Genomic DNA, 288,358 nt, shown 5'->3' on the forward strand with positions numbered 1-288,358 from the left:
AGTCCTTGTTATTTGTTGGATGTGGGAGTGTTTATGGGTTTGTGTTATTTATACCCCAAAGGGAGTCAGATGGGGAGATTTGGGAGGCTTCTAGTGTTTCAGAGCACACAGGCAAATATCCCTACATGGAGAGTTTCATTGAACACTTCAAGAACTGGACCATCTTAACTAAAAATGCAACCCCGGTGCACCATGGCTCAGTGCAACCTGCAGAATCCTTAGCAAGGGCAAGCGCACGCGGACATATTTGGTGGCTTGCTCTCATTGCAGATGTTGCACAAAATCTAGGAGCTGAATATAAAGCAAACTTGTGACTGGAGTGTCAAGAGTTTGCTATGAACATGCTGTAGGTCCCCAGAGAGGCCATTAAACTCAACATGGAGTAGATGACAACAACTGTCAACCACCTCAACAATGTGATAAACAAAGTGCCTAACCTTGGACTAGCATACTAAGACGAAAGCTCAACCAGCAGCAAATTCAGCATTGTTTGGCGGTTCATTGAAATGAAGCAAAACAAAGAGCAGTTCTTTAGATTTTCTTTGACCAAGTAAATGCATTTCAACAATATTAGCTCTAAATATGCACACAGGGGACAGCTGAGTTAAATAGAGCTGTTGCAGGTAGCTAGTTCTAGAAGATATCCAATGTGCAAAAATTCTTTTTTTTTCTGCAAAATTGATTAGATGCATGCATGCTTTGGTTTGCTTAACCCAATATGCAACACTACAGTCTTGAGCAGTGATGCAGCATATCTGTTTATCTGCCACTCCCTGACCTTGTCCATCTGTCTGTCTGCATGAACTTGCTTGTCTGGTCAGCTATTTGCAGAAACGGACTGTCTATGCCACTTGTATTGACAGTTGACATGATGTCATTCAGGTGTAGGGTGCCAATACAGAAAGCCCAGGAGTCACCATCAGCTGTTTCTTCTCCCTCTTTTTCTATTCTGTTGCTGGACAAACTGGACAACTGCACGACCTGCATGACTTGTAAAACGGTTTTGAGTCTCTGCTGTTTTGAAAAAGATTGACTAGATTTTCCCAGAACTGTAATTTTGCAGAATTCACCATTAAAAGCATCAAAAGTAACCGAGAGAAAAATTCTGAAACTTGAAGAGGATTAAAGAACATAAATGACAACAAAAGCTTTCTGGGAGAAAGAAAATGCCAGCTCTCCATTTGGTATAGTCAGTGCACAAAGACACACTTTACAGTACTTTGCAAAAGCATTTATACATTTTGAACATTTTTACTGTCTTCAATGTATTTTTGGTGGGGATTCGTGTGATAAACTAACTCAAACATCTGGAAGCAATAGGCATCTAATCTGTTACCCTTAGATAAAATTCAATGCAACCAATTCCCTTATTAACTCACATCCAAAACGTTATGCAGGATGTTAACCCTGCAAATCACCATGATCACAACATCCCCAGTCCCCAAAGTGAAGCATGACAATGGCAACATTATGCAGAGGGAAGTCAGTTTTACATAAATGGTCTCTGGACAATTATTTCACAATATTTAGAAATAAACCGCTTTTTTTCTCTGCATGTGTCTTGCATCTTTTCCCTGTACATGCCCGGGTTCAGTTCAGGTCCTCCGTCTTCCTCCCACACTTGAAAAACATGCAGGTGAGGTCAGCTAGTCTCTCCTAGGTGGAAGTGAGTGTGTTCATGCACGGTTGTTTGTCCCGTGTGTCTCTGTGTTGCAAATTGTGTTGGGTTTTAAATAGGCAACCCCTGAGACCGGACTGTGGTGACGGATGAGCTACACGTTCCCTTCCTCGCGCTCTGGCTGTCTGTGTGCTTTCACACCACCGTGATGGATACCCATCCTTCTGTAAATATAGCCTTACCCCAGCTAGTTAGCATGGCTGGCATGTTCCAGGGCTGTGGTCACTAGCTAAATATACGTCCAAAAATAAATACTTCCAGATTTGATTCTCAACGGTTGTTTAGACTGGCCGTTGCATAAATCCCAAAGAAAACGAGCAAAAGAACAATTCAGAAAGAGGCAAAATCCAACAGTCCAATGCTCCAAAACCACAGAGCGATGCATTTTTAGAGACCGCTGGAGGATTCTGTAAAAGTCGACTGAAGCTTTGCCCAGTGCTGTGGTGACTGAGGTAGCGAGTCACTGCTGCGGTCACAAGTCATTACCATGGTTTCCATCCAAACTCAACGTTTGCCCTTCAAATGCACTGATACTGCGGCGTGGATGCTGTGGGCCTGCAAGTGAAGACGGCCACCATGCAGCGAACCACACGCAGTGACGCAAATCCGGAGGCCATGATGTTTGTTTGTCATTGAAGTTTTCAATCAGGTATGATGCACTGAATAGAAAGGGACAACCACTCCCCTCACAAAGTTGTCCCATGATGCTGAAGCAATTATGACAAAAAACCCAAAAAGTAACAGATGACTTTAGTAAATGTATTAAGTTTTATCATTTAACCAAGTGCTTGTCTTGGTTAAACCTGCTTGATGTGTTCATTAGTGTTCACGATGCTGTTTGTTCACCATTCTTAACCTCTAACAATCACAGGTTTTCTATATTTACAAATTAAGTGACGTCTGCTGGCAGCTGAGCGATTAGAGTGATGGAAAACAGCAGAGGGAGACTTTGTTATGACTAAAAACAAAACAAGTTCACACAAGTATAGAGGGAGACTGAAGGGAAGAAAAGAACATGTAGAAATAGAAAACAAACCTAGAGACACAGAATAAACCGAACCCGAATGCCAAATTCTATTTAGTTAAATAAAAATAAAATCACAGTCTAGGATTAAATGTGTTTGCATTAGAAATTTGTGATTGCAGCATGACAAAATAGGTGACTGTTCCTTAGGTGTATGAATAAATTGAAAGGCACTATGTGATTTGCACAAATGCTTAATGCTTTATTGTATTAAATTATCCTGTACATATAAAGCCAGAGAGAAAAAGTATAAGGAGAAAAACAGCCACTGGGAGATTTGGCTTTCAAAACACAGTATCATCTGAAACTTGTTTCTTGATCAAGCCAGTTAATGTGTCACACACAGACGAGGGGAGCAGTAATTGTCTCTTAATGGACTGATGAAGGCAGTGATGAAATGGATAACGTTTTCTGAGCAGTGCTGTAAAATCTGCCAGAACTAAAAACCGGTGTATCACATTTGCCTGCTGTCAGCAGTTGATCATAATCACCTCAACAACAGCTGTTTCTGTATTGTAAAGTAACCTGATGACCTGTCGACACAGATTCCCGTCACATCAAACTACAGTTGCTGCATTGCATTCACGGGCCTTGGACTCTGTGCCTCCATCGGCTCTGTGAGCTGTTGTCTAGAAGCACGCCATTGCAGTATTGGGGAAATAACTTCAATCTATCAGGGCAGGACAACGGATTCTTTGAGATTGGTTCGGAGGAAGCTTATCAGAGCACTGCCTGTGTGACCACAGTGGAATCTGCCACTGTGAGACTATTCTCTGCACAACAATAGAAGGCCTTCTCTCTCTGCTAACTCAGGCTGACACTCAGAGCTATAATCATCCAAGCATGCCTTCTCTGATTCACCCCTTTTGGTTTTCTACTAAGGTTACACATTAATCATTATGAATAGCTGATGTGGCCTCTTTTCCTACATCAGCTCAGAGGTTCATTTTGTTCCTGGTTTGGCCATATGTTTTCATCATTATCCTGTGGAATGACTCGTTAACAACTCAACTTTGGTTCATTGATAAAAAAAATTCGATTTTAGGAATCTTGAAGAGCTATGATGCACTCTAACAAGGTTTCCGTGACTCTTATGATTTGTTGGACTTTAAAGTCAAAGTCGTGTTTAGCAAACGCAAAACATTAATAGTTGTATTGATGCAGTTGTCTGACAGTGACGTGGTAACTTGATAAATTTCAATCCTCCTTCAGCTTTGCAGCAAAAGAGACTATGAACTAGGATTTTGTATCCCTTCATATTTGTACCCAAAGAAAACAGGAAATAGTATAAAAATAATTAAAGTTTCCTACACAAATAAGGCAGGAAAAAAAACACACATATATATATATATATATATATATATATATATATATATATATATATATATATATATATATATATATATATATATATATATATATATATAATAGATATACTACTTTAATTGTAGTAACATATCCCTAATTTTGATTTATAAAAGTGGATTTATTTGAACAGTTTTTAAACATCCTTACTAATAATTGAGGACAACGTTGTATTTGAGAATTTGTAATTTAGGTCTACCTACATGTTAATTTGTGCTACGTAGCTTTTCTACTGCTTCAGTAGTTCAGATATCATCTTCCAATTAGCAGAATGATGCCATAAAGTGCTGTGTGTCAGACTTGAAGCATGTCTGGACTGTAGCAGGAACTCCATGTAGCTCTGACAAACGTTTTAGCTCTGCTAATAAAGAGGATAGCTTGTTCTTACAACTAACACTTAGTAACACTTGATGCAGTTACCAGTGTAGGTTGTCCAGATAAAAGCCTTTGACCTTTGGCTTTTATCTGGTTATTTCTCGTTGGAGGACAATATGTTCTGCAAGAAAGGTATTTTAAAAATATTTGGGTTGACAGGTAACTATCAATCGTAAGTGGCTTTTTTTATTCTTGGTGTTTGTTTTCCTTAGCTGGCAACGAACGTTCTGTGTCATTTCCCAACGATGCACGACTGCATCCACGATAAAAGTTTATCTGTTATGAAAATACTCCCTCACCCATTAACGTCCGAACCGTTTTAGTCTCTGCGTGTTTATTGGTTCTTGGAAAAAAAAAATACTGATAAGTCAAGTGGAATGCTTTGGTTGGTGGAGAATAAAGGAATAACAAACAGGTTTTTCTTTGTTTTTTTTGTTGTTGCTATCTTCAACAGCCCCGCATGGACGTGGATGGAAAATGACACATAGCAACTGCTTGCAATTTTCACAAGCAATCTGGGGGCAAAGACCTTCATGATAAATGATAAATGACCATTAAGTTGCACTGATTGTTTGCACCTCTTCCCACTCGTCTAGTCTCGCCTTTGTCATGGTTACCGTGATGAATGGGATCACATCTCTTTGAACTGATTCAAAGAACTCATACCTGCAATTTATTCTAAATAAGACGCACCAAGTAAAGGTAATGACACATGCAGGTGGTTATTATGAAAGAATATAATTATGTATTGCACGGTGCACGTCAAAGGGTTTTCCAAATCGACAACATTTTTCAATGCTATTTCCGTCCTATATTCTGAAAGCAACGATTGCGGTTTCTTAGAGATGGGCGTATGTGTCTTATCTAAAGGACATGTGTGTGACATTAAGCTGCAAAATGTGCTTCTGACCAAACTGCCCCTTACCAACACAACACTTGAAAGCTTTCCAGACGTCTTCATCATTTTCTCTGCCATGTGGGTCTTCATCTTCTCTGTCTCACTTGTAGGAGTAGTACACTAAAACGTTTTAGCATGGGATGCATGTATGATTATGACATCTGCTGCCTTTGTACATTGAAAATCAGTCAACATCTGCTTGTTGTTTTGAAAGTAGAAACTGTACCCCACAAAACTCTCCTGGTGAGCTGTGCACATGCCGGCTTTTGGTCTGAAAATCACATTATGCTGCTGACACTTTTGCCTTAGTTTCTTATTGACATAGAACGCTGTGGTTTTAAATAGAAAAGCTCATATGGGCCCACAAACGTACCACTAAACTGCAACTGCGATGGCAGTGTTAGAATTAGGAGAGGAGTAAAATCATTTGCAACAATGATTTGTAAGTAATTAACTCAGGTGAAGACTCATCTCTGTTTCTCCTAATAGCTAAATAGCAGAGGTAAGACTCTGATGACTCTACAAAATCCATACTTCAAAAATTCCAACCTGTCTCTTCTTCTATTTCTTCAGTTTTTGTTCACACCAATTAATCAATACACAGATCTCCTGGTCAGCAAAACAAAGTTATTGTTTTTGCCTGATTAGAATAAAATTCATCTCATTTTGGAAGTCATTCACAACCCTACAGCTGACCCCATCAGTGTGGTTAACAGCCCTTCTATCAATAACCATTGAGGGGTTTTCCCTGACTGGCAAAAGTCCATGAGTTTCATAGTTTATTGCATATGCCTGATTAAGATAATTATCTGTACGCCTGTGAGGCAGGACTTGATCATGCAAACCTTTAACAGCATCACATCATGGCAGTGTAAGGTCCACACAAGCTAATGTACCAACTTTGAATTTACGCAAATTCAGAAAGACTAATTTCAAAAATCAAATGAAACTATGAGTGAGAAGCAGAAGGCATACTTTTGTATCTTAATCAAAATATTAAAAGTCCTTAAAAAAGAGGTATTAAATATACAAAGCCTTGCAAGTATTCACACACCTTGAACATTTTAGCGCGCACAAACTTTAACACACATTTAGATTTTTTTGATGCACACAACTCTCCATTCATAGCATATAGCTGTCAATAGGAAGGAAATGTACGGAAGAGGATTAGGGCCCCTAAAAAAGAAAGAATTCTGACATTAAAGTCAGAATTCTGAGATTAAAGTCAGAATTCTGAGGTTAAAGTCAGAATTCTGACCTTCAATACACAAACTCAGAATTCTGAGTTTAAGGTCAGAATTCTGAGGTTAAACTCAGAATTCTGACTTTAAACTCAGAATTCTGACCTTAAACACAAACTCAGAATTCTGAGTTTAAAGTCAGAATTCTGAGATTAAAGTCAGAATTCTGAGATTAAACTCAGAATTCTGACTTTAAACTCAGAATTCTGAGATTAAAGTCAGAATTCTGAGATTAAAGTCAGAATTCTGAGATTAAAGTCAGAATTCTGAGTTTAAAGTCAGAATTCTGAGTTTAAAGTCAGAATTCTGAGATTAAAGTCAGAATTCTGACTTATCGGGGCCCTAATTCTGACATTAAAGTCAGAATTCTGAGATTAAAGTCAGTTTAATTGGTTTAAATGTTTTTAAACCAGTTGTTTTGCATTTCAGTCTTATCCAAGCAGAGTATCTTCCACAAATTCCCTTGGTGCCAATTGCAGAGGGGACATCCTGCATCAGTCTGTTAACAGATAACAGAATAGAATTAGCAAAACCATTACGCAAACATGCAACAGAAAGTCCATTTGCAGTAGCCTAAGTTCAAAACACATAATTTAGCCCAGATATTGGAACGGTCTCACTTTGAGTTGATTGACAGTCAGGTCAAAGCAATGTCCAGAAGTCCAAAAATTTATGAAAAAGGAAAAAAAAACTTGCTCTCTTCATGCAGAATCTGCTGGTACCGTTTATTTAAAAACCTAAATTTACCTTCTCATCGACTGATGCTGGGCCTGGCTTCAGCAGGGCTCTGGAAATAGACGTCAAAAAGATTTTGTACATCCAGGTTCCCTTTCCCAGGGGTACTCAGACTCTGAAAGGAAGCGTTTTTACAGATTTTAAAATATTTGTATAAATCTTGTCTGAATTTCTTAAAATGTGGCTTGTTATGGTTAGAACTAAGTCTAGTTACCTGAAATAAAGGAGTTGTGGGTGTCCTCTGATTCAGGAAAAAAAACTAAAATATTTTTTTCTACATATTAAGATCCACTGTCAGTGGAGATTTAATTCCCCTCACTAATTTGTACAGTAGATTACTCTTAAGTTTAAGCTTCCAACAATCACTATTGTGTTTAGTCTGATGTAATTGAGTGTAGAAATGAGACTCAATAAAATTTCTATGACAGAGAAACTTGCTCTGTTGTAGCTTTTAAATACTTGAACGATCTATGGAATCAGATTCATCGGCTGCCGCCGAAGCCTATAAACTTTCACCCATATAATCGTCAAATCCCACATGTACAAAGTCCACGGCTAACATTCACCTCACCTGTTAATATTTGCATGATAATGTATCGCCATGTGTCCGTGGTGCTTGGTCCTTTCTCCATGTCAGCTGTTTGACACTTCGTTGGAGTTGACCGGATAACAATGAGCAGCTCTTTCAGGCCTTCTTCAGCCTGACATTGGCTGTCTTGGCAATGGGATTCCACACACATGGTGATATAGCCAGCAATGAGACTCTTCAGGAGTGAAAGATAAAAACAAGTCTGCTTTCAACATGGAGAAATAAGGAGAGTAATATATTATATTTACAGGCTCTAAATTTAAAAGGTGTAATGACCAATGTCTGTGCGGTCAGGGCTGTCCTAATTTGACTCATAGCTTTGCATCATGCCTGAGGAATTCAGTGGCCCATGCATACCACCTCAGAGCGAACACGTGGACTAAAACCGAACTTAAGGCGGATTCTCTGGAGATTCCCTCCTGTTAACGTTTGCCAGACCTCTCTGCAGGCGACCCGAGCCCTTATTGTGCTGGCCGTCAAAATATGAAGAGAATATTTGACACAGTATGGCATCAATAAGAGTTCAGACATGTAACCAGCAATGAGTGATTCAGGATCGGAGACAGCCAAGAACTTGATCCTGCCAATAACTGTTGTCTCAGTAGCCAGACACACACACACACACACACACACACACACGCACACACACACACACACACACACACACACACACACGCACACACACACACACACACACACACACACACACACACACACACACGCGCACACCCCCACATACACAAGTTTGTATTTCTACCCATATTAGGACATGTGTTGACTTCCATTCATTTTAGTAACTGTGTTCATGTCTAATACAGATATTCTCCCTAACCCTATTCATTACTATTGTATACCTAGACCCTAACTTTTACCAAAACCTAATAGATAGATAGATAGATAGATAGATAGATAGATAGATAGATAGATAGATAGATAGATAGATAGATAGATAGATAGATAGATAGATAGATAGATAGATAGATAGATAGATAGATAGAAACTTTATTAATCCCTTTGGGATTTTCCCTCAGGGAAATTGTAGAAACGGTTGTATTATGTGCTCATTAGTCTTAAATCTAACCCCTAATTACAAAAACAGCACTTCTTCTTATGGGGCCCAGGCTTTGGGACCTATAAGGAGCAGCTGGTCCTCGAAGTTGTTGTTTTGTTTTTTTTAATGGGCCTTTTACAAAAAAAAATAAAAAATGGCTAAACACAGACACACACAGACTCCTGTCATTCCTTCCATTCCCATTGATCCACCGCCCAGCTCCTTGTTGGAAGAGGTGAAGAAGGACAGCGGGTAAAGTGATCAGGCTATGACATCACTCCCAGACTACTTCATTTTCAAACTCTCATAACTTTCATAGAAACAATGACAGACTCCTAGTATAAGCAACAATTTCCTGCCTGGACATGAGGGGTCCTGGGACACTCAGATGACTAGACAGGTCTAGACGAATAAGTTCCACTATTAGCAACAAAAACCCCAAAAACAACAAACAACCCTTTCTGAGCTGGCTTCAGGTTTACTTCATATAAAATAATAATGAAGGAAGACTTATCTTGCGACCCTCTGCATAATGTAGCACTCGGTAAAGATCAATAACCATGAGAACATTTACTGATTTCTAAACAGATGAGTCAGGCTACGTTAGATTACTGCTGCTGGACGAAAAGGATATGAAAGCCTGCGATGAAGCAATAACCGGGCGTGACAGGTAGGCACGCACCACCTGGTGGAGGGAAGGAAGTCTGTATGACACACAAGTGTAAACACAGTTGTAAGGATTTTTACAACCCGCACCAATTATTACGCCCTGAGGTTGCTAGGCAACAAAATGAATGCAGGGTTTCAGGTGTTCTCTCGCATCTCAGATCGCTTCTAGTTGTTGCTTCTGTCATTCTTTTCTCCGTCATGATGACCTCACACACACACACACACACACACACAACACACGCAGACATACACCCACTCACAGTTTGTCCGCCTCTGCTGGGTTGAAAGGAAAGCCTTTTAAGGGCATGGGAGTGAGTATTCAGGTGACTCCACCAAAGGGGCAAGAGTGACATTCTGTTTTATTCCTTTAATATACATCTTCACCAAATGTTGCAAGGTTTAAGATGGAGTGATAAAGAAATAAATAATAATAATAATTTTTAAAAATCCTGCTGAAGGCGTGAAATCACATTGTGTCATACTGTAGGTCAAAGTTTTGAAAAGTAACATAAATACAGGCCTTTTCAATAAATTTGAATATTATTGGAAAGCTTGTTAACTTCAGCACAAAGTGAAACATTTTAAAAATAAAATAAAATAAATTAAAATTCAACTTTTAATGAACTGCTGTGCTTGTTTAATATTTTTTTAGTCAGGGATAAACATGAGGCTGCAGTAGTTCTGAGCTGACTCCACATGGTAAGTAGCATTTTATTGTAAAAGAGTGGGTTTTATTTTAGTATTAGGGGGACGTCTGAAACTAAATCTTACTATTAGTGTTCTTAGATAACTCAAACTTTCTTGGAACCCTCCCATTAAAAGGAGGTCATTCAGGCAGGAGTTATGAACACGAATGTCTGGCAGGGGACTGAAATGCCCACATGACCTAACTTCTTCCCCATTAATACATGCACTTATAGTAATAGGAATAATAAGATCACCCTTTCACTTCCGACTAAGTGAGCAACACAACCATTAAAGCCAACAATTTCACTTTTACAAACAATAGAGATCTAATCTCCAGTAGCACATGTTACTGGAAAATGTAAGGAAGCATCTATCCAGTTTATTGTTACCTAAAAGTCTGTCTTATCTAGCTGCCAGGCCCATGCCACCCACTCTCCTTTTTCAACATTCCTGATATTGGACAATGCAGAGAGGAGTTTTTTCCAGTGAATAATCAGCTGTGCTGTTGGTCCACATCAAACGTGGCTCCAGGGTCAGTCTCACCCACACATTCCTGGGTGTGCCGTGCCTTTATAGACCTCCTGGGGTCGACACCTTTCAATATAGAGAACAGATCACAGAAACAGAGCGAAAAACAGACACTGATGGAAAGAGACCAGTGACCAACTGATGATCTCATGGTGTGTTTTGTGTGTTTGACTGAAATTCGTTGGACTCAAATGTGATGTGGAGGATGTGCATGGGAACTACATGTCCTCCACCTCACAGCCTTTCTTTGTAAAAAGACAATCGTATAAACATTACTATTGTTATAATATCTTTTTTTAAAGTACTGGGTACTTCAAAGACAGTTTGCAAACTTCTTGAAAGAAATAAAAATAAATTTGTTGGATAATCTGGAAAGAAAATGCTGCAGAACTGGTTGTTTCAGCTCAGATTATAGGAAATACTACCCTGTAAAAACTACTGGGGTAGATCAAAGTCACATGGAAATATGTGGATTTGTCTAATAGTCATTTTGAAAAAAGGCGTGTCAAGAGGTTTACACAGATTAGTGTGCTTTTCCAAGGTGTGCCTTTCATCATTCTACAGGTTGTGAAAATGTAGGTGTATGACAATAAACGGAGATATTTAGTTGACACTTGCAGAAGTTAAAAGGTGCCAGTCTAGGCTAGGGCTTGTGTTCTGTCAATGATTAATATATATTTTGAATGTTGCTATGTAGTCATAACACACGTATTAGTTTGCCAGACAGCTATTAAAAGTTTACATAATCATTAGTTAATTTATACTACTCTGTAGTGATAATGGAAGTCTCAGTGATATGTTTCCGGCTCAGTTATTATAATCAAGCTAACTCTCATGCTATTTTGTCTCCATATGGGAATGTGTATGCTTTAATCTTATTTCCCCCACACCTGGCAGTCACATACACAAGAAGCCACCTGCAGACCATAAACTTTACCGTCAGCCACATTAAAGGATGTGGTGGGTACTTACAATTGAGCTCCTGGACATAGTGAGTAGGCGCAGGTTTAAGAAGAAAAGTCGTAAAGTTGCCTTCATGTTTTTGGTCCTACTTACACAGAGTAGGCTAAGTAGGTTATGTGCAACTTCCTGGCATGATCTTTTTTTCTACCTTTGGTCAAGGGGTCCCCCTTGTGGTCACATTGTGCTTCTGCAGAACATCGCTTGTTTTTCTTTGTTTAAATAAAATCTGACAGCTTAAAATTATAATTTCCTTTCAATAAGCCATATTATCAGACTCAAAATTAACTCATGGGTCTACAAATCTAGTCCTCGAAATCTACTGTTCTGAAGGTTTTGGATACATATACATCTGAATCAAATGCATGTTACCAGGATTTTGCCAAACTCTGTGGCATGGTGAAGAGGTAATTCAATCATTACATTAAGATAGGTTGGAGCAAGGATGCATCTACAACCTGAGCTGGAGGACAAGGTTTTGAGACCCCTAATTCAGCCCCTCTCAACATTAGGTCGTTATTTGGTGCTGCACAGTGACCTCTAGTGGTTTAAAATTCAATATGTTTCATATAAACAAAAACATGTTTCTGCGGTCATCTTCAGTACCAAAGAATAAACCATTAGTAATCATCATATTTAAGCAATTATTAGAGATAATACATGCTTCATATATCCATTTATAATTTTCCTGAGTATTTAGCTAGTTTTATGATGTAAAAATCCAATTTTCTTTAATAATTTGTGTCATGCACTTTCTCCTAGAACAAACGACAGCATTGTTTAGTTGTAAAAAAAAAAAGCTTTAAAACATGAACCTATTTAATAATTCAAAGTAACATCCTGTAAGACTAAACTAGAGTACTATAGTTAAATTTTTGTATCTTTTTAAAAGTGCAATTATTAGGGAAGAAAGACTAAAGAGAAGAAATTTGACATTTGACATTTTATTGAGAGTGCTGCATTGTGTAGCAGACATCATGTGCACAAACTCACTCAACTTGTGTAAATGCATTATTAAGATAAATATGAGGTCTTTTCATACTGCATTTTCAAGTTTCTGTGGACATTTACAGACTAAAAACACATCAGTAAATTAATAATCCCACAGATGTTTTGCTCCTGTGCATCCCTTTAATCATCTTACATATAAAAGTTTAAGTAATAGTTTGATAAACAGGTCATAGAAAAGCCCCACACACATGTATTTCTGAAGACACCAACCTAAAAATCTTTTTTGTAAAAGCAGCTCAGCAAAAAGTATAGCAGCATCAGCAAATAAACAACAGCTAAAGAATTGCGTTCTTCAGCTGTAGTGTCAAAACTCAAATAACATCACAGACCAACATTAGCCACCCCATTTATACATAGTGTATTTTAAACTCCACAGGCTCCAGGAAGGCGGCCTCTGCCCTCTATTTCAGGACCTTTTCCCCCCAGTCGTGGGTAAGTTAGAAGTATGCCTGTGGTAATAGTCAGGTGGGGTGGTATTTGGGCTTGCATTTATTACACTTGGGACATAATACATATTCTCAAGGTACCTTTGGTCCAATGGTCGGTGGTTTTTGGGCTCTGGCTTTGATCCCTGTCCTGACGGATTCCTGTAGCTGACCCCAGACCCACTTGGATGCATTGGAGGTGCAGCAGACACCTCAGGATATTGGGGTGGCTGAGGCTGAACCTGGGGGTGAGCTAATGGGGGAGGAGCAGCACAGGGCATGTATTGAGGAGCCGGGGCATAGATGTTGTGGTTGTGGAGAGGCTGGAAGTGGGGTCCAGCAGGAGGGTACAGGCCTGAATGTGACATTGCCTGCTGTGGGATGAGCACTTCCACATACTGACCAGTCTCTGGGTCGAACAGCATTTTCCTAAGGGGCTGCACAGGCACCTCAATATAAAAATACTTCCCTGTCTCAGGATCCAGGAGTACTCTACGTGGTGGCTGTGCATAGCTACTTTCTGAATACACACTAGAGCTATCGCCGCCATATTCTGACCCATAGGAGGGACCCATGCTTTGGGGGCCACATAGGTACTGAGGATCTATAGGAGGCAGGACGGGAGAGTGGCTGTGGCCTGGATCACTGTAAGGAGCCCCAGTCAGATTTGGTGGCTGCTGATGGGGAGATCTGTGAACAGGAGGCCGCCGAGCTCCAATATGTTGCTGTGGCAGCAGAGAGCGGTCAGCAGGGCAGGCCTGCATGAGTGAAGAAAGGGGACCACAGGCAGCGGAGGGATGGAGAGGCTGGTACATGGATTGTGGTTGGTTTGGACCAAGAGGGCTTGATTTTGGAGATCTTGGTTGGTAACCCAATGGCTGCATTTCAGGTCTACAGTGGAGAGGGGGCTGAGCCACTTGGTAAGGTAGTGCCTGACCTGGAGAGTGTGGCAGACCAGGTGGGGTAAGGTTATGGGGACTGCGATGCTGGTGAGGAGAGGTAGGACCACAGTGAGAGGGGTAGCCAGCTGTGCAGGAACAAGGAGGACGGGATGAGGGTTGATACCGATTTGACCTCGCTGAAGTCATATCAGGAAGCAAGAGTGGACTGAAGCTCTCTCTTTCGTCGTAGCTTGGAGGGTCATCTGAGGTATAAAAATGTTGATCGTCTATTCTTTGGGCATGCTCACTGGAGACTGTTCTTCTGTATGGTTGATGAGTGTACTTTTGAGTTGTGGAAACAGCAGGCACTTGCTTCAGATTGTTGGAGCTAACAGGCATAGTTTGCTCATGTTCACATGTCGCCCTAGAACACTGTTGACCCTCTGGGTCCATTGAAGTAGATTGGTCAACTTCAGATAGAGTAGATCCAACATTTTGATGTGGATTTGGTTGTGGAACAAGTTGCTGGGCTACATCTAAACCGGTGTCTGACGTTGTAGTTAGGGATTCAGGTTTCTTAGCATGCCTGGAGCTCTGAGGCGAAGCAGTAGATTGTTGGTGCTGACCTTGGTCAGTAACTGCCTCTGTGTCTGCACATGCTGTTGACATGTTAGAGATGCTGGTGACATTGGCTGCTGTTGTTCTGTGAGGTGGTGGCTTAAGGTTTGACACAGCAGATACAGCAAGCTTTCTTGAATAATTTGATGCAGAGGCAGACTCATTGGAAATCTTCCTGTAGACTGTAGGTGAGCTCACTACAATTGTCTGCGGTCTCTCCTCATTTCGTTGTTTTCCACTAGAGGAGGCTGTTGATGCTCTCTGTGCTTCACTTGTCACATTTCCCAAATCTCCAGGCTTAAATTTGCAGTTTGGTTTCGGAGGCACTGCTGGTTTTTGAGAGCTTTTAGCTATAGATTTCACTTCAATCATTTGAGGTCTGTGGCTTCCCAAAGATGATGAGGAGATTTCTTTTTTCTCTGTATCTTTTGATGGTGACCTGGTCTCACCTGGCTGTGGTTTGAATCTTCGTATTGCAGGAGACCTGGGGGGGAAAGTAGGATCAAGTCTTTTGACTGCTTCAAAATCTCCTATAGTGTCATTTTGTTTGGTGATTGTTAGTGTTTGGTCCATTGTGTTCCTTTTTGTTGTTGCTGTATCTTTCTTTGGAGGTTTAATGCTAACTCTCTCCTCTTCTGTGGGCTTTTCCAGGACATCTGCACTTTCAGTCATTGCTGAGGGGCCAGAGGTGGTGGAGGATGAGGAGAAGGTTCTCCCTCTGTGAGAATCAGGAAAAACTTTTTCTGAAGGAGGAATGGTCTGAAGAGGGATTTCCAAAGAGTTCACATGCTTACAAGTAGGTCCTTTACCTCTAGTTAAGTTCTGACCATCGCTCACCACTGCGCCAATGTCAGCTTGATAACCTTTCTCCTTTAAAAGCATTGAAACTGAGTGGCCAACACTACCACCAGATGCACCGCCAGAAACAGGGGGGATAGGTGAGAGAGAAGCAGGAGCTTTGATTTGGGCAGAAGTCTCTTCATGACTTAAAGATGCAGATATGTTGGATTTATTTGATTTCTCTCTTATTAAAACTACAGCAGTGGACACCTCCCTCTCCTTACTAGGCAGTTTAGGGAGGCTTCCAAGCATGGGAGGTTTTCGGTCTGTTCTAGCCAATGTGGGTTTGTCCTCACAGTCTGGCACTTTGTGGATTTCTGTCACATTCTTTTTCTTTTCTGCTGTGGTACTAATATTATGTTCACCAAGCTTTTGGATCATCTTCTCTTCCATTGTGTGTTTTAGTCTGCTCTCTATTGAGTTCGCATCTGGGGAAGACAACAAAGAGCTTTGGTTTTTATTGCCCAAATCTTTCTTCATGTTTTGCATTTTATTTTTGTCATCTTTCCAGCATACAGCCTTGCATTCGATTTGCATTGGCTGTGGACCAGATGGAGAATTTCTTTTATTCTGAGTTGAATGAAGTAATGTTTGATGCATTGAATCTTTTGCTTCATCTTTCTCTTCAGGTGTTCTGTCGACCCTGACCTCTTCTTCTCTTTCTTCTTTCCTCTCTTCTCTGCTAGCCTCCTTTAATACATTTATTTTCTCCTCTACTGGCACCTCCTCCCTTGTTTCCTCATTGCAGTTTCCTTCATTGATGCCTGACTGGTTATCAGGACTAATTGCCTTGAAGGACAAGTTGTATGTATTTTTCACAAGCCGCCTTACATCTCTAACTTTGTGAACGGGAGCCTTAACGTTATCATCCCCGTCCCCTTCATCCTGTATTTTGTCTTCTGCTTTGGTCTTAGTATTTTCTTCCTTCTCTCCAGCAGATCCATCTGGTGGAAAAGATTTGCTTTCTGCCTCTGGAGTGAGACAGACATTTAGTGAGGCCTTCTTCTTTTCCACAGCTGTGAGTTTGATCTCCTGTGTTTTAGATGTGCAGGTATCTTTGTCTCTTTGTTGAAGTTGTCTGTGTTGATCTTTGTTTTCAACTTTTTGATCTCTGTTTGTTCCTCTTGCCAGTGTGTTGACAGAAGGACGTTCTGAGGGAGCTGCTGTGTCCCACGCAGGTGCTTTCCCTGGTGCACCTACCACAGTTTCATGTGTTTGCCAGGACTGTAAACCACTTCTTTTACCCTCAAACGGTATACTGCAGTTGGATTTTATCTCTGAAGCTGATGATTTAGTACTTCGAGTTTGGGAATCAGCTTCTTCACTGTCAGTCTGGGAGAAGGTGACACTTCTGCCACTGCTGGATGAACTTGGTCTATAACTAGATTTTAATCTGTGGTCGTTAGGCAGGGCGGCTTGATCCTTCATGCCTGTTTCTCCCCTCAAAGAAAGTCTCTCAGATGAAAGGCTGTGATCTGACTGAAGACTGGAACTCAGATTACTAGAGTCAAGTTTCGGTGATTCTTCAGATGGTGCTGTTGCACTCTCTGTTGGTGGGCTCACTTCTTCACTTGCTTGCTCATCAGGCTGTCTGTCAACACCTTGCATCTTCTTTGACAACACGTTCTTGATGAGGCATGAAGCAATCTTGGTTTTAGAGTATGTTTCATCCATAGAAGCAGATTTCTGGAGTTGGGACTGTCTTTCGTTTTGCTGTGAGAGCTCAGAGCTGCTCTCATTAGGGGGAGTTTCTTGCATTGCTGCTGGTGTACTGTTTTGCCTCACAAAGATACCTCTAGGGTGAGTCTCCTGAGAGGGGCTCTCCACCATACCTGGTAGCCCAGGACTGCTATTTTCACTGCTCTCATCCTGCTTCCCTTCAGTATTATTCCTTCTCTTCAGTTGGATCTGTCTTTTTGGCACTCCTCTTCTTACTTTCCTGCAGTCCTCTCTTTCCACAGCTACATCTATGCATTCAAAGCTTCCTAACTCACATCTTCTGGATGGATCTAGGCAATCTAAACTGTGAGGATATTGCTGATGAGAGGAGAGTTCATCAAAGTCAAGCTTTGGTGCAGAACCTCTGAAGTCAGCATAGGACAGCCAGGCAGCATTGACCCCAGCCGGACTGTCATGAGTAGATGGTTGAGAAATGTTTGTAGACGAACAGTGGCTGGAGTTGTACATTTCAAGGTAATCTACTTCAGGACTTGACAGGCTGCGAAAAGCCCCATCTGTAAGCCACTTCACCTCATGGTCTGCTTCATCAAGTTCACTTCCCATACTGGAGCTGGAGCTCTGACATGGCCTGCTCGTGGACACACGTCGAGGCACACTTCTCCTGTCCTGAGATGTGGGAGGTTTTAGTCTTCTGCTGGCGCTGCAACTGCTGGGGTCTGGCTGAGGTGCAAGTTTAAGCAGACTGTGTTGTTGCTGTAGCTGTCTTGTCGCAGGGAGACTCTCTGAATAAGTATGTGCTGTTGGCAGTCCCTGGCGCGTCTCTCTGGTTGTGGGAGCTGCACTGCGAATCACAGGTCCTTTTCTATTCCTGGCATTGAATGACAGCTCAACCTGTTCCCCTCTGTAACTGGCAACCCCCTGCCACCCCTCTTCTCTTTCAGGAGCCTGCTCCTCCCTCTTTCTCTCTCTGTCTATCTCCCTAACCATTTGCCTCTCCATACCTACATCCCTCTCCTGCTCCAAAGGCATTTCTCTGTCCATCTCCAATTGCTTTCCAATTCTGACCCAATGGGCCTGGCTATTATTGTCAACAGGGTCAACATTGGGGTTTTCCCTATTTGTCGCTGCTTCATTTAAATTACCACACAGTGAGGATGCTATAACTTCAGAGGGGCTATTGCTTCTGTTTTGCCACTTTCTGTGTGGTTTCTGAGGGGCTATAATGTGAACAGGTGTAAACCTGGTAAGAGGTGGAGAAGGAGTGCGCCGCCTGTTTATATGACGGGACATGTCCCCCTCCAGCCTCTCCCTGTCGTCTTGTATAATTTTGGGTACCAGCTGTCTTCTTGAGTTCTGAGGTGTGCAAGTCGAATTTGGTAGATAAATATTACTGTCAAAATTCAGGGAGTTAGAGGGGACCAGAGGATGGAGCTTTTCCTGTCTTTGCCCAAACTCCTTGGATGCAGCTCTATGAACTCTGTGGCTTGCAATATTGTGGGAAGGAGACTTGATTTCTTCCTGAGAAAAGGGGGTTTGAGTGTTGTGTTTTTCCTGAGTGGAGATGGCTACACTTGATATTTCTTGACAGTGTTCTCTCTTTTTTGTCTCTCTTCTTTCTGTGATGAGTTGTATCTGTGAATTGTATGAATTTTTTTCTGATAAGACAGATATCGGAGCGCAAACTTCCACCACTGAAGAGTTGCTCTTTATGTCAGCAGTACCAGTTTCCAGTCTATTCTCTAATTTAAATGAAGGTGACACAGCTTTTTTTGTCAGATGTGTAGGTGATGGTATTACTATGACACCGGCAGTAATGGTCTCTGTTTGGAGCTCAGATGTGAGAGGAACAGGTGTTGTATACAGGGAGTTGAATTCTGGAGACTGTGCTGCTAGTGATTCCTGGAATATTTTCTCTGTAAATGGACTTAGGCAGTCATCTGGTGAACAGGTTAAAGATCCTGGTTCAGGTGAAGGTGTGCAATATTCTGGCTGAGGAGAAGGTGTTTGTTTTTTGAGCTGAGACAGAGAGGCAGAACTTTGGATGTCTGATAAATGTGGAGAGTTTCTTTGACTACCAGTGGACTGTGCTACACTGGTGTCAACACTGTCTTTACCAGACTCAGAGGACACAAGAAAATGAGTTGGCTCTGGGGAGGAGGTATGAGAAAGTCCTGGAAATGGGGAACTTGTCCTGCCCACAGCCTGAACAACAGAATAAGACACCCCTGCGATTTGAGGGGAGAAAGAGAAGCTTCTTGGTGACACAGAGCCAACTTGTTGCTCTGTGAGAGAAGACTCTGAAACCTCTTTGACTTGACAGGGCCACGTTTTCCTGATTAGATCTGGAGGGGGTGTAACAGCACCTATCTCAGGCGTGTGAGACGTATATTTTTGTTCTAAAGGTGAGCTGTTCTGGTGCAGTCCAGGTGATGGAGTTACTTGAGAGTGTTGTTCTTTCCTTCTGAGCTCTGGAGAGGAGGAGAAAATCCTTATTTCAGGGGATGGAGAATTGTACCTTCCCTCTAAAGGTGAGACTCTCTGATGAAGTTCGGGTGATGGATTTACTTGAGAGCTATGCTCGTTACTGAGCTCAGGAGAGTAGGATACAATCCTTATCTCAGGTGATGGGGAAGTATATATTTGTTGTAAAGGCGAACTGTTCTGCTGCACTTCAGGTAATGGAGAAAAACTATTACTAACCACAGGTGAAGACACCTGACTCCTGATTTCAGAAAGTATTAAACGGTTTTGTACTGTAGGCGAAAGAGCAGGCGATGGACTTCTTGACCCAGTGTTGGTTAGAAAGGCAGGGGTAGGCAAGTGAGGGGAGGTTCTTGTGTTCCCTATTCCAGCTGGAACTCTATCCTCTACAAGCTCAGGAGACGTGGCTACTGAAATGACAGGAGAAGGGGGCGTAGACCTCGGGCCTGGTGTGGAAACAGAGCTGCCTGGTCCAGTTGATAATCCTGTGTCCTGGCTCTGAGGAGTAGTCGTGGTGTCTCTTCCAGCAATAGAAAGATCTGAAATAAGTTCAGTGGTGTTGGCAGAATCTTTTATATCAGGTGTGGATTCTCTGCTAAAGAGATCAGGTACAGATACCCTCCCTCTTGAATCAGAGAAAGGAGGTAATGTTTGAGTGGTGGGGGAAGGAGAACTATTTCTGAGCTCAGGGGAGACTACCTGCCCTTCTAAGGGAGATTCTGAATCAACACCATGGTGTATAGAAGATGAAAAATTTATTCTAGATTTAATGTCTGTATAATCCTGAGAAAGGTCAGTGGGAGTCTCAGGTGATGAACTGCTGTTTTGATTTAACTGGCTGGCTTTAACTGGCTCAATTAAATCATGTGGAAGCGATGGATTTAAAGATTGATTTGAAGAATTACTCTGTCTGTCCTTGAGTAAAGGGGTTATTGTACTTGATTCAGTTTCTCTGTACGATTCCTGAATGTCAGGTGATAGAGGTGAAAGTCTTTTTTCAGCGGAGGAGGAGGATAGTGATGACAGCCTCCCTTCTGGATTGAAGGAACTGGGGCTGTTATATCCAGGAGAAGGTGTTGTCTCACCACTGTTGAGGCCTTGATACGATGGGGTGAGTGATGATGGGGTACTTGTACTGTGCAGAAGTACTGGGGTTGCTGTTTTTGGTTCAAAATTTGCAATGCTATCCTTAGCAACTTCTGGATGCTTTAAATTTAATTCCTTTTCATCTAATTCCCTCCCATCTGAATACTCTTTTTGCCGAGCAGGGCTGTAACACCCTTCTCTTGAATCATCAAACCCCTCCTCTCCCTCGCTTGATCCAGGTGCAGTGTGATAGCTGCCAGAAGAATCGTTCAAATCATCCACTTGTGGTGTGGTAGCAGCTCTTCCTTCCAACTCTGTCTGCGAAGGTACAGCGGGCCCTGCAGCAGGGCTGCTTGAGAGGGACGCTGACTCACCGTCGTCTCCAAAAATGTCACACAGGCAGGTGGTCTCAGAGATGACACTCCGCTGAGGGGGGATGTTGATAATGTCGAAGATTTCAACGTGGTTAGGGGTACCCTCACGATGGCACAGGGAAAATGTGCGGGGCGCACTGCGCATGAAGGAGTAGCTGTCCCCCTGGAGAGTCCAACTGTCCATCGCTACACCATGAGCTCCAAAGATTCACTGTGGCCAGTCCTGCCCGCTCCTCCTGTGGGCTTTTGGCTGGGTTCCTGCATAAAAAATAAAAAAAAATCACCTGGAGGGCATATTCATTCTACTACAAGTAGATTAGATAAAAATGACTAAGTTAGTGATAACAAATGTTGATTTGCACTATTTAAGCTTCATTTGGATTTAAAATGTCAGAAAAACAAAAATTAATAAAGTTACCATTTCCTATAAAGAAATGACACTCAGTTGATCTTAAAAAAAAAGATTATTTGGTTTTCTGACATTTACAAAATCTAAATGTATTCTTTAAATTATTCCAATAAAATAATACAGTAGTTTTATGTTATTTCACATTATCTTTGCAAATGTGGAACCCTTACTTAGTCTCACATATGGTAATAACCACAGAAACACACATGTTCATGCTTCATTATATGCACGAAGAGAAACTCTGACTGACTTGTACTGTACCTGCGGCCACTGATGTAGTTTTTCGGATGGTCCTGAGCTCTTCAGTAGTGAAAAATCCACCCCTCATTCAAAAAAATGGTCTCTCAAGTCTGCAATAGATTCCAAGGTAAGAAGACCTTGTTCATCTCCAGGACCAAACAGCTCCACATCTCTGACTGACAGAGCCAGACTGACTGGCTAACCTCAGAATGTGGAGAGCACTGCCATCTATTAGACTTGAATAGAAAAAGAAAAGAGGAGGAACCTCCTTAGACATATTACATCCCCTAATACTAATTTCTGCCCCGCCCCTCTGATGTGGCAGCAGGGAAAGAGCTTACAGCAAGTAGCTCAGATAATTTTTTTTTCTTCTCCAGACTGAGGTTCGCATGGGCATTGGCTTTCCAGTGTAAGCTGGGGTGGGGTACCTCATGGGGTGGGTGGGTTTATAGTTAGCAGCAGATGCTGATCAGGCCGGGACCAACGAGCGCGCCTGGAATCTGACACTTACAGCCAGCTCAGTCACATTGCTTCTCTATATATAGACCTACATTATCAGGGCCAGAAAGACATAGCTTTAGTTCTTTGAGTGGGTGTGCTGGTGGGGAAAGAAAGAGTAAATACTGTCCTCAAAGAATGGCATATTCATTGTTCACTTTGACTCGACTTTTAATGGGGTATTTAACACAGAGGGTGCAGTAAATCTAACTTTGCGTGCAGGTGTAAGTGAGGCTCTGCTGAGGAATGGCTATTGAGGGAGGTCAAAGGTTGACACAGACTATCCAACGTGGTCTCATGAAACACTCACTGCTGAGTTGGCAGCACTTGTATGGTAAAGTGAAGTAACATATTTTAAGCCACTTTTTGCCCTGCAAAGTCTACAAATGGCATTTTTCAAAAACAAATTACTCAATAAATTTTAAAATTATAATCTCATAAAGCAATTCCACTCGAAGTAGGTAATGATGTCATTTTACTATACTTATCCAAAAGTAGTACAATAGCAAGGCCTAATCATACTATACTGAGGGAGTCTAGACATATATGACAGGGGTGAAGTTAGATAAGCCCCCTATTCCTATTATAATACCTCATGTCATTACCAATTATTCTCAGTCATTAAGTCATTCATCGGCAGCTAGTGGAAAATCTCTGAACAAAAGGTTCCAGTTTTATCACATCTCACTGGTAGAACAACGTGCTATTTTTACTTTCTATGATGACCTTCAAATGGTACGCCTGATTTGAGCTGTCCATGTAGACATGAGTCTTGCTTCAAACACTTCGGATGTTTAGGTTTTTACTTTTGCTGGGATTCATTTTCCAAATGTGATAACAAACATATGAAGACATTTATTTTGTCATAAAATATAGACAAGGGGTTAGGTTGAAGGTAACCTAATGCTTTGTCTATAACCGGTTTACCGTATTGGTTTTTATTTTACAACTGCCCATTATTACAGTTGTGAGTTTTTAGTATTAGTAAATGATATAAAAAATTTAGAGGGTCTTTCCAGATATTACAAAATTCATATACAAACCTTTTTTACAATATTTCATTACTATTTTGTTTTTATGCTAATACAAAATTAACAATTAAGGTAACAAAAACAGGACTGATATGACAAATACCTGAGGTTTCACAAGAATCAGTCTTGTTTGTTTAAGATACTTGTATCAGACAATTTTATTAATTTACACAAGGAAATTCAATTACTTTTAATTAATTGGCGGACACATTTTTCACACCCTTTGCTCAACTTAATAAAGAAAACATGCAGGTAAATCTTTTAAAAATAAAATCTTTAAAAAATCTTTACTTGAAGCCTGACATCAGCCCCAGCTATGAAATTTGAAGGCAATTAGTAATTTCAAAGCAAACTTAGCTGCCAAGAACTGGAACAGCTTTTGACGACAAACAGACTTTTATTTTGGAATCAGCAGCTAACGCAGAATGCGACGCAGGAAGTTCCGCATTACGACTGCGGATGAAGATAACAGGCAAGTGGCTAAGGCTAATGTTGGCTAACTAATTAGCAGGATAGGTGAGTGTTTTTTTGCTCAAACTTTGCCTCTCTGTTTAGTTGACCTGTGCAGATGTTTTGGGTGCTGCGTCGATGCCAAACGATGAACACCGGCGTGTTGTCATTGTGCTCCCAGGTTGTTTGGGCCTCGTCAGTCGGCAGCAGGCGAGCACCGAACATTAGCTGCTCCTCCTCTCGTTTGTTTACGTTAGCTCTGCGGCTCGTCGTTTTTCCAAGTAATCTCACGAAATGAAAATACGAGGTTCTCAACTTTTGCGACGACACGGACAAGCTATTATAAACATTTCAGACTTCACACGAAACGAGCTACGTTTGTCTTTAACATGTAATAATCCGTTTGAGCTCTTGTAGCTGGTTAGCCAATGAAACATAGGTGGACATTTTCTGCACTCTGCTTTTAAGCCGTGAGCTACAGCAAGTATACATCTATCAACGGGTATAGCAGATTTAACTAACGCATTTTAATATTTATGTGCTATATCACCAATCATAACAGAAGTCCTAAAGTAGGAAGTAAATAATGTTTTATTTTCTTTTTTGGATGATTTAATTTCTCTCCTTTTTATGGGGATGTTTCGTTAGTAAACAGAAGGCCGCAGGATACTCTGACTCCTGCTAGGAGTGTTCGGGCCCTGTTTGTTGTCAGTAGTACTATACAAGGACTAACTTTTAATTTAGGGGACACCTTCTATGAATAGATTACTGCTATTTTCATCATCACACATAGAGTTTAAGTATTCAAAAGCATAAGCAGCAAATTTGCTACAATGTGTTCTCATTCCTGTTTTCTGTTATCTAAAAGTAGCATCTTAAAGAAACAGCTGATATGCCTGGATACAATCCCCCGAACAATCTCCTCTGTTTACCTCTATTTAATTTAATTTACAAATGACTCGTGTCTGAATTTTCCAAAACCTAACTGATACTAAAAACTGCCAAGATTGCATCCTCAGGAATGCTTGTGTTGCTTGATGGTGTGTTCACTGATTGGAGAAAAGATTGGACATTTAATTTGTGACCGGCTGATAATAAATCAGGCCAGGTGAAGTTTAAAATTGTCTGATTCTGGTATCCAAAAGATATCCTCTGTTAGAAAAACTTTGTTAACAAGACCAATTCATGTGTTTGAACACTGAAAATGTAAAAGTCTTTAATGTTCTGTTTATTGTTTAGCTTGTAATTACTTTTTACCACTGAAAGTCTTTTTCACCAAACAAAAAAATAATTACTAGGATATTTTATTTTAGAAATAATTTGAAATTAAAATGTATCAACATATATATATTTTAAAAATGTTTCAATTCTCATTAATATATACATAAAAAGTCTGAATGATCTTTTTGATATTTAAAATAAGGGGTTTGAGCAATGATAATAATAATAATGAGAAATGGCAGAAAGGACAAATGAAATGGGAAATGAAAATCAGTACCATCATTTTATATCTAATAATTGATCAATCAGATAAAAATGAGTCTTGTGCTGAAATAAAATCATCCTCCAGACATTGGATAAATTTTTTGTGGTCCTGTTCCTCTTAATTTCAGGTCTTTGCCATCGTGTGTGTTCCAGCCTCAACCATGGAGCAGTGTGCATGTGTGGAGCGGGAGCTGGAGAAAGTGCTCCACCGCTTCGTAATGTACGGCCACCAGTCTGAGGAGAGGCTAGATGAACTTCTACGCAGTGTCTGTGAGATACGTGCACAACTAGTTGCTTTTGGTGAGGAAAACATTGGTACAAATGGGGTGAAAACTGTAACTTTGGAAGATGTATGAGTTCTGGCATTTTTATAATTTTAACAGAAAATCCAAATCTGCTTCATCTTTATTCACTGTGTATGGGGCATACTTGGATTCTGATCTCATTGCTTTTTCTGTCCAGCAGGAGTACAAGATGCAGACCTATCAGTCCTATCCCAGAATATGGCCCAGTGTTGTAAGAATATTAAAGAAACAGTGCAGATGCTGGCATCTCGACATAAAGACATTCACGGCAGCGTGTCAAAAGTTGGCAAAGCCATCGACAGGGTAAGAAGAGAAAATGTTATTTTGTAAGAATAAAAGTTTTTACATGCGTTTACTTTACTTTGTCAATACGCCTCTCTAGAATTTTGATGCAGAGATCAGTGCTGTGGTGGCAGAGACAGTGTGGGATACTCCAGAAAGACAGAAATACCTTAGTGAGTCCATTGTGGAACACTTGTACCGACAAGGGATGCTCAGTGTGGCAGAGGATCTTTGTCAGGTAAATGAAAATCAGCAAAGTTTTGTCTGTATCGTGGCTTGAAGGTCTTTGAGATGTTTCCTTTGGCAATTGTCCAAATGTAACTCAATTTACACAAAATTCTATGTATAAAATTTAGAGAAAACATAATATTTCCATCTGCGAATTGTCACCGGTAATTTATCTTCTTATTTTGTTAAAAATTGGTTGCAATATTGTTGAAAAAAAAAAAAAAAACTTGGTATTTTTTTTATTAAAAAAGGAGCCTGGTATGGCACTGTTGTGTCGCATTGTGTTATTTTGAGCTTGGATTCTCCATTTCCAGGTCAGGTCACACGTGAAAATAGATCAAGAAATGTTGCAGTGAGCTGCCTCCAACTCTAGAGACAGTGATGTTGGTAATAGTGCTACTGTAGCTGTTGATCCAGGTCTATAAAATTATATACAGTCACAGATAAAATTCTAATGTTTTGTTGAAAACTTGTCCTGTTGAAAACAGGAGAAGTTTTAACCAGTACTGTGGTTTGTACTGACTTATTGTGCAACTAAATATTACTGACATCTAGTGGTTGATTGGAGAAAGATGCTGTCTAGATAAAATCTTACAACATATTGCATTTACATTATTTGGCTAATTTACTTTTCATTAAGTAAAAAACAAAATGAAACTCTTTAATATTTTTAATGTTTTTTCCCTTTATCTGATCATATTTTCTGCCAAAATCTGGTGTATTTTTGTTTTGCCTTTTTATGTTTGTTTTATTTTCTTAAGTGTTCAGGCTGTCCTGGTCATTTCACACCTTTTTCGTTTTGCTCTTTGTTAGTTTTGGTTATTGAAAATGAAATCTTTACCTACTGGGCTGTTTTGAACCAGCCATGTGTTAGTTTGTACCCACCAAAAAGGTGCTTTGTAACTACTTTTACAACAAATTATTTGTAGTAATTTCCTAAAATTAGCTCATAATAAACAGTAAGAGTCTGGTTTTGTTATTTAAATAAATATTGCTTGTTGTGTTATTTGGCTTTACCATATATAAGAAGAATTGACTGTCCTGAACATTGATCAGGATCACAAACAAGGACAGTGTGATATCAAGTCTCAAGAAAAAAAAATCATTTTAGAGTTTTATGAACATTTATCTCCATGATTCATCAAAATACTTAACCAAATGAAAAGCACTGATAAGCCTTAAATTAGCAAAGGAATGTTTGCAAGAAGTTTCTTGCTTACTTTTAAAATAAAAACAAAAAGTTGCTCCTTCAGCAAAAACACCTGCTTGTAAAATGGTATTGCAACCTCTGCATCATTTCATTTGCATCACTTATTAAATACAATAAGGTTAATTGTATTTAATAAGTTAAATACAATTAACTTATTAATTACTTATTTGTAACTACTTTTATAACCAATTATATTTCTTTGTAGTAATTTCCTAAAATTAGCTCATAATGAACGGTAAGAGTCATACTTAACAAACTTAACTTACTTACTTAACAAATAAGTTAATTGTGTTTAGGGAACTATTTTCTGCTGTATTTGCTTGCAGCTTTGTCCACATTGCTCCAATTTTAGATAAAAAAAACCCCATAATCGGTGGGATAAAAAAAATTAATTACAAATAACGTGCTCCTATGAATTAATAGAGCATAGATGAAACGAAGTACACATTTGTGTTTTTTCAGGAGTCCGGTGTAGTTATTGACATGAGTATGAAGCAGCCTTTCCTGGAACTAAACAGGATCCTTGAAGCTCTGAGGATGCAGGACCTCAGGCCGGCATTAGAGTATGGAAACCACTCAGACATCACAGTGATTCACTGCTGCGTACCTTACTTAACTGCGGTGGCCTTTCTCTTGTGTGTATTTCTTTTAGGTGGGCCGTCTCAAATCGCCAGCGTCTTCTTGAACTGAACAGCAGTTTAGAGTTCAAGTTGCACCGTTTGTACTTCATAAGTTTGCTCAGTGGAGGAATAGGCAACCAGATGGATGCCCTGCAGTACGCCAGGCACTTCCAGCCATTCGCATCCCACCACCAGAGAGGTCAGCAGCTGGAAGAGATTATGCAAGATGAGCTTTTGCCAGATGTTGATTTACCTTTTATGTAAACAGCTGAAAGTAGCTTTGAAAAACATAATTTAAACTTCGGTAGCTATTTTTTTTATGCTCAGTAGGATTAAGGTTGCATTTTGGAATAAATGTTTTTATAAAACTATCCTCCATTCAATTACAGATATTCAGATCTTGATGGGCAGCCTGGTCTATCTACGTCATGGCATTGAAAACTCCCCGTATCGCAGCCTGTTGGAGACAAATCAGTGGGCTGAGATCTGTAACATCTTTACCAGGGATGCCTGTGCTCTACTGGGGCTCTCTGTAGAGTCTCCACTAAGTGTTAGGTGAGTAGAAAATGGGTTGCTTAAAACACATAAACTTACTTTTTTCCTTTTTACTACTTAAGAGCAGTACTAAAAAGGTAATGCAACAATGAGTTTTGGGGTTAATCTTTTGTTTTTGCTCTAATTCCATTGAGAGTGACATTAAAAGCAGGTAGTGTTTTACAACTATATAGTCCAATTAAAAATGTATTTCTGAGACATTGCCAATATTTTTCATTTTAGTTTTGCGTCAGGATGCATGGCCTTACCGGTGCTGATGAACATCAAACAGGTGATCGAACAGAGACAATGCAGCGGAGTGTGGACGCACAAAGATGAGCTCCCTGTAAGTCACATTTTATCTTGATTCATCACCATGTCTTCATCCAGTGTGGGCTTTCAGTTATTTCCTTTTCTCTCTGCACATGAAGATTGAAATTGACCTGGGCAAGAAGTGCTGGTACCACTCTGTGTTCGCCTGCCCCATTCTTCGGCAGCAGACCTCAGAGAGCAATCCCCCCATGAAGCTCATCTGTGGCCATGTCATCTCCAGAGATGCACTCAACAAACTCACCAATGCTGGGAAGTGAGTCGAAATGAAGAATTTAACCACTTCGGCTTATTCTACGTTTTCTCGCTTTGCGGCGTCAGTCTTTAATGTGTTTAATTTCATGGGATAGACCAAAACAACGTAATGCGTAATTAGAAGAAATATGTTTAGTGGTTCTTTATTAAAAGAACAGAAAAGTGTTGCATGAATTGAAATTCTGCTGTCCTCAATCAGAACTTTGCAGAACAACTCTTTGCTTCAATTACAGCTTCAAGTATTTCTCTTTATCAGCTTTACATGCTAGCAAATGTCTTTTTCAAATAGCTGAAGCTCATTCAGATTGTATTTAGGTCTGGAAATTGGCAGAATTTTTCTAACGTATAGAAGTGATTTGACCAAAATCATTCCATAGTGGTTGCATGTTTAATATTGACCTACTGGAAGTTTAGTTTTTGCCACCGTTTCAAGACTTTGGGTTTTGTTCCTCTGATCTCCTCTTAATACAAGCTTTCCTTTTCCATTCTTCCATAAAGTCCACTTTTTTTCTGAGTTTATCCTTTCTAACCTTTAGATTTCTGCAGCCCCTTCAACAGCTAAGATGGGCCTCATGGAGGCCCATCTTCTGTATGTTCTGCTTTCTCACTCAGTCAGTTTAGATGGACGACTCTGTCCAGAGTTTCCATTTTCAGATGATTTGTTAAACGATCCTTTGGTGGATGTTCAAAGCTTTAGAAATTGTTTCATCACATAATCCTGCTTTAAACCTTTTAACTTTGACCTTTTTGCTGTGTTCTTTGGGATGCTGTTTGTTCATTAATATTCCCAACAAACATCTATTCTCTTCACAAAACAGCTGCTTTTATACTGAGATTAAATTACACACAAGTTGACCATGTTTGCTTTTTAAATTGACCTGAGAATTGCTATAACTTTATCTTTCTACCTCACAATTATGCACTACTTGGCATAGTGCGCTAGTTGGCGTGTAGCGTACAATGTCATTAGTATACAGTGAATTCAGAGTTTGCAGTGAGTCAAAATGTCTGAAAGTTCATTAGGATGTGAAATATTTCTGCAGCGCATTCTGACTTGCTTGAAAAGATGAAGTTGATCACCGAGCGTTAATTAAACATGCTGCTGTTCTCCCCCGCAGGTTGAAATGCCCTTACTGCCCCATGGAGCAGAACCCGTCACATGCCAAGCAGATCTACTTTTGATACCATACACTCTCCTCGTCAAGGATGAAGTTACCTGGAGCTCTCTGAATGTCCAGGACCCTTTGCTCTGGCCCCTGTCCTCTATCCCTGGCCTCTTGGCCTGTTTATTGTAAAAGCATTAAGGTTTTATCCCAGTGCTCCTCCGGACGGCCTCGGCAGTCCTGTAACCCACCTCGGACCCTCCAACTTTGCATAGCATTCAAGTCCTGCACGGTTGGTTGAACGAAAGCTTGTAGTAGAGTGAAGAGTCGATCAGGTTGTCTTTGTGAAGAAGCGCCTCCGAAAAGATCATAGAAATTCATTTACAAATGCCTGCAGAGTAATAGGCTTATCATATGTATTACTTTCTATTGTTTAGTTTTTTTTTGTTGTTGTTGCTTTTTTGACTTTTGGGTTGAACGAGTTGATTTTTTTTTTCTTTTTATTTGAAAGCAGAGGGATAATTATAAATGGGTTTAGTGTTTGAAGTAAATGGAGTAGGTAGGCAGAGTCTGCTTTCAGGACGGTGATAAGCTTGTATTACTTTTGAGATAACCCACAGAGTAGCAAACTCCACTGAATGCTGATAACATCCTGGTTAAGGGGGAGTAAACATGTGGTGATCTCCCTTTAATTGAACTCTTGATTGTGGCTCCTCCATGTTGTACTAAAGGCCTGAAAGCCACTGCTGGTTGATGAGTAAAACGATAAATTCCTCAGCGGTTGGAACAGCTCTCTTTCTTTCTTTCTTTCTTTCTTTCTTTCTTTCTTTCTTTCTTTCTTTCTTTCTTTCTTTCTTTCTTTCTTTCTTTCTTTCTTTCTTTCTTTCTTTCTTTCTTTCTTTCTTTCTTTCTTTCTTTCTTTCTTTCTTTCTTTCTTTCTTTCTCTTGTTCTGCTTTTGTTTCCTTCTGTGACTGACTGCACCAGCAAGATTTTCCTCATTCTAGAAGCCATTTGTCTTGTTCTGTGTGTGTATTTAACAAAAGTGACAAAAAGCAAACAAAAATATACAGTGTACTACTGTGAAATGTGTTCTGTTCCTATTTTCCTTCACCACCACCTGATATATAGTCATTACCTTGCACAGCAACACACTTAATCAGCACTATTGCGTAACTAAGATAATAGTGACTCAAAAGCCTACTCCACTCGTGCCATCGCTTCAGTCTGTGTATACTAAGCTAGCACGCCATGTGATTTGGAGATGTAAATTGGTGTGATGGTAGCCTTATAGTATGACTTGCAGTGACTGTGGGCTTGTGAAGTTTTACTTGTGGTGGGTGGGTAAGTCTTCTGGTCATTGTGGCAGTTGTTTCATATATAAATATATATACTCAAGAATGCCTCTGTTTGAGTCAGGAAAGTTACAGTAAGATCTTCACAGTTCCTCAGGGTTCATGTTAGTAACTCATACCACACTTTACATTTAGTATTTTTTTTTTTTTTAAAGTGCATTTATGTAAGGAGTCATATGTTACATTTTACACAGTTGAAGCTAATGGTTGGCTGTGGGAGTTCCTGGGGTTTGTACACGCCGTGTTTCATGCGTCAGGTTGAACTTGGAGGAGGTGTGAAGGCAGCTGGATGTACAGCACAGTTTGTGCAGAGCTGACGCAGGTTCCCGGCGTCCTCCCGGACATGTATGGTGATGTCACCTCACGTTCCCGTGAGGCAAGTTTCTTCAGCAAACTAATGCACCAGCATCGCTTCTCCCCCAAACCCCCCACACCGATGGCGCACTGTTAATCTCCGTTTCAAAACCGACTTTATATTCTGTTTTTATTTTATTCCCTCACTTGGTTGACAATCATTCACCACTTCTCTCAGTCTCCCTCCGGATAGAATGCGAGCGTGTTGTATACTCCTTATCCTCTAATTTTTGCTAAATGTTTTGCATTTCCTGCTTTTGTGTGTTATGCAACTTTTACTGTACATATTTATCCGCTAACATGTTTCATATATTTGCATCTGATATTCAAAAATAAAAAAAAAACCCAATATACTCTAGTCAGTTTTGTAGGACTGCTTCTACAGTGAAATACAAAAAGCATTCATTTTCTTTCATCGCCACTCGGTGGCGCTTGTGCTGCATTTTCACATCTTGCTGAAAAACTGTCTTGAAATTTGAGAATTTTTGGACCGTCTACTGGTGCAGAACTACTTTTTGCTGATGAGAAATATCCCTCCAGATTTAACCATCATTTTAGTTTTTGGATAAACAGCAGTGACGGGATCCAGCATTGCAACCCTCCCACAGAGTGGAAAACATGTGAGATAAGAGTCTTTTCTCATCCCACTTCAGTAAATCACTCAGCCTCTCTGGAGCTGTGCAGTTATAATAATCCCCAGTTTATATAACGCTTTAAATGCCGGGCTAAGGGTCACGTGAGTCAGCGGAGCTCGTATCTGTTCAGATTACGACCCTGCATAAAACAAACATACCAACTCGCCCATGCTCTCTTATACTATTTTTATTTGCCCTCACTTATTTCTCTTTTCATCCACATCGCATTTGGATTAGGAATAAAGTCTTAAACCGTTGTTTCTCGCATGATTTCTGTGTTATTAGGCTCTTCATTTCCGTTTCAGCTGTCCTTCCACCTCTTTGCGCTCTTTCTACCAAAAGATGCTACGCGAGAAGATATTATCCAGGATTTGGCGTCAAAATATTGAATTTATCCAAAATACCAAAGATACTCTAAAGAATTTAAGGCCCTTGATTTTAAGTACTTTAACCAGAATTAATCCAAAACAAAGATTTGTTTATTCTGTACAGTTTTAATTCCAGTAATTTGACAAGTCACAGTATATTCAAAGATTAACAAAGAGCTGGTTTGTGAATATTTATAGTTAAGACAGAACAGAACTTTTTTTTTTTACATCAGTCATGCATTTGGGAGTATTAATTTAGCCTTTATTTACAGCTAATGGCTCCTTTTTACTGCAATCAAACAATATGGAAGTTGACAGATTTCACAGTTTTAAGACAACAGTCTCTTTGGAGTACAACCACAGAAGGTGAATTGAACTGAAAGTGCAGGTATGTACAAAATTTGTGTATCTCACCTGAAAGAGACCTAACGAAGGAAGTATGTTCAAGAGATGTGCACCAGACAGATATTTGTTCTTTTTTCCTGCACCAAAACCAGAAAAGCAACATTTTTACATGAATTCAGCCGAAAGACTAGTGCAGTGTTGTTCCTGCAAACATTAATCAGGGCCAGAATCATAAGTGGAGATGTGCCCATGAGAGTTAAGTGTCCAATTTCCGTTCTCTGGGTTTTATAAACCTTTGACCGCTACTAAAGATTCGACTGTTCCAGTTTATGTGAAGAGCCACAACTGAATTGGCGTTTAAAATATTTCTTCCGTACTTTAGCGACCCTAAATTATACCATCAGATAAAATCCTCCTGGGTTTTTAGTAATTTAATCTGTCCGTTTCCACGGCTTTACCGTCTTTAATCCAGACTTCCACTTTATCAGTTTGTTGTGTTTATAAATACTAAACAATAAAACCCAGTCGAATGCATTAGATCCCACTGAAGGATTCATGTAAGTTATTCTGTTTTTGGAAAGTTTAGATTTTAGACCCCATATTTGGAAAACCTACAGAAAAGTTTCTTGTAGTCGGAGCTTTCTCACCAACTCTGACCTCAAAATCCAACATGGTTGCCTTGCATATAAACCTATTGATTATCCATAGTAACAACATGCTTATTAACCCACAACTTTCTCGCACACATTGCACACTTGGACTTTTGTAACGGGACTTCTGGAAGTTTTCTCCACTGTGCCAAGGCCGAGATCAATGTGCTTGAAAAAACAAGAAAACATTTTGTATAGGTGCCAACCAGCTCTCCATCACTGTCGTGTAATTCATTCATGCATTTGTTGCTTGCAAATAAGTAGGCTGGGGATTTCTTGAGTTCATCTAAATAAAGCCACAGTTTAAAAACCCTAGAGAACGCACACACGCCTACTTCCTTCTGAGATTTTTATAAAGGCAGCCAAGTTTTCTAAAGCAACATATTCAGCCTTCATAGTATCTGGTGAAGATGGCTTATGGTCAACTTTCTCCTTCGTGAGTTGAACAAAATGTTCCCATGGATGGTGGGAATGACCTAACATGGCAGACGGGCTCCTTTTCCTTTCTGAAAAAAGTTGGGTATAAAGCAACTACAGCTGCAGAAGTAGCAGCAGCAAAAATGCTCCTTTGTTAAACAACTTTGAACCTAAAAGTAGCTAACTATAAACCTTCTTCACTCAGTAACAGTAGATATAGTCTCCAACCAGTCAGTGAAGCTGATTCCAGTCAACAGCTAGTTGCTTGTTGGATCTGTAGGGACCTCACTAATTGAATGCTTTGGTTATCGTCACCAATAAGATCATTTAAAACAAGTCTTATAGTGCTTTTCCTGTGATTTTGCGGTTTGGAGTTATTCTGCTGAGGACAAACGTGGCACAGACAAGCGTCGGCGAGAACACGTCCAGAAGGATGTAATCGGTCCCGGTCTTTTTACACGAAAAGGGCAATAATACAATCAAGGTGCAGAAGCAGTGCGGGGGTCAGATGGGAATCTATGAAGCTTTTTTTTTGTACCACAAAAATACTAAAAGCACATGAGAAATTGTATAATGGGTTCCCATTTCAAGATTGTCAGTCAAAAGTTTCACATTGACATGTTTCTTTTTATTCTGACTGAGCTGCTGTTTTTGTTTTAAAAATGTTTTCATCCCCAAATTTCACAATTTACAAACTTCATTTAGGTAAATCAACACATAATTTGTACCTTTTTTTTTTTTAAAAAAGTGGCTTCTGTGAGGGTCAAAGGTTTAGCACAGTTTATTATAATTTTTTGTCAACCTCTTTTTTTTTTAGGTCTACTACTTCTGACTTTATATTTGATTTGATTACTTGGTACCACAACTAAATCCAGCAGCACATCCTTTTCAGAGATTTAGTCAATTGTGTAGGATTTTGATATGCTAAATATTTTTTTTTATAATCTCCAAGTTTGTATATTTTGTGTCTCGTTTCTTTTTTTTTCCCAGGCAGACTTGCTCTTGCGTAGGTCCATGCTTTCGGAGAAAACAGTTTGCATTGCAAACAAGTGTGTCACATTCAAATTTCAGACGATTCAATCCTGTCTATCCACGGCAGGCTCGAGGAAGTTGTATCTTCTTGTTTTCCTGCTGCTCTGTCAGCTGTCGGCTCCTTCGCCTCCTTCTCAGTTGTCCCATCTCTGCTCCCTCCTTCTCCTCCTCCTCCGTCTCCCCTTCCTTCCCGAGCCCCACCCGCCCTCAGCTGCTGCAGCTCCCTCTCCAGGGCTTCGTTGCGGTGATACATCTCCAAGTAACTGGCCTGCAGCTCCTTCTGGTAGCGGATGACCTTGTCTTTCTCCGTCTGCCACGTGTTCCTCTCCTCCTCGAAGGCCGTGGCCTGGGCCTCGCTCTGACGTCGCTCCAGCAGCAGCTCCGCTCGCAGACGCTCTTCTGTGGGACCCCCAGAGCCGCCTGCGAAAGGAAAAGTTCAAGTGGATTCAGCTGGAGTCCCCAAAAAAACCCAAAAAACACATGAATGGAAGATTACGAAAGACACCAGCTTCTGGTAAATGCTCACAGCTCTGTACTCCTGGCCTGGTTACACAGCTATAACCTGATTTTGGATCTAAAATTGGAAACCCGAAGCCATTATTGAGCGACAGATACCTGTTGCTCCTGCTGATGGACTCTCTTCGGCTCCTTTTTTGCTTTCTCCGGTGGAGGAACACTTGCCGCGCTGCGTCCCCTGCAGGATGATGTTCAGAGCGTCTATCTGGGCCTCCCTGTTGCGCAGCTCCGTCCGGGTTTCCCTCAGCTGCGTCTTCAGCTTGAAAATCTCGCTCAGCTTCTGGGTCACTTCTGCCTGGGAGTCCCTCACCTGCTGCTTCAGCAACGAGATCTCCCCTGACTTCTGACAAACCTGAGAAAGACAACAATATGACGAATAAGATCATTGTTGTCTGGGATTTTGACTTTTTTTTTTTAGAAAAAAGAAAGATTCATTATTGCACTGTAAAACCACACAATCTTACCAAGTATTTTTGGCCTTGTTTCTGGTGCAAATATTTTTAGTACACTCCAAGAAAGACAAAACTAACTTGCAAGTAACTTTTCAGCAAAATATAGGAGCTTTTTTTCAAAGTCAATAACCCCTTAATATTGATGAAAAAGTACCAGTTGTAACTTAAATAGTGGAACAAGACATTTTAGCTTATGATATGGGAAAATGTCACTTTCCACTGGCAGATTATTTTACTTTTTCATCAAAATTAAGGTATTACTGATTTAAAACAAGCTTGCTGAAAAGTTAGTTTTGTCTTATTTCAAGATTAAAAAGATATTTCACCAAGAAACTAGTTCCAAAATTCCTTTTGTGGTATATATTGCATTCCAGTGCAGAGTATTGAATGATGATTTTCAAAAGTTTCTTCACCACAAAAAGAATCTGAAAAGTGTGGCATGCACCATACCACCCTAGACATATTTTTTCCCCCACAGTGAAACAGGGTGGTGAAAGCGTCGCTCCTTATGCCTGAACTCTTCTTACCTCCCACCGTGTCTCCTCTAGAGTCGGACTGGTCGGCTTCGGCACGGCCGTGACGTCCCGGACTGCGTCCCGCTTCAGGCCGTCGAGCTCCTCCTGCAGGCGATTCTTCTCCTGCTGGGCCCGAAACAGCTCCAACTGCATGCTGCGCTGGGAGCGCTGGGCGTGCTGCGAGACCTGACGCAGCTTAGCGGCGTACAGGCGCTTCAGCTCCTCCACCTCCTTCTCCCACAGCCGCTGCTTCCCTTCAAACACCTGCAGGTGGCGAGCAGATGGGGTCAGCACAGACAAAAAGATAAATAAATAAATGAAGTGACGTTCAGATCGAAAATGAGATTCACCTGAGCGATGGCGCCCTCGCTCTCGTCCAGGTTCCTCCTCATCTGTTTTAGTTCATGTTCTTTTTCCACCAGGCGCTCCTCCAGATCCCGCACCTGGAAGACAGAGCAGCACGAATAACGTAGGGAGGCTGGCAAGAGTAAATACATTTCTTATTTTGTCATGTTACAACAACAAACTTCTGTCTGTTAGAAAAAAAAGAATCTATGATAAATATGACATTTTCACACATTTTCTTTGTGTGAACTACGTCAGATTGTCAGAGTAGAGAGACATCATCTATGAATATTAATTTTCAGGTCTTCATACAGATTCTGGATTTATTTATTCTAAGACATGAACAAGCTTCGATTGTACAGTCGCTCCGGGCGGACGGGGAAGCTGTCCCACGCAGCCTCTCAGAGGTTTTCTTTCAGGACTTGCTCTATATTTGACCTCTCCCATCTTCAGGGTACAGAAACATTTGCACAAGCTTTGCTTTTCCACCAGATGTGTTTTGCACAGAGAAAAATTGTGTTTTTACACCATTTGTGGTGGAATTTAAACATGACCTATTTTTCTTTTAACAATGGCTTTTTTTTTTGCCACTTTTCCAGAAAGGACAGGTTTGTGGAGTTACTAATAGTTACCACATGATGCCTCTCGGCTGCGTATGTGATTAATCCTCTCATTCACTAGTCATGTCACGACTGCAGTTGTGCCGTACCTTTTCTATTTTCCAACGACGGATTGAACAGTTCTGCTAAAGACGTGCAAAGCTTGTTTTATAACCAAACATAGCACTGAACACGACTTTCTCTCTGACCCGTCTGCTGAGCCGTCTGTTCTCTAATGTTAGCTAATTCACCTCAGAGATCTTCACCAAACAGCTGTAGTTGAACTGAGATTAAACTATGCTGCTTCAGAAACTCCAGGAATTGTTTTATTTTGGAGGTATCAGATTAAAGGGGGGTAAATACCTGAGCATGCCACACTTTTCAGGCTTGTATTTATAAAAAAGAATCTGTAAAAATCATTTCCCTTTGACTTCACAATCTATAAAATAAATTACAGCAGCTCAGGAGGTAGATTTTGTTTTCTGTAACTGGGGCAGGTGTGGCTACAATGTAGCTAACTACCAACAGTGTGTGAATGGGTGAATGACTGAATGTAGTGTAAAGTGCTTTAGAGTCCTCTGACTTGATAAAGCACTACAGGCCATTTGTCTTAAAAGTTGGTGGCTTTATCATGAAGCAAAAGCTTCAAATCATATTGGGCTTATATTCCCTTACCACGTCCTCCACCGAGAGGGACAGCGTCCATTCATAAGGTGGCGGAGCCTCGCTGCCATAGGGGGTCAGGCGGTTTAGGGTAGCCATGCTTCGGCATGCTACCTCCCCCATAGCCACGCCCCCTGACCCGGCGGCCTTCAGGCCCTGAGAGGTTCGATCTAAGGAGCCGATGGTGTTGATGTGGCCCATGGAAGCGCTGGGGAAAGGAGAGGAAACCACAGAAGCTATTAAAATCTCGTTACTTTTCACGATCCACACAGTCAGAAAAACAAGGAAAAATCACAGCTGTGGAACTCAAAGATCAGCGGAGAAGACATTGATGTAGCAGCCGACCTGATGTGAGACAGATGTGGACGGAACGGAGGGCGGTACGGCGGCAGACTGCTCATGGAGTTATGACCTGAGTCTGACAGGTTGTCATCCTCGTGGCTCATCACTTGCACCGAGGAGATGGCCTGCAAAGTCAGAATTATGCCGTTATTCAGCTTATGTGGAGCATGATTGCAGCCTTTGACAGAAATGCTTGAAAATAAAAAGGTACTTTTTATTTTCATGTGTTTAGATCCACATACCTGGATCTAAAGAGTGACTAATTTGGCAACTTTCTAGCTAACGACAGAAGATGCTAAGCTAATAAAGCCGGATCAGGCTACCTTGTTACCACATGATGTCGGTCCTCCATGACGGGAGGGTGAGGAAGATGAAGAGGAGGTGGAGACTGTTTTGGAGATGTGGCCGTATGCTCTGTGCAGTCCATTGGAAAGGCCGTGATCCACATCCTCCGACTTGGAGGAGGGGTAGAGGTTTTGCATGGAGCTGAAGTTTTTAGGTGTGACGGGTTTGAATGCAGAAGACCTGAACCGAACCTAAGAAAAAATTGGAAACATAGTACAAAGAGGCGTAAGCGGTCCCTCGCAGCAATAATAGCTGGATTACGCAACATAAATCACAATGTTCTGATGAAATCAATGCTACTACACCATCTGTGTTTTCAGCATTGATCAATTTAGGCGTTTTAAAAAAAAAGAGAAGAAAGATTTGATCACCGCAATAAATTCAGAAGTGACGGATTTTTCAATCAGTGCTGCTGAGGCGGATCACATCTGCGACTGATTTATGCTCCTAAAAGGATTCAAGGGTGTTGCGTCATACTGCAGGAAATATATGAAAGTGTTACTAATCAATTTACCAAAACCCCACGGAGCCTTTTCACTGGCTGTAAATCATTTGTACAAAGAGTACTTTTAGTAAAATTGATAACTTGTTTTACTAATCTAATAACACATACGTTTTCCAGAAAACAGTTCAGTACCTTACTAAAGAAATTTCATGCCTTTAATATGTTTACATGTTGTCACACTGCAATCATAAACTTCAGTGTGGTTTATTGTTATTTTATGTGATAGATAAAGTTAAAGAAAAATGTAACTTTTTTTATTTTTTTTTTACAAATGAAAATTTATAATGCATATGTTCAGTCCCCCTTAATCAAATACCTCTAAATCCAATCCTGGGGATAACATGGCCTAGTTAAAGTCTGGATCTAAATCTAACTGGGAATCCACAGCACGATGTACAAACTCGTCTTCACTAAAAGTCATCAACCAGTGTGATTGAGCTTCATATGTTTTGCAAAAAGGAATGGGCAAATATTTCACACATATTCCAAAAGATTTGTCCGCAAAACACTAGTTCTGAAAAAGTATAATAATTAAAAAGAATTATTATGCAAAAAAAACCCTGACCAACATATTCTACTTTGAGTTGATACCGAAGTCTTTGCTGTGGTAATTCTACAAAACGTGGAATTAGGTTTTACAGATTTTGCTGTAATGCTAGACACCATGATGTAACACGGCTGATGCTCATGTAAAGACATTCTTTTTTTTTTTAAATATACAGCCTCAATTCTCGTACATTCACCTTTTCGTACTTGCCCCCACTTGGCAGTGAGTTTTTTGACAGGTCTATTTCAGTGCCATCTTTACTGTAGACTTTGGCGAAGACGTCATCCTCCACCAGGCCTCCGATGACGTCCCTCTTGCCGTTGCCGCTTGGCCCTGCTTTGGGCTCTTTCCTGTTGGGAAGTGCAGGAAGTCAGAAGACATCTCAACGTAACGTCCCGCACAGGTACCTGCTGCTCTGTAGCAGAACCCACCTGGTGATGTTGAGGTAGTTCAGTAGCTCTCTCTGGGTCAGGCCTTTCTTCAGCAGGCCGTTGGTTTGTCTGGGTCTCACCTGAGGCACCGCGCGGTTACCTTTAGTCGGAGACACATCTGGCTTCTCCACCAGACTTCCTACGCTTCCCATGCCGCAGAGTGAGGAGAGGGGAGAGGAGGGGAAAGGGCTGCGGAAGTTTTGGGTGGGACCACGCGTCACGGGAAGAGTTTGGACCGAGGTTGCCATTGATTACGAGAGGCTGAGGGGAGGTAAAGAGATCTGGGAAAGAAGATAAAAACAGGTCGATCACAAGAATAGGTGGGACTGGCAAAGGTGAACAATTAGACCTTGATGATGTCTTGGTTCAAAGATAGCATCATGAACCTCCTGCTGAGGCATGCTTGGCTTCTTTGGAAACAAATTATATGCCTTGTGTTTGATGACTCAAAACATTACAGAGCTACAGTAGAAAATTATAATCAGTAAAGGAGAGACAAACAGAAATCTGTTTGGGAAAGAGCATCTCAGACAAAACTATGAACCTGTTATTAGATTCTAAAATGTTCTCAGCCAGAGATTGAAATCGCTCAAATTTCCCCTTGCTTACCTTCGACTTAGTTTGATCAGCAGATCAAATACTTAGAATTCAGGAAATTTCCAATTCATTTCAATGCATAAAATTAAGAACAATCTGCATTTCCAGTTTATGAACACACAACTAATGGAATCGGTCAAAATCTGAAATAGCAAGACATGACCTTAAAGACATGATCTTATAGTCCAATATGGCTGCCACATATTATTTGCACTTACTTTGCGAAATCAATCTAGCAGACAGTACTGTGCAAAATCTATTTGTGATCATGTTTAATGTCCAAATTCAGAGAAATATTTCTTGGCTTGCTAATCACTAAGTCACTAAGCTCAACAATTAGCTCACAGTTTTTCTTTGTCTTGCAACATGAAAACAGTTGGATTAGTTTCTACTAAAGGTGACAAATCTCTACAGTCATTTTTTCCTCTTTCCAAACTGTTGCTCACCTTTGCTCTTGTATAGACAGTTGTCAAACCAGCACACGAGCCCTTAGCATGAAACTGCAGATCCCTGATAAGGACACAGCAGCCTACAACAACAATGGCACTTTTTCAGTGTTTCTTTTTGGGGCCTGTATGTTTTGCTCGGCACTGCTACCATTGAACTTCAGCAATGGACAAAAAAGATTCAAATATAAGAGATTTAAAGAAAATGTTAAGAAAAATGGGAGTTACAACTTTCTGTGGAGAATAATTAGCAATGTTCAAGGTGTGGCGTTCTTTCTTTGCATGCTTCTACAGTTTAACTTCCTTTTAATGGGACATTAAAAGGACATTAATGTCCAGCTGCATGAAGCAACACACCTGACGTTGTGCACTGCCAGTCAGCAGGCTGAAAGGAGGGTGCTACACTTTCCCTTAAAAAATAAATGTACATTTTTTGGAGATGTTTTTAGCCACATAGCACACAGAGTTTCAGTGTGAAAATCTAAGGAGTGCCAACAATCACACTTATCAAATTATGCTTCTTTATAAGTGGCAAACTTTAAGCTCTGTCTCTGCTAAGAAGCCAAACCAATATGAGCTTGTTGGATGTGTGTTACTCTGTTAAACAACAGTAAAATCAAGGTGCAGTTCTTTTCCATAATTTATTTGAATCTATGTATCACAATACCAATAAACATTTTGCGACATAAATACCTCTAATCTGTATTTTACAACATTTGTAGCTCTAGCGATGATTGTAAATGGTAGCAAACATGATAAATGTGCAAGTTCGCAAAGCAGTGGAGGTACTTTAAAGCAACCTGAAAGGTTATGACACGCAATAACAACGAAACAAACATTCCTTCCTTCTCTGCTGAAATAAACTCCTCTGCTTACCCCACTGATAGTATGTGTGCACGTCTGTCCCCAGAGGACAAAGGTGAGCTGACATACGTTTCCTCAGCTGTGTTTGTCTCTGCAGTCAGCTCTCTCACAGCACAACAACATCAACTCAGTAGGACCAACCCACACATCCTGACCGCCATGCAAATGCCAAGACGGAAGAACAATAAATGCAAATATCTCCTTTACACAGACACAGGATATCAAACAAGGCTGAGGTAGCTGCAGTGCTTGACAAGCCTTTCTTTACCTGACACAAATCAAAAGAGCACAGGATCATGTGAGGTAGCGGCGCTGCAGGGTCATGTTGTTGTTGTTGTTGTTTTTCATGACAAATCTGTTATGTAACTCGGATCCAACTGGGTTACTACAACTCATTTTTTTCCCCCCAAAGGACATAAACCTCACATTTTAATCAAGTTCTGAAGCACAGTTTCCTAAAGTCTCCGGGAAAAAAACAAAACAAAAATCACAGATAAACCATTCAGTGTGTCTCAAGACGTCGCGCTCAGCATCAGAAAAGCTCCAGCTGAGTGTTAACATTTTGTAAGCAAACAGTGAGCAATTTTTGCTGAATTTTTATGAAACTAAACCAGCTGCCAAGCGATTCAAACACCCACCTGAAAGCCCTAAGAGCCTCTTCACCCCCCACACACCAGGCATTGTTTCCTCCTGTCACCCCTCTGATTCCTCTCACTTTCTGATCACCCACACATCCCCTCCTTCCCTTCTTTTCAGTCAACCTCATTAAGGTGCGCTATTGATTTTATCCTTTTGACCCTCTCTGTTCCCGTGCATAAACACCGCCAGCAGTCATAAACTACCGGAGACCATAAAACACGCACTGGCATACAGCTCTGTTTCCGACTATAAATATGACTGAGAGGGAAACAAAGGTCTCCGTTCAGATTCAGCCCACTGGTTTGACGCCCAGAGAGCAACCGTGGCGCAAACTGTGCTGTGTCCTTTTCCCTCAGCCTTGGGTTAGTTCCCTAATTCTGGAGGCAAAAGTGTAGAGACACTGTTTTTGGAGGTTGAGGAGAAACCTAGTCTCTTCTTGAGTTTTTATTTTGATTTGTTCAACCACTTTTTCTTTATGCTTGATGTCTGTAACAATATGTTCACCTCATCCTTTGTCCGTGCCGCCAGTGAGTGGCTTCGTCCTAATCCTGCTAAAAAAAGTTGTTTTCAGCGCCAAAACAATCTGTATTTTCTGTTTACAGATTTAGACAGTTACAAACTTTCAGAACCAATGGTAGCAATTTTTTTTACCTATGGAGTCAATATCTGTTTCGGAGGCCTAAAAAAGCGGTTTCATTTAAGAAAAATGCACTTTAAATTTCTCACTTTCTTTCAAACATTATTGACAAGCGTATGTTGATTTATTTGTCTTTTGTACGTTCAACATATTTACAATTTGTGGCTGTAAAATTGCTTATTTGGCATTGAATTCAGAAAATAAGTGTGCATTTTACTCTAAAAAAATGTAACTTTGGAAAGCAAGTACAGCGGAAAGGTTTTGAACAAGAACAGGGGAGAAGGACATGAGGCAAATGTTCAAAAATCGAGCTGTAACTTTGGACTTTGCATCCATGTGTCCTGTGTAGTCGCTTCACACAGCAATAAGCACCATGTGCAGATCCTTTGTTGGAATCGTAATCTAACCAAACATTTTATTTCCTGCATAAAAGATGCAAATAAAAATAGAAAATGAAAAGCCCTTCTTATGTTTGGAAACTTGTTAGCAGCAGAAAGTAGATTACGGCCATTACTTTCATCTTGAACCTCTAAAAGACGGTCAAGGATGCTTAGGCAGTTTTCTCTGTGCATCAAAGATCATAAGTGGGCTCATCCCAAGCAACGAGCGGACCGTCCTGCTGCCCACCTGGAGGCACTCTGGCTCAGTGAACACAAACTAACCCTAACAACACGCTCGCTTAGCTAAAGCTGGTCCACTCTTTCGTACATTAAAGCTCCTGTTTTGTATCCACTCTGGTTATCTCCTGTCACTTGCAGCACAATTCACTGTTATTGAGCACCTCACACTGCTGGCCAGGACAGTTATAACAATTATGTAAATGGTTAAAATAGGCAGTGAGAGAGAGAGAGAGCTGTGCAACTCCAGCCCACTCTATTCAGGACTCTCAGCCAGGCCCAGATCAAAGCAGCCCAAGCTGCTCATGTTTATATTCATGAGGTCCCATTTCCTCCCCAATATGAAACTTTCCACTGAAGCATCCGGCTACTAATAAGCCAGTAAAATAAAGACCAAACCTCATAATCAATGATAATGTTTATAATAGGATATTATACGACACTAAGGGAGAACAAGTGACCTTTTTTTATTGGTGCAGCTGATTTATCAAATCCTTCTGTGTTCAAATAAGACGTGTTAAAAGTAAGTGTGGTCAGATCTTGCTGAGTGTGCACGAATCAATGCGCTTGATTTCACGTAAATAAATAATGAGCGTGAAAAGCCTAATGGCCATCGGTCAAGGTCGGGCGTGGTATTCTTAGTCTCATTTATTTACTAAGTTTGTTCGTCGTGCAGAACGCACCCAAGAAGCCAATCGATGCTCGACGGGAAGCTGAGCTCGGAGCCGAGGTGGATCGAGGCGAAGCTATATTCGTTTTGGGTACGGACAGAGCGGCGATCCATTTAGGCCGTGACCACAAATCCTGCGGGACTGAAGAAATCTCGCATCCCGCTTGTTTTTCCGTAATTGCCTTCAAGTTTACGGGCCCAGAGTAAACCCGGAGACGGAGCAAGATTTACAGCCGCGGACCAGACCAGACGAGGGGCCCCCCGAGATGCAACACACCTCCTTAAATCTCTCACACACTCATGCACACGTGCACAGATCAAAGCAATGCCGGCCTTGAACAGCTACGGTCTAATTGAAAAGTGTTGTGTGTGTGTGTGTGTGTGTGTGTGTGTGTGTTTGTGTTTTTATTCAATCTTCTTATAGAGCTCTGCTGAGCTGGTTTGGAAGTGAGAGGAGCTCTTCGAACCGTGCACTTTTCCTTCCATCTGCTGAAAAATATGTTTCAAACTAAGAAGTTTTGTTGAATCCTGAACAGACGTCAGCGACTGCAACTCCTCTCCAAAGCTGCAAAATCACCAATTAACTTAAGCGTGCAAGAAGAACAAAGCCCTCACGCTGAGGGCTTCGAGGACCGTCTCTTTATATATTGTAACCAGGCCTCTCATAGTGAAAGAAAACCTTTCAGTGAAACACTTCAGTGTGAAGAGGGAACATTAAAACCCTCGTGGACAACCGGTTCAGTACCGGGACTGAGACAGAGGGACGGACGTAGAAACAAAATTCCAGAGATGCCTGACGGCAGTACAAGCTGCGGCTCGTCGGTTTGTAATGCTCGAAATACTCCCAGTCCCACGGAGGAGCTGGTCACTCAGCACCATCCTGGTGAAAAGAGTATTTACAGTCAGCAGCATCTGATCCTGCGCCCCACTGCCTCCCTCTGTTCTCCGAGCGCGCGATCAAAGTTTGTTTACGACTAGGATACTTCGCGAGCTACATCTAATGCTCCCACACAGCAGCGCTCGATGTTGCGTTACATAAGCTCGATGAAAAGCCCGGCCGGTTCACTGGGTTTTCACAGCGGGTGGTTGTGGAAAACACCAGTTACCAAATTTCAAACTGGCAAAATAACAGAAATGTACGAAATGTGACGGGATCGCCACCACGCATAAAACACTAAACTCATAAAGAGATGATAAGTTAATATTGACGGCAGCCAGCAAGGGAAGCGTACTCTTCATCTTGTTTTCACAATTTTCAGATTATTCATGAAGAACAGATTAAGCTGGGACTAATTAATTATATAAAATGAGCATTTAAAGTAACAGAACTCCATGGCATGATGCTGCCACCACCATGCTTGACAGTTCTCATGTTTTAAAGTCTCACCGTGACTCCGCCAATTGCACTTATTTTACATATTGGCATTGGAAATATTTCTTTAAATATGTTTGAGCCCACCTTATTGGATGATCGGTCAATATTAATATGGCACGTCGAAACTGTCATAAACCTAAAAGTCATCATAACCTTCACGTCAGATGAAAACGAGTGACATGAGCCCATTATTAATACACGAGGAAAATGTTTTTAACTATTGACTGATACTGGTGTTAGGTTTTTACAACTCAAAGAATGGTGAAACATGCTGTAAAGAAATCCAGTCAAAGGATTTCCAAAGGAAAACCAACATGTTAGGGAGTCAGCCGGTACACGTTTCTATAAAATGAGAGCAAGTAAAACTTTCCTTCGATGTGACTGAGCCTTAAGCGCCTGAGCAGGTTAAGCTGCACCAGAGGCCATATCAAGACGAATCTTCACTACATTTAAGTTAAAGAAGAACTCCGCTGCGTTACTATACATGTCAGGATGTAAGGAGTGGAAGCGTCTGTGGCTGCAGGGCATGGCAGCCCCAGACAAGAGCTGTTTGTAATTGTTAGCAGGTTATTTATTATGGAAAGGAGGGGATCAGGCAGACTTTGTTTCTCTTAGCAAATCCTGAGGCCACAGAAGAGAAACATGTTGAAATCGGGGTCATTAAGTGCTGCTTCTCCTGACATTTATCACCGTGTATCAGTGAAGCGAGGCTGGATTCAAGTTAAACTTAAAGTAATTTGTCAAAGATTTTCTGTAAATTCTTGCCGACTGAGAGCAGACAGAACGTTCTGCGTTCCCTGAAAGGTCAACTTGAGAGGACAAGGCGCGCTCCAGTGTGACGTGGGTCATAATTCAGTGGCGGCTGGACACGATGGCGATACGGCTGAGGGGGCAGTGTTCAGCCTCACACTGTCTCTATTGATGACGACTGCTCCAGACTTTATGGAGGTTGAAGGTTATATTTAGCCAGAGCTGCAGATACAGGGTGCCTTTGAGTAGACAGACAAAGCAGAGACTTCACTCTGGAAGTTCTGACAATACTATGCAATTATAGCCACTTATTCCTCATTACCACCAGACTGTACGTTACGTTTCCGTGTTACAGGAATAAGGCTGAATCTCAGTTTACCAGAAAACAAGTCGTGGTCCGATTTTTCATGAGCAACAGTGTAAATGTCTGAATTTATTCAGCATTTTTCAAAGACAAGAACATTTTAAACAGCCTGTTAAAGAGACATGGAAACTGGTCCAAAAGTCTGCTTTGTACCTCAGTTAAAAAAAACAACAAAAGTGAGTACAATAAAACAAATAAAATGAAAAACAAATGCCGTTAGCGTAACAATCAAGTCAAAAAAAGTGTAAGTATATTTTAAAATAACAATTGAATAAGCACTCTGCAACAAGTTGAAATCTTCTTATCAGCAAACCTAATTATTACCTGAGAGCAATCTTTCTGCATCAATTAAAGATTGTCATTAATTTCAAAACTCAGTTTAATGGCATTGAAGTCAATATAGCCAAAATTTGAAGATGTAAAAAAGTGTCTGCATTGTAGCCCTGTTAGAAAGCGAGTAGAAAGATAAACTTTCATTAAAAATAATCAGGATAAAAAGCCAAGGCAATCAGCCACCAGCTGGATTATTCTTGATAATCAAAACAAAACGTTTAGGTGTTGTCTGAACTTATGAGTAAAATATATTGAAGAAATAAGAAAGCCAAACAAATATAACCCCTGGAGAACAGTGAAGTTCCTCACTATTGAGAGAAAGTGATGATTTTTAAAATTTACAAAAGGGAATATGTCAGATTTTTTTTCTTTACTTGTGTTATGAATGCTGCCAGAGAAATGATCAAACTTGCTCTGCCTTACTTTTATAGATTTCATAGATATCACATTGCCTTACTCTTTAAACCAGCTGTCAAGCTTTCCAATGTCGTAGAGCAGCTGAGGTGGGTTTCCTCATCAGGGAAGTTGGAACTGTATATTTAGGCTTTTACAGCCGTGTTGACTGGACAGTATTGTATTTCTGCCCAGCATTCAATTACTGGTTCTGATTAGAGTAGCCAGAGGTTATCTGGAGCGGCTGGTTTCACTGCAGCTTCATGAAACCTCATTGATCTGGATCTGACTGATGTTACATAAGACAGCACCCAGGGGAGAGCGCGTTCACAGGGCCTCCTCTTTAACCTAAATCGATCACCAGGGTTTGTCTGGACATGTTCTTTTTAAATCATTAAAAACAATCCTGCTATATTGCCCCTTTAGAAATAAATCTGTGAAAACACAATATTTTATTTAGAAACCTCAAATTTGTCAAGTGCGACAGCTTAGTGGAACAATCCCAAACTTTGTATAGATTAATGCCGGTGCTGATCCCTCTGTCAGGACGCGAGTTCAGCGAGCGGGTTCGTTCGTGTGCATGTGTGAGATAAAAAGAGATTAGTACAAGCATATGGATATGGGCCCGACCTCTATGTTGTTTTCAGTGAAATCCCTTTGCCCTCTAGTCATTTCGCACACACGCACGGATACCAAGGTGCAAAATCTGCCTTTGTGATGTAAAATTCTGGGTTTTTGTTGTCTTGTGTAAGTCAAGGGTGATTTATTTAAGAAATAGCCTCAAATAGTTACTCATAATATATTGATGATTACTAATATTGATCAGAAGTAAAAATACATTCTAATCACATCTTCTTAGATGCCATTTCCTTGCGTTACCCCATTAAATACATGCAAATCTTTCAACATTCAAATGAGTCCCACCTTTCCCACCGCAGCTCAGCCAGGATGAAGCTGCAGGCCTACAAGCAGTTCTGTTCAAACATTGCGTTGCTACACTATGCATTGCACAATGGCAGGAGGTATGATGTTGGGATTAGTAAAACCAGTTGTGAAGACAAAACAGACAGAAGATCAACATTGCAAAGTTGACTTTAAGGTTGAATGGGCTTTAGATGCTACTCTCTGCTACATTACCCCAGTTGATTGGTAATCCGTTCAATTAAGTTGTCAATCATTGTCATTAAGAGCTAATAAAGTTCAAGTGCAAGATAAAAACGTCACTCCTAGTTTAAATACCAGACATAAGCCGCGCTTCTTATCATAGTTTGGGTGGTGATGCATCTTATAGTGCGGCTTGTATGTAGTTTTTTCCTCCTCGTGAGGCATTTTGTGACTGATGTATTAAATATCAATTCATACTGACGGACATGAACCACGGATTAAGTATTGCCATCGGCAGCCGTGAGGAAAGCTAATTGTGGGCCGAAAGCCAGAGCCAGAGGGACGACTCCACAGTTGGGTAAATAAAGAACGTGCTGTTGGTGTTCTGATGATCTGTGTCACGTTGTCAGGTTTACCTACAGTAGCTCGTCTAGATGGCTACATCGATCTGTTGATGCTTGTGAGTGGTGCAGTTATGTCTCCACGCCCTGGTATTTGCCAAGGAGGTGAATATGAATTACTTCGCAGGCTGACCCTCTTGGTGTGGCAACTAAACCGCCTCCCTATCACCCCGGATTTACACTGCATGCGTCTCTGTTTTTTTCCTCTTCATGACTCAGTTTTCAACTGATGCAACTTATAGTCCAGGAAATACTGTAACTGGTTTTTAGTCTGCAACTCAGTTAAAGGGATAGTTTAAGATTTGCAAAGTGTGGTTCTGTTGAAAGACTATGTTCACATCAGGTAGCTCTACTTGGTGTTGTAGTAAAACAAAGCGGTGTAGAAAGCAGAGATTTTAGATTAATGCTCTTAGTTGAATTTTATACCGCCTTACTTCTCTATTATAGCTACCACTGATGGAAACAGTTCATATGTTTTGTGCTCAGTGTTTCATGCACTGAGTGCTGCCCCCTGACGCCATTTCCCATAAAAATAATCATTGGCTTCTCTGTAGATAATCATCCGATGCAAACATAGCAGTAGCTTAGAGATTCATCAAATAACGTTGACATAAACCACCACAGTTACTGAGACTGGAACTGTTTTAAGTCTGAATCTGGACTTCCATTCTGAACTACATCTTTAAGGTAGAAATAAAAGAGATATGATGCCACTAACTCCTTATTTTGACCTTTGAACTAATAAAAAAAACACACATATATGTTTACTTAGACTGAGGAGGGTCTAACAGGTAGTGTGCAGGAGCTAAATCACCTACACAACTTTAATTTGTGGTCTTGTTTTCCAATAAAGCAGGATGCTTGCAGATTTCTAGATGGTTAAAATTGTTAAAAATATAAGGGTGGATTTTTTATACTGTTTGGAAAATAATACAAACATAAATTGACAAGATTAGATTGAAGTCACGAATGTACTAGTAGGATTTTATTAGGAAACTATGTAGTTGACAAAGACACATATATCAGATTCAGACTTGGTGTCTGTTGATACTTCATCCTAAATACCTCAGATCAGTAAAACAAAACATCTTCAGTAAATAAAAGGCTGCAAGCTGGTAACTAAGATCCTATCCTGCACTATAAAAAGATACCTCCCACGTACAAAATATGTTTAACACCAATCCAAAAAAGGATTTCCACCACTGTGTGCGTTGTTTATTACGGAGCATTTGTGTCTAGAATCATGTTGGACCAAGACACTAACTTTTGGTTGTTTTGTGGGGTTTTTTTTCTTTCTTTGCAATAAATAAAAGCAACACCATGCTGAAAATTCTCCCTACGTAGCTTTACAGGAATTTGTGAGAAAAGCAAACAGCCAAATGTCATTCTGTGCACCTTGTTAGTAGGCGAAGCCTGCAAAGTGTTTGCCAGCTGCTGCTATCAGCAGAGCTGAACTTCAGCGAGAGCCATGTGAGGGAAACGCACATTCCTTGCATTTCTCACTGGGTAATTATTAATGTACCATCACACAACGCATGTCGACCTGACAAGTTCTGATAACGCTCAAAAGGAACGATTAGCTCTGCTGCAGGACCTGATGTGCGGCAAGAAAACTTTTTTGTCCATTTTCCAAAGCTCATTAGTTCCCATGAGAACCTCCATGAGAACAATGTAATGACTGATTATTTAGCCTCATAATCACAGTGTTGGTCAAATCAGTGGTAAACTGAGCCAATAAAGACAAAGAGCACAAGAAAACCAGCGTCTTATTAAATTCTTTACAGCCTGTAGGGGTTCATTTAAAGCACAGACCTCTTTGTTTCATGGAGACTCACCGCTCTGAGATTACACAGCTTCCCACATTGATCCAAAATGTTCAGGGAACAGATTTCCCTGAACATCTCCACTGACTGTCCATGCATCCATCCAAACACTGCCGATAAACCCACAATCAGCACAAACTGGACAGGGCTGAACATTGATTAGGATTCAGCAGCAGAGATTGAATGCATTGACCATGCACAGAATGCATTTAAAAAAAAAAAGCTTTCCAGGTCACATGTAAATGAAAGAGCATACATCAGATTCTTTACTGATTACAAACCAGGCAGCTTTTGTTTGATCGTAACATAATAAGGAGGAAGCAATCAGGCAGCGCGTCAAACGGTAAATACAGACAATGACGCATGCTGCTGCCCTGTCAGAAGATCAGCACTTTTCTTCCGCCTCTAGTTTCAGTGTAAACACAGAGATTGTTTGTTGTTCCTCGGAAAATCAGCTTGTTCAGCCAGAAGAGTTTCAGTCAGGCTGCGTCGAGTTAACAAATCCAATAAAGCAAGGAGAAATTCCAGTAAAATGTTGCTGGCGGTTTGTCTTAAAGTCAGCTTAATACAATGATTGCTTGGAAGGAAAAAAAACAATTTAATAGTCCTCAGGGGGAAATCCAGGTCCAAAAATAGACCAGAAGGATAAACGTTAAATACACAAGGGAAAAACAACTAAGTGAAAAGAAAAGTGTGGACATCGGCTGGTGCTAAGCAAAATAAAAAGTTACTAACAAATTCCCCCATACTATCCCTGCAATGAGATGCCAGAGAAAGTGAGAGTAATATCTGACTGTGAAGGGTTGAGTAAGGTAGTGCTGCCCCTCCTCCACCTGTTGCTGTACACACTGCAAAACTGGTTGCAAAAGAGCTGCTACACCTTGAGCTCACTTAGAAGAAAAACAAACTCACCTGTAAGGAAACATTTCCAGACATAAACAACAAAGACAGTCACAGTGTGAAAATGAAAGGAGTGCCGTCTATCACTCTTATTAACACGGCTTGAAAAGCAAGGTTGGGAAGATATGAGCGGCATGTTTATTACGCAGCCAACGAATGAATCAGCAAATAGTTTGTTTTATTCGTGTCAGCAGAATCGATAATAAATATTTCTACTAAGGCATATGCACATAAAGCAAAATAACAAAAAATAAGTATCATAGGTTACATTATTATGCATCTAATAATCATTATATCATGGTATGGTAAGATCGAATGTGGCTTTTTATTTTTACATTAAAGAACTTAAATCATGAAATGCATTTTGTGCATCAATAAAACAAAAAGTTTTCATGCCTTTAAACTCTTATTTTGTTCTTGTTTAGTAGAACAAATATTTGAGGAACTTGTTACAAAACAATCATAAAGCTCTAATGTAAAACATAAAGTAATTATATAACTATTTTTCTCTACATTGGAAGAAAGTTGGGTAGCTAAGACTGCTGCTCAGAAACAAAACAGATAAGAAGTTCAGCTGTGATCAGAATATGCATTCCTCTAGTGGAGTAATTACAAGACAGGCTGCTTTCCTCCTTTCTCTGCAGTTCAAGCTGCTCTTCGAAAAGAGCTTCAAATCACATTAGGTTCAGAGTATATATCTATATATATCCAATTCACATGTTGATGCGTCAAACTTTCCCTCAAAAAGCACATAGATGAGAATCAGATTGCAATCCCAACAGCTGCTGCGGTAACGCTTCACACCATCTGAGGATGTCTAGAAAGAATAAGTTTCTACCTGTGTTTGTCCGCCGGAGATTTCACCTCTCCTCCTCTGATCTCATCCTCCTTGAAGTTCTCGGTACTTCTGACTCACCCTCGCGCTAACGATGATCAAACCACTAAGGCTTCCTGTTTCTCGGTGCTTCACGGCGAATGGGAGGCGCGCAGATGAAGAGGAAACTCCCTAAACAACTGACCTGTAGGATGACTTTGCACTGATTTGAAAGTTGATGCAAGTTTCAGCAAGAGGACAGTTTCAGTGGAGATTGTGGCTAAAAAGGAGAAAACATTTCCTTGTCATAGTTTTAACTCATCCGGGATGGTTTTGCACCTTTTGCTCATCTTTCTGTGTACTCTAAGCTCTCTTCATTTGCCAGTGTGGCTCGACTTGTTCCTCCAGTTCAAAACACACAAAGCCCCGCATGTGAGCCAGCATTGAAGCATTCAGTTCAGACCCTACAATGAAGCACAGAGAGCCAGTTTCAGGGGACAAATAAATACAACAGCAGCAGCACAGCGTGCCCTGTTTGCTCACAAGTGAGAGCACAATAACCAGGGGATTAGTCTGGGGTTAAAATGCAGACGGTGGAAAAGCAGAAAAGAAAGATGAGGGAAGGAAAAACAAGCAAGAGCAAAGGAGGAAGAAGTAGAAAACAAAGACAAGTGGGGGCTGAGAGAAAGTTTCTCTTTTCGTGGCTGGGTAACTGGACGGGTTCTGCACCGTATCCAATTACATAATTCAAACAGGAGACGCTAGCATCTGAGGAGGGAGAAGAGAGACGACATTGTTCTCTGCTGCGCAACCAGAAGAGAGCGACTTTCTCCCGCCGTCACCACGTGACGGCCCGGCCGCTGAGCGGAGGGACGTCAAGGACTCCTTAAGGCTGGCACCGATGGGAGGCCACACAAAAATCCCAGCTAATAAAAAACCTTGCCACTCACAGGTGCACTACATGGAGACTGGCAAGCTATTAAAGACATTCCAGAGAAAGAATGTAGCACTGCCCTTTGGTCTCTGCGTTAGAGTTGGATGAAAATAAGCTAAACATAAAAAATAAAAAGAGGGGATAACCCCATCAAAGCTACACGGCGTAGTTTAACGCTAGAGCAGGTGCCACTGTTCCCTTGTTATTATGTCTGGGCCCCTCGAGCATATCCAGTCTCAGGTTCCACAGAAATGTACTCCGAGAGTCTCTGGGCTTGTTTTTCGAAAACAGCTTCAATAGCTTTCCCAGAGGAAACGGGTAATGGGTAAGTGGCGGTAGTTTGTGAAAAATGCCGATATAACAGGAGATAGATATAAACCTGGGTCCAATTAAAGCTACTGAACCTGTTGTACTGGCCAACTAGGCGGGACGGCCGTTCGAGCCAGACTCATTTCCTCTGCTTAAGCTTCTCTGGACAATGACATTACAAGAAACAACGATGACACACATGCTGGCAGCCTGGTGAAACACCCTGGTCCTGTGTTCGGCAGCCACCTGATCTCAGCTCATGTGCCAGCTCGGATTTCTTGAGGAAAAGTGTTACAAGGCATTTTGCAATCATGTTGCAAGGATTTACAATGCACAAACCCAAAATATTTGACTGGAATTTCATTCACATGATGAACCAACGTAGTGTATTATTTTGAAGCTCAGTGAAATTGGGTGGATATCATTTCAGGACAGAAGTGCTCTAATTCTGCCGAAGCTGCTCAGTTGGATTCATGTCTGGAGATTGACTGGGTCATATTAACATATGACTGAGCTTTGAGGTAAGCCATTCTTCTGAGCCATTCATCTTTTGACCTCTAGAGATGAGAGTCACAACTAAAACATGTAGGACACTGGGACCTGAGGATCTGGGTTGGGGATGGACCATTGTCCTACATTTATTGAAGAGGCTATGTGGGTCAAGCTCCTTCAAATTTCATGTCATGCCACAGGTTTAGGTCTAAAGAAAGTCATTGTATATCTGGCTGTATGTTTAGGATCGTCATCATGCTGTAAGGTGAACCTGTGCCTCAGTCTTGCATCCATTTCTGTCTCTAACAACATCGGTCTGTATTTGGTTCCATCAAAGCCCCATTAGTTTTGTCTAGTTGACTCTGATAGTAGAGAAAAGCATCTCCACAGCATGATGCAGCCACCATTATGTTTCGCCATAAGGATGACGATGTTGGCAGTGTCATGGTTAGTGTTGTCTTTATGGCCATGCAACATTTTGCATCCAAGTTCAACTTCTGGCCTCAATAGAAAACCTTCTTCAACAAATTAACTTTACTCCCTACATGGTATGTGGCAAACTACAACATGGACACCAAATTCTTTTTTTCTCACCAACCATACGGTAACTTCTCCACAACTTTCTCCTTGGCATTTCTGCTGTCTGCATTATGCTGTTTGTTCACTGATGTTTTCAAACAGACCTCCAAAGCCTTCAGAGTACAGCGGGATTTATAGAGAGATTACTTTAAACACAGGTGTTACATTTTTATCAAAACTGAACCTTTTTGCAGAGCAGTGCGGAAGCATTCCCGTTTCTATGTCTGTGTCTGCATGTCTTTTTCTTTTAATGACAAAAGAAGCTGGTAGTAAATTTTTAACCACTGTTTTCAGTTTTCCACCTGTGTGACCTCAAAGAGGCATTTGCAGGTCACATTCATTGACCCTAACCTTTAAAATCGCCATATAAGTTTCATGGAAAAGCACAGGATGTGACGGCAAACCGAAACACTGCTGGAGAAAGCAGAGTCGATATAAATACAACAGTGCCCACTCACAGAGGAGGACGTTGACTTCTGGCCTTTTGTTCTGCAACACTACGACTCGTCCGACTAAATAAAAGAGACAAGGGCCGGATGCACCGCGTGCACACGTACACAGAGGGTAACCGCTGCTGCCAATGTCTATAAAAAACCGGTGAGTGCAGGCGGTCCTTGCAGCAAGATAAGCCCGATCAATAAAACGCGAGGAAAGGATAAGGATGAGATCAGGTGAATACAACACAGTTGAATTACTCACGTTTGTTACCAAAACAAAAAATTCCCAGGACGAGAAAATGACACGTTGAGCAGCACACAAAAGCTTTTTGTGGGGGCTGCCTGACTTGGTAATGTTCACAGATGTAGGATGACGCTCGCCCAGACTCATAGACATTAAGATCTTTCGCTGTAAATGTTCCTTCTGTCTCATACGACTGAAGAACTGAGCATTTTAGCAAACAGATCAAGTGACAATACAGTCACTGCTACAGATACATCCGATATGAAATACAGTGTGTGCCATGTCTTGTCGGACATGCTGATTGACAGAAACGAGTGTGTGGGCCACTGAGCCACCTCCTCTGCATGTACACATCCACCCATGCTCTCTCACACTCGCTCTTAAACCTGTTACACATCATGGATCTGATCTGATGTTCGGACCTTTACATTTGCCATGCTGCGAAAACTCTGAGAGAGAAACTGGCAGAAAACGTTGGCTGACTTTGGAGTCAATGAACAAATATATCACCGTGATTAAGTCGCAATGCACTTTTCTTAAATGCAGACAGATCCAGAAGTATCTTTAAGTGCAGAGAAAGAACTTGGTTCACTTTACCAGTTTACCAAAGGAAAATTCAACAGAGATCGCCCAGACACTGGAGCTGCTGGAAACACTGGTATGTTTAAGTAAACATGCATGGTATATACTGTTACATCTCCTTTACAGTACAGTAATTTATACAGAATTACACCTAAACAACCAAGCAATTTTTCCATGAAAAACTGATTTATTTGTTTTTCTTTAGAAAAAACAGTGGGTTATAAAAGTTGCAAGTAGACTACTAAGTGGACTGTTATCATTTTAGGTGACATTTGGTCCTTTTGTTTGTTTCTTGCTTCCTCACATCCGGATACATCGAAGTACATCAGTCTAGAGGTGCCAAGTGACTTTACAGTAACCTGATCAGTGCGAGGCAAAGTTTGGCTTCCCGATTCTGTTCAAGATTTTTAGCTTGGACTCAAAATCATTGCTAACTTTTAAACACTTTTGTACCAATTAAGTTGTAAGCTGAAATAAAACCTCTTGCAACATCTGTGTAGTTAAAATTGCTTTATTCTTACCTTTTAATTGGCCTGCAGAAGCATAGATGTTGACGCAGTGTTGATGACAACCTTTAGAAGGAGGAAACAATGTAACCTGTTGATAATGATTAACTTGGGTGTGTTCATTGTTTGGAAATAACCTAGTTCGGGGTTGGAAGTTCACTGTGTGTCGAAAACTGAAGGCACATAGGTGATAGTCCAAACAAAAAGTAGGGCATTAATGTGACAGGTATATGAAACCATGCTTGATATAAAAACCATTGTGAATTAAAAATAAAGAAAATTACACCTTTATTTGTATTTAGCCTCCTTTATTCTGATATCCCTAAATAAAATACAGTGCAATGAGTTGCCTTATTAGTAGCGTCTACCTGTGTGTAATTGAATCTTTGAATGTCGCCTTTAACACCATCCCCACTGTAAAACATGGCAGTGGCAGAATCATACTGTGGGTATGCTTTTCTTCAGCAGTGACAGGAAAACTGGTCGGAGTTTATGAAACTTAAATTCAAGCTACTAATACTGGTAGCCTGTGGTATAATAGAATGGTTTAAATCAAAGCACATTTATGTATTAAAATGGCCCAGTCAAAGTCCAGACCCCTGATCCAATTGAGAACCTGAAGACAAATTAATATTTATATAAGTTCTGAATCCTTTCCGACACATCTTTAGCCACTTTCTAAAGAAGAACAGGCATGAGATGTACTCAGAAAAATGAAATCATGTGAAAGCTAGTTCTTCAAAGTACTAATTCATAGAGGATAAACACAAATGCCTAATTATCTTTGTAATAAATACTTTAACGCCACGCATCTTTCTCATTCCACTTCATATATATGTAGCATATCTGTTCGTCTATCACATAAAATCGTAATAAACACTTGTGGTTTAGAACTCGATGAAAAGCTCCAAGAGCGATAAAAGGTTTTGCAGGACAACGTCTTGTTTACTTGGGCTACCTCGAGATATTTTCTCTTGTTGATGGTGTCAACAGATCAATACACAATGTTTCCCTTTACACTGAGTGTGGAGCTGTGAAATCTAAGCAGCCTCATTAACAGCTGCACATCCGGCCTGGCTGCAGTCAGAGAGCGGATCAGCCTGGTCACAGGATGAGAAAAGGCAAAGAGTTTAAGTGTAAGAGCATGGCACCCTCTCCTTGGAGCAACCAGACGTTGAATTAATCACATTATAAGAGAACGGAGAGAGAGAGAATATGGGAGAAGGTTGAGCTAATGATTTGAAGTATAGAGGGAAATTAGATAAAAGTGAAGCAAGACAGACTTCAGGAGACAAAAAGCAATCAGCTAATGCTTTTCCGTGTTCGTGATTGGATGGTTGAACTGAAGGGAAATGTCTGTCAAGGAGCACAGCGTTGTCACAAATGTGCTCTAGCCCACTGCACCATCTGTCAGATCGTGCATGCATGACCAACCTGCAACAGAAGACAGTAGATTGAGAATTTAACATGTCAGTGTTGGATTTATTTGCCTCCCACTGAGCCCAACATTTAGGAGCATCTGCAGAATGTGCAGTAAACAAAATGTGAAGCAGCATGAAAGTGGGCTTCACTCAAACATCACAGAGCTTGACAGAGCAGAATTTGTGTGCTTTAATCTTTGGGATAGGCAACACTAAGCAAATGGTCAGCAGACAGCTGACGGTCAGCAGAATTAGTGTTTCATCAGCTGCCAAGGTTTTAAGAACACACATCCACATGCACTCACCGAGGAGAGAGTCAACCCCCAAAGGGCTCAAACAGCTGATTGAAGATATCACATCAGCTGTCAGGCTGACTCCACCGAGAGACGGAGACAAACTGGGCCAACACCACGTAGTCAAATAACATTACCTAGCACATATTCAAGTTACAGATCCTGTGAGGTTGCAATTAAAAAGCACATAGTTGTTGGTAACAATGTCACGTTTTGTTGTAAATTGACGGTATCTCAAAGAAAAGGTGTCAACTTTCTCTACAAGATGGACGGTTTGGTTTAAGAGCCTTGAGACATTTCCTTTGAACTGATAATATATCAACACAATAAGCATAACCCAAAACAGCACATCCATTTTTACAAGCTCTAAGAGAACAGAGAAGTATAGGGATTATTTTCCCAATTCAAATACATTTTGAAGCCTACAGACTTTAGGCTGTTAAATTTGATTATTTTATTTTCTCCTGAAGGTATGTTTTGCTGATGATCCCATCAGTTGCTGCTTGTGTGTAGGGCATGTTGACGTCAGGGCTATCCTCTTCAGAAAATGAAAAGTGTGTTCCCTTCAAATTTACAACTGGAACGGCATTTATTTTTTCTTCTCAATCCAGAATCAATCAAAATACCAGAGATACAGATATACGGAGAGACAGACAGGACAAAACCATTATTCTACCACCACCATGTTTGATAGATGATCTCTTTTGAATTTTCACTTATTCAAATAATCTTGAATAAGATATATTTTCAAACTAAATATATATTACTGTTCTTTACAGCAATATATTGGTGGATTTTAGTTTTATAGTTTTATAAAAAACTGATTGAGACAACTAATTGCTCTAAGATTGATTGGGATGCTGACAGGATGTTTCATATCCCTCCAAATGTTTTGGTACAGCTAAACTCAACTTAATGTTTGTTCTTATCACAAGCACACTGATAATTGCTGTCATCTCTTCGAAGGATTTTGCTATCTTACTGTTGGGTCTGTTTTGTTTCTCTGTCAAATGTCAGTCTATTTCTCCTGCTTCAGCTTGTCCTGGACTGCATCCACAGTTTCAAGCTTAAAAATTACAAACTTAACATTCCAGAACAACTTTGGACTTCTTATCTCTCACTGTACTTTCTTCAACAAATAACACCATATTGCATGGCAGCGCCTTATTCTACAGAACTAACTTGACAAACCAGATGGTTTATTCCAAAAGTAATCTGGGAAGTGGACAGAGTCTCTGTCTATTAAAGTCATAATTAAACTTCTACTAAACCAATCATTCAGGATGAAACAGGCATATTCAATAAAGGGCCAACACAGCTGATTTTTGCCCCCAAAATGAGATGCAAGCAGATTTATGGCATTCGTGCACAGAACTGATTAATACTTGATATTAATCAGGCTGACACTTTGTTTCAAATTAGCTTAAAAGTAAATAACCTCATTCAATCCTATCCTTTGGCTTGGAAAAGTATTGCCTGAAACTGCTTCACAACTTGTCACATTACAACTAGAAACTTCTACGTCATTTATTTTGGTTTTAATCTGATAAACCACCACAAAGTCGTAAAAATAAAGTTGAGTGGGAGGAAAATGACACATGACTTTACGTTTTCTACTAATAACAACCTGAAATGTGTAGAGTTCCTGTCCTAATCTGATTTCACTAAATAAAATCCGTCCGTCTGTCCTCAGAGTTAGGGGAACTGACTTTCATAAAAGTACAAATAAATGCAGTACAAGACGTCGCTCTGCTTCAGCACACCTGGCTCCAATATTAGCTCATTAGCAGAGCTCTGTAAAGCTTGACTGCAGGCTACTGAGACAATTTAGCCCTTTAAATAAAGTAGGACAAGCGACAGATGTAGACGTTGCAAAAACTGGCCCTGGAGGACTACAGATTGAGACCGCTGATCTAGAGGGCAAAGGAGCGGTAAGGTGGTCAAGAAACAACTTTTTTTTTTTGTTTATTGTTGTGTATATCAGCACTTCACAAATCTTGGCATTATTCAAAAATGCCAAGCACTTTTGAATAAAGTTTTTTTTTACCTCTGTTCACAATGTGATGGTTTCATGTTGTTGTAAACCAGCCTTAAGAGTCTTGGAAGACGCTAATAAATAAAATGTATCCTTATTATATGAAGTCTTAAAAGTTTGCCACAAGTCATGTTGGGACCACAACAAACATGTTTAAGAGCACACTCTGGTTAGACTGCCTCAAAATTGGACGTTTTTGCCCTACATGCAAAAAGCACGCCCCACAATGGCAAACTGATGGCGGCAGCATCATGCTGTGGCAAGAGACAGGGAAGGTTGTCAAGAGTGTAAGATGGAAAAAGTCAAACACACAACCAAGTGGGAATCTATGACAAGACAGTAAATTTGCTGATCTCCATCCAGCCTGCCTGACCGAGCTTGAGCTACACTGATGTTTGTGGTTGAAGTGTTACCAAATGTGAAAAAAAAAAAAAAAGTTTAAGGGGTGTGAATGCATTTGCTTGGCACTGTCAAATATAAGAAGTGGCTCACATTTTAAGTGCAAAGTCTATTTAAACAAGCAAGTGTGGGTTCAACATGCTAAGTTGTTAGAGGTGTTAGAAGAAGAGGTGTTATGTGGAGAGAGATGCAGAGATGAAAGTGCCCAAGATAAACATCAGGGGCGGATAGATTTCAAAATTCCCCAAATTCAAAGAAGTTCCAAGTAACTATAAAATCAGAAAGAATATCTTTCCAAACAGTAAGAGTAAATGCTAAACTCAATTTGATTTGCTTGGCAACAAACGTGTAGATAGTTACTTAAAACCTTTGCCCAAGAAATAGAGGCGCTCCAATCTCACCTCAAATCCATGCGTGATGTGAGGTGGATGTGATGGAAAAGGTGCATTTCTGTGGCGTGACTTAAACTCAAAGCAATATTTAAGCTGTCTACATGATTGCAGTGCAGTAATAAGCACTCACTCACAGCTCGGAGTCAGGAGTATCATCTGACAATCAGCACCTCTGAGCTTCTCCATTCCTAAATTAGGGGAATGGCTGCAGCGCGGACTCCAGCAAGTGGCTGCAGACCCATTGTCTCTCTATTGTCAGGTCCACTCTGACACTTACGTCAGCAGACGCCCTTATCCACCGCGCTCAAAGGAGTCTTCTTGTAACGCTCCATGAGTCCTCAGGTCAGAGGTCACCTGTGGCCTCTGGTCTCCAGGACGACAGCCTGGCAGTCCCCTGGACCCTCACCACCCTCTTCCCTCACACAAATACTAAGAAGCAGCTCTTGTCCCCAAAAACTCTCCTGTGCATTTAAAGGAGTGTAAGTTTCAGCCCAAACATTTACAGCCAAACTCCTTTCAGGCAGAGAGCAGGAGGCCACCAGAGCTGCAGAGCGACCCGGGCTGAAAGCCAAATCTAAATGTTTCATATCTTTCAAAGGTAAACATGTTGGCCACACTTGCTTCATTATAAAATAACCTGCCCCCCTGACAGCATCACGGTGATTCTGGTTAAAGTCCTGTGCTCCGGTTTGCATAAAGTTACCCAGACCTCCAACACCAAGCACCAACACCCCTCTCTGCTGCAGGACTGCATGTGGACGGAGATCAGAAAAACTCACCATGCTCTCTGTGCAGGACATCTCATTGATCAACACTGGCACTCTGCTGCAGTTTTCTATGCTCGCTGCGTGGATTAAATGAAATCAAAACAAACGCAGTCGACGGGGCTGCGAAGGATATTTTTTTTTTTCCCCCCTGGACTTCAGGGCCGAACAGCGGACGGCGACCAGCCTGTGAGCCGAGAGAGAGAGAGAGAGAGTAGCAGACTGGGACTGCTGTTTCTCTTCCCTCCCGGACGTTTGAAAAGAGGAGAGAGAGGGAGAGAGTCAGTCTGATCTGCCCCCCCCCCCCGTTGATTGCACAGACACGCTTACAGATAAGAGGAAATACAGCGACATCTACCGATCGGGTGAGAAAGTGCGCCGATATAGCCTTTACAGCCTGCATTTTCACCGTCTTAATAACAATTTTAATGTAGAACAACTTATTTAATTAACGCAAAATCAGTTGTTAAATTGTAATAGATTAAATGAAGATTATTCCGTTATTCTTTTAAAAGATGATTAAAATATGTCTGCTGACCAGGAGTGAAAACTGAATTGTTACTTGCTGATTTACTTACAATCGGTTACAGTGTGGATAAAACATTTTCCTTGTACAGGTAGCAGAAATTGATGTTATCTATAAAATATGACTCTGTGAACACAACTTTTAAACTACATTTGCCAAATTGTCTTGTATAAATCCTCTTTGGGCCCCAAATCCTGCAGATGATCCTAAGCAGTTGAAGAAAATCACATATTTACTAGGTCAGCCCTCATTTCTAAAACAAAATCAACTTTGAAATTACATTCTGTGGTTCCAGTCAAATATTTTTATGTAGAGAAGCTTGGTTTCATCTTATTTTCTATTTATAAATCATATAGAGAACATTAATAAGCAACCTGTTATGGGTGTAAATGTTAAATTTAAACATTTTTTATATATATTAATTGAGACTGGACATGTTCCAAAAGCAAAAAAAGAACATTTTAAGCATTTTAACATTTTAAAAACTGAAGTTTAGAAGTGTATATTTGTTAGTAATATGTTGATAAAGTATTATTATCTCATCATATCTTATTTATTTGGATTTGTGTTTCTGCATGAAGTCGCATCTTAATGCAACAAATATCAATATTCCATGTACAACAAAGTCATGTGCATATGGAGAACTTGGATAGAACAGAGTAAGTTATAAAAGCTGTAAAACGTTTAAAAAATAATAACTTGTTTTGCACACATATCCTGACATGAGTCGCAAGAGGACAAGGATTTCGTTAGGCTTTTTTCTGTTCAACTTTTTGATCATTTTTAGACATAAGAAAGAAGTTAGGAAATGGACACACATTTCTTTTGGTGCAAAAAGTTTTATTATCCGACCTCGAGCATTTGATATTCATCTTGCATCTATGTTGCATCACGATTTCATCACTCACAGCCTCCAAAGGAGAACATTGCGGTTTATGTTTCTCTGTTTCTGACTAATTCACTTCTCATTCTCTGACAGAGTAAGACACTGCTCTGATCTACAGTCTCTGTCCCCTCAGTGATGCCGTCCAGCTGGGGATCACACCGACAGTTTCCTAGTTTTGGGGACAACTTTAACAGTGGTGGACACCGATTTGGCTCCCTGAAGGTTCTGGGCAGTGCAGGTGTACGTCCCCTGGTCCACATCCCTCACCTCATCCACCTGGAGAACGGACTGAAACTGCTGCCGAGATGCTTCTTCGCTGACCGGGATCGTCGTCTCCTCTGTGTAAAGAGGCCTCCCGATCTGCATCCAGGGCAAAAAAAAAAAACTCCATTCAGCAAAAACTGTGAACAAAGATCCAAACTTAGTTACATATGCTTAATGGGTCAAATGCACCGATAGATGAGTTGTTAGGGTGATCAAGCTCGTACCTAAAAGTCTTTTCTGTATCTCAGCTTAGTAAGTAAAATGCAAAGATACAGAACAAAGAGACCTTAGATCCATGTGATCAGTCATAAATTACCATGTTGTTTGCTGTGGAGATTCTTGTCCCACTGGTGATTGATATTGATCACACTTTGTTACCTAAAGTGTTGATCTCAGATATTTCAATCACACTTTTCATGACCTTATACTTATGACAGTGTTCTTGGAGAAAATAGTAAATACCCAGATTCTCTTAGATAGAAAATAACTTTACACAGGAAATGCATCAATATGCTTCACCATAGCCATGACAAAGGATTCAGGACAGTGCATATCAGACGGACAGTTAATCAATAATAAAATCTTTCAACAATTCTTCTATTTCCATCTGCCCTGGACCTGTTTTGACAGAAATGCTCTTTTCGCCTCCTTTTCTTTCACATTGTCTTGGTCTCATTGTGCAAGCAGATTCACTCATACCAGCCTGCTGTCAATGCAAGCTCTGCACTGGTGGCAACATAAAACTGTAGCATGCTCCTCAGGATATTATGGCCCTTGGATGTTATAAAAACTTCTCTGCTACTGAATACACAAACTGTTTTGTTCTTTCAGTTTTAATCTTATTATTACAAATTTACTTATCTGTGATTTTATTTGGATGTAAAATTAGAGCGATAGCATAATTTTTTTTTGGAAGTAAACAATGCTAATCTTTGAAAAAAATGATTTCAGTCAGGATATCTGCTCTCCCTTTACACCAATAATTAAATTCATGATATCTGATGGACTCTTTCATCATTTCACTTTTGCTTATAATATGTTCTACCAATGAATTCAAGTTATAGTACTTTTGCAATGACTTGCAATAGTACCATAAAAGTTGTATTGTTTTTAAAGTAAGCTTTTAAGCCCATGCAGCCATTCACAGTAAATTGTGGCTTTGATTAATTTGCATAGTAATCTAAAAAATATACAGTTACCACAAAAAGCGGCATCATTTGTAAAAAAGTAACATTTTCATATCTGGCCAATTTTTTTCTGCCACACTACCATGCATAGCGTAAGTTGGTGTAAAGTCTTTAGAGCAGCTCTCCTGACCTGCTGTCCTGGGTATTCCCAGTTGAACTCTATGAAAACGTCTCGTTCTCCCACTGCACTGCAGGCCACACGCAGGTTGCCCCCCACAGCCACTGAGCTTGATGATGCCTGGATCACCGGAGCAGGAGGAGCCATGGGGTCTAATGGTACGGATAGAAAATGTACCATTAGTACACTCAAAAAAAGACAAAGCAAGCTTTTCAGTAAGATATAGGAGCTTTTTTAAGTCAATGATTCCTTAATGTTAATGGAAAAAAAAATACTAGTTCCTACTACTAAATGTATTTTCTGACAGTTTCAGGCTATGGTGTTTGGATGTGCTATGATCTACAAGAGGTAAACGTCGATTAAGACGAATAAAATTAGACAATCTGATCCTGAATGGTGTACCGTTGTAAAAATCCTGACCTCTATGCCGGTTCGCTTTGTTTAAAGTTGTTGAACAGACAGAAAATGAGCTGAGTTTTAATCGGTTTGGAGTATCCGATCAGTTTTATACAGCAATCGAATATTCAATCAAACACCTGTGGACATAAACTCATCAACAGTGCTCACAGTTGACATAGATGAGGATATACTTGGTGGAGCTCTGCCTCAGGTTTCCCAGAGCAGCCACACAGTGCAACACTCCGGCGTGATGCGGCCGTGGCCGATGGATGGTGAAGCCCTTCCTGCTGTTGAAGGAGATCTCCGTCCCGTCCACTGACACTTCCCCCGGTGGGAACTCACGGTGCAGAGTGACTTTCGCCTCAGGCGACGTCACCTGGCAGGGGAGGACTGTCGGCCAGTTGCTTCTCAGCTGGATCATTTCATAGTGGCTAGATGATGGGATGAATAATTCCCGTGGGTCTGGTTTGAACGACGAGAGAGGTTGATTATAAGACTAGTTAGGTTCGGCTGATGACTCTTGATTGGTCAATATCCTGAACCTCTTTTTACCTTGTCGTCACAGTTCCAGCTGTATATTTTACGATTTTACTCTCACTGTTTGGCAGGCTATGCCAAGTTGCTCTTTCCTTCTTATAAATTTCCTCCACATATGAAGAGCAAGACAAATTTACCTTACATGTATACCATCCTGTCATATATGTTCTATTTTCTGCTGAATAAATATATTCAAAGTAAAGGTTGAATGTTTCAGTAACAGTTCCTTGTGGGATTATGGTATTGCAATAAATTTATTTTTAGGATTCTACACATATTTACCAGGGTGAAAAATTTACAAAAGAAAATGTTTTTCTACTGTACCTGGAAAGAAGATGAAGACTTTGATAGCTTTGTTGTACTCCCTCCTGCAGTCTTTGTCTTCACAATACATGGGGAAACAGGTATACTCCCCTGTGTCTGCAACTGTTGTGTTGACTAATGTCAGGAGGCTAAAGCGTTCTTGTTGGACAATCCTGCAGATTGAAAAGAAGCACATAAAGAACAAACAGATTTGTGCACATCCCATTTCCTGTCTTCGTCATGCACAATACAGATTTATGAACATGTGTCTTACACAAGCCGTCCTTCATCCTCCTCCACATAAAGGGGGACGCTCCACTGCACAGGTTTGCCCCTGCACCTCAGGCTCAGTGTGTCTCCTGTCTGCACGCTCAGGGTCTCTCCCACTTTCTTAAAAACACCTCTGCCAAGAACCTTAATGCAGAAAGTACATAATTTTTTTAAATATGACAATTTTGACAGCATAAGAAAGATGCACACCTCCCTCTGTAAGATGCTGTTTCCTACTTGTGTGAGTGATGTCTTGGTCTGAGCTGCAGCTGTAAGTTTGGTCTTTGCTTTAACCATCTCAGCTCTTTGCCTTTTATTTGTTGCTTTCTTTGGTGTGGACGTTCTTCCACGAGTCGTTTTCTCTTCTTTGGCATCTTTTTTTTTACCAGTGCAAAACCCAGAGTGCAGGCAAAATAACAGTTAGCACAGGGGAGACTGCTTGATGCCATGAACGTGTCGTTAAATCATTTGCCACCTTTTGAAGTAGACCAACAGAAATGCTGCATCCTTGGCATTTCCAGAAGCGCATGTACAGAAGTGCAAAGTGAAGGAATGAATTCACTTACCCGACTCAAAAACTATAGCGCAAACAAGGAGAGCGCTCAGCACCAGCCTCCACTTCGACTCAGATAACTTCAGCAAACTCATCATTGATCTGCTGACGTCCAAAGTGGTGTGTAAACTCTTAGTTCAGGTAGTTCAGAAAGAAAGAGAAAGCTCTGCATAAACAAGAAGAAGACTTGTAGAAGAGGCGAGAGTGGACGCGCAAAATCCCACATTCCTTTAACTGAGGGCAGATCAGTAGTACCACAAATTCCTCTGGAGTCCCTGGACCAATAAGGACCCAGAGCCTGTTTGTTTAGCTGCAGGACTGGAATAGAGCAATCAATGGCAGCACAAGCCTGGCCCTCACAGATGCTGCCCAGAAAATTGACGGTGGGTGCAGAGTTAAAAACATTTGGCGACCAATAAACCCTGTGGTCTGCATTCACAAACTTAGGAAAAATTAAATACAACAACAGTTAGCTTTTAAATTAATCATGCAACCACACTTAAAAAATATGCTAATAATGTTTATTTTTGTGTATTTTTCATAAATACCTCATGGTTCTTGATAGTTCAAACAATAATCCAACTGCTTCAAAACCTCTGACTCATTTTCACAGTTCCCTGAACTGATGTACATCTGAATTTAGGTTCTGAGATCTATTAAAAACAAATCAACTTCTTTAATGGCAGCCATCCTGTTTCAGGGAATGCACAGTACAAAAAATAATTTGCAATTTTTAAACATCTGATTATTGGTGCTTTATTAATTTTTTTGTAATATGGGAGTTACAATGAGGTTTGGGATTTACACAGATTAATTGTAAAGTTCCTATAACATTGTATGTTATTCAAAAATATGTTTTTTGGATATTTAATCATTGGATTTATTATTCTGTTTATACTGTATTTATTATTAATATTACATAAAATGTGGTTTCAAACAGAGTTTTATGATCTGACCGATATATTTTTTTTTTAAAAATTGCTTCTGAGTCCAACACAATTTAACTTCAGAGTTAAATTGAAAGATTAAAATGTTAGTTTGAACTTCAATAGTCAATAATGTGTTAACATCAAACAATTTTTTTGTCTTTTTTTTTTTTTAGCAAATTCAACCTGATCAAATCCACACTTGAGTCGTCTGATGGCCATTTTCCCCACAAACAGCCTCTCAGACAGTGATTTAAAACGCCTCTTACTCCATAATAGCAACATTTTAAAATGTTTTTAAATCTCCAGTTGCCTTTAAAAGTTTCTCAACAGAAGCTATTACTGTATTTTCTACAAATTTGATCATGTGTCAAGATCTTGGTAGATTTCTTAAGCCATATTGATGGTCACTAAGTAATTAATTTTTCTTCAAAAAGTTATCCATTGATTTACACACATGCTTCTCAGGAACCTTCGACAACTAAGAAAACAGTTATAGAAATAAGTTATAAGTTACAGAAAGTATGCTTATTGTCATTCTTATAGATGGGGAAACATTTCCTCCTTTCCTGTAGTATTGTAGTCCCATTTTGTTTTCCTGAACTTTAATTTGCACAGCAACACAAAATTATTACCAAAAAACAAAAAAAATGGCACTACCCATTTCTTATATAGACTGAAAAATATTCATTGCTTATCTATACAGGAATGGATAAATCCACTGTTATTTGTTAGTCATAATGTTATGTTAAGAAATGCTTGTTTTTCACATAAAAACTGATGTAACAAAATCTCAACTTCTCCAAACTAAAACTCTCAGCTAACTTTACTGGGATTTCCAGCATATTATGCATGTTTAGCTAAAGTGTAGGTGTGAAAATTGCTTCCTTTAGAACAAAAAACTAAACTAATAATAATAAAAGAAAACTGGTATGTGTGGCTCTGGTGCTAAAATGACTTCATTGTTCTCTTTTTATTTTTACGGTTCTGCCAGCGGGAAGGTCATAAAAAATCCAGTTTATCATTGCATATACGGTAATTTGTAATATGATTATCTTTGTTGCAAAACTCTTTGACACTTGGAAATCGCAACAAATTCAAAGCATACTGTGTGCTGAGTGAGGATTTTATATGTTTCCTTGAGGTGACAACTAAGCTGGGATCTTGAGCAGCAAAAAGAAAAGCTGTTCTGAAAGGTTCTTTTGTTCCCTGTTTCCTGTGGCTGAAGAGACATTTCTGGAAGAATGGTAGCGATATTTATTGTTTTATTTCACTTCCAGTCAACCTGCGACAAAAGTAACTCCAGGTTACAATTAAATGTTGTTTTTTTTTTCCTTTTTAAATTAAGGAATACATTTACAGAATTTGAGAAAATATGCAAAATGTTCATATTTACATGTAAAAATGCAATGCAATTTTTAGCAAAAAAAAAAGCAAAGTTAGCAAAGTTATGTTTAAACAACATAAAAAGGACGAATCAAATATGATGTTACACAAAATGGCATTTTGTATATAGTACATCTGCTTGTGCCTAGAAGCTTAAAATCTTTATTACTATTACAAAATGGCAACAAGTTTAAGGGCAAATACAATATTCTCCAATTTAATGTATCAAAATGTTACATGTCTACAAAATATTAATTGTTTTGTTTATTAGTGTTTTTCATTTTATAACAATAGTGCGAGAGGCAACATAAATACACAAATATGTTAAATAATTTAATTTACTTAAAAATATTTGTTTCTCTCCAAGGCCTTTTAGTAAATGCAGTAAATTTCTCTGAACCTAAACATGCTGATTATGCGGTGATGTGTTACACAGTACAAATATCTGACTGGGAAGATGTAACTCAGTTTCAGATAAGGAAAAAAAAAATGCTCCCCTACTTGGACATTTCTTTCCAAATGTTCAGCAAACCTGCTTACTGGCACTTTTGGTCAATAAAACCCACAAAAGTAGATACTAATCGATGCATGTAGAATTTAGTTACACAGTTATTACGTAGTTACTCTACGTAACGTCTCAGTGTGTCTGTCTTTACCCCCATTTTTGCTCAAAACTTCTCCTCTTTAATTATGTCCGTGTCTGTTTTGCTGCTGACTGTTTCGACGTCGGTTCTGTCGGTTCTGTCGGTCCTGTTGGTCCTGAGTCGCTTCCTCTGAACGCTGTTGCGGACTCCGTAGCCAAAATAGATAACTAACCCTGCAGAGAGGGGAATCAGGCGGATGGTTGTTGAAGAGCAGCAGGGATGAAATGACTGAAGCTACAGGAGAGTGACTAAATCTTACCCACTAACATCCAGATAGCATATCGCAGCCATGTGGCTGAGCCTAACTGCACCATCAGGTAGACATTGATGAGCGTGCTCAGCAGAGGTAGAGCTGGCAGAAATGGCACCTAAGATGAAAATCTGAGTTAGAAGAGGTTTTTTTTAAATGATGTTCTTTACAAAGTGAACTTCAATTTAGGCACGGGCCTTTATATGATTCTCCAGGTATTATAACAGAGTACACATTTTCCAATTTCCTTTGTTTAAAACAGAAAATCAAAACGTTTGCTGGAACTGGAAATGAGTCTTTTTGACTGAGTTGGAGAAATTCTGGTTCGCTCTTCTTTGATAAAGTAGTTCCAACAGACTGAGCTGTGCAAATAAAAGACAACCTTCCAGTCACTATGTCTTAACCATTAACTTTGAAGCAGTGCGATGAAAGCTGCAACCTCCCACACCAACTGGACTTTAGCTACCCTTACCATAAAAGTTGCCTTTGTGGGATTCTGTGGTTGAATCCAGATGAAGATTAAAATGAGAAGCAGGAGGAAGGAAAAGATGCAAACAAGCACCACGCTCCATGCCTCTACGTTTACCAGAGCGTCTATGGCTTGAGTCAAGGTGACGCACAGTGCAACCACACATACAACTGCACAGAGACAAATAAAGAGCAACGATCAAACCATGAGCCAGAAAGGGAATGTTTCCACTAAAAACTCTGGCATCTCTTACCAGAACTTATAGTTAGGATTGTGACTCTTCGTGCTGTGACAGAGTTGGGAGATGAGGGAGGCTTCAGGAAGTGAAACTTGGGCTTTGGTTCTTTGACCTGCAGGTCCGTGTCTTCAGATGGGGCAGCCTGGTACCTTATGTACACAAAAAGGACACGTGTGTTGTGTGTTTTCATTTTGATTTTAGGAACTGAGATTTATAAGTTTAAGAAGCAGAGATATGGAGAGAAAATCTCTGGTGAGCTGAATCAGAAGATTATTTACTTAATCTCAACTAACTTTTAGAAAATTAGGGTTATGATTTGCATTTTCTAAAGAAAGCACACAGAAACAGATTTTTTTAGTATAAGATGTTAAAACTAATTCACACACATGGTGCCACACCATCTTTTTTCCAAATATATATATATATATATATATATATATATATATATATATATATATATATATATATATATATATATATATATATATATATATATATATAATTTATGACTAGGGTACTTGCAGCCTTTTATGATTGTTTTTAAAGCAGAAGCAGAATCAGCTCAATTTGGGATCTGCAGGTCAAACATTCAGAAAAAGAAATTTCACAACCGTACCTCAGCATCAGGATGCATATTGCTACAAGTGTGTAGGCAAACAGAGTACCAATGGACATCATTTCCACCAGGGCTTCCAGGTCAAACAGGAGACCCATAATGGCTGAATATATAAATGTAAAGAGATACATAATATCACTTTGAGTTCAAGTCATAAACGCCAGTGCAAACTTTTTAAAACAGCCTGAATTCTGTACCTGCCACAACTCCGGACGATATGGTGGCTATAGCCGGACTGCCTTTGGCAGTGACTTTGGTCAAAGGCTGGAAAAGCAGCCCGTCTCTTGCCATGGCGAAGAGAACCCGAGGCATAGGGAACATGGAGCCCAGCAGGCTGCAGAAAAAAAGTGCAATCAGGGTCAAACAACAACACCATTATGGCTGTTTGGGCCTCACAAACAGAAAGACTGATTGTTGCCATTGACTTCACTTGATTTAAATAAAAGTTACTCAGTCAGCATTCTTTTTCTTGACCCCTGAGCAAACTGATATGAGCGGTGGCCATTGTTTCAGCGCTCACTATGTTTCCACCATTTCTTTAGCATCTTCTTTCATGACTTTCAATGGTTGTCCCGAAAACATAACACTTGAATTGATTGTTAACACAAACTTGGGTCTCGATTTTTTTCAGCCTCATGAATGCATATTATTTATGCCTGGATTACCACAACAAATAATGCATTCAGCCCATCTTTGGAAATCAAATTACTCTGAGAATGTCCTCCTAAGTCTGACACCAACTCCAAGTTCATGTACCACAATGTTTACACATGAAACATCATGAAACTTGCAGGAATTATTTACACTGATGATTATTTTTTTATAACTTTGGGACAGACACAGTACTTCACCGTTTTGTATTTGTCCTTTAGTGTTTGATTGTATAAAACGGGTGAGAAACACATTGTTATCAGCTCTTCTTGCATACTGTAGTTAACTTGGTCACTAATCACAAAAAAATATGAAAACTCCACAGGTTTTTTCAACATGCTGAACTCAGCTGGATGTCGTCTTCAGGGCAGAGTCAGGGCTACTGAGGCACATCAAATGCAACATTAGCTGTGGACTGAAGCCTGCAAACACGCCCAGAACAAAGCGGTACTTTTAAACTCCAGTTGAAATTTTGCTGGGCAAGGCTTGGCCAATCGGGGATAACATATTTTTATTATTTCCACCAAAGCTTTGCAGAGTAAATTCAGAATTTTTTTTATTTATTTTTTTTATTGCGTAATCCATGGACGCTGCTGCTCTCCAGCTTTATTACTGACAAGACATGACCGCAACTGTATTGTTCTGTGAGGATTCAGACCTGGTGGACAGGGCACACAACGATCCCACAGCCACGGCGTATTTGGCGGGTCCCCAGCCAACGTATTCGAAGGCCACTGGCAGAGGGCTCTTCTCATTGAGCATGTAGTAGGGCATCATCAAGGTGAGGGCAGCAGACACCGCAAAGTAGGCCAGGAAGCATATCAGGAGTGAAGCCACAATGCCCACAGGGACAGATTTCTGAGGGTTTTTCACCTCCTCACCTGAAAAAGGAAGAAGAGATGTGCTTTATAATGCAATCTTTGAGAGATACAGAAGCTCCACTGCTGCAAATCCTTTCTGGGAGATATCTTTTGTAAACCAGGTAACTGCAGTGCAATTTAAAGTGCTTTATAGCTTAATAGGTTGTAAATTCACTGTATGATCATGCAGGTCTACTAAAGTGTCTTATTACAGTTTCAGAAAATAGTTTTGCTGATATTCTTTATTGCCTTGTTTGTAAAACTTTACAACATCATTCAAAAGGCATCACCAGTGCTAATGGTAGCTGCCATACTTTGCTTTATTGCGTTAAAAATATAATTATCTGTATTTTACTCGTATCTTAGCTATCAAATGTTCAGATGATTTGGTCATAAGAGGAAGAACGCTCCTTTTACCTGTTGTAGCGATGCAGTCAAATCCAACGAAAGCATAGAAACATGTTGCAGCTCCTGCCAATGTGCCGCTGAAGCCAAAAGGAAAAAATCCCCCCACTCCGTATTTGCTCGTTATATTGAGGGTGTCGCTCAGGTTGCTGCATGAAGACAGGGCATGATTTTATGTTTACTTAGTCGGATAAGCACGAAGGTAATACTGATGTACTTACAACTCTGTCACTTATTTCTTTACAATTGGAATCCAAGAAGCAGGCCATACGTAGAATTGCTGAAAGTGTTTTAGTTCAATGTTTCTGCAGTCTTTATTATTGTTATTAATATATATATTTTTTTGGCCGTGGATATTTTTAACCCATTTTCAGTCCAGTATTTGATTATTTCAGACAGTCATTTGTTTTGTTTGTTTTTCTTTTTTTTTTTTTTTTACGTTTTGCTTCTTTAACTCAGAATTGTAAATGATCTAAGAATGAAATTGTGACTAAACTTAAAGGGAAACGCAGTTTAGCAAAAAGACAATTTTAGATAAGATTTGGATATATTTTTTCAAATTTTTCTAAGCACAAACTTTATGTTGTCATGGTCAGCTAAAACTACAGGACAGAAAATGAGTGGAATATGCTGCAATAGTCCAAAACTAAACTGGTGAAATAACATTTAGGGAAGCCTAACTATTCACCAGGAGCTTATGAAAATATTAGATTTAAGAAAAATGTTGGTTTTGAAACTTTTGCACAGTCCTACATATACATTCAAAAACTGATGGCTATTTGGAAAGAAGTTTTGTGGTTTGGACCAAATATTGGGTCAAACTTTGAACCAGTTTGTTGTATAGAGTAAATACTAGAAGTGGATTTATCTTTCTTTACAGGCAGCCACTTTAAACTACATACTAACCTTATCGGATTCCACAGAAGGATATAAGAAATGTTAATATGGCAACTTATGCTTTAGAATAATTTTAATGAAATCATGTTTGTTTATTGAAGAGAACATTAGCCTTTTAGCATCTTAACTCAAACATACTATTTAACATTCACACTTTGTCCAAATGATTGCTCATAAAATCAATATACACAGGGACTTAGTAAGGTTATTATTATTATACATTATTGGTTGCTATTCCTTTAGCTCTTTCGCAGTTTTGATGTCTTTTGCCCAACCTTTCCAGGTGTGAAGTGGTAAAATCTTTGTTCTAACCATGGGTAACCTTTTACCTGCCAAGCTGGACATTTTGTATCTTCTTTGGCAACCGACGACTTAAAGTTATTATAAATATTGTCATATGAATAAATGCTGGTGGCAGTTTGCGGTTGGAGTTATTTTTGTTCTATAAGGGGTTACAGCTATAAAACGATAATTGATTGGACAACTGGCCTCAAGACATCAATCATTTGACAAATTTGACCACGTGTCCTTATAGTTCATCAAAATGTAAACACCTTGGTTTAGGTATATGGTTTTTAAACATCTTGTTTACATATATGAAATTTATATAAGCAAGGACAAAATGGCTAGGTATGGTTGCAACTTGGGGGTACAAATTGGTTTAGTAAGTAACTTTGACTCCAAGCTTGTGTGTTGTTTTAATTTGAGGAGCACAAGTGTAAAATAATAATAATAATAATAATAATAATAATAATAATAATAATAATAATAATAATAATAATAAACTATCAATTTTAATCACAACATTACTTGTTTAGTAATCCAGATTATAGATTATTCTTTTTAACCTCTAAAACTGCCTCTTTTGTGGCTTCAGACATGAGTCACTTGGGTTGAAACTTAACCCAGAAACCATGACCCAACACTTATGTGTTAAGTAAATGATGAATGGACCCAACTGACCCGGGAATTAGTCAGTAAAAAAACACACAAGTTGGGTTCGCTCTTACTTGGATTGTGCTGTGGCGTTTATCAGCGCCTTTTCGCTGATCTGCCAGTTGGCGAGGTTCCCTTTGATAAACCCAGAGATGATAACAAACAGCAGCACTAAGATGTTGATCGCTGTGAAGATCTTGTTGATCATCGTTGACTCTTTCACCCCAAACGCCAATATGCCTTCACGAAAAGCAGATTTATTTTAAATTGACGTGCAGTTTTCTCGTGTTACTCGAGGATGCAACGGTTTGTACCTGAGAGCAGCAAGATGAGACCAGCTGCAAAGACATCTGGGTAAGGAGCCAATCCAGGAAGGCCCATGGAGGCATTTTCCTCGAAGTACTTGGATATGACCCCCCCAATCAGGTCATCGAACGTCCCACTCCACGCCAGAGCAACGCTTGATGTTCCTGAGCAGAAAAAAGGGCCATAAAATGATCATTCTGAGTCACCATTTTAGTGCAGTCATAAACAGAAAATTTGGAAGGAAACATTTCCTTCCCATGGTGATCATTAAAGCACTTCTGCTTAATCAAGTGGGAAAAAATAAATAGATATGTTTTTTCCCGCAAGAAAAGCTTATGAGAATTTGCTTTTCAGGAGTAAAAGATCAAAGAAAAACATCACAGAGATCCTTCCTTTTTTCATTTATGGGTTCATTTAAGTGTCCTTAGAGAATACGTCAAAATAATGATAATCTGTTTTTGAAATTAAAAAGCTAGTATTGATGGAAATTAACAGGTCAAGAGTCAGCAAGTAAAATAAATATATTCTACCAGCACAGGCAAAAAGAATAACCAACATTAATTTTGGACAAATGAATATAGAAAGAACATTTTATCTTCTAAATGAACTTTTATAAAGTTATTTTTACTTAAAAAAAAAAAAAAAAACTTCAGTAAAGAACGTGATACTTGCCTATGACATAGGAGAGCAGCAGATTCCAGCCAGTGATAAAAGCCAGCAGCTCACCAACAGTCACATAGCTGTAAAGGTAAGCCGAGCCTGTTTTGGGAACCCTGGATCCAAACTCCGCGTAGCAAAGTCCGGCAAATATAGACGCCAAGGCAGCGATGAAGAAGGAAATGATAATGCTGGGTCCTGCGGTGTCTCTGGCCACCTCTCCGGAGAGCACATAGACCCCGGCTCCCAGGGTGCTCCCCACGCCCAGGGCGATCAGGTCCAGGGTGGTAAGGCATCGGTTAAAAGTGGACTCTTCCCCATCGGGCTCGATGGGCTTCCTGCGAGAGAGACTCACCAGAAAGGACTTGACCACACCGCACGGCATGCTTCTGCCTGGGGTTCGGATCAGAATAGTGAGGGGATTATATAAGAACCCACAGGCGGGAGAGCAGGTTGATGTTGTGAAGACGGGCAGAGCAAATTTGTGAAAGATCGAGGAGAGAGGAAAAGGACAGGAAGGGCAGATCAGAGGATGTGTCAGTAAATGATTGCCAGGTCAGCTCTCCCTATCAAGAAACATCACTGATTTCCCTTTCGTGTCCCGTTTTCATTGGAAAAATGTGGAATTAATCTACAGAAGAAAGCAAGTAAAAATCTGGTTTTCTGAGAACATCACAAAAGAATGTCAGAGAATGAGATGTAGAAAACTGAAAACTCACGTCTTTGTAGGTCTCTGCCTCACAGGTGTGTTGAGAGGACACAACAGGATCTGTCATCCCCTTAAAACTATATATTTCTTTTAATATGTGACCTCCTTTATCTCCCCAAGATATGATAGTGCTGATGCCTGGAATTTCCTTTGCGGTCCACAGGACAGAAAACTACGCCCTGTTTATCGATTGCCCTTTAATCAGTCATTGGTTATAAGCACTATTACTTTGTTGAGTAGCTTTTCTAAAAAAATAAAATAAAAAAATGTTAAAAAATGCAGTGGTCTTACAAAGTGGTCTCAACCCACTCATGCAATTATCCCATCAGAGATAGAGTAGCTGTTCAGGTCACTGTTTCAGGTCCTAATCAATCAATTCTGAAAACAAATAAAGAAAAACAAGAAATCAAACGCAAACAGAGGTCAGAAGAGGTCGAATGCATATCTTTTCATTTGATTTTTGTTAGTCTAGGAGTAAAAAATAACTTGAGTGTTACCGTGTTTGAAAAGTAAGCAGGAATCTGATAAATATGTCAGATCAGAAATATGTCAGAATCAGAGTTTAAATTAGATCAAATTACTGACAGAGAATAACGACTTTATTCATAGGAAGAGAAGCAGAAAAGGGTGACAAATTTTCCCTGTTTCCTGGTGGACATTTACAGTTGTGCTGTTGTTAAGATTCGTAACTTTGATAAACGTCTGATGATAATGCCTGCCAGATAATTCAATACTTCAAGGTCCACATATCTGTAAGACTTTGTCTCCCTGGAAAAGAACAAGAAACCTCCAAAGGGTCGGCAGATTCCCAGCATTTGCCTGTTTCTGATTAGGTTTGCAAATCTGCATTGTATCTCCTGTACATGTTTGCTCAGTGCCTCTCAAGATCCGGGCTTTCATCAGTAACTTAAAGAAACTGAGCAGGCCAGGCTTTCAGCCCCTCAAAGTTCCCTTTTTTCTTTTTTTTCTTTTAGTGGAGGACAAAGCAGCTTGTATGCGGCGGGCCGTGGAGCTGCTCACTGAGAGGTAGCATTTACCTTCTCGCCTCCAATCATGGGATTTCAGATCACCTAATCCCTCCTGGCATTCACTTCAACAGGCAGAAAGCAGGCGAGCAGGAAGGCGGCCGGCACGGATGGTCAAAGTACCTGTGACCGAATCTGCGCTCAGGCCGGATCTCTCCAGCTGAGATACCATTTCCAGAGAGACAAGGGGTAATGCTTAACTAAATAACAGCGTCCACACACGTGATCTGCAGCTTTATGATCACGCGGCTAATCACGATCCTGTTGATCCTCAACTAATGTTCACTAATGCAACATTTATGGCTCTTTCTTATGCATTAGAAGCAAATCAGACAGAACTCTTATCAGAGACAGTTCGTCAGTAGGACACACTCATTCATGTTGATGCCGAGGTTTTAAATCTGACTTTCTTTGCAGACACGCAAGTGTTTTACCTTTATCTCCGGTCCTACGAGGGGCAACCAGTGGTCTGTGCTGGCGCGACAAAGACAACGCAAATATCCGAGCTTGTGACTCGGATGAGGGAAACATTGCTGCCATATATCCAGGACTGGCCTGCATGACCCTCCTACTCAATAGAGTTACTCACAAAGTAGCCTTTCTCACTCCCGACCAGTTTGGGTCATAATGTGCTCATTATTGCACGGAGGCCGAGTGAGAACTGTAAACTGTAAATCCTTCTCAGAATAACCCTAATGATTGAGTGCTCATGTATTCATCTGAGGTATTTTTATGGGTTTTCTTTAAGAAGGTGTTCATTTGTACTGGACTGAGGACCTTTGGCAAACATCAGGGATTTAATCTCCATTAACTGCTTGCATGAAATAACTGATGTCAGTGTTTATTATAATATAAAATTAAAGCTTAAACATGTGCAACAAAGCAAAACGGGTACGAAGCCGAAATAAAACTTTTAGGGTTACTCAGGAAATCTGCTTGCCTTTAAACTGAACTACAAATATGATTTCAGAGCTTCATTAAATTACTCTTCCATTTTTCACATCTGACTGAATTGTGCTCATGCTCCCCTGTTTCAAGTGCAGTGCAGTTTGAGAGCAGAAGAGGTCAGTATACAACAAATGCTTTTCATCACCAGAGCTCCCGTCTCAGTCAGCCTTTCCCAAACACTGCGCTTTCTTCATTTTAGCACTGCTTGAAGGGAAAGGAAATATGACTCTGGGACAAAAAGAAGAGACACCCAAACAAATCAGACACATGAATCAGGACTGCATTTCATTTTTGTTTCTTATTTCATTGACTTCTGACCACATTTACATTTCAGGTCTACAAGTTATGGGGAATAGATTGAATAATGATTCATGTTCATTGGCTGCATACATTTCTGCCTTAATTCCCTGATTGGGTTTAATGCTGGATATTTAATTATATTTGAGCTGTCAATAGCAAAAAGGGGCAATCTTATTCTACCCAGTAAATATTGTGAATACATTATTTGTTTTCACTTTCATGCTCAGCTCATGTTTAATTTCAATAAATAACTAATAAATGACTTTATCTTTACCATTATTGACAAATGACTTGAGGTCACTGCACTGACATCTGCTGGCGCTATGTGAGAATGCGGAGCTCCACCTGGATCGATTTTGGTGCCACTTTTATTAGTGATTCTGTTTCCTATAAATTTTGCTCAAGTTTGTTTTCTATGGGAAATATTTCTTTACTAATGGCTGAAACTGATATAGGTCTTGAAGGTGTTTCCAATTCTAATATAAACAAATATGTTGATTTATATAATTTATTTCTGGACAGCATCGTCTCTTACATCCTCCAAAACCTTCTTTTATATAAATTTATTGGCTATTTATAAATACAATATAAGGTAATTTATAAGTATTTATAAAACAGGGGAACAGAGTCTTCCTCTAGACCACCTTTCATTGAATGTGGAGAGGCTTGGTAGTACAATAGTTGTTAAGTACATCAAGTCTGGTTTTGTGCTAAGTAGACATCCAGCTAGAGACTTAAACTGAAACTACTCAGAGCTCAAATTTAGCTAATGACCTTTTCCTGTTTATTATGCTTCAATATGCTTCAGGGTTGAAAAAAATAATATGCTTTTTCAACCCTTATGCAGCCAACTGTGGAAATCTCTGAGTCAGTTGTGTAGACACACATCCACTGAAGCAGTTCTGAATACGAGCTTGCCACAGAAATGTTTAATTGATTCTTTATTTATCAAATTGTTGCTGATTCATTTCTCAACACTGTTTGCTAAGCAATAATCATTGACGACAACATGACATTTGTCAGACGTTGATGGTTAACTGACAGTAAGCTCATCACTTATAATCTCAAAATCATTAATCTCTCTGAGGAACAGAAGCTTCACTTATGCATCACTCAAGCAAAGTGCAAAGCAATCACCTTTGATAAATGATCCAAATGGAGTCTTCCTCTGTGCACTTTCAAAGCAACTTCATTGTTCTTTGACTTGAGAAGGAGACACATTTTGAAAGGTGTGATTGAAAATAGCTAAAATGTGCCAGTTGAGAGGAAAGCACCTGATTTGTCAAACCAGCCTGGTCTCTGCTTTCATTTTCGCTACTCTGTCCCAGGCAGACATCAGACATAGCCACTTAGAAATGAGGAGGAGAAGGTAGTATCCTTCTCTTTTCCACCAGTGTTAAGTAGTTTGCAGGTACACTATTAAGAAATAGTGATTAGATAAAGATGAAAGTTACTTTTAGCAGCAGCAGCAGCAGAATAAAACCAACTGATTCACACTGATGCCATTTTGAGCAGCGTGCTATGAAAGTGTGCCATGAGTCACATCTTGTTTCACATCGTTTCTTCTGAGTAAAGTAAAAGTCTGCATGAAGTAAGTTCATACTCAGGACACACACAAGAGGGATTCAAATAAATCACAAAAATATTATTAACACCGTATATAAAATGGTTTTGTGTGTTTACAGCCTCTGTGGAAGAACCAAATCTAGTTACACTTTGGACACTAGAGTGTCCTGACATTGTCTGTGGTTCTCTTTTGCCCAACCCCCCCTTCAGCTCTGCTGGCGTCTCTCCCCCGCTTACTGGAATGGACTCCTGACGCGACAGAAATAGAGCAGGCCAGCTCTTACAGCTGCACCGTGTGATAACCAAACTGCAAAGCTCCCACGCAAGCTTCGAACCATCAAAGTCGCCGTGGAAACGTGTCAATCTTGCGGGTTTTTTAAAGCACTTGTCCGGCCTCTTTAGGTCATAAAAGAAACGGTGGACGGCTCACTTTCCATTCATCTGCATGCGTGCGTAAAATCACAAAAAAAAAAAATGTGCACAACTAATCAGTTTGGTTTCTGTTTGGTTTTTGTTAAGTAATCTCATTGAGGAACAAAGTTGCTCTACTTCATGCGCTCTATTATGCACAACTGCACAGTTTACTTGCAGCGCCAGAGTGCGCCGCAGTCGCTGCGTCAGAGGACACGTAACGGGACATGCCCGAATCTGACAGGCCTGAGCGCAGAGGAGGGGCGGGAGACACAGCGGCTTTTTGCTATAGGAGGCAGCAGGACCACCGTAACCCAGCACCGATTACTCCTGCACAGCCAAGGTAAGCCCCTGTGTCCTACTTGGAGCCTTTATATTGTATTATAGTGTCAGATCTCTGCCAGCTTGGTTCAACGCGAGGTTTGCTGCTGCAGTATTCACAGGAGAAGTTTGCTGATGCTTAATTTGTGCATATATGCGTGCGTGTGTACGTGAGAGAGAGAGTGAGAGTGAAACAGAGGGAGACTTGCTGCAAAGATGAAGGCACTTCTAGAGAATCAGATATAAAAAAAATTAAATAAGTGAAATGGAAAAGTTGAAATTATTTCACCAAACCAGACGGCTGATTTTTGTTTCTGCTGTGTGAGGTACAGAGAAGGGTGTGGCCCTTTATTTATAGAACCCCAAACCCCCTTCAGACACTGATTGTGATATTAAGTTAAACGCCTCCTGCTATTTTTGGGAAAGCGTCACAGCTGTCCTGCTCAAATACTGAGCATTTAAAATCCGGAGAGTGTGTTTCATTCCTTTTATTTACAAACAATTTTAGTTCATGTCAGGCATACTCTTTGTATTGTATTTCGGTTACATACAAACTCATTAGTTTCTGTCATTTGCATTAAGAACATTAACTTAGTCTCCATGACAAATTCGAACGGATCCTTTCAAGGTTGATACATGGCAGAGTGCAGAGTGTGACAAGTTATTTTCCCTGCAGGTTTATTTCATGTAGCTCCCATGCAGTGAATCAGTTCAGCTGCAGACACTTCTTTACCTGTTAATCTTTTGATCCTGGACTGTTCTGGAAAATTACAGGAAGTGCAAAACAGGCCTGAAACATCATGTCTTTGCATCATAATGACTTGCACATTCCAGGGCTACTGTCCAATTCAAAATGACACTGATGGTGTGTATTGCTGCTTTTAATTCAGCATCTCTCTCTATCTCTCCCTCTCTTTTCCTCGCTCTCCAGAAACAGATTTTTGAGCAGCAGTGACACAGGAGACCAAATACAGACATGGTGAGTAGACAAAACAGTTCTCATCACACCTTGTTCGGCTGAAGGAAAGGAATTTATGTGGCGTTCAATGACAATTGTGACGTGCATTTGTACGTCTCTGCCAGATTTGCACATCGAGACACTGATTTTTGTAAAGGTCAAAATCACTACAACTTAGTCGCACTGGATTGAGGGAGTCTGTGAACAACAATTTCAAAAATTACTTCAATTGGCTTTAAGTGTAGACGTTGACTGGGCCATTTTAATAATTGAACATACATTGATTTAATTGTTCAATTGCTGCTTTCGGTTGTATCTTCAGAGTTGTTTGGAATCTCTGCAACAGTGTCAAGTCATTTGCTGCCTCTGACAGACTTTCCTCTAGTAGTATAGTCCTCTAGTAATTTTCTCCTTAGCTCTGACCTGCTTTGCTGCTCCCGTGATGAAACTCGTCCCCACAGCATGACGCTGCCACTACAATATTTCACTACGAGGATGATGTGTTCAGGGTGATGTTGAGTGCTAGTTTTCCCCTTACATACAATGTCTGTCAAGTAAGCCAGGAAGTTTTGGTCTCATCTGACTGGAGCATTGTTTTATCCTTCTTGCAAACGTCAAACAAGACATTTCATTGTCATTAGGGCCGAATTGGAGTGCATGATTAAAAGCTCTACTGTTGACAGATTCTCTCACCGCATCTGTGGATCTCTGCAACTCCTTCAGAGTTGGCTGCTTCTATCCAAGTAAAGGAGGCTGGATACAAATGTTACAAGTTTTTTAATTGAGAATATTTTTTAAAACAATGGATAATTTTCTTTCCGGATCACAGCTGTCTCCTGTTTTACGTTGATCTATCTCATAAAAATACCAATGAAACACTTCAAGTTTTGTGACTGATATTATTGTTATCAATTCCACATGAAACTGTAGAGGAGATCTTGTGTCTATTTGACATGCTCGGTTTTTGTGTACCACTGAATGAAGCGAGGACGGCCGCTGTCACCTGGCACCATGTGATCCCTACACATCATAAAGCCAGCAGTGTAGGGTGTCACAGCTACCTGTCCCGTATCTCAGAGACAGCAGACTAAATGATTCCAGAGTTGGTGCTCTGACTTTCCTGATGACGCGTAAACTTTCAAAATCTGCAGAATTTTGGTCATTTCATAAAAAAACAAAACAAGATGCATCTTGCAAGAAAGGAGTGAGAAGACAACAATCAATCCACATTCGCTCTCATTAATATAATTGTTTAGATAAAAGTTTGTTGCTAAGGCCAGATATTTGGGACCTTGTTGCTATGTGGTTGAAGCTGTTCAGCTGTCGCGCAGAGTGATGGTCGCAGACGCAGAGCATTTGAGCATGTGCAGGCGGCAGAGGGGAGTACATTCTCGCTGCATGTCGTAATGCTGCAGTAATCTCCTCAACTGCAGCTGCAGTAAGAACTCAGAGTAAATCAACCTATTTTCTCACAGCCAGAGAGCTTGTTTGGTCACAGCCGTCTGTGGACAAAGTGAAGGGCTCAGGGTCAAGAGGGAACAGAGTTAGGAGTACAGTAGGTGTGTCTATTGCTGTATTGTATTTCAGAACCTTGTAAAGACAGGTGGTCTGTGGGCAACCCGACACCTGCCACATGTAGACACATACTTTAGCATCGCTCTGCACATGAGTGAGTGGCTCCGCCTAAACACAGAATTTATTTCTCCTCAAGCTGAGGTCTAAGTGGTTAAATGTTGTAGTTTTGTACTGGTGTCTAGTCACTCTGAGTTTATAATTCCATCTAAGATTCACACATGATATTTTTTGTGTTATTTAAGACTCTAAAAGATGTAAAGGGGCGTACTTTCTTGACATGACTGTATGTCTATAGAGCCTTGAAAAGTTTTCATTTTCCTTGATCTTTTCCATAGTTTGTGAAGTTTAACCACAACTTCAGTAAATTGAATTTGGGATTTTAATCTAAATGTAAATGCAGCTGATCTGTGAATGCTTCAGGGGTTTGTTAGATAGCAGTAGTAAACAAGCAGGAACACATCAGGCAGGTCAGAGACGGCTTAAAGCAAATTATCAAACAATATTTCATTTTGGGACCTAACAGAGCATTGCTCAGTTCGTCCGTGATTATACCAATTTAACCCTTACTGGGTTGCGGAGAGCTTCAGTATTTAATGGGAGAGAGATGGAGTATAAAAAACCAAGACCATCAAGGAGATCATGGTAACTCCTGAGAGGCTCCACAAATCCACAGCTCAGGTGGATGAATATGTCGGCATGACAACTATTTGCAATGCACTCCACAAATCTGGCCTCGATGGAAGCGTGGAAGAAGTCCCGTTTGCAGTTTGCTACAAGTCGTGTGGAAGATGTCGCAACCAGATGAGACCAACATTCAACTTTTTGGCCAACATCCAAAGGGCTACATGTGGTGTAAAAACTAGAAATATCCGCTACCCTGAACACACCGTCCCCATAATGAAACATATTGGTGGTGGGATCATGCTGTGGGAATGGCTCTTTTCAGTGGAAGAAGGAAGAAGAACCAATTCTCAATGGTGATGTTTGTCATACGTCTTGCAGCACTCACTGAGATTTAGCTCAGCTTCTGCCATAAGCTGCATTGATTCATGTCAGCTATAAACTGTTCAACTCAAAAATAATTAAAAACTAACAAAGTATACAGAAACAGGGCGATCACACAGTGACTGAGTCATAACATGATGCATCGGAGACGTTCAACATCCTTAATGTGACTCTTTTTCTCTTGCTTCAATAAAAATATTTCAGTTTTGTTTTATTTTTCAGGTGTTCAGAGGTACAATATCTGATGCTCCGGACTTTGATCCCAGCATTGATGCTGAGATTCTGTACAATGCCATGAAAGGCATTGGTGAGTTCCTCATTTCTCTGTAACTCATGATCAGGAAGCTATATGTTATCTGTACTCTCTCCTCGCTCAGTGAGTAAATTAAAAAAAAGCTGCTTTGTGCTCTTCAGGTAGTGACAAAGAAACAATCTTGGACCTGATCACCTCTCGGAGTAACGCACAGAGGCAAGAAGTCATCGCAGCGTACAAATGCAGCTTTGGGCAGGTGCAGAAAACATTCATACGGGACTTTTATGTTCCAGTCCCAAATGCTTTTCTCCACCTGCAACATCCTTTTATCTCCTCAGGATCTGATTGAAGATCTGAAATATGAGCTCACTGGAAAATTTGAGCGTCTCATCGTGAGTCTGATGAGAACCCCTCCGTACCATGATGCTAAAGAAATCCATGATGCAGTCAAAGTATGTCATTTACTCTCCTTCTGGTAATTATTTAAAGGAGCTCTTGCTCCACGTTCACCCTCGCGCTCTGCTTCAGGGAGCCGGAACAAACGAAAGATGCCTGATAGAAGTCCTGGCGTCCAGAAATAACAAACAGATACAAGATATGGTTGCGGCCTACAAGGACGGTAAGACGTGAAGGACATTTGGATTTTAAGAGATTTTTTTTTTTTTTTCATTTGGCGTTGCATGACGTTATCATGTTATCTCAGTGTTTCATTTTGTACGTCTCCAGCCTATGGCAGGGACATAGAGGAGGATGTTATTGCTGACACATCGGGTCACTTTAAGAAGATGCTGGTTGTTCTGCTTCAGGTTTGTCGAGAGAAGAAACCGACGCAGACAATGCGTTAATGTCATTACAGTTCAGATGATCAGCAGTGAGTTAATTGGATGTCATGTTTTCAGGGGACCAGAGATGAATCAAGAGTGGTGGATGCAGACCTGGTGCAGCAGGACGCACAAGTGAGAATAATTATGCAGACGATGCAGGTTTAGGTTATTCAGGCTTTCAGTTAATTCAAATGCGGTACTTTTAATTTAGCAAAAAGGAAACATTTGCGCAAAAATCCACAGCTACATAAAATATTGTTGAAGTAGTAGTTTTGGAAATTGTAAATTACAACTACTATATAAATACATATAGTTTGCTGGATGTAGTTTAGATTTTGTTGGAATCTCTTTTACAAACCAAGGTTGGATTCCAAAAATCTAACTTTTTGGATTCCTTGGGTTTTGGCTTCTTAAGTGTTTCATGTTGAGCACAGCATCGTCTTTCTCAAACATAAAGTGAATTTGAGCGCTAGAATCTTATCATGTTTGCATTAGTTTTAGATCTCAAGGGATGCTAGAGTAAATAATATACAGCTCAAGCTCAGGCTTTCTATTATTCTGATGCTAATTTATAAAAGTTTGGGGTTTTTTGGAGTCAGTACTATGAGGCTGTGTCTCTAATAGCAACCTCTGCCTTCCTAAAACAGTTTGTGGAGCACACCAGCTGAATTATGAGCAATACAAAGATACATTGTCAAAGAAATGTTTTTTGTTTTTTTTTAAGTTTCAAGATGCTACACTATAGTATGCTATTCTGAAATATTGTAATTATTTCTTTATGGATCTCAGGGATAATGGACTTTACTGTTCTTGTTTTTCGGGTCACTTCTTTCTGACGTTATCATGTTATCTCACCTCTGTGTAGGACCTGTACGCTGCTGGAGAGGAGAAGTGGGGGACAGACGAAGCAACATTCATCATGATCCTAGGAAACCGCAGTGTGACCCACCTTCGCATGGGTGAGTCCAGTTCATGTGAAGATTAGCATGGTGGTGAGACATCCAGTACATTCCCAGTGTGACCTCAGGTCTCTGTAGCAGTAAAAACCTCAGGTAATTTTTTCACAGGTCCTGCTGGATGTTTCTAAAAACCTGAACGAAGGCATGTATGGGACAGATGAGAGAGAAATATTTAACTTTTAAGAAAGCGGCATGTAAGCAGATAACTGCTAATTCTGCATTATTAGCAAGATCTCTGTAAATGAGTGGAAGTTCTGCTCATATGCTAACGTCATATTCCTTTGTTTTATGGTCTGACGACACAGATTGAACTCTGTGGCCAAAGTGACAAAATTATTTAGATGAGTTGAAATGATTTTGCCAAGTGTCAAACAAGGTTGTGGTAGCATCATGCTGTGGGGAAATTCTGTTTGTATTGGATTGAATATAAATCAAGGACTTCCTGCTTTTTAAAACTTCACTTAAACTCAACAGCTAGCTGGTTAAAAGTTTGACGTAGCTGAGTCAAACTTTTAATGAGATGAGAACCCCCCCGTACCATGATGCTAAAGAAATCCATGAAGACGGTGGTCCCAAACTTACATCAAAACTGGTTTTCTGTTTCTTAACATTACAGCTGGTCTCAACCCAAATGAAAAATGAAGGATCATGCTTAACATTTTGGTCCATGCCAGTTTAACCAATTTATTTAAAATCATCCTATTCCAAAAAGGAAAGTCAGATGTCTGGCCAGAATCATGCTACTGGCTAATGGACATTGTTGTGGAAAAAAATTAATTGCCAAGCTCTGTCAGGCGAAATTACTCAATCAGGTTTATTCATATATTGTGCACAATACAAAGAGCTTGTAAGACAATCAATAATGAAGCAGTTCTGAGTGAAAAGCTCTCCCAGGGAGAGACAACACATGAATTTTATACCAAGGACAAAGGATCCAAAATAAGGGGAGAGACAGTCTGGTTCTCATGCAGCTGTAGGAAAACAACTCCTAACCTTGTACATGTAACCCAAATAGCTTCATTTGGTGAAAGTTCACAAGCGTTTAGAATAAAAATATAGCAATACAACCTTCAGGTATTACCTTATAATAATTTGTTATATATCACAACATTTATTGGATTTTTACTGGATCATATATGTATATATTTGAGAAAATATGCACAGTTATAACCAAGAATGAGAGAAAATCCTGAGGAATTCAAACTGAAACTGTGTTGAATAGCATCATCATTCCTCAGAATGTTTCAAAGAAATCACTAAAATCCCATCAGAGGCAACCCTCCCACCCTCCCACCCCAAACAAACTCAATATTGAGTTTAAAGTGATCTATTACCTCACATTAAAATATGTTGTCTTGTTTTTCTTTGTTCAGTTTTTGATGAATATGAGAAGATTGCAGAGATGTCCATCGAGGATAGCATTAAGAACGAGCTGTCTGGAGACTTTGAAAGGCTCATGCTGGCTGTTGGTAAGAAACACACTTCAGAGTTACTTTAAAAAATGAAGCTACGGCGTTGTTTATATAACCCAGCCCCTGATTTTTGTGTTTTCTCACAGTCCAGTGCATAAGGAGCGTTCCCATGTTCTTTGCCAAACGTCTCTACAAATCAATGAAGGTATGAACACATAGCCATTTTGTTTGCCTTTGCAGACATAGCTACAGTTTCTACAATTTTTCGAATTTAAATTAATTTAAATTTGAAAAATGTTTAAGATTTTATTTTAAACATGACCTTCTCCCACAAATATTTTATTTCTTCCTCTTTTAGGGCCTCGGCACAGCTGATAATACTCTCATCCGCATCATGATTTCTCGCTCTGAAATTGACATGCTGGACATCCGGGAGTGTTTCCGTCTCAGATACGAGAAGTCGCTTTATAACATGATAAAGGTCTGGAAATTACAAGAAGTGAAACATTTCAGATGCATTGTTGTAGAATGTAATTCATCTGAAATGTTAGTTTGTCTCTTATGCGTGTGAATCAGGACGATACATCAGGCGATTACAAGAGGACTCTGCTTAACCTGTGTGGAGGGGATGATGAGTAAGTTTTGGCCTCGCTGCAGACAGCAGAAATAACCAGTAGAGGGTGCTAGAGTACAAACTCTCAGTCACTGATTTTTCTTTTTTCCAGAGTGCATAAAACTGAAGCAGCTATACAAAATGGGTGCAACATGTCCTCATATTAACGCTGCAGGCACAAGTAAAAATCCTGTTAGTGAAGTTAATGCGTTCTGTGTAGGAGTGACTTTATTTGACAACATCTGAATCTTCCAAAAAGTGCAGCGAAGCAGGAGGTTTTGACTTTGCTGAGTGTACAATGTTGTGTCAAACTAATTGTTACAGCTTAGCTGGAGAGTTCTTCCCCGAAGCTGCTCAGATAGCCTACAAGATGTGGGAATTAAGTGCCATGACCAAAGTGCAGGTTTGGATCCTATCTGCTCTTTAGATGTGTCGTTGCATGTTAACCTGGAATCTCAAATACCTGCTGGCTCCTCAATAATCTGCTTCTAGCTGAGCTCGTGCCGTAGCCATGTGAGCACAGGGATGGCTTTGTTTAACTTTGGATATGATGAGAATGCTGTTCCCACCCCCAACACACAGCTAGTTCTTGTTTGTAATCTGCTCTCCAGACCCTCCGTGTGCAGCTCAATGTAGCATAGAGGACGAACGTCAGAAAGGTCTCAGCATTGTTGTAAATAAAAGGCTATCTCACTAACGCTTTGTAACTCCCAGCTACTCCTCAAGCCCACCAACATTTTCATTGTTGGTGTTGCTGTGAATTTTGACTTCATAAGGTCACTTGCCCCCTCAAATGTCAGGGGTTGGTCATCATGTGGCTCAGACGTCACCACAATCAGTTAAATAATCTCTGCACAGCAAACTATAATGTGAAAATTTTCCCTTTTGCATGTTCTGCTGACCTCTTTTTTTAAAATTTTGTTCTAAGCATGCAAACACCAATCACAACTATGCATCAGCAGCTGTCCTAGTTTGATTATCTTCTTCTCTCTATTGATTATCGTTCTTCTAATTTTGTCATTTCCACTTGCTCAGCTGAGGCCCACAGTCCGCCCTGCGGATGATTTCGACTCTGCAGCCGATGCACAAGCTTTGAGGAAAGCTATGAAGGGTTTTGGTATGCACCTTTAATACACGTGCATTTCTGGTCCGAATCTTACGTACACTCACCAGTAGAGAAATGCCATATTGCTTTTAGGCCCACTTGAATCATTCTTTTCCAGAGCCAAATATCGATACAACAAAACATTAGCATTTAAAAAATAAATAAATGGGAGCACAAGTTGGAATTAAAATTTTTCTATTTCACACAGGGTCAAAATTATAAACACACAGCAATAAGTTATATATTAAGTTTTTTTTGGGTTCAAAATAATCTCCAAAGATGTCCTTAATGTGCTTAGGTAAATTTCCACATGCACAATAATGTGAGTTTTGAAGGTTTCTTTGTATTTTGTGTAAAGTAAATGTTTTTTTCCTCTTACCTAAAAACAGGAACAGATGAGGATGCGATCATTGACATCGTTGCACAAAGAAGCAACGTCCAGAGGCAGGAAATCAGACAGGCCTTCAAATCCCTACTGGGAAGGGTGAGAGAAACAAATGTTTAAAAAAATAAACCAAAAATAATAGGATTATAGAAAGGACACAGTAGATATATATTAAAGACATATATATCTTTATATGTGTCTTTAATATATATATTATATATAACTCTTGGGGTCTAAAGCTTATTAGTCATAAAATATTCCTTGTGGTGGGAATTGCTTGAGAGACCTCATTGTATTCGATTCTCTTCTAGGACTTGATGAAGGACCTGAAGTCTGAGCTGTCAAAGAACTTAGAGCGGCTGATTATTGGGCTCATGCTGACCCCAGCAGAGTTTGATGCCAAAATGATGAAAAAGGCAATGGAGGTACTGTATGAGTGGACCCAAAGCATTTAATAATCTCATATATTTGCATGTAGGACTTTGGGTGACCTCAGGTGAACTTAGCATATTTGTTACAATCTCTTGTACAGACAAAATGCTCATGGATAAACTACATCTCTCCATAGATCCATTTACCCATTTATATATATATAAATGTTATTTTTTTAAAATATGCTGGGCTGGATTGTGTGCAGTAGAAAGATAAATGTTGACACACGATTTGAATCAAATCATGGGAGACTCTCCTGCTGGCACTTGGTTTTATCTATGCAGTTTTTTTAATCACTTCAAATTAGCCTTAAAAGGGAAATTAAATGGCTTGTAAAAATATTTACACTGTCAGCCCTCCAGCAACTACTGCGGCTTCTTCCTATTTCTTACATTTCTGTAAGTCTTCTGCCATTGAATTCAAATGCCTCTGCAACTGTCTCTAAAAATATTCAGTGTATAGCATTTACACTGCATTTTCGCAGGAAATGCAATTTATTTTTTCTAATTCATGACTAAACTGGTGGTGCGTTCATTTCCTGGTGCTACAAGCAGCAGAGTAGATTCCTCCGTGGCTCTGAAACAATAAAAGAAAAGTGGAAAATACTGTTTGCCAACCAGGCATGGGCCAATAAAAGACTCTTAAAGCCTATCAACCTTGAGTGAAAACACCACAATGTCACTGTATTGTGGTATTTACACAAACATTTTAAACAAATAATTTGCTTTTATTTATAACAGAACGCAAAAATCATTGCAACTCCTGCACATAATTAGAATTAAAACAATGCTATCTTCACCATGTGTGTTTTTAATTAGGTATGCTTGCAGTCAGCTTGCAGCTTTCAACTGGTCCAACTACAGACAGATTTCTCTTTCTTGTGAGTGAGCAAGCAATATTGCAGTAAAATAATAATAATAAAAAAATTAAATTGCAGAAAAACTATGATGGGTATTTTTTAAACCATACTGTTGAAAACATTGGTATACTCTGATACCGTTAACCACACCATGCCTCCTGGCCTCTGTGTGTGACATTTTTAAAAGTGTTTATTGGGAGACGTACAGTCCATGTTTTACCAATCTTTGTCAACTAGCATTCAGGCAAATATTAGCTTGTATAGAAACATGTTAGAGATGTTACTGCTGCTAGAAGCCTGTCAATTAATATCAACTGGAACAAGTAAACTTTGTTACATGGACCTTATTCCTGCAAAATATTTCAAATGCTGCTCCTAGCTAATTAGCTAAACCAAAAAACACAAGGTTCATGCTACTTTTCTGTTATGTTTCGGTTTCAACAGTTCAATGGTTGTGGCCATGTTTCCTCTTCTTCTTGATAATTTCTGAGATTCCACAGATGACTGGACAGCTGAAGTTGTGATTTTGTGGCATCTCAAAATTTTCCCCATCATTCCCAGTCACATAAGTATCACATATTCATAGTTTGTTTGACACCACCAGATATAGTTCTTTTTAGAAGAGCGTTTCTTGCTTTCGTCTTTATCATTTTGTAAAATATACCCTGCAAGGTTTGCTTTTGAAAAGCTACACAGTCGCCATATCGGACATGTTGCATTGCAAGTGGCAAGAATTATGTGTTCTTTACAATCAATGTAGGAACACGACACAAACACTACAAGACTTATTGTTTTTTAAAGTCTAGGAAAACTAACTGGGGCTCAATCTGTGTGTCGTTTTGCATTTAAAAAAGCAATAAGCGCTCTGATTCATCAGCCTAAAAGCATGAAGGTTGCTCTTTAGCACGGTGGTGTTGATTCCTCTCCTATATCTTTTGCATTTTTGTAGTTTTGATCATTGCAAACTCAAAAGTTTTCTGGCACGAAATGTCAGGTATAACTGTTTGAGCGCAAACAATTATAGCTGTGGAAAGCCGATAAGTATCACACACTACTAAAAGGTTTGTCAGCCAGAGTTTTTCAGGTTGTGACCATAATCTCTATATTTTCCATAATTTCCAAAAGGAGCATCAGGATCAATGGAAATATTCCATAATATAAGAACTTTGGAAAATAATAAACCCTTAAACTGAAAATGTACTACTACTAGGATAAATAAATATGTACACAATGAATAAATATAGCTATAAAATAATTTGTTTCCATGTATAATAATTAGGACGAACTATCTGTGATTGGCTACAAACAGGAGTATAACTTAGCTAAAAGATGAATGTCAGTGTCTAAGGACCAGATCCCATGTGCTTTCCTTCTTGATGCAAGATCTTAGTGACAATTTTGCTTTTTTGTGTGTAATTTTAACAGGGAGCTGGGACAGATGAGCATGCTCTGATTGAGATCCTAGTTACCAGAAAAAACGAGGAAATACAAGCCATGAATGCTGCCTACAGAGAAGGTGAGTCTGGAATTGAAATTAAGATCTAATATCACTTTCTGGATCTGAAAAACTGTACTTCACAGGCTACAAGAAGTCTTTGGAGGACGCCATTCATTCAGACACATCAGGCCACTTCTGTCGCATCCTTGTTTCTCTCGTGCAGGTAACCATCATCATCATCATCATGAGAACTCAGTCTGCATGTAATTTCCACGCCCACTCACTGGCTGAAAGTCTGGTTTGTCTTCTCAGCTCCGCCTGACTCTCACAGACACAAAGATCTACTTATTCACCTCATTTATTGCCTTCAGAATGTCGTGACATGCTTTTTTTTATACTGAGGGTAACAACGTTTGTGGTTAACTGCTGACATTCAGTAGATCAAAGGTGGGCATATCAAAATTTACATCTGACCTTATTTGCTATGGTCAGGGTGCAAGAGAAGAAGGGCCTGCAGATGTGGAAAGAGCCTGTGCAGACGCTCAGGTCAAGCAGTTTATGACTTAATCTTATTTTGTTTACTATCTAGAAAGCAGACAAATCGATTCAATGCCTTTTCTCTCCGGCTCTGTTTTTGTAACAAATCAGGAACTTGCAGATGCATGCAATGCAGAGTCTGATGACATGGAGATGAAGTTCATGAGCATCCTGTGCACCAGGAGCTTCCCACACCTCCGGAGAGGTAAAGATCAAATCTGAATCAATAGCAATGGCCTAATTGCAAATCTAGGTCTAAGTCGGGCAGCTCTGTCCCAGCGCTCAGTGGTTTCACTCTTTGTACTCATCACAGTGTTCCAGGAGTTTGTCAAATGCACCAACAAGGACATTGAGCAGATTATCAAGAAGGAAATGTCTGGCGATGTCAAAAACGCCTTTTATGCAATAGGTAATGGCTGCATTGATTCTTAAGTTTCATATTTTGCTTTTTAAAGTGGACTTTGCTGACATCATCTGTTCTGTGACTCCTCCCTAGACGTTCTTCATTCTCTGTTGTATGTTCAGTTCGCAGTGTGAAGAACCAGCCATCTTACTTTGCAGACCGCTTGTATAAAGCCATGAAGGTAGTGGTCACACATACAGAATCGCTAAGCTGTCAGTGTGTCACTGTTTTTTTCATTAAATTATATTTTTCAGCATGGGAAATAATTCGCAAATGGGTGTGGTAGGATAGGTTATTGGAAACCCAACTGGACCATGCAACTCAGACTTAAAGCAGTTCCAAAGATAAATATTGATTTTAGTTTTCCTAAAATCAATATTTTGGAAAACTAAAATCCAAAATATGTTGAACCTGTTCAACAAACTCAAATGAGTTTGAGTTTGAGTTTTACAAACTCAGACGTAACAACTTTGAGTTTGTAAATAATAATCCCTACATTGCTTAGATTTTTCATTCTTCACTTTCTGTAGTGATGACATAAATTTGACTTTTTTTTTTTTTACATTTTTGACAGGAAGTGCTCAATGTTCCTAACACATTTATGAACATGAACAAAAGCTGTTTTAAAAATTTTAAGTTTGACCCATTTTCTTTTTTACCCATTTCGAAGAAAACTATGCACGACGTTTGTGCTTTTATTATTAATATGTAATAATCTATTGTGTTGGCACTGTAAAACAATAAACAAGGGGCTAAAGTCTACAGTTCTTTCGGATTTTCCCAAATAATGTGTACTTAAGTGTTCTGCAAATTAGAATAAGCAAAGTATGACTAATAAGCACGACCTTCTTCTTCAGGGACTTGGTACGGACGACAGAGCCCTGATCCGCATCATGGTGTCCCGTAGTGAGGTTGACCTTTTCAACATTCGCAAAGAGTTCAAAGAAACACACGACGTCTCCCTCCATGAATTCATCCAGGTAGAGACTATGATCGTAAGTCTAAGTCTTAGACACACTAACATGCTTGCCAAGTCAATTGTGTTCTCATCCTGCTTGTGTGTCTGTCATGTTATTCTGCTGTTTGTTTTTTTTTCTTTGTTGCCTTTTTGTTGCTCTGTGTGAGCATGCATCTGCAGATCCTTCACAGCAGCAGCGTCCTTCAAACGCTGCTGCTGTGGTGAGGTGGTGGGGTACGATAATCTATAGCTTCCTGCGGTGGACTGCAGGCATGTGGCTACCGCACAGCTGTTTAGGAATTTCCCTAACCCAACTTCCTCTTCGTATCTGCTGTGTGATTGGCTGGTGGCTGCAGAGATAGGAAGTTCCTTAAAGCCGTTCTATAATAACTTACAGATGAAATCACCCTGACACCGATAAAGACTAGCGAGCAGAATGCCCTGGATTTGCTTTGACAGAAATATTACCAAGCACTGCAACAGAAATATAAAATATGAGAGACCACTATAATTTTCATTTCAATTTCAGTTTTTATCTTGTTACAAGAGTTGCTTGTACCCACGTTCATTGCTTTAGACATTTTGGGGCTTTTATTTGCAGAGGAAATGCCAATTTGCACACTTTGTCAAAAAGTGGTCATGGTTTAAATGGATGGAGAAATGACTTAAAGAAATAGCTTTGAGATATTTACACACTCCAAATAACCTTTGACTTTAAAAACTACACATTGATAAAAAGTTATTTATCAGTTATTTATCAATGGCTCTCCTTATTTATCAGGCTCTCTTCTGAGACCAGAAGAGAGCCTTCATCTCAAGTTGGTATAATGTAATGTGAAGTGGACACAACCGGATTTTATCCAGTAATCGTATTAAATGACACAGGGATTTTAAACTGAGATGTCAGCAGGATTGCAAGTGCGTAGAGTTTTTTTTTTTCCCACATAGCAATATTAATATTCGTGTTTCTTTGGTGGTAGAAAAAGAAGGAGTACTTGGAAGAAAGCCATACAGGTACAGGAATATCATTGAAAGGTAGAATGTAAATAGCAATTTATATTATTCACCATGAAGATGCATGTTTCATCTGTGTATATCTTTTTATTTTTTTACAGTTTTTATTTGTTTTGTTTTTTGCTTGATTTGTGTTACTGGTTTTGACTCGATTATCAAAAAGTATTCAAGAATCAAGTTAACTAGACCATGTAGGAGGGAGAGTCAAGTGCTAACATCTGTCAACTCTTCTTTTTTTTTAAATTGAGGTAATAAAAAATGATTTCCTTTATTTTTCTGACACTTGTTAAAGGTTCCTATATTCAAAGGTGTTTCTTCAAGTTTTATTTTCGCTGTAGTTGCTATAAATACCCAGGTGACACTGTTGTGTGACTTCATTTCAGTGGTGTACAAAGAACTACAGCTCTTAGAAAATAGCAAAATAACAATCTACCCTCACCTTTCTGATCCTGCAGCACATGTAATTTGATATCTAGCTAAACTGTGCAGCCTCATCTTTCTTGAACATGTAAAACAATCTCAATATATTGATCACTGAAGTCAAAAAGTGCCGTATAAACAGCACATGAGCACCACTTTTACTGATTTTACTCAGTCAGTAAAATCACTGATTCTACTGACATTTTGCAGCATTATCCCAAGCAAAAGTTACTTAATTTCACTCCCCATGCTTTGCCGATGCTTTGTCTATGCTGATGAAGATTTTTATTACTCATCTTGGCATGCTGAATGCTTCAAGCGGCTCTAATTGCATGCCAATCCAAACTGTGTTCTGTCTAATGCTGGTATTATAATTTGACCACTTGGGGCATTTAAAAGGGGGATTAAGACTTTCATCCTAATGGCCATGAAGTCACTGAAAATGTAAAAAAAAAAAAAAAAAAAAAAAAAACCCACCTTAAATGAAGTCAGTAACAGCCCTTTATTGCAATACACATTTTGCACAAAATGAGAAAAATACATGAGCCTGATTTCTTCACACATAAGAAACACATAAACCGTTGTTTTTTGTATATATGTCAAGGACAGAGCAAACTCCCTAAAAGAGGATCTGTGCCAATAGAAAGGCCTAAACCTACACATTACACTATCATAAGATAACTACAGTGAAGTTCCAAATTCATCATCTCAGAGTCAGCTGAATGGAAAGGGTAATTCCACATTTGACTCCTTTGTTTTATAATTACAACTATTTTAAAGTCTTTGTTTTGCAGTTCTGCTATTGAGTAAGTCCAAGGTAAACCCTTTTTTCTGTTCCAGCTCGATGATGGCCAAATGTCACCAGATATGCGGTGTAATTTCCTGTAATTGAAACTCCTCCTGTGACTGTGTTTCCCATTCATTTCAGGGCGATACCTCGGGAGACTACCGTAAAACCCTGCTGATCCTCTGCGGAGGGGAAGATTAAACCCGTCATGCCTCTGCAGCTTTGTCTCACCGGCTCCAGTGGCCACAGGACAAGCGCGTTCACGCAGCCAAAACAAATGTTGTCAACGTCAGTCTCTGTTCCTAACTGCTGCCACACCTCAGCCAAACCAAGTGTCCTACTAAACGATGACCTTTCAGCGTTTCAAGCCAGTTTTATTTTACTTTCTATTTTTTTTGTTTCATGCCTTAGTTACCCCACCTGGGAGGGTGATGTTTGTCTTTTTTACAGATGTAACATTAAGTTGTTTACATCGGTGCGGAAATAAGCTTCACATGAAGAACAAAGACTAGTATGTGCTAATGCTGTGCCTTTAGATTGTTGTCCGTCTAATTGGAGCTGTGATTTTAAATATACCCCAATTAAACAAGTTCCACTAAAAAAAAAATAAAAAAAATGTGTTTTTGACTTTGTAATAACAAACCACCCTTATTTGTTGTTTGTATTTCACATTATGTGTAGTTTCTATTTTGGCAAGCCAATCCTGTGTTTAGAAATGTTCACATGGAAACATCAGAAAACACCCAGTCTAATTCAAGGCCTTTCTGCCAAAAATACCAGTATGTCTTAGCATCTGTTAGCACAAGTAAAAACAATATAACTAAATACCAAGGTATGCATGCTCAAAAGTACAAATTAACAACACAAGTTAAATTATATTTTCTGCATGGCCTTTAAAGCTAAGATAGTGTTTCCTTTGCACAGAGGTGACAGCCGTCTCTGCTTTTGTGTCTCAGTTGGTTGCGTATGTATGAGCGCAGCTGTTGTCAAGCCATTTTCAGTTAAAAGAGGAAAGCAGAAAAAAAAGACGTATGTGGCGAGGAAATCCCCTGCAGTACGCCAAAATCCAAGGCAACAAATAAAGAGCAAGTCAGACACTTTGGTTTTAATGGCACACCCAAAATAAAATTGTTCCATTTGATGATAATTACAAGAGATTATAAGATAACTTCAATAGCACTATCAATATATCAATATCTGCATTGTTGTTGAATTTCCCTTTTGATTGAAGGGGAAGTTTTTTGTTTTTTTTCCCTTTTGGCACTGCATGTGTTGCATGAATTAGACAGATTGTAGTTTAATATTATAAAAGCCCTTATGTCCTCAGGGAAAGCTATTGGTGGTGCATAGCTGTTTACTTTTTATCTGCAGCTTTGATAGCTGTGATGGCATCACGATACGATCACGCAAAAGGGGCCATACGCTTTACTGCATGCTTGCATGCCATATCGTGCACATAAACATTTATTACTGAAAAACGAACAGCTTAGAATGCCGAACGCTGTTTTCAGAAGAAAATGTGTCATACTTTCCAGGAGGTTCTGCATTTTTCAGGTTTCTCCACGGGCATCCAAGATAGCAGCGGCAATAAAGTTCCAATAAAAGGGATTTAAATGTTCATACTTGTTTGCTTGTGTGTTGCGTTACTCAGTCAAAAGGGAGGCCGAACAGTTGGACACACACCAGGTTCTGTTCAGGCTGAGCCTGCAGTGTCAGGCCATTTTACTGGGTTACGGGAATTCCCCAAGCCTCGCAGTGAAATTGCTTCCCCCTTATTCACCAGTTTCCTTAAAAAGTGCCTCTCCGACAGAAGCTGAATGTGTGGGTGAGTTGTTATTTGTTTTTTAACGTTTAAGATGGAGATGCAGAATGTTGCAGATTTGTTACTATTGTTTGCACTGTGTGAGTTCTTGCTTTTTCTATGGCTGAGGTGGCTGCAGCCATTTTGTGCTGTCACTGAAGTAGATGTGGTTGGCTGTGCATCACAAAGCAGAAAAACAGTCACTGTGAGGAGGGTTTTCAGTCCATGTGATTTTATAATTCATTCTGATAATTCATTGTGATATATAGTATTTCCTGCCTATATCACAAAATTAATATTTACTGTGAATTTATTTATGTTTTTGTCATAGGTATGTATATTTATAAAGTGATTTAAAAAACAGTTCAAGTTCAGCTGTGCATTTAAAGTTATCATCATGTGATTTCATCACTCCCTGGGGCGGAGATGCTTAATAATCTGTCACATAGTTTTGAAATAAAATCAAGAATTCAGATTTTCTGTCTAGACATATTACATTTTTGACTGCTGGGGTCAAAGAAAATACATATTTGTGACAGTTTTTTTATTTAGAAGAAATAATCTGCATGTTTTAAGCTAAGAGGAGACCGTAGATGCTGATACTTTCTAAACCAAAAGGGGATTTTCTGTTAATACATTTTGCTGCAGTTTCTTTACTACCAGATTGAACAATCCCTGTACCTTAACAGGGTGAGGTGTATGCTGAGTGCTTGTGTCAACATGGGACCTCAAACTGTGGGCTACTCTTTCACATCTCCCCTCTGCTCAATCCCTTGGCCTTGTTCAATTCGGAAAAATGGTTCTAAATGGTCTCTGCGGTTGGCATAATAAGAAAACAAAGTGTGCAGTTTTCTGCCCTGCAGGACGAAGTAATGGGTGACATTTCCTGTATCCTCTGGCTCTTGCTTTTTGTTCTGCGTTGGAAGTCCCAGAGTCATCACCATGTTTATTGTTTCAGCACATCACAGCAGCCTTAGGAGGAAATATCTTGCACCAGCAAATACTGACAAGGTGTTTGGTGGGAGACTGAGGACAAAGGAAAAAACAACTTTAGCACATTCTCCACATGAATTGTCTGTTTGCTTTTCCTAATGGCCCTGAATAGCTCCTTAGGGAACTGACTTGTGCTGTTAGTTAGCATTTAGAATGATTAAATGATTAATGTATAGATTTATGGAAGCAAGAGCACATATTGTACCCTTTCTATATGCTGTCTCCATCACTGTTATGTTTGTTTTAAGGTAGCATTTTCTTGAAAGGTATAAAAACAGAGTTTTGTGGAGAGTATCAATCCCTTGTTACAGTGGATCGCTGTGACATGGAAAGAAAATATGTTGTTAAAATGTCTCACCGATAAAAACTTGTGTTAACCGTTTGTCTCATTTTGCGCTGATCACCATTATGGCAAGCAACTGGCCACAGAAGTCACCTAAAAAGTAAAGAGAGTCCACCTTTGTGTAATTTAATCTCAGTGTAAATCTAGCTGTTCTGATGAAGCTTCAGAGGTTTGTTAGAGGACAAAAAAAATCACAAAGACCAAGGAACACAGCGGAGAGATTAGGGATGAGGTTCTGGAGAGGTTCAAATCAAGGTTAAGTTATAAAATGGTAACTCTGGAGGAGCAGCAGAGATCAATAGCTCAGGTGGACGAAGCTGTGAACATAACAATTACAAGTTGTACAACCATAAAGTTGACCATTGTGGAAGAAAGAAATCTGTGAGAAGTCCTATTTGGTGCTGGCCACAAACCACATGCGCAACACTGTGGAAGAAGGAGGACTGAACAGATGAGACCAAAATTTGTTTTTCTTCTTTCTCCAAGGCAAATTTGACTGAATTCGACTTATTTGGCAAATAAGAATAAAAAAGAAAAAGAAAAAGAAAACACAGTCTCTACATTTGCAAAGTTTATAAAGGATATTGCGAAGCAGACTTGCATCTAGTTGGAGTGAAAAGTGGTTCTATGAGGTATTGACTTAGTAATTCTTATTTAAATATATACATGTATATTTTTATAAGCCTCTTCGTTTTTCCTGCAGTTCACCATTATATGCTACTTTGTAGTTCTCTATCACATTAAATCACAATATACAACAAAGCTTTCAGTTGTAATTTTACAAAATGGTGTAATGTTCAAGGGGTTTGAAGACAATAGATTATTAAGCATTACAGTTTCTAAAAGTTAGGCAATTATTAACAGAAGGTATTTCTAAGTATGTTCTATGATGGTTTTAAGATCATGTATGAACTGGGTGTCTCAGCATTGTGGTGCACAGGAAGCACTAATTGTGGTTGCCTAAAAATGATAAACAAAGGTTTGATTCTCAGTTTATCAGAGAAAATCATCTTTAAATGGTGCCATGGTGCTGACAGACTGGGTGTTTTCTCGCCCAGTAAGACCACCAAGGCTGAAGTTCTAAGGCCATGCTGTCATAAATGTCTTCGTCAGCAAGAACTCTGTTTACAGTGGGAGAAAAAAAAGGAAACCTTAGTGGGAGCGTTCCTCTTGTGTGGTTAGGTCTGACTGTGTGAAGTAATCGTTGTATTATACTTTGAATTTCCAGCTAACTGAAGACCTGTGCATCGGTTTGAGGAGGAAATGTGACCAAAGATAAATGGCTTCTTAATTCCCACAAGATGTCACTATTGCTTTGAAGGATTTTAAATATTCTTCAACTTTGTGTGGACTTTAAAAAAAAAATTCTTTATGTTTGACATAAACAATTGATAATACAGACAGAGGTCAAATAAGCGATTTTAACTTCAAAAGAAAAAAAAATTAACTTCACTTTTAAAGACTCTGCAGACAAGTTACTTAAATAGTAACACAAGTATTTTGCTTAATTTCTATGAACATTTGTAAAGGTCCACTTTAAAGTACTTTTGGCCAGTTAATAGTCAGGTTACTATATTTCTAAATGTAATTGTTTGGGGTTTAGTTTAGAGGTGGTCAGTTGAGCTTTATAGATGGTTTTTGTTGCGTTTCACTCTGATTATGAGTACCTGTGTACTTCTTACCAACAGAGCCATTTAACAAATTCGTATATTATGAAAACACAAATTTATTTCAGTCACTGAAACACGTTGTGTAGATTAATAGCAAAATGATGTTTTCAAGGTTTTTTCAATGATAATTGTGACGATGTTCTGCTTAGAGCGAATGAAAAAATGCAATTCAGTTTCTTAGAAGAGATTAAAATTTTCCATGATCATAACAATAAAAGTGTGGGACGTTTTCTGTCAACTCATTTAAACATGAGCAGTGGCTGAAATGGGGATGATGGTGTCAAAAATGTAAAGTGTTTCATTTAAGTGTTCACATTCGTGAATGAAAGCTTTCACCCAAATACAACATTCATCCTTCCTGGATTCATATCAGCCATCAATTATGTTGAGTCTGATTTAGCTAAAATAAAGTTCAAAAGTTACAATGTACAGAAAGATTACAACGGATTGGTAGGATTTCTTTGTAATCAGTTGGGTAAATGGCTCATAATATTCCACTGCATTACTCATACACTGTGGCACAACAAAGCAATGTTGGAGGGCAGAGAACCTCAGGAAGTCCCAAACAGGACTGGTCATGTTCAACGTGTGAACGCAATCTTTTATATTCTTTCTTTAGTCACATGAAAAAAAAATGATTGCAACCTTTTGCAACTTTCCCCAAGTTATTTTAACATGCAGACATTGTTAATGAAAAACACAGATTAATTCAGGTAACATAACCAAACAACTAAAACTGAAGAGACAAACTATTTATTTTATCCTTCAATAAATTAGGAAATAAATTAGGACACAACCACTGAAGGAGACAGCGCAAGTTTCTTCTATGGGAGTTGGGTAAGGAGAAAGCCTTTGCTCTCTAAGACGCATGCTAAGGCCAGACAGAAGTTTGCCATAAAGACATAGACTGGGACTTCTGGAAAATATTCTTTGGACAAATATGTCTCAAACTGCGTTACTTAAACACCAGAATAAAGAACGTATCGATTACTAATTAAGGTTATATCAACCGTGAAGCATGAGTTACACTATGTATTGGAGAGTGCTTGAGATTACAGCTTGCAAATGGACTCAGGGGCAATGGAAAACATTTTGGAGACATGTCCTGTGGTTTGATAAAACTGAAATTAAAGTATTTGACCATAACAGCTACTATTATATAGCAAACGTGAGAAAACTGTTATACACAGGGGTGGAAGTATAAAGTTGTTTTCTTGCAGGAGGTCTGATACACTTCTCAAAATAGATAGCACAATGAGGAAGAACCTTGTGTGCAAATGTTAAAGCAACATCTCCAGATATTACACTAAAAAAAGAAAATGTAGCTCCAACTTAAATGAATTGTTTTAATTGGTCACTTGTAATGAAATTAACTTTACATTTCTTTAATTTGGCAACCCAATGACCTTAATAAATTACCTTAGATAAACTTAATTTGAGTACTTTTGACCAATTAATGCAATATATTAAAGTTGAATCACCTGTTCTTTTTTTTCAGTGAGCTCAATCTTGGGCACAAATGAGCTTTCCAAGTGGACAGTAACTCAAAGACCCACAGAAGTTTATAGTGGAAAGAAAACAAAGTCAAAGTTTTGGAGTGACTACCACACTGCCCCAGTTACATTTCCATACTTATTTTCTGAGCAGATCTGAGAAGCTGTGTGAGACAAAGATGGCCTCCAAATATATATTAGTGAGACCCGTTTTATCAGAAAGAATGAGCAAAAATGACAACAAACTACAGTTATCTACAAGGACACCCAAAATTTGACCCAAGTTACACAGATTAAAGGGCAATTATACCACATATTTTAAAAATACTCATAATGCTCGAAAAATAAGTGAAAAATTTGTGTTCATTCAATTATTATCAATTTTGGTAACGCTAACTGTCCTAAAACAGGAAAAGCTCAGTATGATTTTATGTGAGTCAATGAGAAAAATGTTATTAGGTTAGATTTTGTGGTGTTTAGATATTATTTAACTATTGGTGCTTGATTTCTGTTGCATTTTCTTGCCTTGAAAACATGCACGATTTATTCACACACTCATTTTTGACTTTGCAGTTATTAAATTGTCCTTAAGTTGGTATTTTCTTTGTTAACCTCAATTATTAAAAGATCTATTAAGTGAATTGAAAAAAAACCCCACTAAATAAAATATATGTAGGCTCATAAGTTTGTTTTGAATGGAAAATCATGACAAGAGAACTTTTCAGTAGACTTAATAATAAGTCAAAGCATGTAAATTGAATAAACAAGCTTTGATAAACTCTTGCATCGTAGGCATAGACTTTCTTGTGCTAAAATAACTTTTTATTTTTTATTTTTATAACATAATTTATTGTTATGCTTATTACCTAAAACTAGGTCATACAATGATGTGCAATCATGCTCCTCACATTCTTTCATGCCATAAGCACAAACTTCAATGCATTTTCATTTGCTGTTATGTTATAAACTAACATAAAGCAGCAAGTTATGATATTCCATTACAAAAATGAAAAAGAATAGTTGTTTGTTTGTACTGGGCTCCTATGAGTCAAGATATATATATGAATTTTGGGGTACATCTCTGCCAGCGTTGTACATTTATAAAACTAAAATGGTGCTCTTTCCTCTTTGCAGAATAGATCAACGTCAGTAACATTTCATGGAGAGTATCAATATTCAAGTCTCCTCAGCTGCTCCAGAACTTTATTTTTGTCCTGTCATGCTTGTATGTCAGTTTTCATGATGCCGTTTGTGAACTTCTATACACCAACTAATCACTGAGGTCTTCAACAGAACAGGAGGGTTCTATATATACCATTTAAGTGACTTCTGAAGGTTGTGCTGGGTTTTATTTATAGGTATTACAGTGAAGTGGGCTGAATAGACTCTTATTTGAAAAAAGCATCAGTAAAATTCAACGTAATTTTGTGGTTACACTCTGACAAAATGTGGAAAAGGTATGTGAATACTTGTACTTTGAACATTTTTGACAAGTTATTCAACCATCTAACAAAATAAAATAACAGTAGCCTATATATTTATAGTTGTTTTCCATAGTTTAAACTTAAACATTATAAGCACTGTTATTCGATTCTTACAAATTTTCCAAGCTGGCCGTGTTAACGTGCAGTGAAGACTCATTGCTATCTTGATCTAGGTCTTCTTGCCCTCATAGTTCAGAGGAAATATGTGATGCAACAACAGAAACCCCCCATCAGCCCCTTTGAATTTATCAATGAAAAATAAAGTAATTCAGCGAAAACGCTCGGGTTTGTCCCTGTTCTAAAATAAGTCACATTCTGAGGGTAAAAAAAACCAACAAAAGTATGGGAATTGTTTAAATTGCAATCACGAGAAATGTTAATAATTTTTTGGGACCTGTTTTACTTCACTTTCTGTTATGTCAGCCATTTTTGAAACGAGTGGGCACCGGTTTTGTACGCATTTATCAACACATCGCGAGGACGGGGTGAAGCCGTTCTCAATAATTAAAGATTACCTGATTAAATACGGAATTGAGCAATGCCTCTTGCCTCCGTGTTTACATCACGGTCAGCGACTCCGCGCAGGACGCGGATCTGCCCTCTGATTGGTCCGTTTGGCTGTCAGTCACTGCTGTTTACATCAAACGTCGCGAGGTGGAATTTCCCAGGTTACGGCATAGACTCAGTAGACTACTTCCGCAGTAGATGTCTGTCTAGCCACAGAGACGAGAGGCCACAGCAAGCTGAAAGGTACCAAACCAAAAAAAAACAACCTCTTTGTTCGTTTTTTTTCTCGGTTCGTCGTGTTGCTCCTCTTTCCGACTTACTTTCCGCGCCGACGGGAGCCCGTCTAGTGTAGAAATATCGGACTTTAAAGGGCTTCCTGTCCCGCATTGAAGCCGAAAGCTAACGAAGATGTCGTTAGCAATTTGCATGACAACAGCGAAAACTAATATTAGCCTTCTTCAGCCAATCAAGGTAGCTATCATCAACCGGATTGGGCTGTATTTTAGGCTCGAGTGTTAAATAAGTGTTTAATATTAGAAATATCGTTATTTTTTGCGTATTTCCCCCCTCTGCTTTTGTCTTTCTTCCTTGCTTATGAGCGTTGTGGTTGTATTATTTAGCCCTCTGTAACGCCAGCACACTCTTCCCAAATGTGTCACCCCTGTTAGTGAAGCATTAAGGTGGGTAGGTTGCTGCTTTTGTTGTCACTCATACGGTCGTTTCTGTATCGGGCATCAGCGATGGGTTTTTCACTCTTACTGCTAGAAACTAGAAGTTAAAAAACGTGGGCTTCGGTGGGCTTTTGAGTGGGTGTCTTGAATCATCTGCAAATTACTTTCTGAGACCTTTGAGGGGCTGTTATATGTGGATGCCCAGCTTTTTGGAAAATGATCTATAAACGATATAATCAGTGCTTCGGCAGCAGTTCTGGAGGAATACATATAAATCATTCCTAGCTGTATTGTTTTATGTAAACACTGGACATCAGTGTAGATGTGTGTAATCAGAACTCTACTATGTATAGATCTTTTTTTTCCGTTGAGCTTTTTTGTGTGCTTTATTGTTTTGTTTTTATTTATCACATAAAATTGAAACAGTTCTCCTTTTTCCCCACAGTTCAGAAGATCATGTTTAGTAAGTGAACGACGGCGATGGAAGGGAAAGGTCCGTATCGCATCTACGATCCCGGTGGGAGTGAGGTCAAGGCCAGGGATGAGGTAGTGGGGGGCAGCAGCTATCGCCAGCTGCTGGAGGAGAACAGCATGCTGAGGGAACGGATGAAGGGACTTAAGAGCTTAGGTAGGTTCCACATCAGAGCATGTTTCTGATGTCTGGGAAATGAGGATGACCCATCTTTGCTGAGTGCTAGGGATTATCATTTTCTTCGTGTTATCTATGGAACAGAAAACAGAAAATGATTTGAACAATACATCTCCTGTAGCAGTCTGTGTGCCTTCGCTTTCACAAAAATTAAACGGTTGTGAAACAATGGTTATGACGTATTGTAAAACTTGAAAAACGTCCTAGGTTATCTTTGGACATGGTTGCATACCAGCAGTGTGATTGGACTTTGACTCACCAAGGATGTGTCTTTATTTCCCTCTGAACATCTGTCATGTCCTATTTACTGACTGCTCCTGTTTGTGAAAAATACTCATCTAAAGCGTCTTCTTAGACTGTGACGACGAGATTTCTAATGACGTTGCAGGTGATCTTTTGGAAGAATCCCAGTCGGAGGCTTCGCGGCTTCGGCAGCGGGTGGAGGAGCTGGTGAGGGACAATGAAGCTTTAAAGTCGGCCAGCTACGCCGCCAGTCTGTGCGCGGGAGCGCCTGTTCACACTGAGGCTCAAAGTAAGTCCCACAGATTTCATCCAATCTGTGGGATGGCTGAAAACTGTGAAATGAGGAATAGAACTTGGTATCTAACTCGGCTGTGATAACCAGTTAAATGAATATTGTGATTTAGCTTGTTGCCTTGGTTGATTTCAGGCAAACCCTGTTTACACCCCACTGCAGAGAAGGAGGAGCAATCAAGCTGTTTAGGGAGAACACTTCAGCCAGAGAAGCCCCATGTATGTACTGAGTTTTATCTAATGTGACGTGTGTGTGTGTGTGTGTGACGTTTATGAATCGGTAACGGATATCAAACCTTTTTGGTCTTTACAGGAGGCCTTATTGGAATCTGAAAGGGGGAATATGGAGGGAAGGAACTCTGATGCCTTGGCTGTATGTACCAAAATAAAAACTACCCCAGAAGTTGTTTTTTTTCCCAAACAGTTTTTCAGATCAGATGATCCTCTTGCTTTGACTTCAGCATAAATTTTTTTTCTGTGGCTTTTGAGGCTAAATTCAGGATTTCCTCTGTATAGCAATTTCCTCAAAATTAGGAATACATCAGGGGTGCATTGACTCACCTACAAACACAATACTGGCAGCTCCATCTGAGTCAGTGAAGGGAAATTCCAGGATTATTACGGACTAGAATTACTCAGATTCATTCACGCTTTACATCCTTGGACATGGGACTGCTTTTATATTTTAGGCTAAAGTAGTATTTTAGTACACCTTTCTTAAATTTTAGCACATAAAAATAACATTTTTATGTAACAGATTTTAAAAGGCGAAAGTACTCTCTGAGTACTAAATTTAAATCCACCAGGTCAAACGGGTTTGACTTTTCAGAGAATTTAGCATCTATTTTCCATAGAAATAAAGCAGAGTATTTATGTTGCACAGCAGGCTTTGTGTGGTCTCGAGTAAATATGTAAAAGATGGCCTCGCCTACTCATCTCTGCGAAGATGACTGACTTTCCACCTGTGTGGCTCTCTCCAGGCGGGGTTGGTGGCAGGAGCGCTTCCCCAGCTTCCTCAGGAGAACAACGAGCTGGCGAGTCAGCTGAAGCGGCTGGAGAGCTCTTTCAGCATATTTGCAGAGGAGTCGAATCCAAACCAGCTGCTGGCTCACCTCGGCCGCATGGCGGTGGAGTTTCACCATCTCTCCTCAAAGGTCCAGAAGAACGAACAGAGGACCTCTCTCCTACAGGTAAGAAGCCTGGAAAGTTAATTGGCACATTTAGGATGTTATTGTGAACTATTTCTGGCAATTTTTAAAATATTTCTATTTTCTTTTGAATGTTACATTAAGAGTTGTGAAACAGCAACATTTTAATGAGTTGGTAACTTGTGAGATCTGTTTTGGAAGCAAATGTACACTTTGCCAGCAAATTTTAGCCAATCAGTTTACCTGTAGTTTTAGTTTAATATGCATTGTTCCTTAGAAACTTTAACTCTGACATTAACAATAGAGCGTTACAGGTGAGCAACGTTTTGCACTTGACTAATCTGTTTTGCCCAATCCTCTTATTTGGCATAAAATAATAAAGACTTTCCAGTAACGATTAAATAACTTAATTTCTAAACTTATCACTATGAATAGGAGGTGTGTCAAATAATATTCATTAAAAGCTTTAAATTTTGCATTTGCTACCGATGCGTCCTTAAAAAGAATGGTATTTATTGACAGAAAACGAGAACAGGGTTTTTGGCAGATTCTTAAAAATTATTATATTTAATCATTTCTATTTTAGGGCTATAAAAAGGCTGAAATGGATTTTCTATAATGGTTCTTAATTTCATTACCTTTAGTTTCATCTTTACATTTTTATGGTTGCTCATTTATTGCTTTTCACTTCAAGTGACTTCTTCTTTTTTATTTTTTACAGTAAGTTAGTTTCTGCTGAAACTCGTTTACTGAAACTGTGCCGTTACATTATCTACTGCTAGCCCATCAAACTGGATGTATTTCACAAGGTTTAGATTCAAAGTAAGGATTTCAATAGTAAACTGATTGTAACATTTTATCAAGCTTAATATTTACTACAAAAATGCATCAAGGTAAAAAAATCTAGTTATAAAAGCAGTAGCCTCACATGTTCAAGTCAAAAAACATCAAATTAAGTCTATGCAGTCATATCTAATTTAACTTATTTACCAAGTTAAATGTGCTTTATAACACACTTATGATATTTTCTTTTATTATTCTGAGGTGTAAATTATCTGCTCTTAAACGTACCTGGTTGAAGCTGGCAGAAACCCCAAAGAAGTTTTAACCTAAAAAATGTCATTTTCTGATAAATTGTGATTTATAGATATGCAAATCAAAACCTCTGTATGTTTTAAAAAAATATTTTTTTATGGCAGCATTGTTTTTAAAAAGCAGGAGCTTTTAGTTTAAAAAAAAAATCCAGTAGCAGTGTACAGAGTGGTGGTTAATATTGAAATAAATGTGGGTCTTCTGGTCTCTTTGGTTTTGTAGACGCTGTGTGAGCAGCTCAGACAGGAAAACAATGAGCTTCGAAAGAAAATGGAAGAAGATCATCATATCAGGAATCGAGACTTGGAGCAGCTGAGGTAATGTTTCTCCGTCTCTTTCAGCTTCACTGGACTTTTGTATTTCCTCAGTTGAGCAGAAAGTATTTTGTCTGGCTGGTTGAATGAATACCATGTGAGGTCGCGCTGCACGTTACGTCACCTACAGTCATTTTTGTGTATTAAACCTCCCTGCAAGTTGTGAAAACGGCTTCCTGTCTGTTTTGATTTTGTGACTCTACACATTCTGTAGTTACGCTTGGCGGCTTCAGGACCACGCTTTCACTTCTGATGGGGAATTATTTAAGTGCTTTCTGTTTGTGTCCCCATCTGAGACTTGTAGGTTCTTCCCAAAGGACATGACTGTAAAGCGTCACAGTCTAGGAAAAAACTGGACTCTGCTCAGAAATATTATCATTTTCACTTTCTTGCTTACTTAGACTGGAGAATCAGAAACTGAAGGAGCTGGTCACGGGAGGGACAGCAGTGGTGTCGACTGCTTCACCGTCAGAAACAGAGACTCCAGAGGCCAAAGACGAGCCGGTTAAGGAGGAATCTCCAGCTGTTCGACCTAAAATGGAGGCCACCACACCGCAGAAGGTACATTTATATCAAGAACATAAATTGCGTTTATTATTTATGATTTTTTTTTTCTTTTTTACTTTTTTCCTCCTATTTTCCTTGGAAAATATGGTTAGCAAACAAATTCAATGAATCTATAACATAGCTTCCTCATATATGTGCTATGTAATCATGGATTTTTGTGGAATGAGGAAAATTTTTGTGTATGTGTCCCCAGAGTGGAAAATCAGCAGAGAAAACCCCAGCTAAAGCATGTGACATAGAGGTGTACGAAAAGAAGATCAAGCTTTTGGAGAAGCAGAGAAAGGATGTGAGTCTTTTCTTACTTTTTTTTTTTATTTATTTTTTTTAAAGAAAGTAGCTGCCCATCCTCTTTTGCCATTGGGGAAAGTCTCTGTGCTCTTTGTTTCCTACATGTTCATTGTTTGTTTGGCTTTCTGGCGCTGCTCACAGGTTCTGGAGGTGAACAAGCAGTGGGACATTCAGTGGAACGCCATGAAGTCACAGTTTGAGCAGAAGGTACAGTAATGACTTTACGGCTGCCATGAAGAGTGTGGGAAGACGTCTGATTGACTTTTAGACCGCTTGAATGCAAATTACTGTGAAAAATATGTTTACATTTATATTACGAATGCAAAAAAAGAATCTCTGACACATTTGATGACATAATACACTTTTCGTTTTGTGTAAATATTTTTTTTTGGCTCTTATAAAAGTTTAGAGAAAAATCATAAAAGACTAATAAAAAAAAAGTTTAAAAAATGTAGAAATGCAACAGAATTGACAACAAAATATATCTGAGTTCACAATAAGCATTTCTAAGCATGTTGAATCCAGTTTCCCACTGTATTCTGGGTTAGAGATGGCTTCACGTGTTGTCTGATAGTTTGTGTCTGTCTCATTTATTTCCAAACTGCTGGTTCTGCTACCAAAGAAGGAAGGAGACCATTTTTGCATTTCCCCCAGAAAACAGTTGAAGCCCTAGTTCAGTTTTACCATTGAAATAATTTGTTTTTAATCGGTGACAGTTTTTAGGCCATCTGCAGGGAAACTTACAACTCTGATGTTTGTGAGCAAACAGGTGGCAGTCAAGTGAAGCAATTACACGCATGTCCTTTTTTCTTTTTATTTTTTTTTCTGTTTCAATGTGCTTGTCCAGTGGAAAAGGTGCAATCTTGCAATAGCTTGCTATTTGAGCATACTTACCACAAGGCCTGTCACACTTCAGCAAGAATTCCCCTCACCTCTCCGGTACCCGCTGACTTCCTGCTGTGGTGCAGTCAGAGGGCAGCAGCGACACACGGATGTACACACACTGCCTCACAATGGCGCTCACACACCTGCGTTTGTGCACGCCCGCATCCTTGAACATACCGACATTCACACTCTGCAGAGACGGGGACACCATGCAGGCTTAGGTTTAAACCACAGAACCCCAGATATATCCATTTGCGTCACTACGGTTCGTTCATATTTTATACAAAGATAGAACTGCGTGTTCGCAAATGTGTCCTTTTTGCGGCTTGGTTTGTAATTTGATAACGCACGTTTCCTTAATGCTCTATTTCAACACAGGCACCAGCAGATGTTTATCTTTACCAAAGTTCTTATCTTTTAAGTTTTTTTTTTTTTCATTTTATGCTTTTTTAAAAAAAAAAATTATGTCGCGTATGCAGTTTTTGTACACGAGTTGTGTGATGAGTGTTCTTGAGACACATGATTTAAACTCTTCCTTAGATCACAGACCTCAGGCAACGTCTGGCCGAGTCCCAGAAAACTGTACTGGAGCTGGAGGCCGAGCGAGAGCAGAGGCAGCGCGACTACGACAAGAAACTGCTGCTGGCCAAGTCCAAAATTGAGAACGTACAGGTGAGGATGGAGAGACACAAAACCCACTCATTTCATAAAATATCTGAATAATCAAGAATATAGGAGACTGAACAAAGTGCCACTGACTTTGTTTGTTTCAGGGCGAGAAGGAGTGTTTAAACTCTGAAACAACTGAGCTGAAGCAGAAGGTTCGCTACCTGCAGGATCAGCTGCTGCCCCTCAGTAAGCAGAGGGAATACCAGGAGAAAGAGATCCAACGCCTAAACAGAGTGAGCAAAAGAGAAACAAATTCAGCTCCAATCAGTTTCACTTGTTTTCTTGGTTGTTTTTTTTTACGCGTTCACTGTCTTTTTTTCCAGGCCTTGGAGGAAGCCTTGAACTTGCATTCCCCCTCATCCTCTCAGCAACCTCCTGGACCGGGGAACTTTGCAGATGCAGCCAATAACCTGAAAAAACAGGAGCTGCTCACACAAATCGCTGTACTAAAAGAACAGGCAAGAAGCGCATCACAAAATATGAACAGTTATACTTTAAAGCTGAATCGTTTCCACGTCGTATGTCTCGTGTCTCCGTATGGTTTGGAGCTAATGAATCTTAGCTCCAAACCATGGTTTCTAAGGCCTAGAGTGTCCCTGTTCATTATAATGGAAAAGAGAAAAATGAAACAATTACTTTTAACACAAAGATTTAGGGGCTGCTTTTGGAAAAACGTTATGCAACTTAACTGCTCTTCTCTCTCCGTCATATTTTAGTAGCACATTGAGCACTTTGATTTGTCCGCAAATCCGCAAAGTAGAAACCTTTATTTTTTTACAATTATTATACAATAAAATACTCCATAACACATTGAAACCAAAGAACAAAACCTTTTTACAGGCCCAAACATTTGTTTAACAAATAAAAAGTACTGTATAAACTTTTTTTTTTTTTTACAAATAACTACTGTACTGTAAAATAATGATTTTAATATGAACTGAAGGTGGATCCCCTCCGCCCGAATTGCGGAGATCAGCGCCGCCCCACCGCGACCTGAGTCATTGGATTAGAACGGGAGAAAATAAAAAATAATTATGAAAAAAACCAAACAAAGTACAGTAGGACAAATAGTGACTCGTGTATTTCACTGCTCTTCTGGCTGAGCCGTTGCATCCTGACTCCGCTCTGTAGCGTTTTGTTCTTCTAAAGCCCGCGGTGCAGGTGTGTTTTTTCGAGAGAAGAACATAGTTATCGGTAGTTGTTGTCGCTCTTTTTCCTTCTTTTAAACCGACAGGGCACCATCGATTATGTTAAATTTGGCAAGCTGTTTTATGTACGTGTACATATTAAACCGCAAAGTTATTGACACACAGGTAGAGAAGAAGCGCAGAGACTGCTTAGCCAATCAGAATGCAGAACACAATGCACGATGCAAATCCGCGAAGCAGCGAGACCGCGAAAGGTGAACCGCGAAATAGCGGTTTTACTGTATTACTTCCAGTCAGCCTAATCATCAACCCTCCTAGAGTATGTAACTTAAAGTTTGATAGTTTGGAACAAAGTTACCATTATAATACTGTATGTTTTGAAAAGCTAAAATCTAAATACATTTTTTTTCTTCCTTATCAAGGAAGATGTATGGCTAAATTTTATACTGTTTTTTAAACCTAAATCAACCATCATACCAACTTTTTAAAAAGAAATAAGTAAATAAAAATAGCGTCTCCCAGTTGTTTCTGTGGAGTAAGGCTCTTTAGACCTCAAATCTTCTTCATTTAATTTTTTTTAAATACTTGCTCTGAAATAATAGGTATTAATTGCTCCTGTGAAAACAGATTTTTTTTTAGGTCGTCTCAAAAATAAAAAAGAGAAAAAATAAGCAACATAATGTGTTGTTTAAAATAAAATGTCACAAGAAAACGCAATCTGTATTATCTAGACCTATCCTCAGTAAGTAAATATAATTTAAACTCATTTCAGTGTACTCCACACAAGTTTTTTTTTTTTTTTGGATTAACTTTATACTGTATGTAAAGTTTATACTTTATTTCTTGTTAATATATTGGATGCTAAATAATTTTTAAAAACAATACAGTTGATGTTTTTTAAAGAGTACATTTGACATTATGGTTTTGGTCTTTCCTCTGTGGGAGGAAGCAATAAGCCTAAGAAACAGAATTCAACTTAAAGATGTCTCTCTTTCAATAAACTGTGTGTATTTTTATTTTTTTTAACTTCAGGTGAAAATCTTCGAGGAGGACTTTAGGAAAGAAAGAAGTGACAGGGAGCGAATGAATGAGGAGAAAGAGGATCTTAGACGGCAAGTCGAGAGGCTCCAGGGTCAGATTACCAATTTGACCAATCAAGTAAGAATCATTTTGTTTGGCATTTTTTATACACCCTAGAAAGATTTTGCATTTAAATGTTGCAGCACAATACTATTTTATCTTAATGAGAGATTATTTTCTTTATGTTTTTCTATTTTGTGTGTGTGTGATCTAGCTTCATCAAGCTCAGAATGAGTGTCAGAGAGAACGCACAGAGAGATGTAAGCTGGAGAGACTGCAGATGCAGCATCACAAACAGGTACTGGCTGCTGAGCTTCATAGTATTACAGCTTCATACAATAACAGGATATGTTAGGTTAATTGTTAAATCAAGGTGGTCATTGGTCATGTCTTTCAGTGTTAAATAAGTAAAATAATAATTAAAAAAACTTGTCGACCAGTGCCCCCTTGTGGCTGGAAAGTGTCAGATGCAAGAGCTTCAATAAGTTGATTTAAAAACAACAACCTGCTTTTTGCTAGTTGTCCAGTGCATTTGGGATCAGCAGGTGCAGCAGGGTTGAGGGCCTGCAGTGGGGCCATGTCGTTACATGGACTGCTGTAGGTGTGCACGGATTGGAGATCACATTTGTACTTATGACACCTCATAGGGGCAGCAGCAGGAAAGACGTACCTCAGACCCCACGTCGGGCTCAGTGAACGGCCCTCTGAGCCCTCCCTACTGTGGTCCCTTTGTGCAGGTGGGAACGCAGGGCCTGGAGGGCTGGCCCATTCACTTCCCTCCCCGGATGCCCAACGCAGCGGGCGCCGCAGCAGCAGCCGCCGCAGCAGCAGCACCGCCCCCAGCTCGAGACTTCCAACCTGTTACCCCGGTAAGGGAGCGCTAAACCCCTGTCTCTCTTCCTCTTACCCCAAGTTTCTTGTGAGGATCATGGTGAGAATTTAAGGATTGCTGCTTCAGGTGTGGAATATTTTTGGTTTTAACTGTAAATTTTGTTTGGTCAGGGTTTTCCTTGGCAGATGTCATTCCCTCAACCACGAGGGGCCAGAGCAGTAGGAGAGAGCTCAAGACCGCCACCAGAGAACGCAGGTAAAGAACATGCTCACATTTTCTTTTGCTCAAATTGCTTTGTATATGAACTATTTTAGGTCAGTTCTCCATCTACTATGCAAAACATCTGTTGTGCCTTGCAAAAAACTTTCATGTTAAAATCACAAACTAAAGTTTTCTAATTTTTTATTTGATGTGATGCACCAGCACAAACTAGAGTATAGTTGTTAGATATACATATTTATATAGAGAGAGAGATTTATAAATAAAAATTTTAAAAGTGTGGCATGCATTTATATTTAGCCCACTTTAATCGGACATACAGTGGAATGGTTTAGATCAAATTAAATGTGTGTGTTAGAATGGCTTAGTCAAAGTTCAGAACTCATTCCATTTCAGAATTTCTGCCAATACTTGAAAGTTGATCAGAGGTTCTCCATTTAAACAGAATGAGCCTAAGCTGTTTTGCAAAGGTTAAATTTACAAGTATTTTGGTGTTTGAATGTGCAAAACTGGCAGAAAACAACTCCAAAAATCTTGCAGTTTTAATTTAATATTAAAATACCTCATTTTATAATTACCTGCTAAGCTGCAGTGATGCATTGTAGTTTGGTTGTAATGTCATGAACTGCAAGGGGTATGAACACTATATGGAACTAACCGGTTGCAGAAACAAATGTTTTAAACACTAGAAGAACTGGAAAACTGAACTTTAAGTCAGACCTGGTTTTGTGGGTCGACAGTAATGAGTCTTTGCTTCTGTACCCTTGTAGATCAGTCAACAGCAGCCACAGCAACAGGGTTTGGCAAAAGGGAGAGACAGAACATCGACCCCGGAAAGCACTAAAGCATCACCGTACCCATCTGATGGAGCCTGGGTAGTAGCATGAAACTGTCTTTGAGTTGACAAGGTGTGATTGAGATATAATTTTCCTACTGAACTGTAGATATCCTATTGTAATGTTGTTTATACTTGCGTTTTATAAGGCTATTTGTGAAACACTTCGCTATTCTGAATATATATAAATATATATACATATTATTTAGATTTTTTTATCTGGAACTGAAGTCCTTTTGTTAAATGAGTTTGAATAATTATCATTGCTTTCTTTTGTTTTATTTTATTTCCTTCTGCAAAATATACCTATGTAATTGTCTCTCTGCAAGTATGTAACACCTTAACACTTTGATTAACTTGTAGGGTTACTGGAAGCCATTCCCCAAAAGCAAATAGGACAACATGTGCTCATTCCAGCACTGAATGATTATATAGGTACAATAAATCATAGAAGTAAAAACAAAGTGAATGTTAATTGATTTTATGAGGATTTCTACAGTGCCATCGATGTTCTAGAAATGTCTAATATGTGTAACTGTTCGAAAGTGGTTGTTGAAATACAAAAATTTGGGGAAATGAATTTTGATACCAAAAAAACAAAAAACATGATTGTGATTACTAATAATTTATTTATAACCTGCTGTTTTGATAGTTGCATTTACTGAGTGTAAATCATTGTCTTTAGTAATGCTGTTCTTTCTATGTTGTTAGTGTAATCCCAATATATTGTAGCTATTGACATTGTATGTTTGTATCAGACACAATACACAATGCACATTACTTAACCATCTTTTTTTTCCATGATGATGGACCTAATCTCATTAAACAACACTTCTACTTGGTTTTACCACGCATTCTGATATTTATGCTCATTTTTACTGCATCCTGTATCATTTTACTGTAGCCCCAACACACAGTTGCAAACAGAGCCTCAAAATCTTAAGGCAGCAGGAGTAATTAGAGTCCTACTCGTACAACAACTTGCATATTACAGCTCTGCTCCTCAGAGGAAAAAAAAACCTTGGCCAGGATGTCTTGTCGATGTTTTCAGTCCCAATTGACAACCAGCATTTAATGCCAAGGGGATTTGCCTGCAAAGTCAGAAGACCTCATGATATAGTACAGGATCAAGATGTTGGAAATATGTTCTACAATTTGTAAGATGCTCAAACCAATCTCAGAAAGTGGTTTTACCTAAACACCAGTTATTTCCTTAGTATAAAATATTTCAAGTAGTCAGACGAAGGGCTTCAAATTGTGCGGGACGGGACTTTGGCTCAGTTTTTGTGAAAAGAGTTTGTAAGTTGCGGGGAACAAAAATATTTGATGGATGAGAACTGAGACATCAGCAGAGTTGCACTTTGAAAGGTATGCTGTAATTTCTGGCAGGTGTATTTTTCTGGTTTATAGCGTTCTTTTTTCCCTTTTTGCTGTTGGCAAAAAGCACATGTGAGACTTTTTGTATTTGACTGGCTTAATAAATCTATTCTAAATGTCTTACCTTATTCACATTTTGTCTTTGTACTGCCGCAGGCTAGAGTATTTACAACCGTTATTGTGCTGTTGAAGAAAAGTCTGCACATCAGCGTGGCTTTCTTAATGATTTATTGAAGCTTAAAAAGAAACAGAAAAGAAAAGAGATTTTGCTGTAATGGCAAACAGTTCCTGGGATGAGAAGATGCCATGGTGCTGTGGGATTGCAGGGCAGCTTGAATGCACTGAAAAGCTTTCCTGCACCCCCAGACTCAGAGGAGGCACCACAGAGTTCCTGTTTTCAAGCCTCCTCTTCATTCTGCATGCCATCTTCCTGTATCAGAAACTGTCACATTACCATCCAATCTGCTACCTTACATCTGTGCGTGAACTATTGCTACATCACTTAAAACAACAAAATTAAGCACATGTCGCTTTTAATTCTGCAATTCCTGCGTGTAGAGTCGCAGAAGGTAATTGCGGATGTCCGTTCGGACCGTAGACATGTCGACACGGGGGTTCCATCTCATCACCGCTTTTCCGTCGGGCCCCACCAGAAACTTCTCAAAGTTCCACTTGATGTCGTTGATTTTGAGAGGCTCCCAGAACAGCCTGCCGTAAGGGGCGCCAAAGTCGTCCCCGACTGGAGGGCAGGAGCGCTGGACGGCAGAACGTTGAGTAAATCAATCACGTACACAAGAGAGAAAAATACATACCTAGAGGTTTCACGTAGGTTGTTTGCTGTGCTGCACAGCAGGAAGTGGGACTTCTAGTGGTGTTCTTCTAACAATGGCTTTCTTATTGCCACTTCTCCATAAAGGCCAGATTTGCATTTCACATGATGGAATCAACAGTCCTCAGTGTCCCAAGCTTGGGTTCTTGTTTTACAAGCCAATGCTGCTTTGATTAAAGTGCTCCACACCTTTATCCCTGACCTGCTGTGTGTTGCGTTTCTTGGTCTTTAAGTTGTCCCTTCAATAATGTTCTTTTACCAAGCCTCTGAAGCCTTCATATATTTATTTATACCAAGATTGAATTACACATTGGCTAACTTTATCTACCTTTAAATGGATGACTTCCAAAGACAACTGGGTTGCACTGGGATTTACTTAAGGGTTTTATGGCAAAGGAGTTTAATACAAATCATCTTTAGTTGCAAAACAATAAAATAAAGTACTGTACAGTGAAGTACTGTATGTGGTTTTGACATGATAAAATGCAAAAAGCTGAAGGCATTTAAAATGTAGCCATTGTAGTAAGCAAGAATAACAATTTGTTTTAATAATAATAAAAAAGCAATATCTCTGAATGTTAAGTAGTGAGCTATTCAAGGAGCCTAAAGATTGGAATGCAGGATTCACAACTTAAAGGTTTTTTTTCCCTTTATTTTCTGAACCTGTAACTTACCTTGAGGAATGTGAAAACCCGTTGCTCGTTCTTGCCATTCACATCACCCTTCTCCATCAGCAGGAAGTTTGGAACAAATCCGTTGCCTGGTCTGACGTACCTGGCATCCAGAAAGAAAGCATCTTATCAGTGGTCGCGGCTCACAGCACTTTGCAGTTTGGCAGCTGCCCAAAAAAATCCCTCAGGCTGTTAAACTCTAGGATGTTATTCCAAAAACCAGTAATGATTTGTGGAACTGCAGACATAGCTTGAATGTGTGCAAAAAATGGCCAAAAATAAGAAAGTTATTGAATTACCAATTGGCAACTCTCTTGATTGCGTAAAGTTTGATTGATAGAAGTCTATGATCACTTACATAAATGTTCTTACTGAACTATAATTTAAGGGATTCTCACATTTTTACACTATTAGTTTCCTGGATTCAAAGTTCCTTCTACAGTTCGAGGAAACAAAATTTCCACCTGATGGCATTTACTTCAAACTTCTCTATCAGTTTTACACAATGTTCCTCTTTGTGACTGCCTGAAGTTTGACCTGCATGAAAAAAAAAAAAAAGTGGAAGAGTTTTCTTACCTTAAGCCCGAAAGGATTTCACTTTTCGTCCCCGGCTCCTGTTTGCCAAACTGGTTGCAGGGAAAGCCTAGAATAGTGAGACCGAGGGGTTTCAGCTCCTCGTGCAGTGCATTCAGTGCTGAAAGGAAACGCCAGGAACAAACAAACCAAAAGAATTTCAGTGACGAATGGAGTAATGCTCAAGTAACAAAGCCGACAGTGTGCAGCTGCTTACCTACATACTGAAAAGTCAATCCTCAGTATGTAGCGACATTGACAAAAAGGACAGTCTTGCCGGCGAAGTCGCCAAAGTTCACGACGCGACTTCCATTTAGAGTCCTTGCATTGTACTGGTAGATGGTGCCAGCAGTGGACGAGTCGCACCGCTGTGTGTACAGACATGAGGTTACAGAGTGTTTTGGCCAGAACACCAAGTAATTCTAACAAAGGTACATCTGCGTCACCCAACTGCTGCAAGTATTGATTTGTTTTTAACATGCGTTACACAAATGAAAAAATAGCGATATTAAATTCAGATCACTGTGACGGTCTGTACCTACCTTCGTAAAGTTAGAGGTAAGAAGTTTCCTCCAGACTCTAAGTGTTAACGTAAACTAATTTAAAAGTAAGTCTGGGGCCACTGACCTCAGTGATTCCATAATTATTTACCAAGCATAAATATATATTTGACCCAACCGGTTATGTTTTAAAAGGATCAAGAATTAATCACAATGTCTTGCAACAGTATTCATATCCCCTCTTATTTATCCCTCTCCATAAATACTTCATCAGGCTCAGTCAGGTTGGACTGGGAGCATTTATGAACAATGTTTTCAAGTTAATTTAGACTTTAACTGGGTCTTTGAGCACAAGAATATGCATTGATCCAAACTGTTCCATTGTAGCTCTGGCTGTTTGGTTTGGGCCTTTGGCCTACTGGAAGACTGGCCAGTCTTTTGCAGTCTCTTAACTGGTTTTCTTCCAGTATTGCTATGTATTTAGCCCCATCCATTTTCCCATCAACTATGAGCTACTTCCCTGTCCCTGTTGGGGAAGAAAAATCATTCCTAGAGTATGATGCTGTCACCATGTGTCACTGTGTTAATACTGATGCTCAGGGAGCTTTCTTCCACACACTATGCTTTACATGTAGGGAAAGAGTTTAAATTATCTCTGGTTACACTGGATTTTATTGAAGGGTTATACATGCCACACTTTTGAATATTATTTGTGAACATTTTTCAAACCATTAAGCATGTAAAGCATTCATGACTTAATACATTGATTAGCTTGGGGTGTGTTACTTTAACAACACAGGAGATCTAAAGGCCCAAATTATGACATGTTGATCTAATGAACTCTGCTTTAACAAGACCGCCAGCAAGAAGGGCAAAAACCTTCATCTTGATGGATCTCTTGACATCGTAATGTCTTACAGATGTCTAACAGAACCATCTGTTCTGTTTCATCAGAACATATTGTTTCTCTCTGGTTTGACTTATCATTACATACTGACTAATTCCTTATTCATCCGTTCACCTGGCTGCCAGGCAAATTTCCCTGTGGTGACAACCATGAAATAAAAAGTGAAGTGAAATGTGTTTCCCCTTTCATATCTCTATTGTTTTGTGGATTGGAGTTTCCAACCACTGCCAGCTGTCCTAGTGCAAAAACAGAGTCAACAGGAACTTTGCTCCATTACAAAAAAGAGGCACAACCTTTAACCAAAACAACTTAAATAATCCACTTGAAAACAATCTTTTCAAGATCTTGCAGCTCGTTGTTGATGACATCTTTCTTCAAAGCTAATTCATATGAGAGAGAGATGAAAAGTAGAGATTTTTGTGGTCAAAATGGTTTATGTTCTTTTGATGACTGGAAAAACATAATTATGCAAAAATGCGGATTAAAAATGTACTAATATAGTTTAACAATCACAAACACGTTATACTGATAAAATAAATTAGCATAATTGATAGGTGCTGGCATTTATGCCATCAATTATAGGCGATGGCATAAACGGCACCAAAGATCTGATAAGATGCCTGATAGATCCTGCTTTTATTCTTTAATAAAGAATACATGCTTACTAAAGCTCAAAAAGCAACAGGGCGCAGGTGTAAGCGCTGTCAGACAATAGCAAAACTAAAAATGTCGTCAGGCTTCAGGCTATTGAATTTGTCTGCACACACATTTCATATCAATAGATACCTGCACAAAGTCGGTTCCGCAGGCGGCGAAGGGTCGCAGCAGAGCGAGCAGCAGCAGCAGCAGCGGTGAGAAGGACCGCATGACGCCGTCTATCCACGACACTGTGACCGCTCTCTGTGGATGTCTCCCAGCTTCTCCCTCCCGGGAAGTAAACATCTGTGGCAGGGGGCGGAGGGCTGACATGACGCCATCTGCTGACGGACACGGATAGTAGCCAAACATGAACGAACGAACGAACGAACGAACGAACGAACGAACGAACGAATGAATGAATGAATGAATGAATGAATGAATGAATGAATGAATGAATGAATGAATGAATGAAGTTTTGGTTGAGATGATTTGGATAAAAAAAACAAACTAGTCATTTAAAAAACAGTGAAATGTAACTGTCAGTTTTAATGAGAGTTTGACTCAGTTTCTCTGAATGCAACATGCTGAGGTCCCCCCCCCCCCCCCTAAACACAGAGGGGTTTTCTTTTTTCTTATTCAAGGATCATTTCTCTTGTCTGGGATCAGCGGTTGCCATAGTGAGTTGCCACTCGACCATCTGCCCCGTGGGAAGTTGACAAGCCTCTTTGCATGCCTGTCGGAGCACCTCAGTGGCTTTATCTGACAACACAGTAATGGGAGAGATATCTCACTGCCACTTTAAAATGACTATAGAGAAGAACAGAGATGCCCCAGGCCAAGAAACTGTCATAATGCTTTGTAGGGATAATGCTATGTAATATCCTGTTGCCAAAAAATAGATGAGGGGCTGCGTAAATATATAATTAATCATAAAAATTAAAATGTGTTACTTTTGAAAAATGTTATTTTAGTACCAGTTTTCAAAAACCTAGGAGTGCTAGGTTTTTGATTTCTCCCCAGACTTACCGATGCAGGGCCAAAAGACCCTGAGTCCAAACTGACAACTCTGATGGCTCAAATTAGCATTCTTCTACAATTGTAAATGTGGCCGTTGACAGTCAGGCCAGAAGGTAGGAATGTGAATAGTCCATGTTGGGGGTGGGTATCTACGATACCTACAACTAGTCAGTCTAGTTTTGAAGCATACATGAAATGTTTTTGGAGAGATGTGACCTTTTGCAGCTGATCCATGATGTTGTGCTGCATTATCCAGGTCATTTTGCCAAATGTACATAGAGTTTGCAAAACATACAATCTGTTTCAAGCTAGCTAAGAGGGTATAAAATGACAGTTTAGAAATAAACTAACCAAATTAATTGTGTTGATCCACCTCAAAAAAATCATGCAAAAAGTGTAAGCAAAAGAAATCTGGGAGACTTTGCACATGCAAATTTGCATGCAGCCTTTTGTGCTGCGGAGGATAAATAGGTGACTGCTTCACCTATTTAGTTCACAAGAACTAATGGCATTTATTTCAGTTATAATCTTGCGGGGGGTGACCAAGGTTCCATCACTATGTGACAGCTGGTCAGCAAACCTGGCAAACATGATTGACATGGCAGCACTGAATGCACATGTGCTTTATCAGGCATGCATTGGGGTGCAGGAGAGATGGGTGGACTTCCTGGTTGAGCTTGCAAAAGAGTTCGGTAACTCTCATGTGAGTGAGAAGAAGGCACACAAGGAGAAACTGCTTTGGCAACAACCTTCCACACCCAGCTCAGGCAAAAGGGCGAAATGTCAGGTCAACCATCGATGCAGGATGCGTGTCCTGAGGCCGAAACATCATCAGTGACCCCTCACACCCCCACCATGGACTGTTCTCCCTGCTGCCCTCTGGAAAGAGGTTCCGCAGCATCCGGTGCAGGTCCACCTGGTTCCGAAACAGCTTTTTCCTACTTGCCATCAGACTGCTGAACTCTTAACTGGACTGCACTCAAAAACTGGTCTCCACTTTATACCTTGCACATGTACAGAGCTAAATAACTTCTATTTTACTGTCAGTCCTGCACTTTATATTTTATATTTAGATTTATATTCATATTTTATACTGTATTTTATTTTACTCACAACATTGGAACCTCAAACATTATCCTGAGCCGTATGCAACGAAATTTCGTTGCATACCCTGTGCATTGAAAATGACAACAAAGTCAGTCTAAGTCGAAGTCTAAGGAACAATTGTGCAACTGTGAGATGCGTTGAGGCCATTACCAGGGTACTTATAAGGTAATGGCCCTATTTACTGAACAAAAGCACCTGCTAGATAAAATCCTTCAGGCCAGTTGGACTATCTCTAGACTGAATAGGTATATGTCACAATGGACTAACTCCAGCACTTCTAGTGTTTGTAACTTATATTACTGTATTCCGTGAACTAGAGTACCCAGAAAACCCACACATGTCCAAATTGTGCCAGCCCTGTTTTCATTTGACAGTAGTGTTGTTGTAAACTTTGTGCTGTTCTGACATGATAACCTTGTGAAATACATTGAAGTGTCTAGTCATGATTTGACAGCATTTTTAAAGGTCAAGTTTTGCAAGGCACAGTAGCTTAAAGCCCAACCAGAGGCTGGAGTTGCAAACAAGGAAACTGATGTGTACTGTTTTTGCAAAACATCAGATGGACTTTATCCTGAATGGAACTAGATATTATACTTTAATCATGCTTATTAGCAGACTGAAGGTAATATCAATAAATTCAAATGAATTAAATTAAGATTTGGTGGGAAAATTATGCTCGAAGCCGATCTTACAGTAAAAGAAATGATTATTAAATTATTGGCATTTCTGGGTTACCTGGCCTTCAGTGTGTTTATCCTCCTTAAGAAACCGTCGGTGTAGTTTTAATGTTCACCACTGGAGGGCAACGCTGAGCCGTTAGTCCTAACAGTGACAGATAGAACGCAGTGGAACGGTCGGTGAGCCCAGCGACGCCGGTGAAAGATGGCGTCTCTTCTACACCCAGATAGAGTGGTCTATCTGGTCCGTGGACAGAAAAGGATTAGAGCCCCCTTATCTCAACTTTATTTTTGTCGCTACTGTAGCGAGTTAAGGTCGCTAGAATGTGTGTCTCATGAGGTACGTTATTTTTTTTTCCCCCTTCGATAGCGGGTAACTGCTTTGTTGTTAGCCGGGCTGCTTGTCGCTGTGACAGAGGGGCGGGACTTGTGACTCATCGCGCAGAGTGAATGGCTAAGCGCTTTGTCATTCTACTGCTTTTCCTGCTTTCCCGTAATTTTATTGGCTGGACGGATTCACTTCCGTTAGAGTTAGCGTTATGTAGCGTAAACAGGCTAGGTGGTTTAAGCTATACTTTAATCTTGATGTAAGACAGTTTATATAACTGAAAAATACATATTGTCTGTACCATAAGGAAATGAACCCATTTATAATCAACGTTGGGCTGGCTTTGTTATCAGTTATGCCATCTTATTTAGGAAATGTAGCTTCGTAAAGAGGCCAATAGTTTGTAACACCACACCCAGAGACGCTGCACTGCTTCACTCTTCCAACGCATCTTAGGGGTTTCTATGCAACTATCTCATAACGTTTAATTTAAAAAACCCTGTCATTCATAATAGCTAAATAAATAATAAATTAATAAAGACGCATGAATACAACGCCAGCCACATGTTTTGTTGCCTCTTCTTAAGATATGTCAAAATCCTAAAAATACATATTTTTTTAAATTGGCTTTAAATAATCTCATACTGAACATTTTAGAAATATTCAACCTTTAACTAGAGTTGATTTATTTAATGAGGGAAATAAATCCTAAGTTAGGAAGTAATTGTTTAACAATGTCATTAATGACATAAATGTTGGTACCCCTAACAATTCCTTTATAATAATTGTAACTACATATTTATTATTTAAACTTTTGTAAAGGGATAAATTTCTAAGAACGTCCGATTAATATTCCTTGACCAGTCATTTACCAGGGCTGGAAATATTAACTGACACTGCCTCTTTTTTATTGTTGCCTCCAAGTTAGACATAGACCAGAGTATATCTTGCGAACACACAGTGAGAAGGATTTTAAGGCATAGAAAACATATCCAAAGATGGTTCTTAAAGAACTGCTTCAGTCCAGTTAAACCCAAAGATATTCATAACTCGAGGAGATTTAAATATTTTCTCTTTATCCAACCGTCAAGTTTGAAATTTGATTTCACATTAGATGGGTTTCTCTCAAAATATAATAAAACAAATGCCATTAAAACATAAATATGTACAACTTGTTAAACTGGGCTGGGGCTTAGTTGAGACTAAGATCAAGTGGAAACAAACTCCAAGTGGGTTTGGTATGAAGCAAAGGATGAACATGTGGGAAAGCACCTCATGGCCACTGTTAGATGCTAGAAATGTTATTCAAGTTGTAAGAAATGTTCAAATAACTGAATGTACATACACTTAAACAGTGAAGATGTTTATTTAAAGGTTGGAAGTTTTCTTAAAGGTCCATAAATATGACAGGTACTGTACACAAAGTTTAAACAAATAACAACAATTGAGAATGATATTCTTGCTGAAGCTCTTCACAGATAAACTGACTCCCCTGTTGTTTCTCTGACTCTGTTAATTAGGTGGACTCCCATTACTGTCCTAGTTGTCTGGAGAACATGCCGTCTGCTGAAGCTAAGCTGAAAAAGAACAGGTTATTTATCATCTAATACTTGTTCTACTACTACCAGTATTACTCTCTGGGAATGCATTTTATATCAATCGTTGATCCGCTTTTATCCCTTTGCTCTGATATAGGTGTGCAAATTGCTTTGACTGCCCATGTTGCATGCACACTCTGTCGACTCGGGCCACTAACATTCCAGCTCCTCTGCCCGATGATCCTACCAAGACAACGATGAAGAAAGCCTACTACCTGGCCTGTGGTTTCTGTCGCTGGACCTCCAGAGATGTAGGAATGGCTGACAAATCAGTTGGTAGGCATTTATTCTATTTGCACATTAATTTTGTTAGCTTTGGGGACACTAAAGCTAAAAAACACCCACAATTATCATCTGTAAATTTGCGTTACGACCACTTAAATCTGATGTTTTGGAGCATTTTGTCTGTTGCAGCCAGTGGTGGATGGCAGGAGCCAGAAAACCCCCACGGTCAGCGGGTAAGTTGTACCCTGTGGTCACTTGAGCACTCTTGAGTTACTCACATGTTCCTTGGTCACACACTGCATTCTTTTGAATACTTTTCTGAGAAAGTTACTTCCACACATTCATAGCCGAAGGCAAATGTAAACTCTGTTGTTGGAACTTAGAGTTCAGATTCAGCACAAATAACAAATTATTACTTTTCTATTTATTTACAGTGAAGTTCCAGTCAGAGTGGGCAGTCACATGTTTTGGTCAGCTGCAGAGACTGCTGTTACCAATAAGCTGTTAAAATCATATTAAAAGTTTGTCAACTACATTTTTTTATCCAGAAAAGGAGTTCAGCAAATGATCAAAATCATTGTTTGTCATGTGGATTTTTGGAAACGTATGTTTCCATTCAAGTTAGTTATTTAAATATAGAAGGAAGCTGGGCTTGCAACTAGCAGACTTAAAGTGGATGGTTCTCAAGCTGGAATCATTATTACAGGATTTCCGTATATCCTTAAAAAGATTTACATTAATGTGTCTGAAACAAAGTCCTTAAAATGTCTTAAATTCTACCTTTTTTTTGGCATCTGCCATTGGTAAGTGTAAATGTGTCACTTGTTGGCTGGCTGGCCGTTTGTCTTTGCCACTGGCTCAGTTCTGTTGCCAACCTGTCGATGCATTTTGCACAAAAAAAATCTTGGCACTAATACAATATAAAATATGCAATCTTCTTCTGTACATCAAATTAATGTTCTTCTGTACATCTCTGTCGTGACACAGGTCTTAAATTTGATGCTTAATGGTCATAAAAAGTCTTAAATCCGTGTTGGTGAAAGCTGCAAAAAACCCTGTGTTATGATCTTGAAAGCTTGTGTTTTGTTTAAAAATTCACAAGGAATATGGTGACCTGTCTGTGGATGACTTTTCGTTTGCCACAGATCTCCAAGCTGATTGAGTATTACCAGCAGCTCGCCCACCGAGAGAAGCAGGAGAGAGACAGGAAGAAGCTGGCAAGGAGACGACAGTGCATGCCCCTGGCATTCTCGGTACTCTGCTCCCCCTGAGAGAGACGCTTTCACGCAACTCTTTCCAAAAATGTCACATCTTTTTCTTTAACCTTTTAAAATGTCAAACGGCAGTGGTGTCATTTGTTTTGTACTCACTGAGATCAACAGCCATCTGCAAGTTAAAGATCTGATCCACTGCAGCTCGGTCTCAGGTTTAGGTAGAGCGGGTGTCACTGAGTGCCAGCATACTTTTTATTTAAAAAAGGAAGAATTGTTGTGGTTGACCAGTGACCAGACTGTTTCAGCTCTGATTGAAATACCTACGCTGTGTCCATCCATTTCTGCTGCTTTTTGTGACTGAGTATCAAAACAGCCTCCAGCTTGTCTGTGGTGATCAAATGAAAAATGTTTATGTAGATATCATGTTTGTGTATTCCTGCTTTCTGCTTTTAAAGCTAGCTACATTAACACCCATTAATTCAAACCTGTGCTTCCTGTTGTATGTTGTAAACTCTTAAGATGTCCTGCGGCTCCATTTTGCCATCTCAAATGATCGTTTCTGTTGCAGTCGCATGTCACCAAATGCCATTAATGTTTTTGCTTGATTGCTTCGGTTTCACCTTCTCTCCTTTTTTCTTCCTTTGCTTATGCACTCTGATATTTTGATTTTTACCCCCCAGCAACACACTATTCATGTGGTGGTGAGTTATACTTTCACAATTTGGATAGTCCTGTCTATTACAGTTGCACTTTTATCTCTTTCCTTGTTAACACTGTCACTGATCGACCTCACAGATCACATGAATGTCTCCTTGGGTAAATTAAGCTTAGATTCACACAAGGGGAGCTTTATGTTTGCATCTTAACATCTGTCTATTTGGAAGGGGGGAAAAAAGCATTTAAGCCTAATTAAGTCAAGAAATCCCCCCTCGTCTTCCTCCAGCTGCTCCGTTCTGTGTTCCTTGTCTTTCACAACAAGATGTAAAAACTCTATCTGGCTTATTTGTTGTCTTTAATGTTAAAAAAAAAAAAACTCCTTTCTGTTTTTGTTAAGAGCTGACATGGATTTATCTCTTAGACAGAGAATTTGTCTTGTAGAAAAATAGCCGTAGATTAATTTCATAAATCATTGTGACTCCCCCGTAGTTGTCTTTTGGCAGTCTGCCTGATCATGTTTTTTTCTGTCCGAATTCAACCAGGAAAAATACGGCCTTGGAACCAGACTGCATAGGCAGAGACCTGGAGCCCCAATAGCCACTCTGGCTGGACTTAGGTGAGTATTCACTTATCAAATAGGAAGAACGCTGCTACTTTTGCATCCTAGAGTTAAACATTTTCATATTTGTGTGACCTCAGGGGGGTTGTTATGATTCTGCTCAGTAACTACACTCGAATGTCTCCACATCATGATGACTTAGACAAATGTTTTACCTTTCATTGGTTTTAGGGCTGAAACAATTAATCGTGATGAACCAATTATTAAAAATAATTATCAATTAATTTGATTAATCGTATATGAAGTATACAGACTTACAAAAAGATATATCTGCCTGGTTCAAATTCACTAAAGGAATGCTATCTTACTGCATTTAGGTAATAAAATGTTTATTGTCTTATTTAAAAAAAGGAATTGAATCATTTGTGTACTTGCATCTTTTAAATGAAAACATGCAAAATATGGCAATTTTTTTTTTATTCGATTACTCTATTAATCGTCAGAATAATTGAATAGAATAATCGACTAATTAATCTTTAGTTACAGTCCTAGTTGGTTTGATTATTTTATCAACCCTTCCAACATAGTCAACAGCTAAGGTGATGTTGGAGCATCACCTGAGGTAAACACAGTTACAACGTAACTTAATAATTAATTACTAATTGGTTGAGTAAAAGCTAGTAAACCAGCTTTTACTGGTCATGCTTTCATTCCATGGTCTACACGTGATTTTTACATTTACCAGTTGGCTGAAACTTCCCAACACATAACTGGGAGCAGAAGTGGCTACATCAATATTACTAACTGAGCCTTCTCAGGAAGGAGCTACAAACCCTTCACCACTTTGAACTGTAAAGGTTATTATGGGGCTGTTATTATGAGTTTAGTGTTGTCAAATGGTTCAAAGTGAAAAAAAAAACAGGAGCTACATCTATTACCCAACAATCTTTTAATATTAGTCTTGTCAATGTTCTGTTATTTGGACTCAACAACTTTAAGTGTATTTAATGCACTAAATGTGGCCTACATAAGCAACATGGTGCAGAGCTCAGTCATATATTGGGAAAATCTCAAACATGAAGTATTAGCTTGGTGCCTGTTTTGTCAATTCATTGTATCAGCTTCAGTTCTTCATAAAGGGTGGGGTCAACTCTACTGGACTGTGTGCAGAAAACTAAAGTTCTAAACACCGACTTCGCTCTTCCATGTATTACTTTGTTCAAAGTTGTGCAGTGTTGTTGGAACAGGAAGTGGCCACCCTCAAACAGTGTCCAAAAAATGTGGATATGTGGAGGCACTAATTTCACTGGGACTAAAGGGCCAGAAAACATCCCATAATCCCTTCTGCACCAAACATTTCCTTTCTGTCACCACAGCTAGCAAACTGCAGGGCGTTCAGTGCCGTTTTCCTGGCAACTGCTAAAGCCAGACTCATTCATTGGATTACCAGATGGAGAGGCGTGATCTGTCTCTTCACAGAGCACATCTCTATTGCTACAGTGTCCAGTAGCTGTGGGATTGACATGACTGCATTCAATGGTTTGTGTCGTACTTGGCAGCGTACAGCCCATAATCCGGGTGGATCAGGTTGCACGATGTGAAAGGACAAAGTGTTCTGTAATGGGGGGTTTATGGTTATGTGTTTAATTCAGAGCTTTGATCTGAAAGGGGATGAAGCAGGTGTGTCCAAAATGCAGCTCAGGGTCTATTTTTGGTGCTTGGAATGATTTTGTGCAGCCTCCCTGCATAATTGTAAAATGATACAAGTTTAATACAAGAGTAAGCAAAGTCCAGTTGTTGTAGCTAAACCACAAGACCAAAGTTTTATACTTTGGTTTATTTGCCAAAGTAGAAAACGATCGATCAAAAGTAGGAAACTGTGTGTATTTTTAAGTATACAAACTAGGACCTATTATCCCTGCTGCCACCCTCCTGCCTTAAATGAATGAAAGATTATTAGGCTTCTGCAGGACTTGTTGACATACTCAGGAGGCATTGCAAGCATTTAAATCGTCTCTGTTTTAGCAGAGATGCATCCAAAACCTGAAGGACAAAGATTGAAAACCACTGACCAAGAACTTTTTGATCTTTTCATTTGTTTAACCAGCATTGAGCAGCAACAACTGTGACAGGGGCAATGGTGGATTATTATTATTTTTGCCTTGAAGCCACTCCATTGGTTCCTCTGGCATCGCAGTAACTCAGGACTATTAATTGAAACTGCGATAAAATATTTTAGTTGTTTTAAAACCTAACTTTTGAAAACTTCGACTCCTATCTTGTTTAAAGGCTGTCAATCTAAAACGTTTGAGTCCCTACAGTAAAAAAAAGGGTCGTTTCTTATCGGTGTGAAACAGTTTTTGTAGTTTTATGTCTCGTGTCTTGATATACAGTAAGTGCTCCCTTAAAGAGAATCAACAAATCACCTGTTTGTGTTTCTTAACCAGCCTTAAAGAAGGTGAGGACCAGAAGGAAATCACAATCGAACCCGCCCAGGCCCTTGATGAAGTAGAACCCCTGCCTGACGACTGCTACACCAGACCCATCAGTTTACCCGAAGGTAGGATTTTTGTCAAGAAGCACCTCTTGATTACCTTGCGACGGTGGCTGAGGAGAATCTGCGTCTGTCGGTGTGTGCGCAGTGACCACGCTGCGCCAGCGGCTGCTGCAGCCGGACTTCCAGCCTGCAGGAGCTTCTCAGCTCCACCCCAGACACAAACACCTCCTGATGAAGCGTTCGCTGCGCTGCAGGGTCAGTACAGCTCCGCTATTTTACGGCTCTCTAATGGTTTTATTTATTTTTCTTTAGGGGCAGAGGGATGGTTGATCTAATTTGTAAAACATCGTTTTTCTTAATGACTTTCCTCAGAAATGCGAGCACAACCTGAGCAAGCCAGAGTTTAATCCAACTTCAATCAAGTTCAAAATTCAGCTGGTGGCTGTGTGAGTAGTTGTCAGTGTGTGGGCGTGTGTGTGTGTGAAGTAAATCAGCCTCGGGCTCGATTAGGCTAATCTGGGGAAAATTGATTGTGCAGCTGTAAATACATGTTCGAGCGCATGGGTTTAAAGAGATATTGTTCTGGAAATTAAACAAATTTCAGCTCTAAATACTTGATTAAAGTCAGGCAGCAATGATTTGGTTTCAGTTGAAAAAATTGAATTAATAATTAATAATTTAACAGTTCAGTGACCTGCGAATTGTTAACAGAGTTTGGATGTTTGGCTGTCGGTGAAGTGGTTGCTCTGTTTTCCTCCATCAGGAGCTACATCCCTGAAGTAAGAATAATGTCCATTCCAAATCTCCGATACATGAAGGTCAGTTTCTGCCCTGGTTTTGTCTAAATGCATCCCATTCTTAAGAAAAAACAAACATTAGATTCTCAGCTAATGCTGCTAGGGTCCAGAAACTGTAAACCAGTCTGGATCATCTCCATTTTTACATGTGAAATAATGAAAAGTTTCACCTGTTTTTTTTTCACATGTGTTGCGTGTTAATGACCGATGTTGATAGAATTGTAATCTTTTTTTATTTTGTTTCTCATTCAACGTAAGCGATATAGGGAAACTGAAACACAGCCTTATTTAAAACCTGCGCACTTGATAATGTTATGTTACACAGCAAATAACAAGTGGCAATTAAGTTAACCTGTCTAAAATCAGTATAAGATGCGAAGCATGTCCTCATCTTCAGCACAAATTCACGTGTTAAGAACATGTTGTTTGTCTGGAAAAATGTGGAAAAGTTTCTTTTAGTAAACTGCTTGAAATCGACTGTGGAAAACACAAAAAATCTTTCCTTTTCTCTTTGCTGTTCGCATAGGAGAGTCAGGTGCTGCTAACCCTGACCAACCCGGTGGAGAACATTACTCATGTCACACTGGCTGTTTGTGAAGAAGATGATCCTGATGATATTAACAGCACTTCCAAGGTATGTTTTGATTCTGCCGTCGCCAAGTTGTTTTATTGGGACTGAAACTCCAGTTAGATGACCTTGTTTTTAAAATAAATTATTGTGGATTAAACAAGTTAAACATTAGACTGCAAGTGCTAATTTCATCAAACCGGTTGGTTAGTAGAGTGGTTCCAGGTCCAGCTGAGTTACTCACCCAATAAATCAAAGAAAAGGGCAGACAAATCTATTTATGGCAACAAATCTAATTTGTTGCCATAATATTCTTGTGGATATTTTTTGCTTCCTTAGAAATTTAAATTCAATGCGAGAATATTTTATAGATATTCCTAATCTCTAGAATTTAGGAGGAGTTACAACATTCGCTAGATGTAGTTACATAAAATGTTCTTGATTGCTGTGTTGAAATATGTTTAGTAAGAGTTTATACAGTTAATATAATTATTAAAAGGACAAGTACCCGGCCTTTAAAAATGTCCTTTAGTGTTAGTCTCAGATTTTTTTTTGTCCTTTAACATTATGAAGTGTACCTTTAAAGAACACCTCATTTTTTATTTCACTGGGAACATTTATGGAAAGTTTTATTATTACATTTGCAACTTGTTTCCTGTGCAGGTTCTTGTTCCCAGTAAGGAACTGGTTTTGGCAGGGAAGGATGCTGCAGCTGAGTACGACGAACTGGCCGAGCCTCAGGACTTCCAGGATGATCCAGAGTGAGTAATCGACACTGACCTCTCGCACACACACACACACACTAAATCAATGCAGAACCCTCAAACTTATCTCTGTCCTTTTTCTCCAGCATCGTTGCCTTCAGGAAGTCCAACAAGATTGGTTTCTTCATCAAAGTGGTCCCTCTGAAAGAAGAGGACACGGATGTCACCGTTTCATTTAGGATGCGCCACGACTTCCGTAACCTCGCAGCTCCCATCCGGCAGAGCGAGGAGGGGGGCGACGCTGCTCACGAGGCCGTTTGGCTCACTCATCATGTAGAGCTGAGGCTGGGGCCGCTCGCTCCCTGAGTGCAAATAAAAACCTTTAGCGTTCTTCAACTAGTCTGTTTAAACTAGTGTTCGTTTAGTGGAAGCTGACGGAAGTTGCTTTTGTTTCATCTTACTTGACGTCACCAGTGGTTGCACAATAACCTTCACCTGCATCTTAGCTCGGCGTTAAATTATAGGAAACTGTTGTTGACTGCTGCATCGGTTTCATCTCTTTTTAAATGATTGTTTTGCTGCTCCATGGCAGGTTATATTTCACTACATCATCCTTTCTCTCCCTAAACACTGTACAGTTTATTAGTACAAAGCAGCTTCTGTGTGGGAGGGGTTAGGAAGTATTAATGTTTACAGTGTTGATTAGTGCTTACAGTGTTTTCTTTATTTCCTGTGTCTGGTTATAATTCACCGTAACGCTGAGATGGTGCGAAATATTCGGACTGAAACCAGCGAGCAAAATCACGAGAGACGAGAACTAACTGAAAGAGCCGCCGCCTCTGCTCCGTTTGTTTATGCGTCTTTGTCAGCGTCATTTTCTGCGGACCATAGTTTTCTATTTGCTTGCATGCTCTATCTATATGAAATACAGCACATGTTAACGTCTTCACGCTCTGCACTCTCTGAACATACCTGCCTATATTTCACAGTTGTACAGGAATCTATTTAAATCACTTCTTACAGAATAACCACTTACATTTAAGGTTTACTGACTAAAACGTCTCAGTGCATTTAGCAGCTCATTGACAGCGTACACAGGCTGTTAATCTGAGATCACCTCCAGTTTATGCACCCAGATTTATCCGCCATTTTGCAGGACTGATTAAAGGTAACCTCGTCTCTGTTGCCCACCTTCAAATGTGACTGCCTCCATTAAACTACACGAAGGTCGAGAAAATAGCTTTAGGTACAAAAAACTCATCATGTGTTTGTACTTGAAAACTTTTCCTCCTCTTGGTTGGCAAGCGTTACTGACAAGCCTGTAAGTGGATGTTGTGCAAAACTGTCCCATGTGTTATCCTTGGCAAAAAAAAATAGAGCTGTACATCAATTAATCTGCACTACTGGCTAATAAATTAATAACATGCTGTAATGGATCTATTTGCTTTTTATGGTAACAGTTAAGGCGACTTACGTTATTTAATCGGGTGCTCTTTTATTTATTTTTTTCTTATTTCATTTTACTTTATGGATTATCTCCACACAGCGTCATTCGAAAATCATTCGACCGTAATTATGAAGGATGTAGCTTCATTAATTATTGCTCACTTTGTTTTTGCTTTCAATTAATTTCAGAGTGAGAGTGTGGTGCACCTTGAGCTGCCTAACTCCTAAATTGGAAAAGTCTCACTTCTTTTCTTTGCCAAATATTTCCAAAAGTTCCCCCAATTTTCATTTGTACATAGGTTTTTTAAGCAAAAAAATTTAATTAAATGAAAAAAAGCGAAAGTATGACGCTTTATTTTAAGTATTTGTTAGGTCTGGATAAATATGGAAAAAGAGTTTTATTTCTAGACTTTTTCCTCCTGGCCAATACTTTCCCTTTCTTTCCAGACAACATTTTACAAGCGAGTCCCAGGGATCGTATTTGGCCTCTTGTTAATTTCCTGTTGTAGATGTGATGCATGTCTTTGGTTTAAAAGAAGGAGCTGCACGGATCCAAAATGTGTTGCTCAGTCTGAACCAATGTCTCCGACTGAGAATCAGCTCATCTTGCAAATATGGACTGCATTTGGTCAAACCACACAGTCCTCCCTATTGTGAGACCAGACCCACTTAGGACCCATTTAGCCTGAGTTAAAGCCTTATTGAGCCCAAATACAGAAGTTGGGGGTGAGTCATCCAGAATCTACTGCACACCTTTCACATCAGTCTGGCTTTAAATGTGGAATCTGCTTAAACTACAGAATACGAGGAAGGACAAATTAATAATGACGTTTTTCTGCGTTCCGGTTTCTTTTATGAAGCTCATCCATTCTTTGTCTAACCTGAGTGAAGTTGCCCCCCGTCTGTGCTGTTGTAATTTTTAAGATTTTTTGAAAAAAAAAAAAGGTCTCCAGAGGTCACCAGAGATCAGCCTGCTGCCCGCTCCCCTAACCCATTAACAAAATGAAACAAAAGTGTTATAAATTAATTGTGCTATATTTGTGCAGCTAAAATTTAATAGCTCAGTCGATTGAGACGGCATAAGTTTGATTTTGTAAATTTGTGGTGGTTGATCTTCAATGGCCTCTGGAAACATTTAGTAATCATATTACAAGATTTTGGAAAATATATAGGAACTCTGACTTTACACATTTAAACAGTGAGTCAGCACTATGAGAGAGTTTTCAGATTAAATTTTTTTTTGTTTTTTTTGTTCAAGTTGATCTCTGAAGCCGAGTTCTCTCGTGCAGCTATTGTTAAAAGAGGAAGAAACTTCAATGGAGATGTTGATGATTTTCCCCACAGGGTGGCGCCATAGGCAAGCAGATTTTTACACTGCAGATGTCAACGTAATGAAGCTTAGAGAGGATAGAAGCATCTAAATCCAGCCTTGAGTTTTATTTTTGGGTTACTGTCCATGGAAAACAGAACAATGAGTCATTTTACAGACAAACACTTAGAATCCAACCTTTTCTCTTCAAGGTTTGAGTCAGGAGAATGAAATCTGCATCAGAAGCAGAGAGTAATGATTTTCTCTTTTTTTTGCAGCAGGTATCATTTCTTGCTCTACACTTATCAGCCCCGTTCAGGGGGCTGATCTGCACACACACACACACACACACACACACACACACAGTGGTGTTTTTGAAAAGGCAGATCAGATATTGTGAGTTGCAGGTATGTTGGCGCTCCCCACCGAGGCCCTCTGCTTAGTAAACAGACCCAGTAGGGCCTAGGTAATAAAGCCGTGCTTTTCTTTTATCTTTAGCACATATAAACAACCCCCCAAAAATGGGGATAGGGGAACGTCACGGGAGCTATAAATCACCACAGAAGATGAGGTAATAAAGAACACACGGGCCGAGTCCACAACAAAACAACCCAAACATCAAACCGGGCTGATGATAGCAGTAGGTTAGCGCACAGCAGTCGCACTAAACACGACCTTCTAGGCTGCTGCGGCACAGCTGAGAATATTTTACTTTATATAAGAAGATGCGGCGTTTCTCTTGGTGGGCCTGTGTGCACAGTCTGTCATAATTGCATTTAGCTCAACAGAGCTAAATTACTATTTACTAATAGCTCATTACTATTTCTCAGTAATGAGAAATAACTGGACCGCATGTGGCACGTTGTGATTTGTGCACATAACTGTGTTATGAGCAGGACCCCGGAAAAAAAAAAATCCCCCAAAACCCATCTGCAAGACCAAATTCCTGGCTTCCCCCAGTCGGATTAAATATTTTCCTGGATGGAGACAGGAATAAACTACAGCACGCTCAAAACCGTTAACAGAAAAAAAAACGTACCTTTTTCTACAATATGAAGACTATTCTGTAGATTAACTTTATGATTTTGCGCTGAATCGCACGAAAGAAGTCAAACCTCTTAATCTTTTTTCTAATATATACTTCATTATATTTTGTCAGGACTTTTGGGATAGATCAACATACAGTAGGGGGCGGGGGGAAGTATGGCTTTCACAAAAAGCCCGGCTCAAAAGTGCCTGTGTTGAGTCCAGACATCTCCTAATTCCAAACAGCATCTGAAAGATGAAGGAACACAGCCGGCAGATCAGAGGTAAAGTTTAAATCAGGGTTGGGGTCTAAAAACAATTCAGCTTCTCACCATCTTCCATCTGAAAATGGAAGGAGTAGGGAACGACCGCAACCCCCCCCCCAAGACTTGGATGTCCACTTAAACAGACAGGCTAGGAAATGAGAACATTTAATCGGAGAAGCAGTCAAGAGGCTTATGGTAGCTCTGGAGGAGCTGCAGAGATCCACACTTTCAGGTAGGGAGATGCAGAGAGAATGGCAGACGGACGGCAAACATTTGGACTCTCAAACATGCTCTCCATTGTGAAATATTGCTTGGGTGATATTGAATAGAAGTGAAGAAATGGTAGAGAAATGCATCAAAACACTGGCAGATGTGATTGCTCTAAAACAGGGGTCTCAAACTCCAGTCCTCGAGGGCCGCAGTCCTGCAACATTTAGATGTGCCTCTGCTGCACCACACCTGAATAGAATAATTAGGTCATTAGCAAGGCTGGGAGAACTGATCTACACAAGCAGGAGGTCATTAAGTCATTTCATTCCAATGTTTTGTAACCTGTGGCACATCTAAAAACTGCAGGACTGCAGGCCCTCGAGGACTGGAGTTTGAGACCCCTGCTCTAAAAGTTGATTCTCCAAGTTAGCGACTAATTACAAATCCTTTCAACGTGCACCATTTTCCTTCCACTTCACAGTTAACGCAAAATCACACACCTTGCAGTGGTTGTAATGTGAGAAAAATGGAACATGTCACAGTACGTGAATACTTTTTGCACCGTTAAGTTATCCAAAGGTGTCTTCATTTCACACCACTCTCCCTGTGTTTGCCCGTTGCAAAGACTAACTTGTTTATTTCTGAAGACATCCAGCTTTGGCCGGATGAAAGCTTTCCCACCGGATCACTAGTCTGACTGCACCCGGGATCTTTCCACGATTACATCATCAACCGCCAGTAAAACTCACCCAGAGGAGGCGAGCGAAATGAGAGAAAAGCACCACCTCAGCAGAGACAGGAAATCCCCTCCTTTTAATGAAAAAAAAAAAAAAGATCAGATTTTGATTCCTATCAGACACAGACAGTATGCAAGCATAAAGGTTTGTTTTCCCCATCAGGTCTGTCAGGTGGATTATTACCGCTAATGTAATCCGCAGAAGAATCTCCGTTTTCTCCTGCTTGCCTTCTACAATGGTTTGGACACATCCCGTTTCTGGGCATGTCGTCAAGGCAAAAAAAAAAAAAAAAGAAAAAGAAAAAAGAAACCTAGCAGTAGCTCTTCAAATTCACGTCTCCCTTTTTTTTTTAAGGTTGAGTTGCAGGCCTGGAGGTGCTCGGAGTGATTAATCACCTCCTTCATTTTCTGCTCACCAGACCATCATCTGGTTAATTAGTGGTAATTGATGGTGTCTGCCCAGACGAATAACTGCAGGCATGTGGGTTTCCAGAGCTGCTAGAGCCAAACTTGTGAAACCTTAGCTTTTCAAGAGGAAGGGTAAAAAAATATATCCACTTTTCATCCAGATTTTCCCTCTGTTTCCTCTCGCTGCATTGTGATGGCTGCTGGTTGGCTGGTTGGAATGTTGATTTTGGATCCTCGGCTGCTGAAATTTCGCTCTGAGAAAAATGTCTGACCCCGGACGCCCGCTCTGAAACCCCGCCTGACTTAACTGACAGAGACGCCGCTCCAGTCTGCGCTTTCATTTATAATTTTTTTTTTTTTTTTTTTTTGCTCGTGTGTGCGCAACTTTGTGTGAGGGCGCAAAAGCGTGTCAGGAACCCAAACCGAGGCCTTGTGGGACTCTGTCGGGAGGACGGTGGAAAAATCTCCTGTTTGCTTGTAATGTTGTTACTCAGTGGAAATGCGAAGTGTCAGTGGAAGCCGGAGAACTGGGACTGCGCAACTCAGCGAAGGAAGCAATAATTTAACAGAAGCCCGATGGTTTGTCACTATTTGTTAGAGCTTTCTGTTATTTGCTCACGGAAACTGCATGTCTGAAATAGTGTCAAAATAAGGTATGTGGGTCACTTAGAAGAAAACAAGATAGGCCTCAGTCTATTTGAATCACCCCCACAGGGCTTAGAGTGGTAGGAATAAATAATAATCATTAAAGTATCTTGAGGTATAAATATGTCTGCAAGCTCCATTTATTATCCTCATTTTTCTCATATTGCAATCATAATCATCTTTGTGTCTGATTGGAATTTTATGTTTTAAACAACTGGAAACCAAAAAATGCAAATAATGTGGCAGTGTTGTTTTGATTGAGTCAATACTTCACCAGGACTGAATCCATTCATCTTTAGACATTTTTTCCCCATTATCCTTTGAGAGAAAAAAAAAAAAGACGCTCAAATTAAGTCAGATTAAATGAAATTAAGTCAGGTTCTCAACTGTATCCATGTCTGGCCTTTGACTAAACCATTGCATCACCTGAATATGATGCTTTGAGATCTGGTTTTACTCTTAGGGTCGTTTAGTCTCTTTCATGGCCTCCAACAGGTTTTCTATCAAAACGTGCTCTCCTGCAACACACCATCTAAATGATTGAAACAATGCAACAGATAAGCGTTTGATTTTATTGCCTCTGCTTTGCTTTTAACTCAATAAAGGCGAGTGCAAGATAATCCTCAGCAGTAAGCACAGTTTCATTAATTAAATGAAGTGCATGCCTTGGAGAGAGCCAGCCACACGCCAGCGATAATGCACTGCAAAGTGAATAGATGATTCCAATTAGGACAACATTTGTAGTGGAAGTCTTATTATTGTATCAGTCTGGCTGCTTGTTTCTGCAGCCTTCTCAGGCAGCTAAGCCCCATTAGGTCCTGATGAAAAGGTGTTGGCGGCGGAGTGTGGGCAGATAGATGTTTGGGACTGAGGTGGAGGGTTTCTAGCCGAGCAGAGGCCGCAAGGCGCGCAGACGGCCAGTACTGTAAATCCACATCCAGCGGATAGCGGGTGCACACACATACTCACACATCCCCGCTGTGCAGTAATTCAAACATGAGAGGCAGACTTGATCAATACATGTAATCAATGAGGGCAGCTTTAGATTTACAGCTCAGGAATATAGATTGGGAAAGTGGAAATGTGAATTTTGATTTCTCGTCTCAGGCATTAATGTTCCAGCAGACGAAAAGTGACTCTTGCTGAGAATTTGTTTATTAGTCGTACAAGACGAAACGACACGATGTATTTTACATAGAAACTTAACGTGGTGGGTCCTTCACCTGATGATGCGTCAAGGAAACCTGACGCATCATTAAGTTTCCTTGATGATGCGTCATCAAGGAAACTTGATGCGTCAAGGAAACTGGAACCCAAGTTCCAGTTTGGGAACTGGAACTTCCCAAACTGGAAGTTTGGGAAGTTCCACCGGAGTCGGTGGAAGTTTTGTTTGCCTCTGTCTAAACCTTGCCCAACCAGGTTGCCCAGGTTGGGCAACCTGGAACCCAAGTTCCAGGTTGGGAACTTGCCCAACCTTAGTGCAATCCAGGAAATGCTTTGACTAGGTATATATTTTGAATGAGAGATCATGATTTATGAGCAGGACAAAGATAAAAAATAAATAAAATAAAACGACCCATAAACATCTGCATATTTTGTCCTACATAGAAAACATACAGTCAGAGCTAAAGTGGAATGATTAAAAGCTTAGACTTGGATGGCCCAGTCAAAGTTCATGACTAAATCCAAAAGACAAGAGTTCACAGACATTCTTAAATATGCTAAATATACATGTGTGCCACACGTTGACATTGCCTCTCATAAAAGAAATGTACAATCCACGGATTATTTTACTTTGTGCAGATTTCATAATTGTGCACAAGTTTGCGTTAGTTGGTCAAATAAAATCCCAATGAAACACAGAATATCGTTGTAGCATGATGACTGAGAATGTCTAATAAGAGCTCCAGTTTTCTGGACTGAGCCGAGATGACGACTGCGACAATATTCCTGCCCGTCATTGTTATTTGTTGATGTTTTAGTCGTCAGGATCTGCGCGGAGTCGGTGGAAGTTTTGTTTGCCTCGGTCTAAACCTTGTTGTTCTCTTTTAATTTCCTGTTGATCCGACTCAGAGATCCGATTTCCCGCCTGAGTGGGACAGATAATCTTGTCAATCTGCTGACTTTATGAGGGAGAATTGAACGGGAGTCATCTACAGAGGCTTTTATCCGGAGCCTCCCCCACCGGCGGCACCACCATGCTGTTCGCTGCTGGAGTTCCCGGCCTCATCGGGACGGGGGAGGGCTCCTCACAGCTGTTGTCTGTAGTTTGAAAAGTAGTGGTTGAGAGGACCCGATTGGAGTTTATGAGGCAGTACAGTATCACAAAGAGCTGGTTTTAATTCAGTGTGGCAGGAAGACAGCTGAAGGGACGGCGTTGCCCCGGAAGCACTCCGATGCGACCTCAGGATGAAGGAGGTCAAAGAAGAGCGATGAAGATAAAGACAGGGAGGGATTCAGAGGCCATGGGGGAAAGAAATATGCCTTCAAAGGACGGGGAACATGGACGGCTCTGGCGTGTAACGAGGACACGTTCCACTGCTACGTGTGTTTTCTTCGGTCGTAAATGCTGCAAGGATTCAGGGCGGCAAAGATGAAACTCTCAACTCTGCAGCTACACATTGCAATAAAAAAAAAAAGTATTTGCCTCTACAGATTTCTTCTGATTTTGTTTATTTTTGTTACCTTGAAAAATGTTTCAGGTCATTTTAATAACACTAAAATGGTCAACACCAACCGAAAGCGCAGTTTTGAATTTTGCTTTATTATCCAAACCAACGTGTGAAAGTGTAGAAATATAACTCCTCTCTCAATAAATCGGGAATTAACCAATTAAACACTTTTCTGTTTGATTTCATTATGCGTGCATTTTTTTTCCCGAGGGGTTAATAAATAAAATTGTAATTTGAACATGTTATTTTAATATTTGCTAAAGTTTATATTTTTCTGATATCAACATTTGTGTTCATTCGGAAACATTTAAGTGTGACACAACGGGATGAACAGAGGAAATCTGTAAGGAGGGGTGGACGCCACTGAAAGATGCGCACGCAGCAGCTCAGCCACAGGCGGGAGGATCCGGCGCTCTGGGTGACATCTCACGAGCGGCCTTGACCCAAAAGAACCTGACCTCGCTCTCTATATCAACACGTCCCCTCCGGATCCAGATTGCTCCGTCCAGAGCTGGAAAGACTTTCCTGAGGACCACCGCCAAGCAGGTTAAAGTCACATGGAGATTTCTCTGCCGTCATAGAGACGGTGTTTTTAAAATTCAGAGGGAAAGTAGAGCAGCGTGTGGGTGTCGCAGCTCCCTGGGGCTGTGGTGACTTCATGCTCTCCTGATGTGGTTTCGCTTCACATTGTTGGCTCACAGCGGCAAACTTCCAACATTTTATTGAGGTCCATTTTTTATTTTTTTGTCTTCGCTTCGCTGGCCTCATAAATATTTTCATGCTGATGGTTATCAAAACATAACACTACGAAAAGCTCAACCAAACATTTTTTGTTCTTCTCTGAAAAAAAAAAGGTCTTAAAAACCCAATTTCTTAAAAACCAATTCCTCCTGTTTGATACTTCTTTACCTGCTTGAGTTCTTTATTTTTTCACCAGGCTACAGCTTCAGTTTAGAAAAGAAAATGCAAGTTTTTAAGGTCATTTAAAAAAAACAAAAAACTTCTTCGGTACTTTAGCGAGCGGAGGGAATCGAGCAGAGCTGTTTTTGCTCATGTGCAATCTTTTTTTTCTAAGAGAGAAATGGACAAATCTTTTAAAGAATCAGTCCAACCTTGGTGACATTTGTTGTGGCAAGTTTGGATCTCATCTCAAACTTATGTTTCAGATTTCTACCTTAATTTCTGTCTCTCTTAAAAACCAATTCTTCCAGTTTCATGGAAGAATTTGCTCATTTTTGCACGATTTCGTCTTTCTGTTGTTTTTTCACCAGACCGAGACTTTAGTTTAGACAAGAACATGTGCGTTTTAAAGATCATTTTGAAAAAAAACTTTCCTTAGCCAGCAACCAGCCTTTAGCTGGGTCATGGAGGTAAAGCCCAATGTGTCCTCTAAGCCCCTGCAACAGCCCTCTGGAGGCAAACAGCTTCAGGCTCGATCCAAGAACTTAACTAGAGGGTCAAACCCACCCTTAATTAGGATCATCAAATCCAAGACACCTCAGGGAATTTCAGAGTTGAATTTATTAGCAAGTCTTTTTGCTCAGTCTTGGTTCGCCAAGGCGACGGTTTCCTTGAGTCAGCCCGAACAGGAACTCGGCACCACCAGCTATTTATTTTCTCATTTTCTTATTCAGCACGGTAACTGGATAGGCCCAGATGGCTGCCGCTGGCGAGATTGACAGGCGCATATTTCAAGCTGTTTATATTTGGTGGAGTCTCCGGGGGCGGTTTCATAACTTACAGAGCTGTTATATCAATACCTGATGAGTTTACACATAGCAGTGTGCTGCCAAAAACATTAACAAGAGCCAGTTTATTTATTATAATTTTTTTCAGTTGTTTGGTCTCCACAGGAATACTCACAGAAAATAAAAAAATGGACGCCGCAGTTTGTGTTCTGAGTGCCACCTATATCTGACAGAGCAGATGCTTTCTCTGGACACTCTGTTAAATATTGGCCCCGTCTCCCCAATACGGAGCCCAAAAAGGAAACACACATTTTTTTGTGTGCAGATTGCTAGACTGCAAAAATCATCTGAACTTGTTTGCTTTGGAATGAGTTGTCCACTTTTAAATGTATCCCTTCTCCAAAAAAAGAAAAACAGGAAAATGTCACTTTAATTCTCCCCTGGCTGTTGTAATGCGTCCTACTTTCTTCAGAACAGAGACACGGTGGAACCAGAGCCGCCCCGTTTGCCTGGGCTGCAGACAGCGATTTGATTTGCCAACGGAAAGCTCACGTTGCTGATGTTACAGCTGCTTGAATGTTTCTCTTTGCTTGTCCAATATTCTGAAACACATTTAATAAAATACATTGGTAGGATTTCACTTGTCAGTCAGAGGGATCTCTTGCTATCTGTCCATTCAAAACATACACTTACACATTAACTAAAGTTCTCTTTTAGACTTGTCGTCCCACCAAGCAGACAACTCTCGCTCGTTCTCCAAGCTTCTGTTTGTTTACTTAATGGCATGATTATGCAAGTAATTTGCTTAATGTCTGCCAAGGGCCCCAGGTTTGCACACCTCAGATAATGAAGTTGCCACTGTACGACAATTTAGCACTTGAATCACTTTGTCTTTTAGGAATTTAAAGCACTGGGGTTTCGCCAAAAAGTGAGAGCAGACGATTCTGCAGTGACATTAGAGTTTGACCACCTGTCGCCGCTTCAAAATAGAAATCAGAAGCTGTAAATAAGTCCACAGTGAGCTATTTAAATGAGTAGCTTGGCAAAAACTGCTCTCTTTTAATATGCTTTTTGTTTCCAAGCCAGGCTCTTGCATCTGTGCTATTCTCACATGGTTCATAAATGTGAGCCTATGATATCAGCGTGCTTTCATAGTTGCACTCCTGACTGAAGCGGGAATGAGTAATTATCACTTCATATGTTTTGTTTCTTCTAACTTGTTACATTTCTATTTTCTGTTCATGCTTTCTTTAAAGCAGTGAATTATTCCAAAACTCTTCTTTCCTCTCTATGAGAACTCCACCAGCCTTTTCATTCATTATTTTTTGCATGAAAAATGAAAGGAATGCTTTTTTTAAAATATTAGTATAGCAGTCTAGTCTAATCTCTCTCCCGTCACAATAACAATAATAAAAAAGTTAAATGGTGTAGAAATTAAGTCAGAATCAACTGAATTCATCTAATTTAGTGCTTTTGCACCCAAACTATACATACTTGAGGACAATTCAGAAACATGAAACTGTTCTTTATAACTTCACATTTTCTTTTAACTGTGCATTTTATATTTGTCGCTGCCTCTCGGCCAGGACTTCCTTGAAAAAGAGGTTTTGAATCTCTATGGTTTTCTATCCCGGTAAAATAAAAGTCTAAATAAAAACTAAACATTTTAGAAAGTAAAAAAAAAAAACAGCCTGAATGAACTGCAGACATGGTTCTCTTTGCTTGTTTCGATTTCTGTTTTAAATACCTCACTGATATGATAATATGTTAATATAATATAACTTTGAGTATTTTTTTAAACTTTACAACAGGTTGGACACCCAAAAGTGTTGCTGTTAGAGTGACATCAGTGCTTTACACCATAGGTATGGTGTGTTTATTGATCAGAAGAAAAAAATAGTTCAAAAGTGTAGAAACAAACACAACACAATATCATTCAAGAGCATCTACATCTATTAAAATTTCTTTGAAAGATTTTGTTCTCTACCAGAGTCAGACAAGTGATAAACCTGCCAGGAAAAGACGTTAAGAGAGCATCTCTCAGCAGCTTCCAGGCTTTGCTAGCCAGGAAATGGCACGGGAAAAGGTGCTGTCGTCAAACCCAAAGACACACCCATTTCATCCTGCTGCTTTTTGTCCTCCCCTACACACACATAGGCGCTGTCACGCGCGCACACACACACACGCGTGCGCCCATCCTGTCCAAGTCATGCTTCATGCCTCACCTCAGCTCACTCCTGCACGATGCCACACGTAACCCCCACATTAAACGGAGTGCGTGTCTTGGCACGTTGATTTTGTTTGGCACAAACAGAAAATAAATCTAAACAAAAAATATATTTTTTGTTCTTCAACAGCTCAAGTGTTGGGGGATAATCATACAGAAGGTAGAGCGATGTTTTTGTACGTCCCCTTGTAACAGATCCATCGTGTGTCATGTCTTTCTAGGCTTGCCAAACGCCTCGATTGGGGCAAAGGAACATGAAGAGAAGCAGCATGTTAGGGATGGAGACGGGTGGATGCACCACGACAACACAGCAACGTTTTCTCCTGACTTAAATGATGTAAAGGGGCATTCTCATGGCAGCACACACTGCTGACATCTGTTTCAGAGTCGTGTTGAATAAGTCTTTAAGTATTTGTCTGCCGTAACGTAATTTAGATGTACTGTCCATCATCAAAGTCAGCTCAGCCTGCCTGCTTTGATCTTGTCTGTATTGGTTTTGGCATGCTAGATGCTTAGACTTGTCCGATCGGAGCCAGTTTCCAGAATTTCCCTGTGGTTTTTGTTTGATGGCAGGAGCGTGACATCTGTAACTGTGTGCTCATGAGATGAAATTTGAGTCAAAAGAAATTACATTCTTCACCAGACTCCTAAAAGGCTCTGGGACAGAAACTAAAGACAGCATTGGGGCTGATAAGACTCTTGGCTGTCTGCCCTTAAACACAACAACAACAACAACAACAAAACCCATCTGGCTCGTGTATCCTTGCATGCAAATGATGCCATGTCACTCTGGAAAATAAAAAAATAAAAACAAAATCCCATAAAGGGTTGGTTATGTGCGTCCTGGGAGGATCTGAGACAGGAAGCTGACACGCAGGATTCATCAAGCTGTTGCTGAAAAGCAGATTTAGCACTCTGGGTCCAGTTAGTCAGCCGTCCCAGACTGGCCCGAGCTGCATGCCCACTTTCTCCTCCTCACATCTGTAAGAGCTTAAAACTCAGTGGGCTGGATCGCAGGGACAGAGCTGGGCTTTGTCAGACCTCAGATTCTGTGCCAAGACGCAGCCTAAATGGATTAAAGCCTCGGTTAGAGGGCACCCGAAATGGACTGCACACTGTTCCCCACCAGTGGTTCCAGTCCATTCAGCTCATCAGAATTGCTCTTTATCCCAGTCGATATTTCTTTTCAAAGTACTGGAGGTTAGAGTCATGCTTTTATTAAAAAAAAAAAAAGACTAAACAAAGATAGAAAGACTTGCTCAGGCTGCCTTCATCCCACCCATTTTCCTTTTTATTCCTTTCTGCCACCTTTCCTCTCCTTTCGTCTGCCCGCCTCTTGCCCAGCCGCCCCATGTGTTTTCATTGGTGCAGCGGGAGGAAGCTGGGGCATTGTCTGAACAGGATCTGGGCTGAGATCAGCAGATATAGCTTGGATGGTGGTTCAGGGTTGAGCTCAATCCGCCAGCGTCATCATTGTTTTAGTTGGACCTCGCAAACACCAAGCTAACTCCAGAAACGAGCCAGGCATGCAGGAAGCAGCCACTTATGAAAACAAGCAACAGGTTGTGCTTTATTATTATTATTTTTCTCCACTCATTCATCAGAAATATGTAAGTATTGATTAAGTGTCCAGATGCTATCAGCCTTCCTGTGTTCATTTGGGGAACACAGACATGAAGCACAATCCACAGATTGCTGTTCCTCCTATGCATTGCTTCCCCAGAACGGACGGAGGTTTCTGAAATCTCTGTCTCTGTCAAGTCTGCTGTCAGCTTCTCAAATGTCTGATTTCATGGCTGATTGTGGCCCACCCCGGTGTTACAGCTGTCAAGAGTGCACCAGCTTGGCTGCCTCTCGCTATGCAGAAGTTAAGTGGGTGGGGGGAGGTGGGCGGTCAGACTGAAAGGATGCAGAGCGCTGATTTATGTTTTCTGGCAAAAACGCAGACAATTAATTCCTGGCTGCAGGCTCAAATTACAGCATGCTTTGTTTGTGGCAGCAGTGCGTGACCTGAAATAGCTGGATGGTCAGTGCCATGAATTTGCTATAATACAAAGCGTCTGGTAGTCAATGTGAAACAGTGCGCGAGTGGAAATGCATGCCACTCAAGTCTTCCAGAGTGGCCTTCCAGTCTTCCAGTGTTCAAAGACATCATTCTGACCATCTAGAGTTTCAATGACTTTTAATGCTGCAATTAAGCATGCAACTTTGAAATTATTGTAGCTTTCATCTGATCCACACAGGACTAAGATTATAAATCCAGACTCAAGCTGTAAACCCAGACAAACACTTCAATGTCCGTTGATGGGTTGCAGGGAGAACACTCACTGTTTGCAGTCATGAACGATTCTGGATGACTATTTGAGCAATTTCTTACAGTAGAATCACAGAAAATACAGAAAAGGCAAAGCTCCTTATTCCTTTTATTTTCATCAAGTTTTCAATAGAAGTGATATGGGGGCTGTTGGTAGCGTTCTTTGTGTGTTCTAACACATGGTGTGATGTAAGCTTGGGATCATTGTCGTGTTGGCCCATAAAATTGTTGATTCGCTTCGTAGACTTTGGGGGTTGTCCTCCTATTGCACCTTGTGCATTGCACCTGCATGAATGGCATTGAAACAGATCCCTAGCATGATGTTACCATCACCGTGTTTGAAAGCTGGCACACTTGTCTTTGATTTGAATACCCACTTTCACTCAACAGAAGAATTATTCTTTTTGTTGCTGCCAAATAGCACCGGTTTGTCGTGGATAACAGTAAAACCTTTATCCAAAAGGCATTTGGTTCTGTTTGTGGTTAATGTGAGCATGTGCAGATTATAAGAAACGTCCATTTTTACATGGCACCCTCACAGCTCTAGTTAATGTTACACTAGTTTGGTGCGGACAGTGATATTGGTTCTCTAGCAGTTCACATGTTATGATCCGTTTGAACTGGGGGTGGTTACTGAACGTCTTAAAGTCAGATCGTTGATATTTGGACCTAACTGGGTATTGCAACAGGACAATGATCCCAAACACGCACCAGAACTGGTTTTGGAGTGGATGAAAGAGGCATTTAAGTTTTAAGCTTCTGGAATGGCTTTCTCTGCCAAACTCTGACCCCAATCCTACTCAAAACTTGTGGATTATGTTTAAAACCCACAATAAGAGCCAGGAAACCAACCAAGCTTGAGGTTTAGCTTGCCAAACAACATGTACCCAAATATCAGTGGGGGAGTATCTGCATATTAAAGCCTAAATGCATAATTTAGACTCTATGTAGATCAGAGAAAGTCCACAAGAAATTCAACTTTGGGCACCTGGTTCTTGTTTTTAATAATAGTTGAAATAGACCATTAAAAGTCCCAAATGATGATGTGTGGAAACTTCTGACCAGAACTTCATAAAAAGCAGATTTTCTATAAAATACCATAACCAGGCTTTTTAACCATCACGTTAGCTTTTCACCATCCAAGCTTTGGAAAAACAGTGCTGTAAACCTGTATTTGAATGATCCAGCCAGGTTGGATTTCTTACAAGGTAAACTTTCTTCATGCAGCTTTTTCATAACTTGTCACACACTAAAACTCCATCTGCAGCACATTTTCCTCACCTGCAAGTGAAGGCAAGGATTGGTTAAATATGCTGATATTGTTACAGATGGCTTTACATCATTTTGTGCTTCCTGTTTAGGTTTGGGCTCACATTAATCCTTAAGTAACTTTAACTAAATACTCAGAGGTTCCGTACCTGCTTTGTCTCATATCCCTTTTTAAGCCTGCTTTCCTATCTTCCCAAATGCGTCATGAACACAGTGAGTGCTCAAAAACACTTTAAAAATAAACTACACAGCAGGATTCAGTTTGGTTTTCTACCCTACAAAAGCAAGAACTCTTGAAGGATCCGAAGCAACGTTTATAAAAACATTTTGATAGTAAAACTGAAGAATCCTTTACCTTCTTTTGGACATTTATTGTGCCAAAGAAGATGACGATGAACCAGATACACGACAAACTGATTGACCGTTTTTCCTCAGGCTCGCTGTCTGCGCTTTGCAATCTGAGCTTTAGATTTAAATTGTAAGCAGTTTGTAGCTGACGTCAAAAATAAAGCAAACAACTTGTTCTCTTGTGTGGCTTGATGAACCAAGAAAACACAAGAACACATTTGCTAAAGAAAAAAACGGTGCCAAACCTTGACATGTGCAAATACAGCCAAGTTGTAGCAACTAAATTAGCTCTGTCAACAATATGTTGCTTTTACCTCTTCCAGTCCATCAGGAATCACATCCTTTCACATTACGTACGCACTAAACCTTTATTGGACTACTAGTCCTGTTACACGGACTTTAGAGTATGTGTTTGGTGTGTGAAATTAATTTCCTTTAAGATTAATCTTCATATTTTGCGGGATCCAAGGCCCGTGATGATCTCCACGGTGTGTTATTGCCTTTCTGAGTCCATGGATTAGGCACATCACTTCCTGCACGGCAAAAAAATGTTTCTTTGAACCAACTTTTTAAAAATGACTAATTTGTTACAGCTCATTTTATTAGTTTTGCTCAAGGCACAATTTTGATTTCAGAATTATGCACATCAGAATTGTAGATTTAGCTAAACTAATTGGCTTGGATAAAGTAGAGCCATTTTTTAAAGTTGGTTTAAAGAAACATTTTTCGGTGCTCTGTTCTTGTCAAACGCCGGCCCATTTGGCTGCAGCTCATATTCTCATGGCCGTTTCTTTGGACAGTTTGACAGACACTGTCAAAAAAAAGTTATATTTCTTTCTGTTTCCATTACCATACCCAGTGACGGAAATTTCAGGCTGTGAAATTTAAGAAAACTGGTGCTTTCATTAACTTTAACATGATTCCCAGAACGTCCAAAGCTTCACTTTATGTCTGAAGCCTGAGAGCTTATTTTCAACAATGGTGTAAATCTATGAACATTGGCAAAGGCTTTCTTTTTTGATGGCAAGTTCAACTTACAGTCATAAAAGTGTGATATGTACGTCTAAAATTAGAATACGTTCATGAGAAAACCATTTCCCCAACACTTTCCCTTGGAGTATTTACAGAGAGGCAGGCGAAGCTCCCTTCACCAAAGCTTGGCCTCTGCTTCTAAGTACAAAGAGAAGAAAACTTTTCCATCTATCTCCAAAGCAACCCCAGGATCTGCAAGTGGAAGTTTTAATGGGAGTCAGATGTACTCTTAATCAAATAAATATGTCGGGAAATGTCAGTGAGCCCAAACAAGGAGAAATGGGAGTACAGGAACTGCGATAAGGCTCAAACAGCAGTAACAGATGACATTTTTTTTCTTACTTTAGAGCCAACTAACAACATTGGTGCAGTCTTAAAGAGTTTATTTTTACCTAGACTGCAAAAATTGCACTTAGTTGAGTCGCCAAACACTATTTATGAGGCACTTTACATTGTGAGAATTAAGAAAAACAGCTTGTAAACCAGAGACAGGCTGTTGATCTTTCAGAAGTGGTAGGGATCTCACATGTAAAGCTGGAACTGCAATTTTTTTAAAGCAACTCTAATTCTACCCCTGAAAAAGATCAGAAAACCTCACATCCCTATAAAGATGACACATTGTGCCACTTGTTTTCCCCCCACATCTTTACAAAATGTTTTGTGGCATTTTTTTAAGGTTTGTGTGTACAATGGTTAGCACCAGCAGATTTAAAGTTTATTTAAGTGTAAGTTTGAATCAATTTATATATTGCAGAAAATTCAATATGTAAAACCAGAAATATTACACCCATCCATTTTCTGTCTCCCCTTAATCCATTCAGAGCCGCTCGGGGAACTGGTGCCGGTTTCTAGCAGTAAAAATGTAGCCCAGAGACAACCACATGCATATACACCTCAAATTTAGAAATTTAGAGTGGTTGATCAACATTACATGTGTGTTTTTTTGGGCAGTGGGAGGAAGTCGGAGTGCCTGGTGAGAACCCAAGTGTTTACAGGAGAGAACATGTAAACTTCATGCAAAAAAGGCCATGGTTGGGATTCAGTGCCACCAAGACAGGAGGAAAGTTGTGAAGATCACAAGATTTTTTTCAGCACATTTTTAAAGCTAAACTAAGATACTACTAAGATAATAAGAGACTACTATACATTTAGTGTCAATTATTTGCCAGATAAATATGAATGGATTCCCTGTGATGTAGAGCTGATAAACACCAGCAACCAAAAGATAACATGGATTCCTTTGATATTTACTTCATTATAGAGTACAGTGAAAGAAATGCATTAAATTCCTAGTATGAACAGAGGTGGATGATAATGGACCAGGAACAAATGCTGGTGGCTTCCATTTTCCCCTCAACTCAGGACTTGGGTCTGGGAATCACATCAAACCCAACTTAATGATGTTCCTCTCCATATTCAAGGAGTAGAGGTACACAATGTAACTTTCTGCATTTTGTACAGCCAAACACCGTACTATAATGTTCACTAAAGGAATGTGTGAAAGCTTTAAAGAGATGTAAATCAGCTACTCACAACTTTACACTTTTTCTTCTCTGTCATGCCTTTCATCCTCATGCGGTCGTTTTTAACTGCTCAAGGCAAACTGTTTTGAGTTTGCAGATTCAGTTTGCATTTTTATGTAACATGAGAAGCAAGAATAACCAGTGTGGTAATGATAGCATCTGTAGACAATTACTCTTTGTGTTACCTTTTCAATATAATGATTTTCCACCCACAAAATAAACTGTCACTGCTGCTCAGCAGGATTGTGTGCTGATGTTGCACATGCCATGAAGGCTGTTGCGCCGCAGCGCCTCTCTCGATCCTGTGACGATGGCGCGTCGCCAATCTCATCAGCTTCTGCAGTCAACCTTCCTACGGCTTTTCATTCCTCCTCCCACCACCCCGTTTCAAAATGCATCCCACTCGTTGCGTGCTTGAGCATGGCAAAGGCAGGCTGACCGCCATCAGCCGATGATGTCATGCGCCGATACTCGCTCCGTCCACATGAAGGGAACAAACTTGTACCCTGTCGCACCACAAACTCTTTCCCTCTTTCTGTAGACTAAACGGATGCTTGCAGAAGAGCATGCAGGGAAGTGCCACCACACACAGTTGAGACGTACTGTACACACGCCTAAATCAATGAGCTTTATATCTAATTTGTCAATCAGAGGGCAATCTGATTGTAGAGTCCTTCTGGTGTGGCAGCACTGAGTCTGCAGCTTTGTTCAGCTGGTCCGGCCTTGGCTCAATTATCAAAGGACATTCCCATTGCACTCCATTTTACATTCTCATCCAAACTCAGCCCACAGGGGATATTTGTCATGTAGAGCGAGAAAGAGAGAGAGAGAGAGAGAAGATGGAAAAACACAAGAAAATACTAAAAGAGGAAAACCGTTATGGCAACAGAGCATCTTGCAGGAAGCTTGTTGAAGCATGTTTTGTCTATTTACAACATGCTTATTACTGTTGTCTGGAATGCCTGCCTGCGAGAGGAAGAGCAATAATCGCAGAGTGGGGCCTCGCAAGAGAGAAGTTATGGGTGCTCAGCAGTTTGCATGAGTTGTACATCTCAGTTTTGCAAGTGGGATGAACAAACCTAAAAGTGAGCCATGTGGGATGGTTTTTTATATATATATATATACTATATACAGTATATATATATATATATACTATATACAGTATATATATATATATATATATATATATATATATATATATATATATATATATAAATAGATCCCCTGGTGTCTATCTTTTACTTGTCCTACACTGCATTTCTGTGTGCAGAAGAGTCCGGTGGTATCATCCAGGTGGGTGGCTGAGAACAGTAGTGGATGAAGTTTTTTTTTTCTTCACGTAAATGGATTTTCCATTACACATTGCATCAGTAGAAATGTGTGCTTTTTTAAAAAAAAAAAACAGAGATTATAAAAGACCCTTTTTTGGTGAAACACATGTTGAGCAGATGGGTTTTAACCGGAGCTGTAGCTACAAACAACCTGGTCCTTAAAGGTCATATATCATAATTTTTCTTTTTTTTTTTTTTACAAATTTTTCATCCCCTCTCTGTCCAAGATGGTTCTATTCATTTCTGAGAAACACCAAAAAGCTTAAGAAGAAAATATTTGAGCACCAGGCTCCTGAGAGTGCAGTCAAAAGCTGCTGAGTGAGGCATCGATGTTTAAAAAACCATTGTGGTATTTACTGGCATACAACACAAGGCCCAACCATGACCAAAGCAGTGACAGCAACGAATGAAGCTTCAACTTGAGTTCATAAAGATCTGGATGGCAAGTTAGATCAAACACTGTCTGATAGGTATTAGCTTGAAGACTTAACCAACCGGAACCATGTGGAATGATAAAAGTGTTGTCATGAGTCCAATCTGTCTGATATTGCTAAGACACGGCCAAATGACTTCTTGTGATGAGAATTATAACTTGAAACACTCAAATTCTGGCCTTGTTCCTACACACATTAATGTTCTGGTTCACTTCTGAACAGTATCAATACTTTAAAATGCTCAGGCATGTGTTAGCACATTTCTCCCAACAGCGCACTGCAAAAGCACAAAATCTTACCAAGTATTTTTGTCCAGTTTCTAGTGCAAATATCTTAGTAAACTTAAAAAAAACAGACAAAATTAACTTATAAGTAACTTTTCGGCAAGAAATATGAGCTTTTTATTTAGTCAATAATTACTTAATATTGATGAACAAAGTACTACTTCCATTGGCAGATTATTTCACTTATAGCAAGAAGATTTTCCCATGATTTTAGTGAAATAATCTGCCAATGAATGGAATGAGTGCTTTTTCATCAATATTAAGAAATTATTGCTTTAAAACAAGCTCCTACGTCTTGCTGAAAAGTTATTTATGATTTGTAACTTTGTCTTATTTCAAGTGTACTACCATATTTGCACTAGAAACTGGACAAAAATACTTGGTAAGATTCTGTGTTTTTGCAGTGCGGTCACTAGAAAAGCTTACTTCATAGTAGCATTTATGTGCCCGGTATGAGAATAACTTGGGGGTCAGATAAACATGGCGTCGTCTTTGAATGTAGCGGTGCATGAGGGAGAAAATACGAGCGGGGCGTGTGGTATTCATGAGGAAAAAAGAGGATGGGTGAGCAGGAGTTTCTTCTCCAGACACCCAGAGGAGAGTTGCAGCAATAAACGAAAATAGACTCTTTATTCACCCGGTAACGATGTGTGTGCATGTTCACGCCGGCATGCTTTCACACACCGACAGGGTGCGGAGTGAAACTCCACTCATCTGAGTCACCTGGACAGAATATGGGGTCTTGCGAATAGCGGCATTCCGATTCTAAAACCTGGTGTTCATCTGCTCCAACTGAGTCATACACCTGTGGTATTAAAGAATGTCTTTTGAACTGTCTGCTTTTCAGTTTTCCCAGGAGAGCCGGAGTGATGCATCATTTACAGTCAAGCCTCATGGAAAAGAACCAAGAATGAGCTGGAGCGGCTCCTTTGCTCGGTTTCTGACATAAAGAAATAAATATCTGCCACCATGAAAGTGTCCCTTTGGGGATGTGATTCTCAACGCACACCAGAATTGCTAGAAGACTGCTGTTCTTAGCTCGCTTTCAGACACCATTACTTCAAAAATCCACCAGGGGAGACGGGAATATTTTTTCCCCAAGAAATGTATTACAATCAAAAGCAGAAGTAAGGCATAAATATTACTTAAAAAACGCAGACAGCTTACTCAGAGAGTAATAAAAAAAAGAGCAGGAAATTGCAGCACTCTGGGTTCTACAAGAAAAAACTAAACTTTCAGTGGGGAGATGCTATGTCTAATCCCACAACAGAGGCACCGCGAATATTACAAACCTTTCTACCGCTGCACAGCTTAAAACACATTTTAACTTTGCTTTGGTCTTTGTGTGTGCAACCGCAAGTCTCACCACCCAGCATGCAGTGACGGCTTAACCTGGCCTCTTCATAAGAAATACACCAAAGTTGAAAACGGTGTTCTTGGCTACGTAGGAAGACTACAAGCAGGATTCATATTAAACATTAAATAAACTCTTGTAAAAACAACCTAGATCTAATTCCTTTGGCCAAGCTCATAAAACAGGGGCAAGTCAAACCATGCACCATAACAACGAATCACCAAAAAAAAAAAAAAGCAATAAAGGACAATAATATATGACAGCCGGTCTCAATATAATTGCTGCTTTTTATTAAACTTGCCTTGGTATGCATGCAGAAACAGTAAAACCACCACAACACAATACCTTACAATACATTGCCATTTTTACAATAGAATGAATGGTAATAAATTCTAGACTGCATTGTATTTTCATAACTTCTCTTTGCTATAGATGTAAAGCAAGTTTTGTTAGATTTGTCCACTTTGTGGTGGAATCAGCTCTATACTTCTGAGCAGGAAGAGCAAAGGGTGAGGAAAGTAAACTTTCCCAGTCGGACATTGAATTGGTATTGCTGCAGAATCCACAATTTTGTGGTGGACTGAAGACCTTTATTACAGTGCTCTGCTCTACCATGGGAGGACTGTATAACCTATTTTTATTTTAATTCAGCTAATAATTATTTGAACATTTGAGTTTGGAGGCACTCAGAGACTGTATATCATTAAACTTTAATCCTAAAATGGTCAGATGGTATGTAGGCGAGGCACAAAATGTTGACATGGAAAAAAAGTAATGTATAGATTTACAGGACATGGTAGGACACAATGTCTGTTTTACACCCTTTATCTCGAGATGCATACACAGCACAAAATAAGGTTGCACAATGAGCGAAACACAGAAAAGTGACAGAGTCATGTTTAAATCCATGTATACCGTGGTTAAACAACTTTTACTATTTGTTCAATAATCGCAACTTATTGACGCTGTGCCTGTAAGAGGCATTTATAATGCCACACAAGTTTTATACACCCAACGTGTTGTGCCTGGCACGAACCAATGTCCAGAGGACACTCAGTGCTGCAGAGACTAATCCCTCCTGACACGAGCTGAATGTAATATCACCTCCCAAAACACCAAGGCATATAAAGCTGATTAGCTGCCTAGTAAATCTGATTAGCTAAACAGACATTCAGGGATGAAATAATTGACTGGAAGCCAACTTTACTATCAGAGTGGCTGTAATTTTAAGTAATCCCCAAAATGTGCTGAGGTCACAAAGTCTGCCCAAATTAAAACTTGTGAAAAACAGCTTAAGCTATTTCAGAATACAGGCCAACGTTTCCCTCCTCTCATGTGCTACAGGCTAGCGTATGCTAAACTGGAGCAGTAAGGCAAAGCTTATGATTTTTGCCAAAATGACTAAGTTTATAGAGAACCTGAAAGCTGGGAATCTCCCGCAGTTTAGCCAGAGCGATGCTCACTGATGCATCTCAAACCCTCATAAATGAGTCATCGTTCCACTCATTTTTAAATGTGACGAGGTTTTATGGGAAAAATTCTTTCCCGGCACTTTCTCAGAAAAATACTTTCGAAGAGAGAGTCTACTTTTACTTTTAATCCCATATATTAGTCTATATGTACCATTTTGCATTAATCCTTAAGTGAAATTAATTTCCTTTATCTTACTTTGCAAGGTGAACAAACTTTTCTCCTGGTCTCACTTTTCCAAGAGAGAACCTGTTAAGGCTGCTCATTATCTGAGCTGCTGCTGAGGCCGTCTGTCCTGCTGTTTGTCCCATCTGACAGGTGGCTGCTAGACCGCTCGCATGTTTTCTTGTCAGAAAATGCGGTAATCTCTTGTGGTCCGCTGGGCCTGGCCAATAAAGATAAATAACCAGATCCAACCTCTGCTTCCCTGTGACCCATTTGTCGGCCTCCGCTGACCCTTCCAACTCTTTCTCTTTAAATGGGAAAGTTATGTACCTGCCAGTATCTTCACTCCACTCTGAGTGATGGGATCTACCACAGACCGGTGAAGGACTATTAAACTTGTGGATTGACAATGATGAGTAAAGCACACAGGGAAGAGTCAGGAACAGCAGGAACACCTATTTCATCCTGACTGTCTGGCTATAAATGAAACCTTGCTGTGCATGAAATGGGTTCTCTGTGAAAATATCTAAAGTGCCTCGCAGCAGCTGATAAATGTAGAAAATGTTCAGCCTCTGTCACAATTTTCAGTGTTCATTGGGGTTTAATGTGATAGACCAAAATGAAGCACTGCACAATTGTGAACTACAATAAATAGGAAATGCTTTTTTGTTTTTAGGAATATTTCTATTTATTTATTTATTTTTACAAATAAAAAAATATGTAAAATATCTACTAGAGTTTTTGTTACATGGTTTTGAAAACCATGTGTCATATTTTACAATAGTCAATCACTATAAAAAGATCCTGACAAATTACTTTAACATTTGTGTTTGTAAAATGACAAAATGTGAAAAACTTAAAGGGGTTTGATTACTTATTTTGAATTATGAATACATTCAAATGTCTCAATGTTTTATTCTAAATAAAAATAGAAACACATAATTTGATATGAATGGTTTTAAAGCTACAGGTCATTTTTACAGTTTTGATATTGTCTTTTTTTTTACAGGGGTTGTAAACTAATAAGGCAGTAAGACAATATAGTTACACGAGAAACAAATATAACTTTTTGGCCAAGATGCAAAATCCTATCCTAAAATCAGCATCCCTATCCATTATTGGTTTAGTGTTATGTCCTCTATCACGTTATGTTTGCATCGCCTTTCTGTTCCATTTACACTCAAGAGTATGCCATTCTACTGCATAATTTCTATGTCTTTTACCAGATATGCCACTTGTATAATCTCTTGATTTTGTTACTGTTCTGTTCTATATACACATATTTGTTTGCTCCGTTCCATGTCCCGTTTTTCCTGTTTCTAGGTTTGGTAAGTTTTGCTTATTTCAGGGCTCTCATTAGTGGCTGTTGCAGACCGCATTGTGTCTGTCTCTTCACCATGAAACTTGACAGGTTGCCGGAGTCCCTGTGTGTGTGAGCAAAGCGAGCTGGTTACACTGGGGGAACTCAACGATGGGGAAACGCAGACTGATGTCGCACCTGTTACGCTGAGGAATAAAATGTTAAACTGTTGGTACTGTGTATCGGTGCATACCTGGCAACACAAAGCGCTGGTCTGCAACATTAGAACATGCATGGAACTCCAACTGTGTCGATTGTAACTTTTCTCTGTAGATTATCTGTCATCTACTTGTCGTGCAGCTTTGTGCTGCCTTCAGGAGAACAAGATGTCAGAGTATCACCTTTAACATTTCCCCACACATGGCCTTTGCTGTATTAATGTACCAACTAGCGATCAGGCATGGAATTGGGGTTTAATGATGGACTCAGACTTAAACTTTCAGAGACACAAAAGGATAGTTAAAAAGTCGGCCTTTGATCACCTAAAGAACATTTCCAGGAATAAAGGAGTAATGTCCCAGTAAGATCTAGAGAAACTCATCCATGTTTTTATCTTTAGTCGCATCGATAACTGCAACAGCGTCTTCATAGGTCTGCCTAAAAAAATAGATCATCCAGCTGCAGCTGATCCAGAATGCTGCTGCTCATGTTCTCACTAAAACCAAAAGAAAAAAGAAAAAAAAAAGAGCACACCAACCCAGTTCTAAAGATTTTACACTGGTTCCTCATAGCTCTGAAAAAAGACTTTAAAATATTGTTGTTAGTTTATAAATCTCTGAACGGCTTGGCACCATAATACATTAAAGATCTACTTGTTTTATCAACCTTCCAGACCTCTCAGGTTCTCTAGTTCTGGTCTGCTCTGCAGCTGCAGCTGCAGAACCAGAACCAGAACCAGAACCAGAACCAGAACCAGAACCAGAACCAGAACCAGAACCAAACATGGAGAAGCAGCATTCAGCTTCTATGCATAAAAAATCTGGAACAAACTTCCAGAAAATTGCAGAGCAGCTGAAACACTGAGCGCCTTTGAGTCAAGGCTAAAATTTCACCTGTTTAGACTTGCTTTTGACCCATAATGACTGGAACATTGACCAAAAAGATTTGATGTGTACTGATGATTTTATTGATGACAAAATGTAATGTCTGCAACTGGTTTTCACATTTAGTGACTGTATGATGTGTTCATGATGTTCTTATGTTTTCACAATGTAAAGCACTTTGAACTGCCTTGTTGCTGAAACTGCTATTCAAATAAACTTGACTGATTGATCCTGGAAAATGAACGCTCTCTTTCATGATGGTACCGGTGGAAGAATTTCTCTCTCTTAAAAAAAAAAATAAAATTTTTTTCAATTAATTATGCCATGAAAGCATTGTTATTGCAGGGGTTACATGTACAAGAGCCATAATCCATCAGACTTCCCCTGACTGTATCCAGTCCCACATTAAAACACTTTTTGATACAAGTTGCTTTGTTGACATGACTTCAGTGCAATGCTGGCAAAGGCTCTAAACACGAAGCTACAAAAATAAATCATTTGATATTATAAAACCAGACATAACAAAGCTACGGCGTCAGGTGGTTTAACTGTGCCTTGATGTCCGGAACGTGGAGCTGAAACACAGTAAGCCGACAAACACTAAAGACATGAAGAGTTACGATTGATTCAGTTGCATTCCCATGCATGTTCTAGTGTTGTAGGCTGCAGTTTTTTTGCAAGTTGTTTAAGGTTGAACTGGTGTTGTTGTGCATCTTTGGTGTAAACTACCTTAAAGCAAATGCCCCCAAATTACTGCCCCCTTCTGCAAGAATTGCTACCAGTGGTGGCACCGCCCCCCCGTTGAGAAGCAACATTAGTCTAGTCTCACTGAGGTTCAGCTTTATTGTAAAGAAGGATGGGCGGAAATTTTGGTCTCTAAATGTCTACAGCTCTTAGAAACATACTCCAACATTGCAGCAATAGGTGCTTCTGAAACGTATTAACTCAGTATGGTGAATACAAATGTATGCATCAGATTTTTATTTTTAAATAATGTTGAAAATATATATATTTTTTCCTTCCACCTCACATTTATGCACTACTTTGCATTGATCTATTACATAAAATCTCACAGAGACACATTAGAATTTCTGTTTGTAGTGTGACAAAGTGTGGAAAAGAGGTAAAAGGAATATTCATACATTAATAGGACAGTTCAAGATGTATTTTGCATTACAAATTAAGTATTTCTAGATGAGACGGCTCCGTAACTGTCGCTCTAACAACATCGTTTAACCTGAATGTTTTTGCAGCTGTGTCATTCGTACATTAACTCTCACACGTCTTTTTGTAGTAAGCCTTCCCCAGGTGACAAATTGAAACTCTTTCTGGCTGCTTATTTTCCCTGAGAAATGTAGAACAAGACTAAGCGAAGAAAGAAAAAAAAGCTGAACCAATAAAGCCTCCAGTGTACCAAAAATAAATATGAGCCTGGAGAATGGAAAAAGATACAGCATGGTCTCTTAATTCAGGGAGTAAAGCAGTGAGAAAGTCTTGCAGAGCCCAGATGGCAGAAGGTATGAAGGCATGAATTTAATTACTTCCAGACAGGCGAGCAGACGGGGGATGCAAGGTACTGTAGCTGCACAAACACACAGTGGAGGATGTTTGCAGGGGTGGAATATTATTACAAGTCTCTTCTGCCTGTTAGAACGCAGCATAATTCTGGCAAAGGCACCAGTCTGAGTGCTGACCAGTAGTCTCCTCTAAAAGATTTAATTGGACAAAAATAGGTCAAGAATTTATGTGTTGGGGCCTAAGAATATTTTGTGGTCAGATTTTCATGAGCACAAAACACTGCAGTGACTTCAAGATAATTCCTAACTTATGTCTCTCTAAATAAGTGTAATTTAGAATTTGATTTAAAAAAAATCCATTAATGAGTTCATATGTGCAGAATAATTTGCTCATTTGAGTTTTAGCATTAAATATTAATAATGATTAGTGCTACCTATTGTATTCAGAAAAACCAAAAACAAAATAGGATTTATGAAATGCAGGGTTGAATGTTAAGTGTGTGTGGTTCATTCAAACATTTGCATTGTGAAAATACACTCATATTCAACGAATGAAGGAATGAATAATGAATAGTTAATTTATTTCAGTAACACAATTCACATAGTGAATTATTAAACTGTGGAGGTGTGATGGGAAATTACGAGGCAGGTTTTTTATTATTGTTTTCAACATTAACTCAGCATGTCAAGCTATGGAAAATTGAATGCCTTTAGCATTACCACAAGGCAAAAATACTGGCCATTAAACACAAAAAGTGGCTAAAAGAAACCAAATGCTTTCTTGGAGTTCCTTTCTTTCTTTTTTTTTTTTTAAAAAGAAATTAAAAGCTGATGCCTCTAAACAAGACTGAGTGAAACCAGTTTCAGTACAATCAGCCAAAATTATAAGGATGAGATGATAACCCATTTTTGTTTCTGATTAATGGAGTGGCAATTAGGTCTGGGTGGGTTGTTAGAGAACATACTACATATGTTAAACATGTGAAGTTTTTTTAATGAAAGTATAACCTCATGCTTGACTTATAACTAGTATAATTTAAGCCAACAAACAGTGGACTTTTACTCTCTTTCATTTTTCTTTTCTTGTTTTTTTTCTTCCTTCGAGTTTCTGTTTGACACACACACACACACACACACACTGGGGCCTCCTATTTCCTGGTTTTTCATTACACAAGGTTTTCACAGTGGAGGAAGGCAGATATTCTGAGTTTACTAATGCAATTTGCACAACGACAAAATACGACTAAATACTTTTGGACCTTGCATTTAGCAGCACAGCTTAAGTCCTTGCTGGTGCTCACGGGGCATCGAGCCACATCAACGTTACATGTTTGGTTTTTTTTGTCTCTGGCCTAATTCTTATTGCATTTTTCAGAGCAAACAAACAAAGAGCAAACATTCTTGCTGTCTCGCTAGCCCACTTTGCAGGAAGGAATGCAAAGCAAAAAAAAAAGGCGTTGAGATGGAAACTGGCTGAACTAAACAGAATCAGTTGATCCACAAGCTTGAGTCCAAGCTTATTTAATGGATGAAGTGTTGCTGTGAACTGTTCACATTTAGTGTTCTGTTTCTTTCACCCTGATTGACTGGAAATATGCATCTTTGACAGGAAGAAAAATGAAAGCAGAATAGCAGAGAGGAAGGGGTTTATGAGTGAAATACTTTCAGCACCTAACATTGCAGGGAGGAGGGAGTATAAATATTGCATCACATTCCAGGGATTTTATGTAATGCCTCATGCAGATTACAGCCTGGAAAATTAATCAGAGACCTTTACCTCATGCTGATTACTGCTGCTCTCCCTCAGACCTCTGACCTCCAGTGTGGATCTTGATTAGAAATCTATTTCCCTCAACAGATACCCAAAAATCATTAGAAATTTGGTGTTACATGGACACGAGGAATAAAAAAAGGTTTCCTCCTTCTCCCACTATTGCCCTCTTTTATTTTTGCAACTTCTAAGGTTTGTTTGTTTTGGCCGCTGCAGCCATGTGAACACTGATGAGTGTGATTTTAAACTGGATAACAGCAGAAATTTATTACATTAAGACCCTACTAATCAAAAGCAGGCCAGCTGGCAGGAAAAGGAAACACTGATTGTGTCCAGAACAAAACTCCTGGGATTCATTTGCAATTTTTCCTGATTCCCCCATGTCTGAGCCGCATTGTTGCCAGGAGCATAATAAAGAGGTAAGCAATGTTGCCATATAAATGATTTACTTGTGTTTTTTACGCGTAAAAACCTGTGTTGGCTCCGTGAGTCTTACCCGCACACACAGACTCGTCCAGCTGATGGTAGTTAGTGTCGTGGGGCCCAAATGTACAGTTTTTATATAATCACTTACTTATAGACGTGATTAAAGCAAATGTTTGTCCAGCATCCAACTTAGATGCCCAAACTAGTCTGTGGAAGCAATTTAGACCCTAAAATTTCAGTGTTTTTGTATTCTATGCACACTTCTTACATATATTTTTACTTTCAGAATTGATTTCTAAACTTTAGTCCCACCCTGTTTCACCCCTGACTCACTTCAATCCAACACACTGCATAAAAGTCCCTTTGCCACAGCCTGAGCTCTTCACATGTTACAACAATAAATGGGGGAACTAAAATGAACAAACTCTCAATAAGCTTTTCTGACTGCATCCGTTTCACTCAACATAAATCCTGTGATTAATCTGTAACAGTGACATGAAAACAGACATGGCTGTTGCACTTTATCACTCATAGCATAATATGTATGCCCACATCTATGAACTTCAAACAAAATTTAGCAATAAAGGCTTTAATCTGGTTTATAAATCTGCATATAACCGACATAAAGCAGAAAAAAATAGCTATCAATGCTTGAACCACAGTTTTTGGGACGTGTCTTAAACCTTTGTACACCTTCAGCTCCATTGCTTCTGCCAGTCACCAGGAGAATCTTCATATTTTTTGTAACCTTTTGATATTGATTTGTCAGATGTTTCATGTACAAATCAGAGTATTGTATTTTTTGTGGTTGAATAAACTTGAATGTGGTCAAATGTGAGAAACTTCACGGGTGTCAATACTTTTCTGAGGCTCTGTAAAGAAGACTAAATGTCCAGCATGTAATTCAGATGCCCAACGCCGTCTGTAGAAGCAATTTAGACCCTAAAACTCCACTTTTTTCAAGTGGGACTTTGTCCCCACTTAGTGTGTTTGGTGTCTATATTGGATTTGGAAAGTTTGAATCCAAATAATTGTTTTAGCAGGCGCCACTCTGGCATCCAAATCACTGTAATCCTTTCGGCGCTGCTACAGACTGATAGCGGAATTAGACTTTTGGAGCTTCAGCCGTGGCTTTGCAGCTGCATACATCATCAAACCACATGCAGACACACCCCAGTTGTGCCAGGCATTCCCTCGCCTCTGCTTGAAACCGCAACACCCTCTGAGGTAGCTCATGACGAATGCAGATGTCTCATTCACTGAAAATAAACAACAGTGGTCCTGAAATGTGTGCGTCTTAACCAAATTAACCCTGCAAACACATCGTATCCTCGAAGGCTTGTAATCAACACAGTTGGGTTTGGAGTCGTCCCCTCCAGCACATCAATAGACAAGGGCTGCTCTTCATGGTAAGTGATGGAGATCACTCATCAAAACACTTGCAGGCAAGATGAATTATCGCTGCTTCTTTTGTGTCTGTTTCTGTGTTTATGCTAGTCCTTCGAACGGGCCTGTGGCTGCATCCCATTAAAACCAGGAAGCTGGTTTGGGAGCAAAGACAGGCATGTGAATGATTCAAATCAGTTGTGGCCGTCCACCGAAAGCTTCTTTGTACCTGCATCCAACTTAAGTCGGAATACAAATCAGATCAGCTAGAAAAATTCAGACTTTGCTTTTTCAGGGAATGCCCCTCTTCTGAAGGAATGTGTGCTAACATTTCCTTTCCACTCACTGATCTCCCACACACATGCAGCTGCCCCTCAGACGGTCACGCCAGAGGAGCAGCGGCAAGGACTCGAAAAAAGGGAAAAGGAACACAGAAGCTAATGGCGGCTCTCCCAGCTGCATGGGGTCTAACACATAAGAACACGATGAAAGAGGACGGGCAAGAGAGGAGGTGTCCAGAGATTCTGCTGGAAAAAAGGTGTGGATTGATAGTGAGAAGGGGAATAAGAAGTCAGAAGTGGAAGTATAATAAAAAAGGACAAGAGGAATTAATTCTGTTTGAGGAGAAAATGATAAAAGATTACAGAGGAGGAGAGTTGTAGCAGGAGGAAACAAGTGTCTCAGAAGGTGGAGTGGCAATGGAGTACTTTAAATAGCCTCTAACAGATTTATTGTCTGAGATGCTTTGGAGGACCATCCATCAAGAGACGAGGTACATGAAAACAAAATCAGAGCTAGCCTAAAGCCCAGAATCAGAAAGGATGTCCACAATCCCAAATGATTTAGGAAGTAGATATTTTCCTTTAGGTGAACTTTGTGTGACCTGTTCTTTAAAATGGTGGATAAAACCACAGATAGAATAACTCAGTACATATAAGTTATCTTGTCATATATGACTGAGAGGAGATTAAGATGTCACTCGTAATGCCTGACAGCTGTTCATGTACATTTGACTCATGCAGTCTCCCTAGTCTAACCCTTACTACTGCCTGCTGCCAGTTCTCACCTCCCTGTTTAAGAAGACTTTCAAAGATCAGTGACATGCATCCAAACTACAAATCTATAAATCTATATCATTTTAAGCCTCAGACATGTTACACAGAACCAGATGTTACTGGCAATTACACTGGAAGGATCTTCGGCCTGGCTTGATCCAAAAGGTTGGATTACATTCTTAAAACCATCGTCCCTTTTAAAAGGTCAAACTCCGTGCTGTGTAATCTATGGAATCAGAGAGAGGCTGCAGACAGATTGATAAAAAGTATTTAAAGGGGAAAGCATGCTTTATGGAGTGGCTTTTGTGGACCATTGATTCATAATTAGTGTTTTGTAACAGATTACAGAAAGACAGACCTCAGTTTGGAGAATAAGGGAGAAATTCTTATGAGGGAGCTAAACTAAGAGATTAGTCAAAGTATAACACGACATGACAGAAATTACATTGCACTACTATAAACTACTCTTAACTGCAGAATACTATATTACATTATACAGCATTATATTCCACTTGTCTATTCAACACCATTCGATGCATAAGCACCACAGACTATACTGTAATAAACTACATATATACTGTAATAAGCTACAGCACACTAAATTACACGGCACTCTAGTGTCGTTTACATGAAACTATATTTCACTACTTTATAAAATACTTTTCTGCTACTTTCATATTGTGGCATGCAATGCATTACAGAAAACTGTTCCACAACATGCAACTTTGTGCTATACTCCACTACACTGCACTGCATTGTACTTCAATATATTAAAATATGCTATGTTAAAATTTATTACACAATAATAAATTGTACTGAATTACAGTGCACTACTCCAAACTATGTTTAACAAAATAATACAATACTACATTATAGCCTGTACCACATACAATGCATTACAACAGAATACAGCATAACAAACTACACTAAGCTCTACTGCATCATACTGCTTTATACCACCATATTTTATATTTTGCTATACCAAACTCAACTTATACTATGCTAATCTATTCTATGATATGCTACACTATGCAATCCTAAACTACTGTTCAGTTTTCCACACTACTAAACTACTAAACATTATTTTGATATCCCATAACACATCATACCATACTATACTATGCCACATTACACTGTGCTACACTATACTGCACAATACTATACTATGCCATACCATACCGCACCATACCATAATATACTTTACCATGCTATACTTTACTATACTATACTATACTATACTATACTATACTATACTATACTATACTATACTATACTATACTATACTATACTATGCTATACTATACTATACTACGCTGTACTATACTATGCTACACTATACTATACTATACAGTATTGCACTATACTATACTATGTCATACTACACAATGCTATACTATACTATACTATACTATACTGTACCATGCTGCACTATGCTATGTTATGCCATGCTATACTATGCTATACTATACCATACTATGCTACACTGCACTACACTGCGACATACCATGCTATACTATACTATACCACACTACACTACACTATACTATACTATACTACACTATACCATACTATACTATACTATACTATACTATACTATACTATACTATACTATACTATACTATACTACAATATACTATGCTGTATTATACTATACTATGCTATACTATACTATACCGTACTATACTATATTACGCTATGCTATACTATACTACACGCTGCTATGCTATACAATACTGCGCTATATTATACTGTACTATACTATACTATACTATGCTATACTACAATATACTACACCATACTATACTACACTGTGCTATATCATACTATAATACACTGTACTGTACTATACTACACTATACAATGCTATATTATACTATGCTGTACTATGCTATACTATACTAAACTATACTATACTATAATATACTATACTATGCTGTACTGGTCTATACTATGCTATACCATGCTGCACCATTCTATGCTAAGCTATGCCATGCCATACTATGCTACACTGCACTATACTATGCCATACAATGCCACACTATACTATACTATATTATGCTACGATATACTACACTATACTATACTACACTGTACTATACTATATTATGCTATGCTATACTATGTTATACAATACAATGCTATGCTATACTATGCTGTGCCATACTATGCTATACCAAGCTGCACTATGCTATGCTATACTATGCTATGCCATGCCATACTCTGCTATACTATACCATACTATGCTACACTCCACTGTACTATGCCATGCCTTGCCTTGCCACACTATACTACACTAGACTATGCTACGCTATACTATACCATGCTATTCCATGCTATACTATACTATACTATGATATATTATACTATGCTGTGCTATGCCATACTATACTATACTATACTATACTATACTATACTATACTATTCTATACTATACTATACTATACTATACCATACCATACTATACTATACTATGCTTATACTTATGCTATGCTGTACTATACTATGCCATACTATACTACACTATACTGCGCTGTGCTATGCTGTGCCGTACTGTGCTATGCTGTGCTATACTATGTTATGCCATACTATACTGTACTGTACAATACTATACTATACTAAACTACCAAACTACTCTTGAGTTTTCCACACTACTAAACATTACTTTAATATCCCATAACACATTATACCATACTATACTATGCCACACTACACTGCTACACTGTGCTATACTATACTGCACAATACTATACTATGCCACACCATACCATAATATACTTTACCATGCTATACTACCTTGCTAATGCATTATACTACGTTATACTATATTATGCTACGCTATGCCACACTATGCTTTTCCATACTATACACTACTATACTATACCATTCTATACTATGCTGTGCTACACTATATTATGATGTGCTACACTACAAAGGGCTTCACTATATCAGGAAATCATGCAATGAGGATTTTAAAGTTAAACATTGCATTGAAGATATAAGTTGCTATGATCAACATTTTTCTCACCTCTTTCTTACTCATGTTTTTCAGGTGCTTTCTGTATCTCAGTTTGCATCTGAGCCACGTGCTGGCATTTACTGCAGGCAGACTCCATCCAGAAGGCTGGAAATATTATTGGTATGAAAGCACGAATATCTGATAGTTTGAATATTAAAACGAACAAATATTGCAGACCAAACAGCTCTTCAATACATCACTGATGTTGCACAAACGTTGCCATGATGTGGGATCCTAATAATCCACTCTACTCTACCCAACTCAATACTGACACTATTTTAGCTATGTTTACCTCAGTTAACGTTAAATCATCTGCAAGACCCATCTCTGTTAGTATTTCTCCCGCTGCGTGTATCGCCACCTAACTCATTCATCCAGGACCTCCTGCCTGCTTCTCATTGAAAATGAAATGAATATGAGTTGGTGATGCTTTCCATGTGAAAAGCTCATCATGTTTTCAGGCGAGCTCATGTGTGATAAACAGGAGGCATGCTTCCTTTGGTGCAGACTGATGTTTTGATGTGCAAAGTTGACCTGCTGTGCTTACTGTGCAGCTATGTGTGCAACTTTCACTCTCAATAATAAAAATGTCAAAATTACTAAGACGTGCCTGAACACATATTACTTAGCTATTAATTACTGACAGGCTAAAATATGAATGTTTTTGCTTCAGTTTGTGAGTGAAGTTACCTTCACATACAAAGATCTAAAATTTAAAGTTACTGGCTTCAAAGGCTTTTTGTTTGATGTTTCTTGAGAGGACATGATTTTCTGTAATTGGAGTTCTTTGAAAGTATGTAAGAGCTGAATCAATGCGTCTTGTGGGTTTAAGAGAAACCTGGTGTTTTCTCTAACTTTAAAGACCTCTCTGCCCAATGTGCATGGCAGGAATACGGTCAAGAAAGGAAAAGAATTGGGGAGAACAGAGTGGGCCCCACTGGCCCCTCACCATTCATCTGTTGAATATGAAAATATATTATACCATAATGTGTTCAGTATGCAAGCTTGAAGGAAACCATATGAAAAAGTTCCAGACAAAGAGTCTTCTGTGTTCCAGCTGACCCCCCCCACCCCTATCTTTCGTCTGCTTCAAGTGAGGGAGAGAGAGCGCAACATACACAGAGCGAGAGAGAGCAGAGAGGTAAAAGGGGGAGGTGTGTGCAGTCATAGGAGCTGAAAAGAGAAGCACACACCCCTCGCTGCCTCACACTGCCAGACCCACTGGAGTACAGGTGAGCAGCATGACCAGAGAGCTCTGAATCCAGGAATTTTATCTGTCGCTGTGAAACCGTGACTGCTGCAGACTAAAGTCACCTGCTGCCTAGCTTATTTATCTGAACGGGGTAAGATGCAATCTTTGCTTGGAGAGGCAAGGGGAGGGGAGGGTATGATTAAGGGGAATGCAATGAACTGGGGAGGAAGAGAAGGGAAACTTTGAAAGTCTTTGTCTGAGTAGATGACAAACATCTGTGGTTGCTGCTTTGCACCGTGTGCAGGCAGCAGGCTTGCAGGGGGTGTTGAATGGCTACATTAGCACTAATATTCAAAGCTACTGTCCTGACTGTGTAGACCCTGCTGTGCAGCTAAGTTATAGACTGGAGCTGAACTGTTTAACTTTAGTGGGTGTATCCAATTAAAGACCTGGCTGGAGACTGCATTTACTTGTTCATATCTGTAATTGTTTCCTGTTAACGCTGCAGGTGAGGGTTATTAGATGCTTTACAGGGGAGCAACGGGGGGTCTAGTTCTGCTATATGCAGTACATATCTATGAACCTATAAAACGTATTTTGTATATTTTGTTTTAAGTCACTTTCAAATAATAGAAACCTGCTCTGACAAACATAGTAATAGAAAAAAGCACTGTAATAGGTTCCTGTAGCACTGGTAACATATGCAGTAAGTTCATTTAAAATGTGGAAGTGTTTGACCCCCATAACGACTTACAGGTTTCAGAAGTTGACTCAAATTGTTTTAGAAAGCTCCTCCTTCCTGGCACAGATTTATGCACACCTCCTTTAAGCACTTATGTTTTGTCCTTTGAACTTCTCCATCTGTGATTATGGGAGCAGGTTGACCTGGCGCACGAAGTTGAGACGGCTCTACAAGCTCTTTCAAGGCGTGATTTATCATGGCACTCTCAATAATACCAAGAACAGTGGAGACAAATACAAAGAGACACTTCAGAAATTCATCAGAGACACTGCTTTGCAATGTTTTTCCTGTGTCACTCAGCAAGCTGCACAAGCTGGGGCCCGTTCGCCATCACAGCCTCCTGAAACTGTGGAATTATGAGCCAGGAATGCCCATTTCAGAGCACTGCCCAAAATCATTTCATAGTGCTTCCAGGGCTCTTGAATGGCTCTTTTGTCTCATCAAGAGAGAGAAGGAGCAAAGGGCCCTGCTAAAACCCTTTAGCATTTACAGCTGAGTGATTTGTGCATGCCAAAGTGTAAAAGATCCAAGCAAAGGGCAAGAAATAACAGACACACAGGAGTTCTGCCCCCAAGGCGTCCGATCATAAAGACATAAAGCCAGGGCTGTGATGAGCAGCCTCAGTGTAACCCCTGTAATTTATACTGTTACACTTTTAGGGTCTTACAGTTGGCTGGGAATGAAAGCTCATCTGACATCCAGACATTTCACATACCTTAACACATGTGCAACCATAGTCTTTGATGATGTACTGATGCCATACCTGAGGGGGGAAAAACATGCAGGGGATGAGTTATGAGGTGACTAACTACAAGTTGTCTACTGATGGGAATCTGTAATAAATGTACAATATGAGGAAAGTAGGGGATAAGTGATTACAGTTTCTGCAGCTGCCAGGACAGTTCCCTTTGTGTGTCATCACATGCTGCAGAGAGCTGTGGATTTGGTGTCATCCAATAATCCATCATGTTTTGATGACAAACAGGAGCTCTGAGATCACAGCTGACGTGGCCCGCAAACTAAACTGCTAACTATATACTTGATTGTGATTATGAGGGTAGTATGGTAGGTAGCAAAGGAAAGCTGGAAATGACTTTCCAGCGTCATTGTGGAAACTTCAACACATTTTATTGGGATTTAAAAGCACGAATAGTCCATTATTTTTAAGTGGACGGAAGAGAAAACATTATCAGCTTTGTTTACAAGTAAAATTCTGAAAAATGTGGTGTGTATTTGTAGGCACACCCCTGTCATTCTGATACTAACAAATAAATTCCAATCCCATATTTAGTAAAGACTCAGTGTTCTGTGAAAACATAAGAGGTTTTGTAGAAAACATCAGGGAACAAACAGCATCTCAAAGGCCAGTGAACACAGCTGACAAAGTAATTTTTAGGATGGTCTAGTCAAAGGCCAGATATAAAAGCAATAGAGAATGTGAGCCAAGACTTGAAAATTTGACAGCCACTGTGTTTTTTTTTAACTTCAAGGTACCTGTAATTGGAAGCAGAGTGCTGATGGGTAAGATTCGACTTCTGCCGATCAGATATGACAATCAAGATGAAAGCTAGAGCGTTAGACGTCAACAGTTAGTCTGGAGTAAATTTAGTCCCCAAAGCTGCAGAGAAATAAGCAGAGACTATTAAAAGCCTTGCAGCAGATGTAGGTTTCAGTGGTCCATATGTCAATGTTTTGTTTCCTTAAATGGAGTCAAGTGTGCATCTCTGCTGCTGTCAGTTTGGAGCGTCCTACATCTGCTTTTCGTCTGACAGTTAAACATTTTCATCCCGTATAAAAGATAGCAATCTCTACATATTCTAGTCATTCTGGTGATGTGGTGAGCGGACAAGACCGCAACATGTGCTCACCTTTCTTCCCTGTGATTACAGTAAACATGAATTCTGGCTCGACAAAAGACGACTTTTACTGAGGAAAAGCGCCATAAACTTGTCACTGAAGAATCATCTGAAAAGCCAACAAATGAGATGCAGAGCGAGCCAAATGCGGTTCGCACATCTGGGAGATTCAAAGAGCTATTGTCAGAGCGTCTAAACAATGCCAGCCTTCATCTCGGCTCACTTGTCAGGATCACGCCAGTCAGAAGCAGTGTGGAGGATTTCAGCTTCCTTGCAGCAGGGAGGTGGGGATGTGTTGTGTTTGGGATGACTGTGAGCAGGCCTTGACTCAGCTGTAGTTTCATTGGGTATCAAAACATTAAGGATGAAACGAAGCTAAGGTGCTCAGACACCTTTGAAAGAGATGAAAGGCAGGATAGTTGCTGTGTCTGCGAGGAAATTCATAATTATGTGCGATGCTGTTTGCACTGGCCTCCGACTCCTCTGTGATATAGAGGTGAGTCACAATCAAAAACAAATGGAGCCCTGATCAGCTCCAAGGAGAGGCAAGTCAGATCAAGGAATTGGAAGTGTAAACTCCGGTTTATCATTACAATCACTGCCGGCGGCTTTTATTAACTTTAGGGGAGGAACATAATGCTGCTGACTTAATAAAATGCTTTATAGAATCATCTCTGTGTAGTCATTTTATCCTGGTTAGAAGTTTTAAAAACTGGTACATATCACATTACATAACCTGAGGCAGAAGTGATGATACATTTACAGATTCACAGCAGGCCTGAATGAATTGTGACTTTCCATCTTTGGAGATATTAAAGAACTAATCACATTTTATAAATGCAGTACTTCTTCTTTTAACCTTTATCCTGCAGAAAGTAGATGGATTAAAAAAAAAACAATTCAACCTTAAGAACAAAAAATAATACTTTTCTTTACCCACCAAAGCAGAATTAAAGTTAACGTGAACCAAGAAAACTTTAACAGAAACATAGTATGCAAAATTCACATCCATTTCAGGCCTCAGCTGCTTCTAAAAGCATCCATGTGCTTAAAAAGACACCTCTCGTTTTATGACAAGAGGTTATTGTTAAATTTGTTGAGTCACTGCGCTGTCACATAGCAACCCCAGCGGCGCTCCAGCATTTGGTGAGCTGGTTTGTCGTTGTCTGCGCAGTACAAAAGCTGCTGGAAAAGTGTTTTGTTGTTGACTTGCCATTCAGAAAGCACTTACTGCATTCTTGTTTGTTGTGCAGGAGGCTCCACTGCTGCTTTTCAAAGATGTACGGTTGAATAATTGCGCATCTGTTTGCAGCCATTTTCCAGTACAAGTGTAATCGTTGAGTTGTGTGGTGTGGCCAGAAGCCGCTTATTTGTATTTAAAGAGACAAGAGGCACTAAACTACAACTAATCCTGAAAGGAACTAAAACCTAAAATACTAAAATATTATAATCAAAAAATTATTTTCTGCAAAACGTTTAATGAACATGTTTGTAGAGCTCAAAGACCTATTCTTATTTGTTAAGAAAGCATAATAGATCACCTTTAATAAAATCCACCACTCTAAATAGCTTTATTCATTTCCTATCAAATCTAACCAGTTTTCTTCTCTCTGCTTAAAAAAATAAATCATTTTCACAGCACCTCTTCCATATTTTACAGCAGTGATAATGCTTTCAGGATGAAGTGCAGTCATTTTTCACACTTTCATTTATAAGCACTTGTAAACATCACATTGTTACACACATTCCTCTGCATTATTGATCTATTACGTAAAATCCAAATAAAATACATTAAAATGTAAGGTTGCAATGTTAAAAAGTTATAGGGATGTGACCACATTTGCAACACTCTGTTTTTTATTTCTTTTGCATTTTACACCTGTCTTTAATGAGCCTGTTTTTCTTTTTTGCAGGGCAGTAAATGAACCTGGATGTTGCCTAAATTAAGCACAGAGATCAACTAGGAATGCTAGTTTCAATAAGCCTAAAGCAGTTTGGATTTATTTTCTGTACGAGTCAAAACCAAAGCTTTTAACCAAAGAGGACATTGCCAATGCAGTTTGGTATTCACCAAAACAAGAAAAACAGAAATACACTTTCCTGCCCCATAAACTGTGTTGGCCTTTAAAGGATGAGAAACAAACACAAAGCAGCTCTTGCTAAATACTTTGGGAGACGGAAAACAAAACAGCCTCTGGAATGACCTTTCCAAAGTGAAATGTTTTTTTTCTCGCATGCACCTTAAACAGGAGGAAGTTCCATATACATAGTTTCCCCTCACGTCACCGTAGACTTATGATCTTCAAGATAAAGAGCAGATCCCTTTCTTGGAAGGGAAAGTAATCTGTGGGCTGCAGACTGAGACACAAACAAAAAAGCATGTTCTGCCGACCAAAATAGAGGAGGAAAGGAAAGAGAAAAATCTGGGAAGGGGGAAAAAACTGGGGAGTTTCATTGCCCTCTGCTCCAGAATTTTCGTTGCTGTTTTTCCAACGGGAATTCTTCCAAAGGACGTTGGAGCTGACCCTCTGGGAGGTCCAATTAGACTGAGATAAACACTTCATGAAGGAACAAAGTAAGAGTAAACTCTTTACGCCAAATTTCAACTGACTGCTTGGGGAAGGAACACGGCTGTTGTAGGAGTCATGCCTGGAAGAAGAAACCTGGAGTGCTGAAGTGCCTCTTGACATTCTCAGTTTTTAGGTGATTAAACACTGTTTGTGAAGAAAGGATACAGGCGTAGGGATCTGATTCTGGATAGTGATGGAGAAAGGCCATACATCTATCAGGAGAGGGGTGAGCTGGAGTCCAGGAGGATTGAGAAAACCTATCGAGTCAAAGCAAGAAATGCAGCCCACTGAGACCGACTACAACGCATCCTGGGAGAAGACGGGATTTAGCAAGCAGCATATAAGCCGCAAAACAAGTAAGTGTTTGTTTTATTTTCCATTTTATGGACTTATTTGGATGCGAAAGAAAAAGTAAAAGCAAAAGCAAAAGCTTTCAACGCAAAAATATAGATAGCTGTGGTGTTCCCAAAGATTTGTCTGATGCTTTACTGTGCTAGTGTGGACTGACCTGAGAATAAATCTTGCTTAATTACACTGGGACTGCCAACTTTTGGAGCGAAAAAAAGAAGTCCAGGCTTGTCAATGCAACCTGACACAGAGAAAAGCTGCATGAAACATCTGCTCCTGGGAAAACAGAATTGGAAAGACAATCATAGGCAACACATCTTAATATTCATCTCAGAATCTAACAATCGTGGGATAAGCATTGTGGGAAAAGTCACTTGGAACTGTACCTTCACATTTGTCTCCTTCTACCTCTTCCAACAAACAAACAACAAAAAAATGTCAAAAGTTGCCACATTCTGACAACACAATCTGTGGAAAACACAGCAACATATCAATAAAAATAACTTCCTGTGGGCAGTGGCAATGTTTTCAGACACACTATTCAGGCTGAGTAATTGGTCATTGTGTATTATAATGGAAATGTCAGAGCCAAAAACTGTCTTATCTAGATGTAAAAGCTGTGTGCCAAAAACACCCTTTCAATCACTCATTACCTAGCAATTAGTTTTCACAGGTCACTGAGAGCAACACAAAGAAGCCGATAAAAACTCATTACTTGTCTGTTTTTAAAGAGTTAATGCATGAAGCTAAAGGTAAAAATAAAGAAAAGGGAAACAGAATTTGTCCCCTGATGTTAGTATTTGATTTATCTAACAAACGCTTCCAAAAATAATTATGACAGACCCAATGTGTCATGTCACAAACTACAATGAATTTTAATTGGGATTTCAGACCAACATAATGTAGTGCATGACTGTGAAGTGGAAGGAAAACAATACAAGTTCTTCCAAAAACATTTGCAATTATGATATGCGTGACATGTAACTGTATTCTCCCCATTACTCTGATACCCTTAGATAAAATCTAGGTGGTTGCCCAGTTATTAAATAGAGTAAACATCTGTCTGATTGACTCACAGTATAAATCAGCTTTCTGTCAAGTTTTGTGAGCAAACATCATGAAGACCAAGGATCACAGTGAACAGGTCGTTGTGGAGAAAATGGTGGTAGGTCATGATAAAAAACCTGTCCTTTTTATTGGACTTCATGTCAGTCATCTGAGAACAGCAAAAGGAAAGTAAAACATTCCCTGGCAATACACCTAAACTATTAAGCTGGACAAAAAAAAAGCCCATCGAAGTTGTCTAGAGTTTCTTGATACCTGTGAATGAGCTGTAAAGAAGGCTAAGAATTGTTTAATAGCCATGGATGCCACAAATCTGGCAAGAATGACAAAAAGAAAGCTACTGTTTAACAAAAATCCTATATTCCACAAGTCATGGACACAACAAAAACATGGAAATAAGGGCAATTTTGAAACCAAAATTGAACTTTTTGCCCAACGTGCAAAACACTATGCATGTCAGGAAAAATCTTCCATGTTTCATTTTAACTTGGAAATTAGATATTTTGTAGTATTTTGCCTTAGTTATGTTCTCATTTTAGTAACCCAGTCTATTGACTGCTACATATCCTCCATATGTCAAGTAATGGTGGTCCAGCATTGATTAACATGTCAAGTAACTATGATTTATGGCCCTCATAAAGATAGAGTTTTATAATTTTAACACAGTACATATGTGATTTTTAGGGTCTGATTTTCTGCTCAGATAGGAGACTAATAACTACAGCGTAATAACATACGCTGCACAGAACAAGAGGTCTTTGTTGAAAGAAAACCTTAAAGTGAATTGTTTAGAATTTGACGCCAGACATGTAGGGAACACAGCATGTATGTCTAAGGAGGAACTCTGGTCAGAAAAAATATCTAGATTCAACTGTGAGCCCAAAAGGGCAAAATGCTATATGGGGAGGAAAACTAACACTATGCATCACTTTGAACAAAGTATACTCATGGTGACCCATAGTGGTGTCAGCATTATACTGTGTGGAGGCTTTTCTTCGTGATGGAAGTCGATGCAGCAATAAATTGAGTCAAATACAGGAGAACCTGTTTGAAGCAACAAACTCAACTTCTTCCAGGACAATGACTAAAAATGCTACAATAGCTACAATGAATAGTTTAGATCAAATATTCAGTTGTTCAACTAGATCAGTCAAAGTAAAAATCTACAATTTAGAATCTGTGGCAAGACTTGAAAACAAATCATCTCAGATATTGCTACTTTGAAAGGAGGAATGAACAAACGCGGCTGATTCTAAGATGTGAAAAGACGATAGAAGCATACACCAAAAGATGGCCACATGTGGTCTGAGCAAGAAAAACAAAACAAACAAACAATTGGTTTCTGTTTCAAAATGTCTCAGAAAGGATGTGACATTTTCTTTCCACTTTACATTTATTGGCTGCGTTGTGTTGGTCTATTGGGCAAAACCCCAGTGAAATGCAGTTTGTATTCAAAAAAATGTAAAACATTTCAAAGGGTACAAATGCTTTTGCATGGCTCCATATGAAAACCACTGAGAGTTTAGGTCTCGGTCAGTCTGGTGGGATACACGGCCCCTCTGTTAATCCCCCGTCTTTCCATACCATTTCACATATCACCCACGGGCTCCTGGGCTGTCATCCCACTCCCCTCCCGGCCATCAACCAGAAGAAAGATAACATCCGACAGGGTAATCTGACCTTTGATACACAAATGTGGGGTTGGCCCCCTCGATTCAAATTCTGCTGCTGTAAGGGGAAGTCTTCTTGTGTGCTCCACCCCTCGCAGGGGCAGGGGGAAATGGAGAAGAGATAGAAAATGTTTAGGGGTGGAGGTGAGGGAGGCATGAGGGGAGGGCAATACGATGCAGGGCTCCTTATATCAAGACAGGAAATTCCAGTCCTGCTTTTGCAGGTTGGAGCTCAGGGCTGCTGCAGTTCAAAGAGGGCAGACACTTGGTCTGAGGGAATGCTCAGTGAACACACATGGCATATCCCGACTGATGTGGAGGGCAGCAGGGGTCAGGTGCTGTAGCTGTGGAGGCTCACTGGTTTAATCCATGTAAACATAAGCTGAGGTATCTCCGGGTTGCACTTCAAAGATTGCAACAAAGGGTCAGAGGCTCCCCAGCCATCACAGGACATTTCAGAGATTAGCTCAATACTTACTATTGACAGGACATTTCTCCAAAGCTGTCAAAACAAAGATAAATCTCTCTGCAAAAAGCTGCTGCTGAAACGTAAACACTCTCCCAACAGAAGTGATGGACTTCACTCTCACAGGTGTCTCTGTTTTATTATTTAGTGAAAAGCATACGTGAATAAGTGCTGCACATTTGGAAAAAAATTAAACCAAAGTGGAGGTAGAGTGACAGAAGGTGTAGCCTCCAGCTACAAGCCCTCCCTCCTTCTCTTCCCTTCCCTGCCCTCTTTCCCTCTGCTTCCCTGCCTGTCTGTGTCCTGCTGGACTGCAGAGAAAAAGAAATCCGATCTTGTGTCTTGCTCCAGAAAAAAAAGAAAAGAAAAGTGAGGTGGGGGTGAGGGGTGTCAAGCCATCAGACGCAGTTATAATTGTAAACTCTTGTGGAAGTACTACATGACAGAGGAGGTCTTAGATTTGACATGAAAAAGGTAAGAGGGGTTAGGCGCTGATGTGGATCAGATGTAGAACAGAACGGCAAACTCTCAGGGAACTTGTGAGGATGTGCCGTGGTTTGAATCCTAACAGAGGAGCAGTTGTGTCGGATTTGTGAGGAAAGGTAACTTGTCAGTGGCTATGTGTTGAATGTGCTACTCTGTCTGCAAACTTTACAGAATGTTTTTCATATCATTGACTGAATTCTGCAGGGGTTCCTGCACATTTGGGTAATTGTGTGACCTATATTGCTTAAACTTACCTTCGTATTTTCTCTTAGTTAATGTTTGTTCATAGACATGTAGAAAAGAGGAATTTAACTGTAAGAAAAATCAGTAGGATTCAGTTGCATCAATTATATTTGGTCCAAATGGGCTTGGCACCTGCACGTTACATGATAACCAATCCGGCTTATATATATATGTGTGTGTGTGTGGGGGGGGGGGGGGGGGGGCTATGTGTGTGTTTTAGTCAGCCTATGACAACAATGTCTATAGTTAGGACTCTTGATCTCAGGTTTTGCTGCTCTGGTGTATATGTAGAGGTATACACTGACCGTTTTAATCTGAATAATTGTTTTAGATTTCTGTCCAGAAATATGCAGCTTCAACTCATGGTGAAAAAAAATAAAACAAGAATACCCATAAAAATTCATATATGAATAAAGCTGAATTAGACATTTATAAAGGCAAACTGGGAGAGTTAAACCAACTAGTGAGAGCAGAAGAAAAGAAAGAAAGTGTATCGCATGATATTTCTTTTTATGTGGACGCAATGTGATAAAGTGTTATTTCATATGCCAGAAAAAGCCACATGTAGAATCTAATCATTATGGCAGATTTACAAGGGATTGATTTACACCTAATTATTGTGGCTGGCGCTAGATTACGTGGCGCTTAGGTCAAATATTGTAGCTGTCGGGATCTATAAGACTTTTTTCTGAGAAAAGTCCTGAAAACAACTTTAAATATTCTCCATCACTGAGATTATTATGACATAGTTGAATGATCCACCAGATGTATCTCCATGACAACCCATTCATTACTGTGCTCACTAAAGAGTTTCTTTTTCCTGGAGTGCAATTTGTTATATAAAAGGCAAAAAAAAAAAAAAAGCCTGGATCAAGTTTTTATTACTTCTTTGATGTAGTTACTATGTTTAAAATAGGAACTCTTGATTGTATAGCATGTTTATAGACAGCAGTCTCAGAAAATAATTTTTGGTAGCTGTAGATTGTAAAAGTGGTCTATTAAGGGTTTGAGCTCCAGTATTGCACAAATTAGCTACAGAGAGAAACCAAAGGCATGCTGGAAGCGCAGGCGGGGAGTTTTCTCAGCCGTGGAGGAATGCTCAGGGAGGGACGACTGCAGATGGCAGAGGAAATGGTTCCACCGCCTAGAAAATAAAGCTTTTAAGCTCAAACAACACAGTTTATGTTTCAACATAGGCAATTTGGATCAATACTGTTGAACTTACAGGGAAAAAGGTTGTCAGACTCTACTTTTGCTGCAGCAGCAAAATGCTGCCCTACATATGTTTTTTTTTTCATAACTTTATTACTCAACAAGTTGTGCCTCTTCATTAACATTTTTGTTTCATATGTGCCTCAGCCTTTGTCTATTAGCTCACTGTCTAGAGCTGCAGACTGCTGAGTCAAATGTCCACAAAGCCCTACTTTTCTCGCCCCATCAGTTAGAATCAAAAGCAAAGCAAACAACAATCTAAACCATGTGGCGTTAAAAGAATTGTGGGTTTTAAAGAGAATATTAAAACCTAGATTCATAAAAAACGTTCCACATGTTGCCTTTTTTTGTTTGAAAATGAAAACCTTTTTAACATTTGTGTTGTTATCCTTGGGGAGTTATTTTTGTATAGCAGTGGCTCTCAACCTTTTTTGTAAAAGTTTCTAAGTACATCCATACTGACTTCTTCTAAATTGTGTATTCGAACATTTTATAGTACTTACGTCATAAATATGCTTTGCTTTTATTATTACTTAGCCTCTCAATGAAAAATATCTCGGGATCATATACTTGTTGATTGGTGATGCCAACTATGGGAGAAAGTTAATGAAGGCAGTTTCAGCTTGCAATTACATCTTTACTCAGAAATTTCGAAGTTTCAACTTTAAAGAACTAACAGAAAGTTCCTGTTTATATGAATTTTCAACTGGAAACTACATATACACTGGTTATACATAAAATTCAGTATGTCTCTCATAAAATTAAAAAATCTAAAACTAAAGAATTAACTGCACACCAGATCTTTGTATATTTTCAAATGTTCACACACACAATAAAACGGCTGCAATAAATATGCATGTACAATATTTGGAAGCAGAAAATGCTTGTGTTATTGGCTTGTATTGCTAAAAATTGTTAGGCTAGTCACAAAGAAGGTCCATAAGAAAATCTTGCTTGTTTTGGATGCAGTAAATGGAACACAGTTAAGTTGGACTTAATGTGCTCCCAAGATCCAAGTTGTAATTTGTTAAACTGAATTCAACATAAATTTGCCACCAGCACTTGTTCCTGGTTTGCTGCTGCCCACTAAAGTTGATATGGGGAGTTCTCAAAAACATCTTCACTGCATTTTTCTATTGAGAAGAAAAAATAGCTTGCATTTTTTGTTATGATTTCTTTAGAGTAAACCTAAAAGACAGCCCATATATTAGTAATGGCACCAGTCCCATCGTTTGAGAACCATGACATACTAATATAGCATTGTAGTGCCAAACCTCTTAAAATTAAAACATAATAATGGATCCACAAGGAAATGTAAACAAAAAAATTTAATCAGAACTAATTATGTGTTTATCTTGTAATTAAAAAACACACAATGTGCACTAGTTTTGAGTCTTTTCATTTGCCAAGTGCAGCTAAGTTTAGTGGTGTTTTATCATGAATGGGGGCTAAACGTCTATGTCATTTTTCCTGTTTTCTGTGTCTCATTAGATCTGAGCAGGAGCGCCAGTTTATCGGAGAAAGAGCTGAAGGAGGCACGGCTGAAGAGTCACATCATTGCTGCTCAGCTCACCATCCCCTCCAACTCCGGCTCCAGCTCCAGGGGTGTGCAGCTCTTTAATCGGCGCAAGCAGAGAGTGAACGCCTTCACACTCGAAAGCTGCGGACAAGGGTCAGAGGTGGACAAAACTGAGAATGTGAAAAGTGATTCCTTGTCCAACAAGCAAACCTGGGCAGAGAGAAGCTGTGAGGATAAGGACACAGACCTGAACTTAAATAATAATAAGTTACACTTTTTGCCACCTGCAAGCAACCCTTCAACTGGTGGCATAATGGATGAAGAAAATAAGAATTTTATCAAAGATGAAGACACGGAGAACTATGATATCCAGGAAAGACATTTCCTCCCAGTCAAAGAAGAGCCGGAAGAAGAGGACGACATAAAGGATAAAATTCATGAGGTTCTAGAGGACGATGCTAGACACCAAACTCCTCTGGGAAGTAATGACTCTCATCCAGCTGTGATGGCACATGTTGAAAGGAAGACAGAAACAAATGAGGGCCACCCAGCAGTTGTTCCCTCTGAAAAGCTCCTTAATGGCTGTCACAGCACCTCTGGTTCAGAGAGGATTTCCTTAGTCTCACCCTCCAAGCAGACGCCAGCCTTCCTCAACAGAACGGCTCGACCTTTCTTCTCACCACCAACTGTCCTCTCTCCAGATTCAGTCAGTCCTGCTACAGACATCCCACCTCCCCCGTCTTATGCCACTCCTCCTCTCCCTTCTTCCACTCAACCTGTCACATTCTCTCCTCCACCTCCACCACCATCATACCCAACACCTCCTCTGCCGGCCTTCACAAACCAACCTCCACAGACGTTCTACTCTGGTCCACTTCCAATGTCTCCTCCCATGTCATCTCCATGCCTTTCGCCATCCAACTTTCCTGTTTCCCAGCACCCACCTGCACCCCACTGTGGCCCTCTGACAGCTCCAAAGCCTTCCATCTTTGTTCCACAGTCCACTGGAGAAAGGAAGCTGATAACACCAATCAAAACAGGAATACTAGAAGAAGGCGCAGCCAGGAGGGCAAACAAGAAGTCAATGTTTACATTTAAAGAGAAGCCAGTGGTTGCTCCAAACCCTGAGCTGCTCTCTCTGGTGCAAGGAGCGGATGAAAGAAAGAAACATGGACATAGATCTGTCCCTGAACCAGCACCTGAAGAGGAGTTACTGGCTTTGGGAGCAGAAGCTTCCAACTTCCTTGCGAAAGCAGAGGAAAAGACAACGGGAGCAAGAGCCCCAGAGTGGGCATCCTGTCTCAAAAGCTCAAAGACCAGACCAAGGCTAGACCATCGTCCAGAGCAGAGCCTCACAAATGTGTCAGGCAAGGGGGCTGAATTGTTTGCCAAGCGTCAATCAAGGATGGAGAAATATGTTGTTGAGAATCAGAATCCAGGACAAATTAGGTCTCCCTCCCCCACAATGTCGTTACCACCATCCTGGGTTTACCCATCGAACATGCCAGGAAGGGTCAAAGCCATTGCCAAGAACTCCGAAGTGAGCGCACAGATTTCGCAAAATCTAAAGGCCCAGCAAGCCGTCAAGCAAAAACCAAAACCAAAAGTTGCAGTACCAGAGCCAGTTCCAGAACCACCAACCACTTTAGAAAATGGTTGCTCCAAGATAGAGATGGACCTTGCAAGACACCGTCCCTATCAGCTCAACTCTTCCCTCTTTGTCTTCAACCCAGTCAAGGACCCAATAAGCACATTACCCAGAGGAGCACCACAAGCCAAGAACCTACTCAGCAGCCAAAGTTTTTCTAGACACACTTCTCTACCTAACACTTCACCATCTTATTATGGTAGTATGTCACCTCAGTTGCCTCTCACCTCCCCAAGAGGATCAGAATACCCAGCAAATCCAGCTTCCCCACATGCGAGGATCACTTCTTTGATGTCTCCTTTTTCTCCAGAACGAGTTTCCTCCCCTCGGTCTGGAGTTCAGGCACCAAAGCCAACGTTTTCTGCCAAGAAGGCAGGAATTACACCACAGGTGTGGAGACCGACCATGTATCATTTTTAGATAAGACTGAATATTTCATAGATAAGGATCATATGGCTGCAATATGGAAGATAATTTAAGTGAAGCTAAAATTAACTGCACTTTGTTTAAACCTCTGACTGTCTGTGTGCCTTTTCATAATACCAGCTTTTGTAGCTGCATGAAAGAATTATTGTGATATTTAAATTTACCATGAAACAATACCACAGTACCGCAAATTTAAGTTAGGGATGAAATGTCCTGCAAATGATACAATTATCTAAGTCAATGCACCCTAACTCATCTGTGAAGACAGAGTATAATTGATTTTTTTCTGAGAAACAAAATCCATTCAGCAGTGATTAAGTTCAGAAAATTTTAACTGTGCTGTTATGTAATCAATGAAAGTTTATATTCTGAAAGCAGCTCTGCACTTAAGCTCTCTAAACGTCAATTTAAAGAACATTTTGAAACATGAAAACAATCTCAAATGCTCTCCACTGGGTACCATCAGGATTCTGCCTTACAAAGGCGTCTAACAGATGGCCTAGCATCTGGTTTGTGATCTATGATTTGTAACTCAACGCTTTTCAGAGCCATGAAAGTTGTAGCAAGAGAAATCTTTTAATGCCTTTATGTCTTCAAGCAATTTACCCAGCTTTCTAGCTTCATTTATCTAAACACATGTTACATACATTTGGACTCTGTGCTACTTTATATCTGCATCAATTTCCGTATCTTGACTCTGTTCCAACTTAAAGCAGTAATTCTGTCTTCATTCTGCGGTGTTTCTGTCTACTTCTTTGCAAACACGTTGATTTACTGTTTTTTCCCACTATTTCTGCTCACTGTCTCTTATAACTGATTGTGTTCTGTGCAAAAGTGAGATGTTTCTTTTCTGATTAAATCTTCATGCTAACACTTTACAATGACTTCCTTCTGTTTTTTTCTTCCTCTCATTTCCTGATTCTACCAGCATCTCTTAACTATTTAATGTCTCTGCTCTTTCATTTTTTGCTATAGCTGGGAACATCTAAGCTACCAGAAAACTTTTTGTCTCTTTCAAATACAGGGATAACTTAACAGAGAAAGATCTGTGCTCAGTTTCATCAATGTTTGATCGTAACAGTTTTTAAACTCTTAAAGAATTAAAACATAAACATCTCAAACATCTTAAGTTTATGTCTTACTGCAAAGCTCCAAACATTTGGAGTATAACCATGACATTACATGAAAATAACTTTTAGGATAAAGATACTTGCACTTTGAATTACAACACAACACCCTTCTGACATATCAACATCCTGAATATAGATAACTAGTTCTTAATTGGCAGGACATACGATGAACTGCAACCTTTGCTTCAGTTGAGTAACTTCATATCCATGCAAAGGGTAACTACCCCAAGAGGACCAAATGACAGTAACCTGAGAGAGACACTAAACACCAGACCTACTTGTGCTAATGGCTAGGCTTACTGAAGAAACACTTGTACAGGGAGGGAATGTTAAAAGGTGGTGTGTATGAAACTGAAGCTCCAAATGAAAACCTAAATTTAAACACTTTTCTGATTATTTAACCTTTGTGTTGTGTCACCATGGTCAGTGAAAGAACATCCTATAATAATCAGATCTGACAAGTAGAAAAAACAAAAAACATTGCAATTCCCATAAAAAGAGGATTTGCTAGTGTTAAGTCTGGAATGCAAAAGATTTTGCTTTATGGATGTTTTTGTCTTTTACATGTACTAAAGCAGAACCATATGCTATGTTCCAACAGGAATCAGAGGAGTCATCCCCTGTTGAAATTACTGGTGAAACATCCAGGGCAACCAGTACACCTAGCCTAACCAGACGTTTCAGCAGCCCAGCAAACCAAGCAACTAGAAAATGGATCTCCAGCTCTCAAACAAGCCAGTCACCAACCACCACCAGTGGATCTATCTGTTCTGTCAAGTCTCCTGTCAATTTGTCCAGTAATGCAAGATCCCAATCTTTTATGTCGAGTCAGAATAGCCAATTTTCCTCTGTTAATTCCACTTCTGCATCCAGGCCCTCCCAAGCAGCTACAGTCACTTCTCCATGCTCTCCACCTTGGGGTTCCAGATGTCAGTCCCCAGCTGTCAGTCAGTCCTCCACTACTACCTCCATTCCTTTTTCCAAACCCTCTGAAAACGCTAAAACCCATTATCCTATTTCTCCTCCTTGGGGTTCAAGATGTCAGTCCCCATCTGTGAGCAATAATAACAAGACCTCCTCTGCTTCGGCTTTCTCCATGTCCAGACCCTCCATCACATCTGTCGCCACATCTACAATCTCCCCTCCCTGGGGATCAAGGTGCCAATCCCCAGCAGTGAGTCAGAATACCCAATCTTCCACCTTTTCCCCTGGTCCTACATGCAGACCTTCTCAAACTCCTCCTTGGGGATCAAGATGCCAGTCACCTTCCGTAAGCCAGAATAATCAATCCTCCGCTGTCTCTGTTTCCCCATCCAGACCTCTGCAAATATTTACAGCCACATCTCCTGTTTGCCCTCCATGGAGCCCCCGCTCCCAATCACCTGCACTGTTTCAAAGCAGCTCATCCTTTCAATCCACTAATCCCCTGCACACAACAGCCACTGCCTCCTCTCCACGACAACAAAAAGACAATCGCTGCACGTCCCAGATTGTTAACAACCTAGACTCAAAAGCAAATCACCGTCTCCTTGCAAAGAATATTATAAATGCAGCCAAACGTAAAAACAGCCCCTCCCCTGGAGCACTGAGCAGTCACGGCCTCCCCATTTCACCTGTGGGAAACTTTCAAAACGACTGGCAAAAACCACCAATTAGCCCCTTCCAGCAGAGGTCCTTGGGTGCACAGTCTCCCACCTTCACCAGCCCTCCTGTCACCCCAACTCAGAGAATCTGCTCACCTGTAAGGCTCTACAACACCCGTTCTCTGACCGACTCAGATGCCTCTGTTGAGTCCGAGGACTCTGGGCTCAGGTCGCCTGGCCTACACTCCTACAACACCTGCCCCCGTGGCTGGGGCGGCAGCCTGCGGGTCAAAAGAAGTACTGTCTCCACTGACCTGTGAGATTGTTAAACTACTGGATGTTCAATTAAAACAGAATTTCAGCATTCATAGGCCCTTGTTTGGCCTTGGAAGATAATTTGAGTTTTGGACTGAGTTGCTTAAATTTCAGTGAAGCTAATTGTTGGACCTAAATCATAGTAAATGTTATATTAAAATAGTTTTAGGTTTCTACGGGGCTCACATTCCTTGTATGCACTGACAAGAACAAGTTTTTTATGAAACACAGTTGCTGTGGCTTGTACGCTTCTGACATACCAAAAACTGCTCAAAAAATAATCAAAGGTTATAGCCTCTATTATACTTTTAAAACAAACACACCTTCACAGTCATTACAACATTAATTATACCAACTGGTCTGATAAAAGTCATAACAAGAGACTTCAGGCATAAAACAGGCACATCAAATTAGTAATAACATTTAGCTTAATGGGCATTTTGCTGCTTTAGTTAAAGCATTATTGATGTTTTGTAATAGTACACTGCATGCAATGATCACATTTTACAGTTGCATTTGATTTCTTCTGCACTGGGTGTTATCTTCAGGTCCCTTCATCATTTTCATTTTTTTTTACCATGTTTCAATCACAAACCCTAATGTGTTTTAGTGTAATTTTATAACTTTAAATGATTCATGGTGGTTTTCAAATTGAAACAAAAACTAAAAAAAAAACTAAAAAACATGCATTTATATTTAAGACCCCATGTGATTTTCTAGAATCACATTTTACTGCAACTATATTTGCATGACTTTTGGAGAATGTTGTTTCTGTCTGGAGTCGATAAACGTTGCTTCTTCTTTGCATAAAGGCTCAAGCTCAGTTAAGTTGGATTTAGGATTTCTGTGGATTTCTGTGGGCAGCAAATTTTCAGTCACATTTTCTCAGTTGGCTATGGATCTGGACTTTGACTGGACTATGAACATCTTTAGGTCTAAAGTTTAGAGCTACAATAGCTCTAAACTTTGTAGCTATTGTACCAGAGTCACAACCTTGTAACTCTGGTTGTGTTTATTGATGTCCTGCTGGCAGGTGAATTTCCCTATTCTGAAGTCTTTTGTTGCCTTTAAATGGTTTTCTTCTCATATGGCCCATATTAAGCTTTATGCAACTTTGTAGGAACTCAGACAAGATATCATTTTTGCTTAGGAAAATCATCCCCACAGGATAATGTTGCCAGCACTACGTTTCACCATGGTGAGTATTTGCTTAGGTTAATGTGCAGGATTAATCTTCTGGAACACATAGGACCTTCCATGAAGGCATAACAATTTAATTGTCTTTACACGTTAATGTTTGTGGTTGTAGTGTGACAAAAGGTGAGATCTACAAAGGCCAATGACTTGTTTAACAAGTTACTTTGAGTTTCTAAAACTTTCTTTCATGATGTCCACATTGTCATTCTTGGTTAATTGACTAAACTACATTCTAACTTTACATGAAATCCAATGGACAATTTATACAGCACGATAACCAGCTGACATGTATATAAGTTCTATTAAATACTGAAATAAGTGAATGTATGCTTCATAGAAAGAAGTACAGAAGAGTGGAGTGTATTGAAAAGAAAAGACGTGGAAGTAAAGTCTAATCGAGTATGGTGAAATGCTTTAAAAACTTTCTCAGAATATTTTCTTCATGTTTCCTTTGCTATCACCAATACTTATTGCTCTTTAGTCCATATTAGTAGGATCTTTGATGTGGAACAGATTAAAATATTTGAGTCTGTTTGAAAAAGGTTTAGAGGTTAAAGTGTATGTCAGACAAGTGGAGAAGGAGAAACATGATTAAAATCTATGGTGAAAAGGACAGAAGCATGTTTGAAACTGAGTTATGGTGAAAGCGAGATCGGAAGAATGAATTATATTTCAGCTGTATATGATAGTCTCATGTACATTTTTAGTAACTTGTAAAGTTTCTTTTTATACTTGAATGCACTTGTGATCATTTCATTGTACAGGCAAAATTGTCATTAAAAGCTTGAGTTGCTAAAACAAAAGGCAAATAAATGTCTTACTATAAAACTTCAACCAGTCCTGGACAATGCTGCATGTTAGGATGAAGCTGGCAATTAGTTGCGAATGTAAGTGCTCCTAGAGTTATGCTTCTGCTTCAGGAAGTGTAACCCTTTCCACCTTGCCTGGTCCTGCAACAGAACAACAGATTACTTTTTCGTTCGCTGACTCACAGGCTGAAAGGATCAGCACATTGCTAAATATTTACTCTGTGTATCTTTTGAGTGACAGGAACTTCTGCTCCTTGGTGTCCTTGCTCCTTCAGCAGGATTGAGCCTATCACTGTCATGGATAGATTTCAGCCGAGGTCACCTCTGGGCAGCCTGCACACATCCTCGAACAGATACCAAGAAAACACATCATGACCTGTTTAAGTTTGCTTATAGGTTTTATGGATACCTGACTGTGTCACTGCATTTCCTGAATTCAACTCGTTTTTATATCATAACACAATTAATAAACTGATGCACAATAAAACATCTGTTGAAAATGTGCAATTTGTTTCACTTTCTTTAAATGCATTGACAAATGACTTTGCACACCATGAGGCACAGCACAGCAGTAGTACCTGAGAACTAGTACTACCCTCATAAGAAATAAGAGAGTAAGTCGGAGTTTAAAGATGTGTGTAATCATTGGGGTGAGAACATTACGTTCTTAGCAGCAATAGCTTCTTAGTCAGATTTTTTAATATTATGTTATAGAGGAAAGATAACAGCAGTGAACTTTACCTAACATATAATGTCTATCAATAAATGGAATAAAAGCTAAAGAAGCTTTGCAACTATGCAGTTAAAAAGAAAATACTACATTAAACATATGATTATCTTAAAAGGTTACCAAAATATGATGTCTCTTCTTTGTACAAGCGTAGCTCAAGCTTGTACAATATTGAGCTTGCAAGTAGAGTTATTTGGACTGATGCCAAATTGGAGATTTGCTTCCACAACACAGCATCATATTCTGAGAAAACCCAGAACTGTATGGAAATACTTCCTGGTATGTGTCAGGCACAGTAATGGACTTTAATAATTTGAGTTTATCTTCAAGTATCAGGATCATGGCATCTTGCAGGCACAGAGTTAACTAACTACTCTGTTTAATAAATAACCATAAGATTAAAATTAAGAATAATTATTAATACAGAATAGACAATAGTACAAAGGTGTTGTAGTCCTTTCAGTCAGTCCACACCTCAAACTGACTGAAATGATTTGCCTGCAAACATCATAAAATGTATTAGAGAATTTGTAAGTCACGGGTTGCCCTGCAGGCAGTGGAATTGTTATTTTCCAACCATTTATGATTAGTTTTAATTACAAATCACGCTTTAATGGATAAAATATTTAAAGTTCATTTGAAGTTGGTTTTACATATACAGAAGATTGTAGAGTTTATTTCACTTTTCTTATTTTGATATACAAAACTATTAAAACCATATTGAAAAGAACTCAAAGAGTGTATTATTATTATTTTTTATAACTGTGTATATATTTATATAACGACTCAAGACCAAGGTCAGACTCCAGCTCCCATGTGGATTGTCATCAAAAGCAGGGAATAGCCTAGCATAAATGATAACAGTGTTATGAAATAATGATGTAATATGTTTGTACTGATAGAACATTTTACAAATACTGCAGTGTCTATGATTTGAAAATCCCTTTTTATTTTATTTCCACATAAATCTGATAACTGAAATAAACCACATGCACTTTTTTCACTAAATAAAGTCAAAAATCAATAATGGCCCCCCTCATGAAACTATAAAGACACATTTCTTTGACTTTATAGCTTTGAGCTGAGTTCACTGTCAGTTCGCCACGTTTGGAGCAAACGATTTGGGGAGTGGCATGTCCCCAACACCAGAATCCAGAGGTGAAAAGAAAACTTAAACCAGGTTCAAAGACTGCCATCTGTAGGACTTCAGACTGAAGTTCAAATACTACAGAAGACGCTATTCAAGCATGCCCCCGTGACACAACTCTGAGCATTTCACGACTTTAAACATTCAACATTATCTACTTCCTTTCAAACAAAGCGTCATTTTAAAGTGTGGTCATTAGACATTAGGGATACGAGAAAATATACTAAAATAACAAGTCAAATTTTTAATAGCGTCATATTCTCTTTGTTGCTGGAGTAAAAAAAAAAAATCAAGTCAAACCAATGTTTGTGTTTATTCAAATATCTGAGCATTTCTCAGTACAACATGTCCAAATTTTCCATAAATAAAAATCTAGATTATTTTTGCAACTTTAAGCTATTCTTTTATAATGCAAGCTAGTTGTTTTGTTGTTGTTGTATTTTAAAATAAAGTTATAGTTTGTATTTTTACAGTATGGTAAATCGAAACGAAAGCTGCAAAAACAGATTATAAAAAAGGCAATAAGTAAGTAATTAACTAAATAAACAAAACAACAGTTATTTAAGGTACCTTTTTCTCTAATGAGATTATATTGTATTTAAAATTTTAATATACTGAAATGTTACTATCAAAACTCTGATTAAAAAGTTTAATTTTTTTCAGAAATGCTAAATTGTCCACTCTGGGAATAGAATGTGGACTAAAATCTATAAATACCAATATGTTTCCAGATTTTTTTTTTCCTCATCATATGCTAAAATTAAACTGGATAGTTTTCCAGACTGTTCAAAACGAAGTCTGAATCTGAATTACTGTCAGTACCTTGGCAGGTAATTGTTAATTGTGCACATGCCCATTTGCTTTCATTATATTTTTTACATGTGTTTGTGTCCCGTTATGACAAATGTGAAGCTGAGAACCAATAGATACAAGTATAAATGTTAAATTCAAATATTGTTACTGCGTACACAAAAATAATCCCAAAAGTGTCACAAAAGCAATGTCACAACAAAGCACATTAAAGTCCCAACTTTAATTCTATAGAGAACCTGGCAAGAAAGCTAAAGATTAGCGATGAAAAGGGGAAACGTAAAATCTTAAAGACTTTTAGGAAGAGATTATTTTCCGATTGATTGTAGAGAGGGGTAAAAAAAAAATTGCATTCCATTCCTTTCTTAACATTTAAATAAAACCATATCATTTTTAAAACTCAGACTTTTTTTATGTTGTTTTACCTTTTTAGGAGTTGTCTGTGTCATTTTCCATCGGAAATAAAGTATTTAGTCTAATGGAAACAGTTGTAAATATAAAGTCTCCCAGGCGTATGAATAATTTTGGGAATAACTGTATACTAAGCATAATATTAATTAATTAATTCATTAAATCATTCGAATTTTAGCTAGGGGGGTGGATGTTACAATGAATTTATTTATTTACTTCATAGCACTTTTTGTACAATGACACTCAAGAAATATAATAATGACAGCATTATAAAACTAATGAAATTCTGTTTTGTCTAGGTTGTTTTAATGTGCCACCATTCCACCAACCTTTTGGAAACTTTCTACACGTGGCCCTGTACTCACCTTTGTTTTTGTTGCAGAAACATAATTTTACTACCTCTATAATTGAAATGGCAGGCATGATAAATAACATGGTTAGAAATTATGTTACTAATATAGCAACAGAGGATATGTGTTTTCGTGACATTTGAATTAGTTCAGTATAATGCCTGCAATGTGTTAATCTTTAATGAAGCACTTTTTTCTCCTGATCAATACAATGCTGCTATATTAGATTATGAGCCAGAAGAACATTTTGTCTCAATTCAGTGAGAAAAAAACCTACATTGACGACACAAGAGGCCGCTCTTGAGGTGAAAAGGGCCACAAGCCAAACACAGTGGGTTTTTGTCGTTTGACAGCAAGGGCTTGCTTCCCTGGGAAAAAAAAAGAAAACAAAGATGAAGGCTCTTATTAGCGGCGATGAAATAGATGAGATAACATTAGGGAGGTCGAGCTGAGACGTTACCTGCTTTAACACTGTCTCTGGATGTTTTTTTAGAAATAAAAAGCCTTTTTTTTTGTTGAATGTCAGGGGAACTGCAGATGGATGTCTGTGCCTTAGTTAGGTTGTTGTTGTTAGCCGCTAACGCTAACTGTAGAAGTTGAGAGCTAGCTGGCCTAGCAAGTAGGAGAACGATAACAAGTGACTTATGTTTGATTTGGCTTGCCCAGTGGACCCCGGTGAGTAAATTGTGTTTCGTCCAGCTAATGGAGACAACAAACCTCAATGGGAGTAGTCCGGGAACTGCGGCTTTAGCTGAGCTTTCGAAGTACCTATCTCTGTAGGTTACTTTAGCTTCCCGGATAGCCGCCGTTACTATTTTCCTCGGAAGAATGAGCAGAAAACACCGTCATTTAAAGGGAGCAGAAGTCAGCTGCTGCGTTAAATACTTCTTATTTGGATTTAACATTATATTCTGGGTAAGTTCAATGAGTTTTTGGCGTTTACTTTCACTTTATCAGCATTAAGTGCCTCTGGATTGAGGGAAAAAAAAGAAAAAGTTATATCAATGTAAAGCTACCTCAACTTAACGGCCGTTAGTGTTGAACAAATGTTTTTTCATGTTTGATTTGTATTATTTTTATTTTTTTTGGTATTAATTCATTTATTCTATATTTTAAAGCATTTAATTTGTCTTTTAATCCAGTTACTGTTCTGATTTGTCTAATTAATGATTTCTTACATAACCGATAAGCTACAGATCTGGGTTGTTCTGATACAGGTGGAACCATTTTTTTTTTAAGTTTAACACAATGACAGTAAAACGGCTTAAAACTTTTAAGATAAACCCAGTAACGTTGTTATAGCTTATTTAGCACATTCTGTGTTTTTACTCACTACTTTTTCTGTCCTGAGCGTATTTTCATTTATGTGACCAAGTGAATGACTAATGTAAATGAACTCTTCAAAATGTTTCCCATTTATGAAAGGAAGAGCTTGGTAATTTGTTTGGGTTTTCCTTGTTTTATGTACCGTAGGTTAATAAAAAGTAATATCTTAAAGTAAAGTTAGCTTGTTAGTCTTACCTCTTGTTTTGTTGGTTGAAGTTTGTTTTATACATGTTTTTTATCTAATAAGTGGCTGATTTTGCCTGTAAGAACATGTATTTGTGTAGTTGAATACAAAACGGATTGCTGCCAGGTTGCTGGTACAACCAGTTGAACCAGCAACCTGGCAGCAATCCGTTTTGCCTTCAGAGCTGCATGAAAAATTCATTGCAAACTCAACAAGGTGTCAGAAACATTCTTCTGAGATTTTGGTATGAGATGATGGCATCACATACTTTCTGCAAGTTTATTGGCTGCACATTTGTAATACTAACCTCTCATTCTGCTACATCCTAAAGTTTCTTTATTGAATTGTCATCTGGTGACTTTGCAGGCCATTGGAGTACATTGAGCTCATTGTCATGTTCAGTGTACCAGTTTGCATAGAGTTGGTTGTGTTGTCTTGCATGGAATGGCTGTAAAATATCCATAAAATAAAAATAAGAAGATGGGTTTTGTGGGTCTAAAGGGATGGATAGATGATTCACACATCTATGTGTGAATCATCTATGTGATTCACACATAGATGTGAATCACTATGTCTAATTCACATCTAGACATAGTGAATTATCTTCACTATGTCTAGATGCCTAAACCTTCTGAGTTGATTGGTGGAGTTGATATTTAACAAGCAATTGAAGAGGTGTACCTCATAAAGTGGCTTGAGAATTTCTCTTTTGATCAGCCACTAATCTTGTAACACATCAGCTTGTATTTACTGTGATTGTTCTGATTTAGTTTTTACAGTTTCCCCTAGCAGAGGCAGTATAGTGGTTTAGGAGGTCTTAGGTCAATATGTTGTACAATACCAATGTTTTTAAAAAATAAATAAACTAATTAACTGAGTATTTGTTTCTGATTGTTTAATATATTTCTAAGTGTTGTTTCTACCAATCTGAGTGATGGGACTTAGGAACACGTCCACCATCTTTATCCCTCTCGATCGTGAAAAGTTTCTCTGTTTAGGTTGACTCATCACTCCCTTCCTCACTCCCCCCCTGCATCGCCTCCGTGCAGCTTGGTGTGGTATAATGTCTCTGGGTGAAGTAATGGTGTGTCTGTCTGCCCCGGAGGGTCTTCCCACACGCAGTTGTAAAGAAAAGGCCACACGGTCTGAATACTACACAGCTCTGCTCTTTTCAAACATCTCTTTTAAAGTCTCTGCAGCCATAGTGTTCAGGCTTAGCTTGACAGCATTGTTTTTCTGCATTCGCAAACCCTCAAATTCACAAAGAGGGGATGGTAAGAACAAAGACCAGCTTGAAAGGGAGGCACTGGTGGTGTGTGAGGCTCTTGTTTTCATCCATTATGCATATGTTCTAATTGACTCATTAAATATATGGAACACAGATGCTCTCTTCCTGTTTGTCATCGCCTACCCACACCTCAAGACCTTAAGAACTGAGGAATTTTGACACACTTGCATTATGTAAAACTGAGGTAATATGAACTAGATAAACATCCCATGAGCCGAAGTCTTGCGTAGAAAAAAAAGTGTGCGAATATGCAGTGATTTGCCTGAAATGAAAATGCTTTGTAATTCAATTGGATTGGGGATTCAAGTGGAAAATATTGAGTCAGAGGGCTGTGGTGTTGTGTTTGACTCATATTGTGTTCTTTCAGTTTGATACTCAGGCCAAGGCAACAGGCTCGTATCTGCGCTTTGTGTGAAACTATGGAACAAGTTCCAGCTCGCTGGCTGTTTCCGTTGATAATAACAAGAAGATGTTTCCCACTTGTACGTGAGCTGCAGAGCCGGATTTTGATAGACAGACTCGTGCATTGCTCAAATAGATAGAGACGGGGGTTATTCTTCTTAAATCAGTCCATTTGTTTTTCTCATAGCAATCTTGTCAAGCTTGAAAACACTGCCTAAATTGAGAGAGAATGATTGTAAGGCCATAAGTACTCTGCTGGGTTCACGCTAGTGCTGCTTTTCCAAGTGAATTTTCTCCTCTCCCCCTCTCCTCTTGCTTGCCCGAGACAGCCAGACATTCACGCCGGAAAACAACACACCTTCTCTCGTCCCTTGAATAGATGCATTTCTCACATCTATTTAATTAATCACATTTTCTGCCTGAGCTGCTGAAATGTGTGGAAGCTGTGTATGCTGTAATTAAGAGCTTGTTAAGCTGTAACCAAGTTACCGAATTGGTTGGATGCAGAGTGCCATTAGGCAGCTCCACAGCTCCACATTGTGTGTTCACAGTTGATGTCACAGTGCGCATCGGATGATCTCCCGCAGGTGGAAGGCTATCGAGGGACACGTGTGAATGCATTTGTTTGGGAACAAACCCGTCAAGACCAATTTGGAGCTGAATCTGTTAGCCCTTGGTATTAACATTTACCTGAGCTGAACCAGTCACAAGTGGACTCTTCGGAGCAGGATTTAACTCAAGATACTTTGTGTATCTGTACAGCCTCATCACATTACAACTACATATTGAAATATTTTGTCGCTTGATGAACTTTCAAGTGTGTGATGTGGGTACCAAAAGCACAAGTGGTTTTATAAATAAACAGCGAGGGTGAGGTGCTGGGTTAGTTCTCCACCACACGTAGAGCTTTGCGTTTGTGATCAAAGAAGTTCAGGTTTAGTCGACATGTTAGTTGTATCCCTAAACTGAAACATCGGCTTTCAGCAATAGCTTCCTGTTTGCCAGAATTTGGAGGGTGAAATGAATTGTGCTTTGTTCCCCAGTCGTCTTGATGGGGGTGATTGTTCACTAATGTTTTCTAGCAACTCTGAAGTCTTCACCGGACAGCTGTATTTATTTTGTATTTCAATTAAGTGCAAATTAGGTATAATTACAAATTACATGGAATTTATTTAGGGGTAACAAGTTAAACATGGCTGGATGCAAATCCACACAAAACAATATTGGGTCTACATATTAAATTATTTCCTTAGGAAATCTAACTAAAATACTTCAAGGATTGTGGTTGTAATGAGACCAACTGTAAAAATATACATGTATATCACAGGTGTGAATACTTTTGCCAAAAACTGTATCAACTCCAGTTTTAGAGATTGCTTTCCATTCATTAGTTGTGGCGCTAGAGCAAGAATTGCAGAAATCTCTCATGTACTAAATCTTGCATAATACAGTGTTACTCAGGTTAGTATCAGTTTCTCATAGTATCAAGCTTGTACATTGTGACCTCTACACGTCACACAGTGTGTACCAACTGTTACATGACAGCAATTTTTAGCAAAACGTAAGATATAAATCTTTGTAAAAAAGGTTTTTCTGTTCAGAGAAGTTTTAACTTTAATCTGACATTTGACTCCTTCTGTATAGACATGCTCTGGTTAAAAAACAAGACAAAAAAACTTTACAAATATTTAAGCGTATTTTATTGAGTCAGACAAGTCATTTAGATAAGTGTGCGTTTCAAAGAGGTTGGAGACATGTCTGTCAGTCGGTTGAGGTAAAAGATGATTTTGCTCAAGGAGGAATCTTTTCATGTGTTGAGAATCTCTGTCCTCATGGAAAACAAGCTTCTGACAGTAGCATTAGTCAGAACTTTCTGGAAATGATCCGTAAACCTTAATAAGAAAGCTGTTACAAAAACATCTTGTTCCAGGGTTTATTTGTTCTGTGATCAAGTACAAAGGTACAGTGATAAAAACAGAATGACAAAGGAGATCTAAATTACCTACAGCAGAGTTTAAGGATAAATATTCAAAGACTGAGTCTTATTTTTAAATGGATTAGAAAAACTGCTTTTCCTGCTTGCATTCATTTCCAAACTGTTAAGAGGTGATTGGAAAAAGACTGTCATAACAATCAATAAGGAGAACTGTTGCCTTCCAGTAGCATTAGTGCTGTGGTGTCTTAGTCGTTCTGACCTAAATTCAACCTTAGGGGCTCACATTACACTCTGGGAAACTTTGATAAAAGGAAGTAATGTGGGCAATGCTCAAAAGCAGGTTCAGATTGCTTTCATTTGTTCCATTCATTTGAAATCCTTTCAATCCCAACCTTTTTGTGCCACGAGGTAAGTTTAATTTGCAGATGGGGCTTGAAAAGCACTGAGTGTTGCCACTTGAGTATAACTAGAACTGGCTACTGGGATTGTGAGGGTGTATTAGGATCTGTCCTTATAACACAAGTTTTGTTGAGACATGATTCGAGCAAACACCATTTTGGTTTTAATTCTGTTAAAACCTCTGTCCACTTTGAAAGTGGTTCTCAAAGTGTTCTTGTTAACTATGTAATTGATCAAAATTCAGAAAAAGGGGACACCCTAAAAGGTGTTTTATTCAGTTCTTCCCTTTGAAGAGAATAATATCACTTGTCGACTGGGGGGGTCTACGAGAAACACAAAAACTAGTCACAATGAAGGACTGAATATATCCTCAAGAGTTAACATTAGAGTAATTTGTGCTAAATCTGCATGACTGAAAAGGTGACAATACTAATGCCTGCCTAAAATTTGGCTTTCTAACTTGCATGTCATAATTCTGCAGAACTTGCTCTAGTGCCACGGGTAGGGTGAGGTGATATTATTATCTTCACAATGTTGTTTTTTTTTTTTTCTTTTCATGCTTTTGTTGTGATTTATGCAAACTTGGGAGGAAAACAAAACAATACAAAACACCTTTGATTATGATTAGCTTCATTCCTGTTTGAGTATTTTTACCTGATAAGATGGAGCACAATCTAAGACGTGTGTTCATAATCTACTGGATGGACTTTGCTCCATTGCCCTGCAAATGTTTTGACATTTTTTTTCTGTTTTTATGGCCTGAGCATTTTGTTTTGCCTATCTGTCTTATCATTTTCTAAACTAAGACTCACCCTTATTTTTTGTCTTGCAACTGCAAAGCATCTCTGTGAAACCACAGTTGTAGTCGAGCTGCACAATGTATAGAATTACAATTGTCATCACAATATCAGTTTGACCGCCTGAGCACTATATTCATCAGACTCCATATTTCAAGTGCTATGCATAAATGCACTGCATATTGGTAACTACTTGCCTGGTCAGTTGGTCAGAAAAATGTGGGTCTCTCATCTCCAGTAATTATCACAACTTTCTGCGATATCATCGCAGTTACTTATTTTCCTGAGTTTGTGCTGCCCTAATGCTAAATATGTTAATTATCCTGTGAGTGAAGGAATTTGAACAGGTGGATCTGAGCTGGATCTGAGCAGGGCTGAAACAAGGAGACAAGCAACCAGTAAGAAGTGAAGCTCTATGAGAAATCCCCTTACAAATACAGGAAGAACATGCAGAAACCACACAGAAAGGCTGTATCAGACAATTTTGTTTCCTCCCATGGCTTCAACCTGTTTCTTTTTTTTTTTTTCGAATCCCAAGTAAACCTTAGAGTTTTTTTTTTTTAACTATTATCCAACTTATGCTGAGTAAAACGGCGTCTGTCTTTTTTAACCTCTTAAGTCGAACAAGGTTAAGTGTGAGTTGGTGCTATGTGATGAGTGTTTTGTGTTGCTTTCCCTGTCACAGTCTGACTTAAACTAGCTGCAGGTCGCCGCGTGTTAAAAACAGTAAAGCCTCTGATCTGTCAATCTAATCCCTGCTACCTGGTGTCTGCCTGCGGATCCTGGCTCTTTCTGGCTGTCACTTTCTCTCTAAATACAGCTCCACCACACCCTTCACCAGCACTGTTACACAACAACCATATCCACCCAACCATGCTTCTATTGTGGCTGTCATTTTTAACATTGCAATCACATTTTGTTGTTTTAACCCAATAAGTCGGCGTCAGTTTTTTTTTTTTTTTTTACTCTGTTCAATAAACTTCAAGGTAGTTTAACACAATTTAAGTCTGCCTATGTGTTACATATTTGGCTATAATTGTGCTTCAGATATTTTTGAAGTATTTTTCTGAAAAAAATATCCATAAATTAAATTTGTATAGATCATGGTATACAATCAAATACACCTAAATATTGGGAGGACATTTTTACTATAAAAACAATGATTTACTTTAACATGGCTGAGACTTTAATATCAAATTAACCTTTCTTGGCTTTAGCAACGACAGGATTTGTGTAAGATATCCAAACTGTGATTGTTTTTACAGTTTCTCAGTTGTAATGCAAAACTCTTCTTCTGTTTTGTTAACATTTATTCAGCAGTGGTCTTGTAATATTAATGTATATCTTAAGCTGAACTGTGGGAAATGGTGAAAGCATAGTCTGCTCATGCAGCAAATAACCCCCCAAAAACCCACAGAGCTCATGCTGGTTTTAAACAAACGAACTATAAACTGAAACTTAGATACCAAATGTTTCGCCTGTAGCTTGCACTAACTTAAATCGATTTAGTGCAAAAGTCTGACAATCAGCAGCCAGTTTGCACATTGCGACATCTTGGAGTCTTGAAGGAGTCTTACTTGCTGACCTAACTCGTCTTCACTGGTTATACAAGTACGGTAGATGTGGCTTTCTGAGTCATCATGCACACACACTGCAGTCCAGCCCCAGACACAACTATTGACGATTTAAGAAGGAAGACTCAAGAAAAACCTTATGTAACACATGCATATTGGTGTTCCAGATTAATCAAGGAGTTATTTGGTAAAATGTCTGATAACTACTGCCTTGCAGAAGCAATAAATCTGCTCTGTATGAATGCTGTTCTGTGGCCACTCGGCAGTTGAGTGAAAGAAAAAAAAAAACACACAAGTATTTACTGTGACATCTGCTTTGCATACTCTGTAAACAGGTTTAATGTTTGTCTAAATTTGACAGTTAGCATAAAGTGGTAAAGTAAGTTTTGAGTTTCTTTTGCCGCTTTCTTTCAAATGCTGGCGGAGCAGCACTCCAAGGTTTTTGCTTAACAGTCAAGTGATCAAGCTTTAAAGTGGATACTCACAGAGCCTTAAAGCTTCAGGGAGGGGAGGAAACCCTGCAGTTGCAATGATTCCCTCTTCTAACAAGAGACGTAAAGCACCTTAAAATCACTTTTTCAGACATGAGACACGCAGCGTTTATGGCTTTATTTGTTAAAGCGGTGGCATTCAATCATTCAGACATGGCTCACTTTGGCTCCGGTCTGACAGGCCTGTTAAAGTGATGGAGAGAGCCACAGTGCCGGTGCAATATTTGTCACTCTTGCAATATTGAAACGCATAACAAAGGAAGTCTATCGCTAAAAGTCGCTAAAATCATAGGTTTGTTTTTCACAGCGACCCCCATCAGCATCGTTCACATAGGCAGAGCGAGCATGTGGGTGGATGTGTAAAACATGCAACTATAGTTTTGTTTCGTGCATTTGGCTCGATGTATTGTAAAAGTAAACCAAAGTTAGTTTTGTAACGAAAAATACTTATTTTGCCCTCAAAGCAGTTTTTATCTTATTCAAGTTTAAGTTCAGACTTGTATTCAGGACTGCGAAGCTACACAATGACTCACAGCTGATAAGAAGACGCTATGGAAAAACACTAGAGGGGTTCATGAAATAGGATAATGACATGTTTGGTTGCAATGGGATTTTTTTCCCCCCAGTTTTTTTCTTTATAGTCTGTACATAATGTATTTGCAAATTTTAGGATGATGTTGATCATTTCAAACCAGACAATTCTTCCAATTACTTCTTACTGCCTTGATAGCAGAAAATATGAGTTTGCAAAGCTGTGTTGGGAGGGAGCGACATGAATAAATCTGCTTTAACATAGTTAAAAAGTGCTGAAGGCAGTTGTTCTGTCCGCTTCCCTTACCTTAGAGACATGCCTATAAATTACACCAATCCCACAACAGACCTGATAAACGAGTGTTTTATGAAACTCTTCCCAACTGAATTACTGTACATAATGCCTTGCATTTATTTCTAGTCAAATCTGATTCATGCATTCTTAATTGTTATATGTTTAGGATGTTTTTTTTTCCTCTCTCACAGTGGAGCTGTCTTCTGTCTGCTTTGTTTTGCAGTTGCTAGGAGCTGCATTCTTGGGTATAGGCCTGTGGGCATGGGCGGAGAAGGTATGTATAAACATACGCTCGCAAATGCAAACTGTAAGCGAGCAAAATTATCACCACAGCATAACTAAAATTCCTCAAGATTCTGCATGCTGTGGATATGATTTGCTGCTGTGTTGAGGCTCTGATGCATTATTGTAAAATGTACATATGGGCAGATTATCTGAAGATTTTTATCTTACTTATCTTCATGTAGTCTTAGAAACTGGTTATCTGGTTCTGCATCCCTGATTTCAGCATTTAGTTTTTCATTCAATGCCTAGGAAATTTGAGCTAGGAAAAGGGAAAAGAAGGAATTAAAATAACACTGATTTGACTCAAAGATGTCAGAAATTGAAAACATGTTGTCTGAATGTCCACCAAAGGAAAAACACGTATTTGAACATTTGTTGCTTTCTGTGCACAGAGTAAAGAACACAGAGGTCATCTTTTACCATTAACCTTTAATGAGCAGTGAGTTGTGGCAACTTGCAAAACTTCTTCCAATTGAGTTTACAGTCACTTTGCTCTTTAATTAGCAAGAAATTATACCAGTGTGCTCTGTAAATGCTGCAGCAGTGTGGCCGTGTGTACCGATTAGCAATGTGTGGCCATGAACTGTGTGCAAATAGCTCTGCACTGGAGGACCTTTGTGGAGCAGTGTGAATAATTTATAGGGATTAGGTTGCATGATGAATTGCACAGGCTGAAAAGGCCTAATGGTGAATCTGAGTCTGAGTGACTAAGGTGATTAGTTTCAAGCTCAGTTCTTGGAGCCTGACACATTATTGTTTAAGGCTGTGTGCTATAGCTCTAATGAAGGCAGTTCATTCTGCCACAAGTGATATAAAAAACATAAGAAAGCAGTATTGCCTGTTTCATATACCATTTCCTGTACCCAGTACATATTAACTTGACAGTATAGGATTTCATTTTTATTATTTCTTTTGTTGTATTTCATAGAATGTGCTTTTTTCTCTTTGTAGACTGTGGCAAAGAAAGCAAACAGTGGGTGTTTTCGTTTACATTTAATTTCAGTGGCTCCCTACTTTGACATCCGACCTTAAAATAAAGCAACATGTAATTTTCTTCGGTATAAATAGGCACACTGTGGTGGCAATGGTGTGTGAGATAGCAAAAATATTCAAAACTGTTTTAAAATCATAACCTCAGAAGATTTTTAACTTGATTTATGTGAAGTACATGCAAAGTTTAAGATTTTAAACACACTTGCAAGTTGCTTAGGCTAACTCAAAAACTGTAATCAATTTAAAAGATTTAAAAAAATCACAGTGAAGGGCACACTTGCTACATACATTTTATTGCCAAAGGAAAGAGAGGAAAGTAAAGCGGTGCGTGTCTGCACAAGAGAATATAACAGCAATGAAATGGAGACAGTGTGCATGTGCCGATAGTTTTTACAACCCACATTTATTGGGCTTATTATTATCTGACTCTACATGTTTGGCTACGACTTGGTTAGCTTAGTGTGCTCTGTTTTGATGAGTCGTCAACAATTTGCTCAAGTTTGTTGGGGTTCCCGTTAGTTGTCCATCCCCGACGGCTTTATAAACTAAGCTACGTGTCTACGTGCCTATGGTGTACTGAGTGCTGAGCACACAGACAGGAAGTTAAAACACCAAATACAATCTCTGTTTTACACCTGTGGGCATCAGCATCATCACAGTGAGGAAAGGGTTTCCTGTTGCAGCAAAAACTCTGTGAGTGACAGTAACCAATGATTCTGTCACTGCAGTAGCACCTAATAGCTTTGTCACTCTAAACTCTAAGTAAAGGTGTAGCTGTTGCAAACTTTAAATAAATGTCCCTAACGCAGACACCCATGTTTAATCACCTGAAGGAGAAGAGCGAGGGCTTTAGTTTGGCATATAGCCTGGTGTTCTACAAAAATAAAATGCGATTTCTGCAGTGGCGACACCATGAAACAGAATAAAAATCTGTTCTAAGTCAAGAAGGAGCTTTAACCACATACCTTTGCAGGTGCAGCGGCTTGTCTGTTTCTTTCATATTTTAAATTAATAATACACAATCCTTGGCTTTGTGATTGTTTCTATGTATATCGCTCATTATGAAGAGGAGATGCACAGAAGAGAATCACAATCTTTGAACATGTTTCTAGCCTTTTGTGTGTTTTATTAACAGTGCAGAACGTCAACTTCACTTAAAAAATGTATAGCTATGCAGACTTTTATCAAGGTTATGCATTATCACTGTGGTGATGGAGGAAATTTGTATTTTTTCCGAGTTTTTGCTCACTTTCGTCATTTCTTTCCCTCAGGGCGTGCTGTCAAATCTGTCGTCGATCACCGACCTGGGGGGCTTTGACCCGGTGTGGCTCTTCATGGTGGTGGGAGGAGTCATGTTCATCCTGGGCTTCGCCGGCTGCATCGGAGCGCTCCGAGAGAACACCCTCCTGCTTAAATTTGTAAGCTGTTTCTCTGCTTCTGAAGCGCAGACACCATTTGAACCAGTTGACACCTCCCCCTCTTTAGATGTGTGGTTCGCACCAGCGCCAAGGCTGGGTAGCAGGTGTCACTTTGACTCACAGGAGGCCAAATGCTCAGAGTTGGTTACACATCATAAATATGTTATAAATTCTGATCCATGAAAAAAAAAAGAAAAGCATTAAGAAACAAGAAAGAAACAAGTCTCATTTTCCACTGCAAGATTTTTTTTCTGGGCATTTTCTTGGCTTTTTATCTTTTATATTGAAGACCATCGCATCACCATTAAGGTGGTTTATTTGGGGTTGGCTGTGTTGATAACAGCATGTGACTGACTGAGACAAATTTGCCTCATTGCTGGCTGCGATTCTGAGCATCTACTAACTCCAGCAGATGTCCATTAGCAGCAATAAGTCAGGCGTCAGACTGAGGAGCTAATGTGGCTTTTGTGCATTTATCATCAGCCCCGTCTCCTGCATTTACTGTAAATGGATAATGTAACGGCACCTGAGGGACTGCAGGCTTTGTTGCTGCACTCTTGCTTGTCACATCAGTTCAGGCGCCACATAAAAGATGCTGGAACGTCAAAGCATTCCTGCTCATTTGTTTAAAAACACCGTCAAAGCAAAATTTGTGCATTTTTATTCGATGCGTTTATTCTTGTGTGATGTGACGCACGTATTGTTTTCTGTGTCCTGTCCTGTCCTATCCTCTCCAGTTTTCCGTGTTCCTCGGCTTGATCTTCTTCCTGGAGCTGACTGCGGGGATCCTCGCCTTTGTCTTCAAGGACTGGATCAAAGACCAGTTAAACTTTTTCATCAATAATAACATCAAGGCTTATCGCGATGACATCGACTTGCAGAATCTAATTGACTTTACCCAGGAATATGTGAGTCCTGCCTCACCTGCTGTCTAAAATTCATGTGAAAACCTGTCTACATCCCTCAGGCATTACTCATCTGCATGTTGTAAGCATAAATTTCCTCTTGTGAAACCTTGCTTTACATTTTAAAAGCGACTCTAGATCAGACTTAGCAGTGAGGGCATTTTTGGAGAAAATCTCATAATTATTATTATTGTAATTCTTTCTAATCGCTATCCAATTACAAGAATGACAAATTTTGGATAATTGGTTCTTATGTGTAAACTCCAAGCTCTGTCATGAGGCATTGTAAGAGAGATTAGATCTGTGGTTGATTCATGGAGTTTCATGTAGTCCCCACCCGCCCTAGTAAGCTGCCTTTCTAACTGAGCTGGAGAGCTTAGATCAGAAAAAGGGAGTTTATTCAGAGCCTGTTGTTTCTGCTCTCTCAGTGGATGTGCTGTGGAGCTCATGGGCCTGACGACTGGAACCAGAACATCTACTTCAACTGCACTGACAGGAATCCCAGCAGAGAACGCTGTGGAGTCCCTTTCTCCTGTTGTATCAAAAATCCTGCTGTGAGTCATTCATTATCACCACTAAATAAATAAATAAATAAATAAATAAATAAATAAATGGATGGATGGATGGATGGATGGATGGATGGATGGATGGATGGATGGATGGATGGATGGATGGATGGATGGATGGATGGATGATCTGTTTGATGACATCAGGCATCTGTGAAGAAAAGGCTCTTGTGTCAATTAGGACACCCTCCAATAAAAATGTTCAGAGGCTTGTAAGCGCCATTTTGCAGCACACTTCAAAAATTAAGTCTCATTTAAGGGTTGGACAAATACTTCTGTTTTGAGCTCTCCTGTTAAGATTATTCAGAGCCAAACCAATATTTCACAAATAACAGAATAAAAAGATGCAGATTGTTCAATGAAGAGCTATTGCGCCCAGACTGGTAAACACCAAGATGCAACATCTTTCTGCTGAAAACTGAAGCGCTTTGTACAGAACCAACAATGTGGTTCTTCCTCAGATAAAAGTGGAAAGATCCCTCTTTATCCCACTCCAAAGACCAATTCCTGCATTGGAGTGTGCAATTATTTGTCAAATCTACAGATAATGCAGGTGCAAAGTTTATAATTTGTGCTCAAATGTTACAAAAAGGTATGTAAGTTTCTTGTCATCTGAAAAAATATGGGAACTTGGATATCAGCAGGAACTCCATCCTAAATTACTTGAATACCAAAAAAATCAAATGTGGGTGTTTGGGAATACTTCCCATTATAAAAGCGTTCAGCTGACAAAAATGTTGAATAGTGTGCTGAATAATGTGCATAGCAAATACTTTAAATATACAGCTAAGTTTACCAGGTGTTTCTCCTTTGTTTTACTTAAGTCTGTATATCAAACGCAGAGATGACATTTTAAATCAGACACTAATTATCTCAGTATGTTAGCAGCAATGGTAATAACTGTTGCTTTCCAGTTTTATTTAAAACCAATTAGCTCATGATCAAGAACATTTGTATTATTGTTATTATTATTATCAATTTTGTGTGGAAACCGTGGAGTTTTTGTGTTTTTGCTTAAGGTTGTCATATTTTGAAGATCTTATTCCAGCTAATTGCTAGTTAGATCAATATCTGGAGCAAGAAGCCTTGATCAAGACATACCTAATAAACACTTTCAAAGTTATTTGTTGCTCGTTCTGCTTTGTCAAACTTTGCAAAGATCAACATTTTTGAGTAAAAAACAACAATGCAATATCAAAATTACTAAAATAAATCCTTTTTGTGCTTTTTTTCTCACCAATTTCTCTAGGAGGATATCATCAATACACAGTGTGGTTATGACGTTCGACTTCAAGGGGTTCGTATCTCGCCTGCTCTCTGTATTCTTAACAATGATTTAAACTTGTCTAACTTGACTAACTAATTAAAGGTAGTCAATTCAGGTGTTATATTATTTGCTTTCAAGAAGAAAGATAAGGATTTTCAATATTTTTGAGTCAAAAATATAGATTTGTAAATATAAAAAAAAAAGCAGGCCTAGCAGATGGAGAGAATATAAAGGTTTTATAATCACACAGATTCTCATGCATGCTCCATGCTTTTAATAACAGATTGTTCTTCTAACAGGGATAATTAGGCTCCAGTTTTAGCTTAAAGAGCAGCCTAACTCCACTCTGTAATTGGCCACTCTGTGGGTTATGCCAGTCCGTTCCCTTTCCCACCATGTGTGGGTGTGGTGGTTACAACTCACTGCAGTGCAGTCAGAAAAATCCATGTTGCTAGGCAAACTGCAGCACAGAGTTGGTAGGGATTCTTTTTTTTTTCCGTTTCTCCTGTGCTGACCAGTGAAACTATCAGGGATGTGCACAGAGTTCCTGTGCAGCTTGCCTCAGGAAAGCGCAGGGCGGGCAACGAGGAAGAGCAGGAAACATGCGGAGGACGGGGAAAGAAGAAAGGCAGAGAGCCGAAATAGCTTCACAGGCGGAATAACATTGTGTTTCCTGCTTTTCCATTGGTAGCCAGGAGCGTCTTTTGACTCCTCATTGGTTGAGAGCTAGCTTTTGGGTTTTGCAAGCGAACAAAGAGTTTGCCTAGTTGACTTGACAAAGTCACAAAGGAAGCTTTGTCTGGAGCCGCCTATTCTTACCCCCCTTTTTGGTGTCATGGCAGCAGTAAATTACACCTTGAGCTTTCTCTCTCTAAATGTAAATCATGGGCTGAATGTGATGACACAGACAACCATCTGTCCGGTATCAGGGAAAAGGCTCCCACTGTTTGCTCATTCCGGGCAGGGCCATCAGCAGGCTTGTGTGTGTGTGTGTGTGTGCGGGCGTGCGCGTGTGTGTACACTGGCTTCATATTCTCCAAACTGTCCTAGCTATGTGGAAATCATTAAGTATGACTCAGCTCTCATGCTGTGGCGTTGCATCTTAAACAGTGAAGGCATCATTGGGCAAAATGCTTCCTGTGTTTGTTTGGAGCAGCTGTTAGTCAGAGTTCAGATGTTTAAATAAATCTGACTCCACTAGTTAAAAAATGTTAGTGCAGAGTTTTATGTTATACTTATTTTTAGTGGGTTTTTTTCTTCTTTTTCTTTTTTGAATAAAAAGGACCTTGACCGGCAGAAATACATCTACACTAAGGGCTGTGTGGGACAGTTTGAGAAGTGGCTTCAGGACAACCTGATTGTTGTCGCTGGGATCTTTGTTGGCACTGCACTTTTACAGGTAATGTCTCACTGTTTCCCCTTAAACATTCATTGTAGGTGGCCACTGTTTTTTTCTGAATTCTGTTTGGTTTTGTTTTGTTTAAACTCTAGCTAAATGCATTGTGATTTTGTGTCATTACTGCCGCTTAGTGGTGAGAGTATGTTGTATCAGGCCTCTGCAGTACAAGCAGTCGTAACCCCAATCCCATAGAGTTGGGAAGTTGTATCATTAGAATATCATTATAAAGCCAATTTGCTTAATCATGCAATTCACAAAGTAAAACTTATACATCATATACATTCATTACACACAGCGTGATATATTTCAATATTTTTTTTCTATTAATTTAGATAATCATCATTTGAAGATAATGGAAACCAAAAATCCAATTTCGCCAAAAATATAATATTAATAGAAAAATCTGGATCTTTAATTCAGGCATGTCATCCTACCATTTAATGTATAATATATGTACTTAAATATTTTGAGCCCCTTTCGCATGAATTACTGCATAGCTTCAGCGTTGCATGGAGATAATCAACCTGGGGCTCTGCTGAGGCGTAATAGAAACATTCAGCTTGTCTGCAGTGTCGATTTCAGTGTCTCTGATTTTTCTCTGGACAATACCCCATAGAGTCTCAATGGGATTTTGGTCAGGCTAGTTAGCTGGCATCAGTCAAAGTGATACCATAGTCATTTAAAAGAAGGACTCAGACTTAGCTGAAAATGTCTCAAATGTCCTAGTAGATGGCTACACTGTTTTGAGACTTGATAAAACCAGTGGACCAACTCCTCCCAAATCCTCACTGAATTGACTTCAAACTACTTGGATTCTGTGCTTCTCCACTCTTCCTCCAGACTGTATGGCAATAATTTACAAGTAAAATATAAAAGTTATGCAAAAGTAAAAGGGCACGTAGTGTTACTGAGCAAAGGTCCTGTGCTTTTTCTCCTTCGCCCAGGTTAGCTTGTTCTGACATTGTCTTTGGTTCAGGAATGATTTAACACAAGGAATGCAACACTTTTATTCCCTTCTTCTTAACTTCCTTTAAAGATAATTGGATACAGTATTCTGTGTACAATCAGCTTCTTCATAAATGACCCTTTGTGGCTGACCCTACTCATGCCGAGTGTCTATGACTGTCAGCTGGGAGTCTGTCAGTTTTTCTACGGATGTGCTAAATTGAATTGCTGATAAATTCACTTCTCGAATACATTTTCTGTTGATAAAAGTTCACATTTTATCACACTGTTCCAGCTGTTTTTAGTATTGAAGTTGTGACTTGGAACCAAATCTGTCCTGTGGCTTTTTTCCCCCCTCAGATTTTTGGCATCTGCCTCGCTCAAAACCTGGTAAGTGATGTCAAAGCTGTTAAAGCCAACTGGTGACACGAGCCCCGCACCGCATGTCCCGGCCAGGTCATCGCAGCACACTTGGTACCGTCCAGATGTGGATGGAGAGCCAACATTCTTGCATACAGACAAAAACAAAAAGTTCCTTTTCCTGTTCATCAGTGACACTTGATATGAGGAAAGAAAATATTCAATGCAAACCAAACCTCACAGATTTTAACCCAAATGTCCAAAAAGAAGACGGAGTTGCCTACTTGAGAGATGATTTTTATTATTTTTCTTTTTTATTATTATTATTGTCTGATTTTGTTTCTTGGACAAATGTATTTATGCACAAAGACCCTCTGTCAGCTGGGAAGCCATGGATGGAAGTAAGGCGACAAAATCAATAAACTGAGGAAAGCTGACAGGTCCTTTTACAGGTCAAGCATCAAAGACTGTTTTTATTTTTTTATGCATTCATCTCCACATCTTGTTTTAGAAAATGGCGGTCAAACTTCTGGCCAGCCTGTGTACTCATGGGGGGGATGTCATGTGTATGTCATTTCCTCCCTTCTCTGTGCAACTTTTAAGTGGTATTGATACAGTTATATTCTATTTTCAAATGTAAAAAAAAAGTGCCATTATGTTCCTGTTTTTGTTTCCTATAGTAAATTTCTCCTGTCTGCTCCCTAATACCTCAGGACCTGGCTGAAGACATGTTCTTTCCGTTGAAGATGGATGCAGTAAAACAGGGATAGTTCTTTGGGAGTCACCTTGTTTGCACCAAAGCGATTGTATCATTAGTTGATTCTCTGATGGATGTTTATTTTATTACAGAGTTGCTTGGTGTGGTCAGTGCCATATAAGGAAAGGGGTTTAATGCTAGCAATTGCTGGTTATATCTGAGCATTCCTTTGGGACGTGGGATTGCTGGTTTGGGGCCTTTTGTTCTCGACTTATTTGACCACTTTTGTCTTATAATCTGTCCTTTGCATTAATATCTGTTGTTTAAAGATGTCCTTTATTTGTGCTTTCTTTTGTGTCCTCTTACAGATAGATGCTTATGTTTCTAAGTCATTGTTTGATTTTATTATTTTTTTTATGGGACACCGACTGCAAAACCGCTTCTGTCTGTTGGTGTTACCAATCGTAACGGAGACCAAATAATTTCAGCTGTCCACGAGAGATTTCCTCTGGAATGCAAATACCATTTTAGATAGAATGTGAATTTATTGTCTCTTTCTGTTGAAAGTGCCAGTTGAACTGAGAGATCAGAGAAAGATTAAACATTGAAATTTGCTTTTATCTTTAACTGAATTGTTGTCTTTTTGTCTGAATTAAATTTAATGTAGAATAGTTAATACATGCTGTTCTCACTTTAACATGAATGCTGCTTTAACTTTTACTAGCTCAGTAATGCAGTAACCCAGAGAGGAAGAGAAAGAGAGATCTCACACAGTGAATTTGGAAAGTATTTTCTAGATGCTTCCTCTGTTTCTTGTTTGTGAAAAGATGATTGGCTCTTACAACTTTGCTTTGCATATTTTTGCCATCCTGTCATGATCACATTTTCGGTTCTAACCAGGTCAGCGTATAATTGTGTCCTTTATTCACAGTGTTTTAACTATTGTCTCTGGTTGTAACAGTGTCATTCTGATGCGTGACAAACAGGATCTAAGAGGGCTGGATACATACACACTTTACATTTTGAATGCTATGCACACACGCCCGAAAGATGAGAGGCATTCGTATTCTGTGAACACAACCCCAAAACTTTCCCGCTCCACTGAGTCCGTCTGTAGAATAAATATCTTAGCACCTTCTGATCGCCTGCTGCGTGTACCTGTCACATGTTGCTTTCGCCCACATGCTACCTTACTTCAAAACGCCACCCGATCAGAGCACGTCGGTTTCGCAGCCTGCCGCGCTGATGTATTTTTAAACAGCGGAGAGAAAACTGGAAAGACGAGAACAAAACATTTTTTTGGAATCGGATGTCACAGATCCTCGACTGGGACATCGACGCACCTTAACGACTCCTCTCAGTTCAAACTGACGTTGTCTTTGGTGTAATCAGTGATAAAGCTCTGCAGTGTTCTGTGAGGAAGCATAAGTCGATACATTCAAAGTGCATATTTTTACACATTGCCTTATTTGTCATTCTTAAAACATTATATAATCATTTCTGGGAATGTTATTTTTAAGTTGTGTTCAGGCTTGTTGCTCAGGACAGATATATTCATTTCTACATAGAGAAATATGGAAAAAGGAAAAGAGAAAATACAAAGCAAGCATAGGCGAAGTAAAGTCTGCAGTTCAAACCTGAATCTATAAAGTCAAGGTTCATATGGGGGTTTTATCCAGTCAGAGCAGGAGCGAGGAGATCTAACACTCCATCACTCAGAGAAGCCGTCTCTGGGGAGGCGTTTGTTATAATTCACATGTCATAGATGAAAGAAAAGTTGAAATACCCAGTTGGTATCTGCAGACATATGGTAAGCCCTTAGTTGGGCTTACTCTAGAAAAAATTAAATGATGCTCTGATAATTAGTTAACCTAAGTTTGTATGGTTATCGTTTGGAGAAATGTACCAACAAAGGACACATTTTTTCCTCAAACTTTATGCTCACAAACAACACCTGCAGCTTCTTAAGTGGACTGGCTGTTGACTCCTTGGTCAACCCATCTGTCTTAACAATGGGAAAGAGGTTAACAGTTTCCTTTTTATTCAACATCCCAGCTGGTTCATAATGATGTGACAGTGTTTCCATCAGAGAAAGATTTTTTGGTGGGTGAGGAAACAAAAGTACTTTCTGTATCTGTTTTTCACATCACTAATAATTGATCACACATCCATTCGACATATTCCATTTCAAAAGCAATGATTCATTTGGTAATTACCCTGAGAGATTTCCAGGTAGTGCTGCTAGCACTTTGTTATAATTCATATGTGGAGGTGCATATTCTATTTAGAGGAGTGGCTCTTAAAGGAAAGTTTCTCAAAGTTACCTTTCTCTTTCTTCAAAAGGCCAAACTGGGGGTGAGGGGGTTGTTTCACGCTTTTAATATTTTTATAACATTTCTGGAGTGGATTTGGCCTTTAAATGTTGAGGAGCAGTCTGAAAGTAGTCTGTCCTACTCTAGATCTGGGTAGAAGGCGTTTCCTTTCTCCTTTTCTCTTACACAATCTTGATTAATTTCCCTCCACACAGATTAAGGCATCTGACACATTATTCAGCGCAAAGAGGAGCTCATCCTTCTTCCTCTTAAGTCATCCTTGATAGCCCTTGGTGGCTCACACTTCTCCCTCTTGCAGGAGAACTTGGTGTCTGCTGCCTTTTGAATGCTGCTGAAGGTAGACGTTAACTTTGTAGTGTCAGGTCTGCTGCACTAACAGCTCTCTTGAACAAAAAGCCCTCCTGCTCTCCTTTTTCTGGACGGATGGGTCGATCATCCACCTCCTCGGTAGTCAGGATACTAATGCCGTATTCATTTGCTGCAGCAGTCTCGGGTACAACGGATGCAGAGGGGACTTGGTGGCGTATGTTTGTTTTCAGGAGCTCTGGGTTGTTCTGCTTTTGTATTCCTCCAATGTAGCGGAAAGCATGAGAGGAGAGAGCACTGCTAATTATCCTCTGTCCTTTATCGTTATGGCCTTGCTTCGTGAAACACCTTCCTAATTTCTTCTGCCATCCCTCTGGGTAATTAAATCATTCCCAGGAGGAAACGTAGGCATACCATGAATGTACGTTTTTATCAGCATGAACCTACTGCTTCATGGTCAGCTTCAAGTCTCCTTCCTGCATTGAAAAACACAAATTAAGTTTAGGAATGCACATAAAGACCTGTGTTCAGTGAAGATTTCTTTTTTTTTTTTTTGCTTCTTTTTCTTTCTGGTTTTGTTTTCCATTTTAACACATTGGCTCAGCAGGTAGAACAATGTGCATTGCTTTAAACTTCTTTAGTAAGTAACCAGTTCTGAAAATATTGTCTTTATCCCGCCCTCTGAACCCTTGTTTCTGCTTCAGTGGCGGTCGATAACGTGTGTGTTGTTTCATGTACGGAGGTGAGCCACACACACCACACATTGGCGAGTCTTACCTCACCATGTGCGCAACGCTGCCCACATCTGAAGCACAGAGAAACGGCTCAACGGATTAGTTGCCGAGCATATTAACAGCAGTACCACGGTTATTAGCGCTGACATTTCCACACCGCGACGTGACATTTGATGCGGATACGAGCATAAACAGGAATTATTAAATTGTCTGGGTTTACAGATCCGTCACAGAGTATGGACACAGTTTGCAAACACTCAACCACAATGAAACCACTGCAAATTTCTTCTTTTACAGCAGGGCAGCAAAAAGATATTCTTTTAGTGCATCCATAAGTTTTTTTTTTTTTTTAACTGTCTTGCTTGTGGCAGATTACTATATATGTATTGGTTTGTTCATTGTCTTCTGTACATGCCTGTTCTGAGGTGTAGCCTTGTAAAGAAATGTAAATACAATTTTTTGGTCTATTACACTGTATTTTCTGTTACAAGGCTTCTTTCATATATTAAAGGATTTATAAGACCAGTCCTGATTCCTTTTTCTTTACTTGCAAAATAACAAATGAAACTGATTATTACTTATGAAGCTGAATCATCATAAGTGTTATAAACCTCCTCTGTAACCCACCCCTCGTTTACCTGGGTGGGCTGAGTGGGTTCTAGGATCTTAGCTATTCATTGCAGTCTTCTGGACAGAGTTCTGATATTTCTTCAGACATCAGCTGGAGCCACTTTTCCAGCTTAAAAAAACGACATATATATACAGTACAGACCAAAAGTTTGGACACACTTTCTCATTGAATTCAATGAGAAGGTGTGTCCAAACTTTTGGTCTGTACTGTATATATATATATATATATATATATATATATATATATATATATATATATATATTATTTTTTTTTTCCTACTCTCACACAGTTGTGAACTGCTATGTGTTGATTGACACCTACCATCCTATAAAAATATTTTAAACTTTTGCAGTTTTAACGTGAGTATGAACAGTTTGGCAAGAAACTGCAAGTACTTTATTTCTGTGATTATAAGTTTTAGTTGATATTATGACAATTCAGCCAATAGAGGGAGACAAATCGTGACCGAGAGCTCAGATGCTGATACACCGCTGCAGTGACCTCATCTTTTAATCTCACAAGGCAGGGGAAATGCTTTTCAAAAGCTTTGTGTGTGTGTGTGTGTGTGTGTGTGTGTGTGTGTGTGTGTGTGTGTGTGTGTGGGCGTGTGCACGCACTTATTATATTCCCCCCATTAGAGGCTCTTGGAGAGCGACTAGAATCCATACAAATCCATTCAGTAACCTGCTGTTACTCTTCTGCACTACAAGATTAAGATCAAACAAAAAGAGAATCAACAAAATGAATCCATATACTTCAGAGACTATTGACATTTTCCCTTGCCATTTATCTTAAAGGTAAAACAAGCCACCGCGACATGCAGAGTAATGTTGTTTCCTTGACAATTAATCAGCACGTTAATGGACACTGTTGAAGTGTTTGTGTTCTGAGTTTTAGGTGGCAAGGGAAGAGCAGGAGCCCATCATAGTCCTCCCTTTGATTCTTTTATGAAGCCAAAACAGCCAAACAGTGTTTCTGGTTGATAAATTTGCTATGTGTTTGTGCCTTCTTTTCTTTTCTATCTGGACAGAAATCACACATCTAGCCCAGCTTCCATTATTTAATATTATTTAGGGGACACAGTTCAGAGACGGCCCTGCTGGATAGCACACGCTGCATTTCCTCCATAAGGGAAGATTTAATTTTCAGATTGTGCCACACATCTGCAAGGCCACATCATCATGTCTGACTACCCACTAATACGGCATTTTATCACACAGAAGAGACCACACAGCGCATCTCCATCTTGCCTTAATGTACACAGGGTTCCACATGTTGCATTCAGGCTCTTTTGGTTTCTTGTGACTGACTTTTAAGGCTCACACACCAACAAGTCAAACTTTTAAAGGGGCAGTATTATGTATTTTCCACTTGTTACAAAAATCTTGTGTAAATTAAACATGACAAAATTTTCCTGTAATTTGACGCCTTGAAATTGGGCCTCTGTCTCTTTAAGAAGCTTCTGCTCTTTCACACACTCTGCCTTCAGCGCATCAATACAACAGTACTTCTCATTATGCCACTTACAACCGTTCTTAGGACTGTTGCACTGTGAAGTAGTTACAGTTTCTAAATATGTGTGGACAAATGTGAGACTGTGTCATATATATTCATGTGCAGCATTAATAAAAACATTTGCTTGCCTCCAGCTTTAATATTTCAGTTGTTTGTTTTTTTTGAAAAACTGAAGTGAGACATACATCCAAAAAAATAGGCAATCAGGAAGAAGGTGAATATTTTTTTTACTCCATTGTATAATTTAGACCCAGTGCAAATTAGAGACAGTCGCAGAAGTATGTTGTCCAGTCCTAACCTGTGATCGACTGGAAACCTGTTAGGGGTGTTTGCTGATTTTTTATTTATTTTTTGGAACAATTTCTGTTTGCTTGTTATTTGGGCCAAACCCGAGATGTTTCCAGTTTCACTAAGAGACTTTCTCAATACAGGACTTTGATATTCCTCTGAATAAAATGTACTACAAGTAAAAATACTGACTAATGAGATATTCACTATACAACCTCCATTCACAAAAAAAGGTCAAGGGAAGAAATTATAAGCTATCCCTTTAGTTGTTGTGTGTCTCACATCATGGCTGTTTTATGAAAAAAAAAGATACAAATAAATTCCACTGATAGCTTAAACCAATGAAATAAATTCAAAATATCTGCGATGCACAAACCATAAAAATAAAAATGGTGATTACAGCACACATAACAATACAATCATTACATTATTTGACTCATAACTCATGAAAGTCTATCGTTCTTATTTTAGAAAACTTACACGTTTTATAAAACAGTCAGTAGTATTTTATAGCTTTTATTCTGTTTTAAAACTTGAAGGGTTTGGGATCAATCTGAGGTTTGAGGAAGTGTGAAGATTTGTGACTGACTAAAGAGAAACACATCAGGGTAAACTCTAAATCCATCGAAAACCTATAAAATGTTTAGATTTTCTTAAACCTTCATTGCACTACTGAGTAGGAAGCATGCAGTTAGCAATTATCCTAGTATGGAACATTTAGAGGACAACAGCATGTCTTGAAGGAAACTATTAACCTTCATTTAACAGCTGCAGACAGGTAAACATCTTGTTTCTGAGGTATATTAGTTCAACCTGGTGGTCCTGAAGCTGTTCTGGGAAACATCCCAACAAAGTGAAAATAATTAATTTCTTATCAGTGGGCTTTTTGAGGACAAATAGGACTGGAAGCTGGGTTAAATGAGATTAATTAGCAGCAATCCAAGATGGAATGTCTCTGCAGCAAATGTCCCTCTAGCATTTTGTTCACCAGCAAAACACACATTAATCAACATAGTTTCTGTATATAGCATTAATTCACATTAAAGGCCATCTTTAGATATGGATCAAAAACATTAATACAACTTTAAGCAAAGAATTTGTAGATAATCCTTAATTCATCAAAAAATCAACTCCTCTCAGATAATCAGGAATCATGTCCCTTTATTGTCCCTTGATTAAATGTTTTTTTCAATAAGAAATTTACTGACTTTTTGTACACTTTCATGTTGACCGAAATGAACAAATTCACAAAAGTTCCTGAATGCATCCACCAATAACCAATATATTTTCAGATAAATATGTAAGATCATATTATTGCAATTTCCTGAGTTGTTGGCTGCCTAAGTATGCCACATTTCAAGATGTTTGGCCAAACAGATGTGAGGTACATCTGCTTGCCTTTAAAACCTCCTCTGAACAAAGCTCTCTAGATTACAAGAGTGACTTTTAGTGAATTTTTCCAGGGTTGAAAGGTAAGACGTAAATTTTTGCTCATAAGCCATGACCACTTTAACCAATTTCTACCATATTGGTAATGTAATCTCTCAGGATTGTACCCTGAAAATACCCAATATGTCTTATGAAAATCCATTTAAAAAATTGTGCCACTATACATTTTACCCACATTTAGCACCCCTTGGTATTGGACAGGCAGAAAACTACGGAGCCCTCCAGCGGACATGGGGAATTGTTTTTCTCTTGCGTTCCCTCACAATACTGTACTGATCGGTTCATGCGGCATAATTGAATACTGTAAGCCTTTCTTACGTTGGGCGTCGTACTTTCTGCTTTAATATAATTTTATGTAAGGTTTTTCCATAAATGTTAATATCTCGTTGTGAAATATCTGAAGTTTTATATATTTTTCTTTAGGATAGAAAGGCGCCACAAACCTATGATATAAACAGAAACTTTCCGTAAGTAGGAAAGAAATAAAAATACATCCTAATTTGGACTATTTTTGAGTTATTATCGCGTTATTATAAGTCATCTGACAGTTTTGATTGTGTCTCTGTTGTGCTGGTTGTCTAAAGGGCCGTTTTCATGTTCAGTTCCATCTCAGCCTTAACAGACATAAACATGCAGTGAATAAATTAACTTTCAATCAGTTTTTCGCACCAAAGACTTAATAATAATAAACACGTTTAATTATTATAAAACACGGCAAACTAATGATGGTAAAGGGCCGCACTGGGTTAACTCGGGGAATCTCATCTGTCCATGTATCAATCAACTCCAAACCACTTCTTTGTTCTGTCACATATCGATTTATTCCATTTTGATTATCATGATCCAAACTTTGCAAGGACTGACCAAAACAAAAAAAAATCCCATGTCCCCTGGAGGGCTCCGTAGATTAAGCATGATTCAAGAAACGTGGGAAATAAATATCAGTCTACACATCTAGCAGTTGTGGAGGAAATTTGTAAAGAACTGTTATCTTCGCCACACCACCTAGTGGTCAAATTAGGTAAATTTTCCTCCATCCCTAGGAGTTGAAATTCTATATGACTGACAAAATGTTCACTGAATTCACAGGTCAAAGGTCACTTCCACTTCAAACATTCAAACATCACATTCAAAGTATGGCCTTGTGGTGCAGTTTTCAACATCTATCCCGCATTTAGTGCAAATCAATCAAGGTGTTCTACAGATCTAAACTTTTGAACTCTATAGCTCCCCCTATGACCAAAATTGTAAAACTCAAGACATTGTGCATCTTGTCCCCTGCTAGGCTCGAGTACCTACAAGGATGAACGGGTAAAGACGATGGATGGGTGGATGGATGGAAATAATTGTGTTCTGTCGCCAAGCCTGCTGTTTTTCTCTTATGATTCTCATGGTAATGACACCCACAGCGTGAGCGTAAAACAGGAAAATCCCTTCAGGTAGAGTGATTGATCTGAACAAGTGTTAGTGTTCAGGGAATAACATTAACGCTGAGAAGAGGAAAAGTCCCTACGGCTCTTGACGAGGGAAAAGATTTTTCCAGCCTCCAAATGGGGGCTGATAAGTCCCCCTAGCACTGGTGGCGACTGATGTTATTGATGCAAAGCCTACTATCCCCCCACCCAGCAGTCAAAGGCACCCATTCAGCTGTCGGTGACGTCACATCTGCGTCAGGGAGCTTGGAGAAGCAGACATCACATGACAGCACTCTTCTTTTTCATGTGGTGAGTTGAGGAAGGAGACTGAGGAACATTGGAGCTTCAGCTGTTAATCTTTCAGGTTTTTAAATGCCAGGTTCATGGAAGAAAATGACATTTTCCTCCTGTTTCAGTTCAGTCCCTGTGTAATTCACAACAGTCAAAAGTGATGGCCCCCACATACAAAGTGCCCAGAATCATCTGAGCCCTGTGGCATTTAGTATGATCTAACATGTCTGATTGGTTTATCACATACCTAAATGAAAAGGCCTCTGAGATAAGTATGTGGGTGAATCAGAGCCTTGTTTTAACCGAGATAAGAGTGATCGTGGCCCTAGCACAAAACTCACAGCACCGCTCTCAAGCTGCTTGGTTTTCAGTGTCATCGGTGCTGTGGGGAACGCTGAAGGAGAGAATTTACAGGCCAACCATTACTCAACCCAAACAGTTCTGCTTTAAAGACAAGAAGAAAAAACACAAAGACTAATTGTATGTCACAATCGCAAAGCAACCTTAGAAGAGAGCACTGGTAGAGCACCCTATAGAGATCAATATCCCAGATGCTACAGTGCTTTTTAAAAAAAATCATACTTATTGCTTGTTCTCAAATGTTTGGTTTACAGCCATAAAGTTCAATTTGTTTCATTAAGTTGAGTGTAACTATGCAGTAGAGGGAAAGTTGTTTTGAATTTCGTTGTTGTAAAACCTCAGTATTGAAGGCTACGTTTGTGTAATTAGATTTTTGCCTAAATACTTGTGTACTCTGAGGGCTTTCAGAGGTTCGTCAGAGAACACTAGTAAAGAAAGACATTGTTGAAAGAAAGGCGTAAAAACAAATGACGTTTTCAGTCTCCTTCAATCTATTTAGAAGACACAGCAAACACGTGAAAGGAGAAACCAACACTGAACTTATTTGAGAAGCGCTGAGTGTGGTCTAAAACCAACATTGCACGTCACCCTGAACACAGCGAGGCTGATAAGAGTTCACGACAAGACGGATGAAGCTAAATCCAGGGCAATGTTGGAGGAAAGCGGGTTAAAAGAACTGCGAGTGCGGAGGAGGTTCTCCTCTAAAACTTACAACTTTAAACATCAAGCCAGTGCTCCGGTGGAACGGTTTAGATCAAAGTATATTCATGTGTTTTAATGACCTCGTCAAAGTTCAGACCTAAATCCAAGTGAAGCTCTCTGGCAACACTTGAATAGAGCTTTTCACAGGGGCCCCCCATCCAGTTTGAGTGATCTTATTTTGTACAAAAGAATCAGCAAACCTTTCACTCTGCAGATGGGAAAGCTGACGCAGACATCTCTCCGACCGCTTGCTTCTGTAACTGCAGTAAAAATGTTTCTACAAGGTGGTGACCCCAGGGTGGCTGAATACAAACCGATGCCACACTTTAAGATTATTTGCCGTTGGTCCACCACACAAACTTCTAATTCAACGCATAATGCTTTTTGGTTGTAATAGGAGAAAATAGAAACAAATTGCTTCTCTTCGCCCTAAAATTTGGTGGGTTGCTGGTTCGATCCCCACTCCACCCACCTGTGTCGCTGTGTTCTCGGACAAGACACTTCACCCGCCCTGCATGCCGGTGGTGGTCAGATGGCCCAGTGGCACCAGTGCATGGTAGCCTCACTTTTCTCAGACTGCTCCAGGGCAGCTGTGGCTACTATCCAGTAGCTTGCATGCAGAATGTGAGTGAATGACTGACTCTAGTATGAAAGACTTGATAAAGCGCTATACAAGTACAAGCCATTTACCATTTACTGTTTCCTTTAGAATTGATTTTAAAGTTTTGTTGTTGACATTTAAGGTACTGAGCAAACTCCTGGGGACATATCTAGCATCTACAGTAGGTGCCCCATAGATCTGTTAGATACAATGATTACTTGCATTTAGATGTGTGAAGCATCAGGCTGGTTTTTAGATGAATCTAAAAACCATTCTGCACTCACTGGCTTTGTAATACAGCATGACAGATACTTTTGCTTTGATCTTTTTATTATTTGTCCAATATTTTGCATTTTTCTGTACTTTGATGTCATTCTTGTACTGTCTATACAGAACTTTGGTCACTGTTGGCGTTTTTAAATGTGCTATCTTCAGTAAAAAAAATTATGCACTTGAAAAAACTCAAAAGATTCTGAATGATTTTTTTAAGGCGCTAAGTTTTAAGTCAAATCTTCCACAGCTTGCCTTTGTGCAAGCTCTGCTGAGTCCATACATCCAATCTCTGGCTGTGAGTATTTCTGTAGGTCTTAGTAATCTGCACACATACCAGAAAAGTTCATCCCGAGCAACTTTGATTAGGTTTGAAGGTGCCTTGTTGAGGCTCGTTAGAATATGAATAAAAGCACAGCATCCGTCTCTTTCTTCTCCAAGTAGTATCTGCACAACCTGGAGCAGCGTTTCAGGTCATTGACTCGCTGCATTGAGATTGAGTTTTTTTCAAACCAGTCCCTATAGGTATAACATGGCACAGTTAGATAGACCAATGCATATTAAATCAATGTCTTATCCTAAAACAAAGCAAATACTTACTGTCAAATCTCAGCAGTGGTTATACATTAAGGACTTATACTTAACGGATAGTTATTTCTATTTGTTTGTTTCTTATAAAATGAGTCAGGCATCTTTCAATTTAAAGTAAAACAATATAAAATTAACCACAGCTTACAAAATATGTCTTTGTGTTGCTTACACTATAGGATCTCCAAAATTATTCACACCCCTCTGAATAACACTTGGTAAGATTTTAGCAGTACTGCAATTAACCCCTTTTTAAATCTGATAACAGTGTAACGATGGTGATTTGGAGGTCCTTTTTGATCAGTATGTGTGTCTTTAAGGTGTGTTTATTTCTCTAAATGCATTGTGCTGATGTTGTAGTTTTACCGAGGGTTACTATTTATTTTTGTTATGTAGAATTATAACTAAGGGGCAAGAGTAGAAAATTAGCTATAGCTGCAAACTACGTGTGGCACATCAGTTGCACTCTGTGAAACTGTCTAACCATAAGAAAATACAATTCAGCAATTATTATATCAATATAATTGCTACTCAGCTTTTTGAATGTTTTCTATGCACACATACTGTAGATAGGTTACATACATGCAAACTAGCTTATCTGTGAAGGGGCTGGTTGCTGTCAATGGTTGTTGGGCAGGTGGCAGAAATATCCTGTCGATAAAATAAAAAGGTTACATCAAACCTAAATCAGCCAGAGGCTTGGCAGGGATATAAAATATGCCAGGCGAAGACGTAATTTGTAAAGTTTTTTACGAGCTTATATGGTTAATCACATTTCACTTCTTCGCATAGCATCCGATCAATACATGTTGAAAATGTCCTCAGTCCATTTATTAATTTCTCATTATATATTAGCAGGTGTGATACTTCATGGTGGTTTAAACACTTCTTTTGAGTTTGCTATTGAGGAAGTCGAGGACTTGTGATGCTTTGGAACGTGTTGCTTTCAAAGCCAGATGGAGTGAAAGGGGCACATGAACACAGTGGATCACCTTTAATTAGAAGTCAGTAACATGACACTTAACCGAATAAGTTTGCATGTGGACACGTTCATATTCTTGGCAACGTTCACAGGTTGGCTCTCATAATAGAATGTGCAATGGTCATATTAATTAGTGAATGAAACGCTGCAGTTTTTTATGAAATGCTTGAAAAGGTTGTTGTTACTAACGTTTCAAAGTCATCTTCCTACAGAAACACAGCTTACATCATATAATGGGAATGCCAGTCAGTGATGTTGCAAGGAGCAATCCCCAATAATATATTACTCCACACCCTACAAATGATACTTTGTTTTAGCATCTTTTGATTCAAAAACAGCATTCAGTCATTTTTGGTAGGAGTTTATCGGCTGGGCACATATTGATGTTGTGATATTTGTCCACTCTGCCACGCAAGAAGTCTCCAAATCGCTCAGATCTTTTGCACTCTGTCCTCTTCACACACAGATTGTCAGATTTTTGTGGTCTACTCAGTTAGGCCACTCCAAACCTTACATTTTCTTCTGGTGCTTATACAGCGCTTTTTGTAATTACGTGTGTTATCTTTTTTAATGCTTCTTTTTTGATAATCTGAAGCATACAAAAACATGAGTAGTTATGAAAAAGATAAAGACTTTTTCTCACCACAGAATAGGCACTGTGTCCAGAGGCAGCATGTGGTTTTAAATAAGTACAGAAGCTTGGTCTGGAGAGACCTTTTATCTGGCTGCACAACGGAAGTGGAACCATCATTTTAAAACAAAAAACATATATATGAAAACACTATGTATTTTTTCCTACAATCAAGACCACTCTGTGTGTACCGTTTGTATTTAATGACAAAATTAACAATAAAAATCAATCAACCAAGGATGAATAAACAAGAAGCTTGTAAACATCAAAGCAAATGTTGGAAAAAAAGTCCAATGTCCAAAGCTGTCCAAACCTGCTACATTATGAAATCCCCCAACAAAAGGAAACCATCATAACTTCCATTTGTATGACAATAAATCATAATCTTTTAAAAACCAGAACAGTTTAGTGAACTGTGTACCAATAAACAATTGTGGCATTATAATCTTTTAAAACCAGGGCAACTTAGTCAACACCTTGGATTTTTAACAGCTGAAAACATAAAAAATGACAAATTTCCCTTTAACACATTCTTAATATTTTATGGGAAAATATTTTTTATCAGAGTGAGTCTTCATACGTGTAATCAGAAGTAAATTTAATTTATTCTACACCTTTTAAAGATTTGGACATGTGAACAAAATGATTAATATCATTAAAGAAGTGAGTGTGCACAAGACTCTCTCCTCACTCGCTGTAAATTCATTTACAGATTTGTCAGGAAAATGAATTGAATACGTTTGAAGGGAAATTAATAGACAATCTTCAGATATCACAATGTTGAGATCTGAACCACAATCCTTTGATCTTAAGAAGTTAAAATTATATTAAAGAAAGACATAATGCTAACCCAAACCAACACAGTGCGAGGACTTTTTATCGGAAATTCCTGCTCCACTTCTCTCCATCTCCTCACTCTGAATGACATTATCCTGTCCTGTTTTTACAACTCCACCGCCACAGCTGACACCGACCTTGTCTGCTACTTAACAGAAGCAATGAAAAACTTAATAGCAATCTGCAAAGAGTTTACAATGTTAGAACACAAATAGAATATAAACTTGAGAAAAGTCCTAAACACACATTAAGTAAATTACTGACTTATGTTGTATTTTTCTTGAGCTGGTAAAACAAACCTATATATAATGTAGAACATACACTCCTATTGCAGGCACCATAAAGCTGAAAGCAAATTTAATAGTTGTTCTCGATCATTGGCTGTGCCTGGAAATCAGATTTGTACCTTTTTAACACAACGCTTGCATAGCTGTTTGCTAGAGTTGCACATTTTAATAGTCAAGCACTCAAAATGTGGACAAATACTCAAAATAAATGTTTCCTATTAATCTGAGCTCCATTTGCACAGCATCTACTGGAGTCAGGATTCAGCTGAGAAAAAAAGAACAGTCCTGATTGTCAGTTTCCTGTAACTCTCGATGCACTCCATAGCAGCTCATTGAGCTCTTCCACCAGAAAAAGTCAGGCTACGTTTATAGAGAGGCACAGTTGTGTGGTCCTGTTCCTGTTAAAGTTTCCATTATCTCTTCAAAACCATGTATGCAAGACAAAAGAGTTGACACAGCCAACTGTTATGGTACTAAGTGAAGAAGGCAGTGTTGGATAATTTCCCCTCATGCTGACATTTTAGAGATTTATGGTTTAAATAGTTCTGCCTATAAATCAATCAATCAGTCAAATTTTATTTGTATAGCACATTTCAGCAGCAAGGCATTTCAAAGTGCTTTACATCATATCAAACACAGAAACACAATGCAACATAGAATCAACAATCAAAACACGACATTAAGTCAGGTTCCATCAATAAATTTGTAATTGATTACGTTTCAAATGCAATCCTAAACAGGTGGGTTTTTAGTCGAGTTTGCATCCATAGAAGATTCACCTGCTACACTCCTACTGTGTTATATGGAACAAAAAGCACAACTGATAATTAAACATGTGAGTCAAACAACTGACATTCAAAAGGAGAAATGTACTGTAAGAAACAAGCTGTCAAATTTAAAAATAGACCTCCACAATAATGAATCTGTCCTACCTTTAACAAAGAAAGACTGGAAAGTAAAGTTATATTTTTCTTCAGTTTGTAACTGGTAGTAAATGCTAATTTGGTAGCATTTCTCCCCTGTATTACGGTAAATCAGTTTAGTTTAAAAAGATTTGATGATCATTTTATGACAGATAATTAGACTTAGCCGTATTTACTAAGAAAGATGTGTTTTATGCTTGAATTTTTATTCCTCTCAAATATCCCAGCAATGACCCCGCAATAACATTATCCCATGCTACTTCTTCATGATGACTGTTCAAAGTGGCTCCAACTCTGAACTTCTTCCAAAATCTTCTATTCATTCGACCACTTTGAGGCCCTTCACATAACACACTGACCTTCCCTCCCTCACAATATGGTCAGCATCGAGTGTGAAACAATCAAAGGTGGCTGAACAAGCCAAAGTCAGCCAAGTTCAGCTACTTCTTCCCGAGAAATAATATTACATCTCTTATTTTTTTTCTCCACACAGTCCGACTGTTTTAAAGCGCTTGAACAAGCGTCTTATCAGAATCTGCTCCCTCCACTCATGAAGCCCAGCCTACAGCTTCCTCAGCATAACCTTGCTTTTTCCATGCCACTGCAGACTCAATTGTGCGTGAACTCTGCTGTCTTGGTTAGTTCCCTGATGTTGGCTGTATGTACTCTTTCAGCTTTAAGCTGATTTGTGCACTGGAAGTCTGCACATATTAAATCTAGTCTGCTGAGTTTTTCTCCCTTTGTTGCTGTGAAAACTCCAGTTTTCTGCCTTTCTACTTCCTTCTCTTGTTTGAGGCTTGAGCAAAGTGTGCTCCGTGCTTTTAACATCATCATTTGCTGACAAGCAACACCATCTCTGCTCTCCAGCCTGTGACGTCTTTAAGCTAAAGCACCTTGTTTTAACTTTGTTCGTGATGGCTGTGAAGAAAAAGTAAGATCCATGGTTCCTATCTAAAGTCTTCACTGGGTGGTGGGGTACATCCTGAACAAGTTCCAAGAAAGACCCGGCCCGGGTGGAGAACCCAGGACATTATTGCGTCAAGCAAAATCTGTTACTCCAATTATACACCCAAGAAAGTCAGGTGAAGAGGGGGAAAAAAGAGGAAAAATAATTATTCAGATATTTGTCTTCTTACATCAAGACACAAGATAATATTGTTGTCAGAACACTCTTGTTAAGGAGATTTTTGATCTGAAAGAGTTTTATCCTGTTTAAGAAAAGGTTGAATGAATGAATGAATGAATGAATGAATGAATGAATGAATGAATGAATGAATGAATGAATGAATGAATGAATGAATGAATGAATGAATGAATGAATGAATGAATATGCAGTATACAAAGACTGTACCAAATGTCAAGCAGAGTGGTGGCAACAACTTGCTGAAAGCTTGTTTGGCTGTCAGTGAGCCTGCTATATTGTACAAAGTGGGGAGAACAATGTAGATGAAGAAATATTCTTGAACTTCACCTCAAATCATAAACTAGATAATTGATATTTGGTCAGAGCTGGTTGTTCCTACTGGAAAATGAACTCAAAGGCATACCAAAACTACTTTTGGAGTGGATAAAGCTGACTAAGATTCAGTCTATGTTATGGCCCCATACAGAATTTATAAACTATTCTTAAATATTGAGTCAGTGCCGGGAAACCAGCAAGTTTAATTGGGCCCTCACACTTCTGAACAGAAAACTGTGTGTAATTTTGATCCTGTTTAGAATAGGGAAAATCCATTCAAACATGTGCTTCGACTCTTGTTTATTTAACTTACTGGAGTTTTTTATTGTATAATCATAAGGCCTCGTTCGGTGTTTGACTTTCCACTACGTGTAAATATCTGACTGGCACATCAGCCAAAGGCAGGAGGTGTTTCTCCTGGGGGGAGGCGACTCCTGCTGTGAGAAATAGGTTTAAAGAGCAGAAAAGTGTTCTACTGTGATATAGTTTAAGGCCCAAATCGATGTCCAGATTAAGTTTTGATGTGCCTGAGGGTTGTCATATCATATTGAGACAGATGACCTGTGTGTGTGTGGTGAGGGGGCATGATGCCAGGAGATGTAATGAGGTGGATCCTTCCCTTCGAGAGCGGCTGATCAATATGCCGCTCAGACACTCTCTTTACAGCTCAAGCACTATTATTTTTTAACACTGCTGACACAGTTCAATTAAAATTGTGCAGTAGATTAAAAAAAAAGAAGCCTGGATTCAGAGGGGAAGCTTTCAGTTTCAGTACATTTAATCATCTGCTTGCTGTTTGAGGGATATTTTACAGCACCTTATATCAAAGCAGTCACATCCTGATGAATTTTGATCAGCACTTGAACACAACTTCATCTCTCTGTCTGTGTGTGTGCAAGCGCGGTGAGTTATGCCAAATCACGAATCCTCTGTCACCACTCCATCAGGCGTGTTTAGGAGGAGACAGAACAAGTGTGGAAGTGATTATATCGCGGTGCCTCGGAGCTGTACACAGAAATCTGATCAATATTCAATCTCAGTTATTTCACCCCGCATTACCATCCCACACCGCACCGCAGCGCTCAATGTCTGGGAGGGAGGGGATCCTGTCGCCTCGCTTGCCAAGGGGGCAAGAATCACTTCATCACAGAAACTAACTGGATTCTGCGTCAATAAGGGCCTATTAGCCTGCATGGTTTAGGTAGATGGAGATATCCCAGTGAACATCTGAGACGTCAAGAGGAAAACTTCCATCAAATGAGTATTTGCTTGGCTAGACGTTTCATTTATTAGTCCTTTCTATTCTACTTAGTGGAGAACAAACTCCATGTATTAAAAGTAGCTTGCAGGGAAAGTAGTAAATTACTGCTTCAAATAGTACAATCCTGACTAATATAAACAACGTATTGAAACAAGAAGCTGTTAAATTTATGTCATTTAAAGCTGATGAATCACCGCAACATGCACTGCTTTTGTAAATATAAAGTAAGTCTAAATTTCCCACACGGTTAATAATAGCTGTACGTCAGTGGCTTAAAAATAAATAAACAAAGAAATACAATTATGCCTGTTTGTACTTATAAAACTAATCATAAATATGTATGCAGAATATGGCAGCAATTTTGCCACTTGTTTGTAAATGTATCTTATATAATTTCCATCACTACATTTGCACATGTACACGTGTGAAACAGATAATACTTTTACTTAAACATCTATTCATTTCCTACTCAGTTCTGTATTTTACAGACAAAGCTCTGTGCTCTCACATCAGTATTAGTGTTTACCACTTCCAAAACAGCCACAGAAGGAAGAGTTTGTAAAGGTGGATGTGAGGAATACCAAAAGATGCAGGCGATCCCTTTCAGATCACAGGCTTTACTCCAGGTAAACAGAAACAAAGCTTTAAAAAAATGCACAAGAAAAAACACGCACATTATGAAAGTAAACAGGTTAATGTTTCACTTTAATCCTCAAACCTTTTCACATAGAATTACATGATAAAGGCCAGTATGCATTTGTGCTCAGCCAGCTTGGAAAGTGTGCCTGGATTTGCTCAGTCCAGTGCTTTTGCTTCTCTGGTTATTTCTGAATCTCTCTCTCTATATATATATATTAGATATAATACCCCATTATAACTACTACCCTACTGAAATGGTCACAATTAGTATTCTAGTCACATTCATCCCAATGTGACTAGAATATCTATGTCACTGATGGTATTATTCTAGCAGGACTTGAGATAAAGGTACATGGCAGATGGGTATTGAGTTTGCGTTTGTGTTTGCGTCAGTGCTTTGCTGATCTAAAGGCGGAAAATACAAGAGAATAAAGCAGGAGGACAGATTTAATAATAAAAAAAATATATGAATTTTTCCTTCGTAAGCAAACACAATGTATCCTGCAGGTTCAGTGAGAAAATAAAGTTGACATTGAAGATCACAGTCTACTTATTAAACTGTTTACTCTATTTGCATCTGTGGTCAGTAATGTACTTACAACAAGAATCTTGTTTACTTGATCTTGTCTGAAAAAGTCTCTTTTCATAGGTTTCCTGATGAGTTTGGCTCTTGTGAGAAGAAGTCGGCAGCACGATTTCTCTGAACGCCTACATGAAACCTCAGAACACTGTATTGATCTCAGGGTCATTCGTCTGCTATACGAGTGCGTCAAAACTACCAACAAAGGCACAGCTGCGTGCGTGCAGCTTGGTTTCCCACACGGCCTTGGGGGAAGGTGGTCAGGAGCACAATGCTGGTCATTATGACAACTAAATTCAGAGCATGACTCCACTTTCCAGTTAGTAGGCCTAGTTCAGCGCACGTAGCTACCAAAGTTGGTTTTGCACACAATTAGGCACATTCCTGTATCTTTATTTTTATTTTACCTTCACAAGTGGAGCATTACGACTTTTCACTTTTGAGTATTTCTGCTTTTGTACCAATGAATTCAGGCTGTGATTTAAAAGGATGAACAAACATTCACGATTCTGTAGCTTTTTGTTGCTTTTGTTGGCGTTCATGGTGCTAGTTGAACATGAACACACACAAAAAATCACATTATTGATTAAGTTGACCCTTGTTATTTTAAAATCAAAAAACGCTACTCTTTGTAAAAATGTGGAGAAAAGCTAAATAAATTACTTCAAGACAAAATATGTATATACTTTTAACATTAGCATATATGAATTATCTCTGTCTAATTTTCTATCAGAAACAAACAGAATGTGCCTGGTAAATAGATATTCCTTCCCCTTAAAGTGTCCTTGTCATTATGATGTATCGTTTAATAACATAAGAATAAATGAAGAATAACAAAGTTTTTGTGAACATGGTGAAAAAGATCGAAATACCAGAAAGATTTTTTTTTTGTTGAAAATTTTAAATCAATGTATTTTTTTTTTTTTAATTGAAGCTTCTATGAAGTTTTCAATGATTCTATTCAACACATTTTCACCTTGGCATTGCAAACCAATTAAGATGTACAAAGAGTTTCACTTTTAAATGAAAGCGCATATTTTTGGTTTCATTTGAGGACACAGGATTCGATCATGAATCAGAAGGCTCAGTGTTGATGGGATACAGCAGGGTGATATGAAAGTCATAAAGTTGACAGATTTCTCCCTATGGAAAGTGTGGCCTCTTGGTTGACCAGAAAGCAGGGAAGTTTGCCTTCCTTCAGCTATCTGAAGGAAGGCAGGAAGCAGAGTGTTTGCTTTCCACCAGGACAATAAATCCAAACAGACATCAGAGCTATTTAAAGTGCAAGGAGCTGCAACAAGTGTTGCCCTCATGGCTCTCCGTCAGCGGTCACAAGACCTCATCCCCTGTGAACATTTTTTTGGGACAAATGTGAGAAGAAGAAAAAAATCCATTGGCATCACAAGACAGAGCTGGAATGTGTTATTTGTTTTTTTTTTACTTTCTGAAGAAGTGTCAGAAAAAGGATGGTCGATCGTGAGCTCTATTAGAAAACAACAATGCAGACTTTGTTGAGAGAGAGAAGTTTTAAGCACCCAGAGCGATATCGTTGAGGCAGGGGTGCAGTGGAAAATCTGATGAGAGACCAGTCACATGTAAGCTGCGGTCAGACTTACCCAGCGTGCGAATATGTGCGTAAACAGGAATAACTGATTTCAATGTAAAGTGTCTTTGAGTGTCCTAATAAAGCTCTACATAAGTCTGATGTAGTTTCATTTTATTTTATTTAAACTGCGATGGATACAAATCTGGAAAACACACAGTTTCTCTCCTCAGGGGTTGTCTATCCACCCTTAAACTACTGCTTGTAAAGCATGAAAGTGAGCTTTGTGAACCACAAGAGATGCATTGAACAACACACTCTGCTCAAGCATTTAGCCAACAAAAATGGATGCTACCGAGTAACTCATGCTCCTTTTAAATAACCGTTGCGGTATAGCGCTGTCCACAAAAATGGGTAAAATAGCACCGTTAATGTCAATTTACTGCATGACTGATGGCACAGATTAAGCTTACTAAATGATAAAGACATAAAACAAATTATTAAACTTTTAGAATATATGAAAATATATCTTAGTTCAATTCATAAACTGAAACTCTTCTTTTTATAAGGACTCATTACACACAAAGTCACACCTTTCAATCTATTTTTGTTCATGAGAGGATTATGTGTCCATCGCTCTTAATGGTTGTAAATGGCTTCATGGTAAAGCAATGTTGTGATGATGTACTGAACGGGGAGTTTTGGAAAGGTACAGGTGCTTTTTAAAGAGACAGAGGCCAATTTCAAGACATCAGATACAATTGTGACCAAATTATTTCTGATATATATATGCATATATATGCAAATCTCAATCTCGTTGTAATCTGTTGATGACAATGACAAATAAATCTTATCTTATCTATATATGCCATTTTTATAACAACTGAATGTAACTCCATTGTATTATAAAATGATACCATTTGCCTGGAAAAACATTAATAACTCCACTTTAAGTGAAGAACGTTATTCTTAATGTTTTTGTTGAGGTAAGAGGTATATTCATTTTAGCATCTTAACTATGAAGACAAGACTGAAGTTAAAAGAGACAAACTTTTTGCAAAATGCAAGCTTTCAGCCTTATAAAGTTTTGATTAACTCCTTCACATTCCAACCTGCCTTTGCATTGGTATTTATTTTATAATTTGATTTGAGGGTGCAGGGTTAAACATTAACACACTGACACCCAAATCCTTTCAGGTTTATTTGGTCAGGATCTGTTCATCGGAATTAGTTTGCTGGCACGGTGATCTTTATCGTCAGCAGCATCTTTATGAAGAGATTCTCCTGCAGGCACAGAAGGAGCAAGTCACAGTCATATTTTCACACATGCAAAACATGGCTGAGTTGATGCTTGCCAAGTAACAAGTTGTTTCAATGCTGTTGATGCACTCAGAGGTTTAACTGCACTGCAAGCATTATAGATCCTGTGCTTTGATTTGCAGGATGCAGCAAGATGAAACGTTGCATTCGCTGGCATATTTGTTGTCGCCGCAGCAATAAAAATATATGTCATTGTGAATTTTCGCTTCAATTTGAATCAATTGCTGATCATTTTTTGTAGAAAAGTGTCATGTTCCATGTTTTTCTGCGTTTATTTCGAGTTTTCTGTCTCTCTGTGTCTCCGTGTTGTCCTGTTCTCCCCTCGATTACTCCCAGGTGTTTCTCGTTCCCTAATTACCCCGTGTGTATTTAGTGTCACCTGTGAGTCTGTGTTTTTGTCGGGTCCTCGTCTCACTTGGCGTTTGCTCAGTCGTGTGTTGGCATCTAGTCCATTCGTATGCCTTGTTGCTTCCTGCGTTGAGCCCTGGATTCAGCTCAGCAGTGCTGCCTCGGTTTTTGGGCTGTGTTGGATTTTTGTTTGTAACTCTGTGCATTAAAACCACCATTTTTACTCCGTACCTGGGTCTACAGCGTCTGCCTCACCACCACACCCCGCACTTCATGACAAAAAGACTAGTGCTCTTTACTATCTTTGGGACCATTTTTAATTGTTTTCTTTTTTTTTTCCTTTACAAATTATTAAACTTTTCTGCATTTTCCATAAATGATTTTAAAATTGTCCCCATGCTTTGCTTTTTCCCTTCATGACTGTATGCACTTAAGAAATAGTAAAATAAAAAAGCAAGTTCACTTTCATTTTCAATTGTACCTGATTTAAATGGACTAAATTGCACATCTGTTTTTTTTATTTGCAAACAAGACTACAAAGGTTCCTAAACTAAGAATTCTGCATTTACTGGGGTGTGAAAACGTGTTTGTTCCCTTCCTGATTTCTTCTTTTTTTGTTGTTGCATGTTTGTCACAGTTAACTGTTTCAGAAACTCAAACCAATTAAATATTAGTCAAAGACAACACAAGTATACACAAAAGGCAATTATTTAATGAAGATGTTTATTATTAAAGGAGAAAATAAATCCAAACCTATGTAGACAGCACAGGACTTGGCCTTAAAGGAGATGAAGAGGAGCAGATGGAGGAGGATGGAGAAGAATAAGAAAATCAGGAAAAGAAAAGGAAACATTAGCAGACTTTCCTTTTTCTTCCTTCTTTTCCTTCCTGCTCCGCCTCTCCCTTTCCTACGCTTTGAATCCACATCACATTCTTCTCCTGTTATGCCTAAGTCCCGTGTCGGCCATCACCAGACTGAGCTGAAAATCTACTCAGGAGAGTTACCGACTCCAATTCACAAATACATTCACTAAGTAAAAACAAGCACTACATTCTGGCGAGTGCATATGGACGGGTGGAGGATTCTGTTTTACTGCACACTGTGCTGCGTTCACTGGACCATGAATAAATGGGAATCTAGCAGCGGCTACTGCTATGCGCAATCTCTCCTCAGAGATTTTGTCATTAATGTAACGCCATACAAAGCCCTCTATGTGTGTTTATAAACGTGGCCAAATAATTCCTCAAGACATATAAAATTCGCCTGTTATTGTACAAGACAAGCAAAATATGCAGAACAAATCATCTTGTTGAGATAATTGATTTATTAAATAGAACAGGTTGTAATAAACACATATATTTACCAGCATCTACAGTATCTACAACAGAATTATGCGACAATGAGGGTTTAATTTCACTAGACCAGCCTTAGAAAACCTGACCTTCACCATAAAACAAGAGCTGACCAGTAACATGCGCTACATTCACACAACTCAAACAACCTAAGAATAAATGAGGGATTTGTTTCTGCCCACATCTCTGTTCTGATCCAGAAATTAAAACATGCTCCAGTAATTTTATCTGCAGCTATTTTCTCAAGAATACTGAAGTAGGGACACATTGTTTTGTACTATTTTGTTCAAACTTGCCAATATAAGAAGTTTGAACGAAAGTGATAAAAGCACATTTAATGAAATTAATTTAAGATAGCAGGTGAGAGAAGATGAAAAACAAACTGAATCCAACTCCACAGTTGAATAAGAAAACCAACATTTCCAAACTTTAGCTTGGACTGACACACAGCTCACTCTATTCTAAACAGCCAGAAAGGTTAGCATTGACTCTGACACCCTCCAAAATATTATGAAAAGAAAATCTACAAGTGAATTCAATTATTTATTTACTGAGTTGCTGCAGCAGTTCTCCCTCCAGCAGTTCCTGCCCTTGCCCGCTCTGATACTCCTCTGTGTGTTGGCAAAGTAAATTTAGGTTCTCATTCAGCTACTTCCTCGCTTGAGAACATCAACACACATCTTCCTTACACGAACTGCATGTTCGGATAATTTGTTCAGTGTCACTTAGTATTTAGACTCTGAGAGAACAGGAAGCTACAAAATAAATTACATTTATTTTCGTTACATATTCTGAAAACCATATATCCGCTTCACTACAACACACTACTTGATGTTGATTTGCCTTAAAACTCAAAGTCAGAGACACATGAGTAACAGACTCTGTAAATCATACAGACATTTTCTTATATGTGCATAGAACACCTTTCATAATTTCATGGTACTTCTTTAGCTGCCGTCCAATCCTGAGACGCACGTCCTTGAGATCTCGTCACCATCTCTTGACTGTAAGCAGTGAAGAAGAAGAACTGTGGAGGAAATCATGAGATCTCACTGTTTGTCCTTGGAATGAAAGGACTGCTGCTGGGTTTATTGAGTTACAGCTGGAATGTGTTTTTGCTGCAGCACAGGTGCTGCTGGTGGAGGTCAGAGGTTTCTTAACTCTTACAAGAATCTAGGGGAGTGGGAGCTGTAAAACCACACTGAGTGGGAATTTTTTTTTTTTTTTTTTTTGCAGTTCATTGAGATAATTTATACAAAACAATCGTAGGAGGAGGAACAATTTCCCCATGTGTTTGGCACAAAAGCAGCTTTGATTAGACATTTAAGAGCGTGTTTTCCTCGGGAACGTAGGCCCCTAACCATCATCACTGTTTACTCTACAGATTCAATTATCACACTTTATTTTATGAGCTACTGTAGAAACTCCATGAGCTTCTATTTAAGTTAAAGATCATTTTCAGATTTGCTACTTAACTTTAATCGTGTTTGTCTTTCCTGAATGACAGTTGTGCTCTGCTCATCCTTTCCTGTCAACTTAATTAAATGGAATGCCTTATTATATGCTGGCAAGACTTAAAAAAAGAAGTCTGACATTTCAAGAAGTTTTATCACTTTCATTTTTAGGATTTGGATAAGAAGTTTGATAGCACTCCCACGTCAGCAGAGCAACTAGATATGAAGCAGCAGCATATCTGGCTCTGACAATAAAAATCATTTCGGCTCCTTTTGTATTTGTCAATGAAACATGTCAAAACAATGAAGGCAACTTTTCTTATTTTTTTGGAGCCTTATTTTCTCAGCAAAATATGATATAGGATCATATTTTCTGCGGATAAGAGCTTTATTTCAACTATAAAACGCAAAATGGCTTTAAAAATAATTCTCATCAGCAGTGCACCACAAGGCAGTAATTCTACAAACCTAACTCCTAAAAATGTTATGACACCCTCCAGAAGATGAGTCAGAGTGTGAAACCTTTGGCGACATCGTTCTGAAGCTCCTCACATGATACAAAACAAGGATGTGCTCATATCCAAGGTCACTCGAGGCGACAGTTTGTGTGCCGTACGATGAAACGAATGTTATGCCATTGCTAAGTGAAGAGGCTTTCAGCAACACTATAACTGACAGGAGTTCTTGTTTTATATTAGTCCCCTTGTACAGCCTCCCTTCCCATTCACCACAGTCTGCTGCTGGTGTCATAAAAAAGAAGAAGAGCTTGAGAAAAACACTATGGAGCAAAGTCCGCTGGTTTTATGTGGTGTGGTTGAAGATGAATCTGGAATACACCATCCCCAGTTATGAAGTAATAACATTTAATCTATTAGATTAAAACCACAGCCAGCCTTGGGAAGCTGGGATGGTAAAATGCAGACCTCAAGTTTGTCATTTGTGAGCATTTGAAAACCACAGCAACTAAATGCAGCAGTGTTGTACAAGCCATATATATATATATATATATATATATATATATATATATATATATATATATATATATACCTATTAAATGTGATTTCTTGGTTTTCTATTTTTAATCAATTTACAGAAATCTGACATAATGAGTGTCTCTGTGTAGAATTTCAAAGAAACAGATTAATTTAACACAATTTGGAAAAAAGGTGTAACATAATATCAGAGTTAATTCAAGAATGGATGAACTCCTGAACAGACTTTGCTTGAACTTTAACTGACTGTTATCAAAATATGAAGACATTGAGTATTTTTGTTTCAGTGTACAAGTTGAGAATTTTAACTAAGGTGAAATTTAACATTCAGAAACAGGATGACTAATTACAGTGTAAAATTACTCTCAATTTTTTATAATCCTCACAACAGATATTCAGCTTTGAGTTCTGGTTTGTGCATGAGGAGCAACAAACTCTGGGGAGCCCCCTGTTGGCCTGGAGGTCACTTACAGCTAGTTTGTTTACATATGCCTTGCGTTGGGTAGATTCAAATAATAGAAACCATCTTTGTATTTTCAATGTTTATTTAAGGATGGAAGGTAACAAAAGCAAATAATAAAATACAAGTCACATTTTCACTAACTACAAATTTCCACAGATTTTACTAAGCCTTGATTGAAGTACAGGGAAGGACTCTTACAGACAAAGCAAAGCACTTCTGGGGGAACATCTGCAGAAGCAATCTGGGTCACAGTACATCACATTTAGTGCTCGAGTGCCACAACAAACATTAAGACACTTTACAAGACGATAACAAGAGCATTAAATCAGGAAAAACAGACGAGAGGAATGAAACAGGAACATGTTTGGTTTCATAAACAACTCTTTAAGTCTGAGTTAGTTACTCCACGTTGACAACTTGCTTTAATTTAACTTGAGCAAATCCCACAAAACAAAGTCATAAACTAAGTGAAAATTATTTTTCAAACGATGAATTAAAATGACCAGAGACCACTTGGTGCTGATCAGTCATTTTTTATATTCAGGAGCAATTTTTGAAAACATTATCAATCCGTTTCATTGCTCCTCGCATTATGCTGTATTTTTTAAAACAATAATAAAACAGTCCTTAAACATTTATTCACTTGTTCTTGACCCATTTGTCATACTTTATTTTAACATCTAATCATATTTAAGAAATAAAGTAAATCTTTTTCTGTACATTTTCTCTCATTTTATTCTCCACCTGACCGGACGATGATGCAAAAATTATATCAGTCCCTTACAGTGTTTATCTATGAAATATCACTGGTTGTTTGCTGAATTCTTTTTGAAAATAGTTTCGTAGTCACAGAAATACACAAGTAAGATACAGAAAACAACACAATGACATGATAAATTACTAATGCAAACACCTGCTTCAACTATACATATATTTTACCCATATGTCAATGTGCACATGTAGTGCCTTGTAAAAGTATTCACACATATTGTCACATTAAAGCACATTACTGGGACTTTAAACCTGCATACGGAAATGCATGAATGTTTTAAAAAGTCCTATTTGCAGTTTTTCCCCTAAAACGATGTCGCAGCAAAATTGATCTTTTTGGCCCACATGCAAAACTGTGTGATAGAAGCTAAACACTGAACGCACCGTCCCCTCAGTGACAAACGGCGGTGGCAGTATCATGCGGTGGGGGTGAAAAGTGGTTCTAAAAAGTGTTAACTCTGGGGAACTGAAATTAAAAGGCGCAACATCGTACAATTTTCAAACCAGGTATCCTTTTCCTCAAACGTCTGCGCCTCGTTGTGACGGTCTGTCCCACAAAATCTCATTAAGATACAATAAAGTTTGAGCTGACAGAATGTGAAACTGTTCAAAGGAGGTGAATACTTCTGCAAGACTTCATCTCCTAAAGTCACATGTACGTTAAATACACGTCGTCTCTCCTGAGGCATGTGGCTCCAACATTTCAATACAGCATCAGAATGTTGTGCTGTAAGCAGTCAGAGGATACTTAACCACGGTAATAACTGCACAGACTGAGAGATCACTGAGTGCTGCTGTATGTTTTCCTTCGTAAAGCAGTCCCTGAGAGGAGTTTCCCGGTACAGCGTTCAATATTTGACGTCGGAAACTGACAGAAGTGGGCCGAACACTGTGTGGCTCTGCACTCATGATAAATAAATGTTGTATTTTTCTTTAAATATAACATTTCTTACAAACACAATTCGTCGTTACAACAGGCTATAAATACATTACTTTCCCCATTACTAAGCACTTTATAAATCAAATCCTTTAAAGATCCTCTCTGATATGCTGAAAAAACATAGCCAGAGACAACTATATATTATTTTTCTGTATTTGTGTGTTTTTCAATAATAAATTCTATTTTATTATTATATGTGGGCTTTATTCACAATTAAAGGACCCAGACACGAACGAGAACTAGCTCTCACAGGCTTGGACCACTGTTAAACGGACCCTTTACTACACAGTAAATCGAATTTACAAGTTATTTCCATAAAATGCTTCCCTCGTTCTGAGCTACAACGTTTTAAAACCGTGGCAAGAGGCACAGAAAGCTTTACGGCTGCTCAGTTTCAAAACAGAGCAGCTCTTATCTGTATCAGTAAACTGTGGATTATTGAGACTGCTGGTTACAAATCATGAGCCCTTATAGTGACTTCTTGATTGGATTACTTACAGCAGATCATGTCTGTTCAGCCAGAAGACGCCACGGTAGATACTGGTGAAAGGACCAGTGAAGCTGCGCCGTGGAATTCAGTGCATCATGAGCCGACCAGCTGTGTGCGGCCTGTGCTTTCTGAGGATTTATCCAAAAAATGACAGTGCCTTTATTTGAAGTTTATTTTATTAAAGCTGGATTTGATGCTGCTGCTGCTGCTTCAGGGATTTTTTTTCTTCTTCTGTGTATTAACAAATCCATTTACAATTCTAAAAATGATGTCCACCACCTATTTGTTACAGGGTATAAATGAAGCTGACTAGATGACCGTAATGCGGTAGTTGGGGTCGTTTGCCGTGCTGGAGCCGTCGGCTTTGACCACGGTGACCTTGGAGGAGTGCTGCGAGCTGTGCAGCGCGTTCCGCCGGCACAGGCGCTCGCGGTAGTTCTGGGCGAAGAGGAGCAGCATGAGCGGGTTGATGCAACTGTGCGAGTAGCTGAGGCAGATGCTGATGTTGTACGCGTAGACGAACGCGATGGTGGGCCGGTTGTTGCTCAGGTTGATCACCTGGATGACGTGGTAGGGCGACCAGCAGATCAGGAACAAGGCGATGACCATCAGCACCATTTTGGTGGCCCTCTTGGCCCACACCGACTGCTTGCGCTTGACCCGGCGGATGGAGCTGAACACATGGTAGAGGGTGAGCGAATAGAAGGTGCTGATGATGATGAGCGGAATGATGAAGCCCAGGATGGACTGGTAGAGCGTGTACCAGTACATGTCCTCCGGCCCGTCCAGGAAAATCATGCACACCTCCATGTGCTCCCTGCTGATCACCTTGGCGTAGATCATGACGGGCACGGTGAGAAGGACGCTGCCCAGCCACACCAGCAAGTTGATTATGATGGTCCACTGCACGGTCCGCCGCTCTGAGCTGGGATGCACAATGGCGATATACCTGAGAGGAAAAGAGATTAAGATATTTATACCATGAAATAGAGAATCAAGATGATTTTTTCCAGTGCATGACATAGATTCTTAGGCGGTCATGTTAATGCTGGAGGATCTTGAAATCAGGATGAGACAAACTGCACTACATTAAAATTTTGTTTCTCTGTCTTGATGAAAAGCTATATATTAGGGAGTGCTTGCAGATTTATAATAAGATTAGATTCTTCCAGCTCTCTGCTTTTATTGCCGAGAGCTGGAAAACCATGCAAGAAAAAGAGCAATTTAAGTGCAGTAAATTACATACATTATAATATACAATTTTATATATATTATGTAATAGTTTTAGTATTGTGTCTTGGTCTTTGTTAAGATTTTCTATGACAACAATTTTGCAATTTTCTAAATGACACTCTGCTGAAGCTTTAATAGCTGAGAAGATTCTAAAGGATGAATAGGAAAAGGAAAATGACTATGTGCTTGAAAGGAGACCTATTGTGATAAATTCATTTTTCTGCACGATTTTTTACTTCCGTTTTTCGTCTCTCCACCTTCTAAACAATCCGAGTGCTTAACAAAATAACCACCAAACCTTTTTCTGGCAATACGTTCATGTTTTTTTGGTGACTTGAAAACGAACCATTTCAAAAACTACCCACTTGTTAAGTCACAATTGGGTGGCACAGCCCCATTTACTACCAACCTCAGCCAAGCCCAGCCTCTCACCTAGCAACCCAAGCAGAGCTGAACAATGGCTGCTGGAAAAGACAAGTGTTTTGTTGTTGCACCTTTGATGGTTGTGCAGGAGGCTCTACTACTTCTGCTTCTAGGTCTGCCTAAAGGTCAAAGGTGCATGGTTGTGTAAAGGTGCATCTGTGTGCAGCAAGGTTTAGCTGGGCGTGGCCACACCAACTTTTTAGATTTAAAGTGACAAGAGGTCCTAAAACAGTTCCTTCTGAAAGCTAAAAATAGGCAGAACTGATCAGGGGAAGTCTCATTGTCTGAGGATTTTTTTTGTCATAAAATATAATGAAAATGTTTTGTTCAGCCCACAGACCTATCCAAGGAAGCGTAATAGATCCCCTGTAATGAAGAGAAACTAAAAGCTCGGAGTCTGAAACTTATTTATTTCTATTTCCATGATGGTCAAAAAAAGGACACTTCTCTTGAATGCTGCAATGTCTTTTCTAGCAGAATTTTTTTCTAAAACATCTGATCAATATTTAGATGGTGTTAGATAATCAAGCCAGATATGCAATTTAAAGTGTTTAAATTTATAACATCCAAAGACAAGACGTGAACATGAACATTTTAAATCTAAAATGCTGGTTTTACGAGGCTTTAGAAGTCAGAACAGTTTTATTATCTCATTTTGTATTGAAAGCTGCTTTAACTTTGCACTTCAAAGCCGTCCTCTACTTTAAATCAGGTGAAGATTACATTCTTCCGTCAAACTGCTGCTTATAACATCTTTGTTTAAAGGTGACGTAGTTAGGGTTAGAGAAGTGTTTGATGATTTTAAGTGACTTTCTATGTCTGTGTGTATAAAAAAAAATTGTAGGTTTCAAGATGGATGGATTTTTGTTTTCATGATTTCATGACGGGCAGTATAAGAGTTGTTTTCTGAACAGTTCCTTTCACAAGACACAATTTGCTGGATAATGACCCTCTGGACATCTACATAGTGCAGCATTCGTGCTCTGAGGCCAACCCCTGCTCCAGTTGTTCCTGTGAAACTGATCCTTATCAGTTCAGAATGACCAATATAATTGTTCCTGATGTCCTCAGATGGTAAACATGGAACCTGGATCATTTATTTAGAGAACATTGTGTTGCCATTGTGTGTTACACAACAGTCTGCGTTGTAGCTCTTGCAGTACTATTTTGAAAAAGCATGAAACTTCACTGACACCCACTCATGTATGCAGTTTTTAAAAAATCAATTAAAGAGGCAACTGGATATTAGATATAAAAATTATTCTAGTTTTAATAGCCCATGTCAATTTGGAAAGATAATGTTTACTGTCACATGTTAAATACTGCATTTTGATTTGCATCCCTATGCACAAAACCAGTTTTCAATTGATGACACGTCCAGCAAACCACACTAAGAGTCATGATTCCCAAATGGAGAAAACTTGGAACAGTGACTGAGTGAAGAGGTCACAAAAGAGCCCAGAATGGCACCTAAACCAGAACAAGGCTGGATCTCTCCAACATGGCTGAATTGAAGTAAATCTGCCAAGAAGAGAGAACCAAAATTCCTCAACAAAAATTGTAAAAGACTGATTGCCAGTGAAATCCTTGATGGCATTTGTCAGGGGTGGAACAACCCAACCAAACAAGTGTTTAGGGTGAAAGTATTATTTTGTGTCATATCCCTTAATAAATTAGAAAACTGCATTTACGGTATTTACATAATTTTGTCTGATATTAAATTTAAGCTGATGATCTGCAACATGGAAGTGAGACAGCTAAAAGAAAACAAATCTGTAAAGCACTATGTGAGTTGTATTATGAATACATATGTAATTTTGGTTTGATTCAGAGAGCTTCTGTGTTGGAGTGAAAATTAATGTTTGAACAAAGCTTTAGTTAGAAAAAATATAATTCCTAAAGTCAAGTCTGCCAACAAGCTTTATCCTGAACACGTCATTGTCATAGAATGTCACATTTAGCTGTGGTTGCAATGGAAAAGGTTTTAGAAAACAATACAAACATTTATTACTATTACAACTATATTTCACTTTAATCTCAAACCAATTGATCTGTTTTTCTTTTTTGTTTGTTTCTTTTTGGTTTGTTTTTACTGGTTTGGAGAGATCAAAAGTAATTTTAATAATTAGAAGTAAACCAATGTAATTGAGTTGGTACATTTTAAATAGATGGTTGGAATTTGACTAATTTATTAAACTTTTAGCAATAACATAACTTATTCTCAGAAACTTGTTAAATCAAATTTACTGTAAATTGGAACAGTTTGTGTTATTAGTGTAGTAAAATAAATCCTAACTCAGAAAATTTATTGACACATACACCCCCCCCCCCGCCCCCCACACACACACACACACGCACACACACACCCACACACACACGCACACACACACACACACACACACACACACACACACACACACACACACACACACACACACACACACACACACACACACACACACACACATATATGTATATATAGGCTATATTGCATTCCAGTCTGTTTTTGTCTGTTTCCAGTCTGTTTTTGCTTGTCATGTTTTCATGCCCTTACATATTTTTAAATAAGCGGATGTACTGAGACTTAAGTTACCACTTACCGGTCAATGCACAGCACTGTAACTATCCCCACGGTGGTGAACTGGTTGCTGACATCCACCACCACCACCGCCTTGCACATAAAGTTTCCGAAGACCCACTGCCTGTCCCTGACCAGCTGGTGGATGTTGAAGGGCATCACCAGCAAGAACAGCATGTCAGCTATGGCCAAGTTGAGCACGTAGATGTCCGAGACCATCTTCTTCTTGCACGCTGCGACCGCGTAGATCACCAGCGCGTTGGCGATGACTCCGACGGAGCACAGGATGCCGTAGATGGAGGGGAAAATGTGCATGAAGGTGGTGATGTCGATGGGGTTGTAAGGCGCGGCAGCTGTAGTTAGACATGACAAATCACTAAAGTTGGACGATGTTTTGTTTTCGCAGATAATGTCCGTTTCATTCATCTTTAGGTGCCCGCGTTATGAAAATGCAGACTGCAGCTGCCGTCTGCTCTCCAAACTTGTGCGTAAAACTTAATTCCTCACTTTCCCGTTAGCGGCGCCAGTCGGCGTCAGATTTTGAGTCAAAAAGTAAAAAGAAAAAAAAAAATAAAGTAATGCGAGGATGACTACTAGAGCAACAGATGGCATATGAACCAGCTGTGATCTGGCCAGTAACTGCGCTCAGCTGCTGTGGCTGCTCCAAATGCGCTGAGCGCCTCAGTGGACGTGCAGCTCCCCTCCCTTCTGTGATCATATGTGGGTTGTGTGTGTGACACAAGCAAGTGAATAGAATGCTTTTGAACTGGACATCAACCCCAACTTCAAAGTCAAATCTGATTTTATTTGATGAACTACATACTTTTTGCATGACTACACAAATACACTAAAAACTGTTTTCTCACTTGGCGTTTCACGGGATCTTCTACCCCAATATAATCAATCAATAATGTAAAGTATATGGTTACTTTATATTTTCTGCTGCTTAAACAGTAATCTAAAACCAGGGTGATTTTTTAAAATTGAATTCATTCTCATATAATGTATTACTCTGCAGTTAATACGAGGTATTAATTGTACCTCGTATAATTAATACACTTCTAATTTAAATCAATAAATCTTCAGATTCATTCAATCAGACAATGCGAAACAGCACCAATAGGAACAAAAGCCAAAATGTCCCTCTCTCATAGATGTGGTAAACGGCAGTGGCGGCCACCATTAGTCCGGATGTGAGCACAGCTGCACCACCCACTGCTCTTCTGGCTGTGGCACTTTAAATCACTCTGTTTTATCTTTCCTTATTTCTTTTATTGTTTTTTGACAGCCTCTTTTCATCCTTCTGCAATACAAAACCTCAGCGATGAGCTACTTTTCAAGTATAACAATCCGTTCGTTTTTATTTTAAGTGTATCCTCAACATTTTGTATTCAAGTGTAATTCTGCACTGAAAGATTACACCAGAAAGCACAAGATGTAATAAAAACTGGACTGCTGGTGAGAAGTATGACATTTCTCTAAAATGCAGAATGATTATTGTGGTTATTCTCCCAGTTTTCAGGGCACAGATTTACAATCGCTTGTGCTACCCTTTACAATAATAAAAGAAAAACAAGCTATTTCATGAGGACAGGATGGAGTGATATGAAGGCGAAAAGCATTTGCCTAAAAAGAGACCATGCTTACAGCACATGAATCTTATGTAAGGTGTAATATCTTATGTTAGCTCCTCCTGTTCCAGCTTTATGTGGTTTACAAGACGCATCTGAAATTGGAACATCATTGCTGGAAAGTTAATTGATTTCTCGAAATAATTTCCTAAGGTAAAACTCATTTATTGGATTGAATCATTGCACAGTAAGAGATAAGCTTAATGCATTTATTTTCCACAGTCCTGATGGAGACGGCTTACTCTGACTATTTAACTATTACATGAGACAATTAAAAATAAATATCCCGTTCTGCTGCTTGGTTCTTGATTATTGTACAATTTAGCTTGATGTATCTGCCACTTTGCTGCCATTGCACTGAAACATATTTACATTATATTCTACTGTATATTACTGTATTACAATCATTTTTATTTGTTTGATGTCATTTTCTGAGAAACTGTAGTTTGGGTTTCTGTTTGCTCTGCAGCCCCAATACGTACACAGACAATGCTACTGAAATTTAAATACACAGAAGATTTTTGTAGAAATCTATAAACATATATTTTTTTCTTAATTATACAACAAAAAGATTTCCAATAAATTTTAATTTTAAAAATGTAATAAAGATTGAATCTGTAGTGTGTCATTTGGCAACTAGTTGAAGAGAAATGCAGAAAAATTGACATATCTATTATAACTATGTCAAAATATAAAATGTGGACTTTTTTCAGCTCCTTTTAGGATTTTACTGAGAACAATCCACATAACCTTTACACTCCCGTCCCATTTTTGTTCACTGTTCTTTCACCCTAAACTACTTTAGCATATCATGATGTCTTTTGAAGTGAATGTCCGCTCTCTGAGAGCCTCGTGTCAAAAATGTAATTTTCTTTTGAGAGTGTTTGGTTATTACTGGTGCATGTTTAAAGAACAGGAGTCAAGCTGTGACAACGTAAAATATAGACAGGTTGAGATGGCGAGTGAATGTGAACTATTTAAAGAAGAAATGAAAATAATTTACAAAATAAACAAAAAACAAGGACATTACAGGGACCCTTATCAGAGCAACAAACAGAGACCATGTACATGCAAGTATACAGGATATAACAGGAAAATCGAGCAAGTGAAAGAGAAGTGGTTTTATACTGGGAGTTCGAATGCTGGAACAACGGACAGAGAGAGAAAAATAAAAATGGCACAAAAGAGTGTGGAGGAGTAAACATAAGCAGGGCTTTTGGGAAATCACATCTAACCAAGACAAAAACCTACTAAGCACAAGAAATATGTAGAACAAAACACATAATGAGAATAAAATAACTAAGACTGGAGCGAACTAAGATAAAACAGAAACAAGGCTGATCTAACGAAAACTCAACGACTCAAGATCCTGACATCAGTTCTGTTACAGAGGAACTTTGCTGCAGAGCTTTTCTGGCTCGGCTCTGCCTGCACACCTGGGCTTAATCACCCAGGAGACTAGGGAATATAAGGAGCTGCAGGATCTTCGTTTCTTGCTAGATTATTAACCGTTCTTGTAGTCTCCAGCCCTCCTGCAACTTGTTATATGATCTTCTCTAGTGACGTCATGAATATCTTTGATACTCAACTTGATTTATTTTCCAGTGATCTCAGCTTCTCTCCTCCTCCAAGCCTCTTAAGATCCTCCAAGATAACCTGCCCATCTGTCTCCCCCTGGTCCGATTCCCTCTGCTCCTTACCTGCCTGTCCCGATCTCCACCATCAGACTCACATTCTCTTTGAATCCTCAAACTCTCTGGCATTCCCCGAACTCACCTCTTGAATATCTCCTTGGTCCTTGCAACTCTAGAGCCTGACTTGCCCCTCCAATGCCTGCCTTCAGTCTCAAGCCACAGGAAGCCGCAAATCGCCCCCCTTTACCGTCTCAATTTTTGAACTCCAAATAACTTCTCTCTGTCCCCTTCAGATGAACCCAGACAAGTCTAGAACTGCTTCAGCCTTGCACATTCTCTCGTTAGTTGTACATATGTGATTCTTTATAAGGGTAAGAAAATTTCCACCCAACCACAATGTATTTTTAAATATTTTTTGGACATACAAAATAAGAAATGACATCAGTCAAGCCTGGAGGTGACGCACACAGGAGCTCGTTTTCCTGCTTCTTTCGCAGGTCAAAAGACAACAGTCTCTCTCCTCTGAATTTAAAAGCAGAAAATTAAAAGTCTGACAGACTTCTGCCGTTAAGACACAGTTGCAGTCTGATGAGGTGATAATAATTGAGGTATAATGAAATAATTGAGCTTCACAGATAAAAATAGCTGAACGTCAGCAAAACAATAAACCTCATGTAAAGCTGCCCAATGGGCTGACGGGAGCACGATCAGAATGAAAATTGAAGAGAGTATACCTGCAGCATTGTTTGACATGGTCAAGAGTAAAAGTTTTCTTGAAAATTTAACTGCAGTGCATTTGTGTGGGTGGGTGGACTGCACATTAACAGGTAAATAGAACATTTGCTTCATATTTGAAAGGATAGTTGGCGTCTTACCCTTGGCTTCCACCTCCAATCTTACAATTTCCAGTGGAAGACCCATTTTGCTTGACCAATTACAAGAGAACATGACATCCTCCTCTATTGTTGAGCTATTTCACACTATTGTTTAGCTGCAGGTAAGAAATGGTCTAATAAAATTAAATAACAGAGTGTACTGTAGAGAATTGCATAGCAAGGTTACGTTTGAATTAACGTGACCTTACGTAACATTGCTACGTTACTTAGCACGTTACGTTTCAACATGTCGTTCATGAACGACATGAAAAGCCGTTCGTGTCGTTCATGTTTTAACGACACAAACAGCTTTTCCAAGACCTGAGATGCTTCCTCCGCAAACATAAAGATTTGTGTTCTTCTTCATGTACAGGGCCGATGTGAGCTGAGCAGAGAAATCATGGCAAACGACGATAAGCATCTCTACCACGGAGGAAGTTATTGGATTGCTGAAGGCATGCAATGTTTGATTTCACTGACAGCAGAAGGAACCCTTTCCAGTGCACATTAAGTCCAGGCTGTCAGGTTCACCTTCAGTAAAAGCTTAGACACCGTGAGAAATGCAGCACATTGGCAGTGAAGGTGAACAAGGGAAGCATTCAAAAGTTAGTCCTTTTCATCAACAAGTGCAGATAGAAAAATAACTGATTTAACTGCATCAGTGAGTTCATAAATTATTGAGAGCTGTAGCTTTAAATTACTCAAATCTTTTCTCTTTCATGTGGCTCAGAAAGGAAACAACAAGGATTCGTTGTGTGTATCACCCAACCCACAGTCGTCTCAGTTAGTCTGACTGTTGAGTCGGTTTAGGATGTCAGTCGTAGTCATTGCATAAACTGGGTTGTGTCTCTCCCTAAATCTGGTGTTTGTGATCAGTTTGTAATCTTGGGGCAATGATTTGTAATGGTGAGTGAGATGAAATCCGTCCTCTCTACTGTATCCCCTACATAACTGATTTTTGTAGCAAAAGGCTTCAAAAAAGTCAGTGTTTTTTTGTTTTTTATTTTTTGGGGGGAGAGCGGGGGACAAAAACTGACTTAAGCCATTATTTTTGAGAAGGTGATGACGTCACAGCAGTTCTTAAATCACCGCAATGAATTCAGATTTGTCAAATAACAGATTTTAAAATGATGTGTTAGGCCTATGGAGCATTTCATAGAGTTTAGTCGAAACACATTTCTAAGGCCTCCAGAGACCTATTTACACTGGGTTCCTGGGACCTGCATTAAACAAGGAGAACCAACATTAAATGTTCATGTTTTTCAGCTCTGAAAAAAAAACAAACTCCCTGAAAAGCTGAAATGTTCAGAAATATTTGTGTTCTTTAATTTAGGACTGAATACATTTTTATTTATGACAACTTTTGATCAAAGGATCAGACTAATGATCTATTTGATTGGCTTTCCTTTATGCCTTTAATGTCTGCATTTTTGCATTTGTTTGTTCTATAAAATGCTTTCATGCTGTTCATTTCTTTTTGCTTTTCCTTTGATGTCCTGTAAAGAACTGGGTTACTTTCAGTATGACTGCTCCTATATAAATACATTTATTTTGCATTTGACATTTTTCTAGTAAAATGCCTTTATCAAAAAAATTCTGTTTACCATGACATTTTCCAGATAACACATCATCATAACCAAGGTAGTACCAACTCCATATAGTAGACTTTACTCAAAGGGCTGTTATTGTTACGTAAAACTGTTCAAAAACTACTGGTCCACTTGAAAAATATGTATTTGTTAAGGTTTAATATTTTAACATTTTTTGCACTCTAAAATATCTTGACATTCTGTGCCATTTAAACTTACTTTAAGAAATGTTTACAGTGGTTATAGTGTGGTTTACCAAAGCCAAAAGGGCTTAAGGGATTGTACATGTGGAATCCAGCATGAACTGCTGTGGACTGATGTTGCCCTAAGCAGGAATCTTTTTTTTTTGTTTATACAGTTCTGCAAAGCCAAGCCAATGCGCCCACTGATGTGAGAAGAGGTGAGAAGAGGTTAGAGGGTCTTAGCTCCCATTTGCACAGTGGCCAGCAGCGGCGGTCAGCGTTTGCCCTCCAGTTAACCTTTTGGGTGCGAGAGTTTGTATCTGTGTGAATGTCAGGAAGCACACCACTGGAAAGGAGCATTGATGTTATATAATACGGCCATCATGAAATAAAGAATCACCTAAAAACTGGTTAATGACTGTTTAATTGGCTTTGGTTTCATAGAGGTAAAATAGGATGCCCAGAATCAGTCTTGATCATAAATGTTAAAATATGCTCACGCAGATTTCTTTCATAGGAATAGAGTAAAAAATCTTTTATTACTTTTTAATCCTGTTTCATTTCAATGCTGTTGTTATTTTTTGTAGTTTCCTGAATAATTAGTTATTCAGAAATGCATTTCCTCTACCATAAAGCAGCAAAGTGACAAATCACCCCAAATTAGTCAATAGTATATAAAAAGCAAGTTGTATATACTCCCTTTAAAAAGAGCATTTATAGCAGACAGTGATATCATTCTTGTGTGTTTTTCTTTCACACATTTTTGCACCACTGTGTTAATGACACTACTTCTTCTAGAATCTCAGAAGCATGATGTGTCGTTTTAAGAGTGAGAAGGCAAAGATAAAGCTGCTATTTGTATAAACATGCGTGCAAAATTTGGTTGTATGGCTGTGATACGTCCACAATCGATCATGTGTTGTCAGTGTTGCACGGTTCCAGTTCCCAAACGTCTTCTTGTGCTTGTATGAATCTTTAGTGCAGGGAATTGAAAGTATGACCACATCTCAAAGGAGTTCAAGAAAAAAAAAACCACAAAACATTGGCTATGCAAAATCTAATCTGTAGTGGCACATCAAGCAGCTGTCAGTTAGCATTTAGGACTTGTTTCCCCTAACATTTCCTTTTCCCAGTATTTCTTTCATGGGCTAGAGTAAGCTTATGTTTTTTTGTGTGTGTGTGTTTTTTTTTTAACGACCTCTTCCCTTTTTTGAGACATTTTCCTTTCAGAGCTATGTGAAAGGCTACCATGCTTAGCACGGCTCTGGTCTCAACTTTAAAGGGAAACTTTATACAAGAATACAAGTGCTCTCAGAATTTCATATTTTGAATGAAGTGCTTTGTACGAGGCAGTGCTATAATTGGACCTCTTGAGTCCAACCACCTACAATCATTTCTCCACGTCAATGAAGACATCTTTTCACACCTGTGCTTTAAAGATGTTTTGAAACTAGTGAAACTAGGTTACAGCAAGATAATAACATGAAAGAGGAACAACAGGAGACATGAAAAACTGTGTTTTTCTTCCTGAAATTAATTACATAAAGTTTATGTCCTTCTCTGAAATCAAAACACTTAGCCCAGTGTTTATTCTCACATCCGCTTATTTCTCTTCTAACATTATTAATGTGCCTCCAGGTAATTCAGGTACAGTGAATTAATTCAATATTTCCACATTTCTATGGCATTGAGTTTAAGAAAATGTTTTGAAAACGTTGCCATAATTCTTTTTCTTGATTGAAGATAATTGCTTTTAGCTCCATTAACAGTTCTCTATCAACAACAAAAAAATAACCTCATCAAGTCGCAGAAACAAGCTGTCCTCTCGTTCCAACAAAAGAAAAATAAATAATCATAGAACAACATGCTCAGCTGGAGATCATTCACTGGTGAGTCAGTCTCCTAGCAGGAGGGAAGCGCCCACACCTCCAAATTGCACATATGACTGATGAAAGGAAGGTTGAAGTTGTGGGATCTCCAGATTGCAGCTCATAATGCAAAGTGTATGTGCCATGCTGATAAAGAGAAACTCAAGTCCAATTCAGTGATAAAGAAAGTCGTCTCTTTTCATCACTAAATTAGATTAAAGGGCTTCTCAACGCAGAATAAGTTTTGGAACTGGCAGTGAATCAGAGGGTTTATAATTTAACTTTACATTAGTCTCAGGGTGATTCATAAAAAACTGTTTCAGTTCAGTGCACTGTTGTAATTACTGTAATTTCCGGACTATAGAGCGCATCTACAAAGTTTTTTTTTTAAAACTGGAAACGTACATTAATAAGCCGCACCGGGCTATGAGCAGCTGGTATCGCCGCTGCTGTCAGTTTTTCACAAGGACGCAGCGGAGGGCTGTGTCCTTAATTAATCTGGTGGATCTATTGAAGACGCAGCCCTCCGTCTCCAACGCTGAACAAAGGATTCGTTCACGCCAACCTTACGTGCAGCGGCTCTATTTCCGTCCTGTTTTACCAGATCGATAGCCTTCACCTTAAAAGCTGCTTCTTCGTGTGGTTTCCATGATGAGGGTCTCTGAGTTTGAAGACATTTCTCAGTCGTGCCTGCTGCTAGCATGTGCTTGTTCTAAGTGAAAATTAGCGCTTTCTACTTTGATTTCCAATTTTGACTTCTAAAGATTCACTTCCTGCTAAAGAGCCCCCTGGTGGTTGAACAAAAATCCACAGAAAAGTTGCACCGAACTATAAGCCGCATGGTTCAAAGCGTGGGAAAAAAGTAGCAGCTTATAGTCCGAAAAATACGGTAGCTGGTGATCAGTAAAAAACAAATTAGCGAATTCCTAATTTTTTGTGCGTGTTTCTTTTTGATTGCACTTTTTCCCAGTGTTAAACTAATTCTCAAAGCTGTATGCTCATTAGTGTGTTGCATATGTGCAGAAAACCTCCTGTCAAGAAAATCCGAGCTCATCCCACTTCCCCATGCTGGAGATTTTAGTTTAACAGTAATAATAAATAAAGTTATCTTTAAAATGAATCACTCAAGTGACATCAAGGCCCAACAGTAGACTTAAGTGTCAATAAAGTTAGTTTAACAGTAATAATAAATAAAGTTATCTTTAAAATGAATCACTCAAGTGATATCTAGGCCCAACAGTAGACTTAAGTGTCAATAAAATAAATCTGGTTGTGTGTGTTGTTTTTGTCTCATGCAAACTTTGCTTTAATTTTACTTTTTTCTATCTAATCATAAGAAATCATAGTCAGACAGAGAGAGTCATGAAACAGGAAAAGCAGGTTTCCTGGAAAAAGAGGAAGTTTCCAGCCTGCAGATTCATAAAAATAGATGAGACTATTTCTTATTTTAAAGCATGAAAGTTTAAAGAATTAAATCTAAACATTTTGATAATTTGATAAGATTCAAAGTAAAATACTTATATTAATATTGGTTTACTTGTAATAATACTTACACTTATATTTGTGGGAACACTTACAAGGAAAACAAGTAACTGTAACTTTAGTAGTAAATAATTAGAATCATGTATTATTCTTTTGGTTTCTTTTCAGAAAAACATCTGTAATAACTCACATTAGGATTATAATAAGGATAATTAATAAGTTATGGTTATAAAATCATAAATGAATGATAAATCAGAGAAGCTGAAGAAAATAAATGTGATATAAGTTATGGTTATAAAATTATAAATGAATGCTAAAATCAGAGAAGCTAAAGAAAATAAAAGTGATATAAATGTGATTTTGACATTGAACTTGAAATGGTGTAAAAGGTGTAACTGCAATTAAACATCACTGATATGTTGGAGGTAGAGAGTAGGTGAAAGGTGAAAGGCAAGGAACTAACAGGAGAGCAGAGATGATCAACGCCTTATTTAGAAAGTAGGTGAAAGGTTGTGCAGGCAATGGACAGGAGGTTGAGCAACTCTGAGACATTAGCACAGACATCAGGACATAATGTCTGTAAGACAGTGATGGATATGAAATCATCTGAGCAGTCAGCCAATGAAACAAGCCCAGCAACAGTGCTAGCCAAAGAAACCCTATAAAAGGTGAGTGCAAAAGAGGAACCGTTCGTTGGATCCTCCGGGCAGCTTCGAGCCAAGAGATGGACAAAGAACTCTGCAGCTGAAGAAGAGCCGGGGCCACGGAGCCGAAGACTGTCCGGCCATGGGGACCAACCCGTCAGCCCTACAACCTGTGGCTTCAAATCGCACTTCTCTCATCGGCTGGGTTCAGACCCCAAAGACAAAGATGAAGACAAAGGCAAAGACAAAGAAGAAGAACTGGTGCCTTCCTTCCTGCCAGCACCAAGTCCTGTGTGACCTCACCATCCATGCGGAGAGGAGGCTCATCAGACCTACAGAGATTCCTGCCTTCGCTGATCAACATCTTCCTCCTGCTGCAACACCTTCTTCATCATCAGACCTGCGGAGATCCTGGCCTTCATCGATCGGCGTCTTCCTCCTGCTGCAACACCTTCTTCATCATCAGACCTGCGGAGATCCTGGCCTTCATCGATCGGCGTCTTCCTCCTGCTGCAGCACCTTCTTCGTCGTCGTGCCAGGTCTGGGGTTCGAGGCGCCAGGCTCCGTCCGTCTCTCTCAAAGGTTCCTTTTTTAGTTTTCAGTGTCAGCAGTAGGGAAAGATAGACTAGATGATTGATTTTACTTATTTGATTATTTCTGCTACTGAATTAAGCTGTACTGACCCTTGCAAAAATGCCTTACTAATAAAATATTTAGCATACAGAAAATCTAAAAGATGTTGTGGACATTCAGTTAATGAGTCACCTTAAAGTTCTTTGATGGTTGTAAAATAGCTGTGATGTTTGATTCTGGAGAGGAAGAGGTGGAAAATGTTTTATAGGTTGCTGGTAGCCCAAATTTAAAACAACATCCTTGGGACTCGCCCGAGTCACTAAAACCTACCTGGTTCAATAACAAATGCAAGTTGTAAAATAGAGAACGAGCGACCGTTAACAGGTGTGCTCTGTGAAACTAGTTGGCTGTAGGCTGCTCAGTCTGGCTAATTCACAGAGGGAAGAAGGGTGAGACACCTGGATGTAGGCCGTTAAAAATCAGGTGAATCGTTTCTCGAAACCAGCTTAAACAGAGTTTACTTCAGTTCTGGACAGGGTAAATCCCGGCAGATTTAGGAAACTCAATTAACCCGTTAGATGGAGAGCTGGTAGCACATCTCCCCTCTCAGAAGAGGAAGCAGAGAGTGAGACAGTAGAGACAGAAAGGAGGGGGGGGGGTGTTGCGCAACAACAAGTGGCGCCCAACGTGGGGCGTGCATGAGGCCCTTGGACATGCAGGCGTGCGACCTACCCGTAAGGAGCTGGAGGAGCAAGATCTTTGGATCCCAGTGAAACAAGTCCAACGCGTGCTGAGGGACTGTAAAGTGTGTGGTCAATACAACACAGGTCGCCGAGGGCAGCGGATGGAAGGTTTGTTCATCAAGAGCACAGTCCCATGGGGTTCAGTCTGCATGGATGTAGCAGAGCCAATGGGGACAACAAGAAAGAGAGGTGAGAAGTACCTCTTGGTGCTGATGGACACAGTGACAACTGCTAGAAGAGCAGGTCTTCCCCTGCAGAGGAACTCCGTTCACGTCACAGAAAGCAGGGAGGCGAAGACACTTCTCCTTTTTGCTCAGAGAAGGAAAAGGGAAGTTGCAGCTCAAAGTGTCACTGAAAACAGGGCAGAGAGTTTGGATTAAAGCTCAAGATCGGCCTGCAACTACGGGGATCAAGCTGAGATTCAACGCCCAAGATTTTGTAAAGTAAGTACTGAACTTCAACAGTACTACTGATGAAGAAAGGGGTCCATGAGGAAGCAGTGCTCAAGCCAGTTCTTAGCTACAGCGAACCAGAACATTACGAGAAGATGGCCAGAGAATCAAGCACCATGCCATCCTACAGTAGACTGGCCACTATTACAGGAAGGTTGCCGTTCAAAGAACAACTTCAAGGCTTTGGACTGGGAGGGCCGTGAAGAAATTGGATTATGCTAAAGAAGAACTCCTGTCACAACCTGATGGATTAAAATGGAAAAGGATCATGATTACGGATAAAGCGTCATGATGCTTATGCTTTTTGCTTTGCTCTGCTGAACAGCCAGAATTTTTTTTTTTGAGGCCTTCTGTCTCAGCCCATCTTCCCTAAAGAATCATCCCACATCCTGAAGAACCGACAGTTCATCCAGCGAAGGTTCCTGTAGAAGAATCAGAGCGATCCAAGTTTTCTTCGACATTCATCACCTCATGGGGGAAATCAAAACTCCAAGGAGGGGGTGTCAAGAGAAGTGGAGTTTTGATGACTACACTGAGCCCTCTGTGACAACTGAGGATGAAGAATCTGCATCTTCACATCCCAGACGAACATCTTCTCTTTCCAGGGGATGAGGACGGCGAACTGCAGGAGGGTGATGGACTCCCAGCATGTGAAAGGTCTGACCTCGTGGAGGGGGTGTCAAGAAAATCCGAGCTCATCCCACTTCCCCATGCTGGAGATTTTAGTTTAACAGTAATAATAAATAAAGTTATCTTTAAAATGAATCACTCAAGTGACATCAAGGCCCAACAGTAGACTTAAGTGTCAATAAAGTTAGTTTAACAGTAATAATAAATAAAGTTATCTTTAAAATGAATCACTCAAGTGATATCTAGGCCCAACAGTAGACTTAAGTGTCAATAAAATAAATCTGGTTGTGTGTGTTGTTTTTGTCTCATGCAAACTTTGCTTTAATTTTACTTTTTTCTATCTAATCATAAGAAATCATAGTCAGACAGAGAGAGTCATGAAACAGGAAAAGCAGGTTTCCTGGAAAAAGAGGAAGTTTCCAGCCTGCAGATTCATAAAAATAGATGAGACTATTTCTTATTTTAAAGCATGAAAGTTTAAAGAATTAAATCTAAACATTTTGATAATTTGATAAGATTCAAAGTAAAATACTTATATTAATATTGGTTTACTTGTAATAATACTTACACTTATATTTGTGGGAACACTTACAAGGAAAACAAGTAACTGTAACTTTAGTAGTAAATAATTAGAATCATGTATTATTCTTTTGGTTTCTTTTCAGAAAAACATCTGTAATAACTCACATTAGGATTATAATAAGGATAATTAATAAGTTATGGTTATAAAATCATAAATGAATGATAAATCAGAGAAGCTGAAGAAAATAAATGTGATATAAGTTATGGTTATAAAATTATAAATGAATGCTAAAATCAGAGAAGCTAAAGAAAATAAAAGTGATATAAATGTGATTTTGACATTGAACTTGAAATGGTGTAAAAGGTGTAACTGCAATTAAACATCACTGATATGTTGGAGGTAGAGAGTAGGTGAAAGGTGAAAGGCAAGGAACTAACAGGAGAGCAGAGATGATCAACGCCTTATTTAGAAAGTAGGTGAAAGGTTGTGCAGGCAATGGACAGGAGGTTGAGCAACTCTGAGACATTAGCACAGACATCAGGACATAATGTCTGTAAGACAGTGATGGATATGAAATCATCTGAGCAGTCAGCCAATGAAACAAGCCCAGCAACAGTGCTAGCCAAAGAAACCCTATAAAAGGTGAGTGCAAAAGAGGAACCGTTCGTTGGATCCTCCGGGCAGCTTCGAGCCAAGAGATGGACAAAGAACTCTGCAGCTGAAGAAGAGCCGGGGCCACGGAGCCGAAGACTGTCCGGCCATGGGGACCAACCCGTCAGCCCTACAACCTGTGGCTTCAAATCGCACTTCTCTCATCGGCTGGGTTCAGACCCCAAAGACAAAGATGAAGACAAAGGCAAAGACAAAGAAGAAGAACTGGTGCCTTCCTTCCTGCCAGCACCAAGTCCTGTGTGACCTCACCATCCATGCGGAGAGGAGGCTCATCAGACCTACAGAGATTCCTGCCTTCGCTGATCAACATCTTCCTCCTGCTGCAACACCTTCTTCATCATCAGACCTGCGGAGATCCTGGCCTTCATCGATCGGCGTCTTCCTCCTGCTGCAACACCTTCTTCATCATCAGACCTGCGGAGATCCTGGCCTTCATCGATCGGCGTCTTCCTCCTGCTGCAGCACCTTCTTCGTCGTCGTGCCAGGTCTGGGGTTCGAGGCGCCAGGCTCCGTCCGTCTCTCTCAAAGGTTCCTTTTTTAGTTTTCAGTGTCAGCAGTAGGGAAAGATAGACTAGATGATTGATTTTACTTATTTGATTATTTCTGCTACTGAATTAAGCTGTACTGACCCTTGCAAAAATGCCTTACTAATAAAATATTTAGCATACAGAAAATCTAAAAGATGTTGTGGACATTCAGTTAATGAGTCACCTTAAAGTTCTTTGATGGTTGTAAAATAGCTGTGATGTTTGATTCTGGAGAGGAAGAGGTGGAAAATGTTTTATAGGTTGCTGGTAGCCCAAATTTAAAACAACATCCTTGGGACTCGCCCGAGTCACTAAAACCTACCTGGTTCAATAACAAATGCAAGTTGTAAAATAGAGAACGAGCGACCGTTAACAGGTGTGCTCTGTGAAACTAGTTGGCTGTAGGCTGCTCAGTCTGGCTAATTCACAGAGGGAAGAAGGGTGAGACACCTGGATGTAGGCCGTTAAAAATCAGGTGAATCGTTTCTCGAAACCAGCTTAAACAGAGTTTACTTCAGTTCTGGACAGGGTAAATCCCGGCAGATTTAGGAAACTCAATTAACCCGTTAGATGGAGAGCTGGTAGCACATCTCCCCTCTCAGAAGAGGAAGCAGAGAGTGAGACAGTAGAGACAGAAAGGAGGGGGGGGGGTGTTGCGCAACAACAAGTGGCGCCCAACGTGGGGCGTGCATGAGGCCCTTGGACATGCAGGCGTGCGACCTACCCGTAAGGAGCTGGAGGAGCAAGATCTTTGGATCCCAGTGAAACAAGTCCAACGCGTGCTGAGGGACTGTAAAGTGTGTGGTCAATACAACACAGGTCGCCGAGGGCAGCGGATGGAAGGTTTGTTCATCAAGAGCACAGTCCCATGGGGTTCAGTCTGCATGGATGTAGCAGAGCCAATGGGGACAACAAGAAAGAGAGGTGAGAAGTACCTCTTGGTGCTGATGGACACAGTGACAACTGCTAGAAGAGCAGGTCTTCCCCTGCAGAGGAACTCCGTTCACGTCACAGAAAGCAGGGAGGCGAAGACACTTCTCCTTTTTGCTCAGAGAAGGAAAAGGGAAGTTGCAGCTCAAAGTGTCACTGAAAACAGGGCAGAGAGTTTGGATTAAAGCTCAAGATCGGCCTGCAACTACGGGGATCAAGCTGAGATTCAACGCCCAAGATTTTGTAAAGTAAGTACTGAACTTCAACAGTACTACTGATGAAGAAAGGGGTCCATGAGGAAGCAGTGCTCAAGCCAGTTCTTAGCTACAGCGAACCAGAACATTACGAGAAGATGGCCAGAGAATCAAGCACCATGCCATCCTACAGTAGACTGGCCACTATTACAGGAAGGTTGCCGTTCAAAGAACAACTTCAAGGCTTTGGACTGGGAGGGCCGTGAAGAAATTGGATTATGCTAAAGAAGAACTCCTGTCACAACCTGATGGATTAAAATGGAAAAGGATCATGATTACGGATAAAGCGTCATGATGCTTATGCTTTTTGCTTTGCTCTGCTGAACAGCCAGAATTTTTTTTTTTTGAGGCCTTCTGTCTCAGCCCATCTTCCCTAAAGAATCATCCCACATCCTGAAGAACCGACAGTTCATCCAGCGAAGGTTCCTGTAGAAGAATCAGAGCGATCCAAGTTTTCTTCGACATTCATCACCTCATGGGGGAAATCAAAACTCCAAGGAGGGGGTGTCAAGAGAAGTGGAGTTTTGATGACTACACTGAGCCCTCTGTGACAACTGAGGATGAAGAATCTGCATCTTCACATCCCAGACGAACATCTTCTCTTTCCAGGGGATGAGGACGGCGAACTGCAGGAGGGTGATGGACTCCCAGCATGTGAAAGGTCTGACCTCGTGGAGGGGGTGTCAAGAAAATCCGAGCTCATCCCACTTCCCCATGCTGGAGATTTTAGTTTAACAGTAATAATAAATAAAGTTATCTTTAAAATGAATCACTCAAGTGACATCAAGGCCCAACAGTAGACTTAAGTGTCAATAAAGTTAGTTTAACAGTAATAATAAATAAAGTTATCTTTAAAATGAATCACTCAAGTGATATCTAGGCCCAACAGTAGACTTAAGTGTCAATAAAATAAATCTGGTTGTGTGTGTTGTTTTTGTCTCATGCAAACTTTGCTTTAATTTTACTTTTTTCTATCTAATCATAAGAAATCATAGTCAGACAGAGAGAGTCATGAAACAGGAAAAGCAGGTTTCCTGGAAAAAGAGGAAGTTTCCAGCCTGCAGATTCATAAAAATAGATGAGACTATTTCTTATTTTAAAGCATGAAAGTTTAAAGAATTAAATCTAAACATTTTGATAATTTGATAAGATTCAAAGTAAAATACTTATATTAATATTGGTTTACTTGTAATAATACTTACACTTATATTTGTGGGAACACTTACAAGGAAAACAAGTAACTGTAACTTTAGTAGTAAATAATTAGAATCATGTATTATTCTTTTGGTTTCTTTTCAGAAAAACATCTGTAATAACTCACATTAGGATTATAATAAGGATAATTAATAAGTTATGGTTATAAAATCATAAATGAATGATAAATCAGAGAAGCTGAAGAAAATAAATGTGATATAAGTTATGGTTATAAAATTATAAATGAATGCTAAAATCAGAGAAGCTAAAGAAAATAAAAGTGATATAAATGTGATTTTGACATTGAACTTGAAATGGTGTAAAAGGTGTAACTGCAATTAAACATCACTGATATGTTGGAGGTAGAGAGTAGGTGAAAGGTGAAAGGCAAGGAACTAACAGGAGAGCAGAGATGATCAACGCCTTATTTAGAAAGTAGGTGAAAGGTTGTGCAGGCAATGGACAGGAGGTTGAGCAACTCTGAGACATTAGCACAGACATCAGGACATAATGTCTGTAAGACAGTGATGGATATGAAATCATCTGAGCAGTCAGCCAATGAAACAAGCCCAGCAACAGTGCTAGCCAAAGAAACCCTATAAAAGGTGAGTGCAAAAGAGGAACCGTTCGTTGGATCCTCCGGGCAGCTTCGAGCCAAGAGATGGACAAAGAACTCTGCAGCTGAAGAAGAGCCGGGGCCACGGAGCCGAAGACTGTCCGGCCATGGGGACCAACCCGTCAGCCCTACAACCTGTGGCTTCAAATCGCACTTCTCTCATCGGCTGGGTTCAGACCCCAAAGACAAAGATGAAGACAAAGGCAAAGACAAAGAAGAAGAACTGGTGCCTTCCTTCCTGCCAGCACCAAGTCCTGTGTGACCTCACCATCCATGCGGAGAGGAGGCTCATCAGACCTACAGAGATTCCTGCCTTCGCTGATCAACATCTTCCTCCTGCTGCAACACCTTCTTCATCATCAGACCTGCGGAGATCCTGGCCTTCATCGATCGGCGTCTTCCTCCTGCTGCAACACCTTCTTCATCATCAGACCTGCGGAGATCCTGGCCTTCATCGATCGGCGTCTTCCTCCTGCTGCAGCACCTTCTTCGTCGTCGTGCCAGGTCTGGGGTTCGAGGCGCCAGGCTCCGTCCGTCTCTCTCAAAGGTTCCTTTTTTAGTTTTCAGTGTCAGCAGTAGGGAAAGATAGACTAGATGATTGATTTTACTTATTTGATTATTTCTGCTACTGAATTAAGCTGTACTGACCCTTGCAAAAATGCCTTACTAATAAAATATTTAGCATACAGAAAATCTAAAAGATGTTGTGGACATTCAGTTAATGAGTCACCTTAAAGTTCTTTGATGGTTGTAAAATAGCTGTGATGTTTGATTCTGGAGAGGAAGAGGTGGAAAATGTTTTATAGGTTGCTGGTAGCCCAAATTTAAAACAACATCCTTGGGACTCGCCCGAGTCACTAAAACCTACCTGGTTCAATAACAAATGCAAGTTGTAAAATAGAGAACGAGCGACCGTTAACAGGTGTGCTCTGTGAAACTAGTTGGCTGTAGGCTGCTCAGTCTGGCTAATTCACAGAGGGAAGAAGGGTGAGACACCTGGATGTAGGCCGTTAAAAATCAGGTGAATCGTTTCTCGAAACCAGCTTAAACAGAGTTTACTTCAGTTCTGGACAGGGTAAATCCCGGCAGATTTAGGAAACTCAATTAACCCGTTAGATGGAGAGCTGGTAGCACATCTCCCCTCTCAGAAGAGGAAGCAGAGAGTGAGACAGTAGAGACAGAAAGGAGGGGGGGGGGTGTTGCGCAACAACACTCCTCACCTCTACCCTAACAGGCACTTAAAGTTTAAAAAAAGTCATGTTCTTTGTTTCTCCCCACCAGTGAGGCTGAAGCTGATAGTGTAGGTGCAGTAACCTCTCATACTTGCAGGAAAAACTTTACAGTAGCCTTAAAGTTATTTTATTAGGCACACACTTGTATATTCATCGGAGGTGTCACTAAGTGGAACATGTTGTCATGCTGTTGTCTCCTGAAGCGGTGTCACTGCCCCCTGCTAGTGGCTTATTGCAGGAGGATGCGCTGGAAGTCCCCTTCCCCCAGTGTCCCAGTTCAGAGACGTTTTTAATCTCCAGTGCCTCCAAAATGCAACAGTGATGTCTGTTGTTTTCCTTGCACATGATACTGGCCCTTTCCCAACACACAATGTGGTTTTTCCGTTCACAGGGTCTTTGCTACAGCTGGCTTCAAGTTTTCTTGTCATGCCAGTTCTTTTTTTTGGCTGTGTTTGTTAGACGCCATCAAAACATGTCCGGTATGTCTTTAGAGACCAAAATTGTGTCTCTAATAACAGAATAATCTTAAGACTGTATTGCATTCGGGCACAATGGACTTGACTGAACTAAACATTTTATTGATTGACAGCTTTGTGAAATCAAATACAAGTTTTACTGTCGTAGAAGGCCAAGAAAGAACTCAAAATTTAGCAGCATCACATTTGCCTTCATATGCTACTAGCCTTTTACGATGAAAAAATTTTTATTGATTTGTCCTCTGCCACAAAAAGGCTGAAACTGATAGCAGAGATGCTTCTTATTGTAAAATTCTATTTATCGTGAATCCAAGTTCTGTTGTGATTTTAATGTCACTGCATCAAGATTCCAAAGGGTTCCCAAAATATGGATCCACTTTTCAGCTTTTTTTTTTTTGTCCCCAAAAGGTTTTGTGGATTCAGTACATTTGCCTTGGAAAAACCTGGAGACTCAAGTGCAACTTTAATCCAGAGCTCCAAATGATTGTGCTGTGTAACGGTGGACCGTCGACTACTGCTGCTGCTTTTCATGGAGAGTTACAGAAGAGTTAGTACTACTGACAGCAATTTCGTGTTCACCAAAATACAAGCGCCATTAAGAATGCATTACTCATCAAGAACATTTACTTGAAAAGAAATGAAAATATGTGAGAATATAAGCACTTCTTGGTACGCTCTCTCTGATGGAAAACTGGCCAAATTTACATAAATATGACAACATGTTTTCTTAACATTCATTCTATCGTTCGCCTTAGGCGCATGCTTGTATGTGTGTGGGTGGCTGCATGTTGGTGCTCTGATGGAGGCGACCTATTCTTAGTGTGTATTTGACTGCTAGCAAAGGTTCCTGTCAGTATGGACAACAAGTGAGTGATTTCTTTTCTTTGCTATAGTTTTGTATACACTCTGGTTCCCCACATTGTAATTACATTGCACTATTCTGTGTACAGGTTTGTAATTCAGCTAAAGATTTTGAAGTAAAGGATTCAACGGGTGTGTCATTTTGACTCTTTTTCAAATAAAATATCTAGCAAAAGAAGACTTAGCACTGTTTGATATGAACAAATGAAACGCTATAAACACTTAAATTGTTTCCTTTAGCACTGCAGAAGTTTTTATATTCAGCGAGCATCTTTTTTTTTTTTTAGTTGAGGTCAAAAAGCTAATATTTCCAATCTTTTTTTTCCCCCCTCATAAGTCTAGACTGAAGCTCATTACAAAGGAGAGGATAATTGCTGTCATTAAATTATGTTTAACGGGAGCATCAAGGAGTCTGTGCTAAATTCAAGTAGGATCATCGTTATGTAAGTTAAGAGATAATTAACCTTCTGTTGTTCAGTGCAAGCTGAGAGGCAAAGATGGGTTTGTCTGTGGGGTTCTACAATCTGTTTTTGTTTTACCGTAGATTACTGGCGTTGCTGTAACTAGTAAATCACTGCTCACCGGTTTGCCACTGGAAGAATCCATGTGCCCTATGCAAAGTATCTGGCAATGAATCTATGGAGGTAGTGTGCCCATTTTGTTTTCATTTATTGCCTAAGAATTCACTTAAAATAATTTATTGTAATCTATAGATTTCTCTGTCAAGGCCTCTTTTTCACATCAGCACACACCAACACAAAAGCATAAATAAGCAAACCCTACAGAGTGTTACCTGTAAACACTGACAGAACAGAGCAGAGACTGCGGAGTTCCCTAACTAACTTTTCCAGTAACAGACTGGACAGTGCAGCTCATGGCACTGTATTATTAGATTGTGAAAATAGACAGAAAACTGCAGAGAATGTTTCCTTATTCTCTAGAGGAAGTACAGGCTTGGACATTAAAGTGGATATACATCTGATTTCCTGCAGATGCCCCAATGACAAGCTTGAATTTATGTTTCGATAAAACTAATCTGTCATTTGTTGGCATCATTTTTCCTGCTCCTCTTATTTAATCAGACCAACTAGACGATGTTTGTTTATGTCACAGTCAAACTGAAATCCAGTGGAAAGAAAAGAGGGAACAGAGGTGGTGCTTGTATGGTTCACAGTTAAAAGGATCACATGCCTCACGTCATGTGATTTTCTTGTAATATTAAGATAAACATCTAAATAAAAGCTCTTGGCCTCTGATAAAGTTATGTTTATGTGAAGAGATATTTACGGCATAGGCCAAACAGGATGACAAAAATTAATTTGATGGAAAATTAAATTGCAGCAAAACAATAACATTCTCACAGTATTAAGTCAGTGTGTTGGAGCCAATGAGATATACGTTTATCACTTCACCTTTATCTCATTTTATCTAATGGAAACATATATATATATATAAGTTTATTTATTGAAGTTTATTCAATTATTCCTTTATAATTATTCTTCTCTGTCCTACATGGTAAAAAAGAAAAATGGTCTCTAAAAATACCGGCAGCTGTGATGTCCAGAATTTTACCGTAAATTGACTTTTTTTTTTTCTTTTTTTATAGTATAGACAGAAGACGTCTCACCATTCACCTCAAAGCAAAAATTACTAAGGAAAATGTGGAAAACATGCTAAACAATATTACATATACATACACGTGTGATTCTGTCTTAAGCCGTGAACAATGGGCAGCAGGTTCTTTTCCACTCGGTCATAATTTGCATGAGCTGCTCAGTGGGAGAAAAGAATGGATCCCATATGATCCTGAATGTTTTAACGGTTTCTTTAAATGAGGATCCACTGAGAGGTATAATCTTATTCTCAAAAACTGTTCAGGGATCCTGGGAACCTGGGCACATGCAGCACAAATAATGAATCTAGATAACATTGATTGCAGCCTCCAGTTAGTCAGTCGAGGCTAATGGTCAGTGCTTTTGGGTTCATTCCAGCACAACTTTCTTTGGACGCCTCAGTGCTAATGAAAAAAAATAGAAAGGAGTACACTGCAGAAGGATTAAAAGCATTAAAAATCATGAGCGTGAACTCATAGTCAGGGTAAATGTTGTTGAACAGGCTTACATTATGCAAACTTTATTTTAGGAAGCTGGCATGGTAAATATCTGCACAGTTTGATATGAGTCATTAGTCCATTCCCTCAAAGACCTCAGATAATGTTGTCTCCAAAGGCTGTAGCTCTTTTGTAAAAGCAGATGAAACGTGCACGTATTGCAATACTGAGCCAATGTAACGAGTAATAGTTCTGAACCAAGGCTTTTGTTTCTTTTTGTTTCCAAAGGACTATTCTGTTTCCTCAACACTTTCCACTGAACACTGAATATTTGCTGAAAGTGTGCTGTTCTCATGTGTTTATTCATTCATTCATTTGCATTCTTACTCCGCTCAAAATATCTGGCAAAAGTGCAACCAGATGTTAGAATATTTGCTGTAAGAGAATGATAGAACAAAATGGTCGGAGAGAGTAAAGCTTCACATGTCAGTACGAAGCTTTGATAAGGTCTTACGGCCTGTTTCAGTGGTAAGCAACACTTGAGCTTGCCTCATCTTATCTACGATCCATCACGTTGTTGGTGTTGTGAGAACACTCACCCTCCGGGAGTTTGCTGTTCAGACTTTTCTAAGTTTGCGCCTCGTTGAATATTCATAAAGATTTCACTGGCAACTAATAACAGATAACAATTACATGTACTCTGCTGCATGCTCCGAACACGGATGCAGAAAAACAACACCAGTTTGGCGTTGTCCTTTGTGTATGCCTTCCTACGCATTATAATTTATGATTTATTCAGAATAAACAGTGGGTCACATCAGACTCACTCTCTGCAGGACACTCCTTTCAATAAGAATTGTAAATAGGGCACGGCATGTCAGAAAAACCTTTCATCCAGTCACCCTCGTTACTTATTATGCATGCCAAGGGAAAATCTGATAATTTCACTTAGAAACAAAAACAAATGCGCTCGACGACAGGTATCTTGAGTCTGACTGCAGAATTTGTCTCTGCATGTTATCCTCAGATAGCTTCTGGAGAGCACAAACCTTGTGGAGGATCTTTGGACGATCATATGATCTCCATCTGCAGCTCCTGCGGGGCACTGAGCAGAAATTCACAGTGAGGCCAAAACATTGTAAAGTAGCTGCACTTTTTTCTTTTAACATTACAAACACGTCACCCAGAGATCAGTCATAACAGGATTATATCAGGCAAATCTTGGAATGCACACAAAACAATAAACATTTTGTTATTATTATTATTATTATTATTATTATTATTATTATTATTATTATTATTATTAGGATAACAGCCCTAAAAGGTCATTTTAGTCACTTGAAACACATCACAGCACTAATGACTACTTTTATTTTACTGGAAACTTCTTAAAATAATTTATATGCTGTCTCAAAATCTGTTGGGTGATTAAATTGGAACAACTTTTATTTGAAAAGTGCTTTGCGGTGATTTTTGTTGACCTGCTAATGCAATTCCAAACAAAGACTGACCTCTGCTGCAGCGACCTTCCACATCTGAAGTCATGGTCACATAGCTGGATTGTACAAAAAGAATCAGAGCTTTCTGCGCTCGCTGTAAAAGAAATCCCCAACAAGCCTCCCGAGGCCGAGCAGTTTTTGGCTCTTTATCTGTGATGCATCAGAGGATTTATGTTCTTCAATGATTTGTTTTGGGAACTTTATCAGAAGGTTTCATCAGATGGATGTTTGCTCTCCTTGACCACGAGCACCAAAACATCACAGAATAAGCTTTCTACAACTCCGTGTTAAAGAGCTATTTGAGCCCTGGTTGTATCTCTCTCTCTAAATACAGTGTTTTTAGATTTAATTAAGCTGCTTATAGAAAATGTCTTGGATTGTATTCACAACACCCTCGATGGTTTTTGTCACCCTGCCAGAAATATGTTAAAAGCCTTTTCTTTGTTTGTTTGTTTTTTTGTTTTTGCTGCAGTTGCTTAATATAACTAGCATAATTAGCCGGTGGGGTTGTTCACCAAGGGCAACCAGTTGTTTGGTGAAGTGTAAATGTGAAGCGTAGCTAGCATTAGCTAACTAGGTACTTAGCAGGTAGAGGGTTAAAAAGAAAGTAACACAAAATGCAGTCTGAAGTCAAAGAAATGGGCCTATATATTTTTTGTTTCTTTCCACAGTGAACTCACCTGGAAGAACGAGTCTCGTCCTGAGGGGTACAGAGTCTCCATAATTTCTTTCATTGTATTTTTACCAGGGGTGCCTATATGAGAGGAGATTGCTGTATTTGAGTTACAGGTTATTCCATCCTGACTGTGCGGTCACAATTGTGTCTGATTAGTGAAACCCCATCGCTACAACCTATAATGATATAAGTAGGTGGATAATAGCCTGGTTACTGACTGGGCAGCCCCGGTTTGCCTCCCAAGGAGTCAGAAAAGGATGTTAGTTGATGTCAAATACTCTGGACATGATAATAATATCATTCTGTTGGAAAAACAATATTTAAAAAACATAGAATAAAATTAATCACATTACAACAGGGCAAAATTCAAGGAGGTCCGGAAGCATCAAGTTTCCGCTATCGCTTCTTAGCCAACTTTCTTCAATGCCTCATCAATTGGATCCACTCAAGCCATCATCTTGGACATGGAGCAACCTGATTGCAGAGACATTTTCATCAAAGACCTATCATTCATCAGTAACACAATCAGACATCACAACTGGTTTAAAAAAAACAGCAACCACAACAACTCTGACAGCTTGGTGGAAGATCAATGAGATAAAAGACACTTCTGGGGTTTTTTTACCCACAACTCAAACATAAGTATGGGCCAACTCTGACTTCACTTCTAATAAATGACCTCTCACTGGCATTATATAGAAAGACAGAAGCATCACACCTTCACCACATCTCTGACCAGAACAGCTTAACATTTCAACAGCTCACTGACTGATATTCAGCATCGAGAGAAAACAATCTGCCCAATATATACATCACAAGAAAAACAAGTAAAAGAATAACTATGTCTTCTAGACTGCATTGATTAAATTACACATTCAAAGAACACACACTTTCAAAGCTGTATAAACTTACATCCTCTGACAACAATGAACCTCATACTCCACTCAGCAAATAGGAAACAGATCTCAACATCTACGCAGATAATCAATGTTAGAAAAATAGTCCACAGAAACATCCACACACTTCACACAGCACAAGATATGCAGCATTTAGCTTCTATTCACCACAAATATGGAACAAACTTCCAGAAAACTGCAAAACGACTGAAACGCTGAGTTTATTTAAATCAAGACTAAAACCCCACATGTTTAGAGTTGATTTTGAAACATAGCAAATGGCTTACTTAGCAAACTCAAAAGAAATCCCCATATCTCTAGTTCTAATATATAGTGTCATTCAGAACTTTACACAGTTTATATTAGCTTGGAAACTAATTTTTACTCTAGCCCCTTTTCACAGGAAAATAATACAATAACTTTAATGAGACATATTTAGATAAATGTCATTTAGAAAGTATATAATTTCCATTGACATCAACAATAATTCTAGCTGGGTATTTGACCACTCTTCTTCTATTTAATAGTAGTTAGCTGAAATTGGTGTGTTTCTTAGCGAAGACCCGACTCTTCAGCTTGTTCAGCAGCTTCTTCTCAGTCAGTTTCTGTTTCTTCCACCTTGTGGGAACACACAATGAAGACAACTGTTTACAGTCTCTTGATTTTAATTTTATCACCTCAAAACCTGGGAAAACTATTTTGATATTGCAACTATTCAATTTGAAACATTAACAAACTAAAGATATATAGTACGCTTGCCTTAACAACTTACTATATTATTATTACTAAACACTGTAGTTTCTGTTATTCACCCAATTATTAGTCATTTCTCTCAGAATGCCCTTACAATTGTAGATGTGATGTAACTAAGACTAAATAATTTGGTACTAAAATGTTCATCTTTTTTGCTACTGTATTCTAGCACTGTTTGGATATTGTTAAAACATGTCCTAACAGCAGAGAGGAAAAATATTTGCATGTTTTGTATGGTTTACTACTGTATTGACTGGATTCACCATCATGTTTTTTTCTTCCATTTTTGGTTTATAAAGTGAAGATATCATTCCAAAGACAGCTAATCAAGACAAATGTCAAGTGCTGACATGCAGGAGTGTGACAGGATGAATTTCCACTGTTAGAGCAAACCAATAGGTAAAAAATCCCTCAACCACACAAAAACAGCTCCACAATAAAGCATGTTGACTGCACCTGCCTAAACTATAGACCCTATGGAATAGGAAAATCATTTTACATCTTATTTTCTTTGGCCCGAACCACCAGGTTGCGTTAAAGAATGGTGGACTAGAGAGACTTATTTTAAAGCAGGTAAAGTAAAAACATTTCACAACACAAAAGAAACGGTAGTCCATCAGGGAAGCTCTCAGTCTGCTGCATAATGTCTAGCATACTACTGGCTGGAAAATAGTTTATGTTAATCTGTTTTCCAACTTCCCCTGTTCATATGAATTCCCATGCTTGAATATATATATATATATATATATATATATATATATATATATATATATACATTACAGACCAAAAGTTTGGACACACCTTTTAATTCAATGAGTTTCCTTTATTTTCATGACTATTGACATTGTAGATTCACACTGAAGGCATCAAAACTATGAATAACACATGTGGAAATATGCACTAAACAAAAAAGTGTAAAACAACTGAAAATACCCCTTATATTCTAGTTTCTTCAAAGTAGCAACCTTTTGCTGTGATTACTGCTTTGCACACACTCTGCATTTTCTTGATGAGCTTCAAGAGGTAGTCACCTGAAATGGTTTTCACTTCATAGGTGTGTCCTGTCAGGTTAATAAGTGGGATTTCTCGCCTTATAAATAGTCATGAAAATAAAGAAAACCCATTGAATTAGAAGGTGTGTCCAAACTTTTGGTCTGTACTCTGAATTTCTCACCACTCTCCTTTGTCCTGCTGTCATTTCTTTTGAAGCTGTCTGCCTGATTCTTAGTGATTTCCCCACTAATTTTCTTCTGAGCCCATTGTTTCCTATTAACTTAGGTCTTGGGAAAACTCTCACTTCTGTCAGAAGAACCACAGCGTACCTCCCTCCGCTGTACCGTGTTGCAATTTACCCATCTCATTACTCAGCAAGGAACATTCATAATTAATGAAACGAGAGGAATGATTCATCTCTAACAGCATATTCAAATGGGAGCTCAGAGCAAACTGGAATCAAAACGCGCAGCATCCAGGAACCCATCTCGAACAGCAAAGCAAACATTTTCTTATGTGTTAAATCAGTTGGAGGATTTTTGGTGAACAGGACCAACCAGATGAAATTATAAGCTGAGTGAGGAAAACGCATATCGCTTTATAATGACTTTTACTATCTTTGATGTTCTGGTCCAGTATAACCAGAAAGCATTGGCGTAAAAGTCAAGAATATTTGTCTAAATAATGTGACTTGTGTTAAAATATAACAGATTCATATTTTAGACACCCATCATTTACTCAGTTATGTTCAGAAACATTTCTGTTAGATTTTGTTAAGATGTCTCTAATAATGAAACCTAACACTACTATAATGTTAAGGAAGAACAGTGAAAATGATATTTTTATTAAGGTTTGGTCTTTTTATTGATTAATTACAGATAAAGGAAATACGTAATAAAATATAATTGCACTGTAAAATATTATTAAATATTATATGAACCTTGGTTCGTTTTTGTTTTGGTTTCTCTTGAAAAAAAAAGGTGTAAAAAAAATAGAAAAAATTTAAAAAAGAGAACACAATCAATATAATTATAGTACTGTAATGTAATGTGCTTTCACAATAAAAAGCTTCATATAAAAAACGATATTATATGAACCAGTTTTTCAATAAGTAAATGTCCTGCTGCAAGTGAATGAAGCAAACATTGATCCACCATCTATAAGAGCAGAAGTACATTTGATGCAGCTTTTAAGAGTAAACATCACAGATGATTGTTACTTTTGAAATCTACAGCCAGAGAATATAAGTGGCCGGATGAGACATGATGAAAAAAAAAAAAAAAACAGCTTGTTGGTGTTGCTATGCCAGCGTGTTTTCAATCCAGAACAGTTTTTGCTTTTTCTTTACTGCCTTTTAGTTAATTATGCAGCCTCCAAACTCTGGGTTGAGGAATAGAGGAAAATACACCAAGTTGAGAATTTCCTTTATTTTTTTCCTGTATTTAATCAGGTAAACCCCGTTGAGATCTAGAGCTCATTTTCAAGAGGGACCTGGGCAAAACAATTTGCAATACATAGCAACCTGGTTACAAGATAGAAACAATTAATACAATTAATAAAATGTGCTGTATTTCAACAGCACATTTCCACTAAAACGCAGCGACTGTAAATATCGACACAGGGATTTTTATTTTTATTTTTAGGACTTTTGAATATAGAAATGAATATAGGAATGATGGAGGGTTTTTGCCCTGAGACATTTTTAATTAAACTGCATCTGGATTTGTACCAGAGAATGAGCCACAAGAAGGACAAGACATTCTAGTTTACACTAAATGGAGGTGGAAAATGTCAGTATGCATATTTTATATCTACTTTTATTTATTCAGTCATTGATCAAAATTGATAGAAAACTGATCTTATTGAGTCAAATATAGCTATTTGATAAACATTTGATTAATCACAAATATTTACAAGGCCTCACATGAATCAGTTTAATCATTTTTTCCAGTGTTTCACTATTACAATTCATACATGATTAGCTCCAGTGACTTCAGAATATTACTGATGCCATTTAACACAATATGGTTTGAAATTAACTCAGACTTTATTTTCTGGACATTTACTTACTTCTGTTGTTCTTGTGGTCTGAAGAATAAAGACAACTGATATGATTTACTGAGGTAAATAGATGACTTTCCAGTGAAGGTGATTGAATCTAAAACAATCAGCAACATCTCCTTCGCTGCACTAAAATAAGTTTCACTGAATTTAATAATGGTCGTTTTTACAGAGTGCTTTCTAGGACGAAAATGGTGGTTTTTGCTCAATGTATTATTCAGAATTCTGATTTGTTTTTTAACTTCAATTTTAAAAAAAGCACAACAGTAAACACAGCCCCATTGTGATGAGGGTCCTCCAAATCCTTTTAAACCTTTTTTTCCCTCCCTTTTCATAAACAATGCCTCTCTAGCGAGACTTCAGCTACACTTTGTCAACAAAATAAGCATCTTGCCACTCTCTGTAATTCAGCAGATTCTTGTCCTCATCTCATATGAATTCTGAAGTGTTAACAGTGTTTCATCTTCGGGCAGGGGACTTGTTGAATCATAAGATGGTTTGTTTCATAGACTTGCTTTATGTTAGCATGCCCTTTGTCACTCACACCACATATGAGTTTATGTTCAGAAACATGAGTTAAACGTTTTTCTACAACTGCGTATTGAGGCCATTGTGGATGTGGAAGGGGAGGGAGTGAATTTCTGGCCCAAAACTAAAGGGATTTGAGATTAATCTGAGAAATTTGCAAGTTTTTTTTTTGGTTTTTTTTTGGGAAATGTCTGCAAGTCAACTTAAAATCTTGACATTTATGGATGAAAATGTACTATTTTAATTTAATTTAATTTATTTATTTTTGATAAGTTTAACAAGGAAATTTTAGAGTACCCTGAAATCACAGCAACATCTGTAATTCCAGATGATACAGTAGTGGAAGTATGATGGTTCCACTATTTGATAGCTGATAGGAATTTCTTGGATTTACCTCGATTCCAAAAACCATTCTTCTCATCACTGTAAAAAAACAGAAAAATCTTTTTTTCATCTGACAAAACCTTTACTCCAGTTTAGAGCAGTCACCTCTTACAACTTTATGTCAACAATAGCTGTCTTCTTGCTAATTTTTCCATTAGAATCTAACCCTGACTTAATCTTCTCTGCAACTTTTTTCCCTGACCTTTTTGCTGTGTTCTTTGGTCTTCATGCTGTTTGTTCACTAATGTTCTCTGACAAGAACAGCTGTACTTACACTGAGATGAAAACACACACAAATCCACTTTTACCAGTGTGATGACTTGTTTTTGCTGGATTTTACTGAGGGAAGTCAGAGTACTACTGATATGCCACAGTAAAGTTCAATAAAATACAATGAAGAAATAGACTTTCTTATGTCTTAGGAAAATGCAAATACGATTTTCTTGCCGCTGCCACTGCATATCAAGAAGCACAAAATGTCAAGAGTCAGGCAGAGCACTGCGATGCTTTCAGCGGCTGCTCTCTCCTGTTGATTTTCGTGCACAGAACAAAAACAATAAATTCAGAAAGAAAACAATAGGTCAAGCCGGCATTTATGCGTTGTGGAAATATATCAAATGTGGAAAAGTGTTTTGCAAAGAGGTTTTTCAAAGTGCAGACAGAGTTGAGGGCAGGAGGAATGCTTGATCTGACTTGAGATGGATAGAGAGGTCCTGAGAGGACTGAGACTTAGACCTGACACCACCAACAAGGTCGATCACTAGGCTAAGAGCAGTTGTCTTTAAGCTCCTTATATCCACCGGCACTCATAATAAGTGAATCACAGACAGGTGTGCTGTCTGCAGCAGGCCAGCCAGGGCCTCCAGCAGAGATCCTGCACACTGACAGTAAAATCATCTTCTGGCACCACCCTGTTATGAGATTTTGCAGGAAGGCATTGATGGAGAGCCTCTATCTTTTTTTGTTTTCAACATTCACTTTTTTTGTCAAATTGCTAAAGGTATACAGTCCATCATTTGCCACATAAAATGCACAAGCTTTTGTTGACACAAGGCTCAAATGGCAATCAGAATAAAAAAAGAGCTATCTCACAGTCTCCTTGTCTGTACATATGTCCACCTCTTCAGTAGAGTTTGCGCTGAGGCAATTATACCCCTCTACAGGCTGCAGACGAAAACTGACAGTTTTTCTTTACAGCTGTCAAAAAAAAAATTTTATTCCAGGAAGAATGCAGCGTCTATGCCATTTATTCCTGAAGAAGAGTCTTTTGTTGAGTGCGAGTAGCCCGACATCTTATTTCTTCCTCCAGATGTATGAAAAGAACCACCATGTTGCATGTACAGCATTGGCCCACTGGGCTTTGTGCAATAACGATCACCATTTCCAACTCTCTGTGGGATTTGGGGCATCACACAGTGTCTGGGAGGTTTCAGCACAATCAGTATGCAGCTCACATTTCTGCAAGTCTGCAAATAAGACTGTGGCATGGCCCCCTTACACCATCCCACCCTCTCACTCCACCCCTTTGTTGAGCTATACTTTATTGCTATATTTATGAGTAATACACAGGATCCAGTGCAGTCGTTCCAATCAGTCAGGGGCTGCGCGGACTTTTTCCCTCTCGGCTGTAAAATTTAATGAATAATTTGAATAGGTGCTGATGCAGATGCCTTGTGCGGTCAAGTGTGTTTATTTGATTGGTGTGTAAATACAACGCACCGCAAACTTCTGATAATATATCTCAACTTTCACTCTCGGACAACAACAATAAGAGAATGTTGGTCCTAACCCGCTTTCCCCCCCCCTCACCTGTGAGCTTTGAAGATCCAAGATGAACACAGCAGACTCGGCGTAATTCAAAATGACATCTCGCTTTTGTAGAAGCAGAAACTGCCTCGGTACAAAGCGGCTTCTGGCCGCCGTAAATCGCAGTTCTCAACTGAGTTCAGCGATTTCACCACGGAGATAGACACAAGCACAAAGTCTATATAGCGAGCGAATCAATATCAGGTATTTTTACACCACAGAGGATAACCATGAAGGATGTGGAACTTCATTTGCACAGAACTGAAGTGTATATTTTCTTTTGTGTTATTTATTCTTTTGCTTGTCTGCATTGTGATTTTGAAAATTGTGTTTAGTTTTATTCTAGTATGGGAAAAATAATAACTTTGGTGAGCAATATATTCTTCTTATCTCCACCACATAAATCATGACAGATTTGAAGAGTCGAGTCTGCAACTTGGACTAAAGTTGCACTTGAATAACAAAAACTCTTCAAATACTCAGATACCTGAGATGCCTCAGATTCAAAATCTGTGACTCGAGCCTCATGGACAATTTGTGTATAATTTGTATTTGATTTATTTCTCAGGGATGTTTGTGGTCCATTGGATATGAATTGTTTATACCAATCTTTTTATGTTACATTTAACTTTATAATAATGCTGAAATTACACAAATCTTTCTGTTTCTATGTCTTATTCCTCCTATTGTAATCATGCTGTATTGTACATGTTTTTGTGGATGTAAAACAACTAAAATAAAATTAATTGATCGTAAAAAAATAATGCTGAAATTAATATCTCTCAAAGCAAACAGTGTGCTAAAGTAAATGAATATAATTTTTTTATTTTGCAGACAGGCATCCAGGATTATTATTAATGGAGGACTGAGTTTGTCTATTTTTCTCTAATGTGATTTTGCTAAATATATATGTGTGAAAAAATGTATTCCTTGTAATTGTAGTTGTATGTGGCTTTTGTTATTTTATAGATAGCAGCCATACAGAGGAATTTAACTCTGCGACTGGAGATTTGAGACTTGGATTGGACGTGAGGCATAAGGTTTGAGACCTAGTCTTGACCGTAGAGCATTACGAATTGGACTTGTTTTAGAAAAAGACGATTTGTGAACATCTCTGAATCACAATCATTGCACTCTGCCTGTCTTTTCTCAAATACCCACCAGGCTACTGGAGCTATTTTTGTCCTCCGGAAAGTTTATATTTTCCCTTTCTGATTTAATTTATAGTAAAAACCTGCAACCCTGCAAAAAGAATAAAACAAACTCCACAGTCCTCCAGCAGCAAAACAAGCTAACTTTGCCCTTGAAACATAGCAGAGACCAAAATGTAAAACTGTTGATCGTTCTTATGAAATATTCATGTGTCCACCCAAAATAACGAGCAACAGAAAAAATGTTTTAGTGGAATTTTGTCTTTTTACAGGAACATTGAAATGAAACCAGTGATAGTTCATACAATACAATAAGGTTGTTATTAGTGTGTTGTCCTAAACTTATAAAGCTCTTCTTGCCGTTGGCACTGCAGTAAAAAGTCTCTGGTTCTGACTCAGTCACTTAATATGCATGTATTTCCACCTACTGGCAGAAAGATAACACTGCAGGTCATCATCCTCCAACTCATGATGGGAAAAAATAAATTACTGCAGCAAAATTAAGTCTCGGGGAGACAATGGCGCATGCATGTAAAATGTTACAATATTTATATAATTATGATCACTTAGTGGAGCATATCAAAGATTGGGCTAAAGAGTTTATGGAGGTACTAATATGAGTCCACTTCAGGCGTGAATAGGATTGTGTTTCTGTTCTCAGGTGTCCCTGAACATACTTGGATGCAGACATTTCTTCTTCTTTTTTTTTCATCCACCCTGCATTTCCTCTCCGATTGGATGATGCAGCATTTGAGCCACTGTTACAGTGGCTTTTAAATCCAGGTTGTCACTTAAACCTTGTCTGATGTTAAGTGTTAGGCCATGAAACAGGTGCTGCTCTCTTCCCCCACAATCGCTTTTTGTGCTCTGATGTAACATGACATGTTTCTGAGGTTATAAGGAACCACTGACTGTAGCCAGTTGCACTGAACATGGAAAAAGCAGCTGAAGCCGTCTGTCAGAGTCTGTCTTGAGAGAGAGAGAGAGAGAGAGAGAGAGAGAGAAAATGATCCGAGCATGAAAAGCATTGATGTTTCACCTCAGCAAATTATCATGGACACTCTCCTCCATGAGAATAATGTAGACTTATGTTACTGGTTGTGATCATGCAGACAAGAAAAAAAGAAAAAAAAAATCAATGGCAGGATGGAAGTGGTTGCCTTATTTCCTTTGGAGTGCAGTGTATTGCTGATTGAGCGTTCAGACCCATTCAGAACCAAGATTGCCTCTCTTCTTTATAGGCAGCTCCAACTCAGATTGACTCGCAGCCTCTCGATGCTGGTAAAAATAGCTTTATTCTCAACAGGCTAGATTTAATTTAGCAGGCCCGTATCCCCACAGTGGCAGCTGATGGGATGAAGTGCATTCATACAAGACGAGCAGACAGATCGTACATTTCGAAAGCGGCACATTTTGTATGATTTTCATTTAGCTGCCGCGAGGATCACGAGGCGGAAAACAGCACGCTGTCAAACCTGTGACTTTGCATTTGTGTGTGTCAACAGTTTTTCCTACCTTTCCACGTCGTTGTGTACCAGTTTTCTTTTGACAGTGAAAACAAGTGTTCTGAGCGGCAAATGTTTCCCCATGCGTTTAAAATTTTCTTCTTTAATCTCCTCCGGGGAAGCTCTGGGGCTTGGCTGCAAAGCATGGGTGCTTGTGTGAGTTATGGTATGCCAGCTCTTCAGGATGGTTTAGAATAAAGGTTGAAAGAAAAGATTTCACCCCAGAACAGACTAGTAGTAGAAAATTTATGACTTTGCAGCGCAAGAGAAGTCCTCCCAGATACTTACCTGATTTTACGGGGCTATAATGTAAGGAGAGACAGGTTCACATACAGATGAAGGAGTAGTCCCCGTAGATAACTGTTAAGAAAAAGCTCAAGTGTGTATTTCATATTCTAGTAGGAGTGTATTCATCGCTATTTAGACTCACTCAATTTTTTGTTTTAATCAAAGTTTCATAAAAGAAAAATCTTTTTATAGTGCTATATGCTTTAGGGATAATACATGGTTGTATAAGTATGGTAGGCTGGTGAGGAGTGGATGATACCTGGAAGATGATCTATAAAGTCAGTGGAGCCCTTTGATGAAATGTTTGAGAGATGATTTCAAGCCTGTCTATTTACAGGATCTATGCACTTGCTTAGGACTATATTTTATTAAATTGTTTTGTTTGTTTTTTTTGCAAGTTGCTTGGGTATCAGGAGTCTTCAGAAAGCGTCAACCTTTGCTGTCAATACCATTAACTAACCTGAACTGGCTTTCCGCCAGGGGAAGCTGTGAGGATGAAAATCATCCAAAAGTTGTTTAGCACTCTAAGAATATGACTGTCACTTGTTTCCCTAGTGACACATTTTCCATAATCACTCATGTTTGCTCTATCCAGTTTCCATTTGGTCACTGATTGACTCTGGGCCTCCCTTTGCACCATAATCACCAAATAATTTACCTCTCTGTTATTAAGGGACAGATAATCGAAAGGAAAATAAATCCCAATCTCAGCTCTGTTAAGCTTGAACACTGCAATCAAATGTTCAAGTTGTTTTGTGAGGCAGCAAGTAAGTAAGTCAACAAGAAGATAACACTCCTTATGTGCCACTTATTTGTGTGTTTACGTTTGTGCCTCCATCGCCTGTTTCTGTATGCATGGTGCAGCTTAACAATGCTCAGTAACTGTAGCTGTATTTTCTAGGGCAGGGCCATATATACCATAAATCAACAACTGCAATGTTCATTTAAATCTGCATAAATCATAATCGATGACTGACCGTCAAAAATATTTGTTTATGCCAATTAATTCGAACCTGCATCATAAATTCAAACTAGCTTAAAATGAGTTAAAGAGAGATTTCATGACGCAACAAGGCACAGTAGGTGTGTAATGTAACAGTTACACAGTAAAATAATGCAGCACTACAGAATGTAACAGAATGCTACATGTATAAAATGAGCAAATTAAAGTTTAACATAATGATATATAAATCGTAACAAGAGCAGACCATACTGTAGCATACGGATAGCTTAGCACACCATCATATAAGAAGTATAACATGAAGCAGGGATACCATACCACAGATTACCAAAACACAACATTGCTTAATTAAATGTTGTGAAACATTAAGTGATTTAATGTTACTTAATCTAACATAACGTGCAATAACATTTAATAATGTAACAAACAGCAAAGGATTGTCATGTGCTTATCTTAAAACATTTGTAGCATTTGCTTTGAGAAAGTGTACAAAAACATGATATGATGCTGGTTATGCAGACCAATGGGACAATTTATTTCTTCTCATGTTACTGTTTTGTGTAATGACCCATGTTCAGAAAAGAAAAAAAAAAGGATCACACTAAACATGATCCACATCTCTCTGCCTAGCTGGGTCTTCTGCTGGTCCTTGTGGCCAAACATCTCTCTATTGTCTAAACCCACTAGTCCAGAGGTCTGGAAACCTCTACAACACAGAGAGCTATTCTTGACCTCAGTCTGGACAATAAACTCATTTAGAGCCACAAATGTTACGTTGTCTTGATACATTTCTTCTAGGAAGTTGGTCATTCATAAAAAAATGTTTAAAAATCATTTCAATACATTTTCTTCTGGGCCGTGTCATTGAAGACGGTCCACACAGCCACATGCAGCTCTGGAGCCGCAGGTTGCACACCCCTGCAGTAGTCCTTGCAGGGTCATAGAGGCTCACGTCTATCTCCACCTGTCATTGGACGAGAGGCAGGGTACATCCTGGACAAGTCATCATCCATCACAGAGTGCATAATGCAAAATAAAGTAGCAAATTTTTAAGTAATGTAAAATACAGCAGCAAAACAGAATGCAATATAAGCTAATGTCTTATATAATCTAAGAAAGTGGCACAAGGTTAAGTAGAGCAACATAAAGTGAAATAACATAATGTGATGTATCTTATGTTTAATTAATGTAAATATAGCGATATTTATACAGGAGCACAAAGTTGCACAGCATTACATAATGCAACATAAGGTGGAGTTACATTTGCAGCACAACAAAGTGACAGCAAAGTATGACGTCTAATAGAAACAAAAACTTACACAAGGTGACAAAGTGGCATTAGGCTAAAAATGTGACATAGCTTTCAATAACATTACTAGTGAATCATAAAGCGATGCTACATCAACAGAATGTTACGTTATCATGTGTGTTACTGTGTGCTGGGTTACACTCTGTGAAAATGTGATAATAACGCTGTCTTTAATATAATTTACACCACCCAACTAGAATGAATAGGTTTTCTTCTTTTTCTTTCATTTTTTGAAAGCATTGCTAAAGTAGATACACTTTTCAGCAGAAAGGTCTGTATTATAGTTCTGCTTCTGTGCTGCTCAGCAATTCTGTCCGGTCTTTCAAAAAATTTGCATTTCAGTTCAGTGCAGAAAGTAAGATCATAGAAAAAAAAAAAAGAATGTAAGCCTGTGGGAAATATTTCTTAAGCTCCAAAGCTTACCACTTTGATTTGTTTCATGTATTTTCTGGTTTCGGTGTAGAACTGGGACATACAATATGCAAAACTCTGAAGTGTGTGTCTGATTAACTGGCATGATAGTTTGTTTAATCATTGCCGTGTGCTCTATCAATCATGGCTTGTTTCCTGCCTAACACTGGCCATGCTAATCAAGCCACAGGATGATTAACGCATGATGAGTGTTTAGTCAACCACACAAAATGAGCAGGTGTATTAAGCGCAATGTCTCACTATTGTTTACCCCATCAGACACGTGTAGCTCAAATTCTAATCAACAGAAACAAACCAAACAGGGGAGAAGAAAAGGCCAGATCAATCCCATTTTGCACCAACCCGACCTAGTGCTAACAACAGGGCACCAAGGCACTTGTGCTAACTGAGTAATCCCATCTCTGACCCCATTACAGCAAAAGCAAACAACATTTCCAACTTGCCTGTAAAGTCAATCTCCACAGAAAGGCTCATCCAAAAGAAAAGGAGTGTAATGAGAGGAAGGTCTGCTATCTGCTGGATTTGACTGATAGCAATCTTATACATAGGAGTGTATTGCTAAAACAGGTTTTGATTAATATGGTGGTACATCTCACTTTAGGATGTCCATGTTAGTCTCTGCTATGGATTCAGCATGACAAGTTTATACTGTGCTGTAAAATCTCCAGGAATGTTCTAATTGTCTCAAAACAATTACAATATGGATTCAATATAGTGTGTAATAAAATAATGTGATTTCACTGGAGAATCACATTGAGCCCAAAGGCAGAGTCCTCAATAAAGTGTAATAGTAAAAAAAGAAAAAACAAACTTGTGTGCAAGTGTGTGCAATCACTGTAGCTTTGTTCCAGCCTCTTTCCCACTTACTTTGAGATGACCACATCACTGAGATCTGACAACTTCTGCCACAGCTCCAGGCAAAAATATGAAATCCCTACTGTACTCTCTGAGGATATTTGGTTATTTGTTTTACTCTGTAGTTTAATACAGATGTGACACAAAATGGTTTGTTTAAATGCTAAACAAGTTGGCTTTTGCAAACATACCTGGAAAGTATTCAGGGACATTTTTATTGACTATGGAAAATCTTTTTCAGAAGTGGAAAAAAATATGAAATCACCTTGTATTTTGCATTTATAAAACAGAAAAAAATGCAAATTGAGTACACTGCAGTTAAAAGAGAATGCTTGTTGGCCATGAGTCTGGCATGGAGGGGTTACCATCTAACCCCTCCATGCCAGAGGGGGTTAACATTCCCCTCTGGCATGGAGGATGTATTTTTGTGCATGTGCTTGTAAAGTACTTTCTCTAGTCCCCAAAGCGCTTTACACTACATTCAGGCATTTTTCAATTCATGCAACGATGGTGATAAGCTACATTGCAGTCATACCATCACTAGACCCTCTGACCACTACCATCAGGCAAGGCCTAATGACGCAAAGTCACAACTGGACAAACTCCTACATCCTGAGTGCTCTTGCTGGGGTTGAAAAATATGTGAGGGTTAGGAGGCTGGTGGCACTTGCAGAGACCTTCTGGTTCCTGCAGTCCTGGCTGGTCCAAGGTGTCTCTGCCTGGGAATAAGTTGGGCTCTAATTGGAATCCCTCTCTCTTGACCTCACTGACTAACACCCCAGGCAGGATAGCAGTGTACTCTCCCTTTCTTGAATCCTTGAAACTGTGAAACTGTGGCTGGTTAGGAGATCTGGAGGGATATTCCCTGCTTGGTGCTGGGTGAGTCTTGCTGTTAGAGGCTTTATGGGCTTGGCCTGCACTGTGGGATATAGCAGTGGGGCTGAGTTTGAGGGTTTTGGACTAGGGAAAGCCCGGTGTTTGTTTGTCTGGGGAACTATTGATCCTTTGCTGAGCTGATGACCTACCTCTATATATGGAGTATGGATGCTCTGAGGTAGTGCTTTTTGTCTGTCTAAATGGGCCTGCAGAGGCCTTCAGGAGCAGTGTCCTTTCCTGCTGTACCACGCTGAGATTTGAAGACTTTCTATTCTTCTCACCTTTCTGACAACTTTGCACCTCCATGTAATAAATTCTCACTCAACACTCACTCAAACACACACACACACACATACTCGCTTCCTTTCTATCTTCACAAGGACTTTGCATTGACTTCCATTCATTTTTTTAAATTAATTTGTATAGCCTAACCCTGACTCTTACCATTAACTTAACTATTACCAGTATATACCTAACCGTAAACCTAACGTAAAGTCAATTCATATCTTAGTCCTAAATGTAACTCCTAACGTCAAAACAACACTTCTTCTTATAGAGGCCAGGCTTTAGGCCCCACAATAGCAAGTTTATCACAAGTATATGTTACTAAAATGGTCCTTACAATGTATACCAGGCCACACACACATACACAGATAATGCAAATGGTTCAAGGTCATACAGGATGCAGGTTTCTATTACGTCAACATAGCGTGTCTGCTTTGATGACCAATGTAGTCTTGATTTAATAAAGTCAATCACAATTAGAATACCACAATCAGCCGTCTCCATAGGGTATGCCTGAAGTGCCAAGGCAGGACACACGAAAAAAAAAAAACTAAACCAAAGGAGAGTGTATGCAGACCTCAATGAGCCGTTGCTCCTGGCTGATTGACAGGAAACATGGCCCCAACAAGACAGCTACAATATGAAAAAATAGAAAGGAGTATGACACAGAAGGCATATCCTTTACAGATTTCTTTTTTCAATTGCTTAAGCACAATTTCAATAACAAGGCTAAGCTTCCCTCGATTAGCAACAACAACACCTCACATTATTTGCAAAATGAAACACTTCAGTGAAAGCTAAACAATTTCTTACAAAAACCTTATTTTCTTATCAAAACATGCAACACATTCATGATGTGATTTGATTATGACGGATTCAGTTCAACATCCTTTGTAGCATTTTCAGAGCAAACGGGTAAAAATACAGTCATCTAGACTTCATGACATCAGTTGTGGAGACCAATGGAGCAATGCATTTCTCTTTATGTGAGTTTTTTGTAATTATCCGAGGCCAGAAAAGAAAAACAATCACACTAAACACACAAGCCAGGCAGAGAAATCTGCATTTCTCTGCCTGGCTGGGTCAAGCCGCAGGGCCTCGTCAACATCACAGGCAATGTTGCCATTAGCAAAGCAACGTGGGAAGAACACTCTGAGTGACAAATCCATCCCTGTATTGATGTCACATCAATTTGTTCACAGGCATTGCCTGGATGAACAGCATCTGGATATACAGCCAGATATCATACACCTTTCACCGCCATGCTGAGAAGAACTCCTTTAATGGGGGTTTGCGAGGGAAGGTGGTGGATGGTGTAGAACAGTAAGTTGCAGTTGTTGAAACTGTTGAGCTTCAGCAAAAAGGCAAAATGACACGTTTCTTTACCACAGTGTGTGTCAAATATTTTCAGTTGTCTTTTTAAAGTGTTTGTTAGCCTGTTTAGTGCGTCCTTAGTTATTCACCTTAGTGTGTGCACTCCTGGATGCTTTGTTTATTCGGCTGTGTTGAAGGTCTGTTAATTTGAAAGTCTTTACCTTGATATTGCAAAGTAACATTATGATCAGTTTCAGTGCTAAAGGTGTATGAGTGTTTAGCATTTTGTAAAAAGTGTGACGTTTGTCCCATATTGCAGAAGATAATCACTGGACAATTTGCAACTTTGCATACACATGAGATTTTTTTTTTGTTTATAATTTTAAAAATGTTTTACATGAAACCAAATTCTTGAAGATGGTGCCTGGTTGCATGGAAATGACTCAGAATTATGTAGCACCTATGACAAGAACTGTTCAACCTTCTGTCTACTTGTGTTTCACAACTGTTTTTCTCTGCATGCATACAAACATGAAAAATTTATGTGAATGAACATTTAGTATTGAGTCATTTTCAGTGTTTGCTTTTGCACGGTCATGAGGAAGCATACTGCCATAATCAGAGGTGAGTAATCATCAAAGAGAAGCACTGACTAAAACAAATAATATTAAATAAACTGCAATTTATGACAGCTTGCCAAATAGTCTCAGACTGTGATGAATGTGTAAAAGATCAACTGTATGATTAGAAGAGTGTATTTAATTTATAGTTGACTTTCAAAACAACATAATATGAAAGGCAGTGCGAAAGCAAATAGGTTACCAATAATACAGTACTTAAAATATGAAATGAGAAGATAACATTTTAGCAAGAATGACATTTTCACCATTAATATCTTCAGCTGAGATTTAAAGGTGAAAAGAGTTTCAGAGATAAGTTTATTAAGTGGAAAGGAGTTTTAGGCACAGAGGGCAGAGTGGCTGAAAGCTATGTCTCTATGATAACCAGTTTGTAAACAGCAACAGGAAGATGAATGGAAAATAAAGACCTCAGTGTGCGGTCGGTAGTGTTGATGTGCAAGAGATCAGAAAGATACCAAGGAGTGATTTGATTAATGGGCTTAATAGCTAGAAGCAGAGTTTTGCAATCACTACAAAATTTAGCCGATAGGCCGTGAAGCTGTTGAACAACAGAAGTAATATGATTAATGGAGGAGTTCTGCTAATAATATGTTTGGCAGAGTTCTGAACCTACTGAGGTTTATGAATAGGTTTGTACAGGGGACCAAAAAGAAGAGAATGTCAAAAGTTTGGCTGTGATATCTCCCGGGCATAGACCAGAACAGCATTATTTGGGATAAGCAATGAGGGTTGAAGATTGAAAAATTTTCACCTGTTCTGTGATGCTTATGTGATTTGAAATTATAGGGTGCTGTCAAGAAAGACACCCAGCTTCTTAGCCACAGGGGAAAGACAAACTATTGAGTGGTCAATGCTAATTTTAAAAAAACATGAAGTGTTTCAAGTGTTAATAAAATGTCACATCTTTTGTTGCTGTTAAGTTTCAATTAAGTATTGGAGTTTAACTCTTGCTAGAAACAGATGGGAACAAGAATAAAGATTTTTTTTTGGTTGAAACATTTATCTATGGAATATCTCACCAACTGGAAGAAGAAAGATGATAAAACATATACTGGTGCTAGTGATAGAGCCCTGCAGTACACCAGTACTGACTTGTAGTCCAGCAGTCATTAGGGTTCATCTAGGATATCTTTACAATCGTCAAAAGGCGATGTGCTGACAACCTTGCATCATCCCTGTCTCTACTTCTTTTCCCCCTACATGCTAGGATCAACTTACAAAGAAAAATTAAGGTAAAACTGAATTTATTTTATAGAGCCACAAAAATACTGGGTTAAAGTAAAAACTCCATACAGAAAGACTCTGGATCTGGATTTCAAGTCAGCATATTCTTACCTGCAATTGTTTCATTGTAGGCTTAAGATAGAAATTAAACATATTTTTGATTAACCCATTGATAACCATGGGAGACGAAATTTGACAGAGAGCTAGTTTAATCAAGTTTCTTGACTGATAATGTAAACAGAAATTCAATTTTAATTTGTTTTTTAAATCTGCTACAATATACATCTGATTTATATTAATTAGTTAATATATTGCAAAGTAAAATAGTAGAGAGCAATTTTAACCAATTCTGGTACAAAATCCACAGTAGTTGTTCAAATCTTCAAGATCATGTGGTTTTTCATTGACATGTTCCATAAAAACTGGAAAATTAAAAAAATAATCCATAAGCTTTGTCATTAACTTTTCTTCCCACTTACAAACTCTTGGGTGTGAGAATGTACTGTATATTTTCTGCATGGCAAATTTCACGAGGGACTTTTTGCAAATTGTCACAAAACTAGCTTCAGAGATGTGATGTCAGTTCCCATGATCATCAACGTGTGTGAGAACCAACCACACCAACCAACCTTGCACAATAAGGACAACCACATTCTAGGCGACAGAAAGGTCAAGTTCTGCTTTTAAATTTGTGCATGTGCTAAACTT

The 288,358-nt window shown here is 39.2% G+C and overlaps 12 protein-coding genes and 1 long non-coding RNA gene across 28 annotated transcripts; 6 read left to right on the forward strand and 7 right to left on the reverse strand.

The window, feature by feature from the left end:
• Positions 1-6,922: 6,922 nt before the first annotated feature.
• On the reverse strand, positions 6,923-11,878 carry LOC111607081. 2 transcript variants are annotated; one of them, XR_002752300.1, is made up of 5 exons: positions 11,813-11,878; positions 10,702-10,906; positions 7,888-8,080; positions 7,329-7,431; positions 6,923-7,080 (listed from the first exon to the last, which is right to left on the reverse strand). It is a non-coding gene; the product is annotated as an uncharacterized LOC111607081 (long non-coding RNA). The 2 variants fall into 2 exon arrangements; XR_002752299.1 differs by lacking the exon at positions 10,702-10,906.
• An 850-nt stretch (positions 11,879-12,728) lies between these two features.
• On the reverse strand, positions 12,729-22,065 carry LOC111607128. Its single transcript, XM_023329040.1, has 2 exons — positions 21,867-22,065; positions 12,729-21,454 (listed from the first exon to the last, which is right to left on the reverse strand). Exon 2 carries the CDS (start codon positions 21,378-21,380, stop codon positions 13,218-13,220), a length of 8,163 nt encoding a protein of 2,720 aa, XP_023184808.1. The 5' UTR covers positions 21,381-21,454; positions 21,867-22,065; the 3' UTR covers positions 12,729-13,217.
• A 1,737-nt stretch (positions 22,066-23,802) lies between these two features.
• rmnd5b (required for meiotic nuclear division 5 homolog B) lies at positions 23,803-32,241 on the forward strand. Of its 2 annotated transcripts, none has more exons than XM_023328104.1 (10): positions 23,803-23,890; positions 25,438-25,609; positions 25,772-25,917; positions 25,997-26,134; positions 27,797-27,897; positions 27,987-28,153; positions 28,344-28,509; positions 28,732-28,834; positions 28,920-29,074; positions 30,192-32,241. In XM_023328104.1, the coding sequence occupies exons 2-10, from the start codon at positions 25,471-25,473 to the stop codon at positions 30,253-30,255; spliced, it is 1,179 nt and encodes a 392-aa protein (XP_023183872.1). In that variant the 5' UTR covers positions 23,803-23,890; positions 25,438-25,470; the 3' UTR covers positions 30,256-32,241. The 2 variants fall into 2 exon arrangements, with proteins under 2 accessions (XP_023183872.1, XP_005795457.1); XM_005795400.3 differs by having other exon boundaries at positions 25,775-25,917.
• A 755-nt stretch (positions 32,242-32,996) lies between these two features.
• Positions 32,997-62,923, reverse strand: LOC102224125 (NEDD4-binding protein 3-B-like). 4 transcript variants are annotated; one of them, XM_014470330.2, is made up of 10 exons: positions 62,720-62,923; positions 40,591-40,871; positions 40,356-40,509; positions 39,086-39,298; positions 38,766-38,887; positions 38,433-38,628; positions 37,164-37,256; positions 36,826-37,077; positions 35,946-36,198; positions 32,997-35,750 (listed from the first exon to the last, which is right to left on the reverse strand). In XM_014470330.2, exons 2-10 carry the CDS (start codon positions 40,836-40,838, stop codon positions 35,359-35,361), a joined length of 1,923 nt encoding a protein of 640 aa, XP_014325816.1. In that variant the 5' UTR covers positions 40,839-40,871; positions 62,720-62,923; the 3' UTR covers positions 32,997-35,358. The 4 variants fall into 4 exon arrangements, with proteins under 4 accessions (XP_014325816.1, XP_023183871.1, XP_023183869.1 ...); XM_023328103.1 differs by lacking the exon at positions 62,720-62,923 and adding an exon at positions 57,416-57,477; XM_023328101.1 differs by lacking the exon at positions 62,720-62,923 and adding an exon at positions 53,342-53,444.
• A 1,144-nt stretch (positions 62,924-64,067) lies between these two features.
• LOC102224384 (platelet-derived growth factor receptor-like protein) lies at positions 64,068-68,049 on the reverse strand. The gene is made up of 7 exons (XM_005795519.3): positions 67,761-68,049; positions 67,432-67,568; positions 67,199-67,338; positions 66,946-67,097; positions 66,253-66,546; positions 65,698-65,837; positions 64,068-64,476 (listed from the first exon to the last, which is right to left on the reverse strand). The coding sequence occupies exons 1-7, from the start codon at positions 67,843-67,845 to the stop codon at positions 64,270-64,272; spliced, it is 1,155 nt and encodes a 384-aa protein (XP_005795576.3). The 5' UTR covers positions 67,846-68,049; the 3' UTR covers positions 64,068-64,269.
• Positions 68,050-69,921: 1,872 nt separating this feature from the next.
• LOC102236718 (cationic amino acid transporter 2-like) lies at positions 69,922-77,818 on the reverse strand. The gene is made up of 12 exons (XM_005795401.2): positions 77,708-77,818; positions 77,004-77,381; positions 76,340-76,495; positions 76,100-76,265; positions 74,205-74,341; positions 73,586-73,808; positions 72,474-72,610; positions 72,277-72,379; positions 71,676-71,809; positions 71,426-71,592; positions 70,963-71,071; positions 69,922-70,876 (listed from the first exon to the last, which is right to left on the reverse strand). Exons 2-12 carry the CDS (start codon positions 77,371-77,373, stop codon positions 70,728-70,730), a joined length of 1,851 nt encoding a protein of 616 aa, XP_005795458.1. The 5' UTR covers positions 77,374-77,381; positions 77,708-77,818; the 3' UTR covers positions 69,922-70,727.
• Positions 77,819-81,870: 4,052 nt separating this feature from the next.
• On the forward strand, positions 81,871-98,836 carry anxa6 (annexin A6). 3 transcript variants are annotated; one of them, XM_023328492.1, is made up of 25 exons: positions 82,136-82,290; positions 83,200-83,247; positions 86,029-86,113; positions 86,221-86,315; positions 86,398-86,511; positions 86,588-86,678; positions 86,786-86,865; positions 86,959-87,015; positions 87,749-87,842; positions 89,216-89,311; positions 89,401-89,459; positions 89,613-89,735; positions 89,831-89,889; positions 90,192-90,270; positions 90,903-90,984; positions 91,362-91,456; positions 91,669-91,782; positions 94,074-94,164; positions 94,230-94,309; positions 94,579-94,632; positions 94,735-94,828; positions 94,937-95,032; positions 95,149-95,207; positions 95,884-96,021; positions 98,347-98,836. In XM_023328492.1, exons 2-25 carry the CDS (start codon positions 83,245-83,247, stop codon positions 98,404-98,406), a joined length of 1,998 nt encoding a protein of 665 aa, XP_023184260.1. In that variant the 5' UTR covers positions 82,136-82,290; positions 83,200-83,244; the 3' UTR covers positions 98,407-98,836. The 3 variants fall into 3 exon arrangements, with proteins under 3 accessions (XP_023184262.1, XP_023184260.1, XP_023184261.1); XM_023328493.1 differs by having other exon boundaries at positions 82,137-82,290; positions 95,884-96,006; XM_023328494.1 differs by lacking the exons at positions 94,735-94,828; positions 94,937-95,032; positions 95,149-95,207; positions 95,884-96,021; positions 98,347-98,836 and adding an exon at positions 94,399-94,489 and having other exon boundaries at positions 81,871-82,290; positions 94,579-94,603.
• A 1,137-nt stretch (positions 98,837-99,973) lies between these two features.
• tnip1 (TNFAIP3 interacting protein 1) lies at positions 99,974-118,925 on the forward strand. Of its 3 annotated transcripts, none has more exons than XM_023328490.1 (18): positions 99,974-100,030; positions 107,613-107,795; positions 108,205-108,348; positions 108,487-108,569; positions 108,664-108,723; positions 109,331-109,540; positions 110,813-110,907; positions 111,306-111,465; positions 111,665-111,757; positions 111,901-111,966; positions 113,185-113,316; positions 113,418-113,546; positions 113,637-113,771; positions 115,494-115,619; positions 115,756-115,839; positions 116,189-116,410; positions 116,544-116,628; positions 117,363-118,925. In XM_023328490.1, exons 2-18 carry the CDS (start codon positions 107,648-107,650, stop codon positions 117,434-117,436), a joined length of 2,046 nt encoding a protein of 681 aa, XP_023184258.1. In that variant the 5' UTR covers positions 99,974-100,030; positions 107,613-107,647; the 3' UTR covers positions 117,437-118,925. The 3 variants fall into 3 exon arrangements, with proteins under 3 accessions (XP_023184258.1, XP_023184257.1, XP_023184259.1); XM_023328489.1 differs by lacking the exon at positions 99,974-100,030 and adding an exon at positions 106,649-106,739 and having other exon boundaries at positions 117,363-118,924; XM_023328491.1 differs by lacking the exon at positions 99,974-100,030 and adding an exon at positions 106,650-106,739 and having other exon boundaries at positions 116,279-116,410; positions 117,363-118,924.
• Positions 118,926-119,015: 90 nt separating this feature from the next.
• On the reverse strand, positions 119,016-123,268 carry LOC102237238 (glutathione peroxidase 3). Its single transcript, XM_005795403.3, has 5 exons — positions 123,071-123,268; positions 121,095-121,245; positions 120,881-120,998; positions 120,308-120,407; positions 119,016-119,559 (listed from the first exon to the last, which is right to left on the reverse strand). Exons 1-5 carry the CDS (start codon positions 123,251-123,253, stop codon positions 119,338-119,340), a joined length of 774 nt encoding a protein of 257 aa, XP_005795460.2. The 5' UTR covers positions 123,254-123,268; the 3' UTR covers positions 119,016-119,337.
• Positions 123,269-125,797: 2,529 nt separating this feature from the next.
• Positions 125,798-136,307, forward strand: dctn4 (dynactin subunit 4). 2 transcript variants are annotated; one of them, XM_005795404.2, is made up of 14 exons: positions 125,798-126,064; positions 127,573-127,643; positions 127,748-127,926; positions 128,065-128,108; positions 129,021-129,128; positions 129,770-129,790; positions 130,289-130,362; positions 132,753-132,865; positions 132,948-133,057; positions 133,175-133,248; positions 133,566-133,620; positions 134,126-134,233; positions 134,831-134,928; positions 135,018-136,307. In XM_005795404.2, the coding sequence occupies exons 1-14, from the start codon at positions 125,930-125,932 to the stop codon at positions 135,235-135,237; spliced, it is 1,410 nt and encodes a 469-aa protein (XP_005795461.1). In that variant the 5' UTR covers positions 125,798-125,929; the 3' UTR covers positions 135,238-136,307. The 2 variants fall into 2 exon arrangements, with proteins under 2 accessions (XP_005795461.1, XP_005795462.1); XM_005795405.2 differs by lacking the exon at positions 129,770-129,790 and having other exon boundaries at positions 125,804-126,064.
• Positions 136,308-167,051: 30,744 nt separating this feature from the next.
• Positions 167,052-191,581, forward strand: synpo (synaptopodin). 5 transcript variants are annotated; one of them, XM_023328585.1, is made up of 4 exons: positions 167,052-167,069; positions 176,306-177,318; positions 183,944-186,009; positions 187,777-191,581. In XM_023328585.1, exons 2-4 carry the CDS (start codon positions 177,156-177,158, stop codon positions 189,076-189,078), a joined length of 3,531 nt encoding a protein of 1,176 aa, XP_023184353.1. In that variant the 5' UTR covers positions 167,052-167,069; positions 176,306-177,155; the 3' UTR covers positions 189,079-191,581. The 5 variants fall into 5 exon arrangements, with proteins under 5 accessions (XP_023184353.1, XP_023184352.1, XP_023184351.1 ...); XM_023328584.1 differs by lacking the exon at positions 167,052-167,069 and adding an exon at positions 171,755-171,834; XM_023328583.1 differs by lacking the exon at positions 167,052-167,069 and adding an exon at positions 171,797-171,945.
• Positions 191,582-194,859: 3,278 nt separating this feature from the next.
• On the forward strand, positions 194,860-216,483 carry tspan17 (tetraspanin 17). 2 transcript variants are annotated; one of them, XM_005795406.3, is made up of 8 exons: positions 194,860-195,442; positions 203,974-204,024; positions 206,300-206,446; positions 207,184-207,354; positions 207,780-207,905; positions 209,167-209,214; positions 210,467-210,583; positions 211,889-216,483. In XM_005795406.3, exons 1-8 carry the CDS (start codon positions 195,356-195,358, stop codon positions 211,952-211,954), a joined length of 813 nt encoding a protein of 270 aa, XP_005795463.1. In that variant the 5' UTR covers positions 194,860-195,355; the 3' UTR covers positions 211,955-216,483. The 2 variants fall into 2 exon arrangements, with proteins under 2 accessions (XP_005795463.1, XP_023184311.1); XM_023328543.1 differs by having other exon boundaries at positions 195,183-195,202.
• A 22,752-nt stretch (positions 216,484-239,235) lies between these two features.
• Positions 239,236-246,228, reverse strand: LOC106700141 (melanin-concentrating hormone receptor 2-like). The gene is made up of 2 exons (XM_023328297.1): positions 245,598-246,228; positions 239,236-242,290 (listed from the first exon to the last, which is right to left on the reverse strand). Exons 1-2 carry the CDS (start codon positions 245,999-246,001, stop codon positions 241,651-241,653), a joined length of 1,044 nt encoding a protein of 347 aa, XP_023184065.1. The 5' UTR covers positions 246,002-246,228; the 3' UTR covers positions 239,236-241,650.
• Positions 246,229-288,358: the final 42,130 nt, after the last annotated feature.

This window comes from Xiphophorus maculatus, chromosome 23 (assembly GCF_002775205.1).
Source record: "Xiphophorus maculatus strain JP 163 A chromosome 23, X_maculatus-5.0-male, whole genome shotgun sequence".
NCBI classification, from domain to species: Eukaryota; Metazoa; Chordata; class Actinopteri; order Cyprinodontiformes; family Poeciliidae; genus Xiphophorus; species Xiphophorus maculatus.

Excerpts from the sequence above, each read along its gene's own strand:
- LOC111607128 (XM_023329040.1), bottom strand. The coding sequence starts at position 21,380 with ATGGACAGTTGGACTCTCCAGGGGGACAGCTACTCCTTCATGCGCAGT.
- rmnd5b (XM_023328104.1), top strand. The coding sequence starts at position 25,471 with ATGGAGCAGTGTGCATGTGTGGAGCGGGAGCTGGAGAAAGTGCTCCAC. Across the intron at positions 26,135-27,796 it reads TGGCAGAGGATCTTTGTCAG|GAGTCCGGTGTAGTTATTGA; the intron begins GTAAATGAAAAT and ends GTGTTTTTTCAG. Across the intron at positions 29,075-30,191 it reads AAACTCACCAATGCTGGGAA|GTTGAAATGCCCTTACTGCC; the intron begins GTGAGTCGAAAT and ends TCTCCCCCGCAG.
- LOC102224125 (XM_014470330.2), bottom strand. The coding sequence starts at position 40,838 with ATGGCAACCTCGGTCCAAACTCTTCCCGTGACGCGTGGTCCCACCCAA. Across the intron at positions 39,299-40,355 it reads GTGGGGGCAAGTACGAAAAG|GTTCGGTTCAGGTCTTCTGC; the intron begins GTGAATGTACGA and ends ATTTTTTCTTAG. Across the intron at positions 36,199-36,825 it reads TAGAGGAGACACGGTGGGAG|GTTTGTCAGAAGTCAGGGGA; the intron begins GTAAGAAGAGTT and ends TGTCTTTCTCAG.
- LOC102224384 (XM_005795519.3), bottom strand. The coding sequence starts at position 67,845 with ATGATGAGTTTGCTGAAGTTATCTGAGTCGAAGTGGAGGCTGGTGCTG. Across the intron at positions 67,098-67,198 it reads GAGGATGAAGGACGGCTTGT|GATTGTCCAACAAGAACGCT; the intron begins GTAAGACACATG and ends TTCAATCTGCAG. Across the intron at positions 65,838-66,252 it reads TATCCTCATCTATGTCAACT|ACCCCATGGCTCCTCCTGCT; the intron begins GTGAGCACTGTT and ends CCGTACCATTAG.
- LOC102236718 (XM_005795401.2), bottom strand. The coding sequence starts at position 77,373 with ATGCCGTGCGGTGTGGTCAAGTCCTTTCTGGTGAGTCTCTCTCGCAGG. Across the intron at positions 74,342-76,099 it reads AACGCCACAGCACAATCCAA|CAACCTGAGCGACACCCTCA; the intron begins GTAAGAGCGAAC and ends GTCTTCATGCAG. Across the intron at positions 73,809-74,204 it reads TGACTGCATCGCTACAACAG|GTGAGGAGGTGAAAAACCCT; the intron begins GTAAAAGGAGCG and ends TTCCTTTTTCAG.
- anxa6 (XM_023328492.1), top strand. Across the intron at positions 95,208-95,883 it reads GCTTGTATAAAGCCATGAAG|GGACTTGGTACGGACGACAG; the intron begins GTAGTGGTCACA and ends CTTCTTCTTCAG. Across the intron at positions 96,022-98,346 it reads TCCAGGTAGAGACTATGATC|GGCGATACCTCGGGAGACTA; the intron begins GTAAGTCTAAGT and ends CATTCATTTCAG.
- tnip1 (XM_023328490.1), top strand. The coding sequence starts at position 107,648 with ATGGAAGGGAAAGGTCCGTATCGCATCTACGATCCCGGTGGGAGTGAG. Across the intron at positions 108,570-108,663 it reads TTCAGCCAGAGAAGCCCCAT|GAGGCCTTATTGGAATCTGA; the intron begins GTATGTACTGAG and ends TGGTCTTTACAG. Across the intron at positions 115,840-116,188 it reads AGATGCAGCATCACAAACAG|GGGCAGCAGCAGGAAAGACG; the intron begins GTACTGGCTGCT and ends GACACCTCATAG.
- dctn4 (XM_005795404.2), top strand. The coding sequence starts at position 125,930 with ATGGCGTCTCTTCTACACCCAGATAGAGTGGTCTATCTGGTCCGTGGA. Across the intron at positions 128,109-129,020 it reads AAAACCCCCACGGTCAGCGG|ATCTCCAAGCTGATTGAGTA; the intron begins GTAAGTTGTACC and ends CGTTTGCCACAG. Across the intron at positions 133,621-134,125 it reads CAAATCTCCGATACATGAAG|GAGAGTCAGGTGCTGCTAAC; the intron begins GTCAGTTTCTGC and ends CTGTTCGCATAG.
- synpo (XM_023328582.1), top strand. The coding sequence starts at position 179,880 with ATGAAAACCACTGAGAGTTTAGGTCTCGGTCAGTCTGGTGGGATACAC. Across the intron at positions 180,046-183,943 it reads GAAAGATAACATCCGACAGG|ATCTGAGCAGGAGCGCCAGT; the intron begins GTAATCTGACCT and ends GTGTCTCATTAG. Across the intron at positions 186,010-187,776 it reads AGGCAGGAATTACACCACAG|GAATCAGAGGAGTCATCCCC; the intron begins GTGTGGAGACCG and ends ATGTTCCAACAG.
- tspan17 (XM_005795406.3), top strand. The coding sequence starts at position 195,356 with ATGAGCAGAAAACACCGTCATTTAAAGGGAGCAGAAGTCAGCTGCTGC. Across the intron at positions 204,025-206,299 it reads TGTGGGCATGGGCGGAGAAG|GGCGTGCTGTCAAATCTGTC; the intron begins GTATGTATAAAC and ends TCTTTCCCTCAG. Across the intron at positions 210,584-211,888 it reads TTGGCACTGCACTTTTACAG|ATTTTTGGCATCTGCCTCGC; the intron begins GTAATGTCTCAC and ends TTCCCCCCTCAG.
- LOC106700141 (XM_023328297.1), bottom strand. The coding sequence starts at position 246,001 with ATGAATGAAACGGACATTATCTGCGAAAACAAAACATCGTCCAACTTT. Across the intron at positions 242,291-245,597 it reads ACAGTGCTGTGCATTGACCG|GTATATCGCCATTGTGCATC; the intron begins GTAAGTGGTAAC and ends TTTTCCTCTCAG.